We start from the raw sequence: 228710 nt of genomic DNA, 5'->3' as shown, positions 1-228710 counted from the left end.
ACTATAGATGTCAATACAAATTACGTATTTGCATACATATTGTACCGGTAAATGAACAGACGGATCTTCTGATGGTAAGCAATTGCCGGCGCCCATGGACTCCCCAAACACCAAAGGCGGTGCAAGTGCTATGACGACCTTTTCATCATCATCGGCCGAGAGACGTCCACTGCTGAACAAAGGCCTCGTCCAATTCCTCCACGTAGAACAACAAGCCACCACCTGCATCCACCGGCTCCTCGCGACTCTGACGGCCTTTTGGGGGATAGGAATTTAAGTGTTGTCGGGGAATCGGGGTTAGAGAAGATTGAGAGGGGGGCAATTGAGCCTCCGGTAACCTGACTCACACAACGAAACACAAGCGTTGTTTCACATCAGTTTTCTGTGAGGCCGTGGTATCACTCCGGTCTAGCGGCCCATGCGTGCCGAAGCATGGCTCTCCCACACGTGTGACATAATATTAAGATTCACATTTATTTTTTCTTATTCGTCACACATCTTTAACTGTGTCTTTATTGTACTCAATGGAGTTACACGAGAAAACGTTAACAATGTTGCAAAGGCATAGCAAATTCAGGTGACGAGCATTGCTTATGTTCTACGCTCTATGAGACATCTTATTAAGTGCCCACGCATAAAATAAAAGATATATCTTCATAAAAAGTACTACATAAGAAAATTAGGTTGATTCAGCCTATTTTGTAGTCAAATAGTTTCAATGGTATGACAATCGAAAAGATTTTCGCCAACATAATTATAGTTCCTAACGATAAAAGACACTATAAGTTCATAATATTACCTAAATATCAATGTAACAAGAAAGTTATAAATCTATTAGAAACTGAAAATTTTAATTCTATTTATCTAAGTTTTCTCTTAGTTTTTCTATAAGTGGGAACCTGTAATTGGCTTCTTGTAGCTATGCTTTTTGTTATAATTTGTTTTGTATTAGCTGCTGGTAGCCCTAAAAATAAATAAATTCTGGTCATGTATTACCCAATACATTAGGGCTTAACTCACTCGTTATCCACCATATGAGCAGGTAGTGTTGGTCATTGTTAAAATACTTCTACCACATAAAAGCTATGACCTGTGCCGAATGTCAGTCTCAACCTGTATGGATTGTAATGTGTGTAACCAGTGGTAAAACATGCTAATGTTATGCGGAAGTCTAAGAAAGCGTTTACCTAACCCTTACATACTAAACACACTTAAAATCAGCCACGGATCCCGATATTGTGCAATCGGTGAGTGAGATGAGAGTTGTCGCCACTCGCTATGCTCTACCTGATTATTACTGCGTCTACTAACTCTGGGATTTAGCTACAACTGCTACTTGGTGGACATAGTAATTGTACGTATCTTCATCTATACAATAATTGGTTTATAGTTTAGTATAGTTGAATAAAATCATTGTAACATTATTTTACAATAGTGATGTGACTACGTAGGTTTAATTTTTCTCATCTTTTACCTCTTTATTCAATGGGACTGGACAAAGAAGATGTTATGAATGGGAAGTACTATATCATAATATTTAAATCGCTTCTATAATAAGTTAAGTATTTAAAAATATATCAAAAGGAGTTAAACTTAGAGTAGGTATCTAAATTAAGTTTCTGCCAGTTATTATTATGAGTCCCATTGTTATAGAAGGACGAATCTACTACACAAAACTAATTACAAATATCGAGTTATTGTTATTATTATTTTAAATAAAAAAATACTTTTGCCAACACGAGAATGATACTGAAACTTTGTGTTCATAAATTGCACTTGTTAAATATTTTTCTTTTTAGGATAAAGTTACATCTAAACTAGATAAGCACCTACATATAATTATGTATTATCAACCCCCTCATTTCCACAAATATAAAACCAAATGTAGTAGTTTATAAACATTTTTATATCCCTTTGTTACAGAAATCAAAGCAGACAGTCGGGTTATGTACACATAATCGCATATTGGCAACATCCTTGTGGCATATCGGATGTCATATTATATACAATCAGTGGCTGTTTGGGAGCCGCGCGGGCGCAACAGCAGCGGTGGTCGACGGAGCGAGGTGTTCTCACGCAGGCGCAGTATACGCAGATACCGGGCCGCATCCACACGTGCGACAACCACCTGGCTTTGTCGTCGCCGACATACACGTTGCTGTAACATAGTGCTACAAGTGAAGCTCGAGAGCCGGCAACATGCGCCCAGTGAGTACCGGTGTTCATTTATTTACGTTAACAGTGCCGCTGAACATTTTGTGCGTGAACTTTATTAGTGAATGCGTGAATTATATGAATGAATGCGTGTTTTTTTTTAAGTAAAATTTTAAAGTGTCCGGGCTTGTTTTGCATGCATTTCTGGTTATGTTGGTGTTAGTTTAACTGAAACATTTTGTCTGTTATTTATATCGTAATCCTAAATTATTCCTTAGTTAGAATTAATCAGATATTGTAAACCGAGCCTTAGTATCTTAAGGGATTGACTCTTGTCCTGTAATTTTTTCTTTAAAAAACTGAAACTTGAATTGAGACGTCATTGTGATCTTATTATTTAAAGTCCCTTAATACCATTTATATTTTTATTTCAAAGACAAAATTTAATTATATTAGTCGATATTACAAATATTTTTATAAAATTATGGAAACAGAAAGAGATTTAATGTGTTAAAGAAACCTAGTCCAACAATTAAAGGCTTTTGTATATTTCTTTACTAATTAAGTACTTCTGTACTTATTAAGTATGCTCATAATATACGTACTACATATTTATTCATCATATTAAAAATCACCATAAGTTTCGTTAACTTATTCAGCAAATAATTCTTAATTGATGACAGTTACGCAACCGCTTGCAAGAATCTTAATCCGTATTCACTAAAATGTGAAAATTTTATTGATGATGTCTACATAATATAACGTGGACATTTATAACCTTTCACTATATTGCACAGCACGATTTTCTATTATTCTTCATGTCAAGTAAAAGCTACATTGCGATTAACTAACGACTGGCTTCGTATAAAAATGAGCTGTGGTTACGTCGCTGTTCTTTATCTCTGCGGATGGTCATCTGTCATGCAAATGACTGCATCCCTATGCAAGCATTCTTTTATGTGTTCAAAGTAGACGCTAATGCGGAAATTTACATGCGCTGTATAGCACTCTACTTGAATATGTATGTACCTGTTAAGTAATTTGTGACCCATAACAGACAATAACCTATATCGTCAAAAGATTTTGTGGTTTTGTAGAAATTGCCGCTTTTTTAGACTTATTTGAGCATCGTGTTGACATTGTTTCAATGTAATAAATGACTCAAAGTATTAGTATAAAAAGGTATTATTAGCTAATCTGTAATTAAAATAAAAAAAGCTTTCGATAGCTTTTTAAGATCAGAATTTCTATAAGGTGGCTTCCAAGAAACGAAATAATATATTCACATGAAGTGTCACTAGTCTAGAATAGTCGGTGTGTGAATTTGCTTAAATAAAATATAATATTTAAACAATAAATTCATTGATGCACTTTCCCCGAATGACGTAACTGGTGCGTGATGATGCGGTGCGCTCGTTTACATGAATCGTCGGAAGAGAATGATGGCTATTAAGGATTCATCATTCGTACTCCAGTCACACGTGTTACGACTGCAGTCGCCGTTATCGGTGAAATTTTTGAATCATTTCACATCATTTCCAGTTTCTGCGTCTAGACTGAGACGGAGCGACGGCAGATGAGTTGAAGCACACAGCTTTTGTTTGTGATAAACTTTCCACTCGTTTCAACTGCTGTTAAACTAGCTATTAAGATGCCATTTCACGCCAAAGGTGAATTAATCATACAACCATACGTCCTCAGTATATTAAACGTGTGGAGATGAAATTAAGCAACTTATGTGTTATAATAATTGCATGTGTAGATATGTGTACTTTTTATGTACATAAACATTACATATTTAACACCTAACTTTCTATTTAAACCATTGTTTCATAGATAACAGGATAATATAAATCATTTGCCCAATAATCAAGGTACAAGTTAGTCTGTAGCAAACTAGTGATGTCAACTAATAAAACTCGGAATATTAGTTAAAATTACTAGATTTTCTCTAAATGTTTCGAGTATTCACTTTAATATTCATCACTATTTTGAAATTTTCAATTTAAATTACGTAAGTCCTAAATACACGTTTTAAACTGTAGATATTCTAGATTGCTACGAATCGTGATAATGTACCTCGTCTCCATATATCCAATATTATTTTCGTACCTTAGGTACAAAAATTTAAACAAACCCTGTATAAACACACCTATACATATTTTAAATGGTAAATGGTATATATTAAAAATGTTATACATGTAAGTACTTATGTCTGTAGCCTTACATTACATTTGCAATAAAATAGCTGAAAATTATATGTTAATCCTGTCTGTTTGTTTTTACTGAATTATCTTTAAATGACGATAAATTGCTGTGACAGTAGCGAATTCGTCAATCAATACATAAACAATCCATAAGTAGATTATTAAATAACTTAAATTTTAAGTAAATAATTCAGATTTCTGAGAAGAAAGTAGAGTCGTAGATTTCTATCGTATATCCATAATAAAGTTATATTTAAAGTAAAAAAGATTGTTCGATAAGCTGGATTACGACAATGCTTTTTTGTTCTGCACTTTACTCTTAGGCCGTGGGACAGAGAAAGCTAATAGATTAAGAATTCGAAATAATATTTCACATAATCATTCTTGATACTCACTTTGTTCGAAATTTCTAAGTGCAATTTTACACAATTCTCTTAATTAGTCTTTTGTACTGTTATGTTAAACATTTCTCACTGCTGAGATTACTAGTATACGAAGTTATTACTAATTATAATAAATTGATGGCATATGACACTATCAGCGGTGATCCGATGTTTTCCTCCAATTAGATACTTTTATAGGATTCATAATTGGGTACGCATTTTGAATATATTTTTCTTGTTTTTCACAACGATGGTAGAAATCAATATTTCTAATTAGATTACATAAAAATGTATAATTTATCAACACAGATGTAGCAAGAGTGAAAAGATTTGATTTTTATGCAGATGCCTACATTTTATGCTAGATGCCTATACCTTACTTAATCTACATAACGTAGCTATTATGTCAAATTCATAAAATTAGCATGAACCCATTTTGAAACTAAACCTATAGATAACATGTCTGAACAGGTGATTGACATTTGCATGAACTTCTAAACAGAGATCAAATAAGGTCAAAGTTTTTAATATAATTGATCGATTGCAGACAAACAACAGAGTCAAAGCATCTATTTCTATTAATCCACAATTACAGGCACTTTTAAAATCTCAATCTCTAATTATCCGTCAATCTGTCAGTCAGTGAAGCTATACGTTTTCATTCCTCTGAACGAGCAAAAAACTCTTTACATAAAATAAAAACGATATAATTGTACATTTCATGACAATATGAAAGACACGAGACATTATTGATGTTTGGTAATTAGAGACAGTTTAACATTTTCTATAGGAAGATGATTTTTGTGCATATTATACCTATTATATAAAGGACATCAACCACTTTGTATGGCGTTTGGGCTTGAACATGAACATGAAAATATTGTACTATTTTTTACTTTATTGAGCGGCTTATAGTACAAAGAAAACGTATAGATAAGAAACTTTGTATCAAATTAATAATTAAACATAATATATGAAAAAACTTCAACACTTTAAAATAAATCGTTTATTTGTGAAACTATTCATTTTCATAATGTTAACAAAACATTTTCTAGAAACTGAGCTGGTGGAGTTACATTTTCATGCCTTGTCCAACTTAAATACCATATCACAGACATGATATGAGCGCAGCAACCACTTACACTTACTTACTTAATGACTTACCACTTGTGGTGCGATCCATTGCAGTATAACTCGCTGCACTTCCACAAGATTAACATTGTGTCTTCTCCTGTGAGTGATTTCAGCTCCACAATTGACACAATATATAGATTCACTAGGCAAAATCGGAAAGTCCAAGTTTACGGGGTCGTCGTCATGTAAAGCGGCTTCGTTGCCAGGGTTAACGTTTGAGCAGATACTGAGTCTAAGAGTGAGCCGGGGTCATCGAATAGAAAATCACCAGAATCCATTTTGAATAACACAGTCGTCAAAAATAGCCAAAATCGAAATAATATTCACAATATAATACGAAAAAGAACTGTCACAAAACTGTTGTCATGGCAGTGTCACCAATAATAACAATAATCAATTACAAAACTGTTTTTATTCTTATTTAATATTATTTATATTTACACTCCCGAATAGAAATCAAAATTCATTAAATATTATTATTAAATTATTTGTGAACTTCTTTTTTCTCAATACAGCTGTTCAAAACTCTAGCCCATTTTGGTTGATGTCCTTTATTAGCTATAGGTTTGAACTTAAAATAGCGATAAAATTCCGATTGTTATGTGTAGAGGTCGATATAGACCGAATTATATTCTCACAGAATTAAGTCACTGTATAATTTTAAGTTACATAACATGTGATATTTTGAATAAACATGCGTAAGGGTGGAGTTAGTGGTTATTCATATTGTAATTTGATAGCTAGTGGGTGGTTTAAATAAGTACCAATATAAGCTCGTACACATTGTGCTTGTTACGACAGTATCATACATTTCAATGATACGTGACATCATCGCTGGATAGGCATGAGGAAGAGAAAGATTGAGTGATCTCTTTAGCTTAGATAACACTTAGACGGTGATAAATTTTATGACATCACCCCACTTGTGATTTCAAGCACGCAAACACGTTAACGTGGAAGACAAGCTTTAGTTCCACATACGGTTTTTGTTTCCATTTTCAGGTTAAGTAAAAAGTACTGTTCCAGTTTTAGAAGAATTTACTTTTAAAATAATCATCGTTCTTAATAATGAAATAGCATTACACTTAACATCTTTATCCAAATATGGTTGTCTGTCTTTAGCATATATGGTTGCCATTTACTCTACATTTAAAACTAAGAAAAATTATCCTCTTCACAAATTGACACACTCGGATAACATTTTGACGAAAGAATGTTGATGACATTATGGACGAAATATGAAAATTAAAATTATAAACACACAATAGAACAAGGACGACATGTGACACATAATAATTAATAATTTGTTTCTTAATATTTATTGTGTATTTAAAAGTATATCCCACCCAAAACATAAATGTGAAAGGCTGCCAAGTTCGATAATATTGGAATGCTTCGCCTATAAAAGAAGTGAGATCTAAATAAGTACCAAGTTCCATACACAGACCTCAGTTAAAAATGATATAACAAGTTGGCAAGTTTTCACACACTTATATGTTATAAACCTACTAAACGTAATGAGTCAAGTATATAATTTTGTATTAAAACTTGCCAAGTTATATCATTTTTAACTGAGGTCTATGTATGGAACTTGGTACTTATTTAGATCTCACTTCTTTTATAGGCGAAGCATTCCAATATTATCGAACTTGGCAGCCTTTCACATTTATGTTTTGGGTGGGATTTCATTTATTTTTGTAAAGTTTATTTTCTTTTTTTCTTATTTTACTTTACTTTGACTAAATACAAACCTTTCGTAACGAATTTTAGGTCGGTACGACCATTGGAAGATATAGATAAATTTTTTGTTTTAGTTCCTTAGGGGTATGAATTTACACCTTCATTATTTTTAAAACCGACTCACACTTGGCCATTTTCAGATTTTTTCCTTTACCTTGACCTAAAGACCTACCTCCATGCCAAATTTCAAGTCAATACGACCATTGGAAGTGGTCTAGGTTTTTGATGAGTGAGTCAGTCAGTGAGTGTATAGTAAAAATAGCGATTTTCTGACGTCAATATCTCAAGACCTACAATAGGTACATTAATGAAATTTTATATTTTAGATAAGTAAGTAGATTTCGACAGATACTAGAAATTTCATATGCGTAGATAAAATAGATTTTGAGTTATAGGTGGGTCGAACTTGGCCCGAAATGGTTCGTGTAATATAACCCACGGCCGGTGTGTCGGTTTTTTGCTCGAACTTGGCGGACACACTGCCGTGTGTCTAGATTCAACCTCGACTACAATTTTCAGAGAATTATGAATTTCGAATGTTCTGGTAAGACGCGCATCTAGACGTGTTAAAAAAATCGACTCATTCAAATGCTTTAGCAAGTAAATGCACAATATAGAGTAATTAAAGAAATTGTTTACTTGAAGAAGAAAGTTTTAGACTTTACATAATTAATCCTTTGAACTCTTTCGTAACTGATTAAATTTCTTATTTATCATGGGCACTTCTTTTTAAGGGGTACTCATTTTCTTATCTTTTAAATTATAACTTATATTGGTTAGGCAGAAACTAACGCTCCAAGCAACCTTTGTTGACATTAAAGTAATAAAGGTATTCTGCTTCTCATTCTGCATCACTACTTACAACACAACTATAAAACTGCTTTAAGTAATTCTCTCAACCTTGTTCAATCTTTTTTTGTTTCACTATGATTACATTAATTTTGTATAGTAGTAAAGTATGTAGATAAGTAATAAAGTACAAATGTTGACACCGATTATATTCAAGAAAATCCCACATAATTGTCTCAATGGATCGTTGGCTTTATCGCTCTATCGGGATTAATTAGACCGCAACATAAAGACAATGAGTAACTGACACGTTCATACTAACAAAATATTGCACATCACTCTAGATACGGTGTAACAAGAAGGTTGTAAACAATTCTAGGACACAAAACAATGCTCATTCACAACTAGGTCTTAATTAATGAGGTGTCGCAAGCCATGGATATCTATTGACGCAGCTTGGACTAGTTATTTTTTAAAGGAATTCTCACGGTGTTACTATGTATATAGTAATAGAGATATTTTCACGTGTGCTGCTGTTCATTGATGAGACGATTACACAGCAAATTGTAAACCCATTCAGTGACCACGCCACATTAATAAAGCTTTCGACTTCTTCAACAGAACTCATCAGTCTCGTAGTGAATAATTTCGAAAATGAGTGATGTAATTGAAAAAGCCGAACTGTGATGAAATCGCATACAATAAAGATTTCGCTATGCGATTTTATCAAGAAAGTTCGTGGTTGGTTAGCAAATAATGTTGTTTCGGCATATTTAAAAAGAATTAATAGTTTTATATGTGTGAAGGTATCGAATTAATTTCCATGGCAGTCATCTAATTTATAGACGTAGAGGCAATTAAAATTTGTTTACATTAATAACTTATTTCATAAATTATATTTCTAAGATACCTTATTCTTCATGTCTTCGGTACACAATAAATATATTCATATGCATGTTTCTAACGACAAAATCTAAACGAAGAGATTCACATGTTAGGTATTACCAAATAGTAAGAAACGTTTTTCAATTATCTGTAAGAATCACGACAACATCAATTAAAATAACAACGCAACTTTAAATGCCATAGATTACATCGTAGTATTTGAATGTTCGCGATATTTTACATGACTTTTGTATGTAGTGTTTTGCAACTTACACAACATGTGTTTCTCGTCAGATTCCTTTGTAAATATGCTTTTCTCGAGAGCGATTTGCGCGGTATTTACTTAACGCATGTATTTGAATTCCTCTTTCTTCTATTTTCCCTCACAACGACAAAGTGCAACGTACGAGCACTGACACAAACAACACGAGAGGTAATTTGTGCAAATTTTGCGCGTTGCGATGACGTATACTTTCACTGGCGTCTAATGGCATTTGCTTATCAACACGGTCATTTTGTTTAAAAGAAAGTTCATTGGGAATACGTTGACGATGTTTTGAAGGGCTTATTGCAAAACTCGATAACATATTGTATGTTGAGAACTCTAGTAGAAAGTATTTTCTAGTTTCCATGAATGGTACTTGTAAAAATATGTACAGATCATAAAAGTTTACTTATTTACACAAAGATACATAATATATGTACATCTATACATATAATAAAATCGTAGAAAAGTGCTGTCTGTACATTGAAAATAAAAATAAAAAAAATAGCAGGGGTTATTGTTATGTCGATGTCGAACCCAAAAATGTAATTAACTTTTTTTTTGTCTGTTTGTCTGTTTGTCTGTTTGTCTGTTTGTCTGTTTGTCTGTTTGTCTGTTCGTCTGTGCGCGCTAATCTCAGAAACGGCTGATCCGAATTGGATGCGGTTTTCACGAATATATTGTGGGATGCTTAAATTTACATTTAGTGTTTGTTTCATGTCAATCGGTTCATAAATAAAAAAGTTATGTCAAATTAAAGAATCACGTCGAACATTCTATGCTTATACCATTAATCTCCGCAACTATTTGACGGATTTGGTTGAAATTTGGTACAGATATAGTTTAGAACCTTAGAAAGGACATAGATATAAAAATAAAAATAAGAAATAAATTATTTATAAATAATTCTATGTCGATCGTTACACGACTTCGGTTCATGTTATTGTTTTAATTCATCGAAAAAAAGTAAATAAATAATAAAAAGGTATGAAAAAAATAATATCAATATAATAAAACATTTAGTACAAAGAAAATGCTCTAACGGAGTATAGATAATTCTATGTCGATCGTTACACGACTTCGGTTCATGTTATTGTTTTAATTCATCGAAAAAAGTAAATAAATAGTAAAAAGGTATGAAAAAAATAATATCAATATAATTAAACTTTTAGTACAAAGAAAATGCCCGAACGGAGTATAAATAAATAATCCAAGTTGTCTTTATCCTCGATAGATGGCGTTGGGATCGAAATAGATCGCGCTATGGTTTCGTTACATTCATTTGGTTGGGTATCGGCCGAGCGCTTCGGTACTATCGTAGAAAAAGTGTATTATCAGTCGTATGATTATTTGTCTGTAGTGGTCCTGCTGTTTCGTATATTCTAAATTGGTTTCGTTGTATTTGTCAATTAATTAATAAGTTTATTTGTTGGGTTTTCCTGGTTTTTTGGTTAAACTATTTAACGTAGGTTTAGTTTGATATCGATTATTAGTAGTTACTGTAGTTAGTTTTTTTAATAAAATTGTAAGTCTAATTTATGAATTAATTAGATTAGATTTAAGTCGTTTCTTTTAAATTATTTAGTTTAAGCTTGGTTATTATAGCATAGAGGATAGGTTGTAATATAGTTTCTTTTTTAATTGTTATAAATTCGTAATTCGTAGCTTTCTTTAGTTTTAAGTTAGTTTAAGTCCGTTTTTAAACTATTTTTTCAATGCCCTAAGTGAGTATACATCTATTAAATTCAAACGCAGAGCTCATTATGTTGATTTTTGAACAGTTCCCTGGAATATCTTCCACATCTCATTTTTGAAGAGATCCCGCGAGATCGGGAACTATGTGGTTAAAACCAAAAATTTGCCGGAAGTCACTATTCCACGCGAACGAAGTCGCGGGCAAAAGCTAGTTTTACCATATAAATAGTTAATTATACTACCTACCGGTTTCAATTAAATCTCTCTATTAAATCACTGATCATCGAGAACACTGCAATTATTACCTACCATTATAACCTACTTTATTCAATTTGAATATAGACATTAAAATATTTAAAATTAATTAAAATTGTGTTCCCATAGATTCTACGCAAATAAATTGCTATTAATTTTTAGTTACATAACACACCATTAATGGTTAGTTGCTGCTGCCGAATCTAGTTGTTTGATAATTAAAAGCACCACCATTTAATAAATTAATTCAAACCCACTTTACAGTTCACGAACTTCGTAACTTATGAATGCTTAATTCGAACATGTTCGTAACATCTCAGATTGCGTGTAACATATCTTAATGCGGACATAATGACAGGTTTGCGAACCACATTAGTCACTCAGTTATAGTTTTATGTATAGCAATTTTGAACATTTTATTGGATTAACTTCCTCATATTGCATTGCGGATATGTTACAATTGTTACACTGTTCCATATAGAGAAAACAAATAAGTAAACGTACATAAGGACCGCTGATAACTGTCATGGACCATAGAAACACATCGCAACTCTATTTATTATACAAGTTCGTAACTGATGATCAATATCAAATATCAACATGATATCAAAAGCTTTGTAACCGTTATTTCATTGTTCGTTTTAATTAGAGATTAAATGTAAAGCCACGTAGATGAGTTCTCATCGTTTATATCTCAGTCATACACAAACATCTACTTTCATGTTCTTAAATGGATGAATATCAACATTTGGAAATCACAAGTCATCTAAGAGTGCACCGAGAGAATGCATCGCGAGTCACGGAGGGAGAGCTGTGTGCTGTGTAGTCTCACGAACATAACCATGAGCGCTCATACTTTGCCAAGAAAACAAAAGATGCCGCCCAACTGTCTGTACGTGGTACGTGACATAAGTACACATCGAGACTTTCTTTTGAAAACTGTGACACTGACAATATTGTAGCATCCATTGATATACACAATATTTGTATTTTTTTTTAAAAAAACGTTGCCCCACATTAGGATTTTCTCCTGTGTCGTGGGTGCGTTTACAAACATACAAGTTCACATAACAATGACATCCGGCATCCAGACCCGGAACAACAATCTGTGGATCACACAAAGAGTTGTTCCGTGCGGGAATCGAACCCGCGCCAGTTGCATAGCCACCGCGCCAACTGTGCTGTTAAATAAAAAAATACAAATTAGAATTAAGAAAAACATATATAACCTAATTAATATTTTATTTTAATCAACACTTGTATAACCGATTTCGTAAGAAATTTCGTGTAGGTCCTCACATAACGCACATAGCCCGAGGCATATCTGTTCATTATTATTTATGTAAATTCACACGAAAGAGAAACCTGTTGTTGTAAGCTACTGATTCGCTTTGATCTTGGCATACATTGTTATAATGATTGATACCTAATCGGTGCCAAATTATAACATGTTAATTTCCATTGATCTCTGAAAAAGTACACAGTGACACTGAACATTTAAAAATCGAAACGGCATAATATGATATTGATAACCGTATTCCATGTTTGAATAGACTTAACCTTTACCTATTAGTGTCCATTAAAAATGTATAACTTCCAATTGTAAAACAATAAGAAAGTTCCTAGAATATCCATCACAAACAGTAATAGCTCATAACAATTGATTGCCCCATTATATTATTATGTAGCTATCAAATCTACATGTAGAGTAATTTGAACAAAGTAGGAAAGTAACAGCTGCCGTGTGGTCAAAGTTACGATATGGAAAACTTATACTTTGTGGTGCTTAGTAGGTATAAGTAGGTACACCACAAATGCACCACAAATGCTGAGGTATTTCGTAATAAGGACAACGTCTTAGTGGTACCTGGTTAGTGGTTACAGATTGCACGGAATTAACGATTTAACGGAGCACCTGAATTTCCAAAATAGGTTTACTGTAATTAAAAAAAAAACAATTTCATATTAGCACTAGGATTCTAAATAGCTGTATCTGTCTACCAGTCCATAAATTATAACCCATTTTGTGTTTCGTTGTATTCGGATAAAAATTATTGCAAAACTGCATTCAATATGGAACATATTGTATTATTACGTGCCATAAAGCCTCGAAAGCTTATACTCATGGTCGCACGAGAAAATGTTTCCTCGTGTTACATGCTGCAAACATATCAATGGCCGTTTTTCGCTAACCACCTCATTGGTTTGGTAAATTGATTACACGCTACAGTTTTAAACTAGGTCCGATGCCGGACATAGTCAAAGTATTATAAAATATGATTTTGTGGCTGCAGAGGGGAAAGATTAGGTATTAGTTAAATTGAGGGGGACATTAATGTTCTCACGTGGATTTTAGAGTTCAATGAAAGAAGTATTCTTATTCTTAGGTAGCTTCAGACTGCGACCAATGTTACCTAGGTAAACATCTAACATCTGCCTAATCTTTTTTGGAATTTATTCATGAAAATACTGAGCTTTCCCCTTATGAATAGCTAAATAATACAACATTTTTCCCAAACAATTAATAAAAACAGAAACATTAGTAACTTTCTCTGCAAAAAACTGTTTCAAATTGTATTAATAGACAACATCAACAATGTAAAACCCAGGTAGCAATTTGTTAAATTAGTTTATATGGAATTGTTTCAGAACAATACACGTGTGTAGAGTTGTGCAATGATAAATCAAATCGTAGGCCGTTGCAGCAATAAAGAATAATTGTTCTGGTTTCGGAAATAATAGCATCGGAGACGGGTGTCACGCAGAGCTCGCGGCGGTCACTGCTCTTATGATAATTATCACAAGCACTAGGAGCTTCGACCATGTTATTTGCTTGCACAATACCCACTGGCGCCTACAGACAGAATAATTGGTTTAAGCCGCAGGTCGTTTCCGCGTAATCGATAACTGTATTATTCGAATATAATTTGACCAATATTGTACCTGCTCGCTTATTCCATTATTCTTAGTTCAAATAGCGCAACGTCATCGCGTGTGAGGATTGTGTCTGTTTTGGAGCCCGGTGTTTTATAACGGTGTAGAATGTTCCTTCAAACATGGAACATGTAACGGAAACATATAATTTGAAGTTAGTAAGATAAGTGGATTAAAGCGAGATGTTTTATATTCCATTCTTCAGCGGCTTCACCTTTAACACGGCGCATTGTACCTACAAAAAGATTATTGTACTATCTATAAAAGTAATAACAGAAGAAAGGAAATGCACGCTGTTTTTGTACTAGAATTTTGTTATGTAAAAATACATAACTTGTCTTCACAAAAGTAACATAATGTAAATACGACGGTAGCCAAAAACCAACCTCAACGAGTAATTGATGTTCTTATAAAGTCTTGATGAAGACATAAGTTCACATAACACGTCGCCGCTTTGCACATTCAAATAAATGCAACAAAGCCGTATAACTAATGATTAGTGTCAATTTAAACATTGTAATACGAGATCCAGTCCGATCTATTCAACAACTTAAGAGGTCGAACATTCAAAGACACGATGAGATGAATACGTTGTCAATAGATAATAATCGATACGTGCAAGACGAACACCAAGTAATATTTGCCAACCATAGAAAGCGAATTTCATATTTGTTGACAATAGCGTCTTATGTAATTACGTGCTATTGTGGTTTAACATTGTTGTTGACTTGGAGCATAGGCGCAATAAAATACACCTATTTCTGGAAGTTGGAACCGGCTCCGGTGTGTCAGTTCCCACACTGACTTAAGTGCATCATGTAGGAGGAACGCGACAAAAACAAACGACGAACTGAGACCGGTCACTCACACGTGATGTTTGTAACTACGTAGATTGAGTACATATTTATTTATGTGTTCCGGAATGTCAGTGACCCGTACTTTAACTGATTTAGTAAATAATGGATTAATAGATAGGTAATCATTATATTAATGAAGATTGTTACTATTACTCAAAGGGAAAGTAGGAATAATGGAAGACATTCTTGAAATATTTGTAATACAGATTGTGATGAAGTTGAACTTTTTAAAGGAAGTTTATACGTAATACTAAAAAATCATATATTTAAATATTAAGTCACAGTTGCCTACTACTAATGCAAATATTCATCGATAAGCTGGTAGGGGTGCAATGGCGGGTCAAACACTCGATTTCAAGTCAGCTGGAAGGTTTCACCGACACTGCTTCGCGTTACTGTTGGTGTACTACGTATTACGCAATATAGGATTATAGGTACACTTTGACTTGTAAACCATATTACATAACGTCATGCTTTGCGTTTATGAGGAAAAAACGCCAATAACCGTTTCCCTCTTGAAACCAACCTCATGTAAATAAAGAAGAAAGTAGGCGACAACTTTTCCAATATAAAATTGTTTACGTATTATCTTTTTTTGCAATACAACTCCGTACTTCAATTTCAACTGCTATTATTGAAATTCCATACGTGACTGCAACAAGAGAAATGTATTGATGACTTTGTTTTGACATGAGAAGTGTTCACGACTTCATGTCCGACCTTTGATACCAAATAATAGGCACATCATTTAGAAATGCTCCGGGCTGATTTTACCGAGAAGCGACCGAATACATTATGTAATTACCCAGTTAAAGCTTTTGTGAAGGATTACAAAAAGCTTTTTGCTATCTACATTTCAATCTATTAGGTCACTACACATATAAGTACATACAATAGATTGTACGTATACATTCACTACATAGGCGACAAAAAAAATTAATCGATTTTTTTCAGTGCTCTTACTTAAGACTTCAAGTTCTATCAAAGAAAATATCATAAGCAAATGTACTTTTTCTAAACAAGTTCACCTAAATTAGGCTTCATATGTGTTGTTGCGGACGTACGGACATAATAGCGTCACATAAAACCCGTGTGAAACCCTCCTATTCTAAATAACTTCCGACGATATTCGCATCCGGATTTTTTCACAGTAATTAGGAAAATATTTGTCATACTTGTACAAATAATCTTACTTACACATTACACAACTGATTAATATGTAAATAGGTCAAATACTAGTGTAGTATTACTGCACTATAGTATACATTATATTATATTATATTATATATTATATATTATACATATATAAAAATCAATTGCTGTTCTTTTGTCTCGCTAAAACTCGAGAATGGCTGGACCGATTTGGCAAATTTTAATCTTGAATTATTTGTGGAAGTCCAGGGAAGGTTTAAAAGGTGAGAAAAATAAATGTTTGAGGCGGTACGAAGTTTGCCGGGTCAGCTAGTTATACATATTTTTTAAGTACCATCAATTATCAAATTAAACATGAAGTAAACTTAAATAATTTTAAACCAAGCTATCTTATAATGACATCTCGCAAATGTTCAGAAATGCAATTAAGTTAGTCATTTTTGTATGTTTTAACAATGCAAAAAGTTCATAATAGGACATACAACGATACTTACGCCCACTGACGTTTATAAAATACCTAGTCTTATTCTAATAATTGCAAATGATATGTACTTACATATTATTTAATCATTGTTTCTTAAGAGAGAAGTAACAATACATGTGATAAGGAAATATGTTAAGCATGCATGAGAAGTTAACGCCGCCGAGTCCCAGGCTTATGTCACAGTCGTTTGCGTCCGTGTAGGTGTGCCAAAGATACGTTATTGAATTTGACATTCGGCGAGAAACGTCTCTCCGTGAATTATGCTTGGTGAAAGTGATGATTCGGACGTCGCATAACTTTTGCGAGTAGCCGCCGGCCACCATCATATTTTTAATAATTACTCACATAGCCATCAATGTCTATAATAAATAAGCCTTCGATTAACCACATAAATGATAAAGATTAAAATTTCTACCAATAAAACTTTGTCGTTGGCGCTAGCTACAGACCACTACTATTTAATACAGAATACAACGACCAATATTGTAACCTTTGACCGTTGGCAGATTGTTCTAACTTTCTATAGAAGCCATTCCGTAGCTAGGCAGCGAGAACTACATCAACAGCCAGTGAGAGTCCTCTGGTAAACTATGAGTCTTCTCTACATTGTAAAAGTTATAGTTACTAATAAAATAATTAATAATTCTAAATATAAATCTAATATAATTCTTCAAAACAATCTCTATTGCAACAACAAACTACCTCAGTCTTTGTTTTTCGAATTAATTGGCTGGAAAATGATAGCGTTCTATTACGCTCAGGAAACTCGCGACGATTTCATATTACACATACATAAGACTCACCATGCATTTCATTATAAGTAGGTTTACAAAAATTATGAGTTGCAGAAATAAGTATCTATAGGCTACAGGGCTTTTCTGTTGCAACGTCTTATCTAAATGCCTAACTTTTGTTCTTTTGTAAAGAAAGGTATTATAATAAATTAGGCAATAAACATCTGCACAGTGATTACCTAAGTCACACAACGTTTTATTCTGTGACCATTTGAATAAACCTGCCATCAGTTTATATTTAAAAAATCAGCAGTATCGGTACAATGGAAACATTACAATAAGATTAATTAACGCATGATGATAAATGAAGTGTACATATCTCCTATCCACGCATTTTCACATATTTCAGGGGTCACGCATACGCAATCAAATTCTTTTGTGTATAACTAAGCATGCGTAACATATTGAATATTGATACAACCGACATACAATAGATGATGAGTTTTGCAAAACATAATTAATGTGATTAACTGTTTGTTTCTTTTTCAATGCTAAAATCTATAAATAGATGAACCTAAGGCCATTTCGTGAGACTTACCGAACAAATCTTAATTAAAAATTTAATTACATTTCAGAATGGACTTATGTGTAGTAGTACCTAATACTAAAAATTTATAAAAGTCTAGTATACATTAAATATTTAAAAAGGAGGAGAATAGGTTTTATTTATTGTTGTCAAATAAAAAGTCTAAAGACACATTTGGAAATAGGTGAATAACTCTTTCGGTATCGATACATACAATGAGGATATAGTTTAATCACGTTTAATGCCATTAACGTTATGCAACCGATCCGCAAGAAAACAGTCATGATACCGCATCACACAACAATGAAATTGAAGCAACGTGCTTGGGTATAAAAACTAAAACGATGGAAATGTGGAAGTATCAGTTGGTGAATATATTACAATAGTAACACATTGAATGCATGGGTTTAGAAACATTACTAGTCATTGTCTCACAATAAAAATTAAGTAGGTACCTTAGTAAAGAAAAATTTTGTGTTTAGATTTTACTTGAATTTCAAAGTAAAACTAGAGTGTTCTAAAAAATAATAGGGACTAGAGCATATGCTTTCTAATTATAATATATTGTGTGAATCAAGTTGGATATACAACAAACTTCGTTCTATTGTAATATTATGTAAACTAAATAACTTAATTCTTAGCCCAACTATCTCATTTTTCTTTAAGAGCTAATATTTGTCATATCGTTTTATACTTATGAATAATGGTTATTTTATATTTGTTTCCAGATGCTGGCGTTGATACTATTTTCTCTGTTCTCACTGAGTTTGGCTGGAGATACTACTACTGAAAGTTACAATGAGCAGTTTAACACGATAGAACCAAAACCATCGGTACGTTTGGATCCATACATACGAAAAGCCTTACTTAAAGCTCTCAGTGAACTTGAAGAGTCTACCACAGGAACTGAACTTCTTGATGGAACCACAGGCTTAGATTCAGACAGTTATACTACCGGAGAAGAAGCACCTGAAGCTCAGACAGATAAAGAAGGGATACAAATTCATTCATTTATAGTCAACGGACAAGCCGCTTTTACTAACAATTCCACCAACGTACCCACCATAGTTGACAACAATATATCTATATTGAGCACTACGGCAGGTAATGTTGAAAGTCAAGTCACAGCGACTTTACCAACATCGGCTCCATTTCCTGAAATATTTCAAACAAAAGGTGACAACAATTTATTACAAACAAGAAGTATAGCTAGTGCCTCTAAATCTAGCACTGAAAACAGTGCCAGCATCAAAAAACCGACAATTAAACCCATAACTTCAACAACAACAACAACAACGACCACGACTACTACAACGACCACTACGCCGAAACCGACCCACAATGAAGACGGAGAAAATATTGAAGAAGTCGATAAACGTGACGTTCAAGTCTATCAAGCACCTTTAGTTGCGGCCTTTACAGTTCACCAGGATCCACAAGGTCTACCGAAAAAAGTAATACCACTTTATCAACAAACATCTAGTCAAAACTTTATGAGGCCGCTACCTGTTACGAATTTGGCATCTGGAGTTTTACATTCTCAACCTCTAGGTTCAATCATTCCAAGTGTAAATTTGAATCAAATACCCCAATCAGATTACATAAACCAACAGATATTATTACAAAGACAACTCGAAGAGAAGCAAAGAATTCTTGAGGAACAACTACGATTCTTACAACAGCAACAAAGACAACAAGAAGAACTTCTAAGGAAACAACAATTTCTTTTACAACAAAAGGAAGCACAGCGACAGCAAATTCTTTTGAATTCTCAGAAGTTCCAGGCACAGAGTTCTGTTAATAATTTTCAAGTCCAGAAAAATATTCCTCAGAACCAATTTGTGAATGCGCCAATAAGATCTAACGGTCAGGTAACTATTCAACCCAGTGTACCATTAGAAGCGAGTAGCACAGTTACAAACCAACAGTTACCAAATCGTGAAGCTGTCGATTTTCTCATACATCTGCACAGTCAACAGCCTGATCAGTTTCCATTACAGGAAAACCATTTGCCTCAAGGAATCAGCAACTTTCTACATCCCACCTCAGGTCAAAACTTTCACCAAGGATTAAACTTTAATCAAGTTAGAGGTGTCAACGATCAGTTTGGCCAACAAAAACAAAACCATCGGGTATTCCGACAAGATAGTGGTGTCGGTAATTTTGGTTTGAATAACCAAAACTATAATACATTTAACACTTTTAATCCAATTCATACGAATCGTTTCTTTCCTATAAATGGCCGTGTCAACTATAACAACGCTGATGCCGAATTGAAACAACTGCTCGCTCAAAATGGTTTACACGGCAGGAATCAAGAAGATTTAAACATTGTATCAAAAGTTTTATCATTGAATCATGGTGTGGCTGTAACTAACAATATCTCTAATAGATTAGCCTACGACAGTCGGAGGCATGTAAGGCCGCTTATTTAATCAAGAATTGTTTCAACATTTAAAATAACTAGTTAAGTATAAAGGAAAGAAATTTTTGAGTTCAAAATTATTGTATCACCGTTAAGGCAGCATTATTTTGGAGAATTTACAATTAATTTGGCGTTAGAATCATGTTTGTAATGATTTTAAATCTCATACTTTTAAAACACATCTTTGAACAATTACAAAATTTTCATATTAAGACAAAATAACCAAAGAAACACAGAAACATAAAGTATTTTAAAAATAACAGAACGTCGCGCCGTTATACCAGTCTTCTACGCTGTTTTATTATAGATTAAGTTAATTATTTATTTTACTGTATAATATGTTATATGAACTGCCATAAGTAGTATAATTAAGAAAATGATGACAGTAATGGTGCAGCTTTATATATATAACGGACAATATCGTTATAATGTAGAATACCTGTCCTATAACACGCATTCTGTGTCACTGCAGGTCACATTTTAAATATCGTTTAAAGCATTTCACCACTCCACAGGCACGAAAAAAATTCAATTCAATCAAGATCATATTATAACCTTGGTAAATAAATATCCAGTAGCTGATTTTAGTAGGTATCTATCTAAATAAACAGAATGACATAATACATAATAATTATGTTGCAACCAAATATAATGGTCGTGACTCTGAAATAGACGTACCTATGTACCTACAATGATTCATAAAAATATGTAGTAGGTACCTAATGAATAATTAATGTAGTACACGAATGCACTTTATTATTATTGCAAATTGTTAAATTTTCAGTGTAATAATTTTAAACATGTTAAAAAACAAAACTGTGTACTAAAATTTGAATAATCGTTGAGTACCTACTTACTCTTAATTATTTTATAAGTTTAACTTTAAGTATAAGTACTTATATTAAGTTAATTACATTTATTATTATTTTAGCCAAACTACAATTAAATAAACATCTCTCCCTACAATTAGATGTAAGTATCTACAGTAAGTTGCATTAAAGAAGTTGAGAAAACCGAGAGAAATCTCGGTTATCTTTAATCGAAGTTATTTCAAACATAAAAAGGTCTTCCCATCCCATTAACGAGCATTATGGTAAATTATGATCATGTAGATTATGATGTCATCTAAATTAAATACGTAGAAAGCATTCTCAACATTTTATGACGATATTATTGTTAACCATCTCTCGACCTACTTGGTTACTAAAGTATAAATTTGTTTGTTCTAATCAAATTTAAGATTTAATTTAAATAGTTTACTGCATGCATGAGTCGTAAAACGAATTACCATCGTGTCGTCGTGAATAAAATTGTTATAAATAGATAGAAGTCATATATAGGTTTAAATATTGATAATAACCTGTGTAAATAAACGTCTTTCAAATGTTTACTTGTTTTTATTTTATACGTAAACACATACTTCCTGGATATTTTGACTAACCTAGCCACCCGAACCCTTAAGTACCTAAGTATTTCCCGAGTACCTTCAAAATTAAGCAGTAATAGGTACCTATATACAGAAACAAAACCTTTACCTAGATAAATATACTGCCTAAATGACTTAGGTTACCTCGCTTATCGATGCATCCAGCTGTATAGAATATAAATATATTTTCGATTTCGTTTTTTTTTTCTATTTCTTCTATCTAGTATAAAAGTTATTATATATTTCAACAAGTACGTAGATATAATCTACTTATATGGCACGAAACGAACCATGGCCCGAATTTCCCTAGTAGAGGGAGGAGGGGAAACGCGCATTGTATTTTCTAAATATTTCTAATTAAACGTTACCTTAATATTTTCCTGTTAACACAAATAACCATCCATAAAAAAAAAATGCCACTGTTTGTGCCGGGTATTAATTATCTATAACAAGTACGGCTACTTGAAATAGGAGTATGGTATTCAACCACTTCATTTCAAATCCTAAATATGTAGATAGGTACCTAGTCACACAATTATTTAAAACAAAAATAAACTTAAGTACCCTCTTTTTGTCAAACATAATAATTCTGCAAACCAAGTATTCTGCAAGAGTATTAATAATATTATATTTCGTCAGGTATCGGGATACATGTGCATAGACTAAAATAAAATAATAAAATTTTAGTACTATTTACAATACTCGTATCTAGCTTTAATTATTATTATAATGAGAACTAGCTTTTAGCTATCTAGCATTTATTTAACAACTCGTTCAATTTCAGTCCTTGAGAGAACCAAAACAGATAAAAAATAATGTCTATGGTTATGAAAGAAGAAAGGCACGTTTATTACGCCACGAAACACAAGTGGACGAGAATACAGGTACACAATAAAATTAAATTAGAGGTGCGTCTCAGCGCAAAAGACTGGTGCTCAGCTTAATGCTGAGGTCCGGATATGAAACCTGTGATGAAACCTCGAGTCCACGATGTTGATTTTCATTTTCAGTACCAGCTCGTATGGTTATTTTTTATGCAGAACGTAAGGTTTATTTCTTTACAAAATGTACGTGGTATACACTTGCTGTTACTTACCTTCTCTTTGCAAATTATAGATTTTTAAGTTGGCAACATATTGTTTTTAAATGTCAAAGTCAAAGCGACAACTGTCACAATGATAATTGTCAAAAACGCGACAAGCGAAGCGGACTGACTAGTGTTTGTTTTTAATTTTGATGTGTTGTTAATTTTTCACAAAGTATTACTTAATTTTCTTCCAATCGAAGATAGAATTAGACAGGCGATATTCAATTATTAAATTAAAATATAATTATAGTGGACATAAACCGTTGCAATCATGGTTATAATGGACACAGGCGAAAGTGTTGGCACTTTAGAAGAACAAGCTCTGAAACGAAAGGAAAGGCTAAAGAATTTGAAACGCAAGAATCCTAGTAACGAAAGTTCATCGAATGATACGCCTGCTGACTTTGTACCACTTCCCAAGTAAGTTTCGTTCCAGTACAGAAGATATTGAGGTTATGTTTTGTTTATGCTCTTATTAAAGCTATATAGAACCACGCTAATAGTGTAATTTTGTGTTAATTTCCACAAACTACAATAACCGTAAACCTGCTGTTTTAAGATATTGTAGTTAATAGTAATTATATTGTAATTTTTGTTATACCTACTTATACCATGGTAGATTTTTTGAAACTAAATCTGAAGTCAATGACTATAAACTGACGCTGTCATTTCTTATTTCAGACCAAAGTTCCGGAGCTACAAACCACAGGATGATTCACTCCTAGAAGCCAAATTAGAAGATGCTGAGCCTGCAGCAGTGGAAGCTGAAGTCAAAGATTTACTTGAAGCCGGCAAAGAGAAGGTATTTAAAGCTTATACTACAATCATCTTGTGACGATAATGTGATGATACACTGCATTTTTTCTAGGAGGTTGTCTTAACTGATAGATGGTGCCATATTGTCTTATGGTGTCGAAAAAATATTATAACTCTCCTTTGAAGACACAGATCTTTTAATGTTCGACTGCTCAGTTGGTATGGTGGCTTGACAACCAGCTGCCATGCAATGGGTAGCGGGTTCGATTCCCGCATTGAACAACTCTTTGTGTAATCCACAAATTGTTGTTTTGTGTCTGGGTGTTGTATGCAAGTGAAATTGTAAATGTGGGGTAAAGTTTTTAAAAAGAAAGAAAACAAAAATAAAATGTCAATGAAATTGTTCTATAGCACTTATATATGTGGTATTTGTTTTATTGATATGCTATTTTTAAAGTCCAAAACTAATGACATTCAATTTGGTGTTTTCAGATAGTGTTACAAGACTTGGACATATCAAGTTTAGCACCACGGAAACCAGACTGGGACCTCAAAAGAGATGTGGCCAAGAAACTGGAGAAACTAGAGAGGAGAACACAAAAAGCTATAGCAGAATTGATATGGGAAAGGTTAAAACAAGGCAATGAAGACAATCTTGGAGCCATGGTCACCATGTCAGAAACCAGAGCTACTGACGAAGACTGACACAAGTTTCAAATACATTTGATCAAATTATTTATAAGGTATTTGTAAGTAAAACAAAATAAGGATCATTTTATTCTTTTTCTTTTCCAAATAACAATTAAAAAGTGATTTAATACATTCTAAATGGCCAGTTAGTTAAGTAAAGTATTTTTTAAAGGAGATGAATCAGTATTTTGTAGAAAATTATATTATCAAAGAAAAGCAGTTTAAAGGTTTTTAAGTGAAATTTATTGCACAGAATTTCAATTCCACACTATCAATTAGTTTAATATCACAGTATACAATAAATAGTGTACATTTTGTATATTCTTTGTTAGAAACAAAAAATTAACTAAGTCAGTCATCATGATTTATAAATTTTGTCTAATTGTTAACTTAATTAAGAGACAACAGATTAGTAATGGTTTAACTTTGCTGCTGATAGTTTGGTACTTATTACAGAGAAGTTAGAAAACATTTTGGTGTGATGACTGGCCAACAAAATTTACTAAGTTTCTCATTTCGCTGTTAGTGTATTATGTGCTTGAATATTTCCATCAGGGAAGCATATAGATGTCAGCAAAGAATACCAAAACATTCATTCGTCTAATCCTATTATCCTACTTGCAATTAGAAATACATATAAAAGTAACTACATAAAATAGGATGTACTTAATTAATTGGTATTATAAATTAGATGTATTTCTTTAAAAGTATTTTTCATTCACATTCATACAACAGACATTAAATTAAGGACATCTTAAGTAGCAAAATTCTATTAGACTAATACAAGTTCTAAGAAAATATTACTTTTAGCTGATTATACACAGGTATTCACAAATTATCACAAGCTAAATAACAGCAATATAGTAAAAGTCATTGTATATACAATTGTAGGAACTAATCGGTGAGCACTGTTGCGGCCCTTTTTTCTTTTCGATGGCTTTCCAGTCGTGGTTTCATGTTCCTCAATCTCATTGTAAATATAGTAATTATTGTCAATATTATAGAACACTACTCTGTCACCAATTGGCTGTATCGGCCTGAAGTTGTGTGTGATCTTCCCATGGGCTGATCTTATCTCTCTAAAGGCTTCTATCTGTGAATATAAGAAATGTTCGTTAAAACAATGTTATTTTGATAACATGCCATGTTTTGGGATTTACAGGTTGATAACTGCTAACACTTTATTGTAATAATAGTTACGACCTAATAATACCCCCTTCTAATGCATGAGAGGGTGCAGGTTCAAAACCTACCAACGGCAAGTACCAATGTGACTTTTTCCGAGTTATATGTACCATTTAAGATTATTTAGACACCACTGACAAACGGTGAAGGCAAACATCGTGACGAAACCTAGGCTTTTAATTTCTAATTATAAGTCTGAAATCGCCAATCCGCATTGAGCAAGCGTGGTGATTAATGCTCAAACCTTCTCCGTGCGAGAGAAGAGGCCCTTGGTTAGCACTGCTGAACAAAGGCACGCATAACCGCTGGTCAGCCGTTTTATTTTTTCAGGCCACTTATAGGTTGTTGATGTGCTGTGAATGAATCTAACTTGTGTCGCATCATCGATAAGATATCTATAGAAGAATAGCAAATTGACACCAAACTGATATTTCACCTTCTTGAGAAGTTAAGATACATCTATGATTTACATGCACGCCGTTTTTCGCTACACCATCCAAAAAGTTCTAAGCTAGCAACTGAAATTATCTCCATAAATTATTAAGATTCATACAAACGGACAAAAAATATACCTGTTCATGTGTAAGCCTAATTGGTTGTTCGAAATCAAGCCAGATGACGACTTCGGAGCAGGGTGGAGTGGTCAGCGAGCCTTTGTAAGTGAAGTACCTCTTGAGGTCATAAGGCAGGATGTTGAGGAACGAGAATGGGTGACTCATCACCACACTGGTGTGAGGCTCCGTGACGTTCACTAGTGCTGATGTTATATCATCGTAGGCAGGGTGCTGGTGGCGATCCAACTGAAACAGTACAATCATAAGTTAAGATTTCCAACATAATAATGACTGACTTTTCTGCATACATGAGGTTCATACCTACGTAATTAATATTGAAAGTAGAGCACAGTAATACATAGTACGAGATGAGTAATGGCCCATAAAGTGACAGATATTGTACGAATAAAATTTCGATGATCCAAATCAGTACAATTTGGGATCTGAAGCGAAACTAAGCGTATCTGCTGTGTTCATTCACTTTCGAACATTGACCGTGACTTTGGACTCGGAAGTCACGGCTAGCGCTCGAAAGTGACTACTATAGCTCACTACTATGTTCGATTCTGAAACAACGGTTGGGCGTGTTGCGTAAATCGAAATAAAAGTAGATCAAGAAGCAGACTACCTTACCTAATCAACTAGGTCTGTCATGTTGGGCACAGAGATAGATTATAGTCTAGAATAACACATTGATAGATAGATTGGCTACTTTTTACCCAGATAACGCATATAAATCGCTAATTGCAACTAGTAAGGTACTATGTAAGAAGAACAAAATAGTTACATGATCAATTGAGGTACTTGTGATATTTCTAATATGAAATAGGTATCTATGCGATAACATTTGCTATTCATCAGATGTAAGTCTATGTACTATATGTACTAGCAACGAAGTAGAGAGCGAGCCTATTGCCATGCACTTCGCATTACAAGTTAGAATTTTCAATTTCATAAAACCTGAAAAAATATCGATTGTGGAGTACCCGAGTAAATAACTATCATGTAAGTACTCGTCAATTTATCCTTATTTAGTATCCCTACCTCTATTTACCATATCATGATGAATACCAGTTGCGAATTTATCGTTTTGTACCAGCTACAATGAATTTGTGTCAATGTTACCTAAATGTAAGACACGACGGCAGTGCGCCAAATGTGATGAATTAGACTTTGAGTACCTACATTATACCTAGTTGTCTGGCTGTAATCATATCAACACATTTGGCAGCCACCGGTCCACGATTGATCAATGCTATTAACTTGCACGTGCTACGATAACTCGGTTCTATTCGTAAACGATAGGATTGTTTAAAGTACAACGGTACTACTTACCTACATGCTCTAGTAGGTTACCTACAACGCTATGACACAGAGTATTCGCACCTTATGTATCGAGACTATGTTAATAAATATCCACATAAAAGGTGTATTTAAAACTGACCTCGTAGAAGAATGCAAGCACTGTAAGTCCATCCGAATGCTTCACAGCTTCCGACGCTGATTGATATTCCTCTTTGAAGAACACCATGTGCAATTCCATAGGGAAACTGGAAAATTTTAAAGAAAACCTTAAAACATCCGAATCACCTGACTTGCATTAAAAAAATTGTCCCTAAAATGGCAATATCGTAAATATCACGTTACATTGCACATTATTTGCTTACAACGGCTTAATATTATTTTTTTTCCTCAATATTTTAAGAAGTTACAATCTATCCTTGTTTGGAAAATGACACGTTCTGTCTGACCTATTTTTCAAACTCACAATATTTATTTGTATGTTAAGGTGTTGTTACATAGATCTTAATTTAAATATTATGAACAGCTTATCGGCCTTTTTCAGGCGTTGCAGAGGGCTTACCGTTACCGTATTTCGTGAATAATATTCGTAAATAACTAAATCCATTCTCACCTTCTATGGTTGATCTTGTCCTCAGAACCGAAGGTGTCATTGTCCCCCCAATGGAAGTGCATTTGACTAAATATGTAGTCTCCATCGAGAGGTCCCCCTCTCACTCGCGGATGTGGTTCATTCTGGACCTCTATCAGAACTGAAACAAAAAAAAAGTAAGATACAGATATAGTTAGCAAATTATAAGGAAAAAATGTAGAGGTTCTTATTATAGCTACTCCTATTTATTCCTTATTATATTGGGCCCTCTAATAAATTGGTTGTAGCTACTAAGTAAGTAATTAGGGTTTCGTACCAGTTCATCTTGTCAAATTGTAATATTGTCACTAATTAAGGCCGCATAAAATTTAGTACCCACATAATCTAACTGCAAACTGATTGCAGCTTTCACATAGTGTAACCTTTATTTTATTAAATATTCAGTTGCAGTATTATTATACCGGTTTGTTACAAATAAACATAGGTAATTTCTTAAGATTTTCTCTCTATTTTGCTCCGATTAATTTATTAATATTTTAAGACCTAGGTAAAGCAGGCTATACATACGTTTACTACCTAATTTAAGTTTTGCAACAATAAAGCATCTCCGCAATTTCCTAGCAATAATTTCTTAAATAGATTTCGCTACATTTAACCTTGACCGCAGGTACCTATAAATAATTTGAATCGCGATAGGCGTGAATTCGGTTATTTATTGTTATCAATGATACTATTTATTTGCATTTACTCACAGACAAAAACATTCACAAAAAATTTAGCAATCTATTATTTAGATTGAGAGAAATCGTTTTAATTTATTTATTTGCAAATCATTAATAGAGATGTACGTTCTATTGAGGTTGTATAATATTAGAGACCTTCTACTTTGATTGATACTTTCAATAAAGATTTCAAATCTTTACTACCTACTCTGTCTGCAGCTGCAAAATGCAGTTGCACTTTATTGTCATCAGCTTTCTTTCCAAACACTCCAGGACGGGTAATCTAGGTCACTTTAACAACCAATTTCTAGGTAAATTGTTACCAGATCTTTACATCACAAAACATTTAATAAACAATTCATTGTTATGCTACAAAAAGCATGACTCCATCGCCCATAGGATGTTGGTCATGCATAAAGTAATTCAAGTGGTATCAACTGCACAATGCAATCATAATGTTATTAGAAACATGACTACCTACTAACGACGTAAAAAGTTAAACAAACTATCATTTAGAAGAAATATACTTATTGAAATGTGGGTATATGTAATATCCACCCAGTTAACAATAGGAGTTAAAACATAATATAAACGTAACGTAATTTATGGAAACATATAGGTACATCACCTAGGAGCTTAGGATCTAGATGCCAAAATCGGTGAAATAATTATTCATATTGCCCTACTCACCACTTAGCCTGTGATTTATCATTAGATGCCTTTCCTGGGAGGACAAGAAACCTCCTATTTACCCACTCATGTGATTATTCATATTGCTTATTTAGCCTACCGACAATTACTTATTTGGTTAAGGTGCTTATATAAATAACTTTACTTAAAAACGGTAGTAGGTACTTAGATAGGCTTATTTCCTACCACCTACCTGACTATCACTACGTGGTTAGGTTAGGTTTAGGTGGTAACTGGTGACGTACCTACTTAGGTAGGTCTATAAATGCATTCATATGTAATGATTATATATGTACCAAAAACTGAAATTATAATGAACAACATACCTACATTACTTACCTAAGTACCTAATTTGTTTTCTTTGCGAACTTACAAAATTACAAAGACGAAAATGTTTCTCAGTCTGAATATTTTATTGCGCACATTACGTTGGTATTTCTTAATGTGAAATGTTCATACCTGTGTGTCCATTGTTGGTGACGTGGACGTCGTCAATGGAGTCGTCGAAGCCTACGAGGACGAGGTCAGGCAACGTAACTTGCTTCACTCGGAGTACGTTGATGTTGATCGGACTTTGATGCTTACCAGCGCACTCTCTGTATCTCTCGCCCCAATATTCTGGACCTAAGGAAACATAAATGTTACAGAGTATAAATACGGCATAACACTCTTTGCTGACTGTAAGTCCCTATAACAGGGTCGACCCTATTTGCCACATACTACACACTGCGCTCATTTTCATGATCAATCATCCAAAGACGACCTCATCTAATTTTGACATGTAAAATTCCCTTTTTGTAGCCTATTTACTTACAAAAAGAAATTCATTGTTTCAAAGACGCAATAATACTTTGACCCACCCGGGAATTGAACCCAAGATAATCGAATATTTATAAGTTCCCAATAAACATGACAGCAGGTTGAACAAGAAGAATAAGGTTGACAGAGGTTGGCACATTTCGTTTAAGTTCCTTCCTTATACCTCTTAATACCTGCTAGTAGATTGCGTACAGAATTGAGTTGAAGAAAAAATCTGTTCTTTTACGGTTTTTTGCACGCTAAACTACAATATAGCCTTCATTCTGTTGGTGCGATAACTTTCAATTTCAAAACAATTAGATTTCCGATCTAAAAGGCTAAATAAAAGCACACGCAATGCAATGGTATTTTTAGATCCAAACGGGACATGTAAAAACAGTAAATAGCGTGTCGTTTAGGTGATTTTAACTATTTTCGTATCAATCGTGTGATCTAGCAACATGAACATTGCATTTTTTATTTTAATTATTCTATGTTATCTTTATGAAACTTTGTCACTGCATTGTGTTACACAATTAATTATTCAGTAATAATTATTATCTACAAATACAATGTGTGATAAATACTGTAGGTGGAAAATTAAATCTAACATTCTAATGCAACATAAATTAAATATATGTATTTGAAATATAAATAATATGTGACTACACTGTATTTATCTAACTGTAGATTATCTACATTCTATAATGTTAACCATGAAATTGATTTCCAGATATTAATCGTCGCAATCGCTAGTCGCAGGTGGCTATAGTATAGGACCAGTAGTTACTACGATGCCTATTTCCTATAAGCACCTAAGTAAGTCCAGGATGGAACTGTCAAATGAATCATAAACCCGTTCATTAGGCCTTTAGTTCCTTCGGTCTTCCTATATTATATTTATGGGAGAAACTTGATAACCATAAATAAACATGAGGTAGCTACTTGTTTGACAAACGAACTCTACCTTTTAGATAAGCATAAATTAAACATAAGCACAAGGCACAACCTAGTCCGCACCTGTTAAGATAATGACTTCTTCCTATTTGCTTATTCGGGTAAAAAAGAATAAACAATGATCAATTTCCGATCACGTCTAAACCTTTGATCTAAATAGGAGTAACAACAAGTGAATGTAAAACCTCACATTTTTACGTGATAACCTCATTCAAACAATAGTAGGGTACTTATAGGCCTAGGTGTATGTACTCAAGTACCAATGATGCTTACCAATATTTCCATCGTAGCCAAATTCCTCGCCATGCGTGAGTGCTGTAACAATACAAAAAATATATTAGTACATTCTGTTCTGCACGACATAATGTTACATAGAGCCAATACAATGATTGTTAGACCTATCTACATAAATACAGGTTAGTAGTCTGAAATAATCTTTCAATCTTCTTATTCACACATTGCTGCGCTGGTGTAGTGGTTAAATACCTATATACAATTATTGAACGCTATGCAATACGCAATGTGCAGGCCTTCCTTAAACTAAAACACTAAACAAGTGCTTGTTTCTAAACCACAAGAAGTAGGTACGAATTTATGCGGATGCAACGTTCTACAAAAACAAAATGACAGTGATTTATATTTTAATTGTTTTATTAAAAATATGCACCTTTTTAAGTAGGTAAAGACGTCATCAGAACGGATCCATTCGCTAGAATGAACTACTTAATCATCAAGTAGTTAACGGAAGCAAGTAATTTAGAATACTTTACACCGAGTAATTTCTTAAGATATTTTTATGCTTTAATTAGTCTCGAAACCGTTACGTAAGTGTCCAAATCAACTAGACAAACGGGCATTGTAACATTATAGGAAGGATCGGATCGGAACACCAGGTTTTTAACGATAGAATCAGTTGAAGCGTGTGTGCCTTTGTGTGCCTTTAACAACGGAACATTGTCATTATACTTATTATGAAATGGTCCATGGGTTTCCTGAATACAACACACACATACACTTCGTGCCTATACCTACACACTAGGGCTAGCTTTGATTACGTTCATGACCATTATAATACGACGGAAAACTACATCCGAAGGCAATTAAATGCAGCATCGAGATCTATGAAAGTCAAGAATATCAACATTCATAAAAGTAAACGATCAATTAATCGGAGTTAAGTCAGATAGGAGATGTACCTATCTATAATTTTAAATACTACTTCCTTTCCAAGAACCATATTCTAATCGTCAATTAAGTCATTAAAGGAGATCATGGCAGACTCCTTTGTACCCTCGAGGACATATAAAGCCGTCGCTAGATCCCGATGTCAGAAAATATTTAAATAGGTCAAATCTCACTAGCTAACAATGAAATCATGCAAAATCACATGGTCCTTCGTAGTCTAAGGACTACGGAGTTTAATACATACTCCTACTAGATATAACGATTATGTAAGTTCATAGCATAATAAGATCATTCTTCAGTTATTTTTGTTAGATCTACAATTTAGATTGAAACTAGTTAAACGAGAACATACGAAAGTGCACTCTACAAGTATAGACCTACCTATTAGGTAACAGAGGCAACGCAACACTAACTTTATTGTTAAAAATAATATATAAAAGTAAATTCGGGAGATCAGCTTAAGATACGTATATAATTATTTTAATCTATGTCATAGATTTTTTTCAAGATCCGGTATCTACATATCTTAGTGTCAATGAAGTCTCTAATTCCGCATTTTATTGTTCATATTAGTTCACGTATCTATCATTTAGCGATGTCACTATACCATCTTCAGTGAGGCTTTCAATGTATCCATACCAGGCAGTAAGTCGGAAGTCGGATATTTACTTACAATTTAGGAGTGGACTGTACTCGGTCAGCATCTTTAATCAACGCGGCAGGATTGACAATAATGTCAGTGCCTATTAGAAAAGATGCGATGTCTGATCCGAACAAAATTGGAGCAGTACAGGATTGTACTGCAGTATTGGGTGTGTTTCCTACCAAAGGACCCACACTAGGTCGTGGTCGTGCTAAGAGGATGACCAAGTCCCCAAACCTAAAAAGATTTTCACCTTGAAGAGTACGATGTCTTCTTATTCACCTTGTGCTGGCGGCTCAAGGTTTGAACCAATCTTTTTTTATTCCACCACTTTTTCGGCGACCCAGAAACATAACTTAAGGCCGTGAATTATTACACTAGGAAAATGTACCTACCTAATATTTTAAGATTGATTAAAAGATAAAAGGTCGCCAGTTATTTCAGAGTCATGTGAATCTTATCATTGCAGTTAACGTTTGTATTAATGACAAACCACGGATATTTGGTTAAAAGGTTCAACAAATCGCAAACTGAATGTATATCAACGAAGTTATACCGTAACAGCCAGTGACGCGTATCAAATTCATTGATAAAAATAAATTACTCGAGACAATAATAGCTTTAGCGACCTTTTACAACTGCCAATGTTCATGGGCATGTGAGAGAATATTCGTTTGACGTTGATGATATTGTTCCGTGGTGGGAATCCTGATGCACTGCATGGATTAGAGGATCGAGGCCAATTGTGATCACGAGTGCACGATACCACGCTTTCTCCAAACCAGCTGCTACATTTGAAAGCAAATAAAATATACATACAATGACAATATTGTTTATTATTTACACGGTGTACGATGAAAAGGATAAACGTGGTTTTAAACGGACATAAAAGGCAATTGTCTTGTGGTATGACGTGATGTGAAACGCTTTGTACGATTTCGCATTGTTTTAATTCGTTAATTGGCATAGAAGCAGCGAAGGTCCCAGAAACAGTCTGGGTGTTGATACCGTACCAAATAGGTTTTGTTCTGTTCTATTGTATTAACTTATAACTGTTACGCGCCACTATTGTGGTACATGGTTATTAACTTGCCTTGGCGCCGGCATCCGTCGGGTATTTTGCCTTCAAGGAGGTCTAACCAACACCAAGGTACTTTTAATTACAGGGTTGGTGACCTGACTTTCAAGGGATACTTCTACTAAATATAGAGACGTTTAATTACTGTAGGCGGTGTGCCGGTGTAGTGTAACATCGATACAACAAGGAACTGTGTTATGAGGTGATAACAATTTCAGTTGATGAATATATAATTATAATAGGCTTTTGAATTCGTTGTTTATACCCCTACAATAACGCTTCTTCTTATAACATCTTATAAGTGTTAATTATCTACTGACATTTATCAATAGAAAGCGATCATTAACCTCTTGATAAGATATCAATATCATACAGTTATGTTTTATCCCAATAAATAAATACGCACAGAGATAGGTAAGCTGTACTAATCTATATTCAGGTAGTAACAAGGTTTACTAGGAAAATAAAATAAAAACAAAAAACTAAACTGTACCTAGTTAATTATTAATCAAATAAAGCTGGTCTTACGTTAATAAGATACATACGTACTAAGCAAATCATAGTTAAATTCGTAACTTTGTTTGATATTCAAACAGTGACTCGGTAATTCTAGTAATCATATAAAATTGACATGATTACCAGCTATCGAATGACAGTTCTACCTATTTGCATTATTACAGGGATAATTTTGTAGAACCGCAAATGTTATGAGAACTGGGCCTCGAACTGCTCGTATAGTACTTATTTGACTATATCAGTGCAGTAATAAAACAATCAATACAATGCTTATTATTTTTTTGTACACGATACATAATATATAGCGTACGTGCTTTGTGTGGGTAGTACTAAAACGTCACGTGATCTACGTAATCGTTGAGTTTCCATTAAATTTATGACCGTGACTGCGACAGGAAATCGAGAGGAGGTGTGCATTCTCTTTCATCTCATTTGTTAAATGGTCCGGCTAATTAATTTTATGCATGCTCTAAAATAAATAGTTGGCGCGGGAAACAATGCGCCGGCGCCGATCACTGTTTCTTATTTTGATGGTTGGCGGCCTTATTATGCCTTGCTATGCGATATTATGTTATGCTAGGTACAAAACATTGCTAAGATCTTACGGATTCTCTTGGCTAGTATGTTTATGAGGTAGTCTGAACTTCTGGCTTCGACTTCAAACGTCTCGTCTCTGCCATTTTGTTCTTCTTTGCCATCCATAGTTTATTGACTTTTCCAAAAGCGTATTTTTTAGAAGTTACAAGGTATTGTTTCGAGGACAACTAGGCCAAGGTGTCTTATATCATTGATCCGTCTGTGAATGACATGACATCTTCAACTTGCGTAGTTCACCACGCGGCACGTTATGCCACTTCAGGAGATATTGACCTTATGTAGAATATTAGAATATGCATGTAAGTGCTTATTGATTTATCCATAAATATTGGTATAGTATAATTGAATTTGAATTATTGCTTAACCATACATTATGCTGAAACCTTAAACATTTATTGTGACCACAAATTACTACTCTGCTTATATTTTTTTAGGAAATATTACGTAAGTAGGCAAATTTTAAGTTAGGTAGTTGAGTTAATTATCAGTTCAGAAGTTATTCTAGTTCGTAGATAATTATTTACAGTTTAAATGTGTTAAAATACCGAAAGTAAAAGTAAGTGTCGTGGTGCACGACCCAACAACATTTTAAGATACAATTATCTCCGCTCGTGAAGACGACAGTCCATAAAAGTTGGGTTTGAGCAATCGTGACGCTTCAACGTTACGAGGTTTTTTCTCGAAACGTCCCTTTACAAGAACCAGGCTATTAAATAACTTATTTATTTCATAACGAGACAGGACAGCCGTGGAATACTTATTACTGTCATTAATCTATCCAGCCAGACTCCAATATCAAAGTGACACATTCATTTGATACGTGTTGCAGTTAATATCATGTAATTTTTATATTAAATGTAATTGTTTCCGTAAAGGTAAGAATTATTAAGTAATCTGTGCCGGAGGTCCGTTAGTCAAGTTCAGCCGGCGATGACCTCTGCGACTAAGTCACTGCACCACTTACTGACACCTACCTGGCCTGCATACAGATGTACAACTTAATGGTGGATATTCTTCACACACTAGTCACATCGAAACGGTACCTTATATATATATACATGTCTTTATATTAAGAAGAGGTACCTACTAATTAATTAACTTGACTTAACTAAATTAAGGAGATGTTATAAGCTTGTTTTTTTTTTCATTTAGATATCTTTTTATGAACGGTATTATGTAAGTAGAATATTTAACATTTATTGAGTAATAATAAAGTAATTCTACATGTATCTATAGTATAAGTAGGTGTTTTGATGTAGTTACCTATCATATACATTTATAAGAATTAAACATAAAATTGTTGACATGATAGTGTTGCGCTAAATCCTATTGTAATTCTGACAACAACATATTTCATACATAAAATGTAGATATAGTCATATAGTGGGAACTTTATGTGAATGTCAATGTGAACAGTTTCATAAACATTCTTAGATTTATTAATGAATCATCATGAATAATTATCTAGGTAGCTATCTATCAGTGTATTTTCAAGAGGTTCATGTGCAAATATTGCGTATGAGTAACAGGCAAACTCCTTCAATTATCTGCTTTGAATTTAATATGGTAAATGATGACACATTTATATATAAAACACTTGAGTTTTTTATGAGAAAAGAAGTATGAGACAGAGCAAATCTATCTACTACCTACTTATAGCAGAATTTAATCATAGTTCTGTATCCTTAGTACGAATTTGCTTTACGTTTATAGTATGTAATCGAAACATTAAAACGCCACGAGAACGATAGCCGGTCTCTAGCTACTGCTTTGTTCTGGTCCACACATTTTGTACAACAGCCTACAAGCCTACATTGTTTACCATACAACGCACCCTGAACACACAAAACTCTTTCTGTTACCATGACACGCCGTATCAAAAAACAATAGAAAACTATTTTAGTAGATCCGTGGAGCATAAAAAGTCAAGTGTGTTCGAAGCCTTCACAACACATTTCTACACGTGCCTAAAATTGTTAACTATAGTTTGCCCGCGGTTTTTTAAACAAACCTGTTTACTAAAGGAATAGATATATTACCTCTAGCTTTTATTGGATCGAATTGTTCAAATAATATAGATAGATAATTTTATTTTCTTAAAATAATAGTCATTTATTAGTTGTAAATGTGCACTATGGTCGTCGTACGTGACCCGTAACATTAAATGTACAACAAAGAAGCTCTCAATGTTACAATCCTCACTAAAAAAATGTCTCGATCTTAAGTTTCATTAAAAAACCCCTAACGAAACGGAGGTTGGTTTCGTTATGCAGGCCCGTAGCAAATGCTACGTACTACGTATTTTGCTTTGTATCTACGTTGTTAGGTAATTTGACTCTTCATAAGCATATACGTGCTAGGATGATGTGATGTTTAGGTATGAGGTACCGATACTAACAGATACAACCACAATGTAAAAACTCTAAAACCCATTAATTAATTTAATTATGTAGATACAATACAAAATGATTACCTATGTATTTTTAGACATAGGTAATGGGTATTTCTATTATGTGAATATTGGATATTATTTATATAATTCATGTATGTGCATTGGCACGTATATTATACTTATGAGTAATACAATAATTATTTACTTGGTGAAGTTAGGTACCTTCTTTGACGTGTGATGTTATGGGTCGACATTTGGCCACTATCTCGCCTGGTGGTAAGCGATGTCACGGCCTACATGGAACACGTCTGCCATAAAGCAACCTATTTACCTAAGCGTTGATAGCTCTGTATGTAATGTAATTTTATGTAATGCAATAATTATAAGGATACATGGATATATGTATCAGTCAAATGACGTTAAATAAATCATTCATTAGTAAAAGTACTTACCTACATAAGTATATGTATACGTACCTAACTTATATTGTGTAATGTTGGTCTAAATATAAGTGGTATCCATAGCATTCAATGACTCTTATGTAGAGGTACCTCTAAGGTAAGTAGGTACTTATCTCCACACTTTGGTACTTTACACTTTTTGTGTGTCTGCAATAAAGTATATTTATTGGTCCATATAGGAATGATCTCATATGTTCTTCATATATGAACCTGTATTGATTGGCAAAACCTACTTAGGTATAACAACAGTGCATCGGCCAATGCCTATCTGCCTTACAAATACATATTTAATTATAAATATTTACCTACCATTGCAATTATTGCAAGTATATAATGAACGTAGGTACTGTAACTCATTACAATAGCATTTACCAAAACGAAATAGGTATTGAACTTCCCAATGACCTGAATTGACAGGAAAACTCAGCTTTACGACCTAATGATTGTTTGTAATCATACAATATTAATAGAATTAAATAAATATATGTTGGAACTAACTACTAGGTTGACGCATTGAAGTGTTTTCCTATATGAATGAATAATAACCTTAGTATGAATTTCATTTAGTTCACATAAATACTTAGAATTCGAAGTTACCCTACATATACTAAATATCTTCCGCAGTTCCGCAGAATAATTGAATTTGTAATTAATTTGAACAACTTCATTTAATTGTTTTGTCGGTTTATTGTCATTGTTTTATAAACCCTACATTTAGAATTTAATATTAAAATCAAGATCAACCCTTTGTTATTTTATCTTGATTTTCAAATAAAAGAAATAAAACATGTAATTTTGCCTTCTTTTATGGTCCTTAAACTTAGTAAACAAATAAATTATCTGGGTAAAAATAATTATTCAAATGATTCCAATCCTTCTAGAGTTTAGTGCTTAAAACAACTCATTTGAGCGATTGTAACCTATAAACCTATGCCACTGATAAGTCTGCAAACCCTGACTGAAATAATAATGATAAGCCTCCAGGTCGTCTCAGGGATAGGCCAGTTTACAATGCTCGTTAAATTTTAAAGCACCTACCTTACGTCATCATCAGAACGTGTCAATGCTCGGTGTGGTCAAGCGTTAATAACAAAGCAACACTGATTTGAGTTAGGTACCACGTTTTTTAGTTTTTCTAATCATTGTGGTTACGAACCAAGGCACCTACCTATATTGATTGCCAGGAGATGCTGATGACGATGACGTCGAGTCATTGCAAGCTACCGGACGTTAGAATAAAAAAATGTATCCGTGATCCGGATTCGACTACGTAAGTTCTACTAACTAGTCAAGATAAATCACGTTGCTGTAAGTTCCACGCGTATTTGTGTGGCTATATAACTATCTATAAGTATTTGTAGTAAGTATAGTTTGTATATAAAATAATCACGTCATACTAACATTGATTGCAAGTTAAGATTAATGAAGAATTCCTCAGTAAATTAAAGATTTGAACAACTAACAGTTAATTATTAAATTATTGCCTGTAAAACAGGACTTCAAGGAACACACTAATCTTGTTATTGCTAAACTATAAAACGTCTACAAGTAATTTATGCTTTTAGGTAAAAAAGATAAAATAATTAATAGAACCATAAATTCTCATTGCTAACGTCTTACTTAGGTACTTACGTTGTAAACTTGTAATTAACTGTTCAAGTTTAAATATCAAATCACCACACATAGTTGCTGGAAATTGCATGCCACATAGCAATAAAAACTATGATATAATTAGACTTATGTATTTTTTGTACCTACCTACTTACTTACCCATGTGAACTTGACAATTCTGTGGCCCTAGTGAAAAGGGGTATAAGTCCGATTTTGCCGAAAATGAGTTAAGTACACCAAAGTGTTCAGAAAAAAATGCTCTATCGATTGGTGAAAACGGATCTAACCTATCTCTAAAAATAAAGAAGTTACTGTGTGCAAAAGGGTTCAATTCAAACAAAAAAAAATTGAAAGTTCGGGTATAAGTATATTCAAATTTCTTTATACAGAACTATGACATCTTTACTTTGTGAGTAGGAATTTAACTAATTATAGATTTCCAGCGTTTCGTTTTATTTGGCGTAAAACGGCTTAAGTGTACTTGTTCTTTAAAAAATGTTTAGTGAATAATGGTTTTACTAGACATAAATCTCTTTTCACCTACATAAAACAGAAAAATCTAAAACAAATCTGTTGACATCTGTTTTCACGTTTTTAATATTGAAATTAATAAATTTAAATCGATTTAACTGTATTTGTATCCTACGAGTATGTTTCATTTTACGTGAAAAAAGTTACGAATGTATGACTCGGGGTACAGTGCGGGTGGGTGGGGAGCGCGCTGCAACTCGATTTACTCGATGCATTTTTTGCTAAACCAAAGCTGTTATTATTATTCCGTTTATTGATTATTATTTTTGAAAATCGATAATTACACGAGTGAGTTGTATCCTTTTCCACTTATTTTAGTTGATTATATTTCAATGTTATCATAAAATTTTATGGATTTTAGTCAACATGTACCGTTTTACACTGAATTTCTAGTCTCTGTTCTAATAATATTTCCTACAAGAATAAAATTAAATACGAATGATAAGTGTTTATTCCTGTAAAGAGTCGTAACTTGTTGACATAGGTTATTCTACTTACTACTCGGTGTTTTTTTGTTATTCCGTTTATTAATTATTACTATTTTATGTTTGTTATTTTCCTATCACGGGACCACAGGGTCCCGGACCTTTGGAAGGCATACGAGGAGCCGAAGCCAACTCGCAGAGGCCCGTTGAACAATTTTAATCTAAATGTAATGGGACATCAGCCGGCGATTATCCCTGAAGGCGATATGAATCCCTGTATGCACTATGGAAGTACACCAAAGGACAATCCCCGGTAAAAAGAAATGATAGGGATATGGGTGTGGGTGGCTGTGGAATAGTTAACCGGTTAACTATGGGGGGTACTATGGCCCCTGCCCCTGACCAATATTGATACATACGGATAAACAGGCAGGGGGTGACTCGCAAACTCAATTACTGGGCCCCCGAAAACGGCCGCTAGCATGTAGCGACAAGGGGGCAACATACGTTGAGCTGCTTGAGGAAGGAGAGGCATCCCACGGCTGTTAGAGCAATCCCGGAAGTACGGTCAAGGTAAGATGCTGGTAGGGGACCAGCATCTTACTGGGATACATCCTTCCCCCGAGTTGGAGTTGAAGGCAACTCCACTCTTGCGAATCTCCACTCAAACCAGCCGGTTAAGGCAAGAATGAGGTAGGAGAGGCCTCTCCGGTTAGTCGTAGGTACTAACCGGAGTCGAAAAATAGGGCCTCTCCCGGGAGTCAGGTCCGTGGGGTCGCCACTGCCAAACAGCTCACCGCGCTCGCAAGCTGCCTTGCGGACCTATTTTTTATGTTATTATTGTTATCACTAAGTATTAGGAGTCATTCCCGCTCGTCCGCACTGCGGACGACTGGGAATGTTGCGTTCTGTTCATCTACTCTGTGGACGTATAGAACACATCGTTCCTAGTCATCCGCACCCCGTCATCTCACTATAGTCTAAGAGTTAATCAAGAAAATATGAAAATTAGTTTAAAACTACATTTCTTTAATAAATCTAAAGATTTTTTGCGTATTTTATACCTACTAAATGTACATAGTTGAAGTAATCGAAACAATGTAACCAAGAATTGTATTGTAAATCTGATTGAAAAAGAGTAACCTATGGAGTTTCTTGCTCGTTCTTCTCCATAGGAATCTACACTTTGGAACGAGCAAATAGCTTCACTAGAAGACTGACCGACAGACAGACGTTATTAATATCATTATATTTGCTTTGACGTTCAAAAGTGCCTTCCTGGTCTATTTGAAATAAATGATTTTGACTTTGACTTTGACTATAACATAAAAATGTGTCATGTTTTAATTTTACATTTTTTATTATAAATATTAGTATATCGAGGAGATTGTATCTTTTAAAACTTTTTACATATTCATTGTAATTAAACTCATATTGATACAATACTCAGTGTGTAAAATTAAAATGTGAAACATTTTATGCTATACATTTAATATAAAATACGCAAAAAATACTTTAGAATTAGTAGGTATGTACTTTTAAAGTAATTTTCATATTTTCTTTATTAACTCTTAGACTAGACGTGAGGTGACAGGGTGTGGACGAGCGGGAATGACTCAGTATTAGTTTTTTTACTTTATTTATTATTTACACAAAACAATAATACAATAAATAACAAATAGCAACCAAAAAACCACTAAGGTTTAGAACCGTGCTATGGAATCTGCCTAAGTTGTATAAGTAGACCAATTTTCCTTTTCGATTTCGTACTTACATCCACTTTATACGCCAAAGGTTTTTGCAGCGTTTCCCAGTGGTATATTTTTATAGTAAATAATATTTTGTTTTTGAATTGCTGATCGTGGTCGCGTTAATTGTTTGATAGATCTTGTTCACAAAGATATGGCAATGATGACCGAAGATGATTGGGTTACTGACGAATCTACACCACCGTGTTCCGAAAGCTATTCTCCAAGGGCTATGTGTGAATGACACTTTTTATTTTTTAATTGATTTTATAAATTATTTTCATAATAAAAAACACTATAAAGTATTTTTTTAGTTTTACTTGTGTTCAAAATTAGATATAAGTTACACAAAATGATTCATATTTAAGTCTTTATGTCCCCCTTAACTTGTCTATAATCAATGTGAAAAAGGGAATAAGTAACTATTTTTCATATTTTTTAAATTTTAATTATGTTGATGGTAAGTTTATAACAAATACACGTGTTTCTGATAGTTAATCACTTATTATTCCATTGAATTACTTAGTTATCATAAAAATTATTCCAAATGTGTATCCTTTTTCACTTGTGTAAATGAACTTTTGGTTTAAATGTAAAGGGGTATAACTTATTCTATACCCTTAAGGCTTTCATTTTGTGGTTGGTATAAGTCACTATTTCGGAAACTATTAAGTTTACATAAAAAATAACTCCATAATAGCAAAGAGCATAAAAAGTTTACCTATAAAACATATCACATGTATTTAATTCGGCAGCAGTTTGACCGCTATAAATACCGAAACATCGCGCGGAGCGTTTTTTGCGTCTCCTGTAAAGTTGCATTTTTAGACTTACATCCCTTTTCACTAGAGCCACAGAATTGTATCTACTAATAATAATAATTGGATACGTACAAGTCTTGGTTTACGATTGTTCACGAGCCAAAGAAACACTGTATTGTGTTAATAGACCTATCATTACCCATTACACACAGATTTATCTATCATCCGTAGGATATAGCCAAGATCACGTTTGATTACTAATTAATCATTTTGCCTGTGTTCCCAGAGTCCCCACGTAACCAGCAGTTAATTTATTTTATTACAACCAATAAACTGACAATGAATCATTTTAATGTTGCTTATAATCGTAATACAATACAAATAAACATTAATATTAATACGTCACATGGTGGTAAGGACGTGTTTTGCATGACACTGACATAAATTATAGCGAAATAGTTCTACTGTGGTCTTACTGATTGACTACTGCTGAACTATCGAATACTAGTTGTCGGTCACAAATCGTATAGCTTCTATTGAATGATTTATCATGTATGCTATCTTTCTTTTTGTGTAAGAAATAGGTAACTGCCCTGCTTAGAAATAAGTGCCCAAAATTAAAGACTACAATTTTCAGGATCCGTGGTAAATGGGAAGCCTGAAAATTCCAGATTCCGTGGCCGTGTGTATAATACAAACCCATCGTTTACAAGTAGTCCAACTTCTAGAGCTCTAGAATTACTGATAGAGTCCCAATCTTCTCGATGATTTAGGAGATCTTTTCTTCAACCAATTTTTAAAAACGCTTAATATACAACTATAAAGTAATGTAAAAAAAATATTTTTGAAAAATGCTAATAGGCAGGAATACATTTGTATACTACATCGTGGGATTATCATTAGTTTTCCAAAGTTCCGGATCCTTCTGGTCCCGTGAACAGAAGATATTTAAAAAAATGTTAATTAAAAGTAATTTGGAACTGTAAAAAACAAGAACCCGTCTAAAATAAAAAAGGATTACCACGTGCAAATTGCGTGAAGTAATTTAGTAAAAAAATATTTAAGATCTACGTAAATAGTCACCATACAACGGTGTACTCGTTTATAATGTGTTGTATGTGAATTACGTACATAAGTAAAATAAATTACAAGAGATGATTGCCCAGAAGATCGTTCTGATACGAGCAGGACTGAGACAATAGTTAATTAGTTGTTTTCTTATAGTCATATAAATTATTGTCTTACTGTAAAAACTAAAGACATTTCTTGCGTACCTAACCTACGTACGTAGCCGTAGCTGCTCAGAATATTCTCTCCAAAAATAGAGTCATATTTTTTGTTTCAGAATCACAAGAATAAAGGAATGTTATGTAAGCTATTTCACATGCCTACCATACTGAATTCAAATGACTGTATAACGTAATGAATATTGTGACTAAAAACATTATTACTTACACTGATTTTATTTGACTAGTGTCAAAATATTATTATGTTAAAGCACTGGAATAATAGTGGTGTTTGATGCCTTATTAAGATGTCAAAATATTTGTGATGAGTTTAGTAACGGCCATGCACATAGGATGGTACGAGGGAAGTGTTTGTAAACAAATTATATTTGACAAGTTTGTAAACTGCGACAATTAGATGGGTACCTACCTCCTTAATTGTAGTTAAATTTTGAAGGTGATTAGTATTATTCATCACTGTCTAAACTTCTAATGCTGCATGGAAATTCAATTATAATACTTAATTGATTGTTATTTTTTATTACTTAGCTAATATAAAGCATGTTACAAAACATTCACATAAATCATTAAATTATTTTAGTGACGTTGGTCAGTTGGCATGTAAATGAATAATACCTCCGCAGATATTAGTCCATTGAAATGTTACATGAGCTTTACATTTTTAGAGGACGCAATTTTATTTTTTGAACATGTAGGGGGGTCAATAGAAGCTTAACTTGAAGTTTGTGGGGTCGCCACCCTTGTCCCTCGGCCGCCATCTTGGAAAAAGGGATGGAAACACTTTTTTTGCTATATCTCGGAAACTATGCATCGTAATAAAATTTTTAAAATCATAATTTGTAGAAAATTATTTTGCCTACAAATATGTTTATATAACTTTTTGCCCTAAATTAACAATTAAATAAGTTATAAGTAAAAAAGTGATTTTTTTTAATAAAATTTTCTCTTTTGCTCTATAACTTTTTTTTACATTTTATAAATAAATGGCTTCAGACCAATCTTGTAGAATATTTTTCGAGAATTTATTTTCCCTACAACTGTTTTCAATTTCATTCATTAGAAACTCAGTTACAGCGCTCCGAAGTTAACCGGGTTCGTCAAATTAGTCCAGTCAAATAAGGTTAAATTAGGTAAGAATCTCGGAATGCGAGATACCCAGTTGTAAGTTTGTATATACTTGTATATTGACCCCCTAAAACTTGTCTCAAATCCATGGTATATATGGTAGGGTGTAAGCAACTCTTAAAATTCAGGGTCAAAGGTCTCAAAAATCGTTTTTTTGCGGTTTTTTGGAAATATCTCATTTCCTATGGGTTTTTGGTATTTGTATTCAATATTAATATTGTAGAAAACAAAATTCTCTACAAATTTCACTAAGTTTTTTTTTATACGGTGAACCGTTTTCGAGATAGAGGGCGGAGAACGCGCGGTCACTGCATCACATCAGTCATTTTTTTTTCAGCTAACCTATCCGTGATGCTTGGTTATGGATAGGAAATTAAAAAAGACGTTATAGTTTCTAAAACCATTTTTCGTCAAATTCAATTGTTTGAAAGATAGACGCTTCCAAAGTGGAAAATTGACCGTGCGTTCTCCGCCCTCTAACTCGACAACGGTTCACCATATAAAAAAAAATTTAGACAAAAGTTGTAGAGAATTTTGTATTCTACAATATTGATAATGAATACAAATACCAAAAACCCATAGGAAATGAGATATTTCCAAAAAACCGCAAAAAAACGATTTTTGGGACCTTTGACCCTGAATTTTAAGAGTTGCTTACACCCTACCATACATACCATGGATTTGAGACAAGTTTTAGGGGGTCAATATACAAGTATATACAAACTTACAGCTGGGTATCTCGCATTCCGAGATTCTTACCTAATTTAACCTTATTTGACTGGACTAATTTGACGAACCCGGTTAACTTCGGAGCGCTGTAACTGAGTTTCTAATGAATGAAATTGAAAACAGTTGTAGGGAAAATTTTTTCTCGAAAAATATTCTACAAGATTGGTCTGAAGCCATTTATTTATAAAATGTAAAAAAAAGTTATAGAGCAAAAGAGAAAATTTTATTAAAAAAATTTCACTTTTTTACTTATAACTTCTTTAATTGTTAATTTAGGGCAAAAAGTTATATAAACATATTTGTAGGCAAAATAATTTTCTACAAATTATGATTTTAAAAATTTTATTACGATGCATAGTTTCCGAGATATAGCAAAAAAAGTGTTTCCATCCCTTTTTCCAAGATGGCGGCCAGGGGACAAGGGTGGCGACCCCACAAACTTCAAGTTAAGCTTCTATTGACCCCCCCTACATGTTCAAAAAATAAAATTGCGTCCTCTAAAAAATGCATTATTCGGCCCTCAAATTGTAACATTTCAATGGACTATATGCACAAAGATAGGATTCGACGTAATCACTGCTCTATTGTTTTTAAAATAATACACCCTGGGAATGTTTTCTCAGGGTGTATTATTTAACTCAAAAATATATTCTGACAATTCAAGTGCAGATAATATTACAGTAGTAGTTGTAATATTTATGTAATATTCTTGTTGAAATGTTTTAATTTATCTTGTATATGTACATAATATATGTATACTTTATATTCTATTATACTATTTTATCTATACTCTAAAAGAAGAGTTTGTTTGAACGCGCAAATCTCCGGAACTACTGGTCTGATTTCAGTAATTATTTTTGTGTTGGATAGTGCATTTATCGAAGAACGATTACACTACGACCAACATGAGCCAAGCAGAGCTGGTGAAATCGTGCGAGAGTAGCTATTTTAAATATATTTTACAAACGTGAACAGTGTTTTGAAAACCTTACCGCGACTGTGGGAATTTTATAATCAAAACAAAACGACAATTGTCACATAATGATACTTTTTTCGTGACAATTGCCGAAATTATATGAAACAAAATTGTAGTAAGTTATCATAATTATATGTACGTAAATGTGCCGTAATTACAAAATAATATCTATTACGTGAATTCATAACCATTATCTAGCTACAATAAACTGTGGTTGTGCTTTATTTAAACAATAACGGCAGCCCAGTTTGTCCCGACAGCGACATGCGACATTGAAAAAATATTTTTTAAATCATATATTTTATATCAGCTGATGTCGCCATTAACAATAAGGCTTAACTTGACAAAGTGTTTATCCACATTTGGATTGGTAAGTAGGCGAAAACTGCAATATTGCAAAAGAACTTGAAATCGTTTGCCAAGAATTCCTTTAGCGTTCATTGCCTGCGGTTGCAACATATTTTTTGTGCAAAATACCTAATTTTATTAATTGATACAGATGGATGCACTAGATTACGTTAATTAATGCAGTTTAAACGTTATAATTAAACGGATATTTGGCGCTGTGCGCTTAGAAACACCCGTAAAAAGTATTTATGTTAGTTGGACTAGGACCAAGAGTAATCACAGCTTTTATAAGTAATTATGTATAACGTTTGTTGAATTGAAACAAACAATGGTGTTTGAGTTACAGAAGTAATTTCGGTGTGTTGTGCTTAGAAGGTACCTCTGAAGGTTAATCGTGCATTGAAAGCTGACATGAAATATATGATCAGTAAATCAACATGCATCTTGCTAATGTATGTAATTAGTCTAAATTATAAGTACCTGCTACGTAAGCATGTATAGTAAAAAAAAGAATTGAATATAAAAAGTGACATCAGTAGACTTCTACGTTTCACGATGCCTAGCGAACAAGTATCGTAGCAAGCAGTTTAAAAATGCATTGAGGCTCTATAAATAAATATCGAACGGCATTGTAATTCTTAGGTTCATTCAACAGTGATTGACATGAACTGCTTCGTCAGTGTATAGGCCACGAGCGTGAGGACTGATTATGAGCAGTCGTGTGTTGTAGATAGGGTTGGATTTAAGTAATTACTTTAAAATGTAGATATCTAAATACACATTAGGATAGTATCAGGATTTATCTCTACCTAGTCCTATACACCATCGTATGTAAGTCTCCCAAAGCCGCATAGACATGTGCTTACCTCCCATGCCTACTATTTATTTCTTGTCTTCTTATAAACTAAAGTGAATTTTAATATTCAAATATCCTTTTTAATATTTATTGTTTTAATACTTTCCCATTTGTATTAGATCAAAATTGTTTCTTATTTATGCCTAGATATACTTATTTAGTTACTTGTACGAAGAAGTGTTAAGCTATGTGTGTACCGTAAAATATTTATTGGTACCTTGTTCTGTTACCTATATAGACTGTATCTATAATTCAGATTCAGCATTTCGTTTGTCGTGTTGTGATATCATGACTTGGTGCTTTGTTTGCTACTTTATATCATAATGCCAAGGTTACAGGTATAGGCCTTGATTTAACAACCCTTTAAACATGATTAAGTAGCGCTTAAATATTCAATATTTAGGCTGACACATACTTATAGGCCATATCAAGATCTTATCAATCAATAGATACAGCTAGTTAACTGTCTTTTTTCTAAAGTATATAAATACATAAACGTAGAAATATATTTGGGATTTGTTTTTATTATATTTATCTCAAATGTGTGCAAGTGTAAGTACTAAAAGATTACTTAAATTTTACTTATTTATATGGTACGGCGAAACCGAAGTTTCGAAGAAGACCTATTAGATAATGTTGCCTCCTGATTAATTGTACCAGGTAGGTACATATTACATAATTTACCGATGTCTAGTGATTCGTGATAGCGTGACTTGAATTTCGAATTTTGGCAATCATTCAGAGAATTGATAACATCGATACCTGCCGCTGAAGGCACGAGTTTCAGACTCTCTTCGTATTTTGAACTAAAATTGCCTGATACAGACTGTTACACTATTAAGAACGCACGCATTCAATAACTTGATAGCTACTTCGTTGATCTATCGGCCGTAAACTTAACTACTGGGATGATGGCCCTAAACTTTAGCATCGATCTTGACGTCCTTGGTAAACAGGTACTACTAAAGTGAATATTTAGCTTTAGTACCATAACCTTTGATGCCTATTTCTATATTATCATCAGGCCCTAACTTAATGGTTGGTTAGGTATAGTTTTAGAACTTAAAAGCTAGACCCAAATCAGAAATTTCATGACGCTTATTTTGATAGTCAGAATAAACTCAGATAAAAAAATAAACCGACTTCACTAAAAAAGTTAAAAATAACTTTAATTTCGGAAGTCGGTGTTTCTCGGTATTATTTGTTTGTTACACCGACTTCCGAAATTAAAGTTATTTTTAACTTTTTTAGTGAAGTCGGTTTATTTTTTTGTAAAAAGTATTTTATTTCACACTTTTTAGTTGCGATACTCAGTATCGCAACTAAAAAAGTCGGTTAAAATTCTCTATCTCAATAACTACTTTATTTATTTGTATTGTCACAGTCACTTAATTAACTTGATTGTGATTTCTATGTGAGTATGAAGTTCCATTGGCCATTTCTGGTCTTCTTCATCAGTTCCACCTCTTCAAAGGTTACTTTTTGACTGTAAATGCTTCAATTCTAGATGAATATACCAAAATCACTATATAGTTCCCTATAATATTTGAGGAGTTCCCTCGATTTCTCTAAGATCCCATCATCAGATCCTAACTTGGTGACAATGGGACCACCTCAGAACTATCTACTTTTGAACAAAAAAAGAATTTTGAAAATCCGTCGACAATTGACGGAGTATAACTTTATTGTGATTTCTTGTGAGTATGAAGTTCCATTGGCCATTTCTGGTCTTCTTCATCAGTTCCACCTCTTCAAAGGTTACTTTTTGGCTGTAAATGCTTCAATTCTAGATGAATATACCAAAATCACTATATAGTTCCCTATAATATTTGAGGAGTTCCCTCGATTTCTCTAAGATCCCATCATCAGATCCTAACTTGGTGACAATGGGACCACCTCAGAACTATCTACTTTCGAACAAAAAAAGAATTTTGAAAATCCGTCGACAATTGACGGAGTATTCGATGAACAAACATACAAAAAAAAAAAAAAAAAAAACATACAAACAGCCGAACATAGTACCTCCTCCTTTTTGTGAAGTCGGTAAAAATAAAACATCAGTTTAATAAAAAAATATCCTAGGCCTGTAGGAGTGCAGGTTGTGTTGAATGCCTATTTATATTGATAAGTTGTTCTATTAGTGAGTCCTAACAGGTTCTAATATCACGATACATTGAATAGACTTCTTATATAAGCGTTCTGTTCATTCGTTTAATTGAAAACTTGAAGTGACAGATTCTGACCAATTTGTGTCTGTTTAGATCTATTGCATTATGCATAAAGTTGAACGTAACTGATAATAGCTAGGCAAGTGTCCATTAGTGCGATTGCCGAGCAAGGTGTCTCTGGTTCGATTTCCGGCTTCCCCAAACTAATCTATCCCGGATTCCCAGCTATTACTGAAGAGTGGGTGTTATCAACATTCCATTACTATGTCCACTTGTCGGTAATAAGTACAACTTCAGAGAATAAAAGGCGAAATGTAAAATAACTTTAAAGTTGTATTAAATAATAAACTATTAAAATAACTAGTCATCGTTTATATTTAATTCAGGAAATACCCATGTATCTACGTACCACCTAGCTAGGTACCTAGGTTCATTCAGATTACACAATGGTTCAGATTTCTAAGCATTCATTATTTGTTAATTACAAATCATAAAATGAAGTAACAATTAAATTTTAAAGGATTAGGTACTTAATACATGGGTATCTTCAACTAGCTACTTCCGCGAGGTTTCACCCGCTCTGCTTGGCTCCTATTGGTCATAGCGTGATGCTTTATAGCCTTCCTCGATAAATACACTACCCAACACAAAATGAATTATTCAAATCGGACCAGTAGTTCCGGAGATTAGCGCGTTCAAACAAACAAACAAACTCTTCAGCTTTATAATATCAGTATAGATAAATCAGGAGTGAGTGAGTGGACAGGACAGGCATATTTCCATCTCTCTCGTATTCGTCCTCCTGCATTTAATAATAATAATGGACATTACATTAGAAGCATCTTGAAGATCCTTTTTTTGTTTGATTTGGCTCTCCACAAAAAGTTGTTACCGCTACCTACGATAACTATGCTTGAACGTTAGTACCTATTTATAGGAATTCTTTGACCTGCCATAATTACGATTTTTGCCTAACAAAACTATCTATCTACAATGTAACTCAAAGAGTAGTTCTGAGTTCCTAATAGGTAACAGAATGGAAACTGCAAATCATTGCCACTATCAGGTTTATAAGAGTTAAAAAAAGAAACAATTGAGGTAGAGCATATTAACACTTACTACAATGCTGTTTACTGTGTTTATATTAGTTGTAGGTAGCTGTTAGCCGCTAAGATTTCTTATCCGGACTTTCTCTTGAGTATTGTAATGTAGCCCTGATATAGGTAGGTACTTAAAGGTACACACTTAGGTCTCACTCATTGATATTACCCATACTAAATAAGCAGTACACATACAAGGGTATTTTAGTCATAATGAAATATTAGTCATATTCATAATTAGGTAATTTACGTAACTTATTGAAGAAATGTTAAACATAGACAGATACGAACAAATACTTTTAGATTGTTTGCAAACATTTTAGTGAGTGCGTAACTAAACTAACACAGCAGTGCTTTCTCCGCAAAAATTAGCAAGAACCGCAAATATTTTTCCTGCTTCTTGTATTTAATTATTAGTTAACACAATGTAGGTGTCATCTAGGCGTTGAGTTGGTAGAAGTAGGTAGATGGACTACAGTTATAATAGAATTATGGCCAAGAGGTTTGAATCCAGGGATGTTCAAAAGCACGTTGGGTAGATGACTACGAATTCCAGGAAGACAGCACCTTCTCCATACGTGTCAGATTGCCATCCTATTGCACCATGAGTAGGGAGATCTAGGATCCCTCCTTGATCAGAGGTAAAGTTGAGTATTGGTAGCTATCTTTATTTTCAAATGTAATCCAGAGATTTTTAGTTGTAACTAAAAATCCAGATACATCTATACTAGATACATCTAGTGACTAGGCCTAACGCCAATGCCCTAAACAAACGTACAGCAATGGATACCATGACTTAATTTTATATTTATCAATCAAATTACACATGCACTTTTTTATTTATTGACTTACAAAAATGCAAAAGTTCAAAATGTGTGACCGTTTTCGACTTTTGGCGTGTTAATCCCCTATTTCAAGACTATCAGGAAGGACCTATGCGTAACTACTTGTGTTTGAAGTACACATACCTAGTCATACCTTTATTCGTCATTTATTAGAACTGATATACTTATTGATTTACTAATAGAATTACTTGAAATAACGTTTTATTATTATTTTTATATCAAAACCTATATATTTATCTTTATTTAATTCGTTTTCGCAATAAATAGAATTGTAGTATGCAATCTGTAAAGTTTCGGACGAAACCACAACGAAACTTCGTTTTTCGTTGAATTAGAGTAGGTCTCCTGATGTTAGTTCTTAGGTTTTCCAATATTAGGAAACGTTTCCCTAACAAAATATTACAAACGAGGAATATTTCACAATTATATTTTTAAGATCTCGGGGATTACCATTTAAATAGGATGTTCCGTTTATAGGTATATTTTTTTGATTGTGTGATTTAGAAAATGCACTTTATCGTAATTATTGTGCTTAAGTTTGATTAGTTTTCTTTCACGTTTTAAACTTTATAGGAACAGTTTTCTAGTAATTTTAAAGTTAATAAAAGCTATAGATACATTGCAAAATATTAAAACGTACATAGGTCCCTAGCAAATCGCGAAAATAAAAATAATTCATCATAATTATTATGCAAAATAATTAAATTCTAGATACATACCTTGGAATAGCGCAAACACAAAAACTGTTGCAGCAACCACTTGCATTTTGTCAAAACTTATCACTGGTATCCTCAAAAACGTTAGTTATTTTTTATTAAATACAATTCATGTTTAAGCTCGTATTGTTTACAAATAACAGCACGGTGAAACAAGCGTGTGTTCTAGGTTCGGTAGCGGTGCGACATGGACGTCGCGACACTGCGACAGACAACTGTGCGCAGCCAACGATTTCCCTCGCTTATAAATTCCCCTGCCTATAATGAAAGCACGTCAGCTGCTTTCGGTGTGTAGTTTTCCGGGCAGCAAATGAGAACTCAAATTCAAGTATATATTTATGGGGCTAACTTTATGCCTAGTCCTTGAAGATATGTAAATAATTAATAAAGTTTTACCAGTAACCCTGTAGTTTGGCGTATACGCAGAAATGCAGGGTAATGACACGTTAGGACTAGGGCCATCATTTAAACTTCCTTTCGTTACATATGTATGATATCTTTAATTTATGAGAGCAAACACTGAAATGGTTCCACGAGCAGTGCTTTCAGGGAGCGAGGGTTTAATAAATAACCACTAGAAGATAATTTATACGTATCAGTTTTTTATAATATTTTAGTTAGAATATTGCCTAGAAAACTAGTCAATATTATTTTTGGATAGGAGCTACAATGCCCCTGAACTCCAAAGCGATTTTGCGGATAAAGGTTGGAAATTAAAAAATAAATTGGACTTCACACATTTATTGTATTTTTGTCTAATAAAAATACTATATCATATAACTATCATAAAGAGAATATCTACAGCAATTGACAGTCTTGCTGGTTGTACACACTTGCCAGAGCACAACATAAAACTCCTGTAATGCATTCAGTGCACATGGCAGGACATCATTTACTTCTCTAACAACATTAATTTATACCTTAATTTACAGCCCTATCGCGTCTATTTTAAAGTTTCGAAGAATATAAACTGCATATTTTGCCAAAATAACACCATTGAATGGATGTATTTGTGTAAGTATTGCACTATTGAATCAAGAAAAATAGAACACTGAAGGTTTACAGAAAAATGCAGTAAGTAGCTTGATATATCAAGAGAAGTGTAACATCAATATAATTATTCTTTATCAGAACTACAGGCGTGTACATTGCACATGCTATTTGTTTGTAATGTAAGTAGGTACGTAGCAGTATTAGGAATAATATGTCTCACATCATAACTCGATATTGTAAGGTTTATGGAGCATAACATCAACTCACAATGCTTAAAGTGATTTTTACAACGGCTGGCGAGAACACATAGTTTTTACTACCTCAAACAGTTTGGTAGTACATCATTGCATTTGTTTAATGCATAATGTTAGATCTTGAGTAATTAAGAGATTGTGAATAAAAAATACTTTTATATTGTACATAAGACGTGGCTTACAGCGGTCCACACGCTATTTTACAACTTTTGACAAGGACATTAAGTACTTAACTGATTTAGGCACAATTATGTTCACTTCAAATCGTTTTCGTCTAAAGTAACATTCTAAAATTTAAATTCATTAAGCTCTACAACACATACATAACATCTCGTTTGCCACAATAATATATTTACGGTCGAAATTAATAGCCAATCTCAATCCAAAATCTACGAATTAAGGTCAATTTTTTAAAGTAGGTGTATGGAGTTTCTGACAAAACTTGTAGCCAGAGCTTTTGGATAAAGATCTGTTATTAATTTGGGCCGTTAATCATCAAGTTGACTCTCCAGATTTTCCCTCAATACAATTCAGTTGTTATATTTATATTCCTTACAAAATTCAACTTAAGCATAATGGAACACTTTCAAAGATAAACTCGACACGAAATTATTATTATAATATAAAGTAACTACTATTATTATACATTTTAATCATTTGTAACATGACGGGAAAATTTCCCACGCGATTAATAAAATCAATGTAGATCGCATTTCGCCGTTTGATGCACTTTGAAAAATAATTTCAAGTGAACTACTTAACCTAAGTATGTTATTATGTACACAGTGTACTCTAATAAATTGGCTAAATGATAATAAACTCATTTGTAACATTCACCTTTAATAGGAAATCAACATTTAAAATAAATTATAAAAGAAAATAGTCCAATTAGTATGTACCGAGTTTCTGAGAATGATAAGCATTACTTTATAAAACTTCGTTATTAGGTCGTTGAAACATCATAGCCATTAAATGAATATTGCCTTATAAAAAGTACACAATAATACTGCCGACAGAACTGGCAACATTTTGGTTGCAGCGCAATCGGCAAGTCACAAGCAGGGGCACACAACCCGAGTCTACACCAGACGTTCGTCTGGCTTCAATTCACTCAATTAGAATACATTGAGAAATATTAAAATAATCCGTGTACTTCTTTTATTCTATAACTTGCCTTACAACTCTAAGAATGTGAAACAATCTACAGTCCTACACACAGCATACATAGTATGTACAATATTGAACTATATACACAAATATAACATGGCAAAGGTGTCCACGAAAGTAACTTTGTCATGCACGAATACGCATTAGCGTTTTATTCAGACAAATGTTACGCTTCGGTGTAATTATACGAGCACTTATGTAGTAGCCGACAAGCATCTCGAAGTTTTACTCATTAGATATTTTCCTAATGCATCTCTACAGTGGCAGATAATTGGTAACTAACATTGCTTATTGTCCAAATAGGCGAATTTGACTTATTTCACCTGGATACTATGCTTGTGATTACAGATACACCTAGAAGTTAAGATATTGTATGTATTGTTCGAAGTATCGTATTAATAACTAAGTAAAATAATGTTGTAAATCAATACACAACTGCTACTGAAACATAAGAAGCCTTGGTGGCATTATAACGAAAAATATTTGTACTCGTGATTTCTGTATATAAATCGGAAATATGTATTTGTATACTATATGCACTAGAAGTAATATGTACATAATAATGTAGTATGAAAACCACAAACGCAATTAAAGGTGAATGATTCACAAACAGCAAATTAAATAAATGAATCTGTCAATATAAATATATGTAGTACTTGTGCGTATTTGATACAGAATACAATAGTGAACTAAGTGCTTAAGTTCGGGTAACCTGCACGACGATGACTCGATGAATTTGGCTGATATGTTTGTAGATTGTTAAGTGACATGATGCAAAAATTGTGTGAAGCCCGTGAGCACATCTCTTAACACAATAGTATGGAAAATATTTATGCCACATCTACTGTCACCTAACTATACACCATGTCACAAAAATATTTCATTTACACTGTTGTATATTTATACAATCATAAATATATATTCATTTGTACATTACACATGTGATTTTACTTTTAGAATATTTACAAATAAACACAACATTCAACCTTCATCTCTATTCACAATCCTTTTCAAAACCTATTTTACTAAATTAAAATAATCAGGGCTGTAAAACCTACAAACTAAAAATATTTGTACTCCTCTGAATAACCACCACAGCACCAGTTCAGTGTTGTAGTTCTCTACTACTTGTGATGCTCTGACTGTTATTTAGAAGTAACACTGTTTTACTCAAACATAAGTTTAACAGAATAAGTTCATTGCATCTTTGAGGTGAACTGAGACATTGTGTCCTTGTTAATGTGATACCTATATGAGATCAGAGAAAATAAACCACATACATGTTCACTGTAATAACACTTATGTTATTTCCCAAATTGTGTTAACACCTGTGTTTACTATTTACTGATATAAACATATCATATTATTGAATTAATACAAATGACACATTGTTGGTAATTCTCCTCAAAGACCCAATATTGTAAGCATTGACCAGCACTTAAGACATTATGTTTTATAATTTATAACATATCATATCTCATCATAAAGAAATCTATTTAGCCATTTGGTATATGAATACTGCCCTGAACATTATTATTTGCATGCATCTGAACCCATGGATCAACATAAACAAACCAAAAAAACAAAGATTGTAGGACATGAAATATTTTTGTAGTATGATGTTGCAATGAAATCTCTAGTGTTTAGAATATCAGTAATTTTACTTACGAAGAAATGCAAGTATCATTAAATAAAAGGAAGATAGATTTTTAGTTTGTTTATGGTTGGCCCACTTACTTTCACAACTCAGCAGTAAATTGCAAATCTTTAATTAAACTAAGCTTCAAAAAAAAAAACTAAAACGGAATTTTATAAAACAATAATAATTACTATACACATGGAAAAAATTGTTTAAGAGTATAATTTTGCTTCATAAATAAAAATAGAAACAATACTCTGGTCAGTTAATAAAATTATTATGTGTGCATAGCAAGTATTACCATATTTTCCGAATATTAACCAATTTAATACTACTAAATTCCAATAAATCTATAAAATATTACTTTATACTTACTATGAGTGAATGCAACATTTATGGACTCAGGAATTTATTGGTTACTGGCTGCGGATCGACGTACGTACATAAAGTTTTAGTATTACTCAACAATGTCCTGGTCTAGGCGAGCCCGCGTCAAAAGCGGGTTTACAAGGAGACCCCGCTCCAAATATAACATTCAATCTAACACTATCAACACACACTTTCCAATTAACCCATCATTTATTGGATTCTACACCAACATGACTGCTTATACAATCAATCATACTCATGTACAATACCCATTAGCCAGTAATCTTAAAAGAATAGGTAAGCCTATTCAGTTCATTTCTTTTCAGACCCCGAAATACGACACATGTCCTTGATCCAACGAAGCTAATAAGTGCAGTAAAACAAAACCCACGTAAAATGCTCAATGAATAAACCATTGGCATTGCAAGTTGACAAATAAATATATGTGACTGGTTATTGTGTTAAATCCACTGTCAAGTTACGGGAAGTGGATGAAGATTATTGCGCTACTGGTTGCGCATCTGAAATTCAGGGTCCTCATTTTTGTCATTACATCGGGCCGCAGATGTAACAAGAATACTCCGACTCACCAAAGATTCGAGATTGTTCCACTCGACGCGAGTCGCGGCGAGCGGGCGCTCGGGCAGGCCGGGGCGCGCGGCTGGCTCAGAGCTTGCGCGGCCGCGTCAGGCGACGCTTCTTGCGCTCCGGCGTGGCGCCCGCCGCGTCCGCAGACGCGCGACGCCGAGTGGGCGGTGTGGACGCCATGCACTCCGTATTACTACTCTCCGCTTTCGGCTCTGGTTTAGATTTACTAGTGGTTTCAGCTTTAAGCTCAGGTTTACATTTCGTTGTCGTTTCAACTTTCAACTCAGGTTTGGTTTTAGGTTCAGGTTTAGATTCAACTTTAGCCTTAGGTTCTAGTTTAAGGTCAGCGCGCGGCAGCTCTGTGGTGGTCTCTGGGACCGCACTGGTGGCAGCAACCACCTCCGCATCAGCTGCGGTCACTTCAGCCTCTGTCGGCTCCGAACTTGTACCGGCTGCCCACTGAAATTAATGGTTTTCACATATATTTTAGGTTCACAGAAATCTTCATAAAATTTCACATTTATTTTACTAATGACAGGCAAAGAATACGTCATAATTCTTACAAGTGAATGGTAAATGTTATTTTACCTGTGCTAGTGAGGGAGCCGGCGACAAACGTAGCGACGCACCGCATTCAGCACATAGCGGTGGAACGGCTGGAGACCTGGACCGCCAGTATTGTAGCTCCGTTTTACACTTGTTTAATTCCTTGAAAAAAAATAAACTTATATACACCATTTGAAATCAAAACAGAACTAATCTAAAAGTATGAAAATTAGCAGTCTAAATATACATAATTCTATTCAACACTTCTACTTATACTTCTATAACCAACCATAACCATTCTTATAATAGCAGACATTTTTGGTTGTATAATAGAATATTAGGATATATATTTATATACATATATAATACACTACATACCACAACTACATGTTTACCTGCAACAAAGTCTGAAACTTGCGGCTTGTTTCTTCATTCTTCTTATCATAATCATCAAGGCGGTTGGCATATTCCAAGGTCTGCTTCTGTTGTTCAGCAATTTGTTTTTGTTGCTCAGCAATTTGCTTTTGCTGAAGAGCGGTTTTACGCTTGCAACTGCGGAGGTCACTACGCAATGCTGACAGCTGATCATTGTACCTGGAAATTAAAGAAGATTATGTAAAAAACGTTAGGGTGTTGTTGCATTTAATTTGCAATTATTATAGAAAACATAGTTTTTATTTAATATGGATGATCAGATACTATTTTATTAGAGGTTAAGTTATTTTAGTTATTGTCTTCTTACTTTTTCATTCCTTGTTTAATGCGATGTATCCGTTTTCTTAGAACCATATTGCTCTGTGGCGGTGGTGGAGACGGCGGAAGACTCTCCTCCATATACATGTTAAGTGAGGACACACGACGGTCCGACACATTCGCCCCAGTCTGTTGCGATGACGACGATTCAAAGCCACTCGGTGGTGGCGAGTCCAAGCATATATAAGATTTACTACTTTCGCCAGCTGGAACATTAAAAGAATACATTAGCAAAAGTTATATAAAGGGAAACGTAAAATGAGCTAAACTATACTTGAATGAGCAATAATTAAATCCTGTACTTACGCGAAAACGCTGTAGTGATATCGAAGAAATCCGTTCCAAAGTAAGTAATCTCTGGCAAGTTGGGTTCAATGTGCTCCTTAAAGTATTCCATAGCCATTGTCGTCAGATCAAAGAGTTCATCAGTCACTTTGTAGGGTCTCGCCAGCTTCGTCGCAGTTTTTAAGTATGAGAGAATACTGTATACTTCATCTAATATCTACAATAAAGATAACAGAGTGGGTTTATAATATTGTTTGCAAAAGACTTTATACTATTAGACTATTAACTAAAGCAACTAAATTAATGTTACTTATTTTAAATCTAGATTAGGTACTTTGTCATGGTATTCTGTGTGTCTATTAAATTCCATATTTACATTTAATCACTACCTTTCAGTAAATGGATATGTGAGAGCAACAATCAAGGGTTTAATATTTAGTTTATATACAGAATCCTTTACGTCAAGGTACATGTTACTATTTGATTACATATATGTTTTTATTTAATTTCCCCATTTTAGCAGTATCTGTAGTTAAACCTATTGTTTAATTTTACTGCTTACTTCGTTACTGCTGTACAACATTTCGGTATTGTTTAAGACAATAGCGTATTACGATTACAAATTAACAGTGTAGAAATACAAATCCCAATGTCACGAAAATTTCGCTTAATTACAAAAGCACGTTTAAATTTTATTGCGAATAATTTCTGAAGCCTCATTTAGTCAATTTTATAATTGGTTTCTATTATGTAGAACTGTTAATACACTATTATAAAAATACATATGCGAGATTTTTTCATTTCTCGTCAATTCAATTAAAACAATGTTAACAGTACCTATTCACTTTGCCACCAAATAATTAAGTACTACAACAAGTACACGAGTAACTATTTACGCAAATACCAAATTGTGGCAATCTATAACAAATCACTTCCTTTCCGTTCCTGAAGGAATAGACAAAACATATTTACCATTAAGTAGGTAAATGTACATTTACATGTGCGAACCCTAACAGTACCACTTTATAGTGCAAAAACGTACATCTGCTTTCTTTGCAGTCACGGAATAGAATCTAGCGATCTCATCAGGTCAGCGAGTTTGACTATCAGATTAGTTATCGTAAGTGAATGATTTTCCAATGACGCCACACGGCACGATACACGTGCTGCACTCTCGTAAACGCAGTAGTCGATTGGAGAATCTATTTTTAGGCGACAGCGTAAAGGGATAAGAGACCATGTTATTTCAAGTTTTATAACAGAAAAATGCTGTAAAAATTACATTGGGACCATAAAAACAGTTAAAATAGACTAAGTGTTCCTATTTAAACACAGCGCCAAAACGAACCAATACATAATACTAGCAATGCAGCTATACCTACTACCTACGCTATCAACTTCGACCGCGACAAGGTCGACCACAGTGGTTAAGGGCCAAAACATCATTAGAATTATAGGAAATTAACAGAGTAAAAAACATGTAAGTATTTCTGTCATAGAAGCTACATAGTGACACACGCCAATATAATTGTAGGTGTGTAGTTATTGAAGGAATGCATAAAACAAATTGAATTACAGTTTTTGCAAATCTATTATTACTTATAAAGGCAACAATCAAACTGTAATCAAGATGTGGTCTAATGATATTATGTGACACATTCACTACCAAGTGCCAAGATTGGGTTGGAGGTATCAAAATTATATTAAAACATCCATACCAAGTTATTGTTTAACAAAGTTATTATTGAATATCTTTAAAAATGACCTCATGGTAATTTTACCAGTGTGTAAACATAACCAAAGTGATAAAATCAATTTTCAACATTCATTACATGAATCAATGTAGGTTTAAAGCTACATTACACTAATGTTTGTACATAAAAAAACTTTATGTAATGGCAAGTATGGATTTGTTTATACAGAACACTCTTAAAAAAAGAGTCAGTATTCACATAGCACAAGCTAGAATACATAATTAGCAACATAATGATTATGAATACTTCTTGAATTAATGATTCAATGCTTTTTTTGTTGTTCATGTAGTTACATGTCATCACTAAGTATGTACTTCAATAAGCACAGTAATCATCATTTCACACAATCATACATTATAACAATAGATAACTCTTATGTAAATATTAAACAATAGGTCATCACTTAATATTTTGGAATATCATGTTTACTTCTTTTGCCTCAGTAATATTAGACAAGCCACTCCTAATAACTCAGCATTATGGATTACTTTAATTTATGAGAATGAATGCTTACCTCTCCTGGGAAAAAACAGCAATGTTTCCGTTCAATGTGTTTGCCAAAAGTCATTTGCAAAAGGCTGAGTCTCATATGCAAGGTCTCTATAATGTCTGATTCACAAGCTAAGGGATGGCTCCGACGGGCAGATTCTCTGCGAGGCATCTTTGCTTTGATTGATTGAAATCTATGCAGCATCTGGTTTTGCAAACGTTGAAATGTAGAGTTCAGAATACTACTACAAATTGAATTGAACTGCCGATTAACCTGCAAACAAAAAATACAAGACTGAATTTTAAGGCTTCAAGAACATTAACTAGTACAGAATTCAACCAAGAACAGTTTCTCACATGCATGACATAATAAAACTCAAATGCATAATTTTGATTTAAAGTTAAATAAGTTAACCAAAACAGGAAAATGTTTAACTTTAAATGTCTAACTATTAAAGGTGGAATGTTTCTATCAAGTAGTAACAGCTAAAAATAATTCAAAAGTATAAAATTGTAATAGTAAACAACCTCAGGTATTAGAAATTCATATAGGAAATTTAAAATTTATAGATATTATAATCTTGTTCCATTTGTATCACAAGTTTAATCAATCTAGAATATGAACTTTATGTACCACCTCTGATTTATAAAATGTAAATGAGCTCATGGTAATAAATGGTATTTTTTTTTCATTGTGCTTATATTAGATGCTTATAATAATTGCAAGGCATTGAAAATGCACAACACATCCTGTAAAAGTAATTAATAAAAAAGTAAGATATTAACCATTCTGATTTGTGAAACACTTTTGAAGCCCAGATAGCAAATAATCTTTTCAATAACTTCAACTGGTAAATCAAGTATATTAGTAGTGTAGGTCTTAGGGGCCGGCAGTAAACTGCATTTGGAGGTACTGGCGTGCGGAGAAGAACCTCCAGGCATCAAGGCGCTAGAGTGACGAGTGACGCGGGACACTGCCACAGGCTCCGCGTGAGAGGGACCTGCACCATCACTGCCCCCATTGCCTCCTCCGACGCTGCTCATTTGCCTCGTCGACACCATTTTGTCACCAATTTAGTCTTCACTTAGATATTCCTGAAAACTAAACTAGTTTATGAAGTCACTCACGCAAAATTTAAAAATACACATTTTTTTCTAACATGTTGAATTCGCAAAATATTTAAACTTAAAGAGCAAGAATTCATGATGAGAATTGTAACATTTCATACCAATATAATGCATATCTTTACATATAACAAAAATAAATTACATGAGAGCACCACCGAGTAAATTCTAAAATGGTGGCCATGGATGACTAGATCGGTACCTAATCGCTTGGGAAATTAAGACTGATTTTTACGGATTGCTTATTGAAACTATCATATTATTATAAACAATTCACTCACTGAAGAATTCATGCACATCTTTTGTTAATTAAATCGTGATTATCTTCAAAAACAAAATTATAATTAAACGCAGTAGTCACAAAATGCGCTACGCTTTCACAAAAAATATTCTTTTTTCACTTGGATGGTGAATAGATCATGGATGGAATGAATAGACAAATGGATGAAATGAGTGAGTGAGTGAATAAATTTTGTTCAATATGAACGAATGAAAACCAAACCAAACAGACAGAAATTAATAAAGGCGAAAATACATTACTACCTGTAAAAGTAAGGTTTCACATTAGGTTTTCCCTCGAAATGTGGGCCGCGTTACTTGACACTGCACAACACACTTTATTAAGAGCGTCTAGTCGACGGCTCAAACTTGTCTGTCGGTGTGGCAAATATGCATGCTATTTCACCCAACAAGTGTGCAAGTGAGACTTACTCATTAAACAGTAGTGTAAAGGAGAAAACGAGACCGAAAATATGATAAACTAAGTAATAATAAAATGGCCACGCAAAAAATAAGATTTGCTTTTTCAAGATTAGGTTTTACGAAAAAATTACTGCTCCAATCAACTATAAAGAAAGTTCAATTGACTCATGAGTGGAAAGAAATTTGTTGATACGGTTTTTATTTTGGAGATTTACAGTTATTTTGATATTTATTTGCACCCAATTTGCGTTAAAATTACCAAGAAAACAAAGACGTTTGACGGCTTTTAACTTTTTAGTGTTTTATTATTATTCAAATCTAAAACCGTACTGACAAAGTTAATGATGAGACAAAACGATATCATGGTTAATTTTGGATGTGTACAATGCCAAACAGTGGTGGAAATCCACCCCTGAATTTATATGGAAAAAAGAACGACTAAGGCCACCTTAATGTATGAAAACGATACGTTTCCGGCGCGCTACGACACACGGAGCCTTATTTTCGGAGTCTGATATGGGTCGTCTAATGTAAAATTAATACGTCACGTCTTTCAGATTATAGTGAGTATGTGCATATTATGCACGGCTTCACGGATTTACGGATGGGTGGTTACTGCACGTATGCCGTCCTCTATAACTACGGCATGCACTGTAATACATATATTTCTGCCTAGAAAATCGACACATTCACAAGGAATATTGGGTAGATTAGGATCCAAGAGGGCCTAAAACTGTTGCTGCTACTAAAATATTATGAATAGTAAACGTATCAAATTAGCAATATGAAGTTAGTCAAAGTATAAACGAATCTGTATAAATACAACCAGTTAGTACGAGACGAATGGCAGTTTCATATTTTATTTTAACTTTTGGGAAAATAATGATATGATTGGATTATGGTTAGATAACTTTTGTTCAAACCAAACAATTATGACTCTATGGATGTTGATATTGTCTATTATTATCTGTCATGTCACTATCGCATATCGTCATTGTCAAAACTGTCAAACATTTGTCATTTTGTCATGGAATCGTCAATTGAACGGAATGGAATAGCGAGGTGAAAAATAAAGTGCGTAATTGTTTATAAGCAACGCTTGAAACTTATATCAATATGCAAATTCTTTAAACACTTTAACAGTGTCATGTCGATTTCCGCGTCTTGTTTGCCTCGCTAGCCTAGTTTAATTGTATTTTAGTTGTAAGTCCACCTGTTATCATTTCATAGATTATTATTTTTATCTTCAGTTGTGTTAATATATTTTTATAATGTATCCACGATGTGGTAGTAATGGTTCAATCCAAAATATACACCAGACACCGTCGTCTTCCAACCAGAACACGGGTAAGTAGTAGAGTAGTTTATCTATTGGACTTTTATCAATCTTACTCTCTGTCTCTTTCGTTATGATTTTTATAAGAATTCCAATATCTGTTGTGTTACAACTATTACGGTTAAAGGTATTGATCTTGATTTACCGGAATTTTCCATTGCTGCATGAATTTGGATAGTTTCTTTATTTTGTCTAAAGTATCAAAATTGCCTTACTATAAAATAAAATATTTGTTCAATTATTAATTGTGTACTTTTATTGTATGTGAGGTTCACATGGTATTTTATGACATTCATATTTATGTTGTAATTTGTTTTTAATTTATATGAAACTATGCACCTAATTAGTCAGTAAACAAAAATACCTTATGATGTCAATCTAATCAACAATTTTTTTACTGTATTATATAGTGTATGTAGGTCATATTTGGTTGTTGTGAAGCATTTATCTTCACATTATTTAAGATTAATTATAATTATTAATTAATTTAATATTTGATTCTTCAGCATTCTAAAACCCTTATTTATTGAAAATCCTGGTATTAATTTACAGAAGATGAAGATGACAGTGGAGACAACAAGGCATCTGCACTGAGTTTTAAGGAAAGAAGGAGAGAGGCTCATACTCAGGTAATGACTACAATAATATATGTAAAATACACCACACATCCCATATAACAATGTTCAATTTACTTCTTGAATAATCAAAACCAATACCAGAGGAACTAAATACCATATGCCCCATATGGTATTTATTTTAATACTAGCCAACTGAAAGCTCAGCGAAAAGAGAATTTAAGCACCTAATTACTACATTTTAATGCATACTAACTGATTTCCATCATTTTACTAATTACCTGGGTAATGATATAATGTTATGTGGTTCTTTTCTTATTCTTAAAAAATTGTAAATGCTTGTTTGCTGTATAAGTCAATCAATTATAACATGTACTCACTCAATGACCATGCAGCAGTCAGCAATCTTTGGCCAGTAAGGTCCACAACTTGTCAATTTAACTAAAAGCAAACAAATTAACTAAAAGCAGGCCACACTTGAAATATTGACCCCATATCTACATGTAAATGCCTATATTCTATAGAAAAATGAAAATGCTATTCACATTGTAAAAATATACAGAATTTAATTCATCAATGTAATACTTACATTATGTTTATATGTTTTTGCTTTAATTATATGTAGTTTGAAAAATAACCACAGAATAATATAAATAAACACCACAAACTATTTACAACTAACAAGTAACTGATTTCATAGTCTGAGGTTGCATTTGGGAGGCAATTTTTTGTATGTTATCTGTCATAATTAATTGTAGTTGCAATTCATAGAATAGCTCTCAAATGCTCATCAGTGAGATGCATATTTATTTCTTCTTTCACAATTGAAAATTCATTTTCATATTCGTTACTTACTAACTGCTGCCGAAGCTTTGCTCTCATGGGGATTGCAGGATTAAAATTGTGTGTTATCCCGTGTGGTACATTTAGATTTACAAAACATTTGTGATACCAAATACTGATTTAATTAAACAGTTGTTAGCTACTCTAATAGTTGCTTTTCTTAATATAATAAGAATAATAATGACAGTAATAATTAAAACTTAGTAAAATGAAGATAGTTTTTAGTTAATGAATTCTAATGGTGGAGATCATTATTATAACCTAACTTGAAATACTAAATATCTAAATTGAATCACATAATGTTAGTAATACTCGATATTATTACCTGATTTATGTTTACACCTCATTGTGTTTATATTTGATAGTCATACTAAGCTTTAGTTTTGTACTAAACTCTTTTAGTATTAAACTATTGTTAAGTTGTTAGTAATATTACTTTCTTTTTACAGGCTGAACAGAAAAGAAGAGATGCCATTAAGAAGGGCTATGATTCCCTTCAGGAGTTGGTACCAACTTGCCAGCAAACAGATGCATCAGGATACAAACCAAGCAAAGCAGCCGTGAGTTTCTTATCACTAAATATTTATATGGCGAAGGTTATCATACAATTTTGTTTTACCGACCTTGCTAACTAATCAATACTCAATATTGACCATGTTGTGTATTACAACGCAACGTAACTAGTCTGCTTGCGTAACTTTGCGGTAATATTTATAGTTTAAATGCAATATCTAGTAGTTCTATTGAATTAGGAAATTACAAAGAATAGTAACTATGTAAATTGCGATATTTTGTGCGCATTCCAAAGGCGTAGATTATAATATCATAGATACATACAAAGTAATTTAACTACATATTATGATGTTTATTATTTTAATGTTTAACTGCCGGATACGTCTGTATAATGACGAAATAACTGTTTTTCTTTCGTGAACATACACAAATACGTATTACTTTAGTGAAAGTTACAATATACAGACATATTTACTTGGTGTTGCCTTCTCGCGTCATAGATACGGAGGCCAGTGACACCTCGCGAAGTAGCATGCGGCAACAACGTGTCCAAATAGACCTTAAGTTCCTAATCGTAAATAAACGAACACATATGTAACTAGGTGAACATATGTATCATAATTGGATTTACTTTAGACTTGATTTAATGTTTTATCAGTACTTATATACCTGTTAAATGTATAAAGCTATTATCTCTTTGATATTTCCAATTTTCAATAGCCATGCCATGCTTTGCTAATTCTGCATGGTGACCACAGTGTCACTTCTTACGTTGTCTTCACGTTGGCGATAAATTGTATTAGCTTAATGCGTGACAATAATAGACAAACCGTGATGCTGTGTGACGCACATGGCTTGTTAACCTTCAACTTCTAGGTACTGTAAATAGTATTATAGATCATTTCTTTGTACGATAGGTAGATATTATACGTACGTGCTTATGTATTGGAAATAGGCAGACTAGAGAGACGAGATTCTTTAGAAACATTTTCCAAAGTGACATCTTTGCCTTTCCGTGTCTCCTGCACATGGCAAAAAATAAAGAAACGTACTTAGAGATAAACGACCACGCGGGTAGGATATGCTTTTTGAAATAATCAAACACGATATATAAACGTGCGCGCTCACCTCAAAACAGTAATAAACAAAAGTTATCAAAACCTTTGAAGATAATCAGGTCTCATTATAGTTGTAAATGAAATTGTTTAAAATTAAAATGTTAAAAAATACTAACATGGAATAGGATAGTTTTCATATTAATTGACAAGACAAAACATCGCTTTGCCCCCTGTGGAAATGTAACCAACGTATGCTTGTCTTTTGAACTCCCAATTATTTTGTAGCCACAGTACATCACAATGTATCCACGACTCGATTAAAAACACTAATTTATGTTATATTTACCGTTTGTCACACCTAGGTCAAAGGTGTCGTACATAAAATTATGAATGCTTGTACCTATTGTAGAATATTATACCGAATTGTTCCAATTTTACCGCAAACTACTGTAATTTAAAACACTAAAATATTTAGTTTGTGACGAAGAGTATTCTAAAGATGAATGTTTCTATTTTTCCAGGTACTTCAAAAATCTATAGATTACATCCAATACTTACTACAGCAGAGGCGAAGGCAGGAAGATGAGCGAAATGCGTTGCGCAAAGACGTGGTGGCGTTGCGCATAATGCAGGCTAACTACGAGCAAATCGTGAAGGCGCAACATTCAGTACCAGGGCACAATGAACAAAGACTTACTGACCAAGATAAGTTTAAAGTGGTAAGTTAGGTATTACATACTGCTAACATTCTGATTAAAAAAAATTGCATTATGTAGAATCTAGTCCGAATTCCTGATTTTGGTTTTAGTAACATAATTTGGCTGCAGCTCCCTAAAAAGTAATTTTTCTAATGATAAAATAAAATTTTATCTCTCGATACCAACCGTCTTCTTGCATGCTAAAATGGGTGATATCATATTTTATTTTTAGGGTTCCGTAGCCAAATGGCACAAAACGGAACCCTTATAGATTCGTCATGTCTGTCTGTCTGTCTGATTTTTTATACAGGCGTTACTGAATAACGTTATAAATAACCTTTTGCATAGATAAAGCTACGATCTAATGCATAAAATTAAAAAATATTTAAATAAGTATTTTAAATTCAGTTCCAGGGTATAATGGACAAGTTGTTCGAGTCGTTCGAGTCGGTGCCGACAAATAACTTTGCGGAGTTTTCGGCGGGAGTGTTCAACTGGCTCGAAGAATACTGCAAGCCCCAGTCGCTGAGAACTATGGTTCACGGCGTGTTGAGGGAGCAAAGTTATACGCCATAAATACATTACATACATCCATACATATTGTCTTGTTTAGTAGTCATAAACATGACATGGTACTACTAATTGAGCTTCGATATAATTGACGTGATTGTTATTATTATATAAAATTTTATTTCTTTGATCTTTTTTGACGGTTGTAATTTTTTAAATTAGTTGTTTACTGTTCCTATCAGGTTTAAATATGAAATCTTATACTTTTTTAAATTGTGAACTTTAAATATTTTTCGAAGTTTTATTGGTAGTTACTTTTCTATTACTGAATTGCTCTGTTTTACCTTATATAGATTACATACAGTTTAATATTTATCTGCCAAATATACATAAGCAGATATAAGCGATAGAGCGAGTGATAACGTCGTAATAATATGTTCATGTGATAAGAAAACTCGTATCTTCACTCCTATTACATATTCGTTCAATGTTATTCAATTTGCACAAATAAGACGTATATTATTATATGTTTATTGTTATTGGAATTTATATCTATTAATTAGATAATTTAAATATATACAATACATACTATAATTAGTATGAAATTTTACTATGTTATTTGGATAAATGTATATGAAATTAAAAATATGGACATATATTTATAGTAGAGATGTGCCGACTATGGCTCTTGGCGACTAGCAGATTTCGGTTGGAAAGAATACTACGGATATTTGAAGAATTATCAGGCATACTAATAATTATTTTATTATAGTTATTAGTAATTTTTTATAACCCTTTCTTAAATAGTTTATCGTTTTTAACAAATCCATGTCATTCTTTTGCCACTGTGTGAAGCAGTGGACTGCATGTCTTCTCATTTCCTGATCTTATCTTAAGTACTTAGATAAATAAGTTACTACTTTGAGTAGTGTAACATATCATACTATTTTCTCGTCAGATATCATCATACCATTTACTCCACAATCTGTGGCGTTCACACTACATACAAATTTTATCTTTACTATTGCTACTCGCACGTTTTACCGTTTCATCGCGGATTACTAAAATCGTCGAATAGTCGGCACATCTCTAATTTTTAGATTCCAATATTCTATTTATTTCTTATAAGAAATCAAAAGTTATTTTTGAAGATCATGCTTATCATGTAAGCTTTGTGATAAAAAAATGTTCGCCTTAAAGAATTTGTTCAAGAATACGAATGTCAATAAATGATAGTGCCTTCAACAGTTTGCTGTTTTCAATGTAAAATAAACATATGTTTCGTTATTTCTGTGTTTTATTGTCATATCGATATGTTTGCTTATCCCCACAGCTAAATAACCTAAGATACTTAGAAAAGTTAGCATATGAACCTAATTTAGAATGAATGTGATCTTTCAAACCAAACTAACAATAAAATTGACATTTAGAAGTTTTTAAATAATCACCTAATTGAAAATTTGGGGTCTCTGGAAAAATAACAAATTATTAATTATACAGACCTAAAATTACAATCACATTACGACTCGGTGCCTACTACACACCAACCACTCACACCAACGTGTGTAGCGCATTGATACTTGCTACGAAGTTGGCTACAGCGCTACAAAAGCGTAGTAAGCGTAGCAGTGTCACCAGAAACTTACCGACCGCTGTAGCTTTCGTAGCTGTGTGTCGACAGCAGAAATATTTTATTATTTAGCCCAAGAAAATAATCATCAGTTTTTGTATGGGACAAAAATTAAGTACTCTGAGAATTACTTAATAGTACCTACTAGAAAATTTAAAAATGCAATACTAAAACATATTTAGTCACAAGGTAAATAATAGATACAAATATCTGGTTCGTAATTATAAAAAATCGTTACTAGCAACTATAAGCAAATCTGTCTATAAAACATCCTATTAATATAGTCTACTGAAGGTAATACAGTTTATTAGAGTTATAATGCTCGACATGTCCATGTTTTCATCATCTCACACCTTTTTCATTTAGACGGATACTAATTACCCTACAGGGCGATCAAGATTGTTAATAGTTCTTTTAATAGCGATTAAAAATTTTGGTTCTTGTTTGTTTCAGTTTTTAATGGCTACTTAAGCACGGTTGCCGAGCAAAAGCTGTATTAAATGAAATCTCACATTTCGCCAGTTACATTATAAGTGAACGAGTTCACTTGTAATTTGTAATCATCAAACATCGAACCAAAAGTTGAATTCGAAATTCTTCACTCGACCAACGGACTTACAAACACACCAACAATAAATAAGTTACTTATATAATATAAACATATTATAAACAATTTTGACATTGTAAATTGTAAGTATTATAAATCAGTCATTATCAAATTCCAAACTATGCATGTAAGTAGATAAATATTTGGGTATGTACCTACTCGAAATAAAACTATAGTAACAGCTGCAATGCAATGGCCTTCTCCGATTTAAAGTTCAAGTAAGTATCTCGTATTTAGTTTAAATTTTCCGGCTTTCGACATCATTGTAAACTTACGCCTGTCTAGAGGAGTTTCTCAAGTTGTTGCTAAAATTATAAGTTGAGACTTGAGAGGCAAACTTTCCGGAGTGTTTGCAAATTCCTTCATGTTTCATTAAATAGTTTTATTATTCTGTTGCTAGTTCAGTTAACAACTGTTTTAGTGTTTACTTACTCAGAATGTAATAATATACTATCTAGTTTGACCCAGATAGTTGAGACCTTGTCAACTGCATTCATACTTCCCTCATGGGACCAATTAAAACAGATTTAGTTCAGTTTTGATTTAAAATACTTACTATTATTATCTTTACCTAATAATGCGTATTTACTTCCTCGTGCCTGCTGTAAAATTGAAGTTTTATCGTTCTTGTGTATGCTGATAATCCTTAACAGTTTCCATGGTACATTTGCTGTCGAGTCTTTAGCTCACGCAGCACCTGTATAGCGCCCGTATGTAATTTTGGCGATCGCTTAGCCTGTAGTTAGATAAAGAGATCCTGGAAGACACAACTCACCAAAATGTTTCAAAAAATAATAAAAAACAAAACACTGCTATTAACTACATTGAGTGGTTTATTAATTATTGTTCCACACGATACATTCTTATATAAAAAATCACTAAATGACTACTGTTTATAATAATTACACGCATTACATAACTAAAGTACATAGTATGATAAGGACGAGAGATGATTGGTAATTGAAAAAGGATTTTATAACACATCTTTGGTAAAATAACTTATTATTACATCTAGTCTACTTCTTAACTTATCCTCTAGTAGGAATTTTAAAGAGTAAGAAAGAAGTACTAGTTAGAAAATTAATTAGGTTATATTTTTCAGTTCGTTGACAACATTACATGCTTCCATTCTACCTATCCAGTTAGAAGCTGGTGACTAGTACACGTATGATAAGACATTCTAATAACTGCATCTTTAAATAATATGTACTCAACTTGTTAGGCGACTAAAAACCAGTAAGTACTGGTTTACTGTTTCAAATAATACCTGGACAATTTAAATATAAAAAATTCTAAACAATATTACACAAACTGTATGATAGTCTGATAAAAACAGGCAAAAATAGATACCTAAATCAGTCTTTCATGAAATGCAGTATAAATTAGGTGTAGATTGATTAATACCATAACTGACTAGCTTTGTGGCAGAACCAACACAACGTTAGCAAATAAAGAAATCACCTTTATTATCGGGATTATATACGAGGGCAATTACTCAACATGGTTCATAAATTATATTATACGGCCCACGTTCAGATTGAATTACTGTGGTATAAATGTTGTGCAGTCACATTATTTTGATTACCATGTATTTCATTGCTTTCACTATACACGCTCGCTCTCCGTCGGTTGCGAGAGTAGTGTGACGTCACCCATCGGGTAGCTCTCGGTTCGTCTCGCACATCCCACATGCTTCGCTCGTTCTCTAGGCGTTCCACAGCAAAGTCTCTTGAGGACACACGCATAGCACATTAGCAGAGAGAACATAAGAAGTAAACCGATGACAACGGTCACCACTAACAATATTCTGAGTTCTCCATTGGACTTGGAGTCGGCTATACTCGAGTTCCGACTCATCCTCACAGCTCACCGCGTCCTCATCTGAAACAAAAAGTAGGAAAATCGTTTTAAATTGCTTTGAAACATCGCGTCGATGCTGTGGCACTTCAGTTGAAAGCTTCTGTAACGGATTTTGTGTTCTATTTGGGAATTTTGGAGAGGTAGCGTAGCCAGCTGCTACGCCGTAGCAATTACAACAGGTTACAGGTCTGTACGTATCCATTTCGGTACCCCTATAAGTTTCATCATTCTCTGTTACAGGATTACATTAATAATACTATTTAGTTTGCTATATAGGTGGGTACCTATAGAAACCATCATAATACCTAGATACTGGGATAGACTACATAGGTAAAATAGGTATATAGTTTAATTAATAAGATTAATTAGAAATCTCATTCATTTATGTTAGTCTTCAAGGCAAAGCTGTCTTCAGACTAGATTTAAGATTAAAGTGGTTTAAGAAATTGTAGTCTTGGAATTGTAGAGATTTACTGGCACAATGGCGTTGTTTCGTCTATTCAGCGTGTTTCGCCCAAGCATACATATTAATGAAGACCCTATTGTTGGTATAAGTACCTTTGCAGTCTCAAAACGTTCTTGTAAGTTTTAATATATATCTATATATGTAAAAAGTCTCCTACAAAACTCCGGTAAGCAAGAATCTTTTTAAAACCAGATAAATATTGATTAGAGTGTGATTGAATGCAGAACGTACATGAGAGGTGAAAACCTTTTATCGGTTCCCGAACGCAAATCCTTTGTCAATTTCTCCGTGTCGTACCTATTCGGAAATGAAAAATGATCGGCATTGGTATGTAACTATGTATCTGTATTGTAAATGCATTTGAATAACCTGAGGTAGGTGTACATACTCCTACTCCTTATGTGATGTGAATTTTTTTTACGAAATTTGTTTACGGATTTGACATATTTTCTGAGTGGAGTATTTTTATATACCTACACGTAAAAATACTATATATTAGCAAATTATAGAGTAAACTAGTAATATCAATATAAACATAAAATCAATAGGATAGAAATTATGTGACTTTAGTTAAGACATTATGTAAACAAAAACTTTTTCAAAATAGATAATTATCTTCTATGTATTTTGAACAAGGTCTAGACTGACACAAGGTGTAAGGTAAATACAATAAACGTAGCGCAAGATATATTGTAAAATACTGACGTTCAAGTCTTTGTCGCTTGGTATCTAAGTAAGTACCCTACATAACTGCTCTCAGTTCGTATTATGTCTCACGATAGATCCACAAACGTTGTTATTCTATAAAGCTTGCACAGCTCTTCAAAATATTCGTACTAGTAAAGAACAGTATTATCAGCTACCTATATAAGATCCGAATAGGAGGATAAGCGCTACGTTCTGATCTCATGAATGCATATTTCTTTAAAAGTATAAGTAGAATAAAATATCTAATCCCGCATCATAACATTGTTTATAAATAAATTCGTTGCATCATTTTGACTGTTCAAACTGTTTCCGAGTCTTAAATTATAATACTCGAAAACAGTTTTGACGAAATTTCCTGTCTTACCGAATTTTATTTAACATTTTAACGAAATTCACTTTACAAAATGACAGCAATGTGACAAGTTTCCGTTTTGGCATGAAACTCTATCTTTTTAGCACTGTTGCTAGCGTGGTTGCTGGCTACATTATGATACCATGGTTGAAGGTTTTCTTGTTTCGATAGAACAAAATATTGAGCATTCTTATTATTTTTCATTTTGTCTCTTATTTACTTATTCCATTTCATATAGGGAATAGTTCAACTAAGTACGTTGAAACTTCTTTCTTTTATAGTGGACTAAAGTCTTTTTATAGATCCCCATACAATATTGTAGGGTGATATTTATCATATGAATCATATTATGATTAATTCTCTGTGAACACACCTACTAAATAACACAAATATATTGCTATACATTATAGTCATTTCAGCAGAGCACTAGAAATATTTGTAACAGGATAGTTAGGATTAGAAATGGAGTCCAACAATAGGTACCTATATAGGTATATGAGTTTAGGACAAAACTGAATATACCTGAAACACTTAGAACTTAGAACAATGGTTTTATATGTCATGTTACGCTCCAAATACGCTCATCATTCATTCACATATTCTGAAGGGACGATCAATTTCATTGGTTGTAAATAATAAACCAATGTGATTATTTAAATACCTAAATAGCATACAATCAATCACGATACATGACGCTGATTGAGTCGATTTCAAATTTTATTTTACACTTTTATACCTTTGAGATAAATTCACATAGCTATGATTATGAGTCACAGTTGCAGTTTACATAGAAAAGGAAATCAATAAATTCTGCTATTAATAGTGCGGTGTGTAACCGAGTGTTAGATATTGTTTGCGTTTTAGTGACGCATTGGCATTTACCTTCATACGTCCGTAACGTAACATGTATGGTAGTAAACTTTAGTAAAAATAATATTGCATTATTTGCTTGCATCCGCGAATGTATGTGAGTATAGATATCTTACAACCCTTAGTGACAATGAAATCACAAATGCCCTTAGATGTTGCTAATCCCTATACAGTGTGTATCATAAAAACCTAAAGCTAATCCTCATAGTGCTGAAAACGTGACTCGTTGAGATTTGCTAGCATTCCATCTTTCATTCTCGTTATGACTTATTATGAGTAATGGAGCTATCTTTGAGTTTTATTCCACCATTTATTTTTGTGAGAACAATGATTATTTTACATTGCTGGGCTTTTTTCGGTCTTTCGAAAATTTCTCAATAGTAGCACGGAGTCTGGAATTGTGTCCAGTATATGGCAATAGGCTCACCCCCTATTACATGGGACTTATAACACAAATTGTGAAAAGTGGGTGTGTATGCTGAAAAGGAAAGCGGCATTACGCGCCGTAATGTGCACCTTTGCCTTCGGGGATAAGAGGCGTGACGTTGCGTATGATTATTTTATAAATGATTTTCTTCCTAATATCATAATTATTTAGATTTTATTGTGCTGCTTATTATTGTTATGTTTTATTGTATTATGCATAAAGTTAATTATAATTATGAAATGCAAATGTTGCCGTCGTCTTAAAGAAAAGTACCTGGCCAGTTCAGTTAGGAAATCAAATAATATTTCGGAATTCTCAGCAGTGGAACGGGCCAGAAAATGCTAAGATATAAACCTCTATAACGTAATGGATTTTACATTTAATCCATAACATGTCTCTGCTTACCTCTTTATTGCATTGTAAGCGTAATAAAATGGTAGGTTACATAGCACCACGCTTTGTAAAAACTTTAAAAGGTGTAAAACGTGACGCTATCCTTAAAAGGGCATTGTAGTATCGGAAACACCGTTGAACGAGAGTAAAACGTTCAAAGTTAACGGTTTGACAATATCTTAGACATAAACTTGGAGAGGTGAGCACAGAACAAGTAACGCCGTCTACTTCAAACAGTAGATACCGAAGTAATGCTCGAATATAACCTCTGCCCAGCGTTCGACGTAAAACATGAAGTACTTGATATAAAAAGTTGTCTGTATTGTACGCAATATGGGAAGGTTTTATAGGGATTATTGTGACGGATAAAACGTGAGAGAGCTGTGAAAATACCTTTTTTTTGGGAACAATAACACAAAGGTACAAAGAAATAAAATGTTTTAGCACTACTTTATTTAGGTACTCAAGTGGTGTCACTTTTTTTTTTTGATGGGGGAAAGTCATCCTATGACTTCTCCCGCTTTGGGCGAGGCGAGAGGGAGTGCCAGACTCTTACTGACTTAAAACCACCCCGTTTCTTCTCCGGCTTTTCGAGCCGGAGCCCCGGTAAACCCGCTAGGTAGTCCGTAGCTCCGGATCAGGCATCAGCCCTACTGGGCCCCATCTGTGGTGGTCTGATGTCTCTTTGAGGCACGCACCTAACCCAAACCTAACCCTAACAGTTTACGCTACTCGAATTTTATAAAAACTAAAGTGCGCTCCACGTCGTGATTGTTTTCGACTGTAGGTTCCAACATAATCGCGGCACGGGTTGCTTGCTGTGCTCAAATTAGTTAAGTAATGTGCATGCACACTTCTACAAACTTTGGCGACCATTTGAAATCGGAAAGAGGGAAATTTTCAAAATAGGCTTTATTGGGGCATAGGCCTTATTTGGTTAGGTTACTATATACATAATATCATTCTTTCCCAAGAGATTCACAATGTAACATGATAAAGTACATCATGAAGACATAGTAGGAACATTAACATCAGGAAGATACATGGCTGGTTCTCAAGATTAAGGCATTCAATAAATAGCTCGCCGAAGGATATCCATCACTACTGTGTTTTATTATCACAATAGTAAAATAAATAGGTCAGTGACTCGTGACGTCATTATTGCTAACTAATGCTCACTGCTCTGATGAAACTTTGCCTCGCTGAAGAAATAAAGAAGGGCTTTTTGTACGATTTAATGCGGGCTCAAAAATCGATTGTGTTCGTGTTTTATCGTCTACATAAAATTAATGCGGACGTCAGTATTGGTGTTGACACGATGGACGTTTTTTACAATCTGTATTTCGTTCAATTCGAGGGTACGAGATAATTTATTGATATTAGATAATAAGTTGCTTACATTAGATAATAAGTTGCTTACATGGACATATTTTTATCAGGTATAGTTATGGCTTGAAACAGTACCTCGTCAAACAATTATCCACGTGAGTGAGCCCAAAAATATACCTAATCATTAATTTAATACGTCCCACGAAAGTTATAAAACAGATACTTATGAATAAGTATACATAACCATGAAGTCCTAATAAAAACAACAACATGAAGAGAACCCTAGATCACACTAGTAAAGTTTAGTGGTAAACAAGAAAATCTCGTATTTCGAAAACGATTCGCGAATTACTTGGGACTGTGATGAAACGTAGATTGAAACGTTGTTTTCAATGTTTGTTTGTTACACTCATCAATCTATCCACTCGTTCGCTCTGTGGTATCGAAATCTCGCGCCAGGGGAGCAAACTGAGCTGCGGACTACCTAGCGGGTTTACCGGGGCTCCGGCTCGAAAAGCAGGAGAAGGAACGGGGTGGTTTTTAGTCAGTAAGAGTCTGACACTCCCTCTCGCCTCGCCCAAGGCGAGAGAAGTCATTGGATGATTTTCCCCCTCAAAAAAAAAAAGGGGAGCAAACTGAAATAGTTCACGCTGACTTACATGTAAAAGTCGTTAGTTGGTACCTACTTTTTTCTACGTAGCTTAAGTAAGATATGTATCGGGTAAACTATTATTGGTTCATTGCCAGCAATAAAGGTATAATTGGTAAACATTTTGTGTAGTGTAAGGATGTATTTCATCTTGATCCGGAGCTGCCAACTACCTAGCGGGTTTACCGGAGCTCCGGCTGGAAAAGCAGGAGTAGGAACAAGGTGGGTTTTAGTCAGTTAGAGTCTGAGACTACCTTTCGCCTCGCCCAAGGCGAGAAGAGAGAGAAAAGTCATTGGATGATTTCCCCCCCTTAAAAAAGGAGGTTTTCTTCCTCGTCCTTGTCCGGCGAAAATGTTGCTACTCCTTACTCGTTGATAGAATTATATTTGACCTCGTATTCGATTACAATATCCAGGGAGAGAGAGATCGACGTTATTGCTTGTTGTCGATACTTAATTAAGAAAATTCGATATTTCAAATAGGTAAGTAAGTACTCTTGTGGCTTCATATTCGTGTAGTTTGGTTAAGAAAAATTTTAGCGGTTAAATTACAAATACTTTTCTTTTACCTCGTTAGTCGATTGGTCTCAAATGTAACTGGTAAGTGCCGAGTATGGGGTCTTTGATAAGATTGCCGGATCGAATAAAATATTACCTATTGATTATTTCGGTGCATGGTTCAATTGGCCACAGCAAGCTCTACGAAGAGACAAGTGGAAGAAGGGTAGGGAGGCCTTTGCCCTGCAGTGGGACGTCCATGACTGTAAATGTAAATAAAAATTAATAAAATAAAATAACCTATCTTTGTTAAACCTCTTTAATGAGTGTCTAAATAAAAACACGAATTTGTTACTGGCCATGTGATAAAAAAAAACGTAGAAAGCCATAAAATATTTATTTTTAATTATATTATTTTTTTATTTTACAAATGGCATCTTATGATTTTATTACAAAATACAACCAGTAGGTACATAGGCATTGTACCTTTTACCTTTCAACCTTTTTGATGATATTAAAAAAGAATCTACCTATTTATTACTGGCTAGTTGACGTCAAAAAATACAGAAATGCCATAAAATTTTATTCTTAATGGTATTGTTTTTATTTTTTCAAATGGCATTTTGAAAATTTTTCACAAAATATGACCAGTGACTAAAAATAAGGTCCTTATTTTTATTTACCGAATTATATAAAACTTTTTTATTGTAATCATTGTAACTAACTTCGACAATAAAAAATAAATAGTAATTTACTTTTGCTTGCTTCATAGAAACACGCTCTGAATCTTAAAGATTACGACTGTTTATTGTTTAAACAGGACTCATTTTATCGTCCAAATTCCGATTCTCGTATTTTGTTAAAGCCCTTCAATAAACAATAGAAATTGTAAGGAGTTTATAAAGAAAATTATTCTAGGCACAAATTCCAGGTTACTTAAAACGTCCCGCCAGAAAATTTATTGTCTTTAATCTTATTCGTGTTCTTTGGCTATAACATCGATCGTTAAAAGCCTCGAAATTAAGTGTAACAGTGTAAAAAGTTCGTTAATTTAATTTAATCAACAACCGACTCGTATTAGGTTACCTTAATTAAAATAAGTGACTTAAAAATAGTACGCCGCCTTATTTAAGTCAAGCTTCGTTGTGTTTTCTTTAAAGGTAAAATGGAGAAAATTTAAACATAGTAGATACGTAGTAGGTACTTATATATTATACTTGTACATTTTGTATTAGAAACCATATGGTCAACCATATGGTTGATGGTAGAGTGAAACAAACTCTCATAATTATGTAGAAGAGGCTCATAGTCTAGCAGTGGACTATTCCTGGCTGATAAATATTTTTGACACAATAATAATTTTAGACAAAATAAATAGACTATTTTAAATTATTTTTGCTTTTATTTCATTCATCAGCTGCGCTAACAAAACGTAAATATTTTGATTATTATTAAAATAAACTTGAGGTGAACGAAATGATGAAGCAATATAACCTTGTAAGGAGCACGATATTAAAAAACAACCAGTTGGTACTTCAAGAAGATTTAATCTGTGTAATGTAATTTCGTAAATATAACATGGCAGATGTATATAAAACTCGTCGCCGTTAAAAATAATAACTTATTTGTAAGTAGAATGGTTTTGTTATTTCATTTCATGGACACACAATTTGTCAACGAATATGTTTATGTTATACCTTAGTAATAAAATAAGCTTAAAACTAACATAACAATGTAATGCTTATTTCATACTATCAAAAACAAAGAACTTACTATTTTACCCTTCCACAATACTCTTAAATGGAAATTTCGTATCGAGAGAAACTAATTTATAAACTATTGATTGCTTTGACTTTAGTTTCGATATACAGAGAGCCTGCATTGCAACTATTAAAAGTTTTGATTGAGTTTTTATCAGTTGTATCAAATATACTTTGTTGTCGATTGTTATACTAATTAGTAAGAAACATAAATGTATGTTTTACGTACTACTATTATATGGTCTACTCTACATCGGTATCAAACTTGCATCGTTATATATTGTTTTCTCAAATAATAAAAGCAAAGTGTACCTATGTCACGTAGCATAAAAATAAATTATACAACATAAAAGGAAAAAAATGTTTGAAGTATAACAATATACTTAGGTAATCTGATAGGTATAATATAGCTAAACAATCCCATTTTCCTAAGCTGTAAAACAAACATTAGCAGATTCCGAGGTACACTAAATCGTTCTACGGTATTCATTTATTTTACACAAAATTTTAACTACATTTGTGTTCCAACAACGTGTCACCTAAATTGACATTCAATTTCCTCACTCGGTCGTCAAACTTTGGTAACTGGAAATAACAACTTTAAGAATATAATGTCACGCGTAAGTTTCTAATAATAAGTGACTTCTAACCAAGATTTTCCTTAAGTATTCCTTTTAGTTTTCCTCTTCGTCAAAACAATTTTTATTCTTTCGGTCCTACCACACAAAAATACTTTTAACTATACTTACAAGTAATTTTAAGAAGACCTTTACAGACATACCGACTTTAACATTTATCTTCAACTAATACGGTCTAAAAGTTTCATCTTTGACTTTTACCATTTTCATAGCATGACATAAAATGCCTTTCCTTAAATTAAACATTTTAAGGTTGTAACTGAGGTTGACTTGAAAATGCCTTTCCTCGAAATACCTCGAAACGTAACGTCTTGAGTAAAACAATTTTTAACATTAATTAAAATGTAAAGGATTTCGAATTAACATAATGCAAATGACTTAAAATAATAAACGAAATATTTGAAGAAGTAAAATTAACTACAGTAAGGTATTGTACATTTCATCACAGTCATTACTGTCACGTCTAGAGGTAGGGTAGTCAAAATACTGGTAAGCATATCGGTTACCTGTAATAAGTATCACCCATTCTTTATAAGGTGCAATTGAAGTTACGGGTCGTTTTTCGTGATTCCAAAACAACTAGTATGACATAAGTCAACAATATTTATAGTGATAAACAAGACGTATCCCTATCAAATCAATCCGGAGCTGCGGACTACCTAGCGGGTTTACCGGGGCTCCGGTTTAAAAAGCAGGAGAAGAAATGGGGTGGTTTTTAGTCTGTTTTGAGTCTGACACTCCCTCTCGCCTCGCCCAAGGCGAGAGAAGTCATTGGATGATTATCCCCCCTCAAAAAAAACCTATCAAATCAACTGTCTAATCACTAGTATACCGAAGGAATACCGAGAAACTTTCCATATCAACTTGTAGATTAGAGTAAAAGCACTTGTATCGGAAAATATACGACTCTTGGGACGTCGGTATATTTTTCATCTACTACACTTTCATGGAGCATAATTTTTGTTTTATTACTGTTTGAGTTTGGTCACTTTTATGTTTGTAACATCCAAGTGTTACTACATCCAAATGTGGTATAGTGTGAGTTGTCCATATCTACATTTTATTCAGGTTTTATGTTATGAAATTAAGTTTTTACGTAATTCGAAATAGGCATAACGTGGAATTATGAAAAAAAAACCTAAGTCTTCACTTGTTCAAGATTGTTCTTCTTTTTAAAACTTTTTCAGACACTAACTACAGTGAATTCCGATTATATTATTATCTACTATTCGTTTCTTGTTACTTTGAATACAAAATTAATATTAGAATTTGACATCTTTACCACGAACACAATTAATTTAAATTGCTAATCACTTAAATAACTAAATCCTAATTCTGATTTTACGCCATCTATTGTTTTTATTTGCCAAACTGGCACTAAAACTAAGCAGTTTAAAGTTCATTAATTAAGGACGCGCTAAGAATAGCTCGTTACACACAGTTATAATCACATGCACATATTTTGCGAGCAGCCAGTAATAATTTAGCACTTAGCAATGGCAATATTAGCTTAAACCATTAGCGAGGTTGAACGGTTTACATTGAGATGTCGGCTAAACGGCCTATTTATAATTTACTTACTACATTTACAAACATTCTGTTTCTTGCAGAATATTTATTTCCATATGTAACTGACAATTTTCATTATACTGTGAAGATACTTAACTAGGTAGATGAATAGCATCTATAGATTGCATATAGGTAACTAAATATTAATAAAAAAATGTTTAACCGTTAACTTTCATGGCAGTACCCACTCACGCACTTTAAATAATTAATATCCCGAAAACGGTCAGAGGAAATTCAGATGCCAATTATTTTTGAGTCCGGAAATTAACGTCGTTACCACAAAACAATTAATTAATAAATTCCGCTGGTTTGATGATTTATTAAAATACATGAATGACTTTGAAGCATTGTTAATGAAATTAAATTATTTATAATACACACCTATATACTGTAAGTAATTTAGTTACGCACCGAAATGAAAATTTCATTGACTAGGTATATAGAAAAGCTTTTACGTTTATTAATACAATTATAAATAACATACATGAAAATTACTTTATTGTTCCCGAAGGGACACATCAATATATTTATAAGTTTAAAGGTTTCTGAATTTTGTCAGTTAGGTATATTAACTTTACAGTGGATAATCCTACTGAGAGTTTTCAAATCTCTTTAAGGAATCTAGTAATTAAATCCAGTATCGATATAAATACTAGATTAGCTAGATATTCCACAGATGGGGCCCAGCAGGGCTGATGCCCGATCCGGAGCTGCGGACAACGTAAAAGGTTACCGGGGCTCCGGCTCAAAGCAGGAGAAGGAACGGGGTGGTTTTTAGTCAGTAAGAGTCTGACACTCCCTCTCGCCTCACCTAAGGCGGGAGAAGTCATTGGATGATTTTCCCCCCTCAAAAAAAAAAAAAAAAGATTAGCTAGATATTAAAGTAATCAAAACTGGGTAACTACTGTGTAACTGTTTGCTTTAGACTATTCGCGTGTGAGTGCTAAGCACATAGTGTCCTACGTTCCGAACGTCAAGCAGAAAGCGTCTGGAAATATTTTCTTTGTTAGGAAGGGAATATTCTTTTGACCACAATGGAAGCATTCGAACAAACTTATCGTTTGTTGACATTCAATTTCCTTGAGTAACTTCGGAATCAAAGCACTAAACTGCGGTGCGGGGACGTGCGAAAAAACATTCATTTGAATTATGGTTCTTTTACAATGTTTATTACAGTTTCCTTGTACAATCTATGTTTTATAAATAGCTTTTATTTTCGTGCAATCATAAATTATGAGTCTTTTCTAAGAAAGAGGCAAAATGATAAAAACTAAATGTTAGGAATTTTCATAGTTAGGATGATTTCATATCTACGCAATTTATTTTCCTTTTTTCGTAAGTAGATAGTACTCTTAAGTTTATTGACCCATTATAGCAACGCGGGGCTATTTTTCCCTGCCTTGAATGGGATTACGACGAAGGGATAAATAAATTAGGGGCATTAATTTGATTCATTAAGATATCTAGTTCGCATTTCAAATCCGAAATAACAGAAATCCCGGTCATTTGTCAATTTGTTAGCTGACAAAGTTTGGCAGTTTTTCCTAGCGTATTTCTGAGATTAATTTGATATTATTTTATAAATATTTGGTAAGAAAGTAAGCCCTATCAAAGATATCAAATATTTTAGTCTTAAAGAATCATCTCAGACATCTCAGATTTATAAATCTTTAAATGTATCTATTATTATTAATTGACACTTTACTCTTAAAGATTCGATCCTTTAAATATTTATTTTATATCTGCCTGGACGTCTGTGTCTTCTTATTTCTTATAATCTCCCTTTTGTTATTGTATCTCAACTAGACAAGTATTTACAATTTTACTTTAGTAAGTTTTGTATTATTCCGCACTCCCGTGAGTACAGCATTCACAATAGTTTTCACTTATTGGGAAGACGAGATCGTTATATAAAACTTTCAATTGACACAAAGGTTTTTCTTTGTATTCGTAGACATTTTCTTTCTCTGTAATAGTGTATTGTATCGTTTGTTTATTTCACATAGACCATTATAGCACATCTTGCATTCATTTCAATTTTCCGATGCTAATAGACACTTAAGGACACGCCTAAGACAAAGTGCTCAGATAATTGCATTTGTGTCGTCGTCGCCGCAAGCTGCGGCACTGCCGGTGTTCCACGAGAACAACCACACGGAATAGCTGGCATTCAGAACCTCCGAATACTTCGCCAAATCGACGTAACGTTGCACATAAACATTCCGATTAACATAACATTGTCTGTTCACTGATATCGATACCTTACCAATTGAAATGTTCATAATAAAACCTAATCTAATTATGGAGTTTCGATCTCAATTCAGAAGTTATTATATTTATATACCTACACGGTAGAGGTCGAAAATCTTTAGCGACGTACGTTACATAATAATCAAGGATTACGTCGTACGTACGTACGCTTTTCATTATCTTTTGATGTCGCATGAAAAAAATTATGGGGAAAAATGAAGAGCCAAATAATAAAGCTTTCAGTTTCGTCGTAAAGTATCTTTGTGAGGCTCAAAATGATACTTTATAACATCATAATCACCTTATAAATGTTTTAGTGATATGAGAGATATCTACACCAATCTACAGTTCTAAAGAATTCGTGTAAAATAACTTTTTATTTTAACTAGACACTTTATTGAATCTGTTAAGTGCTAAGTGCGGGAAGAGAGAACTAAATCTCGTTCCGTGCTTGCAAATAGGATGGTTTTAATGTTACAGACCTAACTATCCTAACTATTTGGAAACCAATTAAGATATTCATTGAATAGAGAGTAGGTAAACAGTTAACTACATTCTCTCTTCATTTCAACTAAAACTATGAGTTTCTTATCGTGAACTTCTTTTGTCAAGGCTCATAGCGAAGGTAGGTACCGAAATCAGCCCCAATCAACAAGCTTGCTAATATTATATTTTTAACCCTACCTTTAATTAATAGACAGCAAAATTGTTTTCTCTAACTTGAACTCTGACGTCATTCTTCTATACAACAGGCAAGAGAAAGAAAGTAAATGTCTTAATTAAAAACTTTTAATCATCACATTTCTTTCTAATTTAACTTTTTTTTAATCCGCAAGTTTTTAAAACGTATTCGGTTGCAAAAAGTTCTCGGATATCACCCGAACTAATTAGTTTACCGATTCCATTATTCGTTCTTAATTTGATTCTTCGTCCAATAAATTGCTCACGCCTGCTCATGCAGGCTATTTAAAATGCAAGTAAAAATAAATTTACATTTTAAATAGTCATAACTTTGCAAGAGCTTGTTTTAAGGGAGCCATATTTATTTTGTGCCGACAAGCTCGTTGCTGTGTTCGGTAGCATTGTAATTACAGGGACTTGAAATATTTCAACTTTCTTTTACAAATTACTGTTGCGTAGAAGGTTGAAGAAACGACCTGTAACTAACTACAAACATTTCAGTACCGTCATAGTCATCTCATTATACGATTCTTTCACAAGACACTTTCAAGTGATGAATTTTTACGTAGGTAAGGTAGGTATGATATTGTTTTCTATAAAATGTTGTTTTCTACTTTTTGTTCATCGTATTTTTCTGAACAAAACCTTTGTTGCGATTATCAGATTGTATTTAGACTTTCTAAATATTTCTTTTCATGTTTTACATTAAGCTTTATATTTCAATAAGTGCCAACTTAAAGATTATAAAATATGTATTCATTGTTGTGCTTTGTATTCATGATTTTATTATATTTCAGATTGTGTTTAGACTAAATATTTCTATTAATGCTTTATTCAATACGTAAAATATTCCAATAAGTGCCTAAGTACTTAAAGATTATAAAATAAAAGTATTGATTTCTATTCATGATTTTAGATTTAAACGTTACGTAGGTACCAAAGCGTTTGAATTTAATAATCTTAATTTTGAGTTACAATATCATCTTTAGGCTGTCGTCTTGTATACCGTCTTAGATGATAAAATAATAACCCCCAAGCCTGGAGCTGTCTGATATCGTTAGCAATATGATTAAACAAGTAAATATCTACCGTTCTCAAATTTATTGCGAAACGGAACATTGATTACGAGCCGTAACTACCGTTTTCCCGAGTGTCCTCGGTAAATGAGTATAATAAAACTCTAGTATAATTTTAACTTTTATCAACCTGTAACTTTCCCTAGATCTATACGAAAGCAATTTCGTTTGATTAAACTTGAAGAATTTTCTTCACAATTGTAATAGCTATCAAGATATATAACGTTTGTCGTGCAGAGATGCAGGTACTTACATACCTATATACAGACTTCATATTCTGTACCCTACATAGAATAGATACAATATTATATGAACGTTCTACATTGCGTCACGAGTAACACGAAGTTCATAAAAGCTTGTAGCGTTTTGAGCTGTTATGTACCTACTCGTAGTATCCGTAGTCGATTAAACTAGCGCTGCTCTCAAAGGAATGTAAATATGCTCCCTTGATTGAAGTGAAACTGATTTTTGGTCAATGTTTTTGACTATTTTATGACCGATGGTGCAAAATGATTTCCCTATATACTTCATCTTGAAAAAACCTCAGTAATCAGTACGGACTACATACTACTAATTAAATCTGTATTGTTACGCCAATAGAGAATTCTATATCACGTACGACTCATGATATGGATAAATATGTTTTTATTTAAAGTTCTTAGAAGTACAAAAACAGATTTTTTCCGTCTCTTTAGATATTTAAACAAAAGGTGGGTGTGTATAAATTTGTCTTTGTTTCGAAATGCTGTTAACCTCGATTATTTTGTGAATAAGAATTAAGATATTGTTATCGTAGTACTGATCAGAACTTAAACAAAATATCTAATTTAAGTCTAAGTTTACTCTTGTTTGACTTTGGTAAAGTGATTATTTTATTCTTCGCTGTAGTCTAGAGTATCTAATCTCTCGAGCATCTATTTGAAATAAATAAGTTATTGAAATCTATTTTTAGAATTCCTTTTTCCATTTATCTCAATTTCATCTTGTTAGCCTTGTGCTATTCAGGAGTGATTTTTATTATTTAATTTGTATTATATGATATTATATATGTTTATTTGTATTACAAAGTTAGTATTAAAATCATATAATACAAACAAAGTTCTGTGATTGATGATGATATGATATATATCATAGAATAAGAACGTAATTAATAATTATTTAAGGATTAAAACGTAATATTAATTTATGCTGAAAACTTCAAGTCAAACTTAACCGGATAATTGAACCCAGGATCACTAAGTTGTTGAAGTGATTAAAAGGAACAAAAACATGATCGAGGAAGTAAAGATCGTGCAAATGGAAATGGTAGAAAAAGTGCTATTTCAGTTCATTTATCCTATTCGTTCCTACCAGTGTTCTTATACGTGTGGGCGTTAGCGATCACTTTGTTACTTTTTCTTCCTACTCGAACATTTCCTGTCTTTTCTTTCAATTCGTGTACTTTCATCAAATAATGTTAATGTCTATTTTCTTATTCTTATTTTATGTAACCTCCAGATAAAAAAAATACCTATTTAGAATATCGTTTAAATGCGAACAGTTTAAGGAAGATAGAAGTGTAATATTCTGAATCGACTGCAGTCCCATCGTATTTTTACTTTCTATTTTTTCCTCAAGGCTTCCTAGCTGGCCGAGATTGGAAGGAAATCTACTTACTTAGGGTATAGCGAATTCGTATTGAGCAGGGATAAATCTCCGATACGAAAATTCTCTAACGGGATAAGGTAATGCTGGGAAATCGAATTTATCGGGTTCGTAGATAGTGTCTTTGTCTACCCTTACTAAGATATTCAAATAACATTATTTAATTTATTTGGAAGACTGTACATGAAACTTACGTTACGTTGTTTTCCATATGGTGATGTTTATCCCATATGGCGATATTTATCACCATTTGGCTCGAGATTAAATAGCGCCTTGTGTTATCAAAACATAAATATCTTATCCCATTATACTTGTAGTTCGTTTTATCAAAATTGTTTCAGGGCACTGATAAAATATCTGTTTCAGTTGCTGAACCAAATACCAGAATAGTACGTTATTTGTTCGTTTATCAACAGATGTTGAATATTGGCACACCTTTCCGCTATTGCGAATCAAGGTTCAAGGTAAAACTATCGTAAAACCAATATCAGGAATATTGTTCGAAGGAAATAACATATCACAATAAACCTTTTGGGACATAGTTACAGCTAGAGAACTAACAAGCCTTCCCTACTCGTACACATACTTACACACTTTCTATACCTGCAATATAATGTAACAAAAGAACAGACCTTTTAAAAATAAAACCACACATACAATATATTAACACTTTCTTTTCATCACAGTCCCATTAAAAGGGAATTAACCTATTACTATACTCCGGACAGAATTCTAGACTCTACTACTAAGAAATGTTCAAAATACCGATACATTAGGCCGACCTATAAATATAACTTTGCACGGCATTATATTAGGTATTCGATCAACAACGAGGCGGTCAAAATAAAACGTCCATCTTTATTTACGTACGTAGAACATCATAACTCAATTACCCGAAGTAAAAAATAAAGTTTGTTGGTAAAAAATTTAATTGGGTTTACGAGTTTGACAAGTTATTGACGAAGGTAAATAAAGTGGCTGATGGGCGGGAATGACAGATACAGGCCAACAGAGGTGAGTCTGATTGGCTTGTTTTAAGTTAGGTAGGCCTGTTATAAAAAAAAAAGAAGAATGATTTTAAGTACCTATATCTATAATAATAAAAATAACTCGGATTTTCCTTCCTGACGCTATAACTCCAGAACGCACGAACCGATTTCCACGGTTTTTCATTCGTTAGAAAGGTCTCGGGCTCCGTGAGGTTTATAGCAAAGAAAATTCAGGAAAAATTCAAGAGAAAAGCAGGAAAACAGAGAAAATCTTGGTGACGAATCGGAGTTCGGTAGGCTTGGACTGCAAAGTCAGATTTCATATTGAATACAGCCAATAGAGTTCTGGCTCACTAGGCAAACATATTACACAAGATTAGCTACGGATTAAAAAAATATTGTAATCAGTTTGTGACAAGATTGATGATACACAAGGAAATTAGATATATCACTACAAAACCTTAATCATTTATTTTTCTTAAAGGGGTAGTTAGAGCTTCTCACGGTAAAATTTATTAATATAACAGTGGGTGACACGGGTTAATCTTGTTGCCTACCACCTTTCGATTCGAGTCCGTAGCGAAATATCATAGACATTTCTATGTACAAAATGCAAAAAAGTATTAACATACTTACATGATACTTAGTCTTCAAAGAGTTTATGAGGTCAACAACCTCAGCTCTAATCTATGTAATCGCCACTAACTAATGGAACGGCCATGCTCGAATAACCTACTGCGCATTAATGGTTTAGAGAGCTATTTGATGTGTTACACAATGGGCTAAGTAGCCGTCATATGTTACGTAATTATTTTCTGTAAAAATACTTTGCGCCAAAGACAAGAAAATGGAATAACAATGTAGTTAACAACTATTGTTATGTTTACCTACATACGCAGTGGTTGGGTGAACGGCTGGTTCGTTCTCGCACAAAACCGTCCTTGTTCCGAGTTTGAGTGTGACTTGTATGAAAAATTCGTGTTTTACAAATATATTTACAAATCAGGAGAAAACCCACATTAAAAAAATATAACTAGATTAAAACATCATTAAACAATCGGTGGATATGTTATTTACATAATAATATAGCAGAATTAATTCTACATTGAACAGTACGTCGGTAGGTAATTGCTGTAAACCACAATTAGTATCCCGAGGGCAAATGTGTGAATCGGTGTTGGCACAGTGTGACAAAACATTGATCGAAAGTAAACCTCTAAACATGTTTTTGACACATTTTGTATACTTGGTACGTCGAACCTGTTTTGCAAATAAACTTAACTAAATGGTGTTGTTGTTTGACAAAGAGTTCTTGAATAAACAAATAAGGGCGGAATGTGTGATGTATCAAACGTCAAAATATTCTACGAACTTGCTTTGTTGTCTTGTACAAATACGTACATTTATAAACTGCATTTTGATCAGTGTAAACAAAAATTTGTATTCACTGTAACGCAAGCGTTTATTTGCATTATGGAAACCATGTACCAGTGTGTACGACAAACGATATAACTCTATTTTCGCATTGTTTGTTTATTCTACAGTATAACGAAAGATAGGTAGTAAACCAACTATATGTCTGTTCGACGCTTATTTATAAAATCGTCCGAAACAGTCTTAACGAATGACGTACGGACGGAGCCGAGAGTAAAGCAGCAGTATGTAACTACCCATTTTACGTATTGAAAGATTTATACATAGTTTTCCTTCTAATACTGATACAATTGATATGAAAATTCGGTTCCCAAAATCAACTCATTTTGTACCATTTTTGTTATCTACAAAAGTTTTTGAAGTACGTACTACGTAAATTCTCAACATTATAAAAGATTGTATCAGTCAGTATCCTACCTGAATTGTGCGGAAATCAAACCCATGAGTTACAGCATAGAACCGATTGATTAACTGTAGATAGGTACCCAGTATCTAACGCCAATCTCGCCGTCAAGCGCTCTTGTAGATACTTGTTAATTTTCTGCGTATCTATTTATCGTGGTTAGGGCCAAATGGGGCTTGAATAACCGCAGATTAAATTCTGTTCACCCAGAATGGAGTACTACGGTCACTCTCTTTCAGAAAATATGTTGCGGAAAAGGGTTGTTTGATCACTCGCATGGATTAATATCGCGAGGATTTGTGAGCAGATCTACCGTATGTTATTTTGATAAAGCAACGGTAATTACTGTTCACAAAATAGATTGCAAAGTTTCATTACTGCGTAGGTAGGTATTAAAATACATTTGCCGAGATATTTATACGCGAAGCTGTGTTTATAGCAAACTATAATAAAACGAATTAACATTCAAATCAGCCTAGTGGAGTCAATAAGCTGTACATAAATAAATTCTAAGAAAAATATTGTGATTGCTTCAGTTGATATCTGAATTTCAAATATTCCCATCGGCTAGATTTTGTGTTTGTAATAATACCACAAAGTCCACAGAATGCCATCTACGAGCCTCGAAGCGACAGACATTGAACGTCCATAAGACGTCGAATGCCGGCCATAATAATTTCATAGATGCCAGTAAAGCGTCCAATAAAAAAATATTGGAATAAAAACTCAAAGTGATACGACAGCGAAAATCAAAATAGATTTAATGCTACGAATTACTTCATTCTGAATGTGAGCAGAAGTTTTTTTTAGATATTTATTTGAGGTCTCATGTAACAGATGATTAAAGAAATGTATGTCATTGTTTAATAAAAAAAATCAAACATATGTAGAGGAGTGTTTCGTTTAAACATTTGAACTAAACAAACAAGCTCTGTATTGAAATCATTAAAGACGATGTTTATACAAACTAGTTACAATCGAGACGTTTGATTATAAAGTTTACAGTAGGAATGAGTATATTTTGAGCTAAAATACATAAAACTGAAAAAGAATAGATCGATTTGGCTAGAGAACAAGATTTTCTGGTCAGGTTTTAGTTCGGACGTTGGGCGAATAACTGAAATATATCGACATATCAACTATCGATATCGACAAAGGAATTCTTGTGTGTAAGACTGTAAGTAGATCGTCGCAAATTGGCCTCGTTCAAGACTTATGGATAGAGGGTATCATGTAATTATAGCCTACTGACAATAATATATTGTAGGGTCTCATCTCCAGGCTATAAATCTACATACCAATTGAAGAGAGGATCTGCTCTTAATTTAAATACGATGTTTTTTCGATATCCAGACACGTTTTATATATTTGGCTTTAGATTTTCATCGAATGGTATTGATCAATGTAGTGGCTAACGTGACATACCTACGGTAATATTTCAGTAGAACACCAGATTTATAAAAATAATTGCCTGAATGTTCTGTAATAAAGGCACTGAAATAACGCTGATGGCAGTAATTTATGATAATGTACGATTATCCATAATTCATAGAATATATTTTACGTGATCAGGATCTGATTGGAGGATAACATAAAACAGGACATGTTCTCAGGAATGATAAAACAGATTCGTGAATAATATACCTTATGTCAATACAACTAAATGTTGATCAATTATTTTTGAATATTGCATTTCTTCGATTGAAAATTTGTGTTAACAAACCCAATCTATTGGTAGATGAGGTTTTTGAAATTAACCATAAAATAACTATTTAAACTCTCATGGTTCATGGTGATTCCTGCCTGACTCACTACTAACTAAGTGGTATACTTTATCACGTGATAAAGTGAACTATATTGAAAAATGGTAATAAGTGCCATTTACTCCGTTGGCAGGAAAAAGGGGAAACTCAAGGCTGATGTCATGTTATGAAGAGTATTTTTTATGAAATGTTGTGTCAATAAAGATAAAAGTTACTCTCGTTGGTTATTGCTAAAGTTGAGCATGTCTGAACCAGTTTGGAATATTACATATTCCCAAATCAAAAGTAGAATTTTGGAAACATTATTATGGGAGTTTCTTTTTGTCTGCCATATTATAAATTGGAATTGATTTTATCAATCATGTTAAAACGAAATTAATTATTATTGTACAGAGCTTTACATTGTGTTTTGAATTGACATTATTGTTTACTTATGCGCTAAATAATCAATTGGGAAATCCAGTTTAGCGTGTAACATAGCAATTATACAACGCAGAAAATACATTGCAATACACAGAACTGTAAATTGTTAGTTATGTATAACTGTAAGTATTTTTTCAGATTTCTCACGTATTCATTTATTTTATATCAAGGAGAATTTCAACATCAAAGCCAATTTTACATGTTGTACCAAAGTGCAAATGTTTTGCTAATGGATGATGAAGTTCCTTTTGGTAATAAAAATGTGAGAAATATTAGGAAGTTACAATATTCGGACATTTCCTCGAACTCCTGCTGGGTGAACGGCAAGAAGTTGCCAAATATCACATTTGTAGGAAATAAAGTACAAGTAGGTTATGATTTATTTGCGAGCATTATGATGATGACTGTACTTTTTATTTCGCTTACTTTTAATGCTTAAGCACTGTTTATGTCTTTTCGTGTGTAACTGAATAAATGATAAAAGTCTACTTACATATACTATATCATTGTTATTTTGTTATACTTCTTAAGTATAATTTCTTTCCCAAGTAAATTGGGTTACGAAAACCTAAGTACCTTATCAAAATATCGTAGATATACTACGTCAAATATATCGATCTATGGCTTTTAATCGAACACAATCATATGCATGATTGCATGCCCATTCAATATGACTAGATATATGTAATAAAGCGCTTACGTACACATAAATATTTAATTTCATCCGATAAGCAAATTAATTTTGGCAGACACGAGATATCGTATCGGTGTGTGTATTGTGACATTCACGTATCGAGTGAAAAGTTTGCCCTAACGTGTTGAGTAATGATATGATTACAATGTGATGATAAATTCGATCGGTCTCCAGAGTGCACACGCCTACATTTGTGATTACGCGCACTCGTAAACTTACGTACTCCGGAGTGTTGTACATTTGTTACTCGTACGATATATGAGACAAAAGTAACTAGTCAATAATAAATAACTTCTAACTGAATTATGTACCAATTAAAAAAAGTCAACGTACACAATCCAACACCTTTGTCTATAAACCTTTGTGTGATTTTTCCAACCTCGCCACTTAAGAGTACTCCATTTATCAAACAAAGTAGCTATATTATTTAATTACTTACACTTGGAACTACTAAGTTATTGGGACGATCTCCAGCCACCATAAGTGCGGGTCTGCGGACGGCGAGTAAGGATAACTCGCCGCCCGACACCAGAACCCGACCCGTGCATACGGCGCGCGGCGCGTCGAGTTCCACGCGCGCCTCAAAGAACCGTCAGACTACCACAGATGGGGCCCAGTAAGACTAATGCCGTATCTGGAGCTACGACCTACCTACCGGGCTTACCGAGGCTCCGGCTCGAAAAGCAGTTGTAAGAACGGAGTGGTTTTTAGTCAATACGAGTTTGACACTCCCTCTCGCCTCGCCCAAGGCAGGAAAACTGATTGGGTGAACGATTATTATCTTAGATACCTGAATATTATGAATTTCAAATCATTATTTACTTTTACAACATCGGTTTATACACATTATATTGTAGTTGTTTTTCTAACAACACAGTTTATCAGAAATAATAACAATGAGTACAAAACATATCACAAACATCGTACAGTTTGTTTGTACTAGAAGGTAGAGGGGAACCATTTATGCAAATACTTGAAGAGGTTGTTTAGTCCTTTCGGAATCACTTCAGCAAACTACAAATGTACAATGTACAGTGCCCTCCAAAAGTTAGTTGAAATTAGTTCACCTTATCAATGATGTTATATATTTTCCAAAATACGCAGTTTCTATGAATGAACTGTTTACTATTTATGTTTGGATACACTATTCTAATACGTACAGTAGGAAATTCCCCGAAATTCATTTTGATTTCTTTCAAAATCTATGTTTATGTGTGCACTACTTGAATTGAGCGCGTCAAAAGTCAGTTGAAATAGCAAACTTTAAACGATATCCGATTCTCTCGCGGTTTTAAATTCATTTATTATTATTGTTAAGGCAGTGTGCGTAGTTTAAATTTAATAATAAGATATTGTAAGGTGATTTGACTGTTTTTGAATTAATAATGGCGCCGAGGCGAAAATTAACTGTCGAAGAAAGAATAAAGATTGTGTATGAATACGGAAAAATTAAAAACTTTAGTGCTGTGGGAAAATTATTTAAAGTTAGTCCAGAAGGTGTCCGAAAAATAATAAAGAAAAGTTTAGAATGTCCTAGTCTTGCAGATAGGCCACGGTCGGGGCGTCCTAGGGCTACTACTTCTGTTGATGATCGACTAATAGTGCGGCAGTGTAAAATTAATCCCAAGATTGTGGTACGGGAGATCAAAGATCAGTTACAGGAAGCAGGGACCTCGGTTTCTGAAACTACTATCAGGCGACGCCTGCATGATGCTAATTTACGAGGTCACATTGCCAGAAAGAAACCTCTTTTAACATCGATCCATAAAAAACGAAGGTTGGAGTTCGCCCGCAAGTATTCGGATAAATCAATAGAATTTTGGAAGAGAGTAGTCTTTAGCGATGAATCGAAGTTCGAACTATTTGGAAATCGCCGTCGGCAAACTGTATGGCGCACAAGCAATGATAACTCTTACGACGACAAATACTTGCAGCCCACTGTGAAACACGGCGGTGGGAGTGTGATGGTTTGGGGGTGTTTTTCTTGGCATGGTGTGGGCCGACTGCAAGTAATTGAAGGCAAGATGACAGCACAGGTCTATTGTAATATTCTCCGTGACAATTTAAAACAATCTGCTGAAACAATGGGGTTAGGTCGGATTTTCAAGTTCCAACAAGACAACGATCCGAAGCATACAGCAAGGATAACTAAACAATATTTTGAAGATAACGAAGTGGATTTACTGGAATGGCCTTCGATGTCACCCGACCTTAACCCCATTGAACATTTATGAGATGAATTAGACCGCAGGATCCCTATTTCCATAAGACGCAACAGGAATTTGTTTAAAAATAAAAGTCTTGAAACATGGTCGATTATACCGGTCGAAACATTACAGAATCTTGTAGAATCAATGCCTAGACGACTTAAAGCAGTTCTACAGAATAATGGCGGTCATGCAAAATATTAAAAGTTAAAATATTTGCAAAGACACAAGCCTTAAAATATTTTTTCAACAATTTCAACTAACTTTTGGTAACGTGATTTCATTGTTAATCTACATAAATTATAATTATAAAATTTGTTATGATTCTTTTACTGACCGAAATATTCTAAATTGATTATATTTTAATAAATAATTCTTGAAGCCACGATTTTATTTGGTTTTATTATAATTTCCTCACATTTACTACATTATTGATCATTTCAACTAACTTTTGGAGGGCACTGTATGTCATGAACATACAACATACCGAACACATGACAATTACATTTTGCTTAGGTAACAGACCGTAGTAAATTGGAATAGCTACCCTTGTACTTATACGTCTTGTTCTACACGTGCGCACAAAGCCTTTTTGGATATTAGATTTATGTGGGCTAAATCCTTTCAGTCGTTGGGCGACAACCGACCAACCTTTTTAATCTTGTGTGTGACATACGAGGTGATAAACTAATACGGTAACGGGACACCAGATTTTCTTCGACACTTACATAATGTCATGTGATGTGATTCGTATGATCTGTTGTTATGAACCTATTTTGTATGACATAGAAATGTAGTTATGTGTATGGTAGAAATATGTATGATTGTAGTATCTGTCTGAATAATGCGTTAGTTGAGTGTTTCGAAGTACGATTTCTGCTACGTATGTGCATCTGCGTATAGATTAGAATTTTTATTGCCATAATTATTTGTTTTATACATTAGCAAATATTCTGTGGTAGCTACTCGATATCTATACCTGATCGATGACAATTTTAATTAATTAAGCGGTAACAGTTAACAAAAAAATAAGTGAAACCGAAATAATCACTAAAATAATATGTAATTACCTGGTGAAGTAAGGAATTCTACGTAAATGTTAGGTCCTATAATTATAAGACTTAAGGAGATTATACTTAGTTTCCTCGAAATGTAACGATAATATTCAGCCTAAGACCTAATGATTAAAGTTTAATATAAACTATCGCCACTGAGATTAAAGACTAAAATGAAAAAGTATTTCGTAAAAAAGTTGTAGTAATTATTATACACATTCAATTATAACCACAACGTAAACTTAATAAATAAATATACAGTAGAGCCTCGATAATCCGTACTCAAGCTAATCCGAACGCCGCTGTAATCCGAACTGCCGCTGTCTTTAACTATAACTGAAAAGTGTGCCATACTAGATAGTTTGAAAGATGGAGTGTCTGGAACTTCTCTTTCCCTTAAGTATGGTGTTGGAAAATCGACAATTACTGATTTAAAGAAAAAAGAACAGAAGATACGGTCTTTTGTAGCTCAAACCGAGAAAGGCCCAGGTTTGAGAAAAACGCTTAAATTGCCAGAAAATCCCGTTCTCGAAGAAGCACTTTTCACTTATTAATAAGTAACTTGTGTAAAATGTGGTTTAAATGTGTATTTTACTAAACCTCAATAAATATATTTATATCAAAATATAACTAAATTTTTTTCTATACTGTATTATTTATTTCTATAGTACATATTATAATCCGAACGCTCCGTGAGTCCGAACAGGGGTAATTTTTTGGTAGTTCGGATTATCGAGGCTCTACTGTATATATCAACACTAGTATGTGAACTAATAGTTTTTATTAAGATAAATACGTATATTATTTAACATCGGGAACTTTCGAGATTTATTGTATAAACTTCTTAATTTACCAAATTAACTGTACCCAAGTTTAGACCTCAGCTAATATGATTTACAATAGCTTATGCGTTAATTTGTTTATACTTCAAGACAGTTTTTCTTAAGAATATGCATATAGAGTTCTCATAGACATAGAATGTACGTTCAAAAACTCCATCATAATCAAATCAAAATCAGATACGACCGGACCAAAACCTGTTCCTAAAATCAATTTGGCAAGAAGCTATGACTTATAGACTAAAATTCAAAGCATATTTATTTCGTTCCTTATAAACATAAATATTCGAACAAAATTAAACAGCCGACAACGTTTCATTCATAAATTCTCTCCACAAACCATCCCCGATAGTCTTTATACTCTGTGGCCCGCAATACAAAGAGTTGGTGATAAATTGAATCTGAGGGACCTTTGATTGAGATCTGTTCACGTTATTGATTTTCTATTCATTCTATGCAAATACTTATTAACTTGAAGGATTCTAATAAAGCTGAAGTCTTCTCGGTCGTGTTTTGACTAACAATGAATATCCGGTTTGAAGCAGCGCTTTGAGTTCCTTGAATTTTGGTTTTCCTTAAAAATAATAATTATATGAAAACGATCATTAGAGCATTATTGTCATCTTAAAATAATAAATGTACAAATAATATAATATTTTAAACGCAGTATATGCAGTCCGCGTAGCAACGCGGCTACGAAGCTACGCCGCGCCGCTACGCCAAATCTCCGACCCTTTTGAGTAGGCACGGAAAAGACTCATCATCACACTATATTTTCCTGTTTCATAGGGACGTTTATTGACAGAAATCACGCACGTGAACGTCAAGACACTGAACAAATATCTGCTTAGCTGAACAAACATTAAATTCGTGAGAAAGTCGGGCCCACGACCCTTGTCTCGGTTAGTGCGCTAATATGTCCGTCACTGAAACCTTTACTTGCCTTATAATATTTTGTGTCCAATATTTTCTACATAAACGTCACGCTTATTTTGGGCAGAACGGGTTGTTGTACATTTCTAGTTGGTTCTACCAGTAACTGCAGTCATTGAACCCGGAATGTAAGATATTCATTTATGATACTGTCTTAATAACACGGAAAAATACAATGAAAATATATTATATGTCAAGTAAAAGAATGTCAATATGTGAAGAAAGATGGAACGTAATTATATCTTTTCGATATAGAAAAATGTTATTTACTCAGTGACAAGCAGAGAGCAATTATAGCAAAAATACCAAAGAAACAGTGTAATATGTAATCTTGTTTTCTTTATATTCTTTCGTGTGCGCACATTACCAGTACAATAGGAAACGAGTAAGAGAACTGCTTAATTGTTTCTTTTCCTCCAAATAGCGTTCAACTGTTTTCTGTATTCCGTGATTCAAAGCTCACAAAGGTTGAAGGAATCTTCAGTACCGTAACTAGCATTTCAAATGTCAAGAAGGATTTTATGTATAGCACAAGCTTCTTATCTTTGATTATAAAAAAAGTATTTTTCCTTCAAAGAATAGAAACAATAAATTATTTTGAATGTTCGGTTAAGTACAGGATGGACGAGTGGAATTCCGAGTACGTTGACCCTTTTATCCGTTATGTCCAAGCGACCAATTGCTTCCAAGGACTAAAAAGAAATTGTTTCTCGACTAAAATTGTGTAACCTAATTTACGCTAATTTTATGTAATGTTTAGAAGGATCTAGGTTTAAGATACAAAGGGATTCTTCGGCGAACTTAATAGGGTTTGTGGAAATGTAGATTTTATTTTATAGCAGTTGCCTTACTTTAATAAGATTACGTGTTGAGACGATTAAATGGACTCCAGGCGATAAATTTTAAGTATATTTATGTTTGATGTACGCACATACTTGGCATGTTAATGTGAAATTTCTCTTTCAATGTCTATAAGGAAGCACTCTGTGTAGAAAAGTTTGCTTGTTGTGATGTGTGTACATTATGCAAATTGTTATACAGTCGGATAGCAGGCTGTTTACATAATGTAATCTATGTAATTACGGCTTTTTTATATGGTTCGGTATTGTTTTCGGCATATTAACGATCATATCTAGTGTTGATGCCTAATCTAGAAGCACTTATTTATTCTAAAAGCCTATCGAGAATTTGTTATTATGGCTCATGATAACATGACGTTAGAAGTTTGTTTTACAGCGCTTTTATGTGTTTTCACATTTACAAATACTAAGCTTCCGACTTAATAATATTAAAGCTTGACGTAACTTGGATATAATAGTCCTTATTTTTAAAATATCCGTCTCCGATATAAGGAACATTCCTAGGTTCGAGAAGGCTTTATCAAAACGAACTATTTACTAGAGCTAGCTTACAAGAAAATCCTGAACAAACCAGGGTAAGTTTATGAGGTAAGTATTAAAGTATTTAGATGGAGCCTTTCCGTTGACCCATTTGATTGTGATTATATTATTACGTAAAGTTCAGATTAGGGACCTTCCCCTCGTTCAATGTACATTTGGGAATGTTATACTATAAATCAAAAAGATTACACTCGTCGAGATAGATTGTGTTCATTTCGTGCACAATACGTTCCGTAACATAATGTCGTATCTCATTATACTTCGTATGTAGGGATTATTAACGTTTTATTTTGAAACTAACATGTTACAATAATGATATAAAATGATCACGACATTTCATTAGTTTTCGAATAATTTAGTTTTTTATAAGTTTTTCATTTTGAAAAATTCAAAATTATACGAAATCTTAATATAAAGTTTGAAAACAACTTTGAGTTAGTATTTTAGTATAACAATAGGAATATAGGACGGACCGCTGTGAGTGTATGAAACGTCGGCTGTTCAAGCGAACATTGATTTCATGTATCGTGCGACCCAAACAATTGACGTATCAAGTTGGTCAGATAAAACCAGACCTATCATTTGAATGTCAGATCAACTGTCCTACTTTATTCCAAAAACAAAAAAGTAAACAACATACTTCCAGTAACTTTTCTCATATCTTATTTATTTCTTCAAAAATACTACCACATAAAAATAACTGATCTTTATGACGTCTTTATGTCAGATGTTTAGCATTTTCTAACACATTTCCCCATCATCAAGATGTATTATTATCAGAATCACTGAGTTATTTCGCGTATAAAAGATTTAACGTTATTGTTTTGTTTATAAGATCATTTTTATATGTAAAGTTATGTTTGGGAATAACGAAACTATACATATATTGGCTAACGTATAATATATGCTGTATATGTTCTGTTGACTGTAGTAGTTCCGATTCCATCACACGCGTTCCGGGTTTCGTCACTGCTTTTCGCTTGGTGCCAGCGATAAACTCACTCGTAAATCGAATTTGTATGTTGTGAAACACATTACGAAACGTTCGACAGAACTAATGAATGTCATGCTTTTTCGTTATGGTATGTCCGGCCACTATAAACGTATCCAGTAAGAACAGAATGTTTTGAGTAGGTACTTGAAGTCACCGGAAGAGTTCCGCTCAAGTACTTGTTCAAAGTTAACTCATATCTGCTTCAATCTATCGTGCAGCCAGACGTGATATTGGATTTTTGATATAAAAACTTTTTGATCAATAGAAAGTTTAAAAGGAAATGTTTTTAATTTATCGTATCTATATAGACGACCTGACGTTATATTTATTTGTAATCAAAAACATGACACCTACTCTGCCGTTAACCACCATCATTTTGCATGTAAGTACCTTCAGAGAGACAATATGCAGTAGAAGTGAACCTAAGTAAAATTCTATTATCTACTAAAGCCAATTTCCTAATTGAAAAAGTAATGTTATTTTCTACTCGTACCGAAAAACCACATTTAATTTTGCTATCTAATCACGTTATATAAAATACCAAAAGTCGCCCACTTTCGGTATTCCGGATTTTGAAAGAAGTGATTGCGGTCTGTCCCGTACGACCCAATTAGTAGAAACATCAGTACCAGAGAGTGAAGGGTTAAGATGTGACAGTTTTGGCCCGAGGTGAGACACATTTATATAAAAGACAGATCAAAGTATAAATAGATACACGAGAATCTTTGAGTAAAGATTCCAGTGAAATGATCATATATATCAATCATTAAAGCCGACAGTTACTTACTTCCTCCATTTCTATGTTAAGGAAAAATATTTCCTGAAACATCATCAACGAATCTTGATATTTTGACTTATCAGCTTATTTCTCACATTTTTTCTTTAATGTTTTATCATCATCTATTTATTTTCTTAATCTTTTTTCAACTTCTATTACGGATACGAATACGGATATATTTTTACAACCACTTATATACCAAAATGTTGTAGGAATATACAAAATTATATGTTACAATGTTACAAGTATTTTAGAGCTATGAATATTGAAAATAGGTACAAATGGAAGTTACGCAATAAATTGAACCGTGAACAAGATAGAACGTGTAGTAAAACCTCAATGTTCAGTTAAAAGCAGTGTGTTGCAAATAGTTTATATACAGGCAGTGACAATTAATTTTAATATACACTCTTAACGCGCATAGTTAGTAGTTCACCTACATAATTTATGAGTTCACGCCTGCACCGAGCTTGAACAGAACATTGTTGAATGGGTAATGTAACCACATTTTCTATGTGCGTCACACGATGCCTATAATTTTGTTTTAAGTGATAAGTACACTAGCTTTTTATGTCCATTGAAATATAAAACCTAAATATTTAAAGATATATTTATTCTGCCGAGACTTGTCGTTTATTCTAGTTTGTAATTATAAAATGAATAAACGCCTAAATCTATTTTTAGATTTTAAATTGAAAATTGGACCTCATCTTAAAGTTTCAATAAAAGTCAAGGTTCTATGGACTAGACTAACCATTCAGCTAAATTTTAAGGCGTTATATTTCTAGAACGCTGTCTGAAAATTATACTAGGTACTATTAACAAAAATTACAACTCGTAAAAACTGAGTGTTCTATTGTATAATGTGTATATACACAGTGTAACTCTGCCTACTCCTTCGGGGACTATAAGCATAAGACTTAACTTCATGTATTACATATGCATGTAAAGTAAATTTTTACTCAACATCCAAGATACATTGTTTGCGAGCAGCACTTTGTTACAAGATCGCAGATGCTCAGAAATATTCGCTTAAACGAAGATAAGTACCTTGTATAGCGTCTCATATAAATATAAGAGTTCAATAGGATTGAGCTAAATTCTTTTCCAGTTTTAGAAACTGCTTTTCATGCCATTTTGAGCTAGCAGAGATGTATGTAACATCATCAGTCATCACGTATCACACATCCATCTTTGACCTATACAAAGCATTGACCATTACGTCCTAAATTCTAAACTCTGCTCTATATAACTCTCTTTTTACTCTTAAACCTTTCATCCAATGATGGATTCATATATACTATTTATAAATAAAAGCAATGAAAACTTGTCCACACGAAAATATAAAAGTTACGATTTAAAAACATGTCCTATACATAGGTGCTAATAGCAGTTTAGTGGAATAAAAGAAAATTGTTGTTCAAAGTATAAAGATACACAAGAACAAAAATACCGACCGAGACAGATATGACAGCTATTTCCCCTTCCTTGAGGAAACCTAACCCTTAAACCCTTTCAAAAGGCGTACAATAATTGCTTACCAACTTAATGTACAGACAACCTATCTAATCTGTCAAAGTTTTTTATCTATATCTATTGTTACGTCAGAAAGTCGAAAATCTCTTAATTAGAAATTCGAACTCGAAATTCCCATTATTTTAATGATGTAATCACGTCGATATTATAAAGGATAAAGCTGTTATCATACACCAAGCGCGATTTAGACTTTGTATTATAATTGAGATTTGTTTTGGAAGTACGAAAAATTTTAATTATATCTGTGGCTATCTGACTGTCGAATTCTCCACCAACCAACGAGACAGTAGACTAGTATTAAAGTATTCCCTATTCTTAAAGTCTCAGTCTCGAGTGACATCTAACTTCGAGCACAAACCTTCAATCCTGTATCAAAATCTGAGTTATCGTAAACTATAATAATATATGTAAACAGCGCCTTCAACTTGAGAAGCTGTTGTAACTTCGTCACTGAATTTGACATGTACTTCATAGTTACACAGCTTTATAGTGACTACACAAACTATTTGATTGCTTACGTGCACCGTATATGAGACAGAATATTATGTACTTTGCTTATATATTTTAGAGTTAGTATATATTCTGATTGGTATATTTTATAATCTTGTAAGAAAATTTACGTCGGTTTACTCTGTACATTCTCATTAATCTTGTATATATAATATACAGTACAAAAATACCTAAACGTAATATGAAATGTAAAATTGTAAATAAGACATAATTTAAAACATAACTCCCACCTAGACCCGATAATTTATTTTCGGATCTAGCCAGCGTACTATGAACCTCTAATTCCTTATTTCAAGCCGAGGATTATGTGTTTTTCTTAATTAATTAATTTTAATTCATAGAACCAGGAAGAGGCTGATCAACGACATACCTGTTGTTAAAGTCTCAATGCCATACTAAATACATAAAAACAACTGCCAAGAATATAACTTTAAGGAATAAACACTGTTAAAATAAACTTACACAACTAAATTTCGATCATAAAGCTTAAAATAGCAGTACGCCCTTTATAAACTTGTTAATAAGATGTTATTCGATTTTAAAACCAATGTTATTAGGTTCCTCCCTAGGTCTTAATCTTGGTCTCCCTAACAATGTCCTTAAAAGTCTGTATTTTCTGATTCACAGAAAATCGAGAATCTTTTTCGAACACAGATTGTGTTTTAAAAATAGACGCCAAACGTAAAAATATATTCGTAAACAGAGTATTAAGTCGGCACATATACCAATGAAGGCAAAATAAAAAATTCAAAACATCAAAACATTTTCGTAAGCAAACATACTTATTCGATTAAACAGATACTTATTTCATTTATAAAAGGACGTGAAAGCAAACATGTGATAGCTAAAAGCTCTTTTCAATTGGAAAATTGTTTTATAAATATTCAGTGACATCAACATTTCAATACACTAGAGAAAAATCTGAAAAACTCACCTTACATGCACAGGGTACGTAAACACCATTTTTTAAAACAAGCTGTAAAATTAATCTGTCCCTCGATATTTCACTTTGTACAAAACTTTAGGGTAAAAGAGTTATAAAAAAACTTCGCAACAATTTAATTTAGCTTCAAAAGTAGCAGCAAAAATAAAAACTTTCTTAAAGGATGGTTTTAATTAAATTTACAGGTCCAACAGATGTTTAGAACTACTATACATTTTCATTTTTCAAAATATTATCCAGGAAAATAACGTGCGCTCCCACTCGAGCCTGAAATAATACTGATGAACGTTCACATAGATCCACCGTACCAAGCTACGTTTTGAAACAGGGTGGCGGCGACCAACTCAAGATGGATTCGATCCAACTCTGCATAATAAAGCGGATGATTTTCATTCGTTCTCTAAAAACCGGCATGGAAGAGCTACAAAATGTTCTAAAAACAAATAAAATGAAATGTGTAACAGGAAACAGAAGCCGTAAAGTAGACATAAACTAGAAGCGATCATCGAGTGAAAGCGTGAAGAATAAAACTTCCAAGGAAAGATTTAAGCGCACGTTCGAAAAAAAAATCCTTTTCATTAGATTAATTAGAAAATTCTTGAATGGATTGCTAGAACAGTATACTCGTGAACTTTTTGTACGAAAAGTGTTATTGAAATACTTTTATTTTTAGCATTTTTCCTGATATTTATTTCAGTTATATAAAATAGGGAATTTATGAACGAAGACTTCATTAAGCTGGCTGAAAACCCTGCAGGAAAGTCTGTTAATAGCGTTACCGTGCGACGTTAGGGATGGCTCAGGAGATAAAATAATTTAATTACTAATCGTGATTGTAATGAAAAAGCGTCTTATATTAAATTCAATTAGCATAATTACTGTCTGATATAAAAATGTATGTAATTAGATTAGAGTTTTTAAGATTAATTTCATGTTGTATCTAAAGCCAGAACCCTTATAATTTGTACCTACCCAATTATTATTTTTAAATTATGCTAAATGTGTGCAAATTTTATAGCTTCGTCACCTCCAAATTTGTAAACGATACTGTTGTATATGGGCTGTGATGTAGACATTTCCTGGAACGCTGGCATTCAAATATTGGGCTTTCAATTAGTAAATTCTGGCTAGCAACTCTGAAACATGGGTGAGATAAGTCGGGTTTTAGGGCGAATCTCGCTTTTACAGCAAATACATGTTGTATTTGCTAGCTGGAGTATTTTAGACCGAATTCAAATATTTTAGGTGCTAAATGTAGGGTTTATTGCTACATATCACAACATTTCCTTTTTTCTTGAGTGTTGGATAGGACTACACATTGGTTTTCCATTTTTCATCTGTGAATAGTTTCGTTTGTTTGACTCTATTCTACTGTGGCGACACATGACATGACGAGTGACCCAAGTCGCACATAGACAATCAACGAATAAATCAACGGATGAAGTCATAATTCTTACATACACGTTTGAAGTTTACATGCGAATAAAGATGTATAGAAAATCCCAACGGACAACAGTTGGGCAGAAATCACCTCGCCTGGTCGGCGGATCCTTCTTTTCATAGAAAACTTTACTCTCTGTTTTCTACTACTAATATCTAATAATTTTTTAACAAATAATTTGGTCATAGTATAATTTATTTTTCTAATCTCAATTTGTACTCGAATTTACTTGGAAATGTCCAAGCAATGTACAAACTTTTAATGAAATTAATTTGATTCCATTAAGAGAAAGCATTTGAAGCATGAATAATTTCCGGATCCCAATTAGATTAGATATGCGCATGTATGTAGATAGGTATTGCATATGTAAGTAAGGATAATACCCAACGAGGAGGATATTATCTACTTTTATTAAGGGTGGCTAAATAACACATAAGTTTGTACTTTTCTACAGTCCCTCTGACTCCATGTTACTCTTAAGATCTGTAAACTTAATAGAAAATCATCTTCTAATTAGAAGTGTGTCTCATATATGTATAAAGAATAATCATGTTTAACTATATACTAATAAGAGTTCTAGATAAATATAAGAATAAGAGAATCCAAAATAATATCAGCAACAAGTAAAAGGAAAATAACAGTAACAAGGAATAATATCAATAACAAGGAATATGTTCTAACATCTATTCACCCCATTCCTGTGTCTATGAATAGACTGAATTCTATTCACCCCGTTTTACCGTAGGTAAAATCTAGTTCTGTGGACTGTCTAGGGTTACCGGGGCTCCGTCTCGTAGGAACGGAGCTGTTGTTAGTGAGTAAGAGTCTGACACTCCCTCTCGCCTCGCCCAAGGTGGAAGAAGTCATTGAATGATTGGCAACTCTTAAGAAAAGGTAAATCGTAGTTAGTAAGTAGAAAGCAATAATTAATTTATTTATAGTGATTGTGATTTTACTTTATAGAAATCTTACAAAACTATTTCAGTAATAGAAAGCAGAATTTATTAGTTTAAGCAATTTCTTTGCGATAACATAATTATTTTAAATCGTTTTTTGAACTAAACTAGTAATTTCAAATACCTGTTTGTTGTATCTTTAGGACCTAATTCTCTCTAATCTTAAACGTAAGCATTGAGCGCGAAATTCTACTAATGGAACAAAATTATAGGGAGGCGGCAATACGAAATAATTAACAAATAGTACTTGGAAATTGGAACAGACTGAGGTATGAGGTACTTACTTACACTAAGGACTTTACACACACACACACACATACACGAATTAACAACCTAAATACTTTAAAACATATTTTGTATTTGGTTTAACTAGAAGTATTCTTGGTATCAGCAATTTGTTCAAAATTCCTGTGATATCCTGGGAACAATTTTATATCTTCAGTTCGAAGTGTGTAACTGAATAACTTGAATAAATTGAAAAATCAAAATAAATTGTAGAGCAGTTATTAATTACAAAGTGGAACATGCTTTCATTGTCTCATGTTGTAGCAACATAGTAATTATTATACCTCGTCTTTCTATTTTAGAACACCTCACTATAACCATCGACCGACTTATATACCTAATATGTATGTATCCAAGTTCGAGTATTTGTTGGTTCACAGGTTACATTATAATGTGGTAAATTGCTCTACTAGGAATATCAAGAATGATAATTTGACTTTGTATGATAGCTTAATTTACTTATTTGATCAAACTATACGCTGAAAGATACTTACGCAGTCGTTAACATAAAAGTATTGGCATTTTATAGTCGTCCATTAAATTTATAGTCGCTGCAGTTCGCTAGAAATGTCTGTTAGATACATCTTCTTTTTTTATTCATAGATTTAATATGCCTTAAACATATGGTAAAATATGGGAATGGCCATAATCCTGTGCTATCCTTTCTGCTACTTCTACTATTAAAACCATCGTAGAAACAAAGGATTTCTTTGAGAGTGGCAATTCCTTTTTTACATTCGTTAAGAGCAGAGACGACCAAGTTGGTATTTCAAACATTTTCAGAACATATCTGCGGTTGAATCGTGTTAATTAATAAAACCAACGGTGCTGTCGGATTGAACCAGACATTTCCAAACTTTTTTACACTGCTTACAATACTTGTCAATAATATAATTAGCAGGTAAATGTTTGCTTCTCGTTTAGGAATGGATAGTTTCTGCTTTGGTATATCATATATAATTTTAGATTATTCATAAGGAAAATAGCCCGTGGTAGTTTCTGTTGCATTTATTGTTCATCTTGTTCATTATCTACCTACTTACAATTTATAAACACTACATTTGGTAGTCCTACTATGTTGCTTATTAAACTCATTCTATTCTCATTTAGTGAGCACGTTACTGTACTGACTGGTAGACACATTATTAACTGTGTACAAATATACAACGTGTAACAAAATACCCATATACATCAAGAAGGGCTGATGAATACAAGTTGAATAGAGTCTCTACACGAAGTTTCAGCTTAAAATACGACAAAAAAAAATTGTACCAAATACTTGGTATCGCATGGTTCTTGATTTTAAATCATACAAACATGTCACAACACTACAGGGATCACTCGCTAATATTACAAAACATTTCTTCTGTCAATCTGATCGCCTAGTACCTGTCTACCTAATTTTGAATCACGCGGCGGCGCGATTTGAAAAATTCATAACTTGGTACCATGAAAACATGAGTTTAAAAAACCCTTACCGTATCGTTTGTTATGTTATCTAGAAGCCGTGCAATTGATATGTATACCCCTTTTTTTACACGTTGTATAACTTGAATGCTGTGCATATCTGTATCTTTGTCAATTTTTTACTTTCATTGTGTGTGTTACCATTATTTATATGCGTTAATATAATAAATGAATAATTATCGAATTATTAAAGTTGTTTGCAACTAAACATTTGCGAAGTGACATGACGTGCTATCCACCAGATACTCGTATAACTTATCAATCAGTAATTGTTTGATATTCGTGCTACGCTTATAGAGTTAGCACCTTTTAAAGCTTGACGTAATCGTTTACGGTAATACCAACCAGATACTTGTTGATCATCATAAGTAGTCTCGATAGTCGGTAGGGATTGTTTGGCCATGTTTTTATATTGTATTGAATGATGGTTGTACGGTAAACTTCCTTAAAAGGAGGCTCCGGTTATAGAATTGTATGTATACATTTTTGGCATGAGCTCCAAACCTGACTTTACTATGAGGAAAATCCGTATTTCCGTATGAGGAAAATCTATTTTATAATATTTGAGGTTTTATGTAATTTTTCGTAACAGTTCAATAGACAACAGTTATATCTTACCATGCTAAATAGTTTATAAATGAAAAATACAAGTTTAAGTAAATACTTACTATGTGGTAATTTGTATTTAAAAACGATTTGCTTTCACAAAGATTGGTTGCCTGTGACCTCAACCTTAGCTACACTTAACTAAAAGATTCATTTATTTAGAGTAGGAAATGCGAAGGACGATACAATTGTAAGAAACTAATAACGTAACTTAGTTGAGAGTCGTCGTGAAACTTTGTTTATTTGTTTGTTTAGTGTACCAGAAAAATAATATTAAACGACTGCCACTCTAATTTAGTGGTCTGACTGAAAGATTAATCAGTAATAAACATGTCAAAAGTTTTCTTGTAAATACGGTTCGGAAATTTATTTTCACAATGATAACGAGATAGTTGAGTGAAATTTATTGTTAAGGATCTATTAAGAGGGATAATAGTGGCTAACGCACATGACATTTTTAGCTTAACATAAATAAAACAATTCCTCAATTCTCTTTGTTTCTAAGCAATAATATCGGATTTGTTCATATGATATTGGGATTATTACATCAATATCATATCCAAACGTCGGATTGCTAAAAATATACCTCTATTAACTGCTCTGAGAGAAAAATCTCAACATCTTATATTTTTAATGACGTTTGCGTGGGCGAAAAAGTACTACTTACGAGTATAAGCCTATTACTGTCTCTAGCTATCTTTATAAAACCAAAGATTTGTTAAGTGCATTAGGTTCAGTAGTTTTGATATGTAATCGCAACCTTATTTATAATGTAAATATGTTTTAAAATCCTTTGTTTTTTTAATCAATCTTTGCATTTAATTTGTTATTGTTTCTTGTAAGAGTAGCTTAAGTTTCTATCTAGTTAGCTTCTCCAACAATTTCCTGTAAACTTTAAGTGTATAAAGACTAATTAGAACTGAAAGCTAATATAACTTCACTCCTTCTTATTCCCTTAAGAAATAAGTACAGGTGTATATATTGTAGTCTCTTAATAGACATGTTTTTAATAACGTGTTTTCTGTCCAGTCCAGTCTATTTATAAATCTTAAAATCAAATAACTATGTATCCGACCCACGAACCTCAGCATACAAATGTCTGCCTTCCCCGGTGGAGTGAAAGCGTAAACAATATTCAAATAAGTATACATCCTTATTAGCATTGTAATAACAACATTAATTTTCATTTTATTTGTTCAAAAAGGTTTCCTTTGTCCCTTATGTTTATGAAGATTTTAATAAAATATACCTTTTCAGTCAGCCCTTTGATATAGTAGAAAAATTCTTATTAATTGGATTCTAAATCAAAGTCAAGATCCCATTGTCGTTTGAACAGATTGACATGTTTATGAGAATTTCAAATTAGTTTTCAACTTCCGAGGCAGGAGTAATGATTTGTTTCTTTGGTTACGTAAGAGAGGAGGTTGCCGCTTTAAATGGGTAAGTGAGTAAAAATGACAATTATGATCTAGGTTCAATTTCTGTGCTGGGTCTAGTTTTATCGAGATTTTACCTGTAGATTGTCTTAGTTATCACAGCTGAAATTTCGCTTTATATTATATTTTGGAAAAACAATCAAAAATAAATAAAAGATAATGAATGTGTTTGATCTAAACAGATACATTAGAAACGTTACAGTATAAAATTACATATTCCAGTGGGACTACTGATATAATTTATCAGTACACCCTATCTACACGTATGTATATAAAGAGAAACAAAAGTATCATCCGTATACAAAATACAGAATGATTAAAATTACCTAGCAACAATTTGATTTTAATATCGCACTCACTCATTTGATACGAAATGTATATTTAATTTAATATTGCTCTAAACGTTTTTGATAAATCAGTTATTTACGTTTTATATTCACAAGGAAGATTTAACGGTTTATTAAAATTCATTGAGGATTTAGGATTAACTCAACTCGAGTTTTAAGCCAGATTAAATCGTACCGTTTTTAAACGGTTTAGTGAATTTTTCTATTTGATACTGATATAAATATTGCTTCGATATACGAGTAGTTTAAGTATAAAATATACGCTCTCTAGCAAATATTTCGATATTTTATTGGTTATTGGTGGCTAAAATGTAATTGAATTTGATATTATAAACAGTCTTGTTATAGATGTGTTTTGTTGTTATTGCCAAACTTCAAATCCTAATAACCTTCGCTTAAATATACCTACACACAACTATGTTCTAGAAATAGAGAAAATAGTGGGCAGTTATAATATCAACAAAATGTCAAATTTTGTGCTCATAAATAGCAAATACAAATAGCTTCTCTACCAGGCTTAAGTTGTCACTATCGCCATCACACTTACCACTATTTACTATAAAGATAGATCAATTATTAACGCAATAAATAAATAAACCAATGATTATGTAAGTACTTATGGTACATATCCAATTCGAAATTATTTTCTTCGCATTGATTCCAGTTAGAAAATATTGTAATATAATTTACTAATTAGTAATAGTAGATTTGAAAGAAACAATAATACCATTTTACAATTACTTAACAATGGGCTGTGTACCTAAAGTATCATTATTTACTTATATACATTTATTACTAGTTGTGTTGATTTTGTACCAGGAAATCATTTAGGCTAAAACTTATATCTCCATCAAAAAGAAACACTTATTTTAGTGTTAACTTCGTGACCAAAACAACTTAAGTCAATTCTAATTATGTATATATATTGGTATTGAGGTGAGTAACATCTTTTTCTGATAACCACATGGTCAATGTAGAGTTCCCTCGAAGTATTGTGGGCGGACGCTTCGTTCAACATTCACAAAATTACATTGACGTCCAAACTCATCCTACGCGTCATTTCAAAGTCAAAGTCAAGGCTATTGAACAGTTAGCATGTGTTTTGCATTTGCATTCCTTAGAAAGCACGATCATAAATTTCACCTACAATTTTACCCTATTAACTAATATCGAAATTACAAGACGCACGCTCGTCGACGTGAAATTACAAGCTAACTTATGTATCATACTCACTCATCACTCAATCTATGTGTCATTTGCACATAATTTAACAGTTGTTTCATAATATTGTGATGGTTGTTGGTATTCAAGAACATTAACATCACCGGATCGAGTACTCCACAATTTGATTTGATTCCAAAATTTCAATCTTACCTGTAATCTGTGTAAAATTTATTCGTACTTCTGTGGGCGGGCGGACGACTCGATGTTTATAGATCACGCTAACTTTCAAACCCAACCTACGCATCATTTATTCGAAAACTATAAAGTCATTCAAGACCAGCAGAGTCAGTATTGACGCATTTGTCAATCAATACCGTGACAATGTCCCAAACCGATGAACGTAACGTAGGTAGGTATCTCATGACTCCACCATTTTTAAATACATGATACTTCTGTTTCTAGTTTGTGTATAAAATATGCGTCAATGTATGTTTAGTTTTGTGTTAATTAAGGCTGAATAGTAATGTTGGGACAACTACCTTGTTGAGATTTGGTCATGACAGTTATAAACATTTCGCTATTGAGCAATTAGTAAGTATACTGAACAAAAATGTACACCCTGAAAATTTTGTTTAGTCCAACAGTTCATTCATAAACATGATATCCACGTATTGTTACGCTCCATAAACTAGAGAGGGTACAAATCCTAAATAAATTAGGTACACCTACATATAAATTATGTTATCAACAATTGAAACGGATGTGTATATTTACTGTAACGCCTGAGGCTTGTTGCTGGAGCCCCGCTTTACCTATGTTTATTTCGGAACATGTTTAACAGACAGACTGACACAATAACAATGAAATGAGTTACTAACGTGACTCAGCCACAGGAAACGTGTTATTGGCGCGCTTCAAAGCGACAGACAAACAAACTATCGTTTATAGATTTGCAATTTGAACAGTTTCGCTAATATTAGACTCAATAAACACGTAAAGTCTAAAGTTTAAGTTGTGGTTAAATATAATAAAATTATGTAAATAGTGCATGGTGTAGTCTGTCTTCTGTCTTATCTATGCGGCGACAATGGATTAAAATACATTTGACACCAACCCTGCCCTTTCCGTGGGTATCATAAACACCTCCTAAAGGACTACATATTTTGTAAACATAGTCCGGGCAGTAACGTTCTCTGACAAAAATGATTATTTTAAACTGCGATCTCCAACTCACCTGCCAAGCATGAAGAAAATGGCAATTATATATATATAGCAATCCCCTCTTTTGTAGCGGAGGCTGATAGGCTGGTAGTGAGCTCTTACGGGCAGTTGATGGTGGTGAAATACAAAATGTAGTTTTCTGTACAAAATTAAGTTAAAAATGATAGATAATAAAATCACACAATGTGCTGACACTTCTCCGATAGAGGTACCTAGCAACTCACTTTTAGCCAAACATTAGTATTATGAGTTTTGGAAGTTGTTACAATGGTTATAATAATTTACACAGGCATTGAACCCGATATGACCCGGCATAGAAACTGGATGCTATAAATAATTATTGCAATGGTTATTTCAATAGAAACTGCAATACAAAAATCCATGTGTATTTAACAATATTTATAATTGTGTGATTTTTAGCATGTAAATGTAAAAACACCAAAGTGCATAGAATGTGTTGTTGAACTTGAAATCAAACAAAAACTATGTCCACAAAGCCAACATTTTATTTATTTTGATATTATAATACATTTTGATAACACGACAGTGGTACATCAAATAATGTCCTCAACATTAACTTTCTTTACAAGAAGCTCTGAAACATCATTAGTCCCCTCACTAACCAACACGTGGAGACTGAACGCCATTTTTTATATATTAATACAAATATAACGTCAATAAATAAATAGTGTAAAAGTATAATTACGTATCGTTGTATCATACATTGGTTTTTCACTTATTTTATGGATACAATACATATTTACTAGAGTTTCCTACGCACCGTATTGGAAGCACAGAAATAGCACATAAGTAAAGCACTGGTTATAGTTACATGTAATTATTAAACATTTTGACGGAAAAGATACTCCAAACTGTTGTTTATAATCCTTGAGTTATCGTTAATCTTATTGCCTTTTTACAAGCTTTTTATTCTGGTACTAGGCTGAACAGCAAAATAACAGTTCAACAACTTTCTATCATACTCTGGAACTGTTCTCATATCAGACAAAAATGTAAATAAATATACAAATACAAATGATGTCATACAATTATGTATTGTAGGGAATATCTTAATTATTGATTCAATACAAGTAACGATTTGCAAAACAGTTGTTTTCTTAATAGATATATTTTCAACATGATTAAAAAGTCAGGAATACTTCATTAGATAAATGTGGATTTATACTATTTGAAATAAGGCTCCGTTAGTTTACATTGAACAACATAATGTAACAAATTCCATTCCCTAGTTAACATAGTAATCAAATAATGAAATAGCACTTATATACTCGTTTAACTCATTATGTGTTGGTATAGGCATGTTACGCAAATAACGGCAACGTTAAGGCACAACTAAGGCAATGTTTGATTAAAATATTCGCACTACGACGAACTATCGACCTTCGGTTTGACGTCAGAGTGACATACAACTTCAAGAGTGACTGTTTGTTCTTATCATTTCTGCTTTGTAATTAACCATTGTTGCCTATTCTTTGTAACTTTATTCCCATTTATCTGCTAGACCGTATCGAAAAAGATAAGTGTTTGAATAGTAATATCTTGGCAAACAAAAAGAACTTCGATGGATCTACACATACATAAGTAATTAATTCTACGGTGACTGTCAACATATTATGATATCAAACTATAAATAAAACTCTCCACTGATGTACACTGAAAAGGGCGACACTGTTACACCCACTGTATAGCATTTAGTTTTTTAAACTAAGTTATATTAATATGGCATAAATGTATTGTCCAAATATTAGTTAAAGCTTTCCGATTTATGTATGTACCTATAAAATTTGTTAGTAAAGTCTACATAAGCACTAATTACTATTTTATAACTTAGAAGTTTAGTTAATGTTTATCGCTGACATCAATCAATTAGCAATTAGCACAGATGTGAATGTTTCATATAATAAATATAATTCAAACAATTTTGTCCTAAGAAATTATTTCTAAAAATTATTGTTGCACTCACAAGTCTTACAACATTCCACTAAATTCAATCTATAGGAACCCATACTTCAGTTCAAGATCTAACAAGTGATCTATAAAAGTAGCCGCATGTCGTGTCGCATCCGCAGGACACGCGCGAGTGTTAGTACTATCATCAAGTCATGCATTGTTAGAGAAACAACAAAGATACTTCGAAATTAAAGCGAACAATAAACGATGTCAAGCGTTGAAAGAAAACTTGGAAGATTATTAAGAGTATTAAATAAATAGTTGCTTAGAAATAAAGACGGTATCGGACATAATAGAATAAGTTAGACCTAAATACTTTCGTCAATTCATAAATAGACACCTAGCTTATAAATAACAATAAATAAAATCTTAAGGCACGTTTTTAGGTACCAAGATCACAATTTCATCATTTCTAACGTGTGTAAGTAGATGAAAGATTAGAGTTATGGAATGTCTGGTTACAGCTGAACCTCGTACTGAAAGTACGAACACTGCACTGTTGCAATCAAAACCCGTGATTACACAAATATTTTTCTTCGGATTTGCTAAAGAAGTGAATTAATTTTATTCCTAATCTTTATACAGTAACTTAAAATAACATAAGCGCATACATTTAAGTATTTCTGCATTGTGCAGAATAACAATACCGATACAATTTACAAAAATATTCGTAAGTTAACTAAATAATATGCAAAATTTGCAAAAAGTTTCTTAAATTACTTAATAAATAAATTCCAACGAGGGTAAGTAAAGCCCGCTAACGACGAGCGTATACATATAATATCAAACATTTTAATGTTCGCGACCCAAGTATTTACATATCGTAGTCTGTCATACTCACTCTACTATTTACACGATCGATATTTACAACAGTGTCCTTGTGCACGTCCCGCGCGCGGTTTATTCTCACACCGACCACATATTGTCCGCACTCACTCACTGCGCTAGCGATACCTATACGAGGTCGGTAGCACGAAGTCCCCGAACGAGTAGAGAGCGCTCGCGTACCAGTGCACGCCGCGCGGCAGCTCGCTGGAGCCGCTCCACCGCGCCATCCACCGGAGCGGAGCCATCGCCGCGTGCGCCAGCGAGTGGCTCCGGACCAGCGCGTAGCAGGACGCCAAGGCGTCGTCCACTATGATCGTACCAGTCCTTGTCAGAGGCGCGTACACTCCGCGCTTCGACAACATACGGGTCTTCACGACCCTGGACGGCCGCATAACGTCGGCCGGTCCTCTCGTCAGGAGTACGTCCCCGATCTCGACATTAGCCGCGAACGACTCCCGCCAGCCGTCGGCCGCCGCTAGCAGCAGTAGATGCGACGGTGTAGTCGTGATCGTCACACCGTTCTCTGCTGTCACTTCAATGAACTGCCGTGTGGCATTTGGATCGCGATCGATGAAAGTTAATACCTGTAAATAGAATAATGCCATCCTTTAGAGAAAGTTATAAATACCGAAAATATGCACCTTATGGTTACATAATGTATTGATGGAAATAATCGTAGTACTCGATTAATTAAAAAAAAATGAGATGGGCCCTGTTACGGTAAGACCACAAAAGAAGAATTTTTAGGTTTAATTAAAGAAGTAATCAATAATTTAACAATATGAATACGCTTACACACCTCAGAATAAATCATTTTGCCGTCGTCTGAAGCGGACAGCACTTTATCTCCTATTCGTATTGTTGTGATATCGCGAGGACCTTTCTCTGTATACACCATGGCACCTTCAGGGAAACAACCTGCACCGGTTCCCACGGAAGACTCTGTAATAGAAAATACAAAAAATAAGTCAAAATAAATTTTACTGTTAATAATAATTTCAAACATAACTTCAGTATATAAAATAATTATGTAGACACAGTATGGCATGTTATGCCAACACCCTGTGAACTGAAAGCAATAAAATAAAATTGAGAACATAAAATCGTGCAAGGTACGATAGTAAATTAGCTCGAAGCAGTCATATCCCTTTAAGGAATAACGAGATTTCTCTACGCCCGTAATTAAAATCGGATAAGATACGAAACAAAAGAGAATCGCGGACGGCTCCCACTGAGCCCAGGTTATCGGCAAGTATAACCTACCAACCACCGCGCTCGAGTTTGTGTTTTAAGCCCACAGTTGGTATGGACCGGCTCCGATATTATTCAGATACCTGTTTACCAAAATTAATACTGAAGAAATGTGTTCCAGGAAATAGGAGCCTTAATCTCTTCGACAACTTTTTAAGCGCTAGATAAGTTAATTCAATCTATTTTTCAAAGTCTTTTCACCCATTGTTTGTTAAAAAAAGCTACTGCTAAAAAAATCAGACAATAACCTGATTCGCAAAACTTTGTTTGTACATTATCTAATAGTATTTATTTAAATCCCTGTCCAGCTTAAACTGTACCTGTACGTAATCTTTTAAATCGTTAGGGTCCTTAGTTGCTGCAGCAAAAAAGTGTCTATTTACGTGTAAGTTAATGGTATCCAAAAGATAAATAAAAATGGCTTAACTTTAAACCGAAATAAAAACGTGGCCAGTGGGCACCGCCGCGCCGCCACTGTAAGCTAGTTACGTTCTAACAATTACATTAACCGTCTATATTTTTAAGTCAACTTACTGTTACAGTGGGTGGTGCAATTACACGCGCAAATGACCACGGCTAAAGATTCTCTGCAAAGCCTCTGGTTTGCGCGAACTCGTTAAATTTTGATTTGTTGTGTAACCGAGCGATAAATTCAGTCGATCCTTGTTCACAGACTACTCTCAAAGCCAGGGGTTTGGAGCGGATCGCATTACACAATAACTACACAAATTAGATTTTGCTCAAAGTCAAGCGCTTATTGTCAACATGCGTTTGTTGTCCGGTGAACACATCACACGAGCTATTGAATAGGCGTCGGACACCTTTGCGTTTTTGTACAATTTTGTTGGTGTGGCGCACATTTTTACTTATTATTATTTGTAAGGGTCTCATTCATAATCATTATAGTACGGTAAATAGATACGTATGTATATGGTTTACGGCAATCGATGAGATAAATAAATTACTTTTGAATTATTACAAGTACTGTATATAATGTATAAGTAGGTAGGTACATAGTGATCTAATTTACAGTGGCAAAGATTTTATCTAAATTTTAATTCCCAACCTTATTAAGCTTCAAGTTAACGAATCCAAAGCCTTAAAACCAGTCAGAACGCGATTTCATAGTGACGTAAGTAACATTAGGCTGAAGATGCGGCGATAAGCGGCGCGGTTGCGACGAAGGGGGGACGGGGGCTTGTGCGCCGGCGCAGCCGAGTGGCCGCGGAGACCCCGCCCCGCGGGGACCACCGGGAGAGCTAGGCGGCGCGCGCGACGGGCCCCGCCGTCCGAGCCGCGTCGCGCGTCGGCCGGCCGCGCGTGACCATACATTACCAACTCGATAAAATGTAAGCACGTGACACTATTAATAATTTATCTCGTCGATGCGATAGATGACATGTCCAACCAGCCCAATGTTACGCTTTTTCAGTTTTTCCTGACAGTTACACAATTATGAAATTTTCATTTATCAGAAGCGCGACATCCGATCCACAAGCTCGACTTCGCGCTATAAAAAGTACTTGTCTTGATCGGGTTTTACCTTTCGCCATAACTTTTATTGTTGAGGCAATGTAGGGCTATCGAGATCCTCGCATGTGATCAGTCGAACTATATCTGATTTATATCGTGTAGAATAGCAATTAGCCGACGCGTGGTCATGCAAATGCCAAACCGCGCCGGTTATGATTCATGCGCGGGCCGAAGCGCGTCGTATCTTACAATGTAAAAGAAAATAAATAAATATGGGAAGATTTATTTTATCTGTAGTACTAGGAAAGCGTGAGAAAACATTGTAAATTGTAGTGATCAGTTGAAATTTCTAACAAGTTGTCAATATTTTAAACATCTTTTGTAACTGCATCACACATTATTTGATTTTGTCACGCTGAATTATTTTAAAGCATTATTCAAACATTTGGAATATAAAATAAGCATTCTCATTGAAAGATTCATACAAGTACGTAACAAGAAGATATATCTACATATTTATATGTTTAAACGGCAGGTAGATAAACACATTAAACGTATTAGTCTTTCAATAAATTAATATTTATAAAGCTGCTTCTCGAAAGACTGATCTAGCCAATTCGTAATTCACATGTGTGTCAATTGACGCAGTAGCAAAATGATTTAAGCGCCAAGTAAGCGACACTGACTGTGATGCAATATGTAGCGTCTGGGATTGTAATGTGGTACTCAGATCTTAACGTTTGAATTTATTACCAACCAGTACTGAATTGACGACGCTGAGAACCTTTACTGAGACATAAAACGAAACTGAGTGCGAAAGTAAAATTGAAATATGATTAATATAAAATTATACGCCGGACTGATAATATACGACGACGGCATGTAAGCTCAAGCTGCACACTATGTCAATGTTGAATTGCAAAATATTGTTAATGGATTAAAAATAAATAACTGGCTTGTTAACTCAAATAAAGATGAAGGGAAAACGTTTAAATAAAGCAAATATTTTAGAAGCTAATAAATAGGTATACCTCTCTTCTTATTGAAAATAGAAACAGACCGGTACGGTCCAGATTGGGAGCAGCAATGTTATTGTTATTATTCATATTCTAATTTACAATATACTCATGTTCTCAGTGAGTAAAATATGGACAGTGAAAATAGAGCGTTATATTTATCGGTGTGAATTTAAATATAACAGAGATTGGCCTAAGACAATTACCATAGTGCTGTGAAATGCGGCTCACTAAGTAAACATGCGAATATTGAGTGGGAATTTGTCGCTGATGTGGATGATAAGTTGATCAGTAATCGGTATGGTGCGGGTGTGGGAACTTCGGAGGGTTTAGCCGCAGTCTTCCGGGATGTGGCGGCTCGGGTGTCGCGCCCTTCCAGCCTTTCGCACGCATGCCCCGCGCGCGCTCGACCGCGCAACATCGCTCACTCACGCTTCTATCCTCTACCTTACTTCTTACAAAAAATAATACGCATCTTCATCGACATATTTTTGTATAATAATAACCACTGTAAGCTACTTAAGCCTACAAAGTACGCTGAAATCACCGCGCACGCAACTCATAGCTAAGATTCCCGGTTTGGCTCGAAAGTATTCGGGTATCTTCAAAATAATATTCGGTAGAAAGTCGTAAAAAAATTTTGAGTAGTTCTGAGTGTAACTACAAATTAGGTTCATCAATATCTAATACAATCTGTTATCAAATTTTCTATGAACACGTCGCATTGGAATATTTTTATGATCGGATATAAAATCTTGAAGCCCATACCTAATACTCGTAAACACGTAGCAAACATCAATTATGTCTAACAAACTTGCTAATTAACTTGATCTGGTAAATTAATTTTATCATTTAGTCTTTAGAATTTATGTCTAAGAGAAAAACATCTATGATCGAAACGAGTTAAATGCTAGGTATGTCCATACTTGTTCGCTTTTAACTTTAGCGCTATCTTTAACTTGAGCCTTTTTATGAGACATGTGTTTATTGCGGCACATTGTGTGCAATAATGACTGCGTTAAAACTACTTAAACAATGGCATAAGCGGCATAATAAACTCAGTATTACAGCTTAATGGACTCGTAATTATTTATTTAATAAATATTTTGACACTGATAAGTGGTTGTAGTCTCATGTTAGTCATTATCGTATGCACTACAGTAGTCTACAATTACAATTGGAGAATTGCTACAAAACACTAATTATATTACTATTTAGGTTTTCGTTAAAAAATCATAATGCAAGAAAAAGTAAGATAAACATCGTATAAGACTTTAATAGTAAAATTTAAGTTGTATTTTTAAACGTTAACTGGTCATTACGATTTCTCCAAGGATAGAGGACATAAAAATAAATGTTAGTGCACAGATTAAACGTATACGTAAATAGCTACATGAAAATAGCGTTTAAATAAAATAGTCCCAAATGTTTCCTTCACATTCGAATGATTCACATTCTTACGCTAGGCCATAAAACTACATGTCCATATCCTATTAAAAATTCGTCCTTCAGTAGACGCTAGGGTGGTGACATGTAGTGAATCGTGACCTGTCCCGTCGCCGACGGTCACGCCCCATTTACCGCGAGCCTCTTCGGACCTTAACAGTTCCTACGCTGCCCGAAGCATTGTTTAAATTCGTAGAATCGATTTAGAAGCAACACTTGTCACGATAAAAATCTACATTGATTTTATATCCCCGTTACAGTGAGCAACGCCAATAGAAATAGTTTAACGTCTCGTTCTATCCGCCGCCGGCTTCAAAGAATTCTTAATCGTAGCAAAAAGTGAAAATATTAACGAATGCATCTTGTTTGATACATAAAACATTGCTGTATTAATGTCTTACTTAAGAATGCTATGTTGCACAACCACTTGCTGCCTGGCATCAGAACATTTATCGCAACTGATGGTATAATTGATAAAACGACTGCTACTTCAATATGGAATACAAAAAGCTATAATATATTACTACTCTATGTTAAACATTTACATTCAACTATAATAGGTTTAAAAAAACAAAAAGCACCCAAATTATGTCCGCTTCAAGATCCTTGTAGGCGACTAATTTGGACACAAGTATTGTGTAGTTTGACTAGATGTATAATTTGTCTAAGTGCACGCCTAAACCGATGACGTTAGTAAGTATAAATACCACAAGGCAATGAACGGAATAAAAAAAGAATCATCACCGACCAATGAAATCAATTAATCGAGTTCCAACACAAAAAATTAACGCTCGGCATAGTTTTATTGGCGCCGAGTTGATCACTAAATGCTTTAATTTAATATACGAGCATATAATGGGCCTGTTTTTCTCCGTCTCTTTTTCATCCCATGTGATAGAGCGAAAAATGTTCCTTTAAATATTTATGACTATTCATTAAATTCTTTAGGTTTAGTATCTTTTTATTAAGTGTGGTATTACTGCACTTGTGTTAATTGTCTTAATCATTCCACATAAGGATGTTAAAAATTACAAATAAGTACGGATAATGTTAATTAGACTCGTAAATATTAAATAGGTAAAACAAAAATGCTAAAGAAGTATGATCTGACAAATGAAATCAAATGTGAAATACTGACATACAAATAACTCAGAGGCATTCCGTTCTAGCTTGCCATATGTTAAGGCACATTTTTTTTAGATTGACGAAGATTTGATCATTTAAGGGGAGAGCATAAGGAGCGGTGGATGGTCGTGCGCGATCCGGCCTTGACCGCGACCAACAAAGAGCCACGACCGCAACACAAATACCTACACAAAGCACATTAATTATTTATAAGATCCAAATTAATACTAAAAGACTCGGATCGTACAAAACGCCGGAATAAATGAATAAACATCGAAACAAATTGCCTGCGACCGCGGGAGACTCCGTCGGATATCAGTGGTCGAGCTTTTGAAACAATGAATGCTCTTTATCGTTTTAGGACAACTTTAGGTATCTTTTTGTATATTTACGGTTTAGGTATCTTTTATTTGTTGCCGCTATAAGACGTAGGCACATGATCGATTTTAGATATCAACATTTTAACACAAAATATATTAATAAACTTGAAAAATACTGAATGCTTTACTTTAGACCTGAATTTTGGCCTTTAACGAGACCTCCAAAACCGGTAAATATGAAGTAATACATAACCACATTACGCATGAAGCAAAACTCATTCAATTCAAATAATATACCTATGTGTAATTTTACAAAAAAAAATAATTTAGTTTATAACATAAATCCTATAAGATGTGTGTAAGGATTTCATTCCTTTCGAAAGCACGTGGAACCTACTTAATAAGAGGCTATGAAAGTAAGATTCTTGAAGAGCTATATTTTGGAAAGTTCCGTATATGTGACGTGTCATCGACCGAAGGGCACAAGCTCCCACGGGCGTCACTGTTAAGACGGAACTAATTATTTACTATTTTATTTACACAAATCAAAACTAATGTAACAAATTTTATATTTCATTTCAAATAAAAAAATGTGCGTTTATTAATAACCAGAAACCAGTACCTTCTTAGACGAATGTTTCAACTTGATGAAATATTTTTACTAAGTAGATGGAAGTCATCAAACCAATCAAGATCATTCAGTGATATTTAGTTATAGAAATGTGAATTACATATTTGTTTACAGTTTTACTTCTTATTTACCTTTTTCATCTATGGAATGATATGAGAATATGTGTTTACTATTAATGTGAATGTTACTATTGGCAGAAAATTAATGACTTCGTGTTAGACGTAATCGTAAATAAATAGAGAGGACCTCTATAATCATTAACATCTACACAAGTGAACAACACAATTATTAAAGATACACAGAAACTAATTCTTCACACATAAATGAAATGTGTAAAAACCTACGTCAATTTATACACTTAGCGATCCGCTAAACACTTTAATAATAAACGAATAGACAAGGAAAATGAGTTATTTATCAAATAAGGAAAATGCAGTTATTTGATAAATGTGTCATTTTCCTTATTCCTAATATTACACAATGTATAAAATCTTTCTTTTCATAATAAAAGTATGATAAACAATTAAATTTAATCAATGAATATGAATCTGTGACGAATCATTAAGCGTATTAATGAACGTAAGGACTTCTGAAGTCCTGAATACTAAGCCAGTAATCTGCGAAATTAATTAGAACTATGCGAACACGCTGGAATGCCTCCATAATATCTAAAAACACAAGCATACATATAAATACGCGCTTCTCTCATCGTTATGCCGTATACATATATATAGATATAAGTAGCCATTGAATCACCGGTGTAATTATAGAAGTGGGGGATTGGCTGCGATGCGGCCGTGTGCGCAAGAGACGATTATAGTTTTCTCGTCGTGTGTGAACGAGAGGGATGCTAACAAGAGGCTCGTTCGTCCGTTTGATCGACACCGCCGGGGCGCGGGCGCGGGAAGCTGTCTGAGATGCATTCTTCTTGTAAAGTTCAACTATATATTTGGCCGGTCCCGAAGCTTGTAGCCCACATTGTACAGTTATGTACCCGTAATTGAAAAGCACTCGGCTTTCCCATGCGACAATTTTTAGCACCTTACCAGCGTTAAACATAAGCTAGTGTAAACATTTTCAGGGAAACCACAGTTGTCTTTCGGCAGCGGCACGTAGGCACTACATTAGTGAAATATATCTAATGTCATATTACAATAACATTTTTGTCATGTATTTCAGTAATGATTTAACACATTTGTGGATGTTCTACAACACATTTAACACATTTGTGGAAAATTCGTCAGCATCGTAGTTGGACGTATATTACAATGACATAATCTTTTTAGTGGAAAGAAAACAAATAAAGGCTATATTTGTCATACATTTCCATGTTATATATGATTTGAAATTAGCAAAATCGCACTAACCTTTAACATTTATGAACATGATAATGACAACAAAAAACAAACATATTTTCCATACGTTTTAAATAAATTGTGTTAAATAATGTTATTAAGAAAACCACATTATACGCTTATTTCGTTTACATAGAACTAGTATGAACCAATAATATTATACAAACATTGTATCGAATCGAAATAGTTCTCATCAATAGGGCTACGAATGATGTGTCACACCGTCCATACAAAAGACTTAAACGCGTTTGTGTGCAATGCGATAGGCAGCGCGGTTATGAAATCGTTTGTTATCGTAACAAGTATTATTTGTCTGACATTATTTAAATAAATTTATTAACCTTTTTTGCATTACCTCAATAATTGTTCATCTATTTTTATTAAGAATTCAATATTTATCACAGATGATCAGATATTACTAAAGATATGTTTTTTTACGCAAATTTTTATTATTATAGTCTTTACTTAAGAGTATGTACAGTAAACTAAAAAAGTACCTGTCTTGACGGAGCAGTGTATGTACGATCGACTCTCATAGTAGACCCAGTCGAAGCCGGCTTCCACTGCAAGCCTCGCGAGCATGCCGTACTTGGAGTGGTCGCGGTCACTGGTGGTGAGGTCGACCGCGCGGCCCTCGTAGTGCAGAGAGTTTTCTAGATGCGAGTTCTCCTCGTCCCATCCTTCGATGACACGCAGCCGCACTCCGGGCCACTGGTTCATCACGCTGATCGCCAGCGTGTTCAGCTTCTCTTTGCATCTCTGGAACATTACACCTTCAAACTTCAATCTTTGCTTATATCACAGACATAAAATCTACATACGAAACAATTATGAATAGAAATGCTACGTTTTGAATAACATTTATATAAGAGAGCATTGACCTGACTTTAGCACCTGTATCTCTATATACTCCTTTCGCCCAAAGATTGTAGAAGCCCAGACATATACAATGATTCAACAACGCCCGCGTTTACAATGTTTGCAACGTTTACAGAAATCAAAGGAACGCGAATATCTGTGCATATTGTAACAATTTAAGCTCCACGTGTTAACAGCTCTGAACAAACATCATGATATCTAATATTTACATCGCAATTCGCGTCGACCACCTTAAAGGTAAGTGGAGTGCGCACTCAATGCACCTCTAAGAAACAATATCGACACTCTAAAGACATGCGAAACGTTTTGTTTACACCTACTAAAGAAAATCCCAATAGAAGTGCTAACAAATCGACAAACGCCGCCGCCCCAGCACCAACGCCTCATAACACAGGATGTCGGACGTTTGTCGTCAAAGAATAAATCAAATTACACACGCTGCACAAAAGGATCCACACGATTTGTTTGTGAACGAGCTCCGCGGGACGAATGAGGGAAATGTCAAAATATTTATAAAGAAATGCGAACAAAGCTCGAGGCACCGCGTGGCGGCTTTGTTGCGCGATGTCAACTCACTCTATGCAGATTTGTGTGTAAAAAAATCCGAGATTGACGTAACGAATCGAGGCTAGGAACCGGGCCGGGCGCCCCGCCTGGCTGGTGTATCCGACCATATTCATGCGACAGATAGTTTCAAGCACCGTATATAATTACTTCGACGAACGTTTCAACCGCCTAATAAAGAGTTGCGAGAACTGCGACATATTTAGCATCGCCGGCCATGCTTTTATTTTTTGACATTTCACGGTATCGAAATTCCTCAAGTAAAAGGAAAGAATTTTTTCTTGCTGCAGACAATCTTCTGTATATATAAAACATTTTCGATACCGAGTGACTGACTGACTGACAGACAAAAGCCAAAACTACTGAATCTATGAAGCTGAAACTTAGCACGTATGTTCCTTGGAGAGTGTAGAAAAGTACTAAGAGAGGATTTTCCTAAGTTACCATGGGATCGGGAAAAACGGGAGTCACCTATTTATGTGCAGAAGCTAGTTTAATATAAGTTTTATTAAATGATGTCTTATAAAAGTGTCTGACTACAAGAATGACAAAGACATCGGCGTGGAGTGTGAGGGAGACCGTGGTGTCCGCTCAGGAAGCTCAATGTTTGCTTCTCCGCAGACGTCTCGGTCCGCACTAAAACAATCGAATGCTAAATGCTTGTACAAACACTTGCTGCATTTAAACGTGGGAACACATCGCATCGGTGGCGCAATTAAGCATCTCTCACCATGGTAACACCAACATTCTTTCTATGGGGAACCGTAAACAGAATGAGTTAAATTGTATCATAAGAAGATATATTTCTTAAGCTAACCTAATGCTAGTTTTGTATAAACTGTAAGCAGGTTCTGATTTGTAGAGAGTTAGATGGAGCATTACTGAGATGGGCTTGAGGCGAGGCGACATAGCAAGCCCGATAGGCTATTATAAATTCATTATGCATATTTTTAGTAAACAAGCTGTCGATCACAATGCTCACGCGCAGCGGGGAGCCCTGCCTCCGACACCTCGCCCTGTCCCGGCCGATACCTATGTAGCCTAATATCACGATTATCATCGACTCGGTATGCTCTCACATATGTATACCATGAACTTAAACATCCAATAAGATTCGTATATTAAACCAGTTTTTATGACCAAGTCAATTTACGTAAATTTATTTTCGCAAATTATCAAATTACACCACATCAAAAGCTCATATTCAATTATATTGATTAACAAAAAATATAACAAGCGTATCGAATACCTAAGGTCAAGTTTTGAAGCGAAACTCCAAGCTACCTGAACCGGTGGCGACCGAAGCACTTGCGGACGCATAATGAAGGCCGCTCGATGGAACTGAGGTAAAAATGGAATAAAAACTCTCAGGATCATCGCACTGAAACAGCGGCTGCAGTAACGTGAGAACGCCGAGTGCTGTCTGCGGCCCGAGACTGCGCTTGCACTTGCACGCACGGGAATTATTAGATATCTGCGCCACCCTAAATACCACTTAAACTACACGACGAAGTCATAAAATATTACACCGCTAATATTTTGTCTTTCATATTATCTAAATGGTTGTTCCATACTCTTCGAGTAGCCGACGTAGCATGGCGCATCACCATTCGCCACCTTGTCCTAGCAGGGACTTACCGCTAATTTATAACCTCCCTCCGCGACCATAACAATATATTAGGATAATTAAATGGCTCTTTACATTCCTTAACACATAGTTTTTTGTACAAGGCCACTGGAGTCGAAAAGCCGACCAATGCTGACTGGTTTTTGATGTCCCGTTTTTTGTCTTTTTGTGGAAACCACAACAAATAGTTTAAGGGCATTTTTTATGACGCCGACCGTTCATTTTGTTCACGCGAACCCACAAGATCTCTACACGAGGGTGTTGGGTAAAGGTTCACGCAGGCCCCGTAGACATGTTACCTGTATCGCAAACTATGTGTGAAGAATGCTATTTCTATAATTATTATTGGTCTACGAACAATGTACATGTGTATAAAAAGTGTTTTCATTTCATTTAATGTCAATGTTTATCATAAGATTAACATTGTAAACATTTTAAAAAGTGTAAACATTGGAATTTACTGCCGGGCCGAGTACATTTATTATTGTCGCAGATCTGTTTAGCCGGGCCGACGACTTAAACGGCGCACAAAATCATTTAAACTAAAATAAGACCACTTAATGGTTGATTTTTATAGCCTGCCTTATTTCCCACCATACTAAAGCAGGTAGGTATACTCGCAAAAATGACGCGTTCCAAAAACGAATGGTTGAGTCAAAGCTTAATAACCTTTTCGATGCTACAAAGTACAAATTAGGCGGCATAATATCCCTTGTATCAAACTCACACCTTGTCGTTATGGCAGTGAAATATTTTTTTCGGATTGGTGGATGGTAGTGCTGGGAGGGACCATGAATGATTTCTCACAGATCGTTTTGTTTAGTCACAAATAGCCAGAGAAACCGCAACATGTGAATCACTAGCTCAGGCGGCCATTTTGATTTTTTTTATATATTTTATTACCTGTATTAGATTGACTAGGTAATTATATGACTACAGATACAGTCCGATAATACAGAACACAACCTGTGTTGATTATTTTCTCAATTATAAAAGTAAAGTGTCCTATATCTACAATTACTATTTAGTCATAGAGATATTGTAATTGCATTTATTTTTATTTAAAAGTCTAGGATTAGTTTATCCTATTAATTCCCTCGGTGCCCTCACTGGATTATTTGTGATGTCCACATGTGCAAGTAAATACTACAAATGTTTGCTTGTCATAATTCCTAGTGTCGTACTAGCTGTCGAACACATCATAAATATGCATCGTGTGGGTGCATCACCTGTCTGTCGTGTTTAAAGCCCTGTAATGTTTGTCCACGAAAAATATCACCCTTTGTTGTCTTAATGCGGCTGTAGTCAGTGCAGCCGGAGCCAAGCCGCGCTAACACATACATTCTTCTTAATTCACTCACAAGCACTCGTCTCTAACGCACTATGAAATGTTGCCAGCTATAATCGCCTCGACTCGTTAGCAAATTCTATTTGTGAACAAGAAATCATCATAAGAGGTGCTTAAACATTCATCTCTTACTTTATATGGAATACCAACCTTTACAAAATGTTCAAGTCAATGTCGATCGACTGTAAAGGTTGTAGAAATATGATTGATTATTATTTAAATAGGAAGTGATCAAAACTCAACGTTAGTCCTCAATTAGGGATTCAAACAAATAAGTTTTACCGGCACTTGTGCTCGTTTCTAAGAGGTTTTTTTCCCATTGAGGGCTATATTCCGTATGTAAAGGCGTGCTAACGAACACAGTCCACAAGGCTTTTAAGGAGACGCGGGTGCCTTTCACTATGTTGGAAAAAACTTTTGAAACAAGACACCGATATGCGGTGTTTGCTTGGGCCACAGACCTCTGTTAATGAAACGCTACACTTCATTCACTCAACTGGAGCACCAGACACGAGGTAGTTTGCTTTTGTACCTGTGTTAGAACAACCTGAATAATAATTATCTACATCACCGTTTGCGTCCGAGCCGCTGTCGTACATGTTTGTTACATTTTAACTAGTCACTTGTCGCATTCTATCGAACTTGAATGCGTAGTGGTTTTGTGATTACAATGCACCTTTGAATTCACATGTGCATTTCGTAAATCCTAAAATCGTTACTAAAGAAAGTACCATGTAGATGACAATGGGCCATCTTATTTACAAATAATTGGTTCCAGTCGTGCTTGGCACCCTTCTTTACCCCTGGGGCCGATCTGTTAAGTTCTGTCTTATGTTACGTTATTGTGTTTACTGTTAATACCCACGAGACGGATGTTGTACTATAATTTATATTATTGTGATCGCTAAGTCTGGCTGACGCGAGGTCAATGGCGGAGTCAATGAGAGCATGCTCACTAGTTGCAAGTCATTCGAATGAGCGATGGAATCCACGCTTCCGACATCGATCAACTTCGTATACTTATGCTTTGTTTTCACCGATCTCTTTGCATAAATGTTCTATTTATACTATTTCATTAGTAATAACTCTTGCATAAATCAGAAAAAGATAAAAGTTAAATTAAGACGTGATTAAAATGCCCAAACTCAAGGAACCTGCTGTTTAAAATTCAGTATTAACAATACATCGATTAACAGGTTTCTTTACAAATGCGAAAATTTTTATACTTGATCTACTTTCCAACCAATCAAGTTCATTTTGAGTACTAAAGTGTTATAGAAAATCAGCAGTTTAGTGTAGTACCTAAGAGGGTTAGAAGCGGCTCGTAACTGCGCAGCTTGCCTGTCGCTATATCGTCGTAAATACCATACTCGCTAAATCGCGGAAGGCTATAAACATTAACTGGCGTATCGCGCTAATTTCCAGCGTATCAACACTCGTCGACTTGATAACTGCTGTTGATCGATTTGCATCCGTAATTACGTCACTTTTAGCGAGCAGGTGATGAAAACGCGACAAGTACGTGATTGCAGGAGGCGAAGCACGCCCCTTCCGACACGACCGGTTGGGAGCTTTTAACTTGGCGTTGCGCCGCCGCGCGCTGCCACTGCTCTGCCTATCATATGATCGCTGTCAGATGTGCAGTAGATAAAACTAAGTATACACGGCATTTAATTCAGACCTTTTACATTTTTATATATAAGCGCAGCAAAACTCGCAACCTGCTGTAATACAATAACTTGGGTAATGTTACTAAGCTGCTACATATCTCCAAGAAACATCAAAGCTCAATACAAATCTAAAACAAAACATCAAAATGAGATTCTTGGCGCATCTCTGTTATCGAATGAGTTATTGATTTATCAGTACATCAGAAGTAGATAATTCTGCTTGTCGCGTCAGATTTGGTACGCGCCGTTGCGCGGCTCACGCATAATCTCCGCGGTACGGTCTGCCTGTCTGTCGCTATGATTCACACCTAACAACCTATTCTCATCGAGATCTCAACTTCAAAGAAAAATAAACTATCTTTGTTACACCATTGACGAGCAATCGCCTCTCTCATTGTTTATTCCTCGCCCCAAAGCGAGGTGACCACATCACGTGGGTGTAAAGTAAACAGCCGCACACGTATCACACTATACGTCCTCTTTTGCTGACGGTCCCGAGGAGCCTCTTGATAATATTTTATAAGACAAATAACCCGATAAAGATGTTTTGACGTGAACCCGTGTTCATCGCTCACACTAAAATGCGTCCAGTGAACAAGTATAATAAAATATTTATTTACAATTTTGTGCTTTCGGGTAGAAAAGAAATAAAAGTTCTAATTTAGTGTCAACTTTATTGGTGGCGAGCGAAGCGTTAAGGCGATCGGTCGAATGTTTAAATACGTTGACAGGACTTAAGGCGGCGGACTTCACGTAGATCCATTAGCATTGTTTTAAAGGATTAGACCGGCGCTTATGGGACACATTGTGGGGCGATGTGTCGCTCGACACTCGACACGCATATTTTTATGACACATGTCGTTTTATTTCAAATAATCAGTGTGAAACGACTTCTGTATCGAGGTGCTGATAAGCCGAAATTTACTTTTTTGTTACTTTGTTTTGACACACAAACAAAAACCTGAAGAGCTACATGTCGTAGTCCTTTTTAAATGAGGAAGGTGCGTTATCGATACCGGTATAAAATGGCATACCTATATTTCTAAATCTGGGCGCTTTGACCGCTGTCGTGTCAGGCTGGCGTCCGCGGTTAGTGTCATATTACACAAAAGATCGAACGGTTTAGATTGTTTTGGGTCGAAATAAAAACCGATGTCTCCGACGATTTAACAAAATTACCCGACGACAGTAGGTTTCCTTTTTTTTAACGAAATCTTGCAACTTTTATCTAATAATGTTCATCTTCAATTATAAACCTTAAACAGAACCCGGATGATTCTAATCCGCTTTTTCGACCTGTAAAATATAAGTTGGCAGTTTCATGGAATATTGGTTTACATGTAGTAACGCGCATCAAATCTATTGATGATTTATTGAAGAGACAATTTGACATGGGACTAAGATGTTGCGGTTGTGTTCGCATCACTAGTTGCGTGGAATTCAGCGACACACATCGTAAAACACTTTAAATAGACAGCAACGAACAATATCAACGAACATTATTGAAATATTATTCTAATGTGATGACGCATTATCGAAACATGATTCATTTGCTTTTTGTAAGACATGTCACAGGACCTCAGAATGGTTATCATAAAGAGCGCGAGATAATTCGTTCGAGAGTCGCGTGTTGTTATTTATTTTGAGGTAGTAACTGTTTTTATCAATGGGCGTCCATTAGATGAGGCTTTTGTGTGCGCTGGCGCGAGGGCGTGAGAATAGTTGAGCGGGACATAACTTTTTGATTGCATATAACCTTTTTAATGTGTCATTACAACGTGCTGTTGTAAGTTTATACCGTTTACACCAAAGATTGAAATTCTCAAATCTTATTTTGCTGTTTCTTCTTTAAGTAAAGAATTTAAATTCAATATCTGGTGTTGATTACTTTGGTGAGTTTATTTATAAGAAAAATTGGCATTTCGAAATCCCGTTAGGGTTAGCCAGTATTAATTTGTTGCTGCAAACTTAAAGTAAATAGAAAATATCGTACAAAAAATAAACACAAACTCTATCAGGTGGCATGACCGAGAATTAATGCGGCTTATCTTGTGAACAATGCATAGGTACGGTGGAACATCAGTCAAATGTCATTGTGAGCAAGCGAGAAGCGGCGGCACGATTTATTAATTTAGTAGATATAAACATTTACGTTTCTTAAACCCGTTTAATGTTGATCACCATTTAAAATAAAGCGATATAAACGAGCTCGCAAAATAATTCGGCACCATCAAACGCATCGTTGGAAAATTAATTATCAATTTGTCGTGGGTGCCAGGGCGACATAAATCGATCGGGTGTATCTGCCTCCAGCCACATTAGCCACGCTCCAACATGAGATAAGGATAACAAATGCTCAGTTTAATGTTATCTCGACATCGCGGACATGAGAGAGCTTTTTGCCACCACATCCTTCGACCTTCTTGTGTTTGGACCTTCGATATCTTTAATAAATTCATGCTCATGTACCAAGAAATATATTTGTTTCATTTGGAGTGTTATCTTACCCGGTTTTTGTGCTACGTTGGTTTCTTGTGTGTTTGGTAGTTTCAAATGGATATTTGGAATTTAATATACATTTACGTGTTAAAGGTTTGTCCGCAAAAACATGCTAATCACTTTGACATTAAATTGTCTGTGGCTAGTAGACACGACGTCACGAGGTGGACCTTCAATTTCACGAGCACTAGATTCACGAGGTACGATTATTTCCAGGTTGTCAAACAAAGATCATATTGTAAAGTATAATATGTACATACGGAATATTCATTTCATTTCTTTTGATTTCGAATATATGTATGTAAAGTGATTGTAAAACGAGTTCCGCTTCATTTGATAGTAACACGAGCTTTGCTACGCGCGCTACGTAAAAGCTCAATAACGCGCGTCATCAACTTCATCAAAAATAATATTATTCCTGTATTTATCTACATACATACAAAAGTAGTAACATCCATAAGATATGAGTACATCTATACATAACGATTACAAGTTTCTGTTGAGTTTGACTTATTTTATTGGTGGCAATAAATAGGACGCTTAGTATTCATATACTGCGATAAACGATTACCTGTGAGGCAAACCCATTATACAGATAAAAAATTGCATATATACATTAGCTGGTTACGGTACGCCCATAATATATCCAATGCGAAGTGTTGAAAAATTGAATATTTATGTAAGTTCAGTTCTAGTTTAACACTACTTAGTTGCTATATACTACTGGCGTACGTACATATAAATTTATATCCTACAAACACATATTATGTATTCGCAAGTAAATGACTTTATAGCAAAACAAATATTTGATGAGAGGTGTCATATTACTTTCGTTTATCGTTTAGTAGCCCTAAGATGTTTCTTAAGCATTGTAAATCTTGAAATTAATGTACCGGTAAACTATGGCAACTTTACCGGGCCCTTGGCAACTTTACCATACTATAGGTATTCGGTATAAACTCATTTATCTAAAAATCTACCCACTAGAATTCTGTTTTGTAATAGAAGTATTTTTTAGACATTAAAAGGAAATATTTACTATATTTTGCGTAGACGTAAGACTGCTATTATGCCAGTAATGGCCGTCACAATGTATGCGTGAAAATGAGCTAAAAGTTAGTTGTTCCTAAATTGTGTTTACAGAGCCTTAACTATTTGTCACAGGTGAGTGAAATTTTGATCTTGTATGTATATTATAGTTGGGATTACTGTTGTAATGTCAGCAATTGCTTTTTCTTTAATTTATTGATAAATAATCGCTTCGGTAATGTTGACACAGGTTAGGTAAAGTTGCCACGGCCTGCTTTGTGGCAACTTTACCTACAGTTAGGGTTGGCAATAAATGTTTTTTTCTTGTTTGTGTGTATGTAACCATTTTCGAATACCTAAATTTCACAGCATAATAGTGAATATCCTGGATGATAAGATATAATGTATTTAATAATACCTCTTGTTTTACAGCCAAAATGGCTCCCATGAAACAAAACCGCAGAAAACTCGGAGCTAGACACTATAAAAATTATACGGAAGTGATGTTATAATTAGCTATGGAGATAGTGAAGTCATAAAATTAAAAAGTCAAGGATTAAACATTATTTTGTAGCCTTTTTTACAATTTTAAACATAAATACTTAAAATTTTAAAACTTAATTTAGTTTAAAAGGGAATATTATTTGTGTTAGAAATTTGTGCGTTTTTTTACTTTAGGTTTAAGGTTTATTAATTTTTTTTTTAAATATACATGTCATAAAAAAGTTCCTCCTTTTTTGACAACCCCGAGCGTAACAAATTATTTGTATGTAAATTACGATGAAACCCGTGGCAACTTTCCCTAATGTCTGTGTAGCCGTTATCTTTATAGATTTCCTCATATTGTTTGCATTATAATACGAAGAGGTCCTAGATGAAGCCCTCTGTACCTCAACAACTCTTTAATATGCAATACACGATGAATACGGCGCGTAGGTAAAGTTGCCAAAAATTTGGTATCTTTACCCATGTTGTTTTTTCTTTACTATGGCTAAAGTAAGTGTTTGTATTTAATGACGATTACGGTAAAGTGAGCCAGATAGACTACAATTCTAAATATATAGTTTTGGTTTCTATGCGTCTTATGGTTAAAAATATATTTCGTGTTTTGTTATAAAATATGGTAAAGTTGCCATGTTTTACGGTACACTAAACGATTATAAATATTGTATTCTAAATATGAATTAATAAACTATTTCTATCATCTCTAGTCTCGTTTAAAAATCATATTTTAATAAAATACATCCCGTGCCAGCTCTAGTTTTTTTTTAAACCTAAATAACCTAACTACAAACGTTAGGTATATTATATAGTCTCCACTGGTATCAAGAGGAGTTATTCATATTTAATATAAAACAGCGACCTTTTTCAGCCGCAGCTAGGGTATAATTATCAAGCCACGGGCGAATGCGAAATTGGGGTCTCACCTCGAGTCGGCGGCCATAAATAAAATAAAATGACCGATGCCGGTGGGAGGAACTCTGCGTTAATGAATAAGCTGCCTGACCCTACCAGCCAGCCGCTAGGCGGCCCGCAGCACTGCGATCATCGGGAAACCCGTCGTTTCTATAGCTCATTATCATACCTCACTGAAATTAAAACACTCATTCAGACGATAGTCATTCAACCGACGCGACGTACCTACGTCTGACACGTACGTATATAATAACGTTTCATAAAATCTCAGTTTCCCCTCGCATACCTACACTCCTCGACTCCTCTGTATTGGAACCCAATATCATTATTAACGCCCGATTGTGGTATGGAAAGCATCAATTTATCTCACTTACACAGACTCATTCAATTTATCTTCCAAGTGATCGGATTACACAATTGTAAATAAATGTTAAAAATTACCCAACAAGAAACACTAATTTGAATATGAATAGTTAGGCGCCATGTAGGCAGGTACATGAAAAAACCGGCCCGAAATAATAATAGTAGACAAATGTCCCCCTTTAAAGAACACAATGAACCACTTTTGAGCGATCAATTCACTTTTAAGACATGCTAATTCGAAAGTCTGAGCCGCTTTATAACTATTTAAGGTTATAATGGGCTGCATATATGAATAAGAACAACCGCTTATGATTCTGCTAGAAAAACATACTACTTTACGGCCTTCTTATTTAGTTTTGAACCTTGAGAAAACAAGTTTTACTAAACGTAAAAGGAACTCCATCGGTAACATTCAGTCTGACTGCCATTTCCTTAAAATGCAATAATGAAAATATCTCACATAATTACTTAAATAAAAACGAGAAAATAGATTAGTCCGACTATTCAGGAACAAATGAGTATAAAGCAGAACGTGTGACGGTTGTCGGTTGTCGTCACGACACTCACGACATGCGACAGACGGGTCGCAGTAGTCGCAGGCAGGTAGGTCGGGAGGCAGCTATTATTTAAATTAATTGGACATAAAACGACGACGGCGACACAAAAGCGTGTCGCTTGAACAGCGGTCGCGGACCGCTTGCGCTGCGCCTCGCGATAAATCAAACATTCACCATTAAGTTTTTCATGATCACATTAATGTTGAATATGTATGTGTTTTCATGTCTAAGAAGATATTTTCTTTCGTCTTTTCTTGCTCCATAAGATCTGAGCGGGAAATTGCTTTGTTGTAATGATTATAGTGGGTAATGACGTGAAAGGTTTAAACTGTATTTTGTGACGCACCGACGAAACTACGTCGTAGCACTTCGTAGTAGTGGTGACTGGTGAAGACGACTTAAGGTTTTCCCTTAACCTGTTCACTTTAACCTTAATAACCTTTTATACATTGCAATTATTCAACTCGGTGTCTATTTAAATAACTATTACTGCCAATTTGAATAGTGAGTCTAGCAGCTCAAGTGTCGTAGGCAGCAGTGGCGAGCGAGATGCGTGCGCGCCTGGCCCCGCGCACGATCGTTATCAGACGTCGCCGTGTCGACTTCACAATGCCATCTTTTGTGTTCCGACGCGATAATTTATTGCCACCAAACACTGCGACTGCTCTTACAAACAGACCAAGATAATTCTGCGACTTCAAATTTAATTCAACCGCTCCCTTTTATTTTTATCCCCTTATCAAAATCTTACATAATTATAATAAAATTGTAGGAAAGTCAAAGCCGCACATTGATTATTTTTTTTAAATAATATTTCGGGCCAAAAATATGCCTGTTTGTCTGTATATATGTCCGGAATAAACTCAAAAGGTACCTACTACATGGATTTACATTTCCTACTGCACAAGTTAGATCATATATGTTGATCGCACTTGTTTGCAACATTATTATCACGCTATCACCTATGAGGGAGGACCTGTGGCCGCGGGAAAACTATCAAATCTCACTATTCCACGTGAACGAAGTCGCGTGCCCGGCTAGTATTTAAAACAATCTAATATGTATGTGCAACGCATATTATTGCTTTATGTAAGTTTGACAGTTTCCTATGTTATGAGATTTATGAATCTCAAAAGGTTAAAGTCCCAGGAACTTTATCATTTCTATGGGTAGTATATCTAAAATTAAGTCGCACTTGCAGCCAATTCACCAACACCATTTTGAATGTCACTAGCAAATGGTAGTTTTCCATGAAAGTACAACTAGTAACACATTGCAGTTAGAATTTAAGGATTGTTGTAAATCATACAATGACCGCTCATGAACCGTGACAGGTGATAATTGCAGCTAAAACTATCGTTATGTTTGCTGTAGCCTTGTCGCCTTAAACCTCAACAGCTTTAGTCCAAGCTAGCTTAGTCAATAATAAACATGTTACATAAGTGCGAGTAGCAAGTTAATTCTGTTCGCTAAATATTTTATTTTTAATATTACCTAACAATAGTAAAATGCCAATACTTGATTATACCTAGATATGCATTATCCACTTTTACGGTTGTGCTAATTAGGCAATTTAGTTTCTAAAAATAAAGAACATAAATAGTGTTTTAAAGTTTTACAAGTGTACATATTGCACATCTTAGGTATTTAACTATCTGTTGTTATTTAATTTTATTCGCTGTTAGATTTATAAATAGATATTTGTTAAAACCCAGACGAGCATTGTCTTTTTTTATATTTTATAACATTTATGACATCTTTATTATTTTTTACTGCATAAATATTTAAAACTTGTGTTTATTTATTAGATTAGCTGATTTTGATTACTTCATTCTTGTCGATTCAATATTTCTGCAGGCTAAACGCAAAATAGTACGTCGGATGTAATTATGCCGGTCCAAATGCTTTGAAGTACTTTGAACGTTTCCAGATACCTCCGCGAACATTTCAGGTCAACGCATCGCACATTTTAATAGTTATGGCCGGTGCACCGGCCGTAGTAGTATTAAAACAATGACCAATAACTTTGTATTTACGTCTCATTGCGTATTGCAAACAGCTTACATCTGCGCCGCTTTATCTCTCGCGCTAAATAATCACGTCTTCCACAGAACTACATTGAAACCCAACACACCACCACTAAGCTACATTTCAGATAACAAAAATATGAAATGTCTGCCTCATTGGTCGAGTGGTCGGAAGAGTGGATGGCGAATAAGGGGTTTCCGATTCGATTCCTGGGTCGGGCCAAGTATTGCTGGGGATTTTTCGAGAAAAGGTCGGTAATAGCGAGGAGTTTGATATTGTGTCCGGTATGTGACAATAAGCTTACCCCCTATTGCATGGGACTTCTAACACAAATGAGGGAAAAGAGGATGTGCATACATTGTACAGTGGCACTAAGTGCCATAGCTCTGAGGTGCACACATACCTCAGTCTACCCCTTCGGGGCTAAAAGGCGTGACGATACAATACGAAAAATATGAAACAAAAACATATTTTTTTAATCTGCAATGCAGGAAGTTCAACATCCTCGTAATTTCAATAACTATAAAATAATCGCAATTGTGACCGGAGTGTGCCTTATCGGAGGCACGAAGTCGATCGTTCATAGTCAAAATAATGACGTGAACATATTGACCGCAACGTAACAATTATACCCATTAGTTTATTAATCGCGACCGAGCCAGAGCATTGTTCCACCAGGGACGACAATCGACGCTAGACCAAATAACGACGGCTCAGCTTACCTAAATACAACAACGGAAGGAAAAAATTCAAAGCATTGAAAGTATTGCGTTTCACTCTTGCATGTACACGTAATGGGTACCATTTCAAGGTAAATCGAATTAAAACATGCACTAACTGAACACAAGTTTCAGTAATCACAAAACTTTATATAAATACATAATCCCATCTAGACCCAAACAAAATAGGAAAGTCACTGTTTTCAGTAGAAACACTCTGAACAATTGTTCGAAGCAATAAAAATACTAGTCAAAATGAAAGATGTAAATAATGCACAATATCAAAAAGAAAGAAATCGACTTGGATCTCAAAATGAGAGAGACTCCAAGACAGATTTTTCGAGAGAGGGAGTAGGACGGGAATACAAACCGCGTGAGAACAAATCGCATGCGGTTGAGGCTTCACATGCGCCAACCACGAACCTATAAATATAGCGAACGTTACAATACCAATGCCTTTCTATTGCATAGTAGTTCGTAAATAAGCGTTATGTCAAACGCGCAGTCTTATATCAATACATTCACGCTAAGCTACCCACTCAGTGGCGATTTATACGGATGTCATAGGTTAATGTACATAAAACCTTAAGTAAGAACCGCCATTCTCATTGAATGCGTTTGCAAATACTGGAAAGCTACATCGTTTTAACAATGAAGGTTTTTATATACCGGTATGTGAGTATGTAGTTACAGGCAAAGCGTATACAAAAGTACATGCACATAGCAAGCTATGGATGAATTGCAACAACTGCGAGTGACAGTACCATCAGTAGATTTCAACACAATATAACGAGTTCCTTCACCGTTTGGCTTTAGCGACCAATTGTAATTTACCTTCTGTGCGCATATTCAACAAGCGCGTATCTCACCTCTAAACGCACAATCCTGTAGTCCGATAGTTTTCACTAATAAACTACCATCGCTTTACCCATTGTTCAGTAACAATTTTGCTGGTAAGGAAAACTGGGACCAGTTAAACTTTATGGACACTTTCATTTAGTAAAATTCCTTTCCTGCATTAATAATAATTTATTACATACCCTAGTACCTACTTGTTGTATGTACCATGTACATTTTGTGACGCGGCCCAGGAGCAAATCATAAACGTACGCAGCATACTAACACACGCATCAATGCCTTCCCATATAAACAAGCAACCCATAAAGAAAACCAATTACATGCTCGTGAGGCCATTTTAACAACAATCGAAAATGTAAAAAACCAAAATTGAATGATTTTATGATAATTGAAATTAAATTTTTAATGCCGCTGCTTGCAGGGCGGAGTCGTTTGCCACACCAATTGGAATTCTAAATGAAAATTACTGTAAACAAATTTTCCGATCGCATAAACGTAAACAATTGAACAAAAGTGGGTGAGGCGACATGTTTACGACGATACGATATAGGTACGTAAAGAGGAACATTCCTGAAATTAGGAACATGTGATTCATAATGAGAAATGTTCTAACATTCTTAACTAGCAGTTAAAGTATGCAAAACGAAGCTCTGAGAGTAAACATTTCGAGTAGAATGTATCCTTACTATCGAGATAGTTATTAGTCGGCAAATATTAACCATAAACATTCTCACGTGCCCACTTCCCTTGAACTCGACCGCAGTGGCTCTGTTCACGGTCGTCGTAGGAACTCACATTTGTAACAATTTGACTGCCGTAATAAATACCTGTACATAATAACTTATACGGATACTTGAATCCAGTCACCTAATATTGTGTGAAGCATATTAATGGCTCATAACTTAGTGATGCATAATTATATTCGAAAACTTTGCCTCTACTGATTCATTCTATAACCATGCTTTAAAATAAATATGTCGGGTACGTCTACGTACCCATATAATTCATTCATAATATTTGGACTGCCCCAAAACTATCAGATTGTAGGTTAAGACTATAAATTTAAAACAAATTACTCATTATTCTGGTTATTAATATAGAATCTTGATAAAAGCTCGAAAGGCGCGATAAACTTAGCTCTTAACATCATATGGGCCAATAAAGTTACGGCTGATTAAAGAAAACAATTGGAAATAGTTAAGGTGTGTCCTCTTCGTTTTCTTGTAGATCGTTTCTAAACTATATTATATATCTACTTACTTTATTAGCTTTATATAAATACACGCTACACTAACTATCAGATAGTTTCATCTTATTTACACTTGAAGCTCACCTTGTTGTAACACCGATTTGGAAATGACTCACTAATGCTCCGAATACTGTTTCCCATTTCCATTAAAACTATTTCACATTTAAATTGTTACGTCAAATCGCATGATATACCTAGTCTGCGATAGTGAAAGTCGTCATATTTTTTCGCGACTCGTTTGGTGTGATATACAATAGTGAACACATAATTTACTATGATAATTTCTCGGTGAGACAAAGCATGATTCACGAGCGGGTCGTTACTACTCCGCCGGGATGGTTACAATAACAACTGGCATATTCACTCATATTCGCACATTCCCGTGAATTGACTTCAAGCAACTTACACAAGAATGCACTTTACCTTCCACAGAGGTCTCAATCGGTAATTTTTTATATGTTATTACGGACGGACCACTGCGATATACATGACACTCGACAAGGCGAGATTAATTTCCGATGTGGCAGATTGTCACTGTAATTTATGATCGACCATGTGGACCATTGTCTCTTAACTGACGTCATTTTATGCAAGACGTTGCCATCTGATTAACGTGCATTGTAAAGTATTTTTAAAATAAACTTGATGAATATTTGAAAGTTTTACAGTCCGCCTAGGTAAATTTAATAAAATACCAATAACTAATCTCTATCATCCCAATTACTAATTACTTTCTCTCAAACATAGAGTACATACGAGTATGTACTCTATGTTTGAGAGATATAATAAAATTAATTATAATAATTTTGTATTGTGACATGAGTTACTTGAATTGAAACGTATCAGTGCTACAAAAGTGCATGAGAAGAGCACGCGCGAGTGCAGCTCCGCGTCGGCTCCACGGGGCTGTCACACAAACTGGTGACCGCTGCGATCTTCTTGAGTTTCAGCTGACCGCAGCGTACCTCAGTCAACGACCTCGACACACCCTGACCATCACAATTTGTCGCATACAATCAAATACATTTATAGGCGTTAAATCGTCTCTTAAACGTTCCTATAAAGCAGATGTAAAGCGATCGTAAAATCGTTAGTGCACTTTGTGGAATTGTCAAAGTATGCATGTTAGTCACTTAAGTTACAACAAAATTAAATAATGCATGAAAGCCTCATTACACTTCTTTAATAAATTTCCTATAAACGATGTGTTTCGGATTCGGATTTCTGTATATTTACCTTTTAATTGAATTAGAATTATATTTAAGTCAGAAGTGAAAGCTGGTAGGCACTGGAAGTTTAATACCAGCGTAAGGAATCTACGACATTATCAAGTTAAATATTTAACATTTTTGTGTGTATGCATGTATGTACGTTATTTAGATAAGTATATCAGTATGTATATTGGGTTTGGCTGCGACATCTTGAATAATCATATTTAAGCGTTAAGTATGCGTGTCTTTGGGGGCTGTCAGTATTACAAAGGTTTGTCCGCCAGAACACCGCTGGGTGGAGCTAATAAACTATTTGAGTAGAGGCCGTGTGTTGACACTGGCGTTTCACACCTGAACAATGCTCCTCGTTTGCATTAATGTAAATTAGGTTAGGCCGGCCGCCGCCGCCGCGCCTACGTTCAATTAGATGTACCCTAAAGTAGCGCATGTGTGCATGTGTAAACACAGCTAATAACAGTATACGTACTACCTATCGAAACACGTGCGTAATGAACCTCACGAAACAGTTTGATATGTGAGGTGATGTGCAAGTACTGTATCCACTTCCCAGGCTCCGTGTCGTAGAAAGTTTAATGGTACAAGTTGCTAAAGTCGCATTTACTTCATTTGAACTAGTGCTTACATCATTCCATTGCCTGGATAGGATTTATTATTTAGAATAACGACATCACGCCTTTTTCCCATAGAAGTCGGAAGAGGGTGTATTTAACACAATGCAATTATACTGAGAATTTGAAATGAATTACTATTTTCTGCAACATATTGAAATATTCAATCCGTGAGAAGTAGTTACGCTCCTTAAATCTGGTAATGTTAGTACAGTTGGCCTCTAGCCGACGTAAATATTTGGCTTAATAAATTATTTCTCTCTAAATAGCTTGCCCAAAAGCCTAACCTTTCCCAAAATATTTTAGTAACTAATCTGGATATATTTGAAATTAAAACGAAAACAATACTTAAATATCTGTCTAAAAATAGTTTGTTCTGAAACTCAGTGGTGTCGGAGGCCGGCTGCGGCTGCGATGTCAGAGACTGGCAACTTCTGTTCATCGTCCATCAGCGAATGCGTCGGGCGCGCGGTGCGCCGCGTGTGATCGCGTAAACAACGACCCGACCGCACGGCCAAACGATTTGCGTTTTTCAAGAGATTCCGCGTATCTCGAGTACCACTTCCTATTACAATTTAAACAAAACATACTTTACGATTTCACAAAATTATTTCCAGATTTAATCATTCCTATCGGTTCTGAATTGAATATTCCTAAAGTCATAGACCGAAAAAGGAAATCAACAGGACGTGCCATTAACATTTCCGAACGTCACAAATCACACCACCAAAATGCGAGATGTATAACCGAAAAAGATCTATGCTGGGAACGATTTTTTTTATTGTGAAGCGGCTGAGTCGCACGCGCGGCTCGATTGTGGCTGTGTGGTCCTCGCTAGCCACTTTGTAAATAGTGCGGTTTACCTTTTTCAACTTTTGTGTTTTGTTACCTTTTGTGCTGTTGTAGGGCCAATATTACCATAGCTATTTAGGCTCGTCGGATAAATAAATACGCCATTTATCATGATAGATAACTGATGCACGTGAACGTCGCCGCCGCGTCACAGATGGAGTGAAGATTTGATCTTTAGTTTAAACAATTTGTTGTGATTTATCTTTGCATTGTTTTCTAGTAATATCTGAATAAATTATGGTCATTCGTGCTGGTAGAAGTCGAGTTATTAATATGAACTGTAATTTATGGCAGGACTGAGCTACAAATGATTCGACTTGTTTTTCAGTGCTACGACGCTACGGAATGTAGTTACGAATCGCTCTGTTACTTCAACCAAATAAATTCCGTAGCCGGTAACAGTTTTATTGTTGTTATAGTAAAAATATTAGGAACAGAACATGGTTTTCATGATATAATTATTTCTTTGGATAAATTCTTAAGTAAATGCTTTGAGTACCAAGTCCTAAACTTATAAGTATGTATCACAACTCAACAATAGAAGTTTCTAAATTGTAACTATTCGAAATATGTTCAATTTGAAAAGTGCCGCAATGTAAGGAACAAAAAGTCATCCTTTTTGTCATTAACCTTACCGATGTATATTTAAAAGCCGGCCTTTACAGAATGCGGGCGTCATCGGTGCTACATCAAATCGTAGTACAATAAATTCACCCAAACCGCAGGCTCTTTCACAATATTTGTATCGGGCGTATTACGGTGCGACAAAAAGGGCCGAAAGGGCGGCCCTCGTTGAATGAAGGGAAGGTAAATAAATATAAATAAAAGTGATGGCGGCTTGGGGCACGGGGGGCGGGCATCCCGCGGCGCCTGAGGCCTCGGCTCGTAGATGCGCGCGCGACGCGATCTAGCTCTCAACGACCCGTTTTTCTTTAGTGCAATCAGGCATCAATACAATGGCATTTCAAGTTCACTTTTTTAATTATTTTAACTAGATAAATGGTAGATTCCCATTATGACTTAATTTTCTAATATTATGGCGTGTATCGACTTATTTTATTAGTCCCTACATTTACACTTTTCATAGAATTCTTACTCAGAAAATATCGGTTTGCAAAAAGTAATTGAAAACCGCAACATGACTCGCATATGGACGAGTACAACAGTCATTTCAGTGTCGTTATGTTGTGGAAATCTTTGTACATTGTAAAAATCTCAATTACATGCTCATTGTTCTTTACATGTGCTTGTCACACGTCATTAAATGAGACCAATGAGAGTCGTAAATGTATTGTCCGAGCTGATCGCCTGCGCTTGTGAGCGTAATCGTACAGCAGGACCAATTACGGGCCTGTGCCAGGCCAACGTGCACTTTTATTGGGTGTAAGATTTAAGTGCCGATCGACACGCTGAGTTCTGGCCCTGCCTGATTTTTACGGCCACTTAAGCCTTTACGGACCGCTTTTACTCGAAATTTAAGTACATTAATCGTTGTCTATCATTATTGACTCGAAGTACTTTTGATTCAGCAAATTATGGTGAAGCAATGACTTGAAATGTAACTAATATTTTTGAGCGGAGACGAATATACTTATTGATGAGAAGTGATTTATGTACAACTCACAGTTTTTATCTGAATGTTATCTGTTTCTCAAATGTTTTCATATCATCGCCAGAATTTGATTAAAGATTTAAAGGGAGAAAAAGCTATGCTCGAGAAACTCTAACACGAGTCGCAGTGCGTATATTTTCAGTAGTTTACTGGTCTTTAGACATGTTTAATTCATAAGTGATAGTTCATACGGTTGAATCACCTCAGCACTAACATTTAATAGCCAATATATCTTCAGCATCTTATAAAACCAGGGAAGGGATCGCAATAAATCATCGAAATCCATCCATAAGCGCAAAACGGATTGCACTTTAGAGCTCAAACATTGCGATATTATGGACAATCTTATATAAACAAAGTTAAACAATAAATTTTGGCCTTTCCATTGATGTTGGCGCCTGGTGGCTGACCTCATACGTTTCTGGAAAGGAATAGTACCTACTCACCTAACACATCAAAGCATTCAATTTATGATAACTACTGGTTTAAAAGAACAATTCACAGAAACATGATTGTAAACTATAGGTATTTGAACGTTTGTAGGTCCTGATGTAACCTATTAATGATATGTAGGTATTGTAGGTACTTGCAAGATCAATAAATAACTATGCTTTTTTTCTTATTTTAGCAACTAAAACTACACTAGTTCCACTAATAAACTACTAGTTTTAATATGTATTTAATTGTTCAAGTAATTATTAATATACAATATTGAAAACTAAGCCCTATTCACAAGTTATCCTACTCTTAGTTTATTTTTAACAATGGCCCATTTCTCCATATTTACTGTGGAATATGTAATGGCTTTACTATCGGATGTATCAAAACCCTTGTTGATGATGCCAAAGTAATCACCATAAATTGTAACGGCTAATGTTTCATCATACGCAATGGTTATAGGCACGGAACTGGGTTTGTTGTAAAAATATATCTTTGAAATACTCAACACAATAGTGATTGTGGAAGAACTTTTTTTTCAAGATCTCATAAGTACAATGTTATTAGATGTGAAAATGTAGGTGTGAAGAAAATTCTTTCAAACGAATCTGTGCAAATCAGATATTTTCCCGGGCAATATAACTTAAGATTAGACGGATAAACATAATAAAATACCATATTAAAATCAATTCGAAAAGAGGTCAAATGTGAAATAACATTATTCATATTTCCTTAATCTGAGATCGGCACAAATACCGAAATAATATAATGGTACTTTATTAATATCGCAATAAGACAAGCTTTGAAGAACACAGTTTCTAATAGATTACAATGTTTTATTATTAAATGGGTCAGAAGTTTAGAAATGTCGCCCATTAACTAGGAAGAAAGCGGAACAATCATAAAAGTAGTTGTCGTGTATGTGTTTGCAGTGGCGTAGCCCGTGCCTCTTAGCATTGACTGAGGTTTGACAGATAACGCTAAGATAACCACAAACAGCTAGCTGACAAATATTTGCAGCAGTAATTAAAACAAACCAACGCCGGAGACACACGACACTCACGCAAACACCGGGGCCGCTTTTTGCGACGACCCACTCCGTTTTCTTTTCTTTTAGCCGAGATCATACAAAAAAAGTATTATAAAAGGATAGTCAACAGAGCGTTCTACAAATCCAAGAGTTTCTACACTTTTAAATGGGTTTCTTTTGTTGATGTTACCAAAATTACGTTGACGGAATTTACCAATTTATTTATTAAGATAACAATTGAGTGGGTTTTACATTTATTATGTTCCTATTCCCTCGGAAAATAAAAGGTGTGAATGTTATGTTATGTCATGCAAAATTATGAAATTGTACCCTAACCTTACCTAATAGGTATCTAAATATAAATCTGAAAATAGAAAGAAACGGTGAAGAAAAAACAAGCTCCGTAATCATGATTTCATTTTCATTCAGCATTGAGCTCACGGATTATGTAATAATATGTTGTTCCAATAGTTATCCTGTGCACTTATGTTTATCTAACGAGTCTCGCAGGTGGCTAGTTAACGGAATAAATTAACACTCAGTGAGATTCTACATCTCCTCAGTAATAAATAATTTCTGTTACTGTACAGTCTACTAAATGTGTCTATTACTGCTTCATTCAACTGTCTTGCAGTTGAAAACACGTAGGTTGCACTTACATAATTTGCTATTGTATGAAATGATAGAACACGAAGTATTATCTATCTTCACTCGTACAGTTATCCTTGTCAGATAATCTGTAAGCCAGTTCCTACTAACACCATTATAACTAAATTGTTAGATTACAATAGGTGATTCAGAGCTGCAATAAGTTTTTCCGAGTACAGGACTACATTTCAGCGCGGTTTGTTTGTCTAACAAGTGTTCAGACAGAACAAGCTACTACTACTCATACATTGTGCAGTGCTCACTAAATGTCTGATTTATGTTAAGGTATTAGCACACTTGTGTTTACATACATCACGACTGTTTACGTTTCTGAGAGAAATGCAAATCGTTAATTTATCGCCACCTTAAGAAGCAACTATATAAAACAAACCGCAAACACGGGCGAGGTTCAAAGACCTATCACTTGAACAGTTTGGCGTGTGTTTGAACAAGTGTCCGCTGAGCGCCGACAACTTGCGAACGTTGAAGGGCTACCATACGAACCATTATAATTCTCTTTATATAGTACCGCGAAAGGACACAATGGAAACATAGACAAAACACTTTTACAGTGGTCGCTTCCACTTTGCAAGATCGTTTTAAATGAAACACAGACTTGTAAACAATAGAAGCTAAAAATAACGCAACATCCACGTGGTTGTTACAACATACAACAGAGATTATACTCAGTAAATAAGGACAACCGCAGGATATTCCGCGGTAACAATTAATTGAGAATATCTAATTACAAGCAAGCATTGAAGAAATTAATTATCTATGTTCGACGCTTCGGTATGGAAGGAACTTAAGGTGCGACCGTAACGTCAGGCTACTAATTATTCGGCACAGGTTATACTAACAATAGTAAATAAATTAATATTTCATATTTGAATATATGTATTTTTGGAATATTTATAATACCATTGTGTTGGTGTACAGTTGTTGAATGACAGTAAGTTGCATGATCCAACAGTTGTGCAATTACTACTGAGTCATCAGTCAAACTGCTTAAAATAATTTTATACTGACTGCTTTTAAATAAGTAACTCGTTTTAATTAATTCAAAGTACATATGTATATATAACATATCAGTTAGTTTAACATGGGTCATAAAAAAGCTATTTCGCGGTAGGCGTAAATTCAATTTTTACATCGAGCCACATTGAAAACTTGCTACCAGCAGTGATGTTTATTTACTTTATTAATTTTAATAACCGGCCAGATGCGATTTCACACAAGAACCAATCTGTATTTACTGTTGAAAAATCACTCAATGCAATAATATTAGAATAATCCTATCGTTAAACTACGTTTCATGTAGGAAACATTACAACTCTTTAATATAGCTAATACTTAAATGCTCGTATAGTCGTATACAGTCGAGTTATAGATAGTGCGAGCGCCGTTGATAAAAACGCGATGTTATAATACGGCTGTTAAGCGGTCTTTATAACATTTTACAACGTTGTAAACCCACCGTAGAATTTTAGGATTAATTTGATTATGGTCAATTATTCACAAAGCGATCGGGCCTCGTTCCGTTTTTTATCCTGCGCTAATAAGCCGAAAAGTATCTAATTTGGACGGCGGTGTCTTTGCCGCTAACAAATTAAACCACTTTAGCGTATCAGGCAATGAAATTAAATCAATATTAACAATCGATAATTAAGTAAGTTTAAAATGGTGCCATCATATAAAACGTTTATTTGATTTGCCCAACTATTTACATACCTACTTAATCACCGCTCGGCTTGAGAACATGCTTTTAGAATTAAAGTTAATTCCTGACAGTTCTACAAATATAGAAACGCCGTGTTAATTAATGTTTTCGTTATTTAAGAGAACGTCAAACACGAGTCTAATCTCCGGATTACAATACGGTTTAAAAAGTAGATAACAAAAGCGAGTGTGGCGGGTGGGATTGCTACGCTATCTGCGCGCGCGCACCGCAGTAAAAGCTCATTGTAACTCGAGCCTCAAATACGAAATTGAATAATGCTGACCTATCCCGCGACCGCCTTGCCCATAAATCACCGAGATATTTATGTCCCTCAACCCCCGCGCCACCGCGCACCCCTCCGCACTCCTTTGCCTTATTCGCGTTCAGGGATATAAAATATTAAATAAAAACTTACATAAAATGGTAAGTAATTCCGATTGGAATCGGAGAAGAACAGGCAGTGCGGTTCTGCGCCTATTCTGTGGTTTGCTGGCTAGCCAACCAGCCAGCCAATTGCTAAACCGTTTTACTAAGGAATACCGGCTCATATTGCTTTTCACGTGCTCGAATGACATTATAGACCCGAGTGTAAAATAAATTATGGAATAGTGAGTTAACGACTGCATACTTGCAGTCATTCATCGAGTCAAGACATCCCATGATATTGTATAGGGTTAGATATACGCAGTATGTACACTTAAAAGGAATTACGTTATATGTACTTGCGCAAAATTTATTAAATACACTTGTATACGATTTAATATTTCACTGCGGTGATGATGTAAATCTGGGCAATTGTTTGTAAATAAAGATTACAGGCCTGTGGAAGCTGTAGCATAAATCCCGAGCTGTCACCGCGCACGTTACGCAACACAACAACCGACGGAAAGAGCATAACGCATTTATCTGTGAAGCATCTGGCATGTAATGTACCGCTTCCCGTGCGCATTAACTTTACTTATATTCCCTCTTATTTATGAGAAATAAATAATACTATTAGACGGAGATACCGATTCCTGATAAAAAGTGGGCCCGAGTTAAATGGGAGGCTCGGTGGAGGCAGAAAGAAAGTAATGGAGGCGCATCGAACCGGTTTGGAGATTTTTACGAATGCAAGGCTGCTCAGCTCGGCTCCGACTATGTGCTGCCCGCGGCGAGCACATAACATGACCGACGCCGGATTCGCGCCGGCCTTTCTTCCACGCACACACTTGCGTCTGATCGTCCGTACATTCCTTCAACCGATTATTATCTGCATATAACTGGATTCTGCCTAAAGATACCTACGCCCATTAAAATATTTGCTGTGCAATCAGCTCGGACTCTTGACTCATTATTTACAAATACTCGCTCAAACAATAGTATCCTTGAACACTTCAACACTATTTCAGGATTTGGGTTGACTTACTTTGAGTTATGTGTGATGACGTTAACCCACACAGAGCTTGTGTTTGGGCATTGATTGTAAACACCTTGTCCAAACGCTAAATCAAGTCGACTACGTCCTAATTACAGTCGATTGACATTGCATCAAACTGTTGAGCTCAGAAATAGCACATCCGATAAGCAAGTCTTTAAAGCCGTAGGATTAATTGCCCACTTTTGTTTAACAATACAAAATGATGAATGTATTCTGATTAGTAAATGCATTTCTGCAGCAAAGATTGCACATAATTATGTAACTCGATTAATTCATTTTCAAATAATGATAAAATTTATTTTAGTAAATTCCTGTTTACCATGTCTATTTCTTTTATATATTTTTTTAAACTTAACAGGCCAATTTGTAAAATGATTCAGGCAATCATAGAATTATTTAACATTCTTGTTTCCTAACAAGATATTTAAGGCTGTTAATTGCTTAACAATAAATGAATGTTTTGTTTACTTCTGATTACACAATAAAGACATTTCTAAAGTTGGTAAGTTTATGGTATAACCACGTATATCAACAGTAACGACACAACAGCAGTCCACTTTCAGAGATAAATAACGAGAGACAAGTTGAGCTAGTAGCAACACAATTTGTGCAAACATATAAAATGCAAATGTAATATTTTACCGCAACCGACTACATTTCTGCGTTCACTTGATCTTACTGAATGACTCGTACGTTATCTGTCATCGGTACTTAGTTAAGAACATCTTTAAAGATGAAGTATGAAAGCATCAATTATGGAGTGACCTTTTAGCTATAGTATAGAATGTCATCTGACCCACATCCAACATAGTACATGTAACTGTATACTGTTTAGGTTTGATGGTGAATTTGTTTGTCAACATGCGCACATGTTTGACAAGCCATTAGAGCGAGGACAAACACATACTTGTCCATCGGCTTCACTGAAGGCTGAAATATTAGTTTTCCAGCCGCTGACCGATTTTCCTACTAAATACAGAATAAACTTGTGTTCCTACCTATAAAGGTACGCAAACAATACATGTAAATATAATTTATTATATAAGTTACGGATTCACTTATATGATTTTACAACTGATTTGTAAATAGTTATTGTGTAACTTGTTAATAACAGTTTATAAATAGATTAGTATCTGCCTGTTTTAACTTAAAATAAATTCATATTTAATGTATTACTAAAATTACTGAGTATTTTGTAGTAGGTAAATGGCTTAACCAAAATGTGGTATTTTCTATTAACAGGAAACGATTTCCACATTTTCCGCTCGGTAAATCCGAATGAAACATAAAGCCAACATTTACATCTACAAAGAAAAATGTATTTATTTTATTAGTAATTTTGTATGTTTTGCGTACAAGGAAAACTAAATAACTACAATATTTTCAGAAAGATGTTTCATTCTATTACTCTACGAATATCTTCACTACTTTTGCATATCCTACGCGGCTTCGTTCAAACTAAACCTGTTTCTAAACTGAGCCTTAATGAGGTTCCTAGCGTTAAGATTCTAGATACCGAATATCTATTTCATTCAATTTTTTCGACAGTAATATTATTCCATTTCAACGCTTATCGTGGGAAAATCAAATGCAACTATCTGAGCTAACTTGAATACTTTACTGCAAAGGTAACGGCGACACACGGGATCCTCCGATTTAGTGCTCCACGAGATTGCTTCGAGACCTACACATTAGTACCTACTTTTACATTAGATATAACTAATGTTTTAGGCCCACGCAAATGCATCCATAGCTATTAGGATGGTAAGTACACGCAGTATAGAAATTTCCATCAGGAATCCACGCGGTTTCTTTGATGATACTATGTACTTATTTGCTAACCGCGATTGTCAATTACTCATAGATATAGCTAAACTTATATAACGAGTCCGTAAATATTGGTTACGGTACCTACATATACCTATGATAAATATATGTTAATTATGAAAATAGCTTCTTAAAGAGTAGTAGGTATATATGTTTGTAGTTGGTTTGCAAATTAGCGTTTTAACCTCTCTTATGAGTATAAAGGAGGAACGAGGAAAAAAAAGTTAAAGAAAAAATATATCAAAAGTCGTGAATTAACCACTTAACACGCTAAAAATGTTTTTTAAGTTACAAAAGTAATTGGCAACTTGCCATTGCATGCATAGTGCAATTTGTCAACTTGTATGTCAAGAAGTGTGGTTTCAAGATTACGTATCTATACATTTCCACGTTTATCGCTAGTTAGTTGCAGCTCAGACTTAAATGGAAAAACTATTGAAACTTCACAAACATACATTCCGACATGCCCGTGCTTCTTCTACATAATCATGTCAATATCTTGTTACGTCTTGGCATCATTATTTCTGCAATTTCATTACTGTCCCGTCAAATAAATGAAATGTCTGTTTTTTACAGATGCCGACAATTTATTTACTTTGGCAAATTTTAGAAAAAAGCTATTCATTCATAGAACTAGTCTTTAACTATTGAGAGAATTATTGGATAGTTACGAGCTGGCTTATAAGACAGCAAAAGTCAAGAAAATAGCCCTCGCTTATCTTGTGTTTGCGTTTTCTGGAGTAAATAGGTCACTATGTTGATCGTAGGCGACAAAACAGTGAAGCATTCAAGCTATACACTACTTCAATGTTTTAAGCCGATTTTTATAGCTACACGTGGGCTCAAGCGGAATAGACATGCCTCACGGGTCACTAACACATTACAAACTGCGAAACGACTAAATTAAAATCAGAAATAGAAAGCTTTTTTACATCCTTGGAAACTTATCAAAATTGTAATTTAAAGAAAATCTTTTGATGCTTTTGTGATATGTGTGTGATGCATTTTCCGGTACATTTTGTTTATAGCTATTAAATTTAATTATTTTAAAAGTATGAATCTTTTAGTAATTCTTTATAGGACTTTGAGTTAGATATTTTATGAGTCACACACACACTGAATTTGAATTATTGATAACACTCAACAATTGAGGTTACAGTTTATCGTCAGATCCCAAATTGATAATAATGCGTCATTAAAAATACTATTATCAAATAATTCTATCGACACGATTGCAAGGCGTTGCGCGTTCTATAAACATTTAATTGTAAACAGTTCGAACTCTTAACGTAGGTGAATAGTTTAATACTTATATAAATATTTTTGGGCGGTATAAAAGTAGAATCTGTATAATAAACACATACGTAGGAAAATGCGCATTAACTGTTCGCAAGAAAACTAAATAATTATAACAAAATGATCTTTAGTTAAGATATTTCGAAGAACTTTGAATCAAATTTAATTAATTATAAATGCTTGTCAAATAAAAAATGTATCCCCTGTTGTTCTAATGCGTAATGTTGAAGCGAATCTAAACACAGCACAATGTAGCAACCCTCAACAATAAGTTTCCCGTAAGTTGTCTTTATACTTATACAAAACAACTTGAATGACAACGCACGATACTGAATGCCTTCGACACCAAATTTTATGATGGCCATATATTTACCAAAACTGGCATCAATATTGTAAAGAATTCATCATTCATCCATTAGTCACAGAACCAAAATATTTGTTGACAAAGCCTGCGTAATTGCAGTGTTACAATCGGAACACTCGCTACGAAGCTACCGTAACGCCCGCAATTTGTTCCCATTGTTCCACGCGCGTAATGTTTACATCAACGATTGTCCCTACCCGCGCACTAAGGAGCTGTTTTCAAAACAGCGGACACTTCATAAAATCCATTGTTTGTAGATGACAGAAGACAACATCCAATGACTGTAACTGGCCTGCATTCTATTGCATTGCCCATTCGAAGTTTCACACTAAAGTTCCTAACTCCCTGCACTTGCCCGTCGGTGCGGCACTTTAGGTTTAATTCAGAAAAGAGGAAAATTCTTCGGAAATTGTGAACTCTCACCTGTGTCATGAGGCGATCAGCACCAGTCCCCTCATCATCCCTAAAGTCGATGTCCGGATTATAATTCGGCACTAAGTCTTTAAACCTCTCGTCGTCTCTGGTGATGCGACCCTCAGGAGGTCCACTGGCGGTATTCCTGTTCTCACCAATGTTGGGGTCGTGCTGCCCGAAGACCAAGGGTGAGATGCGGCGCGCGCCCTGACGGCGGGTGTAGCCGCGGCTCGGGCCGCATGCCGCCGCCGCGCCCAGCCACAGTAGCACCAGCGACAGCCTCATCTCGCAGACATCACTCCACACGCGCTCGACGCACGACCAACGCGCGCCGCGATCTGAGCGACACTGAGAGCCGGCAGCCGCAGCCCGATCCGATCGTCCGTGCACCACCGAGCCGGGCTGCATCCCTTGCTCACCGCCCATGCCGCCACCACCACCGAGCGCGCTCGCACGCCTCCGCTACCCGCACCGCTACGCATTTACAGTTCGCTATTGCTTCAGGAAAACTGATTGTCACATACGAGTAACGCACACTGTCATTCAATCTTACACGCATGCATAAATGTCAATATTTTTATCAACTACCCTAACATACCTAATCTAAAAAATTTTTGAAGATACGCTAAATATAAGCAGGTATTTAGATAAAATATATTTATTTCATGTTTTTAGTAGTTAAAGAAGAACGTTTGAGATTTGCGATAAAAGATATGAACAGCAATTTAATAGCATAATATTCACAGTTTTGATGCGACAAATTATTTATTCTCAAACACCAAATACAATGATGCATTCACACATATATGTAATATGTATTATGTATATGTAAAAAGTCCTAATCACGCTAATCTGACAGCAAGCAATCTATCTCATATTGAATCTCTAAAATCTACTTCGCACTAGGTACGATCAAATTAGAACAAATGCTCAAAGAGTACCATCTTGAATTGTGGTCTCACATAATACACATTGGTATAAAAAACTAATGGCCCTTTGTCTTCATACTGAAACAAAAGTCATGAAACGTGAAGATTTTGCTAGAAACGTAGAAAAGCCATGAATCATGAGCATGCTGCATATTGGCATAACATTACGCATTTTATTCCCCGGACGTACTTATATTGTATTTATTTGTTGATTTTAAATTAGTATTTCACGTATTTTTTTTTAGGAATAAAGGTTTTTCCATTCTTTAATGCTTACTTAGTGATATGATCAATGTACGTGAGTAACCTTTTAGGTAGGTAGATTTCTATTATTGAAAATCGTCATGTAATACTCAATTTGTGGTTAGCTAACTATGTCACATGCGAGGATCACATGACGGTAGATGTACACCATGGGCATTCACCATGACACATATTATTCACATAGGTATTTAGATCCTAGTTTAAGGAAAATATTGAAAATGTATTGTAAATATTCTCTCAATGAAATCACCTAAACTTAACTCATGACACTATTAACTATCAACATCAATTGTCGTCACCATACATACAATATTTAACTTTTTTAAACCTTATCTTCCTTCCTCCTAATTAACCATTACTTTTTTCCTCAACTCCTTAATAAAATTGCGGAAACGTAACGCTAAACACTATTCGTGATTCGATTACTGAAAATCCCGGAGATGAAAACCCTAATAATAGATTTTACGAACGCGAATTGAATACAGAATTTGCTGAGTATCCATGCACAGTCGAACGAGGAAGGGTTATGTCCTATATTTTTATTATCTACATTTACAGTAGGCTCACCACCTATTACATATTACATAGAGTATACAACATAAATAAAATTGTGAAAAGTGGGTGTACATTGTACGGTGGCATTACCTGCCTAAGTGCCTACCCCGTTCAGGGATAAAAGGCGTGACGATGTAACATACATTTACATTTAAAAATATAATCGCCACCCAAACCCCAACATAAAAGACCAACCAAGTTCCTACAATTACTAAGTACTTTAAGAACAGAAACATGATAAGCAAGACGATACTAACAAAGGATTACGTACATCTCTTTATTATGGCGTCGTAAACTCAATGGGATATCAGTATCGCAGTCTCATATTAGCCCAACCCCATTGATCAAAGATTAATTGTTTGTCACGCGTACACTGCGAATCGAGAGCTGACTCAGAGCTGAAAGGTGTTTAATATGACTAATGTTAGTAAGCAACACATAAACCTGACTTTCTTAGACAGATTTTTAACTTTATTACTGTAAGAGAAGGTTGAAATTTAAAAAGTATACTTTGGCATAGTTTGATGTAGTTATTGGCGTCTACATCACCATGTTTAAATTGAAGCAGGTTATCTTCAAAATTTCAGTTTTCTTAACCTCGTAACACGGTACTTACTTTTGGAAAATATTATAAATCGAAATGACAAACCTGTTAAAAACCAGTCTCTTTTTTTAATAAACAAAATAGCTTTTGTTAAGATGAACTGAGTCTATAGATATATTTATTACAAATTGTAAATATAAGACATATTATTTCATTCCATGTAGACACTGCAACTGCACCGAGTAAAGTAATTGATGATGTTAAACAGCCATGTCAAAGACATCACATGAGGCTGTCATATTTATAAACATCTATGATAATTGTTACAAGGCTCGCCAGAAGCCTCAACTTCTGATAATAAGTCCAATTATAAATATCATTCACTCGTTTACAGTTCGCTTTTTACTTTAATTCATTTATCATTGTAAAATTTAATCTGGTTAGATAGTGCTTATCCCAATTTAAACGCGTATTATGATTAATTAATTTATTAGGTGTAGTCTAGTCTAGGTCATCTAGATATCACAATAAACAGCCTTAAAGAACTACAAGAAAGAAAACTGTGTAAAAAATCTTACCAGAGGATTCTATTATTCCAGAAAGAATAAACTCCCGCTCGCCTACATCACTAAGATGAGGAAATCCCAAATGTACCTAGTTTTTGTATATTTATGTAAATGAAGCACGGCTTCTATTTGTGTCAATTTCTACGCAATAGCTTTGTATTCGCGCAATAAAATGCATAATCTGCATAATCAGCCCGTAAGTCATACCTACGTTAAGACCAAGTTACATTTCGTTGACAACTCGCTTGTTTTTCTTTATCGCTTACATAACAAGGAAAATATTTTTACTGGGCATTAAGCTTGATAACTAATCCTTGATAACTAAGTCTAAAACATTCCTTGATAAAGTGAGGATTTTACTCATTTATTTTAGTGGTTCTTAATCTTAAAGTTTTATTGTAATACTTAACTCACGACTAGAAAAGGAATAATGTTATTACCGTGTTGAAGTAGTTCAAACGGAGTTTGTTGCTTTCCTTTGGGAAAGGACAGACCTTCACACTTCTTATCAAAAGTTTTCAGAAAGGATCCATGAGAAACATGTAACAAAAAGGGTGCGAACGCAACGTGCTCGCACCTCGAGCACAAAGATTTGCGTTACTCGCTGATAAGATAGGTGACGATAAGTAAAAGTAACTTCCTTTCACGTCTACCTCAGAAGACCGCCGAATATGACGTCACCTTTAACTCAACAAAATAATTCTGTAACAACCATCTACCGGGTTGTTAAAATATAAAACTCTCCATTTAGATAATAAATTATTTTATTCCTGCACCTTTGTTAAACAGCCTTTGTCCTAATTGCGGTTTGCCCATTATATACCTATGGCAGGAGGTTAGTTCATGTAGGTACTTACATAATGGCATAAAATTATCAAAAGCTTTTGTAAGTACAAAAAAAAACTTCGTTTATTCTTACAAACTAGTTCACATGTCAGATTTCATTATTGACGGTCTTTGCGAAGATCTATTACTGATGGACGTGGTGAAATATGAAAAAATCCTTATCAGTAACAAACGACAGGAAGTGACCGCAACAAAGGGGAACAAATTGTGTAATACTATACTAATTCTGGCGCCAGTGTTGATAGAGCAGACTTGCCAACACAATACAATACCACACTTCGCATACAATAAACTAACCCAATAATTAAGGGATGTTATTGTAACGGTCGCAGCTTTAAACATTCATTCATAAAATTCTGAGCGGATTTTCATTCCACAAGAATTTTAAAAAGTAAACTTCTAACTTCAAACAATTTTAGTTAAAATATCTGTTTTTAAACCCATTTAAAGCCGCTTGAAAAACTTTAAATATTCCATTGCTGTAAGGAACAAACACGTTGGGGTGATGAGATAGATGGGTGAGTCAACATAAGGGTGTTTTTGAGATTTGTCCTTTATTGACAGGTACGTGGGTATATTTTTTTTATTATTGTGTGAGTATTACCTATAGTCGTTCAGAAGCTGAAATGGTAATACTTTTTCAGCGATACATATATAGAATTCGTGGTTTGTGGATATAAAACTTGTTGGACGGTCATAAAAAATGTGAATAATTTAAGGAAGGCTTCATAGAGTTGGTGACTGGCAGTCTTTGAAGTTAAACTTAGATTTTTTTAAACATGATACAAAATCTACTGAGGGAATTAAGTTATAAAAAAAATAAAAAAAAATCATGTTCTTACTCACACACACATACATCAAACTAAACAAGATCGACAAGCCGATTACCATCCTCTTTAAGGCAGCCAAAGCAAACTGTACCAAGTGGTGAACGAGTGTCGCGGCCGCACCTTCGTCACTGCGCTTGTGAACAAACATCATTTTCGTCAAAGGACCGGCAACTCGAGGTGTCGGCTAAGGCTAATGGAGGAGAGTGCTGGACCAATACGCCCGGCGTGTAGTGTTTTAAATTGTTTACTCTTCCATAAAACTCTCGAACTCGCACACAAGACGGGTGCCGTGTCGTCCAACGGCGCGGATGGAGTGAGATATCTCCCTACTTACTTACTGCCTACCTACTTGAACAGCAAACAAAGCTTCCTACGAACGCAGCCAGCTCTGCATATTAAAAAGGATACCTAATGACTAATACCCTTTTCCTCTTCGTACCTTATTATTTATTTAACCACTGTATGCAATTAGTCAGAGATGGATTAAAATACTTAAGATATCTTTCCAGAGACATGGAATTGGCTTAAATTCCAACTTCGTTGAAAAAAAAACATCGAAGTTTAAAGGTTGCAGAGATGCAGAATCGAAAACTTGCTCGGCCAAAATACTTTGCATACTTTCGTATCGCCGGCGCGTAGCTACCGGAGCGAAATAATGTTTCAATTTTTTAACAGATTACATCTACTGAATCAATTCCGCGTTTAAATGCACTTTAACGAATAACAAACCAGGAAATGACATATACACGTGATTGAAATTACTTAATTAAAAAATTTGCAGATTCCAGCACACTTAGAACTTAATTTCAGTTCTCGAAACTGGTACAATTGAATTGAAATTGAAACTGGTACTGAAATTTACATTTCTAATGGCTAATTATTAATTAAAGTAATTATTTATTATTACCATCTGAATCCAAGAATTCCATCCCCATCCCGATCCCCTGAATATTAGATGAATACCTAATACCTACTGATACAGAGTCAATGCTTGTTGCACCACTTGCAAAAATGTGATAGAAGTTAAAGAAGTTAAGGGTCATAGTGACTAGGTGGTGTGGTTTTCGCCGACCTCCTTGCGTCTATGGTTATATCTACTTATGCAACTTTATTATGTAAAACACATTTTTTTAAGAATATTTAATATCTAATATTAAAACTTGTAAGAATAGAGTGAAGAAGAAATTAACATTTCAGATAGATTTTATCTGAGAATATCTGTATCAATACAGTCAAAGTTAACCATGGAACTTTGGGATAATAATATAATCTGTGATAATCCATTGTATCCATTTCAACAAGTTAGGTATTCAAAAGCACTTTTTAAATGAAACTCATAAAGATACAAGGTGTAAAGGAGTCAAACCTGTTTGGTTCATGCGATGCCCTCTAATTGACAAATTGGAATCTTATTAAAATAAAGTTCAAGTTCCTAACTGAACGGGCGCGGGCGCAGGCAGACGTGTGTGATGTCAGTGCGGAGCCTGCCGACCGGGTGCCGAGCAGTGCCGAGTGAACACGATCGAGTCCCAAGCGGCGAGAATAAAAAGTCAGCAGCATTCGAAGCGCGTGCCTCGATGTGTGTGGTCCACTGTGGAGGTCCTCCTCGGCTTTTGATTTATTGAAATCAGAGTTTCACACCCGTTTTCGGTAGTTAATTTGATTGCTGGCGTGCAAATTTTCAAATTATGAGATTTAATATATTTTTTTGTAAATATTTGGGTTAAAATTAAGTATTAAGTTTTTTTTTACTTCATTTAAGGAGTGTGCTTATTCACAAATTCACGACTTTTGAACAGGCCTGATCATTAGTGTTAGTGGTAGATTAAGTATAGGTACTATTAATATTATGTTTATATGTATTTTTACCTTGGTTTTGTCTTAATTTGATACATAGTCTCATTAGAGTAAGTGACAAAGGCAATGGCCCGCCAAATGACACGATTTACTAGTAGATTTTTTGTTTTACCTAGATAGTTTTTATCGCATATCTGATTATTATAAGCAATTAGCGCCACCTACGGACAACATCAAATATATAAGTGCGTTACCTTTAAACCTTTTAGGGATTGAGGTTCCTAGAAATGGGGGCTTAAATCTTCGGAGATTCAAGCTTCTTTCCCCGGTAAAATCTCGATCATGTGATGAATCAAAACGGACATTGTTGTTTCAAGTCGGTCTTCTGCGAGACCGTGGTACCCCACCATACTCCGGACGAGCTGGCCTATTCCTACCGAAGCATGGCCTCCCCACGTAATTTATCAGTACCTTGACCCTTTATAATACGTCTAGCATTGCCAATTTGGTCAACGTCTGTGTTAGTTAGTTGTTAGTTGGTGTAACTGTCTGCTACATGGTATTCTCATTCGAAATATCTCTTGCATAAATCTCCTAACAGTAGATACATCCCCATTCTTTCAATTACGGTACCACGTGGTACCTTAAAAATAATTTTGATTTTTTTTTCAGTTCTTATCGCTAGTTATAAATCCTATATTCTTTCAGTGCACATCTGATCACACATTTTTCTCTGTCTACCACATATTATTTACTCCACACGTACATAGGTAGGTACTTTTTAAAGTCCGTGTCACTACTATAGAATTCATTTAAAACAAATCAAATTAGGAAATAATACAATAACTATTACCAACAAATGTTTCTTTACTCTACCAATTTTTACCATTTCTTAATATAATATAATAACTTTGATTTAATTTTAATGCCGAAAACAGAATTACTACTCACTATCTGCAGTAACTAGATATATTTTATTAATCTACTCAATTTACCATAAAAAACGTTCCTGCTGCTTTTTGTGTTATTTACTCCGAATATACAGAATCTTCTTTAGCTACAGCTTCAGCTTCAGTAACAGTTTTCAGATCCATTTCGAAGGAGGTAATGTCACTACTGGAATTAGCGTTAAGTTCTGGATACCTGGGTATCAACTCAAAGTTATTGACATCATACATTTCATCAGAATTCGTTTTCCATTTACTTGCAATGATTTGCAATGGCTCTAAGCATTGTAAACTTTGCTTAACTCTCAAGAGTTCAATGTTACATTGATTTTCTACTTCTAAAAGCTTGAGGCGATAAGCTTTGGTCAACATTTGCTTCCTAATCGCATTTTTCTTTTCAATTTGGGCTAAATTAAGTGTATTCTGATATTTTTGTAGTTGTTTTTCATATTCCATTAAATTTTCGTCACAATTCAATTTACTATCCACACAGTCGCTGTACAAGTTGGTGCTGTATGGTAAATCCGCTGTAAACACGTTAGATGTGGATAGACCCTGATAGCTGGTTGTACATTTCGAGGTAGGCTCAGAAACACGTTGAGAATTTTTACTTTGCTTTTCTAGTTTAGCTTTCTCTTCGTTGAGTTCAATCTTTAATGCCTCGATTATATTTTTACACTGGGCTATTCTGTCCTTCATTTTAGCTTCATTGTCATCGATCATCTGCGTTGTGACTTCACTCTGTCCCTCTTTATCATCTCCCTTTTCCGTTTGTTGCTCTTCACATATAAGAGTTGGCTCTTCTCTTTCATCTAGTTTCGTATCATCTAGCCTTGGAGATAAAGAAATTTTATTATCGCCAGAAGCGAGTGTTATAGAATCCATTTCAAATAAATTACAGCCAGATGTAAGGGTGAAATGTAAAAATGTATATTATCAACAATATTAAAAATTACGCATTTGTCAAAACTAGCCGAGGTTTTTAGAACAAAATAAAACAGCCAAGTACATGGATTGAGTCGTTAAACAACCTCTATACCTACAGTACCTACCAACGTCTATAAAAGCTAGACTCGGTATTACTATAGGTGTATATAGGTAGTCTTCGGTAGTCCCAAAAGCATGCTAATAAGTCATAAGATTGTAATTATTAGATTGGTCCTAAAACAAAGTAGATACAAAATAGTAGATAGTACTTTTTGAAAAATAATCAACACCAACTCCATTTGAACAGTGTATAGCCAGGGTTAATAGCTCTTATTTTTTATATTTGCGCAAAATATTTTCAGGTTCAGTTTGTTTTTTCTTTGCTTATTTTCTATTTTATTGTTTCGTGTCAAATATTGCACAAACCACAGCGCTGGAACGTGACTATCTGTACTGGCAACACCCGTACTTTATTTTGACATTGACATTGACATTAACATCTGAAGTTAGTTTCGGTCTTTACCGGTTATTTTGGCGCGTTTGTAGTTGTAATAGTTCATGTTATTTCGCAAATTGTAATTTAATATTTACCTATTTCTTAAAGATTTGAGTATCACTGAAATATGGGGCTCTTAGAGTTGTGTGAAAAGTATTTCCAAACCACGAATCTGTACGAAGTTTTACAGATTCCTGAAACAGCTTCGGACAAAGAAGGTAAGTAATAAATATCGTTATTATTATAATAATACAATCCATTGTTTTATGTAATTAGCATAACTTATTACACTTAAAAAGATCCAAAAATGGACCTGTAAACTAACATTCTTCAAAGAGTATATTTGACAAAATAGGAAGTCAATGGTTGTCTCGTTTATTATTTGGTACATATGGTATTTTGATTGTGCGCTCTATTTAAATTTAATTTTATTGTGTAGCAACTAATAACATTGTCGGATCAGTGAGTGTCCTCAGGGCACATAGAATATGTTATTTATTTACTCCAAAAATAATTAAGATATTGTACCAGTTTTAACATAGTTTTGATCATATTCCCTTTAATATTTAATATAAAATGCAAGATTAGGTTACAAATCTAGAATAACAACATCTAAACTGTTTCCAGTTAAAAAGGCATATCACAAATTGTCTTTGAAAGTGCACCCTGACAGAGTGGAAGAAGCAGAAAAGTTAGAAGCTACTGAGAAATTCAAGGTGCTGGGTAGCATCCATGCCATTCTAACTGACAAGGAGAAAAAGGCCATATATGATGAGACCAAATGTGTGGATGATGACGACTTCAATGTCATTGTAGACCGTGACTGGAGTTTTTACTGGCGAGTATTATTTAAGAAAATTACTGATGACGACATCCGAGCTTATGAAAAAGAGTATGTCGGTAAGTTCATTATAATATTTATATGGTTTTAGAATTTGACACTTTATAGTTTGTTTAAAACTATTAATATCATAAATCTATAACAAGTTGAATCTATTCTTAAGTGTAGAGAAGTACTTAATGTGTACTTTAATAAATATAAGATTAATTATTTTCAGGTTCTGAACAGGAGAAAAAAGATATCAAGCAAGTATATTTGAATGCTAAAGGAGACATGAATTACATTGTGGATCATGTACAATTTGCAAGAACTGACCAGGAACCAAGAATTAGGGAGATAATCAATGTAAGTTCATAAATTTAACAGATCTCATACTTAATTCTATGATCCATATGTCATATGAAAATTGGTTATGTTATAACCTTTAGTATAATCAATCAAAGTAATAAAGGGCAAGTTGTTTGTAAGCAATTAATTTATTTGGTATATCATTATTTTTAAAGTTTTAATTCATACAAAACATGTAAACTAAAACTTAGCACCTGTTTCACCACCTTCATATAAGTGTCCAATAAACTTATGTGACAGATAGTGCATACAAATTACTTTCTTAATTCAAAGTTATCTGATACATCGAGGCTATCCAGACATTGTGGAACAAGTCCTTAATATCAAAAATATACATAAAAAATTACCATTATATATTTATGTTCAAGGAAATGATAAAAAGTGGTGAAGTACCAGAATACAAAATATTTACTCATGAACCAGCAAGTAAACGACTCAAGAGAATTGCTAAAGAGAAAAAAGAAGCTAAACTGGCTGAAGAAATGCAAAAGGAAATGCAAAAAGAGAACCCAGGTATTTTGTTTATGTTTTCTTGTTATGCATATACATAATTTGACATTGTAATATATCTATTAAAACTTAAAATTCTATGTATGCTAACAGTAACTGAAGTTATAGTTTACAAATATGACTATATAAATAATCATTGACACAATTTTGCAATACAATAAAACAGTGGTAAATATTAATCCAAAATTAAAAATCGTTTTTACAAGGCAACTTGGTCATTATGTATGATATATCTTTTAATTCATTGTTTATTTTCAGGTCCAATGAGTCTAGAACTGTCAATAAAGCAGAAACAAAAAGAAAGAGCTCAACAAATAGATTCCTTTATTGATGGACTAGCTGCCAAATATGGAGGTACTGCCAGTAAACCAAAGGCTAATAAAAGGAAATCATCTACAAAGCCTGAAACAGCTGTGAAAAATAAAAGGCGAAGATAGATGTTTACTATATTTTTTAATCAATTTACAAAGTTACACAACTTTTAGTATTGGAACCCAAAAACAGATCTCATATCTTCAAATTTAACAAAATAGTAACAATCTTTAGTTTAACAATTTAATAGAATTTTGCTGTATTGAAATAACAAACAAGTTCTCTATCACACCTTACTTGTGCGGTAATTTTCAAGGCCATTTTTCACGAAAATTGTATGTGTAAAGAAAATTGCAGTTTCCATTTAGATCTTGGAAATTCACTCTTCATCTTCCATTGCAACTTCCAACTGACTTTCAGAATAAAATGGACCTTGTTCAACATAAGTATGAAGCCTGCCGATGATAGTGGCATCAAATGCAGGAGAGTTAGCCAGTCTTTTTATAATATCATATTTTGCTTCATTTGTCTCTTTTGTATAAACAATAGACCTATCCATTAAAAACTCAATGAAACCTGAAAATGTAGTAATAATTATCATTAATTAGGATCTGATTTGTTTAATTTATTAGTAATTACTAGAGATGTGAAAAAATCCTTGTGGCACTTTTATATTTCTAAGTATAAATGTTTTGGATTTAAAAGTTGTTTTATTTAGCATCAGTAATTTTTACCTTTTGACCACCATTTTAAAAATGCAAAGACAAACCTTCAGTGCTAAGCAAAGAATTCAACCTTAAATAGTTTTTTAGAATTTGTATGTTTCTGTCATCTTATGTAAATATTATAGACAAACAAGAATAAAGGTGGTCCATTAGTTTAATAAATAATAAAAAATAAAGCTGTATATGTTTAAAAGTTTGTCATGTAGTCATGACTGACATTTTAAGAACAAAGGTGTAAATGTATATGAATAATAGATACCTGCAGCTCTGGCTACCATCTCTTCACCCCACTGGTGTTGACAAACAGCATCCAATAAAATAAATGCAGCATGTTTTATATCAGGGAAAGGGTTCTTGCAGATTTCAAACAATGTTTCCATAGGCTTTGAATCCAACGTCCTGAACCATTCTCGTGTCATTAATGTCACTCTGTGATCAACAGGACTGGTCCTTGACACAGCAGGATCTTTATCTATGCTCATGAGCCCAGCAAAACAATTCAAAGCACGCACTTTAGTTTCAGTATTGCTGTTTCTGATCAGTCTACTCACATTATTGACAGCCTGAGTGTATTTGCCTCCTACAGACAAGTAATTAGAATTAATTCTAATAATATGAATTTAAAAAGATTGAGTTTTTATAAAAAAGAATACACTTACCCAATGCTGCAAGACACAACTTGCCTTCAACTGTTGTACCAATAAATCCCAAAGTATCAAGAGCAACTGGTAGTACAGCTGGGTCACCAGATTCAATAGCTTCAAATAGAGTATCAAACACAACTGTGTGCTTCTCAAATATCTCTTTAGGATAACTATGTGCTATACATCCAAAGAACTTCATATAACCTGAAATTTATATTAGTTATACATTTCCTATCACATATTTAAAATTCAATTATTATAATATATATTTATTTTTTTAATTAGCTCATACTGTCATAATTTAAATTATAGCATTTTTTCTTATTTAGATATTTTCTTTGAAAAACTCAAGATACAGGATTAAATTTCATCACTACCTGGTATTAGTAACCCTTTGAGAGGATTGTTTTGCAGCTCTGTAACATATCCTAAAATCTTTTGCAGGGATCCATTTTTCACAAGATGATTGATTCCATGAGGTTTCATAACCAATCTTGATAACAGTTCAAGTATGTTCACTTGGTACAGAATATCATCAGTTTGCAGTTCAGATACCATGAAGTCAACATACTTCATGTCCGCACACATCTTGAACAACTCATAAGATTTTGATGAAATGTGGACTACTACCTAAAATTTAACAATATTGTACTCAAAATAAACAAGAATTAATACTACTAACAAAATGAAGTAATACTAATGAACACTGGAATAAGGATCTACCTCAAAAACATTACACTTGCTGCTGCTGTTAAGTTCCAGTGCCACCCGCATTTCCTCAAGCACTTTATGGTAGGCTTCATTTGGTAAGTTAGATGTTATCAAAACTGCTTCATTAGCCACTCCCACATCTGGGTCACTAACTAATTGAGCAGTGGCTACAAATACATCAATATACTGTGGCACAGGCAGCAAGTTTGGGCTAGTGAAAACTGCCTTTCGAACCTAAAAGAAATTAAAGATTTTTTTAAATACACATTGATGTCAATGAAGATGACTGGTTAACCACAAATTATAGGTACTGACCTGCTCAACCGCAAGTCTCCTAACACAACTCTTTTCATGACGAAGTAAGTACATTATGTGACTTGTATAATTTTTCACCACATCTCCTGGTTGAAACTTTTCGAAACATATTCTTAGAACTTCGCAAGTTAAATCTACATGCGACCTAAAAAAATTAAATATGTTTTAAGTATTGGGATCAAAATTTTACAAATGGATTGCAGAACAGACTACAATAAACTCTTTCAATAAGTAACATCAATAACATACGTGTTTGACACATTTAAACACTGGACAATTTTAGAAATTCCCCCGTCTCTTATGGTGTTGATAGCGTCTCCAGCAGGCTTAAATGCAATTAAATTTTTGATGTCATTCAAGGCAGCCGGTATATGTTCCTCTCTCTGGAGTCTTCTAATAAATTCACGATATTGGTCGGTGTCCTCACTAGACATCTTGTTAAGAGTTAATCTTTTTAAGATACTGTTAAATTGTTATAGAATTTAGTACGAATATAGAAATAAATAAAATATTAGGCCAAAAACAAATTGAATTTGCTGCCTGTCAACTGCTGTCAACTTTTCAAGATTTTCGCTTGTCATTGTTGTCAATTTCAATACCGGTGTCAATTGTCAAAAATCTAAATGACAAGTCACGCCTAGAGATGTGCTACCAACAAAGAATTAGCAGGCATATCTCTCAATAAGATTATGTTTAGTAGTTTTAATAAAAAATAACAAAAAATGGTTTAATATTATTTTAATGTCACAGACAGTATTAATAGGTAAATGTTAAGAGTATGATTTTTTCGCTCGCCAGTCCAAAAATTCGTCAATATCATCTTCATTATCTGAATCTCCGTTTTCGTCCTCACTCATTTTTTCCGAATCTTGTTTTGTCTTCTTAGTTTCTTCTTTCTTCAACTCGAGGTCTAGAACCCTGTAATAAAATAAATATTTTCTTAATAAAAATACACTTCTCACTTTAGCTTCCTATTTTTTCTTTCTAATTGAATGAATTCTGTTTTTCTTTTTAATTGAAAGAATAAGAAAATACTAACTTTGACCAGATTCGGATTTGTTCATCTATTTCATCAATTTGTCGTTCTGCCGTTGCTTCTTCTTGCTCTCCAGCAATGATTTCAGCCGATGCAGTTGCCTCTTCTTTTATTTCTTTTTGGAACTTCTCCCATTCCTCTTCGATTGGATCTTTATATTCAATGTTGCGGACCTAAAAAAATATTTATGTATTTATTTATTAACAGTTATACGAAGTGCCTGCCTGATTACATAATAATTATAATAAACTTTTAGTAGGTATTATTTTTCAAGCATGAATTTAAAATAGAATAGTTAATGTTGAAAAAAAGTGTGTTTGATAATAATACTAAATTATTATGTTCAAAATGTTGCAATACATACAAGGAACGCGACAGACGTCAAATTTACAATTTTCAACATGACAATTTGATTTTAGCTTTTGATCTCAGTTGGTGAGAGTTATAATTTGTTCTTATACTCCAGGTGCATATAATTTGGTGTTTTCAGAATCAGAGTTACATCTTTGTTTCTAATTTACATTCTACTAATGTTGATACAAATGTCAATTTTATTGGTACAAAGTTTGCCGAAAAATTTAATAAAATGTTATTCACTAAATTATTTTAGGTCTATGAGTGGTATACAAAATAAAATGGATGAAACATGCATGTTAAAATATGTAAAAGCATGCATTCCACCTTTGGACGGTAGTAATCATAAAGGTCAAGCAGGCAGAATAGGAGTTGTTGGAGGTTCTTTAGAATATACAGGCGCACCATATTTTTCCGGAATAAGTGCATTAAGAGTTAGTTTATCATTTGAACTCTTTATCAACTGTATAATAAATTTGGCTAATAATAGAAGTGCTATAGATAATTGTTATCTTTTCAGGTAGGAGCAGACTTGACTCATATATTCTGTACTAAAGACTCTGCAACTGTTATAAAGTCATACAGTCCTGAATTAATAGTACATCCGTTACTGGATTTCCCAAATGCTGTGTCAGAAATATCACAATGGTTTGAACGGTTGCATGCTATAGTAATAGGACCAGGATTAGGTCGCCAGAAAGAAACATTTAATGTAGTGACTGAACTCATTGAAGTCATACGCGAGAAAAGGATTCCTCTAGTTATTGATGCTGATGGTTTGTTCTTAATTACTGAAAAGATACATTTGTTAAAAGAGTTCATGTCTCCAGTTATACTTACACCTAATAAAATAGAGTTTGAAAGACTTTGTGCTAAAACAAATGGACCTACAGGTTTAAGTCAATTAGGTAGATATGTGACTATATTTAAAAAGGGAGAAATAGATGAGGTATACAGTGTTGATGCTGATGTCCAATGGAAGTCTAACATTGGAGGGTCAGGCAGGAGGTGTGGTGGACAAGGAGATTTGCTTTCTGGAGCAATTGCAATCATGATGCACTGGACCTTGGCTAGCAAAGATAAATTACTAATGGAAACAAGTGGAGGTGATAAGGTCTTATTAGCTTCTTCACTCTCATGCTATGGTGCAAGCCGTTTGATAAGACTGTGTAATGAGAAAGCTTTTGCAGTAAAAGGCCGAAGTATGGTAGCCTCCGACATGATTGAGTACATCCATGAATGTTTTGAGCATTTATTTGGTCAATAAAATTTTGTAATCAATAATATGATAAACATTTTTATGGTATAGTTTTATACTTCTATTAAATAAATATAATATGTTATGCTCATTCTAAGTATGTGGTATATAGCTTGTAAGGTATATTTTGGTTTGTTACTATAAATGGGGAATTTATCAAAGCAATTTTAATTAAATGAAGAATTGTAAATATGATAGTTTCTCTGAATCCTTCCTTACCTTAGCATCTAGAATAGGGTCATCAAAGAATCCTTCTGGCAAAGGCTGTTCTGATCCTTGAGCTACTTCTGCCTCTGCTGTACTGGTTGCTGGTAAATCTGAAAGTTAAACAACAATTATTTAAATCCAACTGCACAGTTGGTCTGGTGGCTGGGCAACTGGCTGCCATGCAACATGTAGCGGCTTTGATTCCCGCATGGAGCTACTCTTAGTGTGATCCACAAATTATTGTTTTGAACCTGGGTGACACATGCATCTGAACTTGTATATTTGTAAATACACCCACAATATAGGAGCAAATCCTTATGTACATCAAGGCTTTTTAAAATAATTGTTAACATTTATTGAAATAAAATTAAAATATATGTAGATACAGATACCCAGATGAAAAAAAGAATGAAATAACTTATTGCATATGTCATTGTATAATAATAACAACTTTCCTACACATGGCTACATATTGAGCAATGTATAACCAATAGGAAAAACTGACCATTGAAGTGCAAAATAATCATATAAAGCAAGTCAAAGACACAATAAACTGGATGTGTAGTTATAAATATGATAACTAGAAATACCTTCTTTGTTAACAGTTGGTGTGGTGAGGACAAGTGGTGTCCTTTTTATTTCTTCATCATGGAAAGATATAACTTGTGGAGCTTTATTTTTAGGTGGCTGAGCAACAATCTGGGGTGTCTCAGAATTTTTCAATATTCCTTTTATCTTTTTTTCAGGTGGAGCGTCTCTAGGTGGACTGCTACTTTTATGTTTGATCTTTCCGACTGTAAAGTTATTAGTCAATTCTTTTAACTTTTTCGCCTTTTCGACGTTCTCTCTGTGTTGTTTACTATTTATGTGTACTGGCCATACACGTTCTGACCGAACTACAGAGTTACAAAGTATACACATTAGTTGTCCAGTATTGTTGTACTTTGCAAGAGGGTTATCTATTTTTGTGGGCTTTACACTATTCTTTTTTCGTTCAGCCATCAAACGACGCATTTCTTCTTGTGCTTTTTGCTTCTCTATTTTAAGGCGAAGCGACATTTTGTTTGTATATTATTCGATAGAGGGTTCTTAATTAATATTATAAATTTGATATCTATCCTGTAATGTAGTGAAACTTTTCGTTATCTTCTGATTAAATTGAAAAATAATCGAAAACTGAAAATCTCTGGACCTTCAGATACAATTCTTCTATCAACAAATGAGAAAACTGACAACTGACAGTTGACTTAACGTCCAATGTCATAACGTCAATGCATATGACAGCAATGAATGACGTTACATATTTTTCATTATTTTTAAAACTTAGCTAAATGCTATTTAAGCAGTAATCACGCTTAGATCACGTAATAGTATTCGCACTAACACTCGAACTCGAGTATTCTAAACTACTGTATTGCTGATTCTTATTTTATTCTATCACTAAGTTTTTTTTAAAGTAGATCAAATATACCATTTTTGTCATTCTCAGCGCAATGATCATATCAGAACACTGCAGAATACTAACATAGGGTGTGTAGTATATTATTCAATTGATTTTCATGATTGAATAAAATCAATATCTTCCGAGATAATAATTTTCCAACATTATTACCTACCACAAAAATAGTTGACAGTATAAATAATAGCAATTTTTCGAATAAATACTCAAAATGGATAAATACTAAGTAAATACCAGTATTTAGTAGAAATTCAGCCAGATTGCAATTCGTTTTATAATATTCGAGTAAAAACGGATAATTCAGTATTGAGATTTTCTCTCATTTTGAGAATTTTTGACTGCACGGTTGGTGCGATGGCTGGGCAACTGGCTGCCGCGCAACGGGTAGCGGGTTCGATTCCCGCACGGAGCAACACTTTGTGTGATCCACAAATTGTTATTTCGGGTCTGGGTATCATGTGCATGTGAACTTGTATGTTTGTAACCGCACCCACGACACAGGAGAAAATCCTAATGTGGGGCAACGTTTTTTAAAAGAAAAAAAAAATGCCTCTATATTCAATACATAATTTTATTCGACACAATTTTCAAGTAAGTAATCATAACTTGTACAAATATACAGCAATCACCTTTTAACCATGGAGCCCTCTGGTGAGTGAGGGCAAAGTGAGGGTGATGGCGTGATGCAATATTTCCCACCAAGAACAATTTTTTATAATATTGAAAGCAATATCTGGTGTAATTATCGTGAGTTCAGAGTCCGCAGAATATATGATGTATTACATTGTTATAGACATTTATCTCACTACAGTTTCAAAAAGCAACAAGAATTTATTTGAGTAAAAACAATAAATAATTAAATGGATTACAGTTGTATTTAAGTACCTAGTTACTTTTTAATCTAAGCATATAAACAGTTTTTGATGAACATTATGTTGGCTGAGCATTACAGTAAATAAAGATATATAATTTTGGTCCGATAAAAAAATATTTTGCTTCGGTAGTGGGTCACGTACGCACCGTAACGGTCATAATTTGTGAAAATTCAAATTCTGTCATAGATGTCGTAACTCTATAGAGTGATGTCAATTTCGGAGTTAGTTTTTGGTGCTTCAGTTGGTAGTCGCCAATTTTTTTCGGATTTTCAAAGCTAAAACTTTAAATAATTTACAATTTGCTTGTAGTAGAATGTTAATCTATCAATAAATTAAGTTTACTTTTATCATCTACGCGATAACTCATTTGTAACTAGTATATCGAGCTCGAAACCTTATTTTCTACGAACGCTTATTTGTGGTTCACTGTGCTGTGTTTATCCCTCATGCTGTGATATTTCAGCGTTATTTTAGTTCTACAATGGACATCGACGTTAGTAAAGAAAATATTCAACCACTGAGAGGTGGCAGGAACCTTGTGCAATTGGGTACAGCGTTGCAAGCTCAGTCGGATGTTGAGGCCCAGAGACAGCTGCAGTTACAAAAAGAGTAAACATTTTATGATTTAATTTAAAATTTAAGCTTAAATACCCCATTTCTTGTGTTAAAAAACCGTTCGGCATCTATTATTTTCTTAATAACTTCATGTAAAAAACAACATGTGTTATTCTTTACTGTGTGTTTTAGTGGTAGTATTTCGTTTGTTTACTGGCGTTATAATGTAATTCAGATGGTTATTGTTGTAATTTAGTGGCTACAATTGTTTTTTGCCCTGCCAGGGAACATGAAGCAGCTATCAGACTCTACCAGGGCACAGATCCATTGGATCCCTGGTTTAACTACATCCAGTGGGTTGAACAGTGCTTCCCTAAGCATGGGCATGAGGGGCACATTGATAAGTTGATAAAAGACTGTCTGCAGCTGTTTGAGAATGAAAGAAAATATTATCAAGATAGAAGATTTGTTAAGTTATGGATAAAATATGTAAGTTCTCAAAGAATTTAAATTATTACTGTTGTTTATTGTTTTGTCTGTAGATATACCAAAATCAAGCATGATTACAGTAGATATATTAACATTTCTTAAGTGCAGCATTTTATGTAGCAATTGTGTACATTTACTGGCCAAATTTTTGTATGTAGGTTAATTTGATTAAACATTCTTTGTATTCTAATGATTTCTAAGTTATATTTATCAGTTTTGATATTTATTGTAGTAATAAGTCAGCACTAATAGTGTTTGTGTCAATTGTAAGATGTAATGTAGTTATTGTAGTAATAGTAAAAGTTATTGTAGTTCAAAATAGTTTAAAAGATTTTGAAAATTTCTTACTAATAAAGGGCTAGTTATTGATTCAGCCTGTCTCAAAATGGTGTCCTAGGAATGGTAATGACATATGTTCAATTTGTAGGTTGATTGCCTTTCTAATCCTTTGGAGATTTATCAAAGGCTATACAATACTGGTATTGGAGTGGAATGCTCTGAATTCTACCGAGCCTGGGCATGCTACTGCGAGGAGTCTGGAGACTATAAGAAAGCCAATCAGGTGTATATGTTGGGTCTTCAGGCTAAAGCTCAGCCTTTGGATGAACTGGAGCAGGCACATATGTAAGTAATACATACACATAGTTATAGTTATGTAATAGTTGATTTGAGTGCTCTCTCCCATTTTACATTTCATAATAATTAATATCAACAGGAAGCAAACTTGTTTAAGGTTGATTAGATTTTGTTCTTTTTTGCAATTAAAATTAAAACAAGACCAATCATTGTGTTTACGGTATTGATGTTTCTACCTTTTATCTGGTTTGCTTATAACTAAGGATAATCCAAAATTTCTTTGGTAACAAGTTTTAAATAACTTTTATATGTATTTAATCTAGGTATGCAGATTAAAAATATTGGTAGTTCTGCCCAAAGGCTTTATGCTCTCTCTCTCTCTAATTTATAGCTATATAAAATGTTGGCTTTAAGCCAGCCATGATAGCAGATTTATATCATTTCAGTTGTTACATTTAACAGTCTCACACATTTAACAAGAATTGAATGTGTAACTGTGAACTAATGAATTCATGGTTTCTCATCATTATTCTTTGTAGGTCTTATAATTTACTTAGTTGCTCAATCAAATGACATTTACAGGAATTTTCAACTATTCTTTGCCCAAAGAATGTTACATGATGACTCTCCAACTAAAAGGAAGGCAGCATCAGCATTAGCTGAGACAAGAATGGCATTAACATCATTGAAATCCTTTAAACGGCGTAACATCGCCAATGGACCAATACAAAGGGTAGGAGAAAGTATTAGAAGTTCTGTACCTGGTGTGGTGAGACAACAGGCTGGCAACTATGACAACAGGCTGCCTAACTCTAATGTAATGGTCAATGTGTATGAGGTAAGATTTGTACATCATTATCATCATTTAGGTACTTGATATTGGTCTTGAAAGCTTATATATTATGTTCTTCATAGGATGCTCCATCAACATCCCAAGTGGCAATCCCTATTGCTGAAGATCCTGGCCCAGCATCACTAGTACAGGCCTGTAGCAATGTGGAAAACCAAAAGGAAGTAGGAGTTTGGACTAATCCCAAAACTAAAATGGTACACACTAACATTGTACCCCATCAACCTCTACCATTTACACGTAAGTATATAAGATAAATTTTGTTTATTGATTGTTACAAGATTTAGATTTATGGTCAATTTACGTAAACAAATTGTATTTTTGCAGCATATGAAGATGAAGATGATGTTCTTAGGCTCCCAGCCAATCACATGCCTTATTGCATGGATAATTTATCATTTACTGTGCCTCTATGTGTACCTGATCCCCCAGATTCAACGAAAATTCCTTGTTATAATAAACCACAGGTTAGTCCACTTTTAATTGCAATTATTGTTATTTTGTTATGTGTGGTAAGAACTCAGTACTAAAAATAAATTGTCCCTTAGGTATATGTTGAAGACCAAGAATACAGTTTAGAAGAAATAAGATCTAGAAAATATAATTTAGAGAAAAATGTCAAGACTGAAAAAAATGAAGTTGCTGAAGCTCCAAAAAATTATGAAAATATTAATGAGACACTAGCTCAGTGCAGTGCTTTAGAAACATTAGCTAATTGTGCTCTAGACACAGAACAGGACCACTTAGGGCAACTAATGCCTTTAACCATGCCTACTTTACAAAACATCACAAAAGTGAACAACATGCATTCACCTGGTGAACCTAAGGTATTGGTTAACTTAGATTCACAGGAATTTAGTGAACTCAGTGCTAAGAAAGTTGATGAGAATTATAAACCAACATCTAGCATGTCTGACAAAGAAAATGACATGCATACTTCATCCAATAACAATTATGGCAATGAGAATGCTGTACCAAACTATGGCAAAAATAATTTGATGGAAGAGTTCAACAGGAGTCTGATGGGTAATCTGCTCGGCGATTCTGTAACAGTAAACACGAAAGAAGCTAGATGGGAGCTGAGAAACCTTTTCAATGATAATGGTAATACATACAAACCTCATTTTGGTTGTTTTTTTATGTAATGTATCTATCCATGTATAAATTTCGTTCTTTTTTCCTCAGAACCTTCCATAGTTCAACCTGTTGTACAGCAGTTTGAAGTCCCCAATTTTGACATTCATGAAGATAGATCCATTACAATGGCAATCAATACAAAAAAGAAGCAAGAACTTACTGAAATGAAAACAGTGCCTCAAGACAAAGAAAATGCTTCTAAATATCAAGCACCTATAAGCACTATGCAGCAAAATGTATGTTCATACATAAGTGTACTTAATATTATAATTCCATATTCTATTTTAATAAATCAATGAATGTTAAATTTTTTGTTTGGTTTTACAGGTTAACAAGACTGCTTACTATGAAGAGCCCTCTTGCACACAAGTGTTTAATTTCAATATAAAGGATGCTAGTACACCAAATATGTCTCAGTTTAAGAAGCCATCCTCATGTATTGATCAGTCTGGTAAATTTCCATCTGTGCCCAAATTTAGTATGGATGAGAGTGTCATAGAACATCATGACCCAGGACTGACTAAGAGAGAGGAAGTTTCGAGACAGCATGCTACTGACCAACATGCAACTGTTGATAATCAAGGTGCAGGTCTCTCTGTGATCATGGAAGCCACAAGGGAATATAACAGGTATGTAATATGACAAGTTAAAACCAAGGATAACCAGTACTAGGGGACATAGGTGCTGCTACATATTTTGCCAGCGATTTCGGGTCTCGTACCAGTACAATGCATCATGTAAACTCTTAACGTGTGTGGCCTCCATATGTGGAAGCCACACGCTTCCGTAAGCTACAAATATATGTGGCACAACTTCGCGTGTCGTAGATCATGTGATACGTGCAGAATTTGCTTGACTTCAAATGATCCATATCCAATGCATTTGTCTTCCTGGTGTATCCTGGTTCTATCAATTTACAATTAAAGTTTCAATGAAAACAGTAAAGCTTTCATTTATTTCAGTAAATCGGGCTCTAGTTCGTCTGGGCAATCTACAAGAACCAACTTTACTGCTTACACAACAAACTATGATTCCATGTACAATAACAACGACCCATCACAACAACCTACAACATCCAAAAGAAGTTCTATGCCTTCTCAGCCTAGATTGTTAAATGGTCAGTTTTCTAGGACGCACCCTCAAAAACGAGAATTACCGGAAAATAAAAATGTTGCGCCGTCCACATCAGCGCCTTATCCGTCGCACGACCATCAGTACCAAAAGCCTATGCCACAAAACTACAATGGGTATTCACCACAGCAACGATCTATGCATGCACACTATCAACAAAACTATAGTTATCAGCAGAACTATAGTTACCAGCAGAACTATTCTAATAATCAGATGATGAGCCAGCAGCCACAACAAGGATATGCTAGTCCTAGTTCCAACGCTTACCAGAGTCCACAGCATACTGGTATGCAAAGCCCTCATGCTATGGGCTCGAATGTTCCACCTGGTTTTCAGAGCCCAACTTACTCGAATCAAGTAGGCTACCACAGTCCAGGACATGCTATGATGAGTCCTCAACAAAATTATGCTGCTCGTCAAGATTATCACTATCCTAATCAGGCGGAAAGACAACATATTTATGTGAACCAGCACCAACAGCAACACCAGCAGCACCAACAGCAACACCAGCAGCACCAACAGCAACACCAGCAGCACCAACAGCAACAACATCAGCAACTGCAACAGCAGCAACTGCAACAACAGCAACTGCAACAGCAGCAACTACAGCAACAGCAACTACAGCAACAGCAACAACATCAGCAGCTACAGCAGCAACACCAACAGCAGCAATTCCAACAGCACCAGTTCCAACAACAACAACAACACCATCAGCAGCAGTCTGCTGTATTCCAAAGTCCTCCACATCAGACCCAGTATCAAAATGCTCAATACTATCGGCGGCCTAGCCCAGCCCCAGCGTCTGCACCTGCATCTGTACCTGCACCTGCGCCTGCATCTACACCCACAAATCAAGCATACAACCAACAAGGCTACCACATGCATAATCAATTCAATAACTCACACAAGAGTCCAACATCAGCACTGAGGAATATTAGACATGACCAACCTAATCCAGTAAAAATTGGCCAAAATTCACCAGATATTGGCTTTTCGAACCAATATTTGAATTTCATTTCAAACAGGAATGAACCCAAAGATAATGCTAATACTCCTAAATTCACAAACAGCCCAAGCATTTCTCAAAAGATGCATAAAAACTTGTATGTATCCAGCCCTGAACAGGCACAGATACCTCCTTCATCAGGAATGTCTGATTCTGACAGTAAAGATGGCATGACAGCACAAACAGGAACACCAATTCAGTCTGCTAAGGTCTCTCATGGTAGCGAAAAACAAAAAGACATTTCTAAGAGGCAATTAGACTTCGAACACAGGGTTGAATTTCAGTCTGAGGACAGTAGAGACTCTGTGAGCAAAGAGAGCAGGATTTCCAGAGTTTATTCCAGACAATCTGATTTACAATCTGATGGATATGGTATGGATGTGGATAGTGAAAATTCCATGGAGTGTGCTGCATTTAAATCTACTCATTCTATTTCCTTAGTAGAAACTAGTGACATACCTAGGCCTGCTGATATTGAATTCCCAGCATTAATTGATCCATTTAGTAAAAAGCTTCTCAGTTCTTTACTAGACTATGTTAAATTCCCAAATAAAACTCATGCAGATGGATATATTGAAGTTAGAAGTGTTCCCAAGTTACAACTGGCCACTGTTATAACTGTTGGAAGTAGTAAATTATCAATTGACAAGCAACTTGGCAAAGGAAATTATGGGGCAGTTTTTCTTTGCCTTGATTTACATAATAATAAGTCAGTTGCTGCTAAATATCAGAAGCCAAGTCGGCCTTGGGAATTCTACATTTGCCAAGAAATAAAGGCAAGAATAAAGGATCCATTCATGGTAAGTTTCTACATTCCTTCTATAAATAATGTTTAAATTACGAAAAATATTTTTCTAATATTTTGAAACAGCTTCCAGGATACATGGATATCTCAACAGCTTTCATAGGAGACAATGCAAGCTTGTTTCTGTCGGAATATTCCAAATATGGATCTCTCTTAGACGTCGCTAATAAGATCAGAGCTGCTACCTCAAAATGTATAAATGAATTCATTGTCATCTTACTAACATCAGAGATGTTGTCGATAATTCACTATCTGCATAAAGCGCAGATCATTCATGCTGATATTAAGCCAGACAACTTTTTGTTAATGAAAATGTAAGTATAGCAATAAAATAAAACTATTCTTATTCATTCTTAATTACATCCTGAAGCCATGAGATTAAGAATTTATGAAATGTAATAAGCTGAATACATCTTTTTTTATTTTCAGACCTACACAGGAATGGCGAACTCCATCCCTTCAGCTAATTGATCTTGGCTGTGCTATTGACATGTCCCTATTTCCAGAAGGCACCACATTTAGGGAGGTTGGTAACTTTTCTGACAATGTCATGATTTTGAAACAAAACAGATTTACAAATTGTATCATTTGTTAGCTTGAACAATAGTTATTTTGTAAAGAACTGTGCAGTGTGTATTATCCGTGATGAAGCATATTTCTGTACATTATGTGCATAACCACCAGTTATTATTTAATCCATTTTATGTGAATGAAATATGCAATAAATTGTGTTGACCAATACTTATTTTTGACAATATAGATAAAGGACATGGCTAAACCAAAGTATGGACGTCGTAACCCGTACAAATAAATATTGTATAAATATGGTACCTAGCAATAAATAACGCCGCATAATTAAAGATTGATATTTTGTAGTTAAGAAGGTCCAGAAACTTGGCATATCTGCGCAATCCTGAAAATAAAGTAGCGCTCCTACGTCAAACAACGTTACAAAAACTTCAAAATATAACATTGCTCTGAACTTTTACCAAGGCGTTTTGATGAACCTGAGCCGAAAGTTATTTATATATGAGGTAGATAGGTAAACAATTCTGCTTATACTAGATAATGAACACAAAGTAACCAAGGACAGACACAAAATATATAGTAAGATTGTGCAATCTTATACAAAATATATATTTTGTGTCGATCAAAACATTTACAATTATTTGGTTTCAGAAAAAAGTCATTATATTACCGTTATTAAAAATTGATGTTCGTTTAATTATTTCGATTTGATTTTCGGGGAAACTAATGTCCTAATAATAGCTTGCAGTACCTACTTCCGTGTTGTCATGTCAAACCACAACAGAAAAAAATCAATTATGAAACTTATTTTTTGTTAATTTTTGTTCACCAAGTTATAAGAATTAGTTAAACACAAAATAATTCATAAGTGAATATTTAAATGATACGGGTTAGCGTGAAATTCGTATTCTTGTTATTATGCCTGGGTCAGTCATTTAGCCATCTCCTTTATGTTGAACCAATATAAACAAATATTTTTTCATTGCAGCTGATAGCGACAGAAGGTTTTACATGCACTGAAATGAGAGAAGGCAAACCTTGGACTTATCAAACTGATCTGTACTGCTTAGCTGGTACTATACATGTGATTTTAATGGGCAGTTATATGAAAGTAGCTAATCGTTTAGGTCAATGGAACATAGATAAGAAACTGCCAAGGTGAGTTAATTTGTAAAGGTACTTGAGGAAATGTATTTCTAGTAGTTTCAAGTGTGATAACCATGCAAAGTAATACTGGGATTTTCGATATTTGAAGTTGCTAAGAATGCTAAGTAATTGCATAGAATCTGGAGTTTGTGCCCCGTCTATGGGTAAATTGGCTAGACTTCTTTTTAGATGGGACTCATAACATAACTCACAAAAAGGCCAGTAATACAAGGCTGTGCAGATTGCTTACTATCAGGTGAACCATGTCTTTTACTCACTAAATTTTTTTTTTCAGATACATGAAGGTTGGGTTATGGGACAAGATATTCACAACACTACTAAATGTACCGGATTGTAACAATTTACCTGATTTAATGGAACTCAAAAATGAAGTTGACAGTGTATTGAATGAAATTGACAATCTTGGTTCTCAGCTCCGTAACTTCGCTAACGTTCTTAAATCTAGGTAAATTATGTAAACGATCTACATTGTATGTATTTATTGCATTTAGATTTAAAGGCGATTGTAAAAACTAGATACTTACCTAAATATGTATTATTATAGTGATACAAAATACTTATATCAAAGTTCGATGAACTTCTTGAATCTTTTGCCAGGTTGAACTTTGCTCTTCTCAAAAGCAATAAGTATTAATGTACCAGAATCTTATAACTTAGTTTATAAACTTTAATATAAAATACATGCCTTGTTGTGTTTAGTTAAAATGTGATATTGTAATTTTGAGGTTTCTTGTTTTTGTATTAAAATTGGCTTAGATTGACTTGTTAGCTTAACTAATGTTGAAATATACTTAAGTTCATTTATTTTTGTAAAACCATAAGACTTGCACATTTCACATTTCTTGTTTGAATTGTAACAAAGATAATAAATAATTACCTGGTTGATTTCATACTTTTATTATATCATGTGTAGTTAACCTACAAATACCATTGTCCGCACACTGTACATATTATATTATGAACCACAATCGTGGTTTAGAGACTCACAAATTATCAGATTGTGAGTCAGAATCTTTGATTCCTAGCGACTTGCTCCCTACCTTACAACAAATCGGTAAAACTATTAATAGGAATCAGAAGTGAATAGAACCAGAAGTGGGGGTGAAAACTTCAGGGGCAACTCAAAATTTTACTTCCCATCTTCCCATTCAGGGGAAGGCGCCACAAAAATGACTATTTTTCTCATTTGGCTGAAGGTACATAATATTCGTATTTACAAATATTGAGACAGGACTCTACAGGAGTAGTTTGAGGATCAGTAGAACATCTAATGTAACATCCAATGTCTAAAAATGTGTATTTTTTTCTCTAATATTACACATTGATTCATACCTAATAAGTATTCTTAATTTGGATTAATTTTGGAGGATCTATGCTTTAACTAGATTTACAATAATATAAGACTATAAATAACTTGTCAACAACTTTTATTCAATAATTTGATTAACATTTATAATCATAATATTATTTGGACAACTTTTCGAGTCTCTGCTTTTTTCTTTCTTGATATTCTTGGACATTATCAAATTTGCGTTTATACAAAACTTTGATGGATTCTAACTGATTTTCTTCAGTGTCAGGGTTGATATTTTTATCTGCAAACATGTTTATTCTATTTGTTTCCTCAACAGAAACACTTCCATTATTTTGTTCCAACTTATATGCAATAATACTGTTCTCTGAATCACAATAAACAAAAAGAGATTTATTGTGAAGTATTATTGCACCTGGAAATTGTTGTAGTCTCACTCGTTGTTCCAATTTGTGACTGTATTGGTTATCAACATTAGTCACAGTGTAAATAAGAACTGCATTATAAGTGTGTACAGTAGCAGCCAGTACACTTATATTTTCATTTATCTTAGATGCTGTATAATGCACAATCGGCAAAGTGTTAACTTCAATACCACCTTCATCCATAATATTTATGAAATTTTGTCTCAATTGATCATCATGTACATCATGTGAAGTGTCAATTGTATGCACCAACCTCCCTTCACTATAATCCCAGATTTTTATAGTCCCATCTCCCGAGGAACTAGTCAAGAACTTATCATTGTGAGGCAAAAACTCTATGTGATTGACAAATTCTTTGTGGCCCAAACAATATGTTTGGATGTTATAGGTATTGGGATAACAAGAAACCCTTATTTTTTCGTCTCTATCGCACGAAATGATACATTTTGTATCATTTGATTGTAAAACATCCAATAGCAAGCTTAAGTGACCAAGAAGTTTTATACCTGATTCTTCGTTTTTTAGGTCATAAATAAGCACATCGCCACTTTTATCAGCCACTAATATCTGTAAATTATCAACTGTGAATCTTATTCTACTGGCACTTCTTGGTATGTTAAAAGTTTGTTCAAGTTCTCCTTGAGGCAAGCCATAAATCAGCAATTTCTTTGAAGTTGTTGTTATGACAGCCAAATGATTAGAATCGTAAGAAATGGCGATATCAGATATGTAATCTTTTTCAGATTGATTAGGTGTTCCCGGTACATCAATAAGTTTGTGGTTGGAATGGTCATATAAGTCAACACTAAGTTCTTTCGCTACTGCGAGAAATTTATCTGTAGCTGTTAGTAGTGACATTGTTTCAGTTTTGTTTTTACAAATCTAAGGCACTAATAGATTTTTTACATTAAATTATGTTGTAACTGAAGACAACTTCAGCTTTTGTTGAGGTTAAGTTTGATTTTATTTTTTAATTTGAATGACATTTGACGTTTTGACGTCTAGGGTCTTGGGTCATGGACTCTGACCCTTTTGCACATGTACAATAACGATATTCAGCATGTAAATGTATATAAAATTACTTCAATTGATGTATCCGTTAGATGTTGTATTTTAAATAACATAATTTTAAAATCTTGATATAATTTGACTTTAAATAATTATTATTTGATCCGGGCGCGGGATTGCAAGTTGCAACCACTACTATTCTTATTTTAACTTTAACATCCACAATTCACGAATCCACATTATCCACGTTAAGGAAAAAGTAGATAGTTAAAGTTTCACTCTTAGTTTTACTTATTAACTAGTGAGATTATATAAAATGCTTTCGTATTTAAATTCATTTTAAAACGAGCTTTTTAAATGCCAACTAATGTGGAACGTGGTGAAAATGACAGAAAATGTCATTGTCAAGTGTCACTTTTCCTATTGGCTTTTGGATACATTACATTGGAAGATTTTTATTGAAAAACAATTAATGTATTTAATTTAATTGTAGAAGAATACGTACTTACCTTACACGCTTTTAACTTTACCTAAGCTACAGTCATGGCTGCTATGATAAGTTCATGGAATCCAGAAAAGAAACACAGCGACGTGGAAAGGCATGTACTTGAAACTAACTTTACAATGAAAATAAGCATTATATTTAAGTTGCCCATTGTGAACTTGAGATTATTTAAAGTTTAAACGCAATGAACATACAATATAATTAGTTATCACAGTAATAATTATTGTAAACAACATTGTATTCACAGATGGATTTGTATTTATCCTGCGTACTTGAACAGTAAGAAGACGTTGGCACAGGGGCGCAAGCTGTCGAAGTCACACTGTGTGGAAAACCCAACTCACCAGGAGATTAGGGATGTTCTGGTTGCTGCAGGCTTGAGGGTGGGAGTTGAGAACAAGTTATATCCCAGGGAACCTAGTAAAGTAATTATTTTACATTTCAATACATATTGAACTTAAATTGCTTTTTTTAATCAATGCTTATTACCTATCTGTTGGTATGTTTAGCTACTACACAGAATAAGGATATATTCAGTATCAAGTTTATGTCAGAATTCTATCTCTTCTCGAGTAGATGTACCAACCGATAATGTTCAATCATTACTTTGTGCTGTTTTATGACATGAAGACAATCAAAATTAATTTTAGTTTATAATTTACAAATGCATCTTTGTTTGGTTTACAGGAAATTTTGTACCGAGGTAGGATTCGAGTACAGTTGAAGAATGATGACGGCACTCCTGTTAAACCTGAGTTCCCTACTCGTGAAGCTGTTATGAAGCATATTGGTGAATCCATACCTAAGCTGAAAACTAGACAAAACAGGTGATTATTAAATTTTTGTATAATCAGCACAAGAATTTGTATGCATGTAGGAAAATAAAAATTGATTTAGCACAGACACACTTACCATTTGTCTGTTACAGAGCTGATCACTGATCATTATTGTATTACTGTTTCTGTATAAAGTAAAACTTTATTTTGTTACCTATACATAGGTACTAAATTCTTGATTGATTGGTCAGCACAGCAATTTATTTATTAGACTTTTTAACACATTCATCGACAGTACTTAGTCACAAGTTGCAGCTACTAAGACACTACTTTTTTCGTACATTGCCCACAGGCGTAGTGTCACATAATGCAAAAATGTAAAATAATGTAGTGACAGTACAAAAGTCGTAATTATACCTGTGGTGACAGTATAACATGCCGTTCTTTACAATAGTATGAAAAATCAGTTGTTGTGAGGCTTACTGATTTTATGGAACTAAAAACTGATACGTCGACAGGCGTACTGTTGTATCACTTTAGGCTATCTAGACGCCTGTGGTCGTTACTGTCCATCAACGTGTTAAGTACACAAAATGAAATTTGTGGTTATATAAAGGCGGGCTTAATGCCATATGGCTTTTTCTACCAGCCAACCTATGCAGGTAAGAAAATAAAAATTGATTTAGTACAGAGACAGTAGCTATTATTATATTAAATTATTAAGTTTTTAACCAAGCCATATCTTCTCTAACTTATTAGGTCAGTAGCCGATCAATGAGGACTGTTTCTGCACTAAATCAATCCTTAAATTCTTACCTGCAAAGTAGATGTGCTGACTGTACTTAAAAAAATTTAAATTTACTAGTAATATTGAATAATTGATGTAATTGTTTAAGACGAACTCTGGAATCTTTGCATTTTCCCAAAAAAAGGAAGATTCTGTTCTCTTCTAGCCTTTTCCCAATTAGTTTAGGGATCAGTTGGCACTTTTCATCTGATGAAGGACTAAGAACATTATTTGTTTTGTTTTCTTTTTCAGACCTGTAGATCAGCAGCCTCAAGCAGCACAGGCCAGCCACAAGGGCAAGGGAAAGAAAGGGCGCAGATAAATTTATTGTTTTATTACAAAATACTTATTTGTACAAAATTCTTATCTATTTCTAATATAACAAGTTCACAAAATAAACACCTTGTTTAATTACCAATATAATCTTTAACTAAGAATGTAAACGAATGGACTTTTCTGAAAATTTGTTCTCGCCATTTTTATGTCTTGCTATGCTGTATCCATCATAAATCATAACAAGTGGAGCTTTTTTCTTTGGAGTACTTGAACTGATTGCCAAGTTCAAACTATCTATCAACGTCATTCTTTCATTTCCTTCACGAATTTTTTGATTTTCTTTGGTAATTGAGCCACCTCCGTCAGCGACTCTTTGATAACCGGCGATATCGTGTGTGACATTGATGTTTTCTTCATGTACTTCTTTGGGTTGTACTGGCTCTGTGGTTTTGTCAATATCTTCGGGGGTGGATCCTCGTAATCTTCGAAGAGATTCTTGTAGAATTCTTCCGCCCTTTGTTTCGTTTCTTCCAATTTGAAATTGATTTTCTCGAAGGCTGTCATCGGTGGTCTCAATTTTCGTGTCATTTTCACTATTGGTTCCACTTCTTCGCTGTATAAGTCCTGTATTAATTCGATCTCCGACAGGTCCTGCGAATCCAGAGCGTCCTGAACCGTTTCGTGTATCACGGTCGGTATTCTTTTCACCATCTTCTGTACAGGAGTCATTCTCCGCGCATCGGGAAACATGTTCATGATTTCTATGATGCCTGGTGATATTTCCCTCAATGTTTCCGTGAAGTGTGGTGCTGCTTCCCTCACAGATTCCATTATCGTTTCGCCGACCGCTGCAGGTATCTCTTGCAAGTAATACGGGTATGTTCTTATTCCGTCTGACAGTGCTGAAGTCACGAGGGGTAGTATTATCGGCTGTGGTGGAGGCAGGCGCGGTAGTGGTGGGAGTCTCGGTAGTAGTCGAGACCTCAGTGGTGGGAGTCGGGGTAACAGTAACTGTCTTTTTTTGCGAATTTGTTTTTGTAAATTTAGGTTTGGACTGTTCTGCACTAGAGATGTCTTCAAATGTCTCTTCGGAGTAGAATCGATGTCGCTTAAACTTCTTTGTTTTGATTTCGTAGGACTCGCTTGCGTCTGAATTGAGAAGATTATCAAACAACATACTAAGACTTTTGAGAAGCGGGATATATTTTTGTTTGAGCTTCTCATTTCCATTAATCTCACGGTTCGTTGACTGATTTTTACGTTTGTATCGAGATTTTTGTAGGAGTTTCAACTTTTTGGGTTTAAGTGGAGTTTTGATCAGATAAGTCTTTTTGTATTTGAGTGGTGATAGTATGCTTCCTTCAAATGGTTTATTAACTGAAAAGTAAAAAAAATAAATAAGTTAGTAGATAATTTAAAGATGCACAAAGAAAGAAAGGTTGTTAAAACATGGTGGTACACTCACCTATAGATAAACCGGAGTCTAGAATTTGTTTTATCCTTGCGAAAGGCCTTGGTGCTTTGATGAGCGAGTGACGTTTGCGAGTGATTACTGAAACAAGAAAATAAAAATTACTTGTATATAATGTATATTTTAAATTAATCTACAATACGGACATTAAAATCAAAATGAGTCCTCTACCCTACTAAGTGGCGTTACCACTCAATAGGGTAGATGACTAATATTATAAGCGAAGTTCGTATGTACCATCTTCATTATCTCGCTTTCAATCCGTGAAGAGATTAACAGACGTGTAGGTCCCTACGTAAGGGGGTACCCAATATCTACTTTCTACCGCTTGGACGTCTGTTGTTATGTTATGTAGTTTTCATCAGTTATGTAATCTGTCACAATATTAGGTATGACCTTACTTTATAGAGGGCGAGCCGTTTGCCATCAAGTGACCCAGGAATCGAACCTGAGACTCCTTGTTGGTGAACCGCTCTTGTAGTGGAGATCAGCTTAGTATAAAAACATAAATGCTAATACTCGTTACCCGCCTACAGAATATAGGTATAAAAAGAAATAGAAAAATTGTTCTGAGAAATTATATAAATAGTAAAACTGATATGATAACTGATATCGTGGTAATGACTGATCTTATTTGTGTAGGAGTTTATTTACCAAGACTTGGGGATAATTAGTAATAGTTTTATACCTATAAACATGCCAAGTATTTTTATGAAAACTTATTTAGGTACACATTTACCATAACGCAAGCCACGAATAATACGCATTAGGTACAATGTTTTTTTCTTGTGTCCCTGAGCCCCACCCAGAGCCGGAACAACAATTTGTGGATCATACGATCATTGTTCCTCTGTGCGGGAATCGAACCCGCGTCATGTTGCGTCGTAGCTAGTTGCCCAGCCAATACACTAACCGTCCAGTTAATTGCACTTAAGAGTTTAATTAAAAATAGTTACTGCCTTGGCTATAGTCTATTAGTCACTTCACTAGTGAAACTATTTGCTTGTTAAAAAAAGTATAGATTCCTATGGACAAGAAACTCTTTTCCATCAGTATGTTCATGATTATTATTAAATGTATGCAAAGTTCACTTACCTGCTGGTTTAGGCGGAAATGTCGGCTCGAAGGCTTCCTTCTGCTGCAGTTCTGTGGCAATCAGCTCGTTCAAGGAAATCGTTTTCGCTTCCAGATCTGAAATCACAATGCAATAATAAGTTTTATTATCAGGTCTCAATGGCCAAACTTTTTCAATAGATTTTCAGTTTTATTGTTTTTGTAATAAAGTCGAAAATCTATTGAACAAATTTGGTAGGATATGCTAGTGTCTATAATTGAAACATGAAATGAATACTTACACTTAATAAACACAAAGTTAAATATGATGTAATAGTGCCATGTTCGGAATTCCATTTTCTGACATTTTTATCTGTTGTTGAAGCTACTTGTTTGATTACGTGCTATATTTATGATGCACTTATATTTATAAATTATTTCTGCAAATGCTGATGCAGCGAGTATTGTCGGCACGTTTCCATTGCATCGACGTCATTTTTAAATTAGGAATTTAGTACTTGCATAGGTACATACCTACATATTTATTAATAAGTAGTTATAACATTTTGTTTTGTTCGTATAAGCAATTAACGTCTTTCGTGTCCTGGAGGAGTGAGCAGCAGTTCATTCCTCACGATGTTTTCCCTTCACCGTAAGTCAGTGGTGTCATTTCTAATTGTAAGTTTGAAATTGACTACCGCATTGAGTAAAAGTGCTGATTAATACTCAAACCATCACAGTGTGAGAAGAGACTTTTGCTCGGCAGTGGGCAGCGTGCACACAGTTTAACACACGACACAGAAGAAAATCCTATTGTGAGTCAACGTTTTTAAAAGAAAAAAGATAAAGACGTTTACCCAAGGATCGCGGTGATCAGAAGGCTTAGTACGAGTTTGTTATAAACTAAGCAATTAGAGAGCTAAACGCGCAAACATCACGTAACGTTTCGATCTTGTTAAACGTAAATCAAAATCGTACGGGACCTTCTGATCACCGCGATCACAGGGTAAACGTCTTTTTCTTTAAAAAAAAAACGTAGCCCCACACTAGGATTTTCTCTTGTGTTGTGGGTACAAACGTATGAGTTCACATGCACATGTCACTCAGAACAACAATTTGTGGATAACACAAAGTGTTGCTCCGTGCGGGAATCGAACCCGCTACACGTTGCACGGCAGCCAATTGCCCAGCCACCGCACTAATCTTGCAGTCAGAGATTTTTTTTTTTCATAGATCAGAATTCAGCATTTTTCATAGGTCAGCATTCGGAATCATTGAGAAAGACTGAATGGGACAGAAAAATAAAATACCTCCACTAATAACAGCGGAGTATAATGGAAACAGTACATTGAGTCATTACGAATGTACTAAGACGTGTCTTACTTACGAGCACGTACCTACTTACATATTATTATTTGCTCATATTGTACGGTATGGGTGAGTATCACAAATAATTTGTATCAAAGATGACAATGGTATTATTGTATTTACGTTTATTTTCGTATTTATTACGTCGCTATATAACTACATATATCTACTAATGTTATGTGACAGCGGTAGACATGTATAGTAGATCGAATAAAGCTAGTACGTGTGGTATGAGCATTTATGAGTGTTCATGATAGAACAAAAATGCCGATGTCAGTTATGTTAGATTTCGGTTTAAAATAACACGTTTATTATGCCATATCGCCAATTATGTTATGCGACCATAGTAATGGAGAGAGAACCTATACAAAATTTATTAGTTAAATAAAATCAATTCCTTTTGCAAAAACATGTATTTTGTCAGTTTTGTATATACAACACAACTAACTTGACACAATAAACTTGATTTTATAATATTTTCTGCAACCATCGGGGCGTCTTCATTCAGGCATACGGAGGGCCATTCTTGATCCTGGAAAGAAAATAAAGTGGAAACATTTTCAAACAAATCCTTTTGAAACCGGCTCCAACTGAATAATTCCTAGTACTTAGTAATAAAAAATAACTTTAATTTTTGTCTTGAGTCTTGACCGACAAGAAGAAGAAGCATAAGAGGAAGTAGAGCTACACCATTTACATCTACAAGGTGTTGAAGCAACTATCAGTCTAGTTCACCACGTATGAGCCGAATTACTGACATTATGTGCCAAGGTGGTCATATTGTATTTTGTGGTATTTTGAATAGGCATTTTAACATCAATAAGCATAAATCAAAAGTTTTACCTGTGTTTCTTCTAAAACCTGCTTCGAGATTTCTTCAAACTCTGCCGCATGTTTTTTTAAGTTCTGCTCAGCAGTTAGCTACTGGATTAACCTGCAAAATTGAAAAATATTTGTCAGAAAGTAATTTTCCGTAAGAACATTGAATATACTTTCTCTTAATTCTTTCATCATTTTAACGCATGGGTCATGTAAACAACACACACCTTTTTTGCTTTTAATTTGATGCATGTTGGACAAAACCAATCTCCTTTTGGCGCCGTCATTACGCCGATGCAGGTGTAATGGAACCAACTGAATTCACGGTTTGGTCCATCACAGCCTATCATCGGCGAATCCGGGATGTCCTTACCGCAGTAGCAAAATTCGGACTCACGTGTTTCTTGTGTCGGGCCTTCCGAATTCATGTTATTGTCGGCCACATCTATCGGCAACACGTGACAAAGATGTGCTGCCTATCGCCAGCGCTTTACTGTGCACTGTTTGCACCTCAAGCTCTCCGTCCCGTGTCGCCAATACATTATGCTCCGACGAATGCTTGTAATTAGAATATGACCTCAAGCACAGTCCACACGTGAACTAAATTCACGCATTGCTATTGACGATTTTACGGTTCTCATTTTTCAGGTTGAATTTAACAGCTACGATGCTGAAGCAGGAATGAAATTCCGTGGTTGAGACCTTTACTTTCATACCCCTTAATATTTATGACAGTCGTCATTCATTATTTGTAAGGATAGAAAATGATGAAATTTCTCATTCTGTCGTCTCCTAAGAGGTGAGATGTCAGCCAGCCTGTAAGTCAGGGCAGGACATGTTATTTTATAATTATCTATAACTACATTTAGATTACTCAGTTATCTGTAAACAATTGTGAATTTAGTATTCAATTAATCTCATTTTCTTTATTTACTAGAACTTAATAACTGCTACAATCACAAAGGTACTGTTAACTTACATGCACAAATTAATTTTATTAAAAAAAAAACTCACCTTAGGTTTATCTCCAGTGTCGTAGGTCAGCTGCCGGTTGTCCAGCCACTGTGCCAACCGTGCAATCATTATTGTCTCATGGGGATACGTAGAATTGTCATTTACAATGCTCCATCTTTTTTTACGTCCTCTTCTTTCGTACAAATTCAAACATTTATTGATTTCTTCATTCATTCCTTATCAGGATGCAATGTTTTCTCATCTCATCATTCTTGAGTCAAAGTGAAAAGTGAAATTGTAACTTTAATCATTAATTTGCATTAAAGAGACTGTAACTGGCTGTTTGCCGATGTGTCACCATCCTCCATCAATTTTATGTACATTTTGACCGCAGTTTTAATCAATATTCAACATAATAATCGGCACAAACTTCTTAATATTGAATGATTTTATAAAAAGGTGGTTGTCATTGTGATCATCTTTCAAGTTAATATAGAACCAATCATACCTTTCTTCTGTTTCAGTTTTCTTCGGGATTACCATATATCTTATCGTTGCTTTTCGGAAATTGTCATCACTAATCTACGTTTCATGAACTAAAAAAATGTTTTGTATTAAAACCTTATATACTATAGCAGTAACATGCTGTGTAGCAGTGGCAGTAATAATTTTATTACTGCTATAAATAGTCCTAATTTTTACCTAAAAATTAGGACTATTTGTTAGAACTCACTTCATCGCACATGTGTCGTGAAAGTGTTTGACATTTTTTAAAAGTGCTACAACTGTTATTTGCAGGTTAGGGTGATAAATTATCGCATAAAATTGTAAATAATGGCTCTTTTATATCAAATGTTTCGATAAATAATAAAATAAGGGCAGTAAAACAAAGGAGTTGCTGCAGGGTCGGGTATCGTTAAAATATTACGATCGTCCAATATCGAAGGATGAAATCTTTAATCGTATAGATCCCAGTTTTACGTGGAACTAAAGTGGGCTCTGGCGGTCGGAACAAAATAGTTAGATAAGTCCAACAACTTATAGCCGAATAAATCATATTCCCTAATGCCATAAAACTAATCGAGCTTATAATATTTGAACGCCCATATAATTCGGCACTTTACGTCTTATTCATTATTGCTGCTTTTATTTTGCTGAATAAGAACTTTAGATTGTTTGAAAAAGTATTTTTGGGAATAATGTTCAATTATCTGACTAGAACACGGCTCAATCTATACCTTGCTTGCAAACCGACTTAGAATTTTCAAAGAAGAATGATCCACTCGCTAGGATTCAAAGCGTTCCATCACTTTCTTTATTTGAGTTTGCGAAGCAGGGAACGTACGGGGCCTCTCACCTAATTTATAATATAAATGGGGTTTATGATTTGAATTTATATAATAAGTGGGGTTGAAGGGCGTGTGTGTTATCAAGGTGAACGATGATGTTTATTCTCAAGTGATTTTCTAACGTTTAATAAAATAAAACTCTACTATAGGTTCACTGAAAATGGGTGATTAAAAGTAGGTATATTTGTTTTAGGATTAGAATTTTGTGTAGCATTTCGAAAGTAGATCAAACTATTTAGTATTTATATTAACATTAGATAGTTCAACGAATTATTTTTTTTGCGGAGCAACCCTCGCGGTTTAGGGGCTCCAGTTAAAACAGGAGTAGGAACGGGGTGGTTTTTAGTCAATAAGAGTCTAACACTCTCTCTCGCCTGAACCGGGCGGAAGAAGTGATTGGATGATATTCCTCCCGCAAAAGAAAAAAAAAACTTTATTTACTAAAACACTTTATGAGCAAAACCTCCGGTTTATTAAAACTTATCAACGCTGGTTTATGAGTATTTATTTCAGTAGTCAGTATTTTACTCTGTGGTTGATAAAATGTTCATTTTATTTGTACCCAAATCGGAAGGCCGGTCGCGGCTCGAACGCTAGTGGTCGGTTACTTCCTCAATTTACGAGCGTACATAGCCCGGAGTTAGTATCGTTGTCGTCACGCTTCGTATATCGTGCATTTATATTTCAACCAATAAACATTACTTACTATTTGCTAGGAATATTCGCCGATACTCGGGTACTTACTTTTTATTCATTTAAGCCAACAATATTCGAGTCACAATTAATTCGGGATATCAGATTTGGAAGATGTTGTAGTTAATTCTAGAAAATATTGTGTTTCGTTATAGCAATATAATCCAGGAATTAAAATGATAAAGGATAATTATTGATGTTAAAATGCTCAAAATTCTTTACTGAAAAATGTTAAAGTTTCCCAAAGCTTGGTTTTGTATTTAATATTATTACAGTATTCTTTTAGTCGGCTATTTCAGTGTGATGTCGCAATTCGCAATTTGAACGGAGTATATCGAGTGCACTGTATCTAAACAAGCTGAACCGCCTCCCAGAGAGTCTTACCACTGTAGCGATAAACGGATTTGGGCGGGTTGGCATTATTCCGTCGTAATAGAGTGATACTTCTTTAGGACCATTCAGGAAACTGATGACACTATTTGCTTTTGCCATAAAAAGTTACGATATCATATTTGTGGTATCAAAATATTACTTACAAATAATGCTTTCGTTGTTGGTATGGTAGCTTTTGATAATAATTTGTTTTTTGTAGTTTCTCTCAAGTAAATATTTCCGCTGACACATTTATAACATTAGCTGTTACTTTTATTCGTGCAGTCTTCGCTTTTATTATAGAAATACCAACATGCGGCACTAAATTATTCATGTGTCTTGTTTGCTTAGGTTTTCCTAGCGTCAGCAATACGTTCCCATAAATGCGTGACCGAACATCGATGTTACTGATAAACAAAAGATGTATGGACGTTGATTTTACATTGGAATGTATCATCGTGTTGTTGCGATTAAGTCTACTGAGTCATGTTCGCCGCGTGGCCATAGGTATCGCCCTCCTAGTCAGTTTAAAACAAAGCAATGGAACTGGCAATAGGGAGCTGGCATATTGCCTCAGTTCCAAGTTTTACTGCCGCTATCTCAGGGTTTATGCCTTATAAAATCTGCTGCCGCGGCCACGCAGAATCGCCGCAAGCTAAAAGTATGACTGGCGAATAGATATTATCGCAATTGGTAGGTAGTATTGTTCAATGGTAAACGGCTTGTATTTTAGGGCTTTATTTTATTTACATTCTTCAAGTTCTTGACGGGTTAACGATTTTGTTTTCTAGATATCAAGTAGGTATATCAATGAAGAATTGCAATTTGAATGTTTCGCTAATTATTTCGTGATGTACGCACCTATATTGTTTAGTAAATAAAGTACTTAGGTATTGTTCAAGTTAATAATTCGTATAAGTTTTTAGATAACTACATTAATATTTTTTACTATAAAGATCGTGTAGATCCATCTACGTCATCGTAAGCTACGTATATAGAGTATAAGGTAACATTTTTTGTACACAAAACTATTTACGAAAATCTCGGCCCAAACGACATATAAGGTTGTTTATGCGTCTAGGTCCCTACTTGCAAACATCCGCAGGAGATGACTTGGGCGCGTCCACATTTTATATCCAACCCTGCTTTACGTCCGTCTCTCGGGTAGTCCAGTTTTGTTCGATACTGATGTAGCTGGCAATTTTATTTGCACGCAAATTCGAAGGCTCGTAACATGGCCGGAACTGATGGGTCCCGGTAACGAACTCCGCACTCGTACGGTCCGACTTATGACTTTCATTTCCTTCTACATCGTTGCTGTTGCGAGATCTGGAGGCAAGGATTGCCTAAAAGTTCCCTTTTGATACAGCTCATTTATGAAACTTGAAATCAGTAAGTATAAGTAAAGAAAAATCCAAGTGGGCACTACCTTCATAATAAACATAAATCGAAAATCAAACAGGGAATCCTACTCATGGCAAACGCAAATTTTAGTCCTTTGAATATGTTCCTGAAATCGTAAAAACACTGTCATCGTGAGGGTAAAGGCATATTTTGTATTGAGTACCATTCCCGGCAAACCGTGGCCATTGAATCCGCAGAATGTACGCCCAAATGTAATAAGGAGAGGCGATAGGATTCATAGATAGGTGAACAAAGACGTGACGCCACAATGGGAGTTGCTCTCTCGGTATTGTCTATATTTTTGGTTTAAAGCATACAAGCTTTGTGTTTCTGATTTAACAATTTCTGGTTAGAAAATTATGTGCTTGGTTAACTAATTTCGTTTTAGTGTTTATTCCGTAAACTTTGCAGAACATTGCAAATATATCGTGGCATTGTCCAGTGGGAGTATCTCGTAGGGGGTTCCTAATGTTCAACATAAATTCTATTAATTTATTGAAGTAAAATTGTGTTTGAAGATTTGAAGTTAAAAATGAAAATTTTATAAAAATGTATGATTTGTATCGTATTTAGAAATGATAATACATCAAAAGACACGAACATTATGCTTGAGTTAGTCCATCTAACAGAACTTGAGCCGATTATATTAAACAAATGCATATGTTGCATATTGTGGTCGCCTCAATCCAAAGAAAGGAGGATTTTCCTTTGCCGAGGAGCACATGACCACAGATCAAAGTCTCGGCTATATAATACGAATCCCATGTTTTGTAAAGGAACATATTTGTGTGGATTTATTTGCGTTTACGTTCTTTAACACGAACTTTGGCCTTTGAAGGCACCAAATTATTTTGTTATGAAGCCATAAAATATGAATATTCAAAATTAATAATTTTCGTCGCACATATGAGGAAAATTTCAAAGAAAATAAACTTGTTCGTTCCTCTTCGTACCTACACTTAACGTTACTGTTATGTTATATGTTTAGGAATATTCGCTTTTATTTTCTAAGACACAATGGCTGTATAGGAAGACAGCCATAAATGTTGCGAAGGTTAAAGAATTCGGATGAAGGGAACTTTTATGTGCAATATCACATAATAACGGTCAGTACAATATCTGGGCGTGTTACGTACAAAATCGTATGAAAATTGATTTTCACGCAATAATGTGTCAGTTGGTGTATAGGTACGAGCAGCATCCGCACTGAGGGCCTTATCTCTCAGTTTATGGGCGCTAACATCCGTTCGCGAGGCAGGAATCGACCGTTACAACCTAGTTAAAGCAAATATTCAGCTCGTATTTAAATATTCTCCAGTACAATCTCGGCTTTATCTCCTACTAGGGACGTACCCGGTACGTACAATACGTACCTGTTTTTATCTTTACTACCTTTGCTATAGTTATTGTTCCCCGTTTTATAATTATTGCCGATTGGGGTTTACACAACTATAATTCTCTCATAGTAGTAAATTGTTATGAAGCTACTTGCTTACGTGTAACGCTATGCAAAAGTGAAATGTAGTGTATATTTTATTTATTTAACGTGGTATTATAACTAGCGAGATGTGTTGCTATAGTTCGATTAAATATTCAGAGATTTCAAAGTATTGAGAGGTTGCGGTAACGTATTGTACAAGGCCAAACAACATTCAGCACATATTTATACGCCTGTGAGACGCGTGGTACCTACGTAGGCTTTCGATATCGGTACATAGGTGCTTAATATTTCATGTGCGAGTCGGGCCGGAATGCGAACGGAACAATTTGCCAATAATCCTATCCCGGGGCAATAACTGAGGTGGCGCCCAGCAGAAATGGGTGTTATTGCCCATGAATGATTTCTGCGCAACTCATAAGGCCGACTTGAATTCTTTCTGGATTGAAATTGCGTATTCCTCCGTTGTTTTATTAACTTATTTGGTCTCAATTTTGATATTGTATTTCGGTATGTCTAACGCTTTTATTAAAGTCAGTCTAGACTTTTTAGTTTTTAACTTGTACCAACGCTCAAGGACGTTTATTTAAATAAAAATTGGCATTCCATAAAAACATCAGTCAATAACAGTCACACTTATCTAAAAACGCCATTTATGACATCAAATACATAATTAAGGAGTATAATTGGTTCGCTTTCCACATAACTCAGTGTAATATAACGCGCCCATTTAAAGCCTGTTCATAATTTAAATGCAAGCGAGTTTATTACCTCGTTATTGCTAAACGAATAGATTTTTCGTCTGCAATTTCGGTCCAGGTTAATAAATCAATTTGTCGAGCACAAATGTTCTCTGCGAGTAAAGTCCTGCGGAGGACAATATGCTCGCTCCATTGTGGCTGCAAATTCAATTTATATTCAGATCTGTACAGAAATAGAATTGAAACTTAGATTGCGGCTAGATACTGGCAGGTTTATAATAGCGAGCCGCCGCTGCCGTTGGATACTAACTAAATATCCTAAACGAAACTTTTAACTTTAGGGCCCCGGTACCAACCTCTACCTAACTGAGTTATCCTGTAAATTATATCTAAGTAGTATTTGGACGAAAATCGGATGAATCTTTGATTACAACCAACTTGATCTCGGTTAGATTCTGTACGTTTACAGAGCGAGTCTATTTTTTTTTTCAGTTTCTCCGTTCTAAGTTTGGCACTCTATTTCGTTTATATTTTCGAAATTGGGTAATTGAGTTGGGAATTCGTGTTGCTTTAATGAGTCAGTATTTAATATACTGAAGTTTGTGTAACTAGAGTTGATTAATAGATATTTCGGTTGCGTTTTTGGTTAATGTTGTTTGGTTTTATGTACCTATGTATTATTTTTATATACATTTATCACAAGAGTTTTTAAAAAGTAGATGTACTCTGTAGAGTGCACATTCGTCGGTTCAGGAAGAAGCCCCTATTTCATTGTATGTATTTATAAATGCTACCTGTTCCGTGTTTGTGTATAAATAACTCTACTGACACACTAAAGATGCGCTGACCGTCCGTAAGGAATATTTACGAATGAAGATGTCGATCTTTCTCTTATTTTTAGATATAAGGTCCTCCATACGTATTTGCATAAGTAAAGAACATTTCTACGTAGAATTTTGGCGTACGTTCCCTATTAGATGGCTATAAATTACGAGATAAATGATAACGCTTATCATTAATACAAAGATTTATTCGAGATAACTCCACGTTGGGGACATGGAGGACGATCGTAATGTATGTTTTATGTACATTTATGTATATCAGAGATAAATTATGACGGTAGGCCGCATGTGAGATGTGTACGGAGACATCCAATTACAAATAGATCGAGGAGTGGAAGATTTGACGAGACAGGTTGAAATAAAACAGGGATTGCTTATACACGTGTACCTTCGTCGATTAAATGTATGTGAGCTAAAAAAAAAACATCTAGATAGTAATTCCGCTTTATGGCGACGGTTTTTCTTCCTTTTTTATATTTATTCCAAATAGGGAAGCTATTGTTAGGTATAACAGAAAGACCACAATAGATGAACACAAGTCGTATTACACATTTATTTGTTCGGAAAGCCTGACAGTGTTATGTGGGGGACATTAGATAAATTAAAAGTGGACAGTGGCGTTAGGAGGAAGACACGACGCCGTCGGAGGGTAACGCTGTAAACGCTCATACTCGTAAGTGGCCACTAAACTTTATTGTAGTGTTTACGACCAACGAAAATACTTTTATAGACATTTTTCGACACAGATAGGAGATGTGCGGTTTCTTTAGTAGTGTAAATGGCGTACGTGTTTTAGACTGCGGTAAAGGAGATTTGTTTCTGTTGCAGAGTAAAATAGGAATTGTGAGGGCCCAGGTGTGGCTGCATGCGAGCCCAGCCGTCCGTAAGCACAGATAAAGTTTACTTTTATATGTGCAAGACTCCTCTCCTAGTTTCTGTCTTGACAGACAGGTACATTTAGAAGTAGCTACTTAGAACAGAGCCATTAAGCATTAAGGCACTACAGACGTTCTTTTTAATTAGTTTAAGTATCATTTATATAAATAAAACTTATTATTTATGTTAGTGACTGATTACAACAATTACATTTGTATTGAACCACAAAGAGACCATAATTTTTTAACAATCGTGAAAATTAAGTGGTTTTGTTTTACAATTTTCGTTGAGGATTAACTAGGTACATAGCTTAGGAAATTACAAACTTGGAAACATTGCCTTTGTAAGGGGATTAAAAGCTTAAGTTACATAATTACCTTTCACAAAATGTTCTCTTAAATTGCCTATTGGCAAGTATTTAACTTTGAAGTAAGTATTTACATAGAGTTCCTAGAACAAGGGGAATTGACCGCCATTGTTTTTATTTTATTTTATTTTATTATAAGCATTACATTGCTTTCAGTAATATTACGACACATTCATTCAACGTACAACGCACGGAAATAATATAACAGTACGAAGGTGGATAGGTACTGCATATCCCTTTTGGGATTTCTTCCTGCAGCTCTGCGACCGGATAAATAGACACTACATATAACATACTGTGTAACAACAACCACAAATAAAAAGCAGGCAATAATCAGACTAGGATTAAAACTACTTACAAACTAACAGAAATGCAAATTATTATTATTATTCGATCCAAGGACATTTGTTTCTTTCCGTTCTATTTATTCTGAATTGTCATTCATGTTTTCTGATGACACAACACTAACAGAACAGCCGTCTGTTCGTATGTAGCTTCCTGGTAATATGAAACGGTGAATGGGTACATTTTTTATTATTTGAGTATACATAATAGGTTATTTGACTCATACGAATGCGTATTTCATATAATACTTGGCCTAGAGAAATAAATTACGTCGATTTTAATTATTAAAACCGCAAGTTTAATTGGAAAGTCTAGTTTGAACAATATTTTTGTTTTTGTAAATTGCATCATACAAAATGTAAACAAACAAATGTAATCTGTATGTCGCTTCTGATCTATATATCGCAGGAGAATTGTCAAATCTATCGTATGGCATTACGGTTAAACGTTTAGTTTAAAACCAACTGTTTTGTTATACAAAACGGTGAACGACTAGTTGAATTGAATACGGCTGAGTCAAAATCCATTTCGGTGTAATATAGTAACATTAGGACTACCTAAATTGAGTAACGCATAGCGCCGAAAACTGTGTGGCGGATGTTGACTTGTATAAAGGTTGGCAGATAACTTGGCAAGATTTTGTTATAACTTTTTTCAAGAAAATCACTTTATTAACTCAAAATACGCGGACGCAGACGTTCAATAGTCAGCGCAACGTCGCCGGGTCTGCGCACGATGTTTGTGAGGATCAATCCCTGCGCGATAGGCGGAAGTTTCATAATAATTAAAAAAAATATTGCCAAGTTATGTGCCGAAGACTATACTTGACAAGTCACAATTACAAAACGGTTGGTTTTCTAAACAGTTTGCCGTAATACGATAGATTTGTAGTATTTTAATACGGTGTATTTTACAATACTCCTGCGACATTGCTGTCAAATGTTTCTTTATACATAATACGTATTAGTCCAGTCAATTTAGGAATTCACCTCGGAATTCGAGATACCCAGCTGTAATTTTGTATATACTTGTATATTGACACCCTAACACTTGTCTCAAAACCTACATATGGTAGGGTGTAAGCAACTATTAAATTTTAAGGTCCAAAGGTCCCAAAAATCGTTTTTTGTTTTCACTTTCTCAATTCTTTTAATCAATTCTTTTGATTAAAAGAATTGAAGTGTTTTTTTTTAAATGTATCAATTCTTAAAAACTAATTATGATATCTCGTTCAAACCAATTTTCGTTGAAAGTTTCCATTAAAACCTACAGCATATGTATATTATTTTTAGTTTTCTTACTCACTTATTTTAAAAGTTAGAGGGCAGGACACATTCTATAGACCTCATTTTTCCACTTTGGAAGCGTCTATCTTTCAAACGATTGATTTTGACGAAAAATGGTTTTAGGAACCATGGCGTATTTTTTAATGTCCTATCCATAGACAACCATCACGGATAGGTTAGACGAAAAAATTTTTTGAAGAGATGCAGTGACCGCTCGCTCTTCGCCCTCTATCTCGAAAACGGTTCACCATATAAAAAAAAGTTTAGACAAAAGTTGTAGAAAATTTTGTATCCCACAATATTGCTATTGAATACAACTACCAAAAACCCATAGGAAATGAGATATTTCGAAAAAACCGCAAAAAAACGATTTTTGGGCCCTTTGACCCTGAATTTTAAGGGTTGCTTACACCCTACCATATGTAGGTTTTGAGACAAGTTTTTGGGGGTCAATATACAAGTATATACAAAATTACAGCTGGGTATCTCGCATTCCGAGATTCTTACCTGATTTTGCCTTATTTGACTGGACTATATGACGTTAGGAACACAGACTATCAGGACGGACAGCGTTTTCGTTGGTTTAGGAACACTCAAAAATATTATTTTCTGTTTTGTATACTTACAAAAAATACTATTATTATTCAAAGTTAAAGTCAAAATTATTTATTTCAAATAGACCAGAAAGGCAATTTTGAACGTCAAAGCAAATATAATAATATTAATAACGTCTGTCTGTCGGTCAGTCCTCTAGTGAAGCTATTTGCTCGTTCCAACGTGTAGATTCCTATGGAGAAGAACGAGCAAGAAACTCCATATTGTATTGTTTTTTGTGATGGTAGAAGTAATATCCATTATTTAAGAACTACTTCAAAAAAGAGTTAAGTAGCCTATTATTTGTCATGTATACTTAAATATGTATTTTTAAACTCCGATTATGATGTTGAAATTAATTAGATAATAATAAGTAATAACAAGCACATTAGAACAAGCTTTAAAAGGGATACAACCAGTTTTATAGCACCTATCTACCTACAGTACCAAAAGAGTTACAAAACCATTACGATGTGGAATATGTAGAGTATGTAAATTTATGAATGTAGAAAAAAATAATAAATCATTATTTTCAATTTATGCAGTGAATAGTAGAGTAGTATACCTAGTTTACTATTCTATAAAAAATGTGCCAATATTTTTGCTATGGACCGTGAATGGAAGCCAAATTAAATCCTTTTATGGTCGAAAATATATTTACATGTAGTAGGTTTGATATAAATTATGAATTGGCCATGAAACCGGATCAGCTTGATATTCGATAAAGAGACCGGTTAAAGTATTAGAGATAAAGATTGGTCTAGATTTTCTGCTGACGCAGTGTCGGGAGTTCGGGACGTCCCGCGAAGCCACCGTTTTGTATATTATCTCGTGCTACAAATCACACCGGATGTCCCGCCGAGGGGAAATGAAAATTGAGATACCAGAGAGGCATTGTTCCGTGAAAATATATCTTCTTGATATTCTCAGGGCGCGGGACAGCGTCGACGCACGGATATTGCGATAATGTTACGTCATCTCGCGAGATAAAAGCGCTTTTGATATCCCTCCGGATAAATTTTCACTTTCACACAACAACATCTACACAGTTCCCTGAGATTTGCTAGTACAGATTTTCCGCTCATAAAATTGTTTATCCTGTCAAACAGCTAATTCGGATGTTTATTTGTTTATACCCTGTTCGTCTAATTCTTCCGTGCTTATTGTGTAAGGCGAATCGTGTTAAATTGGGGACTTACTGGTTGCGCATCGCTGTTGCAGTAGACTTTAAGCATAGTAACTATGCTTAAAGTATTATTATAATTTCTTTTTTGCCTAAATCTCTGGAAAAATTTACTTAAAAAAAGTCTGATTATCTTTTAATTTATTTTTATCTCTATAAGACAACTAAGGCACTTGATTTATTAGACATTTCTATTTTAGATGAGCCTATAAGGCGAGATCAATCCGTGATCGATTGACCTAGTTGGCTTCAGCTAATTGATGAAACTTCCAAACTTCGTTAGATTGGCGGGGCTAGGTCATAATATTTTATGACTAGCATTAGACATATTTTATATTGTCGAAATTGGGAAATTGAGTTGGAAATTCGCGTTGCTTTAACAAGTCAGTATTTAATATACTGAAGTTTGAGTAACTAGAGTTGATTAATAGATATTTCAGTTGCATTTTTGGTTAAAGTTGTTTGGTTTTAGGTAGGCATTATCTTCATACAAATAGCACCACACCTATTTGTTTTCAAAAGGGATAAGTTTACTGATTTTTGATATGTATCAATTGCACAAGAGTTTTTAAAAAGTTTACTTACTATGTAGAGTGTACATGTATACTTATACTATGTAAGTATTCCTCGGTTCAGGAAGAAGCCCCTTGTAATTTTTGCATCCAATCTGTCCGTTACCTTTAGATCCAATCGCTGTGCGCGGTGTACCAAGCTACATGCTAGCCTCGTAATAGGATATCGGGTCGGTACAAAATCTGCCAATATTCAGATAAATTGAACGTACGTAGGTATATCTATAGCAGTACTTGCTGGAATTAAAACCACGTCTCATGGTACAACAACATTGAAACTTATAAAGAGCGAAAGGTAAAATAGCAAAGTTGCGGTAACAATTTATCATTACGCACAAAGCGTGATGATAAGAAGGCTTGTTCTCACTAAGCGTAGGACAAAGGAAAGCCGCGGGTCGCGCCGACGGCGACGCGCCACCCACTGCCCTGCGCACCATCGCCGAGCAAAAACCCCAAGGATTACAAGGTTTTGCTAAATATTTACCTAACACTTGCTGCCCAGAACGTTGTACCGAGATAAGACAGCCTTACAACCTATAATACAATTATTTTAGCGACATAAATAAGTATTTATACATTTTGTTACAGAGGATTAAACTAAACTAGTCCAGTCAGTATCTCTTTATCTCACGAGGTGAGATTAATGTGAATACTTTATAACTAAACAGAGTATTCAATTTTATTTTACGTTTCATAAACTTTTACTATTACCGAAGTATGTTCAGAAGCTGTACGTGATTCCAATAGTAACGAATGTTCTGAAAACAAAGTATCTTTAATTCAGAACCAATGAAGCGATACTTATACGAGTACAGAATTTACCTCCGAAATAGCCTTATCTCGCGTCCACAGGGAACTACAAAGAGCGACTTCGTTTGAATTTAGAACAAATTTTAAACTAAGTTGGTTCGGAAATCGCGCGGTGGCACTCGTATGGCCGCGTTCACATTCTGGTGAATGCAAAGAGTGAGTTGCGTTCCTAATTCCACATTTTTTCTACGACAAAGTTAATTGGAACACGGGGCGTATTTAGCGCGCACTCTGTGATTCTGTTTGTATGCAACGACCGGCACTCGTGCGGAAAATGATCCGCGTTTGACTCGCATAAGCGTTAATGATATTTTTGCATGAATAAATTTTCTAGAGTTCATTTTGAAAGCTGGAAAACTGACAGACTCCGGTCGCCTTTGATTTGCTTTCGACTTCCTCCACTGACCGTTAGGCGTTCAATTTATTTTATCTGTAAAGGGGTTCTGCCTGCATAATAGGTGCATGAATTTTGTGAGTAAGAGTTTCACAATCAGTATGAATTTCTATTTTGAATATATTCAGAGAGGTTATTACAAAACATCATTTAGCTAATTAATAAAATTATAAAACTGTGTTTAAAAACCGACCAAAAATAACAATTATTACCTACTACGTTAGGAGCCTGTAGCACCGACTTCTAACCTATCAGTGGGTGTGTAACTTATCAGTAGCTTCCTGATGTTTGGACCCGATGCTTGACAGTTTAAGCGTTGACTAAATACTACTTATTTATCATCGGGCCCCTAATGACAATTACACCCTATCTAGATGTAAAGTTCTCATCAATACAAATCATTCAAGTCCAAACACAGGGTCCTTACTGTAAATCTTTGCCGTTGGTAGGTTTCGAACCCGCATCCTCATGCATGAGAAGCGGGCGTCTGAAACCTCTGGACCACCACGACCATAATAATATTGTACATATGGGTACTAAATCCCAACAGCCATGTTAATTTCACGTAGTCCGATCAAACAAACAATAACATGCATATTGCATAGTATCCTGACCATCGGTTTACTCAAGGCAAATGATTTTACTATGATCCTTGCTTTGTGAGGAACATAGAGAAATACGAATAGGCGTATCTAACAGTAGACTCGAAAGCGGCTAATTTGCAGAGAGCGGTGTGAAATGGACCGAGTCATTCCCACACAAAGCGCTACTAATGCGCGCCCGTCCGTTGCATCGGCCCGCAATTATATTTGCATACGACCACCTCTTGCTCACACAATGACACCGCGCCGCCGACTGGACAAAAGGTAAAGTCAACGGAGTTACTTTAAAGCTCTAAATCGAATGACCGAATGAACTAGACAATCAGAATCCTGCTGGATAATCGCCTGGAATCTATGTCGGTTACTTTGTTTGATTTGTTTTCTCTTACTATGTCATCAAGCCAATCTTCGTCAGATCTGTAGTTTAACAAGGCCCAGGATACAATCTTGTTACTTACATATGTAAGTAGAATACGTATCTCTTATAGACAGGAGTAAATTGAAATTTCATTTGATTTGCTAAGGCCACTCATCCTTTTTAGGGAGCAATCGAGATCTTTTGGCCCTAAAAACAAAGGATTTGTCTATACGCAAGATGAAGGTACTAATAAGTACGTAAGTAGATCCTTATTATTAACTATAGAATAAGTATATTATGAGTGATATTTGATACGAAAACCAAAATACGGACGTGTTGTTGTATGTTGTTTGTTGTAGACTGGGTCGATTTTAGTAAAATAATTAATGTTTTCTTTTCATCATCGCTTAGATTTCGTAGCCAAAATTGTTCCATAGTTCTAGATCTCATAAGTCCTCAACAAAACCAGTACAACCCCAGCGACGCAGGTTAGCATTAGTAGATGCAAATTATTTTGTAATATCTCGCTTATATTTCATAATAGAACATTTCCATACCGTCTCGTATAAAACCATGTTTATTTTACCCTCGGAAAACAGACTTATTTCTGTAAAACGTTACATTTATGTTAATAAATCATTTATCATCTCACTTTGGAAGCAATTAAATTGTAAGCGTTTTCTAGGTATCTGCTGAGTTTACTCTAATTTCCATATAACGGCTCGATTTAAGGCAGTTTTAATAACGCCCATAAGTCAATATAAATTTTATTGTAATGCCGCGTAAGTCATTATTGATAACAGATCCGTGGTGTGGCGCGGACGCGGCTCGGATGATACTAATAAATATGCTAATGTTGGCGTCCCTGAAGGATTTTCTCGGATTTTCATTTCGCCTATACCGATGACGCAGACGAAAATAAAACTGGTCTGTACCGGTATCTTGAAATATGGCTCTACCTGCGAGCGTTTCCTACGTGAGTATTGGGCCACCTCTAAAGTTTCAATCACCCGAGGCATTATCTTGAACACTTATAAATATCGGGCGTGCCCTCGGAAAGTTATTGCCTCAGACCGAAAAATTATTCAGATGTTTTGCCTCGATCGCGTGTAGGTACTGGCTTCTAACAATAAACACCTGTTTATACAATATAAACAGCTAAGAAAGTGCTTACTTATGAAAAAAGAAATTAACAGTAACGGTAAAGTGAAAAAGTTATTCGTTCGTAATAAATATGCTATACATATTTTGTTTAAAATGTGTAGTGGTGGTCTTAACTGAGATACCATTGTTAACTGGCACTTTAAGTATTTGTTATCTTTTAATAAAAGATCACGACGCAGCAAACAACGTGCTAATTTTCGTTTTCGTTACAAAAAAAAGTACATCTGTTTTGGACTTATTTATTCTTTTACATATTATGAGTAAGCAATACCCTAAGTTAAATTATTCTCATATTTCCATCTTTAGCTCTGCAGACGTGAAGATAAATATTTCTCATACAAAACCAATTTGTCGTGAAGTATGTAATAACAATAAAAGTGCAGCATCATAAAATTGTTATGGCTCAAGCATTTTAAGGATTTTTGATTTAACGTCACCTAGGGAGATTTACTTAAAATATTCAATGTTGAAATTTCCGTTTACGATGTACGAAAAAAGGGATTTGGAGCCGTCGTATGAGAGAAGTGGCTATTAGATTATACAGTCTACATATGCTAGACGAGACGAGTGTTACTGTAATCACAATTTAATGAGATTTTTAGGGCGTAGTCACAAAGGTAATGGATTCGTCGTTACGAAGATTCACACGTGTGTTATCGTGCTGTTACGCCGTAATCCCTATATTAAAATAAATGGGAAAAAGAAGAGTATTAATGTGGAACGTGGTTTTAAAACAAACCAGCACATTTTTGCCATATCGTATTGGGATTGTTAAAAGCATCACGTTCTGTGGTTTGTGGATCTGGAGGATCGTATAAAACAAGTTACAAATTCCGTAAAATAAAACAGCCTTAATGTAAGGTTTTGCATTCCTGAACTTTCTTTGTGGATTTTATGTGAGAATTCATTGTAATAATATTCTCGTCTCCATCACTTGGGATAACATCCCGAGCGCAGTGTAAATGAACCAAAGTACACGTTTGTTTAATCTTTCCGCGTTACGGTTATGGTTATTAATAATTTAAACAATCACTTCGAACATAAAGTTTTTATGAAGATTGCATCGTTCTAAATTTTCACATATGAGGGGGAGCCTGCAATTGTCGTTTAAATGTATGTTCTATACTTTCAAAATTAATATTTTTCTCGTCGAGAACACTTCAAACATGGGAATGGCATATTTAACGTTTAGCGGAATTTAATATGTCATAAAATGTTATTTATATGCCGTTTACGCGCCGGCGGCGGCGGAGATTTCATCGGCTCGGGGCTCTGCCTTGGTACCTCAGCACTAACGGGTTAATCTCATTTATATTATATTTTCGGATAAAGAAGTAAGAAGCTTTCTTATGTAGCACTTGGACGAAAGTGGAATATCGACAGTGGGATAAGAAGTTAAAATATTTAGACATAAACTCTTTGTGTGAAAACTAAAGGTGAGGAGTTTGGGGCTGACGTTATAAGGGGTTTATTTTAGAACTACGAGTACTTCTACTGGGTTACGAGTAAGACGATCAGTTGTGTTTTTCACAACACTCAGTCTACCAGCCATCTTCTATTTAAATATTAAGTTTTTAATATACAAGATTTAGTCTCAAGCGTTTTAAATGTCAAGTACGCACTCGCTTCTTCGATCAAATTGTAGCTTGGGTTAGTTAGGAGATATAAAATATATAGAAATAAAATTTTAACTGAAAGTAAACATAAATAACAATTTAGTTTAATGTAATCTCTTGGAGCTAAACTTATTGAAAGAAAAATCTGCGCTCTATTACAAAAACGTTTCGTTATACCTAACATAAATATTTATTTTAAAGGGGTTTGTCGGTGGCTTTTATGGGCTATTTTAGCCAAGCTATTTCAGTGGATTGGGTTTAGCCACAGAGTATACCTTCATACATTTCTGTGCGTTTAATCAACAAGACTATTTTTAAAACTCACTCCCATGCTGTGCACTCAGAGATTTTCTTTTAATTTTACACGTTATGACAATTCGTTAAGTTACACTAAGATTTAAAATAAGTTCAATAGTAGATAATAAAATACTCCAATTTGGAGAGGAAGGAAAATTCAGGCTACCTAATCTGTTGTTCATCGTTTTTAGAAATTATTATTTACTAAAACGACAGATTTTTAAAGAATTTATGCTGCACGCTGTAATAAGGGTAAGGCGTTACAGAAATAATTTTTACAAGTCTATTCTGCTTGATCTGTTGTACTACAGGTTTCTGTTTTTATTAAATATAATAAAATTAGATTTGTCTCGAAAGTGAAATAAAGGTTACGGTGAACAGAACTCATTTAATCATAGACATGAATAAAATATGAGTACGCCAGAAATTTTAATTATTTTATGGAAGTTTTCTATTGTTTTACAGTTTTATTTACCTAACTATAAAAGTTAAATTCCATTAAAACAACTTGTAAAAAATGCACATGATAGAAAATGGCAAGCCACGCATCTAATTATTTACTTTCTCAAGTTTAAGATTTTTAATCTTGAGCATCCAGGTCATAAAATAGATGAGACTAGTTTAATACTAGTATTGTGTTAGCGTAAGGAAATTTCAAGTATTTTGAAATTCATTTCAACGCTGTGAAGTTAGACTGCCTCATAAGTCGAGTAAACCTAAGTACGATTGTAGAGCGTAACATCCTTGTATCGGTTTTGTATTGCGATTTCAAATACCTCCCTGTATAGTCTAGTTTTCTTTTTCCACGTTCCACTACGTTCACGTACCTGCACTATGTGAAACAATGAGAAATTTGAATGAATGTTTTAGTGACCTTAAGTAAATTAGGTTTATTAGTTTATTTTTCTTCATTTCATAATATAAATACTGTTCAAATTACTGTGCGTATCGATACGCGCCTTAACAGGCACCTGCTTTTGAGATGAGGGTACGGGTCCGAAATCTATTAAGTACCGATGTGGCTTATTCCGAGTTCTATATATTTTTTAAGATTATTTAAACTCTGGTAATAGTGTCTGCCGCCCTCTCTGTAGAATAACCAGCTATGTGAATTGCTTTACTCATTTGTAATAACGATGAAGGTAATGATTACATAGGTTCATTAAAAGTACATTGTAAAATGAAGCGTAATTATTGTTACTTAATTAATTTTTAAATGTTATGTTAAAATCATAATTGTTTTTTAATTATTATTTAATTTTAATTTATTTAATATTTTTTTTATTTAATTTCACTTTATTAAATTTAATAAAACAAATGATAGAATGTTGATTTAAATCGTTTATTTAGAAGAATTATGGAATATTATGGAAGAAAGAAAGAAAAAAATATAATGAAACTTCTAAAAAATACTTTATTGAAGAAAAAGAGATTCAGAATAAGCATTTTATACACTTTAAAATACACACTTTATACAAAGCATTTATGAAGAGGCTTGTAATACTGGCAGTACAGCATCCATAGCCAACAATAAATCACGATAGACCGAGCGGACACAAAATTTTGTAAACTTAATTCAAAGTAAGGCGAAGTGATGTCGATGAATTGTGTAGAACTCTACAAGTTCTTGACAACTCTGGGAAGAATGCCCGGCGCGCCGCATCCACTGCGAAAGAGAGCAGTCGACTGTAAAATAACTTAACATAACAGTTTTTTTGTTCATAGAAACATCGTAGACGATGCGACATCTTTTCTTATTCAGTCGACATGAACTGTTGTTAACTTTGCTTAACTAGCTGTTCGACGCGAATAGCTCTGTAAACTATCCAGTGTGAACTTCCGAGAACAGAGCTTTCTAGTCGACATTCTGTTATTGCTGCTGCGTACAAAACTACGAACAACTTTATATTTTGGCTTTAGAGGCTAGTTGTATTAAAACAATGTACAATGAAGATATTAAGATATTGTCTCAAGATATTCTCGATTTTATTTTGCGATTGATTTTTCAATTGCCACGATTGAACGCTGAGCATACAGCTTAGTTTGGGTATCAGTACCTACTAGTACCACTTATGTAAATTATATTCTAACTGTGTATAATATTGTAAGTATAGAAAATGTAACAATATTTGTGCCAATAAATACTTTATTATTATTAATTAACATGATTTACTATGCACATTGCTTATACACATCAATAATTTCTCGGATGTGCCTTCGATACCCAATTCTGAGGAATTGTGAATTGAGAATATTTCAATACCTAAAATGACGCTACGTAATACAAAAATTATAGGATTGGTAAAATATGGGGTGAATAAATTTATCCATCGACTTAGAGTATAATATTGAGTCACGTTCCTGAATGGCTGCATTTCACTGTGAACAAATTCGTTGCTCATAGTTTTCATATTGCGAATCTGATCACGTTACACCCATTGAGGTTCATTCGATTCCCATTTATAACGTTAAAGGTTTGTAGTTTTTATCGAAACATCACATGTTGCTCTCATTGATTTTTCTATTCCTCTTATTTTAAGAACCCAGTCTATTTAAGTAAGTAGCTTCTCATTTATTTTTATTCACAAAAAAATTTCAGAACATTGAAGAATTATTTTCAAAGGATATACAAGTTTAAGGTTTAAGAAGTAAAAGATTTTGTGTGCACGTCACAATCATTCCCTTCGAGGGGTTAGTGTTCATTGGGTGGAAATAACAAAGACGATAAAATTGTTCGCTTGGAAAAAGGATATTGAATGAGGTCAGACGCAGATATATTCGTATTCAAGGCAAATGTCGAGGCGTGTTGGGGACAGCCGTTTGCGCACTGTTTTTACAGTGGCGACGATATGTCCTGTCGTTACCAAACTGATATTGCGTCGGCATCTCGACGGTGATTGTCGTGTTTTTCTTTTGTTTGATGACGTAGGTATTCCATTTTGGATAGTTATTGTGCAAAATATTACCAAGACCTTAAAGTATCAATCGTCAATAATCTATAGGCATACACTATACAATTATAAGTTATGCTAGGGAAGTTTCTTATCTATGGTATAACAGTTTAAAGGTGCCGTATGAAGCGAGATTAAAGGTACCATAAACAAATCCAGCCTATATCGATTTGAAGGTCGAAGGGATGTAGGTACTGAGAATTGTGATAATAATTTCAATAAAATTTTGAGCAATTTTGATACCTACTACTACCCACGTATAACAAACTTATAGTCTGCTAGCATTTCTAAAAGTAGACTAACCTAGTTATAGGTATTAGGTACCTAGTTTTAGATTGATAATCTTAAAGTAAGACCAAAAAAACAACAATAAATAAGAGTAAATAAGTAAAAAGCTGACGGAAGGTACAACGAAGCTCGTTGTAAAATTAAAAAGCAAGCAAATTTACATACATATGTATACATAGGTACGTTGCCAGTGGGGTAACTCAAGGACCGACGACAGCTATGATCCTGTACTTGGCGAGTGATGTTAAAATTTCTTTCTATACGCAGCGATTTAATAGTGCGTACTGGCAATAGGTATTGTAGGCATTGGAAAACTTTACTAATGTGACTTTATAACTGAATTTCATTAGAGGCTGTGAGGACTCTAACGCAGGAGTAATGGAACCAATGCCTATCATAGCTCGATCCATTGCACCTTGTCATTGACGTGACTACCCATTTTCGTATTTCTGAATTCTATACAATCTGGAGAAAATAAATCTATCAATGGAATGAATTTAACGCAGGAGTATCTATTGTAATTATTTTCAGTCACATCCATCGTAGCCTATCATTGGTAAATCCAGGATGTTCTTGCTCCTGCTGCATAAGTAATACATGGCTTAGTAGATTTTTGATGGCTAAGAAGAATGTTTTAACCGATATGGTTATACGATTATTTTCTCCAAAGGTAAATAACTGTTCGCGCTGGAACAAAAATTAGAAATGATTCTAAATGTATAATACCATTTGTAAAATTTAATGTTTTTTTGAGCAATTTGTTTATACGGTAGGTCCCATACAGTGTCTCGACTGTCGGAGCTGAATAAAATTGCCACAATTTCCGAGTTGAATAAAAAGATATTCTCTAAGGGGAGTCCAGTGTACCATTGACTTCATTCGTTCACAAAGGATCTATAAAAGTAGCTCTATCAACGAATATGGAGGATTGTTAACCACTGGCCATTGTGGGCAGAAACCATTAAATGCAGCTGGTGGACTCATGTAGGGTTGATAGATCAAAAATAAGATAACGTCAGTTAATTAAGCTGGACATTTTATGTAAGAAGCCGGACATCTGGGACTTTGACAACAGGACATGGTTTATTTTACAATGTCGATACCTTCTAACGAAAGAATTGCAAGTAGGATTACTAGAGATGCAAAATCGGATAAAATAATTTAAAATTAATTTCTTATGTGGCATTGAACCATTGTTTAAAAACGTAGTACACGATTACATAACAATGTTTTTGTCAAAGTTTGCAATAGGGAGATGGAAGTATTGCATATTCCATACTCAAAACTGAAGTCTCTCGTACCTAAAAATGACCAGTATTTCGAAATTACATAATAAATAGAAGCCATCCTTTATCTGTGAGTAGGTATATCAACTGCGAAATATTTTTAACAGACATATACTTAATTAGCAAGATTAATTAACATGTTTTTAATAAGGTTAAATTCTTCTAATGATATCTTTAACCAATGAGTTCCCAATAGCTAATTGTAGGTAGTTCATTGATAATGCTGGACATTGTCATTTGCTGATTACAGTGTCGTAAATATTACGTTTAACAGGTATAAAAGCAAAGGAATCAACAACGGTATTTCATTCCTGCATCAGTGGTTTTGTCGTTAATCTCAACCTTGAAAAATGAGAACCATAAAATCGGCAACAGTAATGCCTAAATTCACGTGTGGACTGTGCTCGAGGTCATATTCTAATTACAAGCATTTGTTGGAGCATATGTATTGGCGACACGGGACGGAGAGTTTCTGCTGCAAACAGTGCACAGTAAAGCGCTGGCGGTTCGCTCCGCATCTTTGTCACGTGTTGCCGATAGATGTGGCCGACAATAACATGAATTCGGAAGGCCCGACACAAGAAACACGTGAGTCCGAATATTGCTACTGTGGAAAGGACATCCCGGATTCGCCGATGATAGGCTGTGATGGACCGAACTGTCAATTCAGTTGGTTCCATTACACCTGCGTCGGCGTGAGTACGGCGCCAAAAGGAGATTGGTTTTGTCCAACATGCATCAAATTAAAAGCAAAAAAGGGTGTGTGTTGTTTAGATGAATTCTTTTTTTAATTTATCGAGACCTATTAATGTCAATGCTTTCAATATCTGGTTGAGTTGTAAGTGTTTCTATGTTTCTATTCTAATAAATATTTTTTTTTATTTTGCAGGTTCATCCAGTAACAGCTGAGCTGATAATAAAAAAAAAATATGAGACAAAGATTGAAAACCTCAAAGCAGAGAGAAGAAACACAGGTAAAATGTTAGATTTATGCTATTTATACCGAAACGTCTTTTTAGCATAGAGTAGTATAACAAACATAGTACGTTGATGTCTCAGTATCCGCTTTATACATAGGTATAGAACTGGATTGTCTTCGGATAAGCCATAATTTATACAATTAACGTAGGTCTTAATCGATTGTAGCCGGTTTAAAAACGATTTGTTTGAATTTTTTTCTTCTTTTCTTTCCAGGATCGAGGACGCTCCGGTGGTTGCCGAAAGTATAATAAAATCAAGTTTATTATGTTATAATATATTCTACCGGAATTGAGAAAAAATACATGATTGTAGTAAAGAAAGAATAATGTTTTATTGAATTTTATAGAATTTAATAATAAGATACGAATAGCGAAGTCTTAGCAATAAGGACCCTCTATTACTATGCACAATGCGTAGAAAAACCACAAAAATGCATTAGTTTATTTCCTAAATAATATAATTAGCAAGATTTACATACTTATAATAATGTTAAATTCTTCTAATGATACCAATGAGTTCCCAATAGTTAATTGTAGGTACTTCATTGATAATGCTGGACATTGTCATTTGCTGATTATAGTATGTCGTAAATATTAAGTTTAACAGGTATCAAAGCAAAGGAATCAACAACGGCATTTCATTCATCAGTGGTTTTGTCATTAAACGCATCCTTGAAAAATGAGAACCGTAAAATCGGCAACAGCAATGCCTAAATTCACGTGTGGCCTGTGCTCGAGGTCATATTCTAATTACAAGCATTTGTTGGAGCATATGTATTGGCGACACGGGACGGAGAGTTTCTGCTGCAAACAGTGCACAGTAAAGCGCTGGCGGTTCGCTCCGCATCTTTGTCACGTGTTGCCGATAGATGTGGCCGACAATAACATGAATTCGGAAGGCCCGACACAAGAAGCACGTGAGTCCGAATTTTGCTACTGCGGTAAAGACGTCCCGGATTCGCTGATTATTGTGCTCAAGGTCATATTCTAATTACAATCATTGGTTGGAGCATATGTATTGGCGACACGGGACGGATAGCTTTCCGAATTTTGCTACTGCGGTAAAGACGTTTCGGATTCGCTGATTATTGTGCTCGAGGTCATATTCTAATTACAATCATTCGTTGGAGCATATGTATTGGCGACACGGGACGGATAGCTTTCCGAATTTTGCTACTGCGGTAAAGACGTCCCAGATTCGCTGATTATTGTGCTCAAGGTCATATTCTTACTACAATCATTCGTTGGAGAATATGTATTGGCGACACGGGACGGATAGCTTTCCGAATTTTGCTACTGCGGTAAAGACGTCCCAGATTCGCTGATTATTGTGCTCAAGGTCATATTCTAATTACAATCATTCGTTGGAGCATATGTATTGGCGACACAGGACGGAGAGCTTTTGGTGCAAAACAGTGCACAGTAAAGCATTGCCGATTAGATAGATAGCCGATAGATGTGACCGACAATAACTTGAATTTGGAAGCTCTGACCAAGAAGCATGTGAATCAGAATATTGCTGCTGTGAAAAGGACATCCCGGATTCACCGATGATAGGCTGTGATGGACCAAACTGTCACGTGTTGCCGATAGATGCGACCGACAATCACTTAAATTTGGAAGCCCCGACACAAGAAGCACGTGAATCAGAATATTGCTACTGTGAAAAGGACATCCCGGATTCACCGATGATAGGCTGTGATGGACCAAACTGTCACTTGTTGCCGATAGATGTGACAAACAATGACTATTCAGAAGCCTCGACACAAGATGCACGTAAATCAGAATATTGCTACTGTGAAAGAAACATCCTGGATTCGCTGATGATAAGCTGTGATGTTCTGAAAACAATTTATCGAACCCTATCAATGTTGAACGATTTCAATATCTGGTTAGTGTTTCTATGTTTCTAACGTAAGTGTTTCTATGTTCCTATTATAACAAATATTATTTTATTTTGCAGATTCATCAAGTAACAACTTGTAAAAAATTTCAATAACATTTTAGTTAATTACAATATAGAGTTATTTATTAATTATTTTCAGCCATGGTCGTCCCACTGCAGGGCAAAGGCCTCCCTACCCTCCTTCCATTCGTCTCTGTGTAGAGCTTTCTGTGGCCAATCCTTTTCATAGGCGTCGAGTTCATCCCGCCATCACCTTCTGGGCCTGCCGCGACGTCTATTGACGTTTAGTGGGCTCCACTCAGTGGTGAGTATTGCCCACCGCTCGTCGGACATGCGGCAGACGTGTCCAGCCCAGTTCCATTTTAAGCTTGCGGCTTTCTGACCAACGTCAGCGATTTGAGTTTACAATATAGAGTACAAAAAAAAACAACTTACGGTTTAGGGGTATCTTTAAACTTTTACCAAAGTTAGAAATATACCTAGTAAGTCTGCTTTAATGAATAAGAGTGTTTTGCATGTTATCTAATATATACAATAAATTGCATTGTTGTATTTCGGAAATTGGGAACCTCAACCTGTTCAAACAGACGATATTTCTTAATGACAAAGTGTACTATTCTGTGAAAGATAATCTCAGGGGAATCCTTGTGGTAAAAACTTGTAAATTACAAAAAAATATGATTTATGTTCATATTTTGTATAGAGCGATAATGTCGAAACAAAATAGTTTATTTTAATAGCAAGCGTTTGTAGAAACATATGTACAAGTATTGGTGACTCGGAAATAGAGTACGGGACGAAAAGCTCCTATAAACTTCTCATCTGTGTCATGTGCTACCAATATATGTGATTGACAGTGACTTCAAAAGCCATGCCAATTTACTACGTCCTACTTGGACTATAAAATATTTTTGCAACATTTGTATTGGCGTCATGGCACGGAGAGTATTCCGTGTAAAATTTGCAAAATGAGGATTCTACAAACTTTCGTAAATTAACCCATTTACACGTGTAGCCTGTGCACTACGTCCTACTTGGACTATATAACGTTGGTACAACATCTATATTGGCTTCATGGCACGGAGAGTTTTCCATGCAAAAATTGCAAAATGAAGCGCACTAAATGAAGGCTACATGCTCCGCACTTGTGCCATGTTATGCCGTGTCATAACGAAAAATTCGATGACGACGCGCAGACAGAGCGCGAGTACTGTTCATGTGTTAGAAACCTCCCGGATTCACCAATGATAGGCTGCGACAGACCAACTTGTGAACGACAATCATCGTCATCGTTCCTGAAGGAGATTGGTTTTGTCCAGAATGTCTGGAATTAGAAAAGGCGAAAAAGGTTTGTGGTGGTTACGGTATATTTCAATTTAAAGAACTGGATTGAAAATGTGAATCGAGCAATGGCTGAACGACGATGGTCGCCTACGAAATGAGGGGAAATATAAGCGACGGAGATTTAAAATTTCACAAAAGGCTATTAGAAGAAGTCTGAAAAAAATATACGTAGGTATATTTCTTTGAGCTAAAGTCGATTTATTGGTCACTTAATTTTTGTAGCATTGTTGCTAGTGAGTGGAATTATCGTAGTTGCACATAACGCCTGGCTTTCATCAGTATCCTCGTGATTCTCTGCGACGACGGTCGACTCCCGGTACCGAACTATTTTTATTAGAGCCGTTAAAAAAATTGCAAAATGAGGATTTTACAAAGTTACGTAAATGAACCCATTAAATACACGTGTGGTCTGTGCACTACGTCCTACTCGGACTACATAACGTTGGTACAACATCTGTATTGGCGTCATGGCACGGAGATTTTTCCGTGTAAAAACTGTAATGTGAAGCGCTGGCTACATGCTCCGCACTTGTGCCATGTTATGCCGTGTCATAACGAAAAATTCGATGACGACGAATCGAATCCGGAGAACCCAACCATACCAGCAGAGCGCGAGTCCGAGTATTGTTTATGTGGTAGGAACTTCCCGGATTCACCAATGATAGGCTGCAACGGACCAACTTGTGAACGGCAATGGTTCCATTACGCATGCGTTGAAGTCGTCATCATTCCCAAAGGAAATTGGTTTTGTCCAGAATGTCTGGAATTAGAAAAGGCGAAGAAGGTTTGTGGTGTTTACAAGATTTCAAAGTGCAGGATTGAGTTAATTTCATCATCGTTTTAAGTCAGAAGATGTCTACTGCGGAACAAAGGAGAAGAGGACCTTATTTCACCATGCCAAACGCTACCAACCAACCAAACAACGTGCATCCAAAGGCTCGTCAGTAATACCCAGCACTGTTCCGTTCTGAATATGATAGAAGTTTTTAATATTACTTATTTTTTCCAGGGTCCGGAAAGCGATGATTTTTTTTAAGAATAATGAATTAATTGTAATTAAGGATTAAAAACAACAATTGTAATGTTTAAATTACAGAAATAACATAGTTACTCCGTGGTATAACACTACCGTACGAATAGACGACATTTCTGATTAATTAACGACACATATAAATAATAAGATATGGACGGAGAGCTTTAGGTCCAAATAATGCACAGTAAAGCACTGCCGATTAGCTTAGTATCTTTGTCACGTGTTGCCGACAGATGTGACCGATAATAACTTGAATTTGGAAGCCCCGACACAAGAAACACATGAACCAGAATATTGTTACTGTGAAAAGGACATCCCGGATTCGCCGATGATAGGCTGTGATGGACCAAACTGTCACGTGTTGCCGATAGATTTGACCGACAATCACTTGGATTTGTAAGCGCCGACACAAGAAGCACGTGAATCCGAATTTTGCCACTGTGGAAAGGACATTCCGGATTCGCCGATGATAGGCTGTGATGGATCAAACTGTCTATTCAGTTGGTTCCATTATACCTGCGTAAGCGTGATTACGGCGCCAGGAGGAGATTGGTTTTATCCAACATGCATCAAATTAAAAACAAAAAAAGGTGTGTTTTGTTTACATGATTGTGAAGTACCTATATTCGATGTGCTGAAAACAACTTATTGAGACCTATCAATGTTAAACGCTTTCAATATCTGGTTGATCGTGAGTCGGAGTTGGGTCGTCGACAAAATATTTTTGCAACATTTGTATTGGCGTAATGGCACGGAGAGCTTTCCGTGTAAAAACTGCAATGTGAAGCGTTGGCTACATGCTCCGCACATGTGCGGTGCATGTTGTGCCGTTTAATAGAGAAATATTCGATGACGGCGATTCAAATCCACATCAGTAAAGCGCTCTTCTCGCTAATATGTGGCAAAGATATCCCAGAAGTGCCAACAATAGGTTGTGATGGACCAAATTGTAAATTCAGTTGAAGCCATTACTTCTTTGTGGCCGGTAATAAATTCTCATTGGACACTTGACTATTGTAGTAGTAGTATTCTCTTGCCTTTTTGGTTCGAATTAAGAGATGAAAATTAAGACAACTATGACGCTTAAACCCTAAATTCAGGTGTGGCCTCTGGCTCGAACCCGTATATGAACTACAAATTGTATTAGCGTCATGGTACAGAAAGTTTTTCGGGCAAACACTATACTTTAAAGCACTTGTGCGTTGCCATGACAAAATATTAGAAGACGATTTGAAGCTGGAGACCCCATTCACACGCGCCGATTGCGAATCTGAGTACTGCTCATGTGGCAAGAACATCGCGGATTACCTAATGATAGGCTGCGATGGATCTAATTTTAAACAACAAAGGTTTTTGTTTTTTGTTCGTACAGAGAACCATTTTAAATTTTTAGGAGATGAAGACACAAAGCATTGAGTACCATCAGTTAAAATGTCAAATTTTTCGATAACCTTTATAATATGCTTATTTATGGGCCTCACCATATATTTTATCAATATATTAATAGGAATTTATAAAAATAGGAATTAATATTTGCTTAGCTCTAAAAGAAGATTTTTCAAAATCACCTATTTGTGCGTACGAAGTTGCTGGCAGAAGCTAGTTAAAAATAAGTTAGGATAAACATAACATTTTGTAAACCCTAGTTAACAACCAACCCTTATTTCATTATATTATGTAGTCACAGATTATTATTTTCCGTACCTCTAAGAAACCCACAATTTATCTATCTAGTCTAAACCCATGTTATTTAAAACAAAGCAATATGATAAATAATATTTAAAAGAATTGTTTAGCTGATAAGGTTTTCTCACAAAGTACCTGCACTCTATTGTGTACCGTGTGAACCATAACCCTAATTTACAATTTTTAAGCCTCCCCTCTACTTAAGACTTTCAGGTAACGAAAAATGAACTCTCATTGGTCACTTAATTTTTGTAGCATTGGTGCTAGTGAGTGGAATTATCGTAGTTGCACATAACGCCTGGCTTTCATCAGTATCCTCGTTACTCTCTGCGACGACGGTCGACTCCCGGTATCGAAATACTTTTAAAAAAATTGCAAAATGAGGATTTTACAAACATTTGTAAATGAACCCATTAAATACACGTGTGGTCTGTGCACTACGTCCTACTCGGACTACATAACGTTGGTACAACATTTGTATTGGCGTCATGGCACGGAGAGTTTTCCGTGTAAAAACTGTAATGTGAAGCGCTGGCTACATGCCCCGCACTTGTGCCATGTTGTGCCGTTTCATGAAGAAACATTTGATGACGACGAATTGAATCCGGAGAACCCAACCATCACAGCAGAGCGCGAGTCCGAGTACTGCTCATGTGGTAGGAACCTCCCGGATTCGCCAATGATAGGTTGCGACGGACCAACTTGTGAACGGCAATGGTTCCATTACGCATGCGTTGGAGTCGTCATCGTTCCTAGAGGAAATTGGTTTTGTCCAGAATGTCTGGACAAAACGAAGAAAAGGTGAAGGTTTGTGGTGCTTAGAAGAGATTTACTTACGGTATATTTCAATTTAAAGTGCAGGATTGAAAATGTGTACAATTTGCAGATCAATCGACCACTGGCTGAACAACGATTGCCGCCTATGAAATGAAGGGAAATAATATAAGCAACGGAGATTTAAAAGTACACGAAAGGCTTTTGGAAAAAGTCTGAAAAAAGATACGTAGGTATATTTCTTTGAGCTAAAGTTCATTTATCCGGTTCTACAAGAATTTGTGTATTAATTTAAGTATTATATCAAATTTATTTCAGTTTAAACATCATCGTTTCAAGTGAGAAGACTTGTGCTGCGGAACAAAGGAGACGAGAAGACCTTATTCGACGACGCCAAACGCAATCAACCTACCAACTTGCATCCAAAGGCTCGTCATTAATACCCAGCACTGTTCCGTTCTGAATATGACAGAATTTTTTTATATTACTTATTTTTCCAGGGTCCAGAATACGATGATTTTTTACGAATCATAAATTAATTGTAGTTAAGGATTGTAAAACAACACTAACGTTTAAATTACAGAAAGTAACAGCAATTTATTTGATTTGACATTATTTCATTTATATAGAATTTTTAATTTTTTACATTTGTTAGTGAGTGAGATTTTGCCTCCCCATTACTTAAAAAAAGCATTCAATTCAATTAAGTTATTTGAATAAATCCCATATTGTCTGTTATTATTTTGGCTGGTAGTGTTCGTCGGATCAGTCGGCGACACCCGTTAGTTGAGCTATAATATGACACAGGTGCGTCTATCGCCAAAGAGGTTGTGTGGTATTTTCTACCGTACTACCCAACTACCCAAAACTTGTGTGGTATTTTCTACCGAAGACCACTACAGAATTAAATTGCACGGTTCTTCCACTTTATTTTATCTGTCTGGACTTTAAAAGAGAGATGTCAGGTTTGATTCGGTGTTTCTTCTGGGAGTAGTCAGATAGGAAATGCCGGCCTCATTTAGTCTAATTTAAAAAGATTGAGATGTAAATCTGGTATTTTCTAGCCTATTTAAAATAAATAACATTTTGTGAAACATTAAAAACTTGTTTGAATTATGTATTACAATTACAACCCGTTAATGTCGATTGAATACGAAATATTTTTTAAAGAAATTGTAAGCGATTCTAGAGCAATGATCACAAAATAATAGCATTTTGACAATTATTATTATACGGTGGTCTAAAACCCGATTATTTTTTGTGTGACTGAGGTGAGCCCTTCATATCGTAGTCTCATGGGATTATTGAAATTGACAAACCTAGTAATATTGTGGCCAAACCCACTGGACTGAACCCATAGTAGAACCAACGGCAATGTTTTACCGAGTTTAAAAATGTCTTACAGCTACTGTAGATTTTTTCCACATTAGGGTATCGTTTTTTGTTCGTTAAGTCTAGTCTAGAGCAAAGCGCGCCTCAAAGAGCCATCAGACCACTACAGAGGGGGCCCAGTAGGGCAGATGCCTGATCCGGAGCTGCGGACTACCTAGCGGGTTTACCCGGGCTTCGGCTCGAAAAGCAGGAGTAGGAACGGGGGGGTTTTTAGTGAGTAAGAGTCTGACACTCCCTCCCGCCTCGCAGACGCAGACTCGCGCTCTGCTGGTATGGGTTCGCGGGATTCGATTCGTCGTCATCAAATGTTTCTTTATGGCATGGCACAACATGTCACAAATGCGGGGCATGTAGCCAGCGCTTCACATTACAGTTTTTACACGGCATGTAGCGCTTCATATTGCAATTTTTACATGGAAAGCTTTCCATGTAAAAATTGCTCCGTGCCATGACGCCAACATAGATGTTGTACCAACGTTATATTATACTCCGAGTAGGACGTAGTGCACAGACCAAACGTGTAAATTGGTTTATTTACAAAAGTTTGTAAAATCCTCATTTTGCAATTTTTTTAATGGCTCTAATAAAGAGGAGGACCCGAGGAGGAATTATAAAAGGGTGTATCAGAAAGCTGTTAATAAAAGTGAGCAGTTCCAGTCAGGGATGTGTAGGGTACAAAGATCGCTAGCTTTCATCGTAATGAGGGCTGTGTTTCATGGCTTAATGCGATGTTAACGAGCAAACATTAAGGCTCAATACTGACAAAGCCCCCACGCGTGAAACTACGCGCTATTTTGATGCCTTATTAAACAAATTAGGGATGTCCGCTACGACTTGTATGGCCCACAGCTCTCGGAATGATTATGGTTGCTTCGTGGTATAATACTACCGTATGAATAGATATTTCAGTGTATATAAAAGTGAAATTTAAAATATATCATTGTAAAATGTAATAATACTATTCTGATTAATTAACGTCACATATAAATAATAAGATATTACAAGAATAAACCGTTTTACAATAGTTCTCTAAAAAATCTTGTGTTTTCAAGTCACTAGTGTTTTCAGCGCCTTTTTACACTTGTAGTTAGCATAGGTCAGATGTAAAACTTTTTTCTTTTAAGGCCTACATCCTCGTAGATGGTACTTTAGACTTATAAGTGTACTTTAAGTAGATCAAAGTTTCATAACCAATGAGAATACTTAAGATTAAGTTCGCTATCTGAACTTGTTTAATAACTTCCTATGAAAAATGAGAAGAACTATTTAACGGCATACGGTGAAGTTATAACAACTACGACAGTTCGGAAGTTTCTTATTAAAATTCAGAAGCGGCGGGCTTTTAACTAATTATATATAATTATGTCTTGGAACAAGGAAAAGTTTCAGCTATCGTCATGTAAGTAAATGTTTAGCAGTTATTTGTTCGTTAATTAAATTAACTTTTGAAACTCTCTAATTGTATGAATTAGACGAACGTTAATTTGTTCGAAAGTAGGAACATTCTACAAACGTTTTGTAAAGTTATTACTTATTGTAAGTAGTCACTTAATTTGTGTAAGAAACAGGACTTTTTAAGAGTTTTAGATGTACAAGTACCTATTATTTGCTAAAAATAGGAGTTGCCCTCCAGCTAGACTGAATATACTCTATTTATCACACATGGTGCCTAAGTTGTAATTGCTTTCTATACTTGTAAATGATAGTTAGGTTCCGTGGTACTTGGTAGTTGTGTAGATTAGTTTACTTTTACCATTTAGATGCTATATCAAAACAGTTTTTAAAATCAGGTTTATTTATTGCTATTGAATTTAAATCGTTCTATTTTCTGTTTTGTTCATTAACTAATTACGTTCTTTATTTTATTTTTTATTTATCACTAACAGTTTTTCTCAATAGTTTGTCCCATAGTTTAAATTTACTGGATAAATAAAATATTAACACAACATATTATTGTCTCGGAGTTTAAAAATATTTATAATTCAATCAATGGTTTTTGTGTTATTTTTCAAGGAAACATAAAAGAACAGACAATTACTGTATTTTAAGTATTCAAAATCTTATCGCTGAACAATGCAACTTTAAATGACAAAATAGTCTTTCAAAAACTAATCCAATAGTGAGATAAGCCTTTTGTTAACGCGTGTGAATATTTGTAAATATTTTGATAAAAATATTAGAAAGATAAGGAACGTATTTTCAGTAAAATACTTTGTAATAGATTGAGTTCTAAACTACTATCTTAAAGGTAAATACAAGTCCCATTCTCGGAATACGCTAAGTTGTTGTGGCATTAGCTAGGTATAATTATATAGGATGTTTGGCGCATAAACATTTTTTTCAGGGATTTGAGAGGTCATTAGCTACCTTTTACCCATAAACCCAACGTTTTAAATATCACAATTGGTAATATATGTTTTTAAATTAATGAAAAATATACCCAAAACGTTTCCTTTAACTCAAAAAAACTTTTTGTTTGTGGGTGTAGAGGTCTAAAATAAATTTTGTTGTATTCTCAAAAGTCTAATAAATCTAAATACATCTTCGTTTGATGTAAATGGATTCCAAAAATTCCTTACATGCTTCCAATTTTTTTTTTATTTACCAGCGGAAATAAATCAGCTTCGAGTAATATCCTTTCTAATCTAAACAGTATGCTACATGTCAAAGAAATTATGTGATGAAATGAAAATGATGTTGTAAAAATACGTGTTATTAATTTATAATTTATAACTTGTATTTTTACGGAAACAACGCACAACAAAAGGAACCAGTTATTACAAAAAGCCGACTATATACCGACAGGTATGTCATCGAAAAATAACAAGAACCGTAAACAATTCTAAATGGGACAGAAATTGTATTATTTTACTTTTTATAAACTACGCTTTATATCTAACGCGCACACAGGTCCTACATGAAACGTTTAGTGGAAAACGTGAGCCAGATAGTTGGATATCAGCCACTGATTTTGTCGAAGCCGGGCCCTCATTCAAAGCCACCCAGCTACAGCCACCAACTAACTCACCACCACCAAGCTCAGCAAAAGCAAAATCCTTTAAGTTAAATCCTTAATTAATTTGTGTGTTTACGACACGAGAATGGTTTTTAGGATGTCCCACCTGACCTGATGACACCCCAGGTTCAGCTAAAATCGAAACGTAGCGCACACTATCGATTCAAATATTGGCCATCACTATAAAGCGATATTGTTACAATATGTAGGTAATTTCAAGCAATAAGAGTCTTCGACTACATCGAGACTTCGATGTAGAAGCACAGGCTTACAGTAAAAGAAAGCGTTAATAAATAAATATGTCTATAAAAAACTATATACTTATTTAGCAAGCAACCGTAACTAACGACCTTATAGAAGAGTCATATACTTAGTACAAATAAGAAATGCATTTAAATAGACTCAATAGTAAAAAAAAACCTGTGAACTAAAACAAACAAGAATAACATTACAGCACACAAACAGTTCAGCAACATTATGCATCAGCAGCAGGTTTAGACGAGGAAGCAAAAGAATTTAAGCTAGCTGTATTTATTTCATACAATTTTAATGAATTTCAATGCCACAAAAAAAGAGAAAAATAAATATTTTGATAGAATAAGGATTAGTATATAAATACATATTTTTGCAATCAAAATTATGATGTATAAATGTACTTAGATAAAATTAATAATGAGATCAGAGATCAGATCTAGCGAACAGCAAATTCAAGCAATGACAATAAGACTAGAAGCAGTGATAACAACAAAACGAATAATAAATACTTTCGTAAATGTTTTCTATTTTAAGACACTTTTGTATAAAAATAACTATTAGAAATACTGATAATGAATTGAATTACGAACAAGATTGTGACATACTTATTCTAAACAAGCAAACACCTCAAACAA

General features: G+C 34.5%; 15 protein-coding genes and 2 long non-coding RNA genes across 21 annotated transcripts; 7 read left to right on the top strand and 10 right to left on the bottom strand.

The window, feature by feature from the left end:
* Window positions 1–2002: 2002 nt before the first annotated feature.
* LOC118268460 (transcription factor SPT20 homolog) lies at window positions 2003–22067 on the top strand. Its single transcript, XM_035582965.2, has 2 exons — window positions 2003–2208; window positions 18983–22067. The coding sequence occupies exons 1-2, from the start codon at window positions 2200–2202 to the stop codon at window positions 20687–20689; spliced, it is 1716 nt and encodes a 571-aa protein (XP_035438858.1). The 5' UTR covers window positions 2003–2199; the 3' UTR covers window positions 20690–22067.
* Window positions 22068–23285: 1218 nt separating this feature from the next.
* On the top strand, window positions 23286–24721 carry LOC118268362 (coiled-coil domain-containing protein 12). Its single transcript, XM_035582815.2, has 3 exons — window positions 23286–23612; window positions 23874–23994; window positions 24441–24721. The coding sequence occupies exons 1-3, from the start codon at window positions 23464–23466 to the stop codon at window positions 24651–24653; spliced, it is 483 nt and encodes a 160-aa protein (XP_035438708.1). The 5' UTR covers window positions 23286–23463; the 3' UTR covers window positions 24654–24721.
* Window positions 24722–24858: 137 nt separating this feature from the next.
* Window positions 24859–53729, bottom strand: LOC118268361 (carbonic anhydrase 7). Its single transcript, XM_035582814.2, has 7 exons — window positions 53500–53729; window positions 31712–31753; window positions 30143–30307; window positions 28293–28431; window positions 27822–27927; window positions 26396–26623; window positions 24859–25731 (listed from the first exon to the last, which is right to left on the bottom strand). The coding sequence occupies exons 1-7, from the start codon at window positions 53543–53545 to the stop codon at window positions 25477–25479; spliced, it is 981 nt and encodes a 326-aa protein (XP_035438707.2). The 5' UTR covers window positions 53546–53729; the 3' UTR covers window positions 24859–25476.
* Window positions 49846–50719, bottom strand: LOC126912716 (uncharacterized). Its single transcript, XR_007707378.1, has 2 exons — window positions 50564–50719; window positions 49846–50280 (listed from the first exon to the last, which is right to left on the bottom strand). It is a non-coding gene; the product is annotated as an uncharacterized LOC126912716 (long non-coding RNA).
* Window positions 53730–54221: 492 nt separating the features above from the next.
* Window positions 54222–63907, bottom strand: LOC118268114 (F-box only protein 28). Of its 3 annotated transcripts, none has more exons than XM_035582395.2 (8): window positions 63740–63907; window positions 63120–63435; window positions 62359–62607; window positions 60112–60307; window positions 59795–60011; window positions 59448–59646; window positions 59095–59214; window positions 54222–58965 (listed from the first exon to the last, which is right to left on the bottom strand). In XM_035582395.2, the coding sequence occupies exons 2-8, from the start codon at window positions 63393–63395 to the stop codon at window positions 58585–58587; spliced, it is 1638 nt and encodes a 545-aa protein (XP_035438288.1). In that variant the 5' UTR covers window positions 63396–63435; window positions 63740–63907; the 3' UTR covers window positions 54222–58584. The 3 variants fall into 3 exon arrangements, with proteins under 3 accessions (XP_035438288.1, XP_035438289.1, XP_050562160.1); XM_035582396.2 differs by having other exon boundaries at window positions 63120–63428; window positions 63740–63901; XM_050706203.1 differs by lacking the exon at window positions 63740–63907 and adding an exon at window positions 63604–63620.
* A 1258-nt stretch (window positions 63908–65165) lies between these two features.
* LOC118268229 (max-like protein X) lies at window positions 65166–70980 on the top strand. Its single transcript, XM_035582622.2, has 5 exons — window positions 65166–65507; window positions 66049–66125; window positions 67364–67474; window positions 69007–69204; window positions 69592–70980. Exons 1-5 carry the CDS (start codon window positions 65432–65434, stop codon window positions 69757–69759), a joined length of 630 nt encoding a protein of 209 aa, XP_035438515.1. The 5' UTR covers window positions 65166–65431; the 3' UTR covers window positions 69760–70980.
* Window positions 70981–72745: 1765 nt separating this feature from the next.
* On the bottom strand, window positions 72746–106324 carry LOC126912715 (uncharacterized). The gene is made up of 2 exons (XR_007707377.1): window positions 105993–106324; window positions 72746–73811 (listed from the first exon to the last, which is right to left on the bottom strand). It is a non-coding gene; the product is annotated as an uncharacterized LOC126912715 (long non-coding RNA).
* A 9084-nt stretch (window positions 106325–115408) lies between these two features.
* Window positions 115409–157214, bottom strand: LOC118281675 (desert hedgehog protein B). The gene is made up of 4 exons (XM_035602322.2): window positions 156617–157214; window positions 126838–127099; window positions 118523–118665; window positions 115409–118307 (listed from the first exon to the last, which is right to left on the bottom strand). Exons 1-4 carry the CDS (start codon window positions 157031–157033, stop codon window positions 117840–117842), a joined length of 1290 nt encoding a protein of 429 aa, XP_035458215.1. The 5' UTR covers window positions 157034–157214; the 3' UTR covers window positions 115409–117839.
* Window positions 157215–163787: 6573 nt separating this feature from the next.
* Window positions 163788–164905, bottom strand: LOC118268333 (uncharacterized). The gene has a single exon (XM_035582780.2). It carries the CDS (start codon window positions 164768–164770, stop codon window positions 163967–163969), a length of 804 nt encoding a protein of 267 aa, XP_035438673.1. The 5' UTR covers window positions 164771–164905; the 3' UTR covers window positions 163788–163966.
* Window positions 164906–165297: 392 nt separating this feature from the next.
* LOC118268499 (dnaJ homolog subfamily C member 9) lies at window positions 165298–168023 on the top strand. Its single transcript, XM_035583023.2, has 5 exons — window positions 165298–165526; window positions 165936–166208; window positions 166367–166494; window positions 166866–167010; window positions 167266–168023. Exons 1-5 carry the CDS (start codon window positions 165436–165438, stop codon window positions 167442–167444), a joined length of 816 nt encoding a protein of 271 aa, XP_035438916.1. The 5' UTR covers window positions 165298–165435; the 3' UTR covers window positions 167445–168023.
* On the bottom strand, window positions 167442–170297 carry LOC118281667 (26S proteasome non-ATPase regulatory subunit 5). Its single transcript, XM_035602313.2, has 7 exons — window positions 169964–170297; window positions 169715–169859; window positions 169412–169633; window positions 169066–169318; window positions 168704–168892; window positions 168304–168624; window positions 167442–167895 (listed from the first exon to the last, which is right to left on the bottom strand). The coding sequence occupies exons 1-7, from the start codon at window positions 170146–170148 to the stop codon at window positions 167699–167701; spliced, it is 1512 nt and encodes a 503-aa protein (XP_035458206.2). The 5' UTR covers window positions 170149–170297; the 3' UTR covers window positions 167442–167698.
* Window positions 170298–170435: 138 nt separating this feature from the next.
* LOC118281670 (zinc finger protein 830) lies at window positions 170436–173812 on the bottom strand. The gene is made up of 4 exons (XM_035602316.2): window positions 173160–173812; window positions 172582–172679; window positions 170754–170923; window positions 170436–170632 (listed from the first exon to the last, which is right to left on the bottom strand). The coding sequence occupies exons 1-4, from the start codon at window positions 173626–173628 to the stop codon at window positions 170485–170487; spliced, it is 885 nt and encodes a 294-aa protein (XP_035458209.1). The 5' UTR covers window positions 173629–173812; the 3' UTR covers window positions 170436–170484.
* On the top strand, window positions 171048–172552 carry LOC118281668 (ATP-dependent (S)-NAD(P)H-hydrate dehydratase). Of its 2 annotated transcripts, XM_035602315.2 has the most exons (3): window positions 171048–171216; window positions 171361–171538; window positions 171625–172552. In XM_035602315.2, exons 2-3 carry the CDS (start codon window positions 171365–171367, stop codon window positions 172369–172371), a joined length of 921 nt encoding a protein of 306 aa, XP_035458208.2. In that variant the 5' UTR covers window positions 171048–171216; window positions 171361–171364; the 3' UTR covers window positions 172372–172552. The 2 variants fall into 2 exon arrangements, with proteins under 2 accessions (XP_035458208.2, XP_035458207.2); XM_035602314.2 differs by having other exon boundaries at window positions 171167–171538.
* A 1298-nt stretch (window positions 173813–175110) lies between the features above and the next one.
* LOC118281672 (mitotic checkpoint serine/threonine-protein kinase BUB1 beta-like) lies at window positions 175111–184032 on the top strand. 2 transcript variants are annotated; one of them, XM_050706201.1, is made up of 14 exons: window positions 175111–175512; window positions 175743–175947; window positions 176375–176571; window positions 177106–177361; window positions 177439–177613; window positions 177701–177840; window positions 177922–178477; window positions 178559–178746; window positions 178838–179139; window positions 179488–181447; window positions 181519–181766; window positions 181882–181978; window positions 182969–183138; window positions 183422–184032. In XM_050706201.1, exons 1-14 carry the CDS (start codon window positions 175385–175387, stop codon window positions 183594–183596), a joined length of 4797 nt encoding a protein of 1598 aa, XP_050562158.1. In that variant the 5' UTR covers window positions 175111–175384; the 3' UTR covers window positions 183597–184032. The 2 variants fall into 2 exon arrangements, with proteins under 2 accessions (XP_050562158.1, XP_050562157.1); XM_050706200.1 differs by having other exon boundaries at window positions 179473–181447.
* Window positions 184033–184557: 525 nt separating this feature from the next.
* On the bottom strand, window positions 184558–185866 carry LOC126912713 (tRNA (guanine-N(7)-)-methyltransferase non-catalytic subunit wuho). Its single transcript, XM_050706207.1, has one exon. The coding sequence runs from the start codon at window positions 185740–185742 to the stop codon at window positions 184612–184614; it is 1131 nt and encodes a 376-aa protein (XP_050562164.1). The 5' UTR covers window positions 185743–185866; the 3' UTR covers window positions 184558–184611.
* Window positions 185867–186292: 426 nt separating this feature from the next.
* LOC126912714 (signal recognition particle 19 kDa protein) lies at window positions 186293–188359 on the top strand. The gene is made up of 4 exons (XM_050706209.1): window positions 186293–186491; window positions 186645–186822; window positions 187085–187224; window positions 188213–188359. The coding sequence occupies exons 1-4, from the start codon at window positions 186436–186438 to the stop codon at window positions 188280–188282; spliced, it is 444 nt and encodes a 147-aa protein (XP_050562166.1). The 5' UTR covers window positions 186293–186435; the 3' UTR covers window positions 188283–188359.
* On the bottom strand, window positions 188280–191247 carry LOC126912712 (uncharacterized). The gene is made up of 4 exons (XM_050706204.1): window positions 191063–191247; window positions 190803–190898; window positions 189702–189788; window positions 188280–189613 (listed from the first exon to the last, which is right to left on the bottom strand). The coding sequence occupies exons 1-4, from the start codon at window positions 191115–191117 to the stop codon at window positions 188391–188393; spliced, it is 1461 nt and encodes a 486-aa protein (XP_050562161.1). The 5' UTR covers window positions 191118–191247; the 3' UTR covers window positions 188280–188390.
* Window positions 191248–228710: the final 37463 nt, after the last annotated feature.

Source organism: Spodoptera frugiperda, chromosome 29 (assembly GCF_023101765.2).
Source record: "Spodoptera frugiperda isolate SF20-4 chromosome 29, AGI-APGP_CSIRO_Sfru_2.0, whole genome shotgun sequence".
NCBI lineage: Eukaryota > Metazoa > Arthropoda > Insecta > Lepidoptera > Noctuidae > Spodoptera > Spodoptera frugiperda.
The sequence above is the reverse complement of the archived record's forward strand: the minus strand, read 5'-3'. Positions and strand labels throughout refer to the sequence as shown.

Coding starts and splice junctions, on each gene's coding strand:
- LOC118268362 (XM_035582815.2), top strand. CDS start 23,464: ATGGTTATAATGGACACAGGCGAAAGTGTTGGCACTTTAGAAGAACAA. Junction 23,613..23,873: donor GACTTTGTACCACTTCCCAA/GTAAGTTTCGTT, acceptor TTCTTATTTCAG/ACCAAAGTTCCGGAGCTACA. Junction 23,995..24,440: donor TTGAAGCCGGCAAAGAGAAG/GTATTTAAAGCT, acceptor TGGTGTTTTCAG/ATAGTGTTACAAGACTTGGA.
- LOC118268361 (XM_035582814.2), bottom strand. CDS start 53,545: ATGCAAGTGGTTGCTGCAACAGTTTTTGTGTTTGCGCTATTCCAAG. Junction 27,928..28,292: donor GACAAGATCAACCATAGAAG/GTGAGAATGGAT, acceptor AAAATTTTCCAG/TTTCCCTATGGAATTGCACA. Junction 26,624..27,821: donor TGCTTGCATTCTTCTACGAG/GTCAGTTTTAAA, acceptor GTACTGTTTCAG/TTGGATCGCCACCAGCACCC.
- LOC118268114 (XM_035582395.2), bottom strand. CDS start 63,395: ATGGTGTCGACGAGGCAAATGAGCAGCGTCGGAGGAGGCAATGGGGGC. Junction 59,215..59,447: donor AGTTTCAGACTTTGTTGCAG/GTAAACATGTAG, acceptor TTTTTTTTCAAG/GAATTAAACAAGTGTAAAAC. Junction 58,966..59,094: donor CGGCTCCCTCACTAGCACAG/GTAAAATAACAT, acceptor CATTAATTTCAG/TGGGCAGCCGGTACAAGTTC.
- LOC118268229 (XM_035582622.2), top strand. CDS start 65,432: ATGTATCCACGATGTGGTAGTAATGGTTCAATCCAAAATATACACCAG. Junction 66,126..67,363: donor GGAGAGAGGCTCATACTCAG/GTAATGACTACA, acceptor TTCTTTTTACAG/GCTGAACAGAAAAGAAGAGA. Junction 69,205..69,591: donor ACCAAGATAAGTTTAAAGTG/GTAAGTTAGGTA, acceptor TTTTAAATTCAG/TTCCAGGGTATAATGGACAA.
- LOC118281675 (XM_035602322.2), bottom strand. CDS start 157,033: ATGGGCGGTGAGCAAGGGATGCAGCCCGGCTCGGTGGTGCACGGACGA. Junction 118,666..126,837: donor ACACTGCTCCGTCAAGACAG/GTACTTTTTTAG, acceptor TTTCTATTACAG/AGTCTTCCGTGGGAACCGGT. Junction 118,308..118,522: donor GCAAAATGATTTATTCTGAG/GTGTGTAAGCGT, acceptor TTCTATTTACAG/GTATTAACTTTCATCGATCG.
- LOC118268333 (XM_035582780.2), bottom strand. CDS start 164,770: ATGGATTCTATAACACTCGCTTCTGGCGATAATAAAATTTCTTTATCT.
- LOC118268499 (XM_035583023.2), top strand. CDS start 165,436: ATGGGGCTCTTAGAGTTGTGTGAAAAGTATTTCCAAACCACGAATCTG. Junction 166,495..166,865: donor GAATTAGGGAGATAATCAAT/GTAAGTTCATAA, acceptor TTTATGTTCAAG/GAAATGATAAAAAGTGGTGA. Junction 167,011..167,265: donor AATGCAAAAAGAGAACCCAG/GTATTTTGTTTA, acceptor GTTTATTTTCAG/GTCCAATGAGTCTAGAACTG.
- LOC118281667 (XM_035602313.2), bottom strand. CDS start 170,148: ATGTCTAGTGAGGACACCGACCAATATCGTGAATTTATTAGAAGACTC. Junction 169,319..169,411: donor GCAAGTGTAATGTTTTTGAG/GTAGATCCTTAT, acceptor GTTAAATTTTAG/GTAGTAGTCCACATTTCATC. Junction 167,896..168,303: donor GATGGTAGCCAGAGCTGCAG/GTATCTATTATT, acceptor CTACATTTTCAG/GTTTCATTGAGTTTTTAATG.
- LOC118281668 (XM_035602314.2), top strand. CDS start 171,281: ATGTTGATACAAATGTCAATTTTATTGGTACAAAGTTTGCCGAAAAAT. Junction 171,539..171,624: donor CCGGAATAAGTGCATTAAGA/GTTAGTTTATCA, acceptor TTATCTTTTCAG/GTAGGAGCAGACTTGACTCA.
- LOC118281670 (XM_035602316.2), bottom strand. CDS start 173,628: ATGTCGCTTCGCCTTAAAATAGAGAAGCAAAAAGCACAAGAAGAAATG. Junction 172,680..173,159: donor ACCAACTGTTAACAAAGAAG/GTATTTCTAGTT, acceptor TTTAACTTTCAG/ATTTACCAGCAACCAGTACA. Junction 170,633..170,753: donor CAAATCCGAATCTGGTCAAA/GTTAGTATTTTC, acceptor ATTTTATTACAG/GGTTCTAGACCTCGAGTTGA.
- LOC118281672 (XM_050706200.1), top strand. CDS start 175,385: ATGGACATCGACGTTAGTAAAGAAAATATTCAACCACTGAGAGGTGGC. Junction 177,841..177,921: donor CTTGTTATAATAAACCACAG/GTTAGTCCACTT, acceptor ATTGTCCCTTAG/GTATATGTTGAAGACCAAGA. Junction 181,767..181,881: donor AACTTTTTGTTAATGAAAAT/GTAAGTATAGCA, acceptor TTTTATTTTCAG/ACCTACACAGGAATGGCGAA.
- LOC126912713 (XM_050706207.1), bottom strand. CDS start 185,742: ATGTCACTACTAACAGCTACAGATAAATTTCTCGCAGTAGCGAAAGAA.
- LOC126912714 (XM_050706209.1), top strand. CDS start 186,436: ATGGCTGCTATGATAAGTTCATGGAATCCAGAAAAGAAACACAGCGAC. Junction 186,492..186,644: donor AAACACAGCGACGTGGAAAG/GCATGTACTTGA, acceptor TTGTATTCACAG/ATGGATTTGTATTTATCCTG. Junction 186,823..187,084: donor ATCCCAGGGAACCTAGTAAA/GTAATTATTTTA, acceptor TTTGGTTTACAG/GAAATTTTGTACCGAGGTAG.
- LOC126912712 (XM_050706204.1), bottom strand. CDS start 191,117: ATGGAATTCCGAACATGGCACTATTACATCATATTTAACTTTGTGTTT. Junction 189,789..190,802: donor ATTTCCGCCTAAACCAGCAG/GTAAGTGAACTT, acceptor TTCTTGTTTCAG/TAATCACTCGCAAACGTCAC. Junction 189,614..189,701: donor AGACTCCGGTTTATCTATAG/GTGAGTGTACCA, acceptor TTTACTTTTCAG/TTAATAAACCATTTGAAGGA.